The sequence below is a fragment of the Anomaloglossus baeobatrachus genome, chromosome 3 (genome assembly GCF_048569485.1).
Source record: "Anomaloglossus baeobatrachus isolate aAnoBae1 chromosome 3, aAnoBae1.hap1, whole genome shotgun sequence".
NCBI lineage: Eukaryota > Metazoa > Chordata > Amphibia > Anura > Aromobatidae > Anomaloglossus > Anomaloglossus baeobatrachus.
In genome coordinates, this window is record NC_134355.1 from 549,626,455 (window position 1) to 549,914,812 (window position 288,358).

Below are 288,358 nucleotides of genomic sequence, written 5' to 3' on the forward strand. Positions count from 1 at the left end.
GGTCCGCATCCATGGGAAGATGGATAGCACGGCCTACCTGGAGATTTTGGCCAAGAACCTCTGCTCCTCCATCAAGGATTTTAAGATGGGTCGTCATTTCATCTTCCAACAAGACAACGACCCAAAGCACACAGCCAAGAAAACCAAGGCCTGGTTCAAGAGGGAAAAAATCAAGGAGTTGCAGTGGCCTAGTCAGTCTCCTGACCTTAACCCAATTGAAAACTTGTGGAAGGAGCTCAAGATTAAAGTCCACATGAGACACCCAAAGAACCTAGATAACTTGGAGAAGATCTGCATGGAGGAGTGGGCCAAGATAACTCCAGAGACCTGTGCCGGCCTGATCAGGTCTTATAAAAGACGATTATTAGCTGTAATTGCAAACAAGGGTTATTCCACAAAATATTAAACCTAGGGGTTGAATAATAATTGACCCACACTTTTTTGTTGAAAATGTATTAAAATTTAACTGAGCAACATAACTTGTTGGCTTGTAAGATTTATGCATCTGTTAATAAATCCTGCTCTTGTTTGAAGTTTGCAGGCTCTAACTTATTTGCATCTTATCAAACCTGCTAAATCTGCAGGGGGTTGAATACTACTTGTAGGCACTGTATATATATATATATATATATATATATATATATATATATATATATATATATATATATATATGTTGTTGTGTGTACTTACCAAGTGTTTGTGTAGGGCGCTGTACATGTTCTGGGTGTTGTCTGGGTGTGACGGGGGTGAGAGCGGTGTTGTATGTGTGTTGCGTTGTTTGTGGAGCGCTGTGTGTCTGTAGCGTTGTGTGTGTGTGTGTTGCGTGGTTTGTGTGTGTGTGGTGTGTTTTGGGGAGAGGTATGTTTTGTGCAATGTGTGTGTTGTGCGGTATGTGCGTATATTTGTGTGTGCCGCGGTGTTTGTGTGTTGGGTGTTGTGTGTGTGCAGCGTTGTCTGTGTGTGTGGGTGTCTGTGTAGGGCAGTTGTTTGTGGTTCCCAGTGTGTGTGTGTGGTGTGTTGTGCAGTGCGCGCGCGTGTGTGTGTGTGTGTTGGGGGGAGGTGTGCACTTCCCATCGTGCTCCATCCCCCATGCAGCGCACTCCCCATCGTGCTCCATTCCCCATGCAGCGCACTCCCCATCGTGCTCCATCCCCCATGCAGCGCACTCCCCATCGTGCTCCATCCCCCATGCAGCGCACTCCCCATCGTGCTCCATCCCCTATGCTGCGCACTCCCAAACGTGCTCCATCCGCCATGCTGCGCACTCCCAAACGTGCTCCATCCGCCATGCTGCGCACTCCCAAACGTGCTCCATCCGCCATGCTGCGCACTCCCAAACGTGCTCCATCCGCCATACTCCGCACTCCCCATCGTGCTCCATCCCCCATGCAGCGCACTCCCCATCGTGCTCCATCCCCTATGCTGCGCACCCCCCATCGTGCTCCATCTCCCATGCTGCGCACTCCCAAACGTGCTCCATCCGCCATACTCCGCACTCCCCATTGTGCTGCATCCCCCATGCTGCTCACTCCCCAACGTGCTCCATCCGCCATGCTGCGCACTCCCAAACGTGCTCTATCCGCCATGCTGCGCACTCCCAAACGTGCTCCATCCGCCATGCTGCGCACTCCCAAACGTGCTCCATCCGCCATGCTGCGCACTCCCAAACGTGCTCCATCCGCCATGCTGCGCACTCCCAAACGTGCTCCATCCGCCATGCTGCGCACTCCCAAACGTGCTCCATCTGCCATGCTGCGCACTCCCAAACGTGCTCCATCCGCCATACTCCGCACTCCCCATCGTGCTCCATCCCCCATGCAGCGCACTCCCCATCGTGCTCCATCCCCTATGCTGCGCACCCCCCATCGTGCTCCATCTCCCATGCTGCGCACTCCCAAACGTGCTCCATCTGCCATACTCCGCACTCCCCATTGTGCTGCATCCCCCATGCTGCTCACTCCCCAACGTGCTCTATCCGCCATGCTGCGCACTCCCAAACGTGCTCCATCCGCCATGCTGCGCACTCCCAAACGTGCTCCATCCGCCATGCTGCGCACTCCCAAACGTGCTCCATCCGCCATGCTGCGCACTCCCAAACGTGCTCCATCCGCCATGCTGCGCACTCCCAAACGTGGTACATCCGCCATGCTGTGCACTCCCAAACGTGCTCCATCCGCCATGCTGCGCACTCCCAAACGTGCTCCATCCGCACTGCTGCGCACTCCCAAACGTGCTCCATCCGCACTGCTGCGCACTCCCAAACGTGCTCCATCCCCCATGCTGCGCACCCCCCATCGTGCTCCATCCCCCATGCTGCACCAGCATCAGCCTCTCTACCTGCAGCATCAGCCTCTCTGCCCGCAGCATCAGCCTCTCTCCTCCCAGCATCAGCCTCTCTACCCGCAGCATCAGCCTCTCTGTCCCCAGCATCAGCCTCTCTGTCCCCAGCATCAGCCTCTCTCCTCCCAGCATCAGCCTCTCTCCTCCCAGCATCAGCCTCTCTCCTCCCAGCATCAGCCTTTTCTGTCCCCAGCATCAGCCTCTCTCCTCCCAGCCTACCCCAGCCTCAGCCTCCCCCAGCATCAGCCTCCCCCAGCATCAGCCTCTCTCCTCCCAGCATCAGCCTCTCTCTTCCCAGCATCAGCTTCTCTCCTCCCAGCCTACCCCAGCCTCAGCCTCCCCCAGCATCAGCCTCTCTCCTCCCAGCATCAGCCTCTCTCCTCCCAGCCTACCCCAGCCTCAGCCTCCCCCAGCATCAGCCTGTCTCCTCCCAGCATCAGCCTTTTCGGTCCCCAGCATCAGCCTCTCTCCTCCCAGCCTACCCCAGCCTCAGCCTCCCCCAGCATCAGCCTCTCTTCTCTCAGCCTCCCCATCCCAGCCTTCCCCAGGATCAGCCTCTCTCCTCCCAGCCTCCTCCAGCACGCCGTGCTCCTCTGCCGACACTCACAGATCCGATCGCATACACTCACACACACACACACACACCCGATCGCATACACACACACACACACACACACGATCGCATACACTCACACACACCCGATCGCATACACTCACACACACACACCCGATCGCATACACTCACACACACACACATTGACGATATTGCACATACGCGCTCACACTCACAACATCCGGAGATACCACATGCTTCTGGCCATGTAATCCTCCGGCAGGTCCTGGAAGTTCACAGCACAGTATCGCCGCCGAGAAGCAAGCGATATCCCAGGATGTTGTGAGTGTGTGGATGCGATGTGAGGTGTGTGTGAGGTGTGTGTGAGAGTGAGTGTGATCTGATGTGTGTGTGTGTGTATGTGTGTGTGTGTGTGCTGTTATGTGTGTGCGTGTGTGTATGTTCCGCCGCTGCAGGACCTTGATGTGTGGATGCGATGTGATGTGTGTGTGAGGTGTGTGTGAGAGTGAGTGTGATCTGATGTGTGTGTGTGTGTATGTGTGTGTGTGTGTGTGCTGTTATGTGTGTGCGTGTGTGTATGTTCCGCCGCTGCAGGACCTTGATGCGCTGGTATTTATGCTACCATGGTTACCAGCGTATCTCGTCCCCCGCTCGCACGGGAGCCCACACCAGCATACAGCGGCAGCCCCAGCAATGCGAGGGTATGTGTCGGCTGGTTTGGCGGCGTACGCTGATGTGGGCTCCCAGGGGTACAGTACTCACCTGGGAGTCGTGGCTCCGTGACCATGGCGGTTCGGGGAATGCGTGGGGGGGCGGGGCCAGAGCTAGCGTGTATTGCGTGAGGGGGGCGGGGCGTGGCCGAGTTGCCAATGCCTGCAGGGTGCCGGGGCGAGAGGCCAATCTGTGGGGGGGGCGGAGCCTGGGCAAGCGGCCGGCCAATCCGTGTGGGGGCGCAGCCTGGGCGAGCGGCCAATCCGTGTGGGGGGGCGGGGCCATGGCGAGCCCAGCGGCCAATCAGCTTTGTGTCACCGTAAGGACACAATTTTGGAGCAAGACAGACAGACAGACAGACAGACAGACAGAATAAGGCAATTATATATATAGATATATATAAATATATATATATATACAGGGTGGTCCAAAAGTAGGTGGACAGTATGTGTAATAGGGTTATCAATCATGGTGTATAGTGAAACTGATGCAGTTGCCCTTAGCAACCGATCAGATTCCACTTTTAATTCTTTACAGGCTCTTTGGAAAATGAGAGGTGGGATCTGATTGGTTGCTAAGGGCAAGTGAGTCAGTTTCACTTTACACCATGTTAGATAACCCTATTACACATAATGTCCACCTACTTTTGAACCACCCTGTATGTATAATATATATATATATATATATATATATATATTTATTTATATAAATATTAATATATACCGTATATCTATCTATATATATAATTGCCTTATTCTGTCTGTCTGTCTGTCTGTCATGCTCCAAAATTGTGTCCTTACGGTGACACTAAGTGTCCTTACGGTGACACAAAGCTGATTGGCCGCTGGGTTCGCCATGGCCTCGCCCCCCCGCACGGATTGGCCGCTCGCCTTGCCTCGGCTCCTCCCCCGCATGGATTGGCCGCTCGCCTCGCCTCGGATCTGACCCCCCCGCATGGATTGGCCGCCACTCACACTCAGACTCACACTCAGACGCAGACTCAGACTCAGACGCACACTCAGACGCACACTCAGATGCAGACTCAGACGCACACTCAGACGCAGACACAGACTCAGACGCACACTCAGACACAGACTCAGACGCACACTCAGACTCACACACTCAGACTCAGACTCACACTCAGACGCAGACTCAGACGCACACTCAGATGCACACTCAGACGCACACTCAGACGCAGACTCAGACGCACACTCAGACGCACACTCAGACGCAGACTCAGACTCAGACGTACACTCAGACGCACACTCAGACGCAGACTCAGACACAGACTCAGACGCACACTCAGACACAGACTCAGACTCACACGCACACAGACTCACACTCAGACACAGACTCAGACACAGACTCAGACTCACACTCACACTCAGACGCACACTCAGATGCAGACTCAGACGCACACTCAGACGCACACTCAGACGCAGACACAGACTCAGACGCACACTCAGACACAGACTCAGACGCACACTCAGACTCACACACTCACACTCAGACTCACACTCAGACGCAGACTCAGACGCACACTCAGATGCACACTCAGACGCAGACTCAGACGCAGACTCAGACGCACACTCAGACGCACACTCAGACGCAGACTCAGACTCAGACGCACACTCAGATGCACACTCAGACGCACACTCAGACGCAGACTCAGACACAGACTCAGACGCACACTCAGACACAGACTCAGACTCACACGCACACAGACTCACACTCAGACACAGACTCAGACACAGACTCAGACTCACACTCACACTCACTCAGACTCACACTCAGACTCACACTCAGACTCAGACTCACACTCAGACTCACACTCACACTCACACTCAGACTCAGACTCACACTCACACTAACACTCAGACTCACACTCACACTCAGACTCACTCACACTCAGACTCACACTCACACTCACACTCAGACTCACACTCAGACTCACACTCAGACTCAGACTCACACTCACACTCAGACTCACACTCAGACTCACACTCACACTGACACTAACACTCAGACTCACACTCACACTCAGACTCACACTCAGACTCAGACTCACTCACACTCAGACTCAGACTCACACTCACACTCAGACTCACACTCACACTCACACTCAGACTCAGACTCACACTCACACTCACACTCACACTCACACTCAGACTCACACTCAGACTCACACTCAGACTCAGACTCACACTCACACTCACACTCAGACTCACACTCAGACTCACACTCACACTCACACTCACACTAACACTCAGACTCACACTCACACTCAGACTCACTCACACTCAGACTCAGACTCACACTCACACTCAGACTCACACTCAGACTCACACTCAGACTCAGACTCACACTCACACTCACACTCAGACTCACACTCAGACTCACACTCAGACTCACACTCAGACTCAGACTCACACTCACACTCACACTCACACTCACACTCACACTCAGACTCAGACTCAGACTCAGACTCAGACTCAGACTCACACTCACACTCAGACTCAGACTCAGACTCAGACTCAGACTCAGACTCAGACTCAGACTCACACTCACTCAGACTCACACTCACACTCAGACTCACACTCAGACTCACACTCACACTCACTCAGACTCACACTCAGACTCAGACTCACACTCAGACTCACACTCAGACTCACACTCAGACTCACACTCACACTCAGACTCAGACTCAGACTCACACTCAGACTCAGACTCACACTCAGACTCACACTCAGACTCACACTCAGACTCACACTCAGACTCACACTCAGACTCACACTCAGACTCACACTCACTCACACTCAGACTCACACTCAGACTCACACTCACACTCACACTCACACTCACACTCACACTCAGACTCACACTCAGACTCACACTCAGACTCACACTCAGACTCACACTCACACTCAGACTCACACTCAGACTCACACTCAGACTCAGACTCACTCACACTCAGACTCACACTCAGACTCACACTCACACTCAGACTCAGACTCAGACTCAGACTCAGACTCAGACTCACACTCAGACTCAGACTCACACTCACACTCACACTCAGACTCAGACTCAGACTCAGACTCAGACTCACACTCACACTCACACTCACACTCAGACTCACACTGAGACTCACACTCAGACTCAGACTCACACTCAGACTCACACTCAGACTCACACTCACACTCACACACACTCAGACTCAGACTCACACTCAGACTCACACTCACACTCAGACTCACACTCACTCAGACTCACACTCACACTCAGACTCACACTCACACTCAGACTCACACTCACACTCACTCAGACTCACACTCAGACTCAGACTCTCACTCAGACTCAGACTCTCACTCAGACTCACACTCAGACTCACACTCAGACTCACACTCACACTCAGACTCAGACTTAGACTCAGACTCACACTCAGACTCAGACTCAGACTCACACTCAGACTCAGACTCAGCCTCAGACTCAGCCTCAGACTCAGCCTCAGACTCAGACTCACACTCAGACTCACACTCAGACTCACACTCACACTCAGACTCACACTCAGACTCACACTCACACTCAGACTCACACTCACACTCACTCAGACTCACACTCAGACTCACACTCACACTCAGACTCACACTCAGACTCACACTCAGACTCAGACTCACACTCAGACGCAGACTCAGACTCAGATGCACACTCAGACGCACACTCAGACGCACACTCAGACGCAGACTCAGACACAGACTCAGACGCACACTCAGACACAGACTCAGACTCACACGCACACAGACTCACACTCAGACACAGACTCACTCACACTCAGACTCAGACTCACACTCAGACTCACACTCAGATTCACACTCAGACTCACACTCAGATGCAGACTCACACTCACACTCACACTCAGACTCACACTCACACTCACACTCAGACTCAGACTCAGACTCAGACTCAGACTCAGACTCAGACTCACACTCACACTCACTCAGACTCACACTCACACTCACTCACACTCAGACTCACACTCACACGCACACTCACACGCACACTCACTCACACTCAGACTCACACTCAGACGCAGACTCAGACGCAGACGCAGACGCAGACTCAGACGCAGACTCACACTCACACTCACACTCACACTCAGACTCAGACTCACTCAGACTCACACTCAGACTCACACTCACACTCACACTCACACTCACACTCACACTCACACTCAGACGCACACTCAGACGCAGACTCAGACTCAGACGCACACTCAGACGCACACTCAGACGCACACTCAGACGCAGACTCAGACGCACACTCAGACGCACACTCAGACGCAGACTCAGACGCACACTCAGACACAGACTCAGACTCACACGCACACAGACTCACACTCAGACACAGACTCACTCATACTCAGACTCAGACTCAGACTCACACTCAGACTCACACTCAGACTCACACTCAGACGCAGACTCAGACGCAGACTCAGACGCAGACTCACACTCACACTCACACTCAGACTCACACTCAGACTCACACTCACACTCAGACTCAGACTCAGACTCAGACTCAGACTCAGACTCAGACTCAGACTCACACTCAGACTCACACTCAGACTCACACTCAGACTCACAAGCACACTCAGACTCAGACTCACACTTACACTCACACTCACACGCACACTCACACGCACACTCACACGCACACTCACACTCGCACGCACACTCAGACTCACACGCACACGCACACTCAGACTCACACGCACACTCACACTCACACGCACACTCACACTCAGACTCACACGCACACTCACACTCAGACGCACACTCACACTCAGACTCAGACTTACACTCAGACTCACACAAACACTCACACTCAGACTCAAACGCACACTCACACTCAGACTCAAACGCACACTCACACTCAGACTTACACGCACACTCACACTCACTCACACTCAGACTCACACGCACACTCACACTCAGACTCACATGCACACTCACACTCAGACGCACACTCACACTCAGACTCAGACTTACACTCAGACTCACACAAACACTCACACTCAGACTCAAACGCACACTCACACTCAGACTCAAACGCACACTCACACTCAGACTCACACGCACACTCACACTCAGACTCACACGCACACTCACACGCACACTCAGACTCACTCGCACACTCAGACTCACACGCACACTCAACGCAGCAGACACACAACACCCAACACACAAACACCGCGGCACACACAAATATACGCACATACCGCACAACACACACATTGCACAAAACATACCTCCCCCAAAACACACACACACACCCACACAAACCGCGCAACACACATACACAACGATACAGACACACAGCGCTCCACAAATAACGACACACAACGCAACACACAAACAACACCGCTCTCACCCCCCGCTACACCCAGACAACACCCAGAACATGTACAGCCCCTACACAAACACTTGGTAACTACACACAACAACATCTATATATATATATATATATATATAACAAAAATCATACATTAACTACACAATACGTAAATTCTAGAATACCCGATGCGTAGAATCGGGCCACCTTCTAGTATATATATAAGAGTCTAGAAAACTTCTTTAGCCTAAACATCCCTTTCTGCATTATCTTGGCCTACCTAATGGCAGTTAGTGAATGTATATTCTGGCTTTCTGTATAATTCTATAGTATGATGCATCACTGTATATACTTTTTTGCCTCTTATTGCTGTCAGTGTTCACTGCTGTTCTGTATCTGTAGGCTCTGTTTACAGTGTCACGACGTAAACCCTGGTGCACAACTTTCCACTCACCACAAGGGGTCTACATAAGTCCCTTCGCATGAAAGTGTAGAGTCACATATCACCATTATATGCAATGTTATATTCTGTACAGAATGAGTACAAATGCAGGGCACAAACACTTCGGCCTCTTTCACACAACAGGTTTTTGGATCAGTCACAATCTGTTTTGTGATTGATGTGATGGATCCGTTGCAGATTGTGGTAAAACTGATGGGACGGATCCTGTAAAAAATCAAATCCGTCGTGGCATTATTTTTTCATGGCAAAGGTTATTTTCGATTGAAAACCTATATGAACCCATTCAGGAAGAGAGAGAGAAAGAGAAAGAGAGAGACACTCACAAAAAACGTTCCTATGGACGTTGTCTCCGTCAAAGTTGTCGACGGATCCGTCATACGATGGATGCAACGTGAGGCCATCCATCGCAATCCATCACTAATACAAAACAATGAGAAAAAGTCAATGAGGAAAAAACAGATCCAGTGCTGGATCCGTTTTTTTCATATTTCGACGTGTTGTGCCTGATGGGAAAAAAAGGATGTATGAAAGGGGCCTTATGGCTAAAGAAGAGCAGATTATTTTAATATTTAAGTTTGCTAGCTTTGTGAGAGAGAGAACCCGGCTGACCATAAGAGCCAGTGATTCTGGAGAAGGAAAATGTAGAAAACTCTGCTCCACTGGGAACTGCTGATCTGTGATATCCCAGGTATTGACCACCGCTGTACAGGGTAGGATAATCCGTAAGATGGCGTAGCTGCAGGGCATTATGGGGAGGCCTGTGTGGCAACGCCAAGTTACGTCAGTGCTTTCTTATGCTTCAGTCGTGTGGGAAATGGTACCAGGAAGTTTTCATTTTTGGGAAACAAAAATAAAATTAGAAAGTGTTCTAATTTGTGTGAAACTGAAAATTTAAGGAAATTGAACTGAAACTCAGTACTCCAAGGACTAATTCGGCCATCTTCACTTTTAGCTGCTGTGAATTTTCCTGTGGATCTTGCTCCTTCTAAGGAAGTGGTGTCAGACAAGCCTAGGGCCAGGGGCATACATAGAAATCATAGGGCAACATAGCAGAAGTTGTAATTGGTACCCCCCCCCCCAAAAAAAAATATAAAAAAAATACAGTATACATATTTTCCTCTTATTGAAGACCCCAGATTCATCTTTCATTGAATACATAAATTATGATGCCAATAAAACTGCCCCATAAACACTGTATGATCCCCCACAGTGAATTCCTCCACAGTACCCTCCACACACACACAGTATAATGACCCTACTGTATGCCCCCTCAACTGCCCCAGCAAAGTATGGTGACCCCAACACAGTGTGAGCCCCAATTGTGACCCCCACACAGCCCTCCATGCAATATAATGGACCTACATATAATTTAATGGCCCCACACCTCTTCACACTGTGTAATGGACCAGACCACAGCCCTCAAATAGCCCTCTATAAAGTATAAAGGCTCCCTCATAGCCCTCCAAATATTATAATGACCCCCACATACCCTTCTATATAATATAATAAGCCCTGGAAAGCTCTCCATATAATATTATGCACCACCCATAGTCCTCCATATAGAAAAATAGGCCCCGCATTGCTTTCTATAATAATACACCTCCATTGTCCTCCATATAGTTTAATAGGCCCTTCATAATCCTACATATGGTATAATGCACCCCAAAGTCCTCCATATATTATAATGCACCATCGATAGCCCTCCATATATTATAATGCATCCCCATAGTCCTCCATATATTGTAATGAACCCTGTAGTCCTCCATATAGTATAATGCACCTCTATAGTCCTCCATGTATTTTAATGAACCATCCATAGCTCTCCATATATTATTATAATGCACCCCACCCCCAGTCCGCTATATGTTGTAATAAACCCCATAGTCGGCCATATATTGTACTGCATCCACCATAGCCCTCCATATATTATAATGCACCTAAGTAGTCCTCCATAGAGCATAATGCACCCTATAGTTCTACATATATTATATTCCACCTTTATTATACTAAAAATAGTATAGTGCACCCTCATAGTCCTCCATACATTATAATGCACCCCCATAGTCTTCCAAATAGTATAATGCAACTCCATAGTACTCCAAACAGGGCTGCCACTAGGAATTTCAGGGCCCCATACTGGCAAAATTATGGGGCCCCCTTGAGACTCCACCCAGGCTCCACCCCAGCTCTGCCTCCACACCGCAAACCTTCTACAGTCCGCCACCACTCTTGGAAAAACATTTATATATATATATATATATATATATATATATATATATATATATATATATGTATATATATGTATATACATGTATATATATATATATATATATATATATATTATAGATATAGCGAGAGAGAGTGTGTGTGTGTGTGTGTGTGTGTGTGTGTGTGTCATGGCCAAAAGTCTTAGCACCCTTGAAGTTGTTCCAGAAAATGAAGTATTTCCCTCAGAGTGGTAATAATAGACCCTCTACATAGCCTGCCCCTCTCCATAATGCACCTTCTACATCGCCCCTCTCAATAATATACCATAACTCACCACCTACCTACACTGCCTCTTTCCATAATACATGCTCTACACCTCCCTGCTCCATAATACATGCTCTACACCTCCCTGCTCCATAATACACGCTCTACACTGCCTCTCTCCGTAATACACCCTCTACACTGCCCCTCTCCATAATGCACCTTCCACACTCTCCCTCTACATAACACCATAACACACCACCTACACTGCCTCTTTCCATAATACACGCTCTACACCTCCCTGCTTCATAATACATGCTCTACACTGCCTCTTTACGTAATACAACCTCTACTCTGCCCCCCTCCGTCACACTCTGCCCCCCTCCGTCACACTCTGTCCCCCTCTGTCACACTCTGCTCCTCACAGTCTGCCCCTCTCTGTCCCACTCTGCCCCTCACACTCAGCACCTCTCTTGTCACACTCAGCCCCTCACACTCTGCCCATCTCTGTCACACTCAGCCCATCACACTCAGCACCTCTTTTGTCACACTCAGCCCATCACACTCAGCACCTCTCGTCACACTCTTCTCCTCACAGTCTGACCCTCTCTGTCACACTCTGCCCCTCACACTCAGCACCTCTCTTGTCACACTCAGCCCCTCACACTCTGCCCATCTCTGTCACACTCAGCCCATCACACTCAGCACCTCTCTTGTCACACTCAGCCCATCACACTCAGCACCTCTCTTGTCACACTCTGCTCCTCACAGTCTGACCCTCTCTGTCACACTCTGCCCCTCACACTCAGCACCTCTCGTGTCACACACAGCCCCTCACACTCAGCACCTCTCGTATCACACACAGCACCTCACACTCAGCACCTCTCTTGCCATACACAGCCCCCTCACACTCTGCCCATCTCTGTCACACTCAGCCCCTCACATTCAGTACCTCTCTTGTGACACTCAGCCCATCACACTCAGCACCTCTCTTGTCACACTCAGCACCTGCCATGTCCTCCTCTTCACTCATTTATGTAATACACCCTCTACTCTGCCCTCCTCCGTCACACTCTGCCCCCCTCCGTCACACTCAGCACCTCTCTTGTCACACTCAGCCCCTCACACTCTGCCCATCTCTGTCACACTCAGCCCATCACACTCAGCACCTTTCTTGTCACACTCAGCACCTCTCTTGTCACACTGAGCCCATCACACTCTGCCCCTCTCTTGTCACACTCAGCACCTGCCATGTCCTCCTCTTCACTCATTTATGTAATACACCCTCTACTCTGCCCTCCTCCGTCACACTCTGCCCCCCTCCGTCACACTCAGCACCTCTCTTGTTACACTGAGCCCATCACACTCTGCCCCTCTCTTGTCACACTCAGCACCCCCATGTCCTCCTCTTCACTCATTACCTGTCATGTGACTTCATCTGCTACAGCTACTAAAGTATCTTCTTGCTCCTCCCACATGGGGGGGTCACATGGCCATGACGTCATCACAGGTCCTGCACGGGAGCAGATTAGAGCTTCCTTGCCTCTGCAGCACTCAGGTATTAAATCCCCTTTCCCCTCCCCCTTAAAAATAAACGCCGGATTTGCTAGATGGCAAAAGGAAATGGGAATTCAAAATAAAACAAAAAAACCTGTTTTATGGCCCTGGCTGACAGTAGCTCGGAGCGACCGCCCTCCTGCCCCCTCCGGTAGCTAAGCTACTGCTACACCCAGTATTAGTCACCAGTAACCCCTCCCCACCTCATTGTCCCCTACTCAGTTTATGGGTAAGTTCACACAGTGCGTTTTTCGCGGCGTTTTTGCGCAGTTTTCGGGTGCGTTTTTGCTCAGAAAACTGCATGACTTTGCTTCCCCAGCAAAGTCTATGAGTTTTTATTTTTGATGTCTGCACACAGCGTTTTTTTTCAGCTGCGTTTTTGTGGTGCCACAAAAACGCAGCATGTCAATTATTCCCGCGTTTTTCACTGCGCTTTTCATCCATTGAGTGCAATGGGATGTTGTAAGACGCAATGAGAAACGCAAATAGCTGCGTTTTGGTGCGTTTTGGTGCGTTTCTAAGACCAAAAACGCAGCTATAAACGCAGGATGTGGGTAGTAAAGTGACGTGTACAGGAAGAGGATTCCTTCTATCAGTAAACACAGAAGCGTGAATCCTCCCGGTACCGTCACCGCCGCTTCCACCTCCCGTCCTGTGCATGTCTGCTGCCGTGCGGCACCATGTCTGGGCGGGAGGTGGAAGCGGCTGCGAAAACAAAAGTGAACAGTAAAAAAAAAAGTTATACTCACCTGTCTGCAGACTCCCGGTGCCATGCCCGCTCCCAGATCCTCCTACCGGTACCGCCGCTCCGGGTGTGTGCAGTCTCCCCGGGTACAAATGCCTGCAGGATGCAGGACCTGGCGATGGATCACCTGATGCAGTCACCTGACGCGTCAGCTGATCGTAATTCTCGCGGTGACGCCGGCGCCCAGCCGGTTATCAGCGGATGCGTCAGGAGACTTCATCCCTGATTACCGACAGCTGCTGCAGCGATCGGACAGGATCAGACTCCCGCCCCATCGCTCCAGGAGCTGCCGGTAATCAGCACATAAGTGAGTATTTTTTTTTTGCACCGATGCATCAGCTGATTGTATAATCGGCTTTTATACAATCAGCTGATGTGTGATGTGATTCAGCCCCTAGAACCTGACACATCATCTGATCGCTTTGCCTTCCAGCAAACCGATCAGATGATATTGGATCCAGATTGGACGGCGCGGGACCCTTGACCCAGGATTACTGCGGAGGGGGGTTCTTTATTTCAATAAAGATGGAGTCACTAATTGTGTTGTGTTTTATTTCTAATAAAAATATTTTTCTGTGTGTTGTGTTTTTTTTTTATCTTTACTAGAAATTTATGGTGGCCATGTCTAATATTGGCGTGACACCATGAATTTCGGGCTTAGGGCCAGCTATACAGCTATCCCTAACCCCATTATTACCCAGCGAGCCACCCGGCATCAGGGCAGCTGGAAGAGTTGGATACAGCGCCAGAAGATGGCGGTTCTATGAAACCGCCATTTTCTGGGGTGGCTGCGGGACTGCAATTCACAGCGGGGGTGCCCAGAAAGCATGGGCACCCTGCACTGCGGATTCCAATCCCCAGCTGCCTAGTTGTACCCGGCTGGACTCAAACATTGGGCGAAGCTCACGTCATTTTTTTTTTTTAAATTATTTCATGAAATTCATGAAATAATTAAAAAAAAAAGGGCTTCCCTATATTTTTGGTTCCCAGCCAGGTACAAATAGGCAGCTGGGGGTTGGGGGCAGCCCGTACCTGCCTGCTGTACCCGGCTAGCATACAAAAATATGGCGAAGCCCACGTCATTTTTTTTGTTTGGGGGGGCAAAGAAATCCTGCATACAGTCCTGGAAGGAGGATGCTGAGCCTTGTAGTTAGACAGCTGCTGTCTGCTCTCCTGCATACACTATTGGATGGAGGATGCTGAGCCTTGTAGGTCTGCTCCCCCTGACTCTCCCTCAAGCATACAGTCCTGGATGGAGCATGCTGAGCCTTGTAGTTCTGTAGCTGCTGTCTGCTCTCCTGCATACACTATTGGATGGAGTATGCTGAGCCTTGTAGTTCTGCAGCTGTCTGCTCTTCTGCATACACTAGTGGAGAATGAAGAACACATTGAAGAAGGAAATGACTTTAGACCTTTTTTTTTTGTTCACTGATAAAAAACGCATAAAGACGCAGTGAGCAAAAACGCAGCAAAACACAGCAAAAAAACGCACCAAATCGCGGCAAAACGCGTGCGTTTTTTGCCGCGTTTTTTTGCCGCGGGTGCGTTTTTGTGCGGTTTTTGCCGCAAAAAATGCACAAAAACGCAGCGTCAAAAAAACGCAGTGTGTGAACCTAGCCTATTAGTCACCACTCACTTCTCCCTCCTCAGGCACCTCCTTATGGGCCCCCTGCCGAGCTGCTTGTCCTCTTGTATGGGCCCTGGCTGCGACGGTGCTGTTCTTCTAGGGCCCCCTGCTGTGCTGCTTCTTCTCCTGCCAGCCGGATGGGAACTTTTGAAATGACACACGCGCAGTACTGACGTCATCAGGGCGCGCCGCGTGTGTCACAAAGAAAGTGCCGGCAAGGAACAGAGGAGAGATTCCTGCGTTCCGCTGCCTGCACTGACTGTGCGGAGCTGCAGGATCGCTCCCTGCCTGGCACGCAGCGTGTAATGAGGGCGATCTGACCAGGGACCCCCGAAGCCTGGAGCTTCGAACAACAGGTCAGATTGCTCTCATTACTGACCGGCGAGCAAGAGCCCCAGCATGACAGCCGCACTCAGGGAATAACCGACTCCCACTACAGGCCTAGACTTTAACACTGCTGCATCAGGCAGCCCGACAGCGCCCCCCTCACAGTTGCGCCATGGGCAGATGTATCGCCAGCCCCCCCTAGATACCGGGTATACAGTTGCATACCCGATATATCCAGCACGCGTGGCTAATTTGCATGTGATGCAAATTAGCCACATGTATAGTGTCAAAAACAACACTGCCGGGGTCCTTTGCTGTGGCTGTGACTAGGGGGGGCCCGGTGAAGAGGGGGGAGGGCCCGGCTGGCCCAGGGCTTAATAAAGTAAAATAATTGTCCCTGGCTCTGCCGGGCCCCCCTCTTCACCGGGCCCCCTACACCAGTCTCAGTAGTAATGCCCTGATGGCGGCCCTGACTCCAAATATTATAATGCACCCAATATTCCTCCATATAGTATAATGTACCCCTCATAGTTTTCCATATATTATAATGCACTCCCATATTCTTCCAAATAGTATAACGCACCCCCGTGGTCCTCTGTATATTATAATGCACCCCACATATTCTTCCAAAGAGTATAATGCACACCCCATTGTCCTTCATTTATTATAATGCACCCATATAGTCTTCCATATATTATATTGCACCCCCAAAGACCTCCATATCTTATAACATATCTCCATGGTCCTCCAAATAGTGTAATGAACATCCTATAGTCCTTTATATAGAACTAGAAGGTGGCCCGATTCTAAGGCATCGGGTATTCTATAATTTATTGTGTAGTTATTACATTTATTAATGTATGATTTTTGTTATATATATATATATATATATATAGTTGTTGTGTGTAGTTGCCAAGTGTTTGTGTAGGGCGCTGTAAATGTTCTGGGTGTTGTCTGGCTGTGGGGGGGGTGAGAGCGGTGTTCTTTGTGTGTTGCGTTGTGTGTGTTGCGTTGTTTGTGGAACGCTGTGTGTGTGTTGCGCGGTTTGTGTGTGTGGTGCTGTGTCTGTTTGTTGCGCGGTTTGTGTGTGTGTGTGTGTTTTGGGGGGGTATGTTTTGTGCAGTGTGTGTGTGTTGGAGGAGTAGTCCTGGAGAGAGAGGAGTATAATATGAGGAGTAGTCCTGGGGGGAGAGGAGTATAATAGGAGGCGTAGTCCTGGAGGTGAGGAATATAATAGGAGTAGTCCTGGGGGGAGAGGAGTATAATAGGAGGAGTAGTCCTGGGGGGAGAGAAGTATAATAGGAAGAGTAGTCCTGGGGGAGAGGAGTATAATAGGAGGAGTAGTCCTGGGGGGAGAGGAGTATAATAGGAGGAGTAGTCTTGGGGGAGAGGAGTATAATAGGAGGAGTAGTCCTGGGAGGAGAGGAGTATAATAGGAGGAGGAGTCCTGGGGGGAGAGGAGGATAATAGGAGGAGTAGTCCTGGGGGGAGAGGAGGATAATAGGAGGAGTAGTCCTGGGAAGAAAGGAGCATAATAGGAGGAGTAGTCCTGGGGGGAGGGGAGTATAATAGGAGGAAGAGTCCTGGGGAGAGAGGAGGATAATAGGAGGAGTAGTCCTGGGGAGAGAGTAGGATAATAGGAGGAGTAGTCCTGGGGAGAGAGGATTATAATAGGAGTAGTCCTGGGGGGAGGGTAGTATAATTGGAGGAGTAGTCCTGGAGGTAAGGAATATAATAGGAGTAGTCCTGGGGAGAGGGGAGGAAAATAGGAGGAGTAGTCCTGGGGGGGAAAAGGAGTATAATAGGAGGAGTAGTCCTGGGGGGAGAGGAGAATAATAGGAGGAGTAGTCTTGGGGAGAGGAGGATAATAGGAGGAGTAGTCCTGGGGGGAGAGGAGGATAATAGGAGGAGTAGTCCTGGGGGGAGAGGAGGATAATAGGAGGAGTAGTCCTGGGAGGAGAGGAGTTTAATAGGAGGAGGAGTCCTGGGGGGAGAGGAGTATAATAGGAGGAGGAGTCCTGGGGGGAGAGGAGTATAATAGGAGGAGTAGTCCTGGGGGAGAGGAGTATAATAGGAGGAGTAGTCCTGGGGGGAGAGGAGGATAATAGGAGGAGTAGTCCTGGGGGAGAGGAGCATAATAGGAGGAGTAGTCCTGGGGGGAGGGGAGTATAATAGGAGGAAGAGTCCTGGGGAGAGAGGAGGATAATAGGAGGAGTAGTCCTGGGGAGAGAGTAGGATAATAGGAGGAGTAGTCCTGGGGAGAGAGGATTATAATAGGAGTAGTCCTGGGGGGAGAGGAGTCTAATAGGAGGAGTAGTCCTGGGGGGAGGAGTCTAATAAGAGTAGTCCTGGAGGGGGAGGACTCTAATAGTAGGAGTAGTCCCGGGGGAGGAGGAGTCTAATAGGAGGAGTAGTCCTGGGGGGAGGAGTCTAATATGAGAAGTAGTCCTGGGGGAGGTGTCTAATAGGTGGAGTAGTCCTGGGGGGAGGTGTCTAATAGGTGGAGTAGTCCTGGGGGGAGGTGTCTAATAGGTGGAGTAGTCCTGGGGGGAGGTGTCTAATAGGTGAAGTAGTCCTGGGGGGAGGTGTCTAATAGGTGGAGTAGTCCTGGGGGGTAGGTGTATGGGTGCCCAATGTGTGAAGGAGGCGTGGCCGAGTAGCCAAAGTGTGTGGGTGGTGTGGCCAAGCGGGCATAGTGTGCGGGGGGCGTGGCCGAGTGGGCATAGTGTGCGTGGGGCGTGGCTGAGCAAGCATAGTGTGCGGGGGGCGTGGCCGAATGGGCACGGGGGACGGGGCGAAGCTGGCACAGTGTGCGGGGGGCGTGGCCGAGCGGGTACAGTGTGCGGGGGGCGTGTCCGAGCGAGCAAAGTGTGCGGGGTCAGGGCCTGGGTAACTATGCAGAGCGGTTTCCATAGTTACCCAATGTGTACCATGGTTACCAGCGTATGCCGCCACACATGTGCTGGGAGAAGGGGTAAGCTAGTAAGCATGGTACACATCAGGTAACTATTCAAAGTGACAGTGCTGGTTCATTTTTTGTTTGTTGGTCTCCTGCTGTGCAGCACGCATTGGCATGTTTGACAGCGGGAGACCAACGATCTGAATGGGTAGGGAGCCGGCATACGCTGGTAACCAAGGTACACAATCGGGTAATTAAGCAAAGTGGTTTCCATGGTTACCCGATGTGTACCATGGTTACCAGCGTACGCCGGATCCAGCACGATCCCAGCAACGCAAAGGTATGTCTCAGCTGGGTTACCGGTGTGGGCTCCTGGGGATGCAGCAGTCACCTGGGAGTCGGGGCTCCATGTGCGTTCGGGGAATGCGTGCGGGGGGCGGAGCCAGGCCTAGCGTCAAATGCGTGAGGGGGCGGGGCCTGGCCATGCGGCCAATGCGTGCAGGGGGCCGGGCCGAGCGGCCAATCTGTGCGGGGGCGGGGCCTGGCGAGCGGCCAATGCGTGCGAGGGGCTGGGGCGAGCGGCCAATCCGTGCAGGCGGCGGGGTCAGGCCGAGCCGAGCGGCCAATGCGATGGTTGTCACTGTAATGACGTCATTTTGGAGCAAGACAGACAGACAGACAGAATAAGGAAATTATATATATAGATAATGCACCACATAGTCCTCTATATATTAAAATGCACCCCCATAGTCCTCCAAATAGTATAATGCACCCCCCATAGTTCTACACCAGTGTACTCACTGATTTGAAAAAAAAAAAAATACTCCTTTTTCTGTTCTAGTCTCTGCAGTGGCATGTGTTCTGCAGGGCGCCTGCTGTGCTGAGATGTCAGAGAGCACACAAAGCAGGAGAATGATGGAGGAGGGAGCAGAGTGCTCCCTCTTTCGTCTTTGATTTCAACTGTATCAGCATTTCATACCCTATAGCAGCCACATGGTCTGCCATCATAGTCAGTATACCACTGCCTTGGGTGCCTCTGTTGGTGCCGACTGTTCCACTAGCAGATACTAAAAATTGACATACAATTTGGCATCATGCACTTAAATTGGCAGTATTTATTTTGTACATTACACTATACTTTGTTGCAGATTTTTGGTGTAGAATCTCAGGCCATATTGAGACGAAGGATAAACGCTGCAGTTTTTCCGCTGTGTTTTGTTTGTGTAGAAATTCTGCTGCTTTTAACAATTTTAAAAAAGTGGATGTAATTTCAGTAAAATTCATGCTCACTGTGCATTTAAAGATGCTGTTGACCTTTGTGTGTTTTGCTATGTTTTTTCCTATAGGCTTATATTGGAAGCCTGAACAGTCACAGGTAAAAAATGCAATTGCATTTTTAAATACAGAATCCCAGCATTTCTGCACTAAAAAACATATGAAAAATCTTGTGTCAAATATGTTTAAAAAAATTCATAAAAAAGGATAATTCATAAACCCCCATAATCAGAAATAATAATATTCACTGATAGGCTATGCGCTCACAGCTTGTGTTAGATGCCGGTGTACCCACATGGTTTTGAAGCAGAAGACATGTCAGCAAAATTCAAAATGAAGCAAATTCTTTGTCATCTTTTTTTGCATCGGTTTTACCACCAACGTCATTATTCTTTTAATGCCAGATACAGAGGGTGAAATAAGTATTGAACACGTCACCAATTTTCTAACTAAAATATATTTCTGATGGGGCTATTGGTATGAATTTTTCAACAGATGTCAGTAACAGCGCATCCAATCCACATAGGCAAAGAAATTAAACCACAGATGTCCATACATTATGTGGAATAATGAGAAATAACACAGGAGAAAAGAATTGAACACATGAAGAGAGAGAAGTGCTAAAAGCCATTGAAAGTTATGACAGCAGTTGAAATCTATCAGTAATTAGAACACAATCTTGCCATTTAGTGAAAAATAATATCCAGTGGTTCAAATGATGGCCTATCAAAAGGTGTCTCATTACCAAGGTGCCACACAAGAAACATCTCATGATGGGTATAACCAGTGAGCTGTCTCAAGACCTTTGCAATCTTATTGTTGCACAACATACTGATGGCATTTGTGACAGAACAATTTCTAAACTACTAAAGGTTCCAGGGAGCACTTCATATAATTGAAGGAAGAATGAATAGACAAATGTTCCAAGACATTCTTGATAAAAAATCTGCTGCCATTCTCCAGAATGATGAAGATGAAACAAAGGTGAACATATCAACAAGACAATGATCACAAACACACAAAGAAACTCTCAACTGGTTTTGGAGACAGAAAAATACAGCTGCTAGAATGGCAAAGCCATACACCTGACCTAAATATAAATAGAATAGAACATTTATGGAAGGAGCTAAAGCTCAGAGTTCATAATAGGAGCTCTTGGGACCTTCAGGATTTGAAGCCTGTTTGTGTGGAAGTTTGGAGAAGAATCACACCTGAGCAATGAATGCGACTGGTTAGTCCATACAGGAGGCGTCTTGAAGCTTCATCACCAACAAAAGCTTTTGTATGAAGTGTTAAATAAATTTCAGTAAGTGTGTTCAATATTTTTTCCCTGTTTAAGTTATCATTATTACACTACACTTAGTTTATGGACATCTATGGTTTTATTTCTTTGCCTGTGTGGATTGGATGGGTTGTTACTGTCATTTTGTGAGAAATTCCTGTCAATAACACCTTTAGAAATATACTTATAATATTGGTGATGTGTTCAATACTTATTTCACTGTATAAGTGGTAACTACTTACAAGAGGATTTCTCCTTTTTCTTAAAGTTCATGGCAGTAATGCAGATTCCATTTTTCATACCTCATTCTTGCATATAGCTATTGGATTTTTCATGCCAGTATTCACACAGCAGTTTCTGCTTTACATTTATTCCCCTTGCACTGTCGCTGGTGTGCATACCTTCTCTTTATATAGTGAAGGTTTTTTTAGGGTTTTTGCACCCAGTTCAGACTTAGATTGGTGTTCCAGACGTTATTTCTTAATTGATTTGTAGTCTTTCGTTTGTGAACCCGACCCCACTCACACCTATTGCCAGTCCACATTATACGCATATATAGCCTGGGTCTCGGCTTCCCATACACGGTAAGTTTTTTAACTGCATGAGAGGACACACACAAGCTAGGGACCCCAACGTAGAGAATACCGTGACGAGGTGTTGGGGCTCTGTTGCATTGATCAATTCAATAGCCAAACTTCTCCTTATTCTTAAAGTTCATGGCAGTAATGCAGATTCCATTTTCATACTTTCATTTTTACATATAGCTATTGAATTGTTCATGTCAGTATTCACACAGCAGTTTCTGCTTTACATTTATTCCCCTTGCACTGTCACTGGTGTGCATACCTTCTCTTTATATACTTACAAGAGGAAGCCAGCTGAAGAATGGTATAGTAAGTTCTTTTAGCTGCTTCATGGCTTTAAAAATATAAAGCAATTAAAAGTAGTTAAAAAAGATGGAACATGTGCACCAGAAATTGTTTGCCATTGATGTGGCAAGGTTAGTTATTTTGTAATGTTTATTCACTCCTTTTTCAATTTCCAAGCAGAATGCAGCTGAAAATAACCCTCAGTGTATATATCCTATTATTTTGAGATATGCATTGAAATGGTTTCATTTAGGCTGGATACACACGATGGTATGGCATCCGATGAGAGTGCAACGGATGCAATATGTTAATGACCCTTGGCTCCCCCTGTGCTGCCAGAGTGAGCCGAGTGCGATCAGATCACAGCTGTGGAGGAGGGGGAAGGAGCTGTGGAGGAGAGGGAGGGATGAAACTCCCCATCTCCTCCATTGTCAGCTGATGCAATTATTGCACTGAACTTGGATGTCATCCGATTGCAGTCCGATGTTTCTCTCGCACCCATAGACTTGTATGGGTCTCTCGCTGACAATCGCAGCATGCCTGCGACTTTTCGCTCATCCAGAATTTGGATGAGAAAAAAGCTGACCATCTGCTCTCCCTCATTGAATAAATTTTTCCTAGTGCAATGTGAGATTTTCTCGCATTGCACTCGTCCGAGTCATACGCTTTTGTGAGCGTACCCCAAGGCACATATTTTCCTGTCTGTTAAAATAACATGCACAGTCAGGCTTGTACATTCACTGGATAAGGACCTTGATTTCCTGGCCGGACACTGGTCTCCTGGTCTACAGCATCGTATGAGCCTATAAGGCTACTGAGTTCAGGTCTGTACATATACTCCGTGCCTAAGGGCTTATGGCCAAATAATTTTTCAAACAAAAAGAATGGCAAAAAATATGAATAGTACCAAACTGCTTTGTAAAGAAATGTACATTTCACCTATAGATAGTGCACCAGGTGCAGATTTGACATATACGGTACATTTTTGTGACTGTCCTATTTATAATAATGGGGCAGAAGCTACCTGATAAAAGGGATATGTCCTGGGAGGATTCTCTTGTGGATCAGTACAGAACCGACCGCTCGATTTGAATGGGAGCTGAGCTGCAGTTTTTTGTATCAGACACTACACTGCTGTTGACTCTTCACATCTGGTTGTAAATGGAACTGAAAACAGCTGATCAATGGGAGCACTGGGTATTGGACCGACCCCCGCTCCTCTGATGTCATAAAGCTACACCAATTCTTTCACAATCCCCAGACACGCTGTTGTCACATATCAGATGATAGATAGCAGCGTTAGTGGTTTTAGCTCAGGCGGTGATTGATGCCAACTTCTGACACGTCTCATTGATGTCATTGAAGCAGAGCCGCCTTCATGTCAGTCATCACTGGTAAATCTGCTCCGGCGTGTGTTGTGTGTAGGTGTTGTAATATTATTATTATTATTATTTATTATTATAGCGCCATCAATTCCATGGCGCTTTACATGTGAAAGGGGTATACATAATAGGGACAAGTACAATAATCATAAACAATACAAGGCACAGACAGGTACAGGAGGATAGAGGACTCTGCCCGTGAAGGCTCAGTCTACAAGGGATAGGTGAGGATACAGAAATGCTCTGTCCGGACTGACGTGCAGCCCCATGCAAGTCCCCAGCATCACTCACTTATCATTTGAAAGAAATGTTTCAACTCGCCGATGTTATGTAACCACATTTGTAGCTTTCCATAATTATTTATTTATTTACAATGTATCTGATCTAAGGAGAGAAATGGTTACTAAAGTGTTACATATTCTCTTTTTATTAAAAGGTCTTGTAGTACAAACAGCAATAGGGGCTGTGTCAGAGGAGGAAAGGCAGGGAGGAGGATTCTATCTAGGGGTGGGGGAGGAGGAAGAGGCAGAAAGTGGATGGCTGGAGGAGAATCACAATTCAGTAGAGTGCACAGCTTCAGCCTAGGCACAGGAGACGAGCACAGCACAAGGAGGTGAGGCAGCGTCTTATCACACGTATCTGCTGCAGGGGAATGAGCCTCTGGGCTGTGGAATGGATATAAGGCGCCTTCTCTTTGAACGATCAAGTGTTAAGTTTTTTCTTTTGTCTAAAAGCTATGCCAATGATAGATATTTTAAGAACTGTCTGTGTGATGTGTTATTTGTGCTTTTACATGGGACTGCAGGGAGGATTGCTAAGTTTTTGTAATTTTACCAATTCTAGGTGTATGAATGAAAAAAATCCTACATCGGCGTGATGTACCAAATAATCCGAGGTTCTTTGTTTGGAAATGTAAAATAATCATTGTCCATTATTTGGCTGCTATTAGTTTGGGCTAATTAAGTTCTAGAATGGCCGGAGACCTGTATCTGGGGTTTAGGTTTCAATCACTGTTTCCAGGGTTCTGACCTTTTCAGATTTTCATAGGTCAGTAAAGTTGACTACACAGTGTAATGTTTCACAGTGGATAAATTGATATGGCACATCACTAAAAACGATGGCTACAAGACAAGCAGAGAAAGTGTGGTCTAAATTACCCGGCACAGAAGAGCTGACATCTGCCAGGAGTTGGTATGTTCTCCCTGTGTTTGTGTGGGATTCCTCCCACCCTCCAGACATGCTGATAGGGGATTGTGATTGTGAGACCATTGGGGACAGTGATGATGTCTGTAAAGCGCTCTGGAATATGATGGCGCTATATAAGCAATGCAAAATAAATATACCAGCCATTGTAGAAGACTGCAGCCATAAGGAAGGCAAAAAAGACCCTCGTCTGCTTATTTCACTGGTGCAAATTCACCTTTCTAGTTAACCAAAAAGTCTTTTGGGTGAAACCAGAGTATGATTGCCATATAATCATGAGAAACGCTTGCAGACCGTACCTTGCCCTTGGATTGACTGATCACTGAGCATTAGCACTAATTTATTCTGTGTTGCCTACTATGTATAGGAGATGTTTAATATTTTTTTTTCCCTATCAGTGTTATTGTTCATGCCAGTTAGCTCTATATACTTATCAAGTTAACACAAACGTGTGGCTAGAACAACCAGATCAAATAACCCAAGAATTAAAAAAAAATTATTGGGACATCTTTAAAAATACATATTACAAACAATAAATTAAGGTCAGAAGGAGTAAGTAAATATATACCCCAGATTGGGAACAAAGTGCAAGTCAGGAGAGTTCCATGAGACTAAGCAAGTATCTCTTAATCAATTTTACTAATAATGAGCAATCAATGTACTATCCTAGGCACTAAACAGTGTTGGTACATCAACTAAAATGACTATATAATGCCCAACTCACCCGTAAGGAGGTTCCCCACAGGACCCGACGCGCGTTTCACTTAATGCTTTATCAAGGGAGGATTGACTGATCACTGGGCATTAGCACTAATTATTCTGTGTTGCCTACTATGTACAGGAGATGTTTAATAATTTTCCCCTTATCAAATATCCAGTAAGCATTGGTTGCTGCTGTATACCTACTGGTGTTATTGATCATGCCAGCTAGCTCTATATAGTTATCAAGTAATGAGTGTAATGCTGCCTGCAATTACTTGTGCTACTTTGACTCCTCATACTCTAACTTGTTGGGACCCACACCTCTCTTGAGCCCCCATAGGAATGGAGTACAGTATGTGATAGCAGCTCCATGCAGTTACTCTAGGGCTGATGTTGATAACCAGGGGCTGCACTTCACTACAACTTTATTCAAAAAGGGGCTCAACACTTCTATGCCTTTTCCCCATGCCCAGTGGTCAAACCCCTACTAGTTATCACCTGTCACAAGGATATGTGATAAGTTGCAATCTTGGTACAGCCCTTTTACAAATAATTTCTTATTTTTTTATATATATAATATATATGTATGTATGTATGTACAGGGGCGGACTGGGATGTCTGGGGCCCACCAGGGGAATTGACTCCAGGGGCCCACCCTACAGATAAATATAAACACCCATTAGTGTTATCCCCATTATTGTGCTGCTTTGACTGTATACACAGGCGGCTCCTGCACATCTATATTGTGCACCATAACTGGGATGTACAATTAATAGTAGTTTGCAGTAATGGGGTCTTTGGTGAAAACAAGTTATCGCCGATCCACAGGTTAGGTTGGTGATAACTTATTGATCGGTGGAACCAGACCAGTGGAAACCGCACTGATCGGAAGATTGGGGAACTTTTTGCGGCGGCAGGTGGGATGTGTGACCGCAGCTCCATTCATCCTCTGTGGGGTGGGATGTGTGACCGCAGCTCTATTCATCATCTGTGGAGCTGCCAAATAATAACAAGTGCAGCGCTCGCAGCCACTGAGGGAATGAATGGATCAGGGGTTGAGTCGGACACGAGCTCCAGTGTAATGGGGATAAAAGTTGCACGATCGGTGCAGGTCCAAGCAATCAGACCCCACTGATGAATAAATGATCACTTATCCTTAGGCCACGTTCACACGTTCAGTATTTGGTCAGTGTCTTACATCAGTATTTGTAGCCAGATCCAGGAGTGGGTGATAAATACAGAAGTGGTGCCCATGTTTCTATTACACTTTTTCTCTGATTTTAGCGCTCCTGGTTTAGGCTTCTAATACTGAGGTAAAAAAACGCACTGAATACTCAGTGTTTGCACGTGGCCTTAGTAAAGGTGATTACTTGTTTTCACTGGAGAACCTCTGTAAGAGCATATTTACTGCAGTGTAATAGTCACAGGGCAGGGAGGGGTTAAATGTTTAAGTATTTAATTTCTACTGGAAATGATCTCCCCCTTATAGAGAGAAAAAGTGACCTCCATACACAACACAATCCACTATACCAAAATCAATAATACCATATACAAGGGGGAAATACCGCCACACGTGACCAGACAACATATGACCACCACATAGTGACCAAATACAACCCATACAAGGGATAAATACCGCCACACAGTGATCAGACAACATATTACCACCAGTGACCAAATACAGCCACATACTAGTGAGAAATACCGCCACACTGTGACCAGACCACATATTACCACCAAACAGTGACCATATACAGCCACATACAAGGGAGAAATACCGCGACACTATGACCAGATAACATACTACCAACACATAGTGATCAAAAGCAACCACATACTAGAGAGTAATACCACCACATCATAATTAGACCACACAGTAACCGAATATTACCACATACAAGGGAGAAATACCGTAACACTATAACCACACCACATAATGACCGACTATAACTACATACAAGAAAGTAATACCGCCACACCATAATCAGACCACATAGTGACCGAATACAACCACATACAAGGGAGAAATACCGTGACACTATTACCACACCACATAATGACCAAATAATACCACACACGAGACACATATCAGTACAACATGACCAGACGACATATTACTACCACACAAGGACATCTAATACTATAATAATTATCGTGAATAAAAACTACAACACTAATAACACTAATATTACCATCAGTGCCATTATACACAGGAGCTCTGTATATAGTGTATAGGTAATACAGTGCTCACCAGTGACATTATACACAGGAGCTCTGTATACAGTGTACAGTAGAGTGTGTGTGTTCATGTAACACACTGACTTACCAGTGACGTCTCTAGCTGACTTTATTCATCTTCGCTTTTTCTCTTCATCCGGTGCTGACCGCCATCACTTCTTCCTGCATGACGCGACTCTGCAGAAAATAAGTCACCTATAGTCAATCACTCCCAGAGCACATTCCTCACTATTTCCCCAATTTCTACACCACTTCAGACTCTTGTTCCTCCATTGGAGTCAGTATCCTCAAAATTAACCTATATTTCATCAGTAATAATGTCCCCTAATTTGCCCCTACAGTAATTATGCCCCAAGTGCCACCATAAACTAATAATGTATGTCCCTTTATTCTGGCCCCATATAGTAATTATGTCCCTCATCCTGGCCCCTTTTATTTAATGTCTGGGGAAACAAGTAGAATCAGAAGGGGTTCTTAATTGCTTCCTGCACTAAATATCCCCCCACACTGCTCCTCTCCAAAATAGCCCCACAAAGTGCACCTTTCCATAATGTCCCCCAAAAATTTGCAATCTTTGATGCCTCATAATTTCCCCCATTGCCCTATAATGTCCCAATTTCTTTCATAACGTCCCCCACTGACCTATAATGCCCCAATTTCCTTCATAATGTCCCCCACTGCCCTATATAGTGTCCCCCCACTGCCCTATATAGTGTCCCCCCCCACTGCCCTATATAGTGTCCCCCCCACTGCCCTATATAGTGTCCCCCCCACTGCCCTATATAGTGTCCCCCCCCACTGCCCTATATAGTGTCCCCCCCCACTGCCCTATATAGTGTCCCCCCCACTGCCCTATATAGTGTCCCCCCCCACTGCCCTATATAGTGTCCCCCCCCCACTGCCCTATATAGTGTCCCCCCCCACTGCCCTATATAGTGTCCCCCCCCACTGCCCTATATAGTGTCGTCCCCCCCCACTGCCCTATATAGTGTCGTCCCCCCCCACTGCCCTATATAGTGTCCCCCCCCCCCACTGCCCTATATAGTGTCCCCCCCCCACTGCCCTATATAGTGTCCCCCCCCCACTGCCCTATATAGTGTCCCCCCCCCACTGCCCTATATAGTGTCCCCCCCCCACTGCCCTATATAGTGTCCCCCCCCCACTGCCCTATATAGTGTCCCCCCCCCCCCACTGCCCTATATAGTGTTTCCCACACTGACCCATAATATGCTCCATAAAGTCCCCCACCGCTTCTTAATGCCACTTGTAAAATAACACTGCTCCTCCCCCACCTGCAGCCGCTCATATAAAAGTACATCTTCGGCTCCTCTGGAGCGCTTACCTGTGCCTGCGCGTCCTCCTCTTCATCCCTGCAGCTGCGGCCCGGTGATGATGAAGTCGGTGCAGGACTGAGGCGCGCTCCTCTGCAGCTCCGATGATGACGGTACTACGCGGTGTGGGGCTGAGCAGCGCTGCTCTGCCTCCTGTCACCGGCTGCACTGTACAAATGTATGCGCGCCTGAAAGACACGCATACATCTGAATACCGGCGCGGTTGGTGCAGGCAGGGCCGGCTCCAGGTTTTTGTGGGCCCTGGGCGAAATAGTCTCAGTGGGCCCCATCCACACATAGACATGCACAGATACATACACATACAGGCATACGTACACATACTTATTTAAAGAGAAATTCACAAAAACACATAAATAGACATAAATCTAGACACAGTCATATACACTGACATGCATAGATACACATCATACATGCACACACACATTATTTTTATATTATTTTTATATATTTATCCTGTATATTTCTAATATTGGGAAGCCGGCATCAACCTCATTCACCTCCCGGCTTGTCTAACAGACATGGCCGCACATAGAGCACACTAACACTGCTGTATATACATCACAAGAAAGGCTGGGGACATACACATTACTGGGGGCATACATATTACTGATGAAGGGAGTATACAGCAATGGGGAGCATACAGCTCTAGAGGAGGGTAGTGACTCTGAGGTGGGGGGGACATACAGCTCTAAGGGGGTATACAGCACCTGGGTGGAGGGAACATACAGCTCTGGGGGGTAAACAGCACCTGGGTGGAGGGGACATACAGCTCTGGGGGGTAAACAGCACCTGGGTGGAGGGGACATACAGCTCTGGGGGTATAGTAGTATGCAGCCCCCATATTGTGTTATGAAGCCCCCATTGTCCTCCATGTAGTATTATGTAGCCCCCATATGCACTACGCAGCCCCCATATAACATTAAGCAGCCCCCATATAGCACAATGCATACCCATATATCATTAGGCACCTTCATATAGTATACAGCCCACATATAGCACAATACAGACCCAGATAGCATTAGGCACCCTCATGTAGTATACAGCCCCCATATACCACAGTGCAGAGCCAGATAGCATTAGGCACCTTCATGTAGTATATAGCCCCTATATACCGCAGTGCAGAGCCAGATAGCATTAAGCACCCTCATGTAGTGCAGAGCCCCTGTGGCGCCCCTGACCTGGTCAGGCACCACTGAGTACTGCACCCATGCTGGGGACAGTACAATACAGGTAATCCAGAAGGCTGACAGGGGTGTGGAACACAGGCGCATAGTGATCAGGTCTCACACATTTACCCATGAGAGGACCCCTGGGGATTCCAGGAGGGGGAAAAGCCTTGACCTTCACTGGAATAGTGGAGGGGGCCAAAAGCCTCCATCTCCTCTCAAGGGGTGTGGTGGAGAGTCTGGTTGCTAGGTGGCGTAGGCAAGAACAGGAGAGGAGGAGCAGTGAGTCAGTTAGAGCAGAGAACTCCGTAGGGCTCAGTGAGGAGCAGACCTGTGGGGCTGTTGCTGTCTAACAGCGCCCGCGCAGTGGCTACTGACGGGGGAGAACGGTCAACTAGGAGTGCTACCTGAAAGCCAGCTTCAGCTAGAGAGAAAGCACGGAGTGGGAAGTAAGGAGACTGCTAGAGAGCACCAGGCCCAACCGGGCGGCAGATCCCGAAGCGAAGATAGATCCAGCTTTCTTCTGCTAAACCTGCCGGTGTGGGGCTCTCAAAGCCCACACCACAACACCACAAAAGCCGCAGCCACGTAACCGCAGTGAGGGCCCATAGGTCACAGGAGGCAAGCAGCTGGAGTGGCCTGGTCCGGGGAACAAGCAAACGGCAACCAAAAGGGGGAGAGAGGCTGCAGCATCTTCCCTGGGTGACCCCCATAGGGACTCAAAGTCGGGGTCACCCCAAACCACCAAGGGCTAAGGAAGGCGAGTCAGTAGTCACCCTCATAAAGTCAGCCTGAAGGATACCTGGTTCCCATCTGGTTCATCCCAGCTACGCCCGGACTACTCACCCTGCCATCAAATGTGAGTAAAGCCCTTGAAAGACAGTTCTGCCTGTGTGAGTCATTCTGCGACTTGTAGTACTACGCATCTACATCGGGCCCTGGGGCTTGCCTCACTCTCAGGAGGCTATTCCAACTAACTGCACATACCATCAGCCCCAGGCGACCCTCAACCTGCAGTGGCGGTCCCTACTGGCCGCAATACTGAGAGTGGCGTCACGACAAGAAGATCTCCTACCTGTGACAAGAACCAGCTACGTGGAGTCCCTGAAGGTATGCACCGATACAACACCCGTGGGGCTTCACATCTGGCGTCACGAACAGGATAAGGACTAGACCTGTTCAGACAGGTGACCATGTGCCTGGGCGGTCCGCTTGAAAAATTGGAAGCGCCGCCATATTGCCACCATGAAAAGCGCGCTGAAAAACAACAGCAGCCCGCGCTGGAAGAAGTTACCGCCCACGAAGAGGTGTGGCTACCCAGAGATCCCCTGCAGAGTTCTGACCTTGCCAGCTATGAGAGTGGAAGCGTCCGGAGACGGCGGGAAGGAAAGAGAGCCACAAGCCTGCTGCTGGGAGAGGAGCTGCTGAAAGAGGCAGAGCAGAAATTGAGCAGCTTGCTATCAGAGGCAACGGCGAGTCCACAGCTGGAGAGTCGTGCAGAAGAGGGCGCAGAAGAAATGGCGTCTGACCGCAGAAATCCAGAACCGGGCTCCGCTGCCTGGTGGTATCGGGAGCTGGCCCAGTTCTGCGACCGACTGGAGAACCGGGTTGTGGAGCAGATCCGGGAAGAACGAATGGAAATGCTGGAGATGACCGCGGCGGTTCGGGCCTATGAAAGGAGAGCCGCGCGCCGAGTGCCAGACAGGACGGCGATGACGCAGACCCCGATGCTGCAACCGGTGGGTGAGTCGAGTGATGCCCCGGCCAGCGCAAGTGCCCCGACCCCTGCTGCCACGCCCGCGGTCCCCGAAGAGGCGTCCGGTGCGGCGACGCTGAAGCAGGCCGCAGCCACGCCAGGTGCGGCCTTCCAAGCCCCAGCGGCCGCAGCGATGCCCTGCTCGGCCCACCAAGACCCGGTCCCTGCAGCAACGCCCAGTCCGGCCCGCAAAGAACCGGCTGCCACCGCGACCCTCATCCGCGCTGCAGGCGTAACGCTGACCCAGGCCGCCGCCCTGCTAGGCCCGGCCCGCCAAGACCCCACCGCCGCAGCAACGCTCGTCCGCGCCGCAAGTGAGGTGCTGAACCAGGCCGCAGCCACGCCAGGCGCGGCCCGCCAAGCCCAGACTGCTGCAGCGACGTCCAGCCCAGCCTGCACAGAGCCCCCTGCAACAGCGACACAGATCCAGGCCGCCGCCATCCAGGGCGCAGCCCGCCAAGACCAGGCCGCCGCCATCCAGGGCGCGGCCCGCCAAGACCAGGCCGCCGCCATGCCAGGCGCGGCCCGCCAAGACCAGGCCGCCGCCATCCAGGGCGCAGCCCGCCAAGACCAGGCCGCCGCCATCCAGGGCGCGGCCCGCCAAGACCAGGCCGCCGCCATGCCAGGCGCGGCCCGCCAAGAAGAGATTACCTCATCGTTTACCCCGGCCTGCAAGGCCAGAGCAGACACCGCTCCCCAGTCCAGAGAGGTCCCTGCTAGGAAGACCCTGATAGGAGAGGACCCCGAATACTGGAAGCTGAAGGCTGACCTAGAGGCCCAGTTCCCACAAGAGATGGTGGATCGGTATCTGCTCCCTCCGCATACCCCCAAGGAGATTCAGGCAACCCCTGCAGCCGCGCCAGAGAGTCCACCGCCCAGACCAGCTGAGGACCACTCATCTCCAGCGCTACCACAACCAGAGTGCTCAGAAGCACTAAGGGGGAGAGGAGGCCAGGAAGCTGAGGAGCTGACTCCGGAGCCACCGGCAGTGGAGCAATACTCCGAGCCGGAGATGTTACCCTATTCCCGTTGGGATGAGGAGGACTTGACACCGTCTGCAGATGAAGATCAGCCCAGAAACCTCACCTGGGGCCCTGCAGGCATTGAGGTAACAGCCCAGCAGAACCCAGCCCGCAAGACAAGGCGTCGCAATAGAACAACGTTGTCCCCTGCACCACAATCTCCAGAGCAGAGGGAAGTTGCAGCCAGAGACCTACAGGAGAAAAGGTTACTGAGAAGGTCCAGAGCCCAGGTCAGAGGACCCCTTTGCAGAGGAGTAGTAGAGGACTTTAACTTGAAAAGCGGATATGGCTTTATTGTAGCCCCTGGTATCAAAGAAGGGATATTTGTCAATCGGAGAGACGTCAGCGCTCATCTGCCTAGAGGACACCCTGGCAGAAACCTAAAGATGGGGGATTCAGTACAATTCACTATGCATGAAGGCGAAAGAGGACTGTACGCGCTTGACGTAGCACTATGCTCCAGCAAACCTTACAGCCACCCCATGCTACAAGAAAGAAAAGACAGAGATAAAGACACAGATGAAGATCAAGAAAGAAAAGACAAGGAACCTACAGATGAAACGACCTCAGACGACGATAAAGAGCAGGAAAGCAGCAGGTGCCACCGCCATACAGGCTCAAGCCCTGGTAAAGAGGAGTAGAGTAAAGTAAAGTAAAGTAAAGAAAGAAGTACAGAAGTTAAAGTTTTGAAAAGTTTCGTTTTGCAACGTTTAAGCATGTGCCCACAAAAACTATTGTGAGAAAACCATAAACCTTAAGGCTATGAACTGGCTATAGCCACAAACTCTCGCAGTGTAAATAGTTACACCAGAGGGCACCACCACCACCAGAGTCAGCCTGTTTAGGGGCTTGGCTCGTCTGCAACCAGGAGGAGCCCGTCCGTATATAGGGCCTTGGCTCACCTGCAACCAGAGAGCACGCCTGTTTATGGGGCCTTGGCTCACCACCACAAAGAGGGTACCTGGTCAGCACCAACTGTGGAGGCCGCCTCTGCATCCTGCCAGAAGAGGCTGAAGGCGCGGATCCACCAGGCCAGGTATACCCTGAAACCACCAGCCCATGTAAGCCGCCTCTACATCCTGCCAGAAGTGGCTGAAGCCGCGGCCAACGTGAAAGGGTTTTGGGTGGGTTAACGGACTTGTGGGTGGAGGGTGGTGATGTATGGTACCTGGTGCTTTTAAAAATGTTTTACATGTTTTAATGTTTTATGCATTTTAAAATGTTGTCTTGCAGCCCGAGGACGTGCTGGTGATAACTAAGGGGGAATGTGGCGCCCCTGACCTGGTCAGGCACCACTAAGTACTGCACCCATGCTGGGGACAGTACAATACAGGTAATCCAGAAGGCTGACAGGGGTGTGGAACACAGGCGCATAGTGATCAGGTCTCACACATTTACCCATGAGAGGACCCCTGGGGATTCCAGGAGGGGGAAAAGCCTTGACCTTCACTGGAATAGTGGAGGGGGCCAAAAGCCTCCATCTCCTCTCAAGGGGTGTGGTGGAGAGTCTGGTTGCTAGGTGGCGTAGGCAAGAACAGGAGAGGAGGAGCAGTGAGTCAGTTAGAGCAGAGAACTCCGTAGGGCTCAGTGAGGAGCAGACCTGTGGGGCTGTTGCTGTCTAACAGCGCCCGCGCAGTGGCTACTGACGGGGGAGAACGGTCAACTAGGAGTGCTACCTGAAAGCCAGCTTCAGCTAGAGAGAAAGCACGGAGTGGGAAGTAAGGAGACTGCTAGAGAGCACCAGGCCCAACCGGGCGGCAGATCCCGAAGCGAAGATAGATCCAGCTTTCTTCTGCTAAACCTGCCGGTGTGGGGCTCTCAAAGCCCACACCACAACACCACAAAAGCCGCAGCCACGTAACCGCAGTGAGGGCCCATAGGTCACAGGAGGCAAGCAGCTGGAGTGGCCTGGTCCGGGGAACAAGCAAACGGCAACCAAAAGGGGGAGAGAGGCTGCAGCATCTTCCCTGGGTGACCCCCATAGGGACTCAAAGTCGGGGTCACCCCAAACCACCAAGGGCTAAGGAAGGCGAGTCAGTAGTCACCCTCATAAAGTCAGCCTGAAGGATACCTGGTTCCCATCTGGTTCATCCCAGCTACGCCCGGACTACTCACCCTGCCATCAAATGTGAGTAAAGCCCTTGAAAGACAGTTCTGCCTGTGTGAGTCATTCTGCGACTTGTAGTACTACGCATCTACATCGGGCCCTGGGGCTTGCCTCACTCTCAGGAGGCTATTCCAACTAACTGCACATACCATCAGCCCCAGGCGACCCTCAACCTGCAGTGGCGGTCCCTACTGGCCGCAATACTGAGAGTGGCGTCACGACAAGAAGATCTCCTACCTGTGACAAGAACCAGCTACGTGGAGTCCCTGAAGGTATGCACCGATACAACACCCGTGGGGCTTCACACCCCTATATAGCACTGTGCAGAGCCAATAGCATTAGGTATCCTCATGTAGTATACAGCTTGTATGTAGCACAGCCTGTATATAGCACAGTGCAGAGCCAGATAACAATAGGCACCCTCATGTAGCATACAGCTTGTATATAGCACAGCCTGTATATAGCACAGTGCAGAGCCAGTAGCATTAGGCACCCTCATGTAGCATACAGCTTGTATATAGCACAGCCTGTATATAGCACAGTGCAGAGCCAGTAGCATTAGGCACCCTCATGTAGCATACAGCTTGTATATAGCACAGCCTGTATATAGCACAGTGCAGAGCCAGATAGCAATAGGCACCCTCATGTAGCATACAGCTTGTATATAGCACAGCCTATATATAGCACAGTGCAGAGCCAGATAGCAATAGGCACCCTCATGTAGCATACAGCTTGTATATAGGCTATATACAAGCTGTATGCTACATGAGGCTGCCTATTGCTATCTGGCTCTGCCCAGTGCTATATACAGGCTGTGCTATATAAAATAGCACAGCCTGTATACAGCACAGCGCAGAGCTGGATAGCAGTAGGCACCCTCATGCAGCATACAGTGATTAATACTCACTTCTCCTCGTTCCCCCGCTGATCCGATCTCCTCGGCGCGTCCATTGCTGTCACTCACTCTGACCTTTCAGCAGGCGCGCAGTGATGACGTCACCGCGCTCTGCTGCAGAGCTGTCAGAGCACTGACAGTTACAGCGGGGAGAATGATAAGAGAGGGAGCGCGCCGCTCACTCTCTCATCATTGCTCTCAATTGTATCGGCACCTGGGATGCCGATATAATTGAAATCACGATCCTCGGCGGGGGGGGGGGGCAGTGACAGCGCGGCCACCGGGCCCCCCTGAGTAGCGGTGCGCCACTCCTGCCACCGCGAGTGGGCCCCCCCCCCGGCAGTTCAGGGCCCCGGCGTTTGACCGGGTTTGCTGTGTGCTGGCACTGACAGCGACAGCAGGGAGATCGCTCTCCCTGCTTGCCGCTGCAGAGGGAATGGGATTGTGACTAATCATATCGGCAATGTGCCGATATGATTAGTGAAATTACCGACCGGGAGGGCCTCTCACACATATCCATAGTTTCCCAGGGGGGCGGGGCCTAGGGGGCGTGGTCATCAATAGCAGGGGCCCACCGGGGGTTCTCCCGACCTCCTGGTGGGCCAGTCTCCCCTGTGTATGTATGTATGTATGTATGTATGTATGTATGTATGTCAGTGTGTTCTGTGAGTATTTTTCCCCATGAAGCTGGGGTCATACAGCCGTACCTTTTTTTTCATTCGAGAAAAATGGTCCAATTATGACTCTAATCCAGGTTTGATCAGAGTGGGATTCTTTTTGTCACATGTGGATAAGAATGAAAAAATAAAATTTCTCAATTCAGTCTGTAATTTGATGTCAGCAATGTGCGGTCTGATTTTTTTTTTTTTTTTTTTTTAAATTTATGTGTATTATATATAGTTATTATAGACTTGAATGTCCAAGTGCAATACAGTTTACTGAGACATATATTGCACATTTCATTATTTTTTTTTTTTTTTTTTGTTTTTGTTTTTTGGAACCACTTGGTTTGAGGAAAAAATCAGACATCTGTACTACCTTAGCGCGAGCCAATGTTTTTGTGGACCGAAAATTTCATTGCGTGAACCTGGCCTAAGGGTGATCCTTCTCTAATTCCCAGCTTGTTGCTTGGGGACTCCATATAGCCAGATGAGAGCTTGCTGGTACAAAGAATTGCTCCTCCTCTGGCGGACTCTGTGATTATTGTTTACAAATCTTTTTGGTAATAAACTGATCAAAATCAGTAAATTTTTCTCATAGGTTCCTCAAGGTTTTGAAGGTGTCTTGATAAGAAATATATTCTTTGCCAGATTTGAGGTTGGTACAGCTAAACAGTTGGTACAGGTATTAGGTATCACCTAATAGTGAGGTCATCTAACACATGGGTAGTTTATTTTGGCCTCACAAACTAGATTAATACTAGTAATAAGTGAGCGTGCTCGCCGCTGCTAGATACTCGATTGCGTATCGCGGGTATTCGAGCACCATGCTGGAGTCCACACCCAGCATGTTTTGTGGCTATTATACAGCCAATCAACATGGGGGATTGCGTGCAATACAAGTTAATGACATAGCCATGTTGGCTACTGATCTTAATGTGATTGGCTGGTTGCAATGAGTCAGCGAGTCTTATGAGACCCAGGGACGCAAAGCTCGGGAAAATTAGAGCAGGCATATAGGCAGTGTTAAACTGCTATTGCAAGTACATTGCATATTGTACAACTGCACGGTTAGTGCCTTTCATGTGGCATTCGTTCTGAGAAGCGGGTGCAATGAAAGTCAATGGGAAATACTCGCTAAGTAGCGAGTAACCTGAAAGCCATACTTTTCGTGCGAGTAACAATTAGTACAGCTTTCGGGTTACTCGTTACTTAGTAAATATTACCCATTGACTTCCATTGTGCCCACTACTCGTAACGAATATGCGAGCAGCGGACAGTACTGGCTAACAGCATTGAGAGTACGAATAGTTAACTACTCGCTCAACACTAGTTTGAGTGTTTTGGAAGACAAGCTAACATTTTTTAAAAATAGTAACTCTGTAAACGAGCAAGATTTTACAATATGAGCATCACGTGAGCCCTCCCCACCCCTCTACAGTACAGTACCTGCCTTCCTGCACAGATACAGTACGGTACTAGTAATACTTTCCGCTTCCAGCGCATGCTCATAAGCCCTCAATCGTAGTCTTTTCCTCACTCTGGGGTTCCAGCCTTTACATGTTTGCCATGCTCCGTACATGGTATGCCGCTACTAAACCAACTTAACTGATGAACTTCCTGTACATCTGCGATACGTGTGGGGCAGGCACAGGCTGTGTGTACAGATCACTCTGGCTGTACTGTATACTGTATGGAATTCTATATTACTAATACTGGAAATATTTTTGGGCTGTGGAGTGATTAGTCTGTTTCAATTATATCTTATGGGAAAATTTGCTTTGTTATATGAATAATTTGGATTAGGCTCAGTCCCACTTGTGACTCGCATCGCCATCATCTGGCATGGCTTGATGCTCTCCGGCGGCCTCTCTTAGCAGCCGACCCTCTCCTGTGCGTGTGTGTCTGTGCCGGGTGATGCGATGCAAAACTCGTGCGAGTTACGCTCGAGGCACTCGCAAGTGTGACTATGTCCTTACAAGCACACTTCCGGACAAAAATTATGCTCGCAATCCAAGATTCCATGCATTAAGGCATCTTCCCAATGCTGCTCCCATGCTATTGGAATGCGGTTTCCATCCGTTTCAGTGTTTTTTTTTTGGGGTTTTTTTTGTCTCTCCCCCTACTGTTCTTCAGCTGCAACCCCCATCCCTGTCTTTCCCATTAAGCTAAATTTGGATTATAAGACGCACCCCCATTTCCCCCCATTGTCATTGAAAATTCTGATCATGTTAGTGTTTTATTAGTTTTTCTCTAGTAAGAGAGTTTACCTTCCCAGAATTTGTTTTTTTTTATAATCTTGGTCCCAACAGTCCGCTGTCACCACTATCCAAAGTGTCTGAGTATTTACAACTTTAAATGTGAAATGGATATTAGAGAATATTTGTGCTTGTGATCTTCAAGGATTCCAAGTGATTAAAAAGTACTGTAAGCTGACCATGATTCTGGTGTTTTTTTGCTGCAAAGATGCTCTGTGCTATACAATACACATTGTGTATGTCTCATGTTGTCTGTACATGTCCCTTCTGAATTGTAAAGCGCTATGGAATATGTTGGCCTTATATAAATAAAAATTATTATAATTATCATATTAATACATTCAGCAAGTCAGCAGACTGGTCACACAATGCCTGTTAAGGTAAAGTTTCACTTGTGCATAGTTTCCGATGTGAGAGCATCGGAAGCCGTATGCCAATGACCCTCTGTTGTGAGCGTCAGCTGAGAGTCATGCGACTGTGATATGATCTTGCGATCGGATCACAGCTGGGAAAAGAGGGAGGGAGCACTTACTCCACGGCCTGTCTCTGCATACATCGCATTGCACTCGGATGACATGTGAGTGCAGTGCGATGTTTCACGTGCTCCCATAGACTTGTATGGGTGCATGTGAGGCGAGACTCTCTGCCAAATGCAACGTGCTGCGATCGATTTCTCATGCCAACATGGCATGAGAAATCAATCACAGATGGACACTGCCCCATAGTTTTACACTAGAGTGAGAGCAATCCAATGTTTTATCGGATTGCACTCATCCGCGCAAAACGCAAGTGGAACCGTGCACTTAATCTCAGTCCAGCCCACCAAGTTTGGAGGGCTTTCCTATGGTTTTTGTGACATCATATATTTTTTTGTCATCTTTGGGTTTTATTTTTCACTCCATTTTAAAAAACTTTTTTTTTTTTTTTTTTTAAAGAAACCACTAGTGTATTGTATTTTATTTTAATTTTTTTAAACAAAAACAATCCACAAAATGTTTTGGATATTTGGGATTTCCCATTGACTTGTATTATGAAGCACAGAGTGTTTTCTGACTGAAGAATGATTCACTTTTTTTTTTTTGGACCGCTTTGGATTTTTTAAAAAATTTTAAAAATCTGAAATGGTTAAAGCCTGAACATACTTAATTCTATGCTGAAAAACTAAAACTAAAAAAAACCTTCAAAAACTAAGACTACATGCTGTGCGTATGTTCATTCTTCTGAGTGTTTTTCAGGTAAGTTCTCCGGCAATGCACACAGTGAGTATTTGCAAGACAAAAAAAATCACTGATCTCGGGGAGACCAGCCAGAGAAAACACTGCCGGCAGCCAACGAAGGCGCTCAACACTGTTAAATCCTAGGTGCATTGTCCCTTGGGAAGAATGTAAATCAAAAAGATCCGTGGAGCCTCTGTTAGGAGACTCGAGATGGAAAAATAGCCAGATATCCCTCCGGGAAGGACCTAGCCAAGGAGTGGCTCTTTTTAGGAGACCACCATATTAAGTGGCCCTTTTAGTCAATATCCAACTCTTGATGAGTTTAAAGATATGACAAGGGAAATTCCAAGGCCAGGTATTCATCCAGACAGCTGTTTCGGGGGTATTGCCCATCAGTGTTGAGTAGGATTCTGGCCAGGTGGGAGCAATACATAGTAGACCAGCAAGACTAGGTCTTTCCCGGAGGGATATCTGGCTATTTTTCCATGTCGAGGCTTCTAACAGAGGCTCCACGGATCTTTCTGATTTACATTGAGTATTTGAGTTTTCACCTCAGTATTTGTAAGCTTAAACCAGGAATGGGAGATAAATACAGAAGTGATGCCATGTTTCTATTAGACTTTTCCTCTGATTGTTCCACTCCTGGTTTTGGCTACAAATCCTAAGGTAAAAAGCTCACCAAACACTGAACATGTGCACATGGAGTAAAAGAAAGTATTGATAACAATTCCCTTAGGCCATGTGCACACATTGAGTATTTAGTGAGTTCTTTGCCTCGGTATTTTTATAAGCCCAAAACCAGGAATGGGGAAAAAAATGCAGAAATGGTGACCAGGGGCGTAACGACGCCCGTCATCACACACGGAAATGATGAAGTACAATAGAAACATGTCACGACTCCTGTATTTTTTCCCACTCCAGAAAGCCATGGACCCCATAGGGGGGAGGGGCGACATGAACAGAGGGAAGGGAGGGAGTGAGGGGGTTAATAAAGTTTTAAATAAGGGCATTATGGGAAAATTTAGGGGATTGGTGGAAAAGGGTCCCTGTAGGGGAGAGGGGGGGGTCTTACCTCCTTTTGACTCCGGACGGCGACAGATTCTGACCGGACCCAGGACAGAGTAGCCAGCAGCGGGGACCATGGCGGACCTCCAAGATCTGGATCGGATGATCCGAGCAGCGACGGCGGTGCACGGGGCCCAGGCAGTGCAGTCTCACTTCAGGGCTGCCGTGGGTGGCGTTCCAGGCCCCCTGTCAGGTACTCTCTGGGCGCGGGGGGAGCGAGGAGGCCCAGTGAGAGCCCCCCTCGGGACCCTCCGCGGCGGGGCGGGCAGCGGCAGCTCCCTGCGTCCGCCGTGAGGAATCTCCGGCGAGGCCGCGGCGGCCGAGAAAGGGGCGTGGCCTTCTTCCAGTCTTGGGCCTCGGGCTGGCGTACGGAGCCCAGCGGCATCTCCCGGCCGGGAGCGAGCCCAGCGACGAACTGAGGCCAGCGGTGGCCTGGATGTGGTGGGCCCGGCCTGGGGCCTACTTCTGGTCCCAGGCCTCGGGCTCGATTTTGCAGGCCAGCGGCAGCCCGGGATCCGGGGCGTGCCCAGCAAGGAAGGGAGGCTCGGAGAGGGGGCGTGTCCAGCTTGGGGCCTGCTCTGGACGCCGGGCCCCCAGCGGTGGGGCACGTCCCGGCGGCTGCTTTTCCGCAGGAGCGTGCCTGGCTGATGACGGAGGCCAGCAGTACCCCCTGAGGACGGTGGGGGGCGGGGCACAGGTAGCCAGCAGGGGGACCGGTGTAGGCAGGCGCCACCCGGATACCTGTGAGGCTGCGGAGAGCAGGAGGGACGGCGGGAGCCCTGAGGTGACTGCCAGGTCCCTCAGGTCAGCAGCACTGCGCCCGGCGGCCGCGGTCTCCCTCGGCCGGGGGAGGACCCAGCGGGAGGTCCCGGTCGGAGGCCCTGGAGGGCAGGAAACGACGGTGGGGAGCCCCCTGAGCTCGGGGAGAGGCTCCTCCAGGAAGAGGACTCAGTCGGCGGCGGCCCAGGGGACAGGACGGTTTTGTGGGCTGTCGCCGCACAGAAAGCAGAGGACACCCGCTGCCAGTGCCCACGCGGCGGCCCAGGAGGGCGGCTGTGGTGGAGGGGATGCATCGGCTGCGTCCTCTGGAGCCAGGACGGTGGAGGATGGCTACAGTGAGGAAGAAGACTGGGCCCTCAGGTCGGGGGACGAATCAGAGGAGCAGATGGCAGACGACGTCGCAGTACCGATTTCCATCTCTGCGTCACGGTCGGGTGAGCTAGCCGTGGATTTGGCATTGCTTGCGGCATGGGGTGGTGGTGTTGGGGAGGCGGCTGCGGGCACGGCAGCGCCAGAGGGGTCAGCTTTGCTTAGTTGCTGGGGCTTTTGCAGGGTTTAGCGCGAGCGCCGGCGGCAGCCTGGACGGGGTCGGCCAGCAGCGAGAAAGCGCCGGTGGGGGCGGGTGCAGTTAGTGGAGCCCGTGGGCGACAAAGCAGGAGAAAAGGAGAAGGAAAAGGAGGATGAGGTGGTGCGGCTGGATGACAGGGCTAAGAGCGAGGTGTATGTGTGCTTTGAGGGACCGCTAGGGGCGCACCTCAAAAAAGAGGTGAGGGAAAAAATTTGGAAAGGGGGAGTATGTGGAGATATTTTGCTTTACTACCCCTGGAAAAATTTAATCTAGACAAGGTGAAGCCGATCGATTCCAAGAAGGAAAAGGAGAAGGAAGAAAAACGCCGTTATAGGCTCATTCCTCGTTCCTTTTCCAATTGGTTGCAGGCGTTCGCAATTTTGGCTAGCGTGATAGGGGAAAAGGAGCCGGAGCACTGCTCGGCTCTGTTCGGCTATATGGATGCGATCGGGGAGGCGTATCGCACGTACAAGGGCTTGGCATGGCTGCAGTATGATGAACAGTTTAGGCAGCGGAAGGCGTTGCGGCCCGGCATGCGGTGGGACCATAAGGACATTTCCTTATGGATGCGTTTTAATGGCGGCCCCAAACCAGCCCCTTCGTGGCGGTGCCGGGGGAACGGGAGCCGGGCCCTCGGGTATCCAGAAAAAGGGATTGTGCTGGCAATTTAACGAAGGCCAGTGCAAATTTGGTGCAGTGTGTAGGTTCAAGCATGAGTGCTCCGGCTGCGGGGGGGGACATAGTTTGTCCAAATGTTTTAAGAAAGGGAGAGGCAAGGCTGAGGACGGGTCTGGTAAAAGGGAGGACGCTGGTGAAAATAGAGGCGATGGCGCCGTTTTTAAATAGGTATCCGGACGGGGCAGCGGCGTCGCTTTTGCGGTTTGGTTATTTGTACGGTTTTCAGATTCCGTCGGCAGTTGAGGCATTGCCTCCGGTTTGTCGTAATTTACGGTCAGCGAGGGACCACCCTCTGGTTGTGGGTGAGAAGTTTTGTAAAGAGGTTGAGCTGAGCAGGATGGGGGGGCCCATTTGAGAGCTCGCCGTGCAGTAATCTGGTGTTGTCCCGGCTGGGGGTGGTGCCAAAGAAGGAGCCAAACAAATTTCGGCTCATTCATCATCTCTCATTTCCGGAGGGTTCGTCTGTGAATGATGGCATTGTGCCGGAATTGTCGGCGGTGTATTACGTCTCGTTTTGACAAAGCGCTGGACTTGGTATGGGCGGCAGGACGTGGCATTGATGACAAAGGCGGATGTAGAATCAGCGTTTCGTTTATTGCCGGTGCATCCGAAGAGTCATCACCTTCTGGGTTGCTGGTGGGGTGGGAAGTTTTATGTCTATCGTTGTTTGCCTATGGGTTGCTCAATTTCTTGTTCGTATTTTGAGGCGTTTAGTTCCTTTTGAGTGGGTGGTGCGGGATGTGTCTGGCTTGTCATCCATTATCCACTATTTGGATGACTTTGTGTGTTGGTCCAGCGGGTTCCATGGTTTGCGCTGGTTTGTTGTTCGCCTTGCAGGGGGTGGCGGATCGTTTTGGGATCCCTTTGGCGCAGGAAAAAACGGAGTGGCTGGCGCAGGTTATGCGGTTCCTGGGGATTGAAATCGACTCTGTCCATGGAATGTAGGTTGCCGGAGGACAAGATTGTGGATTTGCGGAGCGCGGTTGCGGCGATGTTGGTGGTGAAAAAAGTGCGGCTTAAGGTGGTACAGTCTTTGCACGGGAAGCTGAATTTTGCATGCAGGATTATGCCAATGGGGTGTGTTTTCGCCAGGAGGTTGGCGACAGCTACGGCAGGTGTGTGGTCTCCGGGGCATTTTGTGCGGGTCACGCTGGAAATCAAGGAAGATTTGTTGGTTTGGCATGTCTTTTTGCGGCATTTTAACGGCTGAGCTTTGTGGTTGAAGAAGGTGGTGCCCAATGGTGCACTGGAACTGTACAGGGATGCGGCAGGTCGGCAGGTTTCGGCGCCATTTTTCAAGGACATTGGTGTGTTGGGAGGTGGCCTGAGGAATTGCGGCAGGGTGGCCTGGTAAAAAAATCTGGCCCTGTTGGAGTTGTTTCCAATCGTGGTGGCGGTGGAGTTGTGGGGGTCGTAATTTTCGGGGCGTAAAGTGTGCTTTCATTGCGATAATCAGGCGGTCGTGCATGCAATAAACAGCTTGTCAGCGAAGTCGGGACCGGTAGTGGCATATCTGCGGCATTTGGTGCTCAAGTGTTTACTGTGGAATATTCATGTGGTTGCGAAGCATATGCCGGATGTGGATAACGGGGTGGCTGACACTTTATCTCATTTTCAGTTCCACAGGTTTCGGGAGTTAATGCCGGGGGCGGACGAGATTGGAGCGGTGTGTCCAGAAGCCTTGTGGAGCCTGGTGAGGCAGTGATTGCAGGTTTGATTAGGAATTCGGTGACCGAGGTGACTTGGTGCCGTTATGCTAAAGTGTGGGTTGAGTGGCAGGCAGTGCTGGGAGCGATGTTTGGTAACGGGCGAGTGGATTATTTAGTGGCGCTCTTGGCATTGGTGAGTGAGGATTTTAGGGACGGGAAGTCGGCATTGGCAGTGGCACTTAGGGTGGCGGCCGTGGCCTTTTGGTTAAAGGTTAGGGGTGAGCAGGACGTTTCACGGGATTTCCGTGTGCGGCAGGCTTTGAAAGGTTTTTGGGAAGGGGTGAAGGTGCGGGACGCTAGGCGTCCCATTTCATTGGACTTGTTACGGCGATTTGGTGGATGGTTTGCGGGTTACTTGTGTCTCAGCGTATGAGACGGTGCTGTTTGAAACTGATTTTGTGTTAGCCTTTTTCGGGGCTTTTCAGATAGGGGAATTGGTGAGCCCGCCTAGGGTTAGTGGGGGCAGTTTGCTATCTGAGGATGTGTCAGTAGTGGGACAGAGAGTGGAGTGTCGGCTTCGGCGGTCCAAAACTGACCAGATGGGTCGAGGCAGGTTGGTAGTGTTGTATGCTGTGCAAGGGGATGAGTTGTGCCCGGTGCAGGTGGCGAATAAGTTTTGTGGACTGCGGGGTGGTCTTCCGGGCCCGCTGCTACGTCACGAGGATGGGGCTTGGTTGTCTCGTTACCAGTTTGTAGCAGTACTGAGGAGTTGTTTGCGCTGGGCGGGGGAGCGCCCAGAGGATTACGGGTCCCATTCCTTCAGGATCGGGGCAGCTACGGAGGCTGCTTCTCGTTGGGGCCTTGGAGATGACATGGTGAGACTGATTGGTCGGTGGGAGTCCTCTCGTTTTCGTGGTTATGTGCGCCCACAGGTGTTATCTCGTTGAGGGCTCTGGTAGAGTTTTTGTTCTGCTGTTGGGTTGTTGTTCCTTGGTGCAATTTGGAATGGTGGTGTTTTGTTTATTAAAGTTGTTTTTTTTTATTGTAGGAGTGTGTCTGATCTGGATTCTGGGGCACTCTTTCGTTTTCTGGGGGGGCCGACGCTCGCCCGAATGGTCGGCAGTTGGGTGTGGACAGATCGCTGGCGTCGGTCAAGTGGATCGGAGTGCGTGGCATGGAATGGAGCAGGGTTGTGCCGGAGTTCTAATATTATTGCAGGATGGACAGACCTCCGAGCGTGCTAGTTTTACACATGGGGGGGAATGACCTGGGTTCACGGGCGTCGCGCGATCTGATCAGGGACATTAAGATGGACCTCTTGCGTTTATGGACCAGGTATTCGGGTTTGATAGTGGTGTGGTCGGATATTGTTGCCAGATTATGGTGAAGGGGGGCTCGGTCGGTTGAGAAGCTTAATCGTGCCCGGGCACAAGGGAACAGGGTGGTTGCGCGTTTGATGCGGAGAAACAGCGGTGTTGTGGTGAGGCATGTGGACCTGGAGTCGCCGAAGTGGCAGTTTAGGAGGAGTGATGGGGTTCACCTTAATGATATTGGTGCCGATTTATGGGTCCTGGGTTTGCGTGATGGTGTGGAGCAAGCCTTGGGTGTACGGCGGGTCCAGGCCACGTAAGGTGTCACGTGTCCTGTCCTGTGGCGAGGGTAGGTCTGGTCCAGAAGCGGTTGTAAGGGATTGGTAGCTGGACTGAGAGGCACTGTCTTGGTATGGTGTCTCCGGGTTCCGGGAAATTGAAGGCACGGGGTTCTGCAAAGTTTGGGGGGTGTTAATCCGTGGGGTGATTAATACCTCATCTCTGGGTCGGAGTGTTGCGGCCAGGGATATTGGTGTAGGAAGTGGTTTCTGGACCGGGCCTACATAGGGTTTCATGTACCGTATATTATGTGTTACCTATTATTGTGTGTTTGGGGTCGCCCGTTGGACGGCGCCCCCTTGTGTTAGTATGTTAATAATAGGTAATAAAGGCTGCTGTGGACAATTTGTTTAACCAAGTCGCATGCAGTCGGTGTGTTATTTTAGGTTAAGTTTGGGGTATGCTAACCATCACGACCGGAGAATCCTTCCTCAGTGGTCATGGTTTTAGATTACAAATACTGAGCTAAAAAACCCTCTAAATACTCAACTTGTGCACGTGGCCTAAGGGTGATTGTCCCACATGGCCTAAAAGAAAATATTGAGAACAATCAAATGAAAAGTATAATAGAAACATGGGCACCACTTCATTTTTTTCACACTCCTAATCTTGGCTTACAAATACTGAGTTTTTTTCAACATTTAGTCCTAAATGGAACTGCACTTCAGTATAATATGAACAACAACCTTGAGCATGTGTACATGTTCAAAAAAGGAAGTGACAAAATAGAAAAATTTAAAAATAGTTTTTATTGAAATATAAGTTAAAATTAAACAAAAATACACTTAAAAAAACAGCAAGAAAGGTGCTAAATGGTAGATGTAATATTAAGGGTCATGGACAGAACATCAAGTTATATTAATTTACAATAATCCCACATACATATATTCATGGGAATTTTAATTATTATTATTATTGCACATTTGCTTAATTTTGATCAGGAGCCAGTTTAAACCATTGTGTGCGCATATACTTTGTTCTGTCATTGTTTCTAGACTATAAGGCTGCATTCAAACATTGTAGCCAAGATGTTATTTTTGTCGCACCTACTACATTATAATGCACCATTTGCAGTAACTGTTAAAATCGCACTCCGGTCGCAAAGTGTTAGCAGCCTAAAGGGATGTATCATATAATATTTATTATTATTATTAATATTATTATTATTATTTTATTCATATAGCGCTGTTAATTCCACAGCGCTTTACATACATTAACATCACTGTCCCCATTGGGCCTCACAATCTAGGTTCCCGATCAGTATGGTTTTGGAATGTGGGAGGAAACCGGAGTACCCAGAGGAAACCCACGCAAACACGGGGAGAACATACAAACTCCTTGCAGATGGTGTCCTTAGTGGGATTTGAACCCAGGACCCCAGCGCTGCAAGACTATTTAGCCATTTGTAGGTTTCAATGCAAGCCAAAAATATAGTCCTATACCTTGATGGATGTTTCTATTGTAGTAAGCTGTTGTCGTCATGCATATAAGTGAATTAATGGCAAGAATGCTGCAACATCTTGTATAGTTGCATGATTAGTTGCTATGCCCTATCCCCTCCAATGGCTGTGTTCACACGTTGCATACACAATGCATTTCTTTAAACGATTTTTCTACAAATATGAAAAAACACAATATTTTCACCTCATTTTCTGAAAGTTGTGGCCAAAGAACAATCAGGAATGTATTATGTGAATGCCAAAAGATGACATGTTAATTATTGCAACATTCTACGATGTTTATATGGTAACTGTCTTCGAAAGCAAAAGTGGACATAGATTAAAGGGTTTGTCCACTACTCTGACAACTCCTTCTTAGGGCTGCTTCTCACTTGCGAGTTTCTCGCAGTAGAGCAATGCGAGAAAAACTAGCATTGGAATCGGACACATGTTAGTGAATGATTCAGCTCTCATCTGCGATTTGATTTTTTTTTTTTTTCTCAGTCCAAATCGGACTGAGAAAAAAATCGCAGCATGCTGCTTTTTTGCGAGTTTCTCGCACCATTTGTCCCAATGATTTCCTATGGAAGGGGATTAAAAGTAGGATCACACACGCGCACCACCGTTCACATTTGCGAGTGTGGCAGTAACTTCGCTCATTAAATATTCAACAGATGAATGTGACAGCACATTCCCATAGGTTAATTAAATGACACATGTGTAATAGCTTTTATCTAATTAAGATGTTGCATGAAACTAGCATCGCAAACGCGACACACACGCGAGCAAAAAGCATCGCACTTGCGTTGCACTCGCACCTAACGTGAACTAAAATCAGCCGAGTAATTTTCAGCCCAGTCGGACCGATTTTACTCGCATAGATGTGTTTCCAGCCTTAGGCTATGTCCGCACGTGTGCGTTCTGGTTGAAGCATGCAGCGTTTTGACAGCAGTAAACTGTGAAAGAAAGTGCCTTAAAAAAAAAATGCATCCAAAACTCTTCGTTTTGGAAGCGTTCTGGATGCATTTTTGATAGTGCGCTCCCTGGGTGGAAAATGCAACCAAAACAAACAAAAGTGACATGTTGCTTTTTGAAATGCATTGATTTTTTTCAAATATTTGGCATCCAAAACATGTTTCAAAAAGCAACGTGCTCATGGAATTTGCTGACTTCTCATAGACTTTGCTGGGGACATACAACGCTTACATTTTGACAATGAGACGCTGCAGTTTGAAACTCAGCCAAAAATGCACACGTTCGCACACAGCCTTAAAGACAATATTCCCTTCTGTAAAATTAAAAAAAAAAAACCTCCATATACTCATCTTGCATCGGCCCTGTTCCAGTAATGTTTATGCCGGGTATCTCCAGGAAAGTGTAACGCTGTTATGTCACGTGAACGTCTGGACGTCTACGGATCATCCAAATATAAAGGGTTATCCGGTCTATTTTGTCTTTTTTTTTTTTTTTTTTTTTTTTATTTGTTATTTCCCTATTGGGCTATATAGGGGTAGGTAAGTAGATGGCAACTACCTACCTGCCCTGCCGTCAGCCCCTCTACCCCAGCTCAGAGTAGTCATGTGATCATTCCTGTTGTGATTTTGCTGCTTCCTGTGACACCACGTCGACCTTGTTAATGGGTAATACAGCAGATTTCATGTTGTCACCGTACTGAGCACGTACAGTGGGTGGAGTCCCCGCCCCCTTCCCCGCACCCTCCCACACAATTCATAGAGCAGTGGTCTCAAAGACTCTGCCCGTAGGCCGCATGCGGCCCCTGCTGCTTCTTGTGGCGTGCAGGCCCGCAGATCCGTTGCTGATCGCTGCCTGTGCTGGAGCCATGCAGTCAGTGCTTTATATCAGAGGACAGCAGATGTGTGTTCTGTATACAGGTACTGCAATGATCAGCCGACGGCCAATCAGAGGTCAGCAGCTGATCACTGAAGCTGTATAGAGAGCTCATCCCTGTGCAGCGCCCGGGAATCTGTCTTCTGATATAAAGCGCTGTCAGCAGCGGCCCCTGATGCTTCTTGCGGTGCACAGGTTTGTGGCCCCCTTCCTGATTGCTGCCTGTGCTGGGGCTGCGTAGTCAGCGCTTTATATCAGAGGACAGATTTCCAGGTATTGCGCAGGGACTAGCTTTGTATACAGCTGCTGCAATGTTCAGCCTTTGCCCAATCGGAGATCAGCAGCTGATCTCTGGAGAAGCTGTATAGAGAGCTCGACCCGGGAATCTGTCCTCTGATACAAAGCTCTGTCAGCGGCGACCCCTGCACCGGCAGCGTTCAAGAAGCAGTAAACCGGGCACCAAGGGAACAGAGAGGTGAGAAGAATTCGTCTTTGTATTTTTGCATGTGTGAAGAATGGCACAATAGCGGACACTACTACAGAATGGAGCATTAATATAACAGGCCCAGGGAAGGGGGCCACGTTACTAGAAGAGGAGGCCCAGGGAAGGGGGCCACGTTACTAGAAGAGGAGGCCCAGGGAAGGGGGCCACGTTACTAGAAGAGGAGGCCCAGGGAAGGGGGCCACGTTACTAGAAGAGGAGGCCCAGGGAAGGGGCACATTACTACATTATATGTGAATGTGAGGTGAGGTGATTGTGCTGTCACAGATGAGAGGTAGTATCACTGCTCTGTATTTCCAATGCTGGAGCAATCAGTGCTGAGCAGAATACTGACAGCCAATGAGTGTGCAGAGGGCGGGGGTGGACAGTGAGGCTGGGCGGTGCCAGCTGTGAGGATTGGCAACCAACGAAAGAAAAAAAGTCAAGTTTGCTTGAGCTGCAGGTAAATAAAGTGTCTGCAGAGAATAAAGTGATAATTCAAGAGGAACAAAAGTCAGAAGCAAGAAAAATAATGTAGGGGTGTTTTATATGACAATACAGCACAGATTAGATTAAAAAAAAATATGGAGTTTGTCTGACAACTTCTTTAAGTGAGAGCAGCTCAAAAATTTCAGAGCTCATGTGGCGTAAGAATATTACGTGAGTCTCGGGAGACATTGCTGGAACCATAATGTTGTGGGTGAGTGTGTTATTTTCCAAGGAATAATATACAAGTGCATCTCAATAAATTAGAATATCATCAAAAAGTTAATTTATTTCAGTAATTCAATACAAAGAGGGAAACTCATATATTATATAGAGTCATTACACACCGTGATCTATTTCAAGTGTTTATTTCTGGTAATGTTGAGTATTATTGCTTACAGCCAATGAAAACCCAAAAGTCATTCTCAGAAAATTAAAGGCCTGTAAAGACTGAGCCCTAACTGATGTTACCACAGAAACAGTTTCTCTCCCTTAGCAGTAGCTCCTCCCCTATAGGCTAATCCCAACTGTCAGTTACTGGGCAGATGTAACCTTTCACCTGCAGAACCATAACACTTATAATAACTTAAGCATCTTACTATATATACTACATAACATTATACCTTATACCAATGCAGACCTGACAAACCAGCCTGGCTGTCAGTGAGGGGACTTATAGCTGCAATGCCCCTCTAGGAATTATTTAAATTGTCCCTCCAGTGATGGAGACGAACTCTAGCGCCACCTATTGGAAGTAGCAATCGTAAAAGTCAAAAGTGGCTTTTTAAACAAGCCTTTTGATAAGACTTGGGATTCTGATCTGGCAATAAATCCTAATTTGCAGACACGGTGTTTCGGGGTGATTGCCCCTCGTCAGTGCAAAATGTGGGTATCTGATCTGGCTTATGAGAAGCTATGTGGGGACTACGGGAAAGACTATTCTCCTTATGGAGACCTGACAAACCAGTCTGGCTGTCAGTAAGGGGACTTATAGCTGCAATGCCACTCTGGGAATTATTCAAATTGTCCCTCCAGTGAGGGAGGAGACAAACTCTAGCACAGCGCCACCTATTGGAAGTAGGATTTATTGCCAGATTGCTAAGTCTTATGAAAAGGCTTGTTTAAAAAGCCACTTTTGACTTTTACGAAGCCATTCCTTCATTGCCCTGGCGTTGTGCTTGGGATCATAATCATACTGAAAGACCCAGCCATGTTTCATCTTCAATGCCCTTGCTGATGGAAGGAGGTTTGGTCTCAAAATCTCACAATACATAACTTCATTCATTCTTTCATGTACACGGATCAGTCATCCTGGTCCCTTTTGCAGAGAAAAAGCCCCAAAGAATGATGTTGCCACCCCCATGCTTAACAGTAGGTATGGTGTTCTTTGGAGGCAACTCAGCATTCTGTCTCCTCCAAACACGAGTTGTTTCTATCAAACAGTTCTACAGACCAAATGACATTCTTCCAATACTCTTATGGATAATCCAAATGCTCTCTAGAAAACTTCAGACTGGCCTGAACATGTACTGGCTTAAGCAGGGGAACACCATGTCTGGCACTGCAGAGTCTGAGTCCCTGGCGGCGTAGTGTGTTACTGATGGTAGCCTTTGTTATGATGGTCCCAGCTCTTTGCAGGTCATTCACTAGGTCCCTCTGTGTGGTTCTGGGATTTTTGCCCACCGTTCTTGTGATCATTTTGACCCCAAGCGGTGAGATCTTGCATGGAGTCCCAGATCGATAGAGATTATCAGTGGTCTTGTATGTTTCCCATTTTCTTATTGCTCCCACAGTTGATTTCCCCACATCAAGCTGCTTACCTATTGCAGATTTACTCTTCCCAACCTGGTCCCGGGCTACAATTTTGTTTCTGCTGTTCTTCGACAGATTTTTGGTCTTCACCATGGTGGAGGTTGGAGTGTGACTGTTCGAGATTATAGCCAGGTCTCTTTTATACTGATAACAAGTTCAAACAGGTGTCATTACTACAGGTAATGAGTGGAGGACAGAGGAGCCTCTTAAAGAAGAAGTTACAGGTCTGTGAGAGCCAGAAATCTTGCATATTTTTAAGTGACTAAATACTTATTTTCCACCATAATTTGCAAAAAAAATCTTGCCAAATCAGATAAGATGAATTTTTTTTTCCCTTCCTCATTTTGTCAATTTGTGGTCTACCTATGATGTCAATTACAAGCCCCTCTCATCTTTTTAAGTGGCAGAACTTGCACAATTGAAGGCTGACTAAATTATTTTTTTTTCCCCACTGTATGTGCAATAATCATGCTGTCTAATCTGCATCTTCATATGCCTCACCAAGTTAGGTGGATGAATTATCTTGGCAAAGGAGAGCGCTCATTAAGGCCTCCTTCAGACGTCCATGTTTCTGGTACGTGGGACGTCCATTTTTCATGCATGCCAGAGACACTGACCCATGTAGACCCATTAAATTCAATGGGACTGCGCCCACATGTGTGTTTTCACACAGACCGTGTCCGTGTGGAGCATACGTGTGTCCAAGTGTTCCACACTTAGACATGTCCGTTTTTCTCCGGAAGCACGGGTGTCACACGGACCGCACACTGATGTGATCCATGTGACATCAGTGTGACACGTACCAGAGAAAACCACGTTTCTGTGAAATAAAATGATTTTCTATACTCTCCTTCTAAAACACTGCTGTCTCTGAAGCTGCTGTCACTAGCTTCCGACCCTCGCTCATTATGCTCATGGCATATGTGTGACGGGGTGTACATCAGAGCAAAGAGAGACAACAGGCCGAGGATGATCCAACAGGTTTACTAACAGGAATACAGGAACAGCACACGACAAGTCCAAATAAAACAGATTCGGGGGCACCTCCCGATAATCCAAAGTGCCAGATCACAACGTAATAGTCCTTTTCAGAGTCCCAGAAATCCCACACAATCCACTGGACGGCGAGGTCTGTTCGCAGATTCAGATCTCGCTCCCTTCCTCTTCAAAAACTCAACTCCCAACTGCATTTAGAAACAGGAGTGAATTGTTTGAGCTCGTGGGCCCGCCCCTCAAGGGTAGGGGTCTATGCAATGGTTGGGCCCACTAGAAGATTCTAGAAGGTTGGCTCCCAGATGTCTACAGGTTTGTGTAGTTGGCGTTATCCACTGCTTACGAAACAATGAGAAGTTCCCCTGGCTGTGTGGACAAGAGATAATTGCATTATGGGCCCAGAGACACAGGAGATGGGGGGAAGGTATGGTTACTTACATCCCAAGACATTTCAAAGTGTTCAGTAAGTACAACCAAAGGAAAGTGACATCACATCCTGACATAGTATTACAGCAAATACAGTGAGAAGGTAAAATACATCATGACAATATGCACTGCACCGAAGGCCGGAAGCAGCAGCACCGGACACAGCAGCACCATGGACAGGTAAGTATAGAAGTTCATGCTGTAAACGTGCTATGTAGCTGTCACGGTTAGCACACACACACACACACACACACACACACACACACACACACACACACACACACACACACGCGAGCACATATGCACCTACACCACGGACCGTGCAAAAGGTGTGTGTTTTGCACAGACGAGTGAAAGAGGCCTAACACCGATTTAGACAAACTTGTGAACAATATTTAAGAAAATAGCCTTTTATGTACATAGAAAAAGTCTTAAGGGTGCTTTACACGCTGCGACATCGCTAGCGATACCACCCGCCCACGTTGCTGTTTTGTCATGGGGGTGATCGCTGCTGTAGCGAACAATATCGCTACAGCAGCATCACATGCACATACCTGCTTAGCGATGTCGCTGGAGACATCGAACAATCTCTCCTTGAAGGGGGCAGTTTGTGTGGCGTCACTAAGCTGCCGCCCAATAGCACAGGAGGGGCGGAGATGAGCAGCCGGAACATGCCGCCCACCAGATGTTCGTCGTTCATGAGGTGTCACACATATGTGTGATGTCGCAGGAACGACGAACAACCAGCGGCATGCACCACCAACGATATTATGAAAAGGAGCAACGCGTCAACGATCAACGGTTTTTGACGTTTTTGCGATCGTTGATCATCGCTCATTTTAGTCACACAACGTTATTGCTAACGGCGCCGGATGTGCGTCACGAACACCATGACCCTGACGATATATCGTTAGCGATATCGTTGTGTGTAAATTACCCTTTAGATCCTTTGTTTTTGCTCTCATTTTTCATGAGCTGAACTCAATGTTGCGTTTTTATATTTATGTTCAGTGTAGAAAGCCATAAAAACAGAGATCCTTATAAGACAAACTATTCTATAACATGGACACTGCAGCTCTACTCATTATTTGGGGTTGTTATCTATAGAGAGAACTATAGTAATGAGGCACCGTTCTGTAGGGTCAGCATATCCGGCTTTTTCAATAATTTTTTCACCACCCTCGTTCTGTGATTTGATGTACTTGTACCGATTTTATTAATATTTCTTCATCCTAAACTCTGATGTAATATAGCATACACGTTGTACGTTTGTTTCTGACAGTCACAAACTTTTTGGCCGGTCACCCTGTACTTCAGTTTAAGGTGGCTGCTTTAAAATGTCAGGAAACTTAGAAGAGACTCTGTATTGTCCTGGAATGCTCAAAGTTGGGATATTGGCAAATATTTGTTATTTAAGGGATACTCCGAGGATGGAGGCATTGTGTCTTTGTTCGTGCTCAGGGTCAGACTAACATCAATCTGCAAACACCAACAAACACTTTAAATGCTAATTTCACATTTTGATTTTCAGCACGTCTTTTCCACATTCTGTGAAGCCAGCAACACTATTATTTCAGTTTACTTACTTGCTTGTTTACTGCAGAAATATTGAGTCTTTATTTTTTTTTTTTTTGCTCTCTCATTAATTAAAACCGCAGAACAAATGTTTGCAGCATTTATTCAACTTGCAAATCTGCCAATTATGGTAGGATTACTATGCAGTGTTAAGGCCCAGTCACACTAAACAATTTACCAGCGATCCCAACAACGACACAACCTGATAGGGATCGCTGGTAAGTTGCTAGGAGGTCGCTGGTGAGATGTCACACTAAGCGACGCTCCAGTGATCCCACCAGCAACCTGACCTGGCAGGGATCGCTGGAGCGTCGCTACACGTGGAAGCATGCTGCGCTTGGTAACTAAGGTAAATATCGGGTAACCAACCCGATATTTACCTTGGTTACCAGCGCACACCGCTTAGCGCTGGCTCCCTGCACACCTAGCCGCTGTACACATCGGGTTAATTACCCGATGTGTACTCTGCTGCGTGTGCAGGCAGCAGGGAGCCGGCTTCTGCGGACGCTGGTAACCACGGTAAACATCGGGTAACCAAGAAGCCCTTTCCTTGGTTACCCGATATTTACCTTCGTTACCACCATCCGACGCTCTCACACTGCCAGTGCCGGCTCCCTGTTCCCTGCACTCTTAGCCACAGTACACATCGGGTAAATTACCCGATGTGTAGTAACGAAGGTAAATATCGGGTAACCAAGGAAAGGGCTTCTTGGTTACCCGATGTTTACCGTGGTTACCAGCGTCCGCAGAAGCCGGCTCCCTGCTGCCTGCACATTCAGTTGTTGCTCTGTCGCTGTCACACACAGCGATGTGTGCTTCACAGCGGGAGAGCAACAACTAAAAAATGGTCTAGGACATTCAGCAACAACCAGCGACCTCACAGCAGGGGCCAGGTTGTTGCTGGATGCCACACACAGCAACATCGCTAGCAAGTTGTGCCTCAACAGCGATGTTGCTAGCGATGTTGCTTAGTGTGACGGTACCTTTTTTTAGTTTTACCTGAAGCAAAGACTTGTGAATAAGCTGCATTATGTAATTCCATTTGTTTTCTAAAATTATTGGACAAGTAGTAAAATAATCCTTGTTTTTCACTTTTCCAATGGTTGAATTTTCTATTAGAACTGTTTTTTCTGTATATGGTGGCATAATAATAAAACAAACAAAACACAATATTTCAACCTATATTAATTTTTGTGGCAACTTCATAATACAAAAAATGTGCCACCCAATGGTGAGCCAAGTTTTACAAAATACTCTCATCTTAAATCCTAATTAATAATCAATGAAACAAATAATATGCTCTTTTATGAGTCCATGTATCTATGCTATTCTGTGCAGTCCATATTTGCATCCGCACATTACTGAAACAGTATATTAATCTGTTCTTCGTAAATAATTTATCGCTTCTCGTTTAGGCATCAAGTCAATTTGTTGCCTCCAGCCCTTTCAGCAAATCCTTTTTACAACATATAAATGTTCCCTATATGCAGCATAAAATAAGGACTTGCAAGACTTAGAGGTTGTTGTACCCCTGCCGATCAGCTGTTTTCGATGCCAGTGGCAGCAGCAGGCAGCCGGAAATGCTCATTTCCATAGCTGCCAGGTACTGCACATTTGCTTATTATTCAAATCAATAGGAGGTGGATGCTCAGTACCCGGTCACGGCCGCTATCAGAAAACTGGGCAGCTCCGGAACTGAACATCGCTTGCCGCCGCCACCAGAACGCTACGAGGACTCAATCTACAGATGTCGCGGGCGGGGAGGATGCCGCCGCTGCGCCCTCGCTAACGCTCTGGTCTGGCGCTGCAGCGACTGCTGCTGCTCGGTGGCTCGAGCGGTGGGCCGGACCCAGGGACTCGAGCGGCGCTCCTCGCCCGTGAGTGAAAAGGGTGGTTGGTTTGGGGGATTTAGTCCGTGACTCCACCCACGGGTTGTGGTGAAGATGGGCACCACCGCTGCTGGTGACGGGGATCCCGGGAGCGATGGTAGGGAGCAGCTGGGATGTTGTTTTCCCCCTCCGTGGGTAGAGGTCAGTGGTCCTGGGGCCCGGTGGTGTGACGGGGAGGCAGGGTTGGTAAGGTGCAGGGTTGCAGGGACAGCGCAGCGCTTTGCCGGATGGCACGGGTGTACTCACTCAGCAAGAGATGCACAAAGTCCTCGGTAAACCAAACTGCTGGATGGACGGGTCCCGCAGGCGGCTGCAGTGTCTCTCCCACAGGACAGGTGATGGCGGCTGTCTTTCCCTGCACCTTTTGTGTACTTGTTTGACTACGATGGAGCCCCAACGGTAGTCCGCTCCCCGGTGTATGGATGCCGGAGGAGCCCATTTGCCCGCAGGCGCTGGCCCTTGGGTCTCTAGCCTTAGGCGGTAGCTGTATACCCTCACGGTGTGAGCAGTTGCCTTCTATCGGGTCTTTGGCTGTTAGGAAACCCCTGGGGTTCCAGTCACACTCGGATTTGACTATTGTCGGCAGCTCCAAGCCTGGTCGGGGTCCGATGGCCCTGTCTGTGTGTGCTGGCTTCACTTCACTCCCCGGTCGGTACCGACGGGCCACCGCCCGACCCCGGTCATACGGTTCTGCGTTGAACCACCACTCCTGCAGACGGCCACCACTGTCTGCCAACCTTGTTGTCAGTGCCTGGGCCACAAACCCAGACACTCTCCACTTCACTCCTCTCACTTCAACCTCCTGGATTAAACTGTCACTTTTCCCGCCTCCAGGCCTGTGAACTCCTCGGTCGGTGGGGCCAACCACTTGGCTCCGCCCCACCTGGTGTGGACATCAGACCCTGGAGGGAGGCAACAAGGGTTTTGTGTTTGGCTAATGTTACTGTCTAGTGGGGGTGTTTGTGTGTTACCTGTGACGACCTGGCTAGTCCAGGGCGCCACATTCCCCCTTGGTGAAAGCTAGTCTGCGGACTGCCCGTCCATCACCGTGTTGTTTTTTTTTTTTTCTTTTCAAAAACTGTAAAAACATAAATATGTAAACATTTCAAACATAAGCATTTTTGTTAGATCACTTAAATGTTGCACATATAAAAACACTTTTAATAATAATGGACGTCTTCCGCTCTCCCACCCAAGCAACCTAGCCCTGATGCTGCCCCTAAGAAGTGGGCAGCACCCCTTGACCCCAGTCCAGCAGGTTCAGGCTGCCCGAGCAGGAACTGGTACGGTAACTCGCACCCGGCTGTCACTTCAGTGGACCCCACGTCCAGTGGGACCCCTGACCCCCGGAGGATGGCCACTGGTCCTGGTGGTGGCCGGGCCCCAGCCTGCTCTGCTGCGGGCCCTTCCTCCAATCTCCCTCTCCGGAGGCGGCAACGGTTTCCATCCTACAAAACTATTTACAAGCCCACAAGTTCGTGGGTGGCCTGCCAGTTCTCGGCCATGTCCATGAGTAGTTCCTCATGTGGGTGGTGAAAACACAGAGAGTCCCTCCGGGGACAACTTGCCGGCAACGGCCGGAATAATCACTGTAGCTAATCCAGATGATCTTCGGTTGATTTTTGTCATTCATTTAAACTGCTGAGGGTCCCAACGGGGAACAGCTTTATGCAACGGCGGACCGCTGCCTATTCCACCTCTTCCTCCGAGGTGGCCTCGCCCTCCGCTGTTAATATTGCAAACATCCGGTGGGAGAGGGCCGCCCGGTATCCGTTCCCCCCACCACGCGGGACATAAAAAGCTACCGGCACATTGCCGTTGGGAAGACTCTCACCCGCTTCCTCGGACTCCGAGACCTGTTCTGTGTCAGCCCCCGAGCTGCTGTCATCTGACTCCAGGGAACTAATGGTGGGACTTGGCAGGTCGGTAACGGTTTCCAGCTGAGCCCAGACTCGTGGCTCCTCAGTGGCAAGTGACCAGTCATTGGCCAGTGTATGGAGGTCTGCCATCGGTCCTTCTAAGCCACTCGCTCCAGCTATTGGTTGGCTGGCTTCCTCGGTGGGTGGGGCCAACCGCTTGGCTCCTCCCCACCTGGTGTGGACATCAGACCCTGGAGGGAGGCAATAAGGGTTTTGTGTTTGGCTAATGTTACTGTCTAGTGGAGGTGGGGGTGTTTGTGTGTTACCTGTGATGACCTGGCTAGTCCAGGGCGCCACACAGACCGTTCTGGGGATAGATCAACCTGGGTCACTACATTGGCACTGATACTCCTGGGTCTGGAACCAACAAGCCGTGGGTCCATGTGAGTAGAGACTGTTAAAGTTAACCTGGTGTGGTCCCCATCATTATACACCATACGTCTCCCAGGCACAGCCCTACCTGTTGAGGGCCTACCACCATAGCTGCCACTATCACTATCCCTGGGAGCACCCACGTTGAGCAGCGGCGGTTCGTCATTCCTAACCGCAACCCGCAGGTGGCTTCACGATCATTAACTCTCTTATCCCCTGTAAATACCCCCTTTTTATTAAGTGTCTCCAGGGCACGGGGATCGGGCAACGGCCACCTGAAGTGACATTGCCATTTGCAACCGCCCGGGACCGAGTACCTCCTTCTCTGGGTGACACAAATGTAGTGGATAACCCCTTTAAAGGATTATTTTCAAATTGTCACCGGAGCAGTTACAACTTTGCATTTACCTCACTTATGGTTTCTGTCAGGATGGGCTCTCCTCTTTGAGTGATACTTCTTGTGAGTAACAGAGCTGTAGTATTAGAACCATAGAGCTTAGTACAAGTTCTCTTGTAACACATTTTCCCTATCAGTGGTTAATAGAGTACACTGTTATCACTATATTTTGCATATAGAGAGCAAAACCTTTGAACAAACACATGCCTCAGGGAAGTGAGAGCCATGATTAAGAGATCTGCTTTGGAAACTGCCAATGCTGGGTGCCAGGGGATAGTGGATATGTAAGAGCAGGGACAAAATGCACCACACAGAGGAGGAGGAAGCAGTGGTAACTCAACTTGATTTACAATGTATCAACAGGGTTAGGGAAACAGAAGGCAAAGGAAGGTTATCACAAGGGAAAAATTGTTCAATTTCTGGTTACACTAGAAAGTAACAACATCAGCTCATCAAAACTCAGTCTAACAGGGGCAGGGGACAAATCTATCAATTCTTGTGGAGGAAAAAAATGTAAATATGTCAGGGCCTCCGTCCATAGTCCGCAGACCCTATAACCTCCTTCTCTATGGGTTACGGTCACTGAATTGCACAATACACAAAGCTTAAATCACTATCGGCATAGTCTCCTACATCAAGGTGGAGGGCAGGAGGCAACAACCTGGCGGATTCGGCTCACCGATGGTTATCTTGACTGGCGACGTCTGCGGCTTGACCACGTTGTCCAGTCTGGGGGTCTTGACAGGCAAAGTCGGAGTCTTGGGGGGTTTTGACAAGTGTAGCGGGGGTCTTGCTGGACGGTGCGGGACTTTCAGGTCGTCTTCAGGGGCTTGCGGGACTTGTGAGCTACCTGTTCCAGTCTGCTCTAGAGCTATCTCTCTGCCATTCAAATCTCCTTTAGGAGAATCCTCCTTCTTCCCCTCAGCCTGCACATCCTTGCGCTGCTTCTCCTTCATGCCAGAACTCCCTTTCCGGTCAGCTTCTGGTCGCTTCTTCCCTGTTCCTCTCTCACTCCCTCTTCCTTAACTTTTCCCTCTCTAAAATGCTTCTCTCCGAGAACAAGCTGCAAGACTTCTATGCCCTAGGTGACTATTGTTCATTCTTCGGCCAGCAGAGGGCAGTGTCCCATCACTAATTCTGCCAGGTCCCTCCAATTGCACAGACTGCTAGACGCACATCGCTACAGATATACAGGACTAATTAGAGCCCTGTCAGAAGTTAGGAGGACGATAAGCAGCTAATTACTGATATAAATCCATGGGCTAGAGACAGCTGACTGGCATGATATATGCTAATACCTCTCCCGGAATGTAACTACTGCTTGCATACATTGGGTCTGGCTCTGGTGACCAAGCTCCATGGAAAACAGCTCTACACTGTGTATGATAAAAGCTGGCAATTCAGGAGAAGGACAGATAAAAAGGCAAATCAATTTCAAACTTGCTTATTTTAATGTGGTCAAACAAATTTAAAGCAATTTTTGTAACTTGACAAGACCCCTTTTAACATTTCCCAGTATATTCATGATGAACATTACATTTCACAAAAACTGAGTAATAACTTGGATATAACCTAGAGGGAGACATTAGAGCAAGTACAAAAGAGGGAAGGAAGAAAATTGTAGAAATGAATCTAGGCTATTGGCAAAGCGGTTTTTATGTTTTAGTTATAGTTCATGTTATCTCCAAGATTAATAAAGGAATAGTTTGCTAATGAACTAAGATTTCCCAAGACTCTCTGTAAATGGTGTGATCTTATACAGAGCTAAAGTTTGTTCTAGGAGTGTTCAGACCCTTGGGCACCAGAAAATAAGATGTATATCTAAACACTTGGAATATTCAGGAAGAAAAGATGTCATCTTAAGTGTAATAGAATTTAGCTACTTTCAATTTCTAAATTCTGGGATATTTGGGGAAAGAATACAGAGAACTTCAAGGAGAGTATGCTGGTAACACTTAAAGGATATCACAAGTGAGTACACACCTCACATTTTTGTAAATATTTTCTTTTCATGGGAAAACACTGAAGATATGACGCTTGGATATAATGTAAAGCAGTGTACAGCTTGTATAACCATGCAAACACACAGCCATTAATGTCTAAACTGCTGACGACAAAAGTGAGTACACCCCTAAGTAAAAATTGGCCAAATTGTGCCCAATTAGCCATTTTCCCTCACTAGTGTCATGTGACTCATTAGTGTTACAAGGTCTCAGGTGTGAATGGGGAGCTGCTTAGTTACATATGGCGTTATCGCTCACACATGCTCTCATACTGATCACTAGAAGTTCAATATGGCAACTCATGGCAAAGCATTTTGAGAATCTGAAGAAAAAAAATAAAAATTGTTGCTCTACATAATGTCCTACGCTATAATAAGATTGACAGCACTCTTATGCGGGCGTCACACGAGACGATCTATCGTGTTATGCATCGTCGGGGTCTTGGTTTTCAAGACGCACATCCGGCATCGTTCACGACGTTGTCTCGTGTGACACCTACGTGCGATCGCAAATCGGTAATAAATCGTCGATCGTGTACTCGTCGTTTATTTTTAAACATTTATTCTTAATAGCGCAGGTTGTTCATCGTTCCCGTGGCAGCACACGTCGCTCCGTGTCACACCATAGGAACGATTAACACAGCTTACCTGTGTTCCGCGGCATCCGACGGCTATGCGGAAGGAAGGAGGTGGGCGGGATGTTTACGTCCCGCTCATCTCTGCCCCTCCGCTTCTATTGGCCGGCCGCTGTGTGACATCGCTGTGACACCGAACGTCCCTTCCCCTTCAGGAAGAGGATGTTCGCCGCCCACAGCGACGTCGCTAATCAGGTAAGTACGTGTGACTGCGGTTTAACGGCTTTGTGCGACACGGGCAACAAATTGCCTGTGACGCACAAACGACGGGGGCGGGTACGATCGCTCGTGCAATCGCACGATAGATTGTACCGTGTGAAGCCCGTTGAAAACTAAGCTGTATTACAATGATCAAGACCAAACAATGGCTTAACTAGACGGGTTCCACTCAGAAAAGTCCTTGCCATGACTGACCAAAGAAGTCGAGTTCATGTGCCCTGTATCCTACCCAAAGTTTGTCTTTTCAGAATAGACGTATGTGTGCTGCCAGAATTGTTGTAGAGGTTAAAGGGTTGGGGGGGGTCAGCCGTTTAGTGCTCAGACCGAACGCTGTACCCTGCATAAAACTAGTCTGCATGGCTTTCATCCCAGAAGGAAGCCTCTTCCTAAGATGATGCAGAAGAAAACCCACAGACAGTTTGCTGAAGATAAGCAGACTAAGGACATAGGTCTCTTTTTTTTTTTTTCATCCTATGTAACAAGAGGTTCAACCTTCCTCCACCAATTATATATTTTTGTCACTAAATTATCTACCAATAGTACGTGCCAGTCCTTTTTGTATTGACCACATGTACAGTACAGACAAAGTTTGGATGCACCTTTTCGTTCAGAGGTTTCTTTATTTTCATGGAATAAACTAATTCAATATGGCACTAAAGACTCTAACTCTCTCAATTTTATTATATTTTTTTTTTTTTATAAATTTAACACCACGCCCTAGGCATTGGTTGGCAAGTAAGGAGGACAAGGAGTTTTAAGGTGCAAAAGTTAAAAGGTAATTTTTATTGAAGCAAATATATTAAAATATAGAATTTTGCTTTTTCCATATGACGCCATAATAATACAATATTGACAAAGTATTTAGTCAGTACAGAAGGAAGGTCCTGTAAAACACATTCAAACTTACCCATGAATAAGCGACCATAATCCATTGCGAAACGTACGTCGGGTCCTCCACGTGGAGCACTTCTTTCTGCAAGCTTTGTGTACCGGCGTCCCAGGTATTATTGCTGATTATTTGCTAACCGGCTACTTGGCGATCGGCTTAGGTTTAGGCATTGGACGTACATCCGGTGATCACGTTTTTGTGCACCGGCGTCCCAGGCATTATTGCTGATTGTCTTTTAGCCGCTTACTTGGCGATTAGCTTAGGCTTAGATATTAGACATATATCCGGGCATAATCACTTTATGTACCGGTGTCCTAGGCTGTATTACTGTTTATCTATCAGCCTTTTACCCAGCGATCAGCTTAGGCCTAGATATTGGACGTACACCCGGTTATCATCGCTTGCTCCTCCCTTGCTTACCATCTGCAGGCTTGTATACTGGGCGCCCAGAACTTCACTCCTGACCCTTATTTTTTAGCCACATTCTTGGCCTTCATTTTTGGGTCACCTGATTTAGGGCGCTCATTTGGTTCATTTTTGTCTGTGTACCCACTGTACCTTCCTTCTGTACTGACTATATACTTTGTCAATATTGTATTATTATGGTGTCATATGGAAAAAGCAAAATTCTAACTTTTAATATATTTGCTTCAATAAAAATTAGCTTTTAACTTTTGCACCTTAAAACTCCTTGTCCTCCTTGTTTTCATGATTACTGGAGTGGTATGGGTTTAGCATCTTTCACTGTATTGCTGCTGACCCTATTTTCTTATGTAATGTGCCGTAGGTCTTTTTGTTTAATATTGGTTGGCAAGTGATGCTCCTTTTAATAGAAGATGTAGTTTCATGTCTTGACAGCACTATTTTAATAGCAAAATGGGCCTATATAAAAAGGAGCTACTACTATGTTTGGGAAACAGTGGGTGGGAGTGGATTAAATGCTCAAAGGTAGCATCAGATGAGCTGGTCATTGATGTAATTTTTAATAAGTTTGTTCTTTCATAGAGGTGTGGTATGTCAGATATGAGGAAGTATGTTCTGCAATTCATTATAATTCTGTGATTCGGCGTTCTACACTCATGACTAGTGTCATTCCTCTTGTGGAGATGCTAGTGAAAACACAGCGCCCGTGTCCATGATCAGGATTCTGGGTGCAGCGTAATTTTGCTGTGTTTTTCCACTGAGATCGCTCCAGTCTCCGCAAGAAAAAACTGACATGTTGTGGCTCTGAAAGCTGTGCTGAATGTCAGTTCACACTGCATAGAGAAGCACAGTAGGCATAGGATTTCAATAAATCCCATCAACTGTACATGTACTGTACAATGCAGCATCTTGTCAGCAGCATCTGGACTCAGCAAAAACATGCTGCAGCTAAAACTAATCATGTGCACTGACCCCCATTATTATAAAATGCAGATTGGAGTACATTGTATTTTTTAGATGTTGAGCCTCTGGCTTGCTTAATTTCCATTAGTCAGCAAAGATTTTTAAGAAATAATTCCACCCGAATAAAAGGTTTAAGTCCTGCAGTAGTTCAAAATATACAAATCTCCATTGGAGCACTTATTTTCATGTGTAATATTCATTTATGACATACAAATTAGAACTTAAAGCGTAATAGTCGTTTTAAGTGGCCTCCCTGAGCCTGAAACTTTAACATAAATTTTCTAACAAATCCATTGAGCAAGGATTATTTATAAAATATGTGTGCGTGTGTGTATGTATATATGTATATATGTATGTATATATATATATTTTACAGTCAGTCATGGCCAAAAGTTTTGAGAATGCTACAAATATTAACTTTTACAAAGTCTGCTACTTAATTTTTTCTAATGCCAGTTTGCATATACTCCAGAATGTCATAAAGAGTGATCAGCTTAACAGCAATTACTTGCAAAGTCAATATTGGCTAAGAAAATGAACTTTAAGCCCCAAAACACATTTCAACATCATTGCATTCCTGCCTTAAAAGGAGCAGCTAACATTTTGTTTTAGTGATTGATCGCCAGCCCTGTCCTCATCAACACCCATAGCTGTGTTAATGGAACAATCAGTCATGATTAAGTAAGAATGACACCACTGGACACTTTAAAAGGAGGCTGGTGCTTGGTATCATTGTTTCTCTTCAGTTAACCATGGTTATCTCTAAAGAAACACGTGCAGCCATCATTGCTCTGCACAAAAATGGCCTAACAGGGAAGAGTATCGCAGCTACAAAGATTGCACCTCAGTCAACAATCTATCGCATCATCAAGAACTTCAAGGAGAGAGCTTGTATTGTTGCCAAAAAGGCTCCAGGGCGCCCAAGAAGGACCAGCAAACGCCAGGACCGTATCTTAAAACTGTTTCAGCTGCGGGATCGGACTACCAGCAGTGCTGAGCTAGCTCAGCAATGGCAGCAGGCTGGTGTGAGTGCTTCTGCACGCACTGTGAGGCAGAGACTGCTTGAGCAAGGCCTGGTTTCAAGGAGGGCAGCAAAGAAGCCACTTCTCTCCAGAAAAAAACATCAGGGACTAACTGATATTCTGCAAAAGGTACAGGGAGTGGACTGCTGAGGACTGCAGTAAAGTCATTTTCTCAGATGAATCCCCTTTTTGATTGTTTGGGACATCTGGAAAACAGCTTATTAGGAGAAGAAGAGGTGAGCGCTACCACCAGTCTTGTCTCATGCCAACTGTTAAGCATCCTGAAACGATTCATGTGTGGGGTTGCTTCTCAGCCAAGGGAATCGGCTCACTCAGTCTTGTCTAAAAACACAGCCATGAATAAAGAATGGTACCAGAATGTCCTCCAAGAGCAACTTCTCCCAACTGTCCAAGAGCAGTTTGGCGCCCAACAATGCTTTTTCCAGCATGATGGAGCACCTTGCCATAAAGCAAAGGTGATCACTAAATGGCTCATGGAACAAAACATAGAGATTTTGGGTCTATGGCTTGGAAACTCCCCAGATCTTAATCCCATTGAGAACTTGTAGGCAATCATCAAGAGACGGGTGGACAAACAAAAAACAACAAATTCTGGCAAAATGCAAGCATTGCTTATGAAAGAATGGACAGCTATCAGTCAGGATTTGATCCAGAAGTTGATTGAGAGCATGCCAGGGAGAATTGCAGAGGTCCTGAAGAAGGGTCAACACTGCACATATTGACTTTCTGCATTAACTCATTCTAACTGTCAATATAACCTTTTGGTACTCATAATATGATTGCAATTATATTTCTGTATGTGATGTAAACATCAGACAAACACAATTAAAAACCAGAGGGCAACAGATCATGTGAAAATATAATTTTGGTGTCATTCTCAAAACTTTTGGCCTTGACTGTGTGTATGTGTGTGTGTGTGTGTGTGTGTGTGTGTGTGTATATGTATGTATGTTATAATATAACCTTTTTTTCTTTCTAACAATTTGGATTTTTGCAACAGCTATTTCAGCTTCATTTATCTAATAACTGATGGACTGAGTAATATTTCTGGATTGAAATGAGGTTTATTGTACTAACAAAAAATGTGCAATCCGCATATAAACAAAATTTGACTGGTGCAAAAGTATGGGCACCTCAACATAAAAGTGACATTAATATTTTGTAGATCCTCCTTTTGCAAAAATAACAGCCTCTAGTCGCTTCCTGCAGCTTTTAATGAGTTCCTGAATGAAGGTATATTTGACCATTCCTGTTTACAAAACAATTCCAGTTCAGTTAAGTTTGATGGTCGCCGACCATGGACAGCATGCTTCAAATCATCCCACAGATTTTCAATGATATTCAGGTCTGGGGACTGGGATGGCCATTCCAGAACATTGTAATTGTTCCTCTGCATGAATGCCTGAGTAGATTTGGAGCGGTGTTTTGGATCATTGTCTTGCTGAAATATCCATCCCCTGCGTAACTTCAACTTCGTCACTGATTCTTGCACATTATTGTGAATCTGCTGATACTGAGTTGAATGCATGCGATTCTCAACTTTAACAAGATTCCCGGTGCCGGCATTGGTTACACAGCCCCAAAGCATGATGGAACCTTCACCAAATTTTACTGTGAGTAGCAAGTGCTTTTCTTGGAACACCTTGTTTTTTTGCCTCCATGCATAATGCCTTTTTGTATGACCAAACAACTCAATCTTTGTTTCATCAGTCCACAGGACCTTCTTCCAAAATGTAACTGGCTTGTCCAAATGTGCTTTTGCATACCTCAGGCGACTCTGTTTGTGGCGTGCTTGCAGAAACGGCTTCTTTCGCATCACTCTCCCATACAGCTTCTCCTTGTGCAACGTGCGCTGTATTGTTGATCGATGCACATTGACACCATCTGCAGCAAGATGAAGCTGCAGGTCTTTGGAGGTGGTCTGTGGATTGTCCTTGACTGTTCTCGCCATTCTTTTTCTCTGCCTTTCTGATATTTTTCTTGGCCTGCCACTTCTGGGCTTAACAAGAACTGTACTTGTGTTCTTCCATTTCCTTACTATGTTCCTCACAGTGGAAACTGACAGTTTAAATCTCTGAGACAACTTTTTGTATCCTTCCTTCTGAACAACTATGTTGAATAATCTTTGTTTTCATATCATTTGAGAATTGTTTTGAGGAGCCCATGATGCCACTCTTCATAGGAGATTCAAATAGGAGAACAACTTGCAAGTGGCCACCTTAAATACCTTTTCTCATGATTGGATACACCTGCCTATGAAGTTCAAAGCTCAATGAGGTTACAAAACCAATTTAGTGCTTTAGTAAGTCAGTTAAAAGTAGTTAGGAGGGTTCAAATCAAGAAATTGATAAGGGTGCCCATACTTTTACACCGGTCAAATTTTGTTTCAATGCGGATTGCACATTTTCTGTTAGTACAATAAACCTCATTTTAATCCAGAAATATTATTCAGTCCATCAGTTATTGGATATATGAAACTGAAATAGCTGTTGCAAAACCCCAAATTGTTATAAAGAAAAAAGGTTAACATTAATAGGGGTGCCCAAACCTTTTCATATGACTTTAGATTATACAGTTAGGTCCAGAAATATTTGGACAGTGACACAATTTTCGCGAGTTGGGCTCTGCATGCCACCACATTGGATTTGAAATGAAACCTCTACAACAGAATTTAAGTGCAGATTGTAACGTTTAATTTGAAGGTTTGAACAAAAATATCTGATAGAAATTGTAGGAATTGTACACATTTCTTTACAAACACTCCACATTTTAGGAGGTCAAAAGTAATTGGACAAATAAACCAAACCCAAAGAAAATATTTTTATTTTCAATATTTTGTTGCGAATCCTTTGGAGGCAATCACTGCCTTAAGTCTGGAACCCATGGACATCACCAAACGCTGGGTTTCCTCCTTCTTAATGCTTTGCCAGGCCTTTACAGCCGCAACCTTCAGGTCTTGCTTGTTTGTGGGTCTTTCCGTCTTAAGTCTGGATTTGAGCAAGTGAAATGCATGCTCAATTGGGTTAAGATCTGGTGATTGACTTGGCCATTGCAGAATGTTCCACTTTTTTGCACTCATGAACTTCTGGGTAGCTTTGGCTGTATGCTTGGGGTCATTGTCCATCTGTACTATGAAGCGCCGTCAGATCAACTTTGCGGCATTTGGCTGAATCTGGGCTGAAAGTATATCCCGGTACACTTCAGAATTCATCCGGCTACTCTTGTCTGCTGTTATGTCATCAATAAACACAAGTGACCCAGTGCCATTGAAAGCCATGCATGCCCATGCCATCACGTTCCCTCCACCATGTTTTACAGAGGATGTGGTGTGCCTTGGATCATGTGCCGTTCCCTTTCTTCTCCAAACTTTTTTCTTCCCATCATTCTGGTACAGGTTGAGCTTGGTCTCATCTGTCCATAGAATACTTTTCCAGAACTGAGCTGGCTTCATGAGGTGTTTTTCAGCAAATTTAACTCTGGCCTGTCTATTTTTGGAATTGATGAATGGTTTGCATCTAGATGTGAACCCTTTGTATTTACTTTCATGGAGTCTTCTCTTTACTGTTGACTTAGAGACAGATACACCTACTTCACTGAGAGTGTTCTGGACTTCAGTTGATGTTGTGAACGGGTTCTTCTTCACCAAAGAAAGTATGCGGCGATCATCCATCACTGTTGTCATCCGTGGACGCCCAGGCCTTTTTGCATTCCCAAGCTCACCAGTCCATTCCTTTTTTTTTTCTCAGAATGTACCCGACTGTTGATTTTCCTACTCCAAGCCTGTCTATCTCTCTGATGGATTTTTTCTTTTTTTTTTTCAGCCTCAGGATGTTCTGCTTCACCTCAATTGAGAGTTCCTTAGACCGCATGTTGTCTGGTCACAGCAAAAGCTTCCAAATGCAAAACCACACACCTGTAATCAACCCCAGACCTTTTAACTACTTCATTGATTACAGGTTAACGAGGGAGACGCCTTCAGAGTTAATTGCAGCCCTTAGAGTCCCTTGTCCAATTTCTTTTGGTCCCTTGAAAAAGAGGAGGCTATGCATTACAGAGCTATGATTCCTAAACCCTTTCTCCGATTTGGATGTGAAAACTCTCATATTGCAGCTGGGAGTGTGCACTTTCAGCCCATATTATATATATATAATTGTATTTCTGAACATGTTTTTGTAAACAGCTAAAATAACAAAACTTGTGTCACTGTCCAAATATTTCTGGACCTTACTGTGTGTATATGTGTATATGTATATGTATGTGTGTACATATATATATATATATGATATATTATTATTTTTTTTTTCACTATGCCTAACCTACACTTGATGCAGAGCTGTATCCTTCTTTCTATCCAGACTTATTTACCTAGCTGACTAATCACTGCTTTACACTTATCACAGGATTTATTACTTATTGAGATGCATTTAATCTACAATCATAAAACAGTTATCGAAAACAAATTACTTTTACATTAAAGTTGCATAATATTTCACTCGATTTACATGATCCTGGAAATGTCCCAGATAGGACAAGGTGATCTAAGTCATCTGATCTAGCTTGCTTTCGTGCAGTCTTAAAATGACAATATCAAAAAAATGCTGTAAAAGGTTAATTTTTAAATCAAATTGTGAGCGTTCAATATTGTTGTTGAGCTTTGTCGCTACATCTCTTGTGCCAAACTGTCTCTCTAGACAACAAACTAACCTTGTTTGTAGTCTGATCCTGCTCTTATTCTCCCTTTTTCTTTGGTTTCCTACTCCTTTAGCTCCAAAGGTTGGCAAAAAAGTACAGGCACTTGAAAGGGAGTGGGACCGCAGAATACTACAATGCAGGGTTTGTTTGCTTTCTGTTCAATTTTTACTCCAGGCTTTTTGCAAGGCTGCTGCATTTTTCAAGTAATAAAAAATGATAGCGAGATTCTACTTGCAAATCTTGTGTGAAGCGTTGTCACATCAAATGACCAATAGCCACACAGAAATCATTGGGCCCCATAGCAAAAGTCCTAATTGGGCCTCTCCTTTTTTTTTTTTTTTAAATTTAATTTAATATTCAGTATTAAAGAATGGCATATCTCACAACTTTGCAGCCCCTGAAGTTGCTGAAGTTTACTGAAGCCCCTTAGTGTTACTGTGACACCCTGGCAAAACCAGGTAGTCACAATTAGGCCCCCGCATCACATCGTTCCCTCACTAGGAAACATACAGCCAACCAGAAAACCTAGTCATCCCCCTTAGGAAAACATAGACACACCAGTGGGCATGACCAGGCGGTTGGGACACGCCCACCCAGGGGTCCAGACAGCCTGGAGCGGGAAAACAGGCAGTTAAGCTCTAAAGTTCAGTTTGGAGAGGAGTGTGGGCTGGAGCTAAGTGTAGCTCCAGCAGGAGAGTTCAAGTTGCCAGAGTAGGAGCCCTGGTACCACTAGCTAGGAGGCAGACGGTGGTCTCTGTCAGCAGGAGACGGGAAGATGGCTCGGTGGAACAGAGGTGGACCGGGACAGGGTTGTGGCCTGCCGGTACCGACACGGGGAACGGACCCGGAAACCGTAGCACAAAGGGGGGTACTCGGACCCTGAAGCCAGGACCAGAACCAAGTGGAACTGGTTAATCGATTTGTGGCCAGGACTAGAGGCCCTGTCCCACCCAAAGTCCCTCATAGAAGACAACAGACCACCGATTAGGGATAAGAGGTCACCGCCAGGGCCCATAGATCCCACGGGCCAGTGTCTGCGGGCACTGCTCCTTAGGCCACATCCAGCCGGGAGCGGACTCCTGAGTTTCACACTAAGAAAGTCCACCTTACACAAATCAGTGTAGGAAAAGGGTAGAGACCACCAGCCGGGTGGGGGACCCAAACTCAACCGACCGCGGCACAGACCACCATCACCTTGGTTTACCAGAGACTTGTGTTTTTTACGAACAGTGAGTACAGAGTAAAGCAACTGGATGGGGATATACCGTATGGATAATATTAGTAATAGCTAGGTAGCCCAAAAATAATAACACGCCTAAAATATAACTTTTAATATAGTATATATAAAAAGACCAACAACACTTATAGCGCAGGGCGCCTAAAAATTGTCACTATCTGTGATGTCCTATATAGTCAGTAATTAGGAGTATCCTTTCACAGGCAACAATAGTAAAACGATCAGCAGCAAAACAAACCCTCATCAATTCATTTCGAGATAGGGAATGAAAGGAAGCGATCTCACCCGTCTTCTGGTCAATAAGGGTGAGTGTTCCTCAGCCGGAAATCACAAGCAAGGAGCTGCTACAGCTTACTGAGATCCCATGGTTCCACCAGGTAATCCGGGGGTCCACTCAAAACCAGCTCCGAAACATTAATGAAAAACTTTCTCTCTCTCAACGCGTTTCAATAAATCATCAGGAGATTAGGAAAGAAAAACTTCAGTGTCCTTCAATGGGACCGGCATATCCGCTACAGGGTCCAGACACAAATCCAATGAAAAGTTACGTGTCCTTCATAGGACCGGCAATTCAGCCACTGTATAAGTCAAAAAAGACATCACATAAGTCTCCAAGGAATAGATGGCCTTATATCTCAAAGACTAGATACAAGCTGCGTACTTACCAGGGTCCCGACACATGGCATACAATAGTGCTGCGCCACCGTGTCAGACGCCGGCATTATGTTTAAATAGCAGAGCATTGCCGCTCTGACTCAGGCGTGTGACGTCACATCCGCCTCGCGGGTGCCCGCCCACTTCCTGCGGGTCGCCCCGTGTTGAGACGCACGCATAACAGGATGGAGTCCTGGAACGCAGGTCTTCTGCGCAGGCGCCGAGAGAGGCCGCTGCATCTAGCACGCAGTAAGCAAAAAGACCTGCGATCATCAACACAGGGAATGCTGCCACCGCAGACATTCCACATAGTACTGCACTGGGGCATAACTGTCCCAAGAGCAGTCAATCCAGATTAAATATAGCTGTACAGTTCTGGAGACAGGACAATTTCAAGCACAATTTCGTAGATTATAAAGCAGGTGAAGAGCCAAGGAGGGGGAGGGGGGGTGGAGGGGGGAGGAGGAAAGGAACCAGCAGAAGGGAGGACAGTCTGGTCAGAGACAACCGGACCCAAATGGATGGAAAAAACAGAAACCATCACCATATAAACTAGCCCTGTAGTGTAACCTGACCCTGCCTATCATGTGGGGGTCGGCACCCTAAAGGAACGGTGGATGGTGCCCCCACTCGGCCGTCGTGTAGCCCTGCCGTATACTCGCCCTATTGCTGGATTAAACAAAGGGTGCAAAGGATAATATCTCATTTAGGCCCAGAGGTCTCACTGTCTTGAGCCAGAAAATCCATCTAGTTTCCTGTTTTAGGATCAGGTTGTCCCAGTCCCCCTCTCTTATAGGTTGTTGCACCAGGTCAATACCTTGAAAGAAGATGGAATTGGGGTCACCATTGTGTTTTTTTTCATTGATGTGTCGTGCCAACGGGGTATCAATTTTATTTCTGATATCTCTTAGGTGTTCACCCACTCTACGTCTGAGCTCCCTTTTGGTTTTGCCCACATATTCTTTCAAGCATATGCACGTGGCTTTATAGATGACCCCCTTTGATCTGCAATTGATGAAATGTTTTATAGTGTAGTCTTTTCCGGTCACACTGGAATGGAATTTTTTCCCTGTTTTAATAGAGCCACATGCTACACAACCACTACATCGATAGCAGCGTTTTATATTATTTTGGAGCCAGGAGGTATTTTTGGGGGCAAAATGGCTGTGAACCAACCTATCTCCTAATGAGCGAGCCTTTTTGAAGGTGATAGTAGGGAAAGATGTCAATATTGGGGCAATGTCGTCATCCATCTGTAGGACTGGCCAGTGTTTGCTGAGGATCCTACGGAGATCCTCTGCGCCATTATTGTAGGTAGTAATGAAGCGTACTACATCTTCCTTTTGGATTGTTACGTGGGGCGGGATTTAGCAAGGTCGTCCTATTCCTCTCGTTTGCTTGATGGAAGGCCTGATCGATGACCCTCTCTGTTTGAGTCTAGTATTAAGATCAGCCGCCTGTTCCAAAAAAAAGGGGAGTCTCCGAGCAGTTCCTTTTAAGTCTCAGAAACTGGCCCTTGGGAATCCCCTTCTTCTGGCTCTTGGGATGGCCACTCTCCCATCTCAGTAGAGAGTTAGTCGCTGTAGTCTTTCGGTATGTACTAGTTGTAATTAGGCCACCTTCACCTCTTTCTATCAAGACATCAAGGAAAGGAAGTCTTTCCTTATTCCATTCAAAGGTGAACTTCAGGTCAAGTGTATTGGTATTAAGCATTTCAACCATCCCCGCCAGTTCAAACTCATTACCTCTCCACAACATAAACACATCGTCTATATAACGACACCAAAGGATTATCTTATCTGTGGGGATGGGTGAATCCTCTCCAAAGACCATAGTCTCCTCCCACCAGCCCAGGGTCAGATTTGCGTACGACGGGGCACTAGGACTCCCCATCGCGGTGCCCCTGAGCTGGTGGAAGAAGACACCCCCGAAGGTGAAGGTGTTACATTTAAGGCCGAAGTCCAACAGTTCCAAGACAAAACGATTGTGCCCATTGAACTGTCTACCTCTACTTTTGAGATAATGTTCGGTTGCCCTCAGGCCGTCCTGGTGTTTTATGGAGGAGTACAGTGATTCGACGTCGATACTCACAAGTAGAGTGTCATCATCCAACGTCACACCCTCCAATTTTTTTTAACAAGTCAGTGGTGTCTCGCAAATATGATCCTAAGGACAGAACAAAAGGTCTCAACACTTTGTCAACGTAGATGCCCACATTTTGGGTGATACTCCCAATTCCAGAAACAATGGGTCTACCACGTAGGGGTTCAAGCCCCTTGTGAATTTTTGGGAGACAGTAGAAAGTTGGGATGATCGGAAAGGCAGGTAGCAGAAACTCAAATTCAGATTTATCTATAAGATTGTTAACAAAAGCCCTGTCAAGAATCTCTCGTAATTGATTTAGATAATTATGGGTCGGGTTAACATTTAGTTTTTCATAATTGTCTGTTTCCTTTAGGATGTCCAAGCATAAGTTCTTGTATTTGCATATATCCATTAGCACGACATTTCCCCCTTTGTCTGATTCCTTAATGACGATGTCATCATCTTTTTCCAATTCTATCAAGCAATCCATTTCAGGTTTGGTGAGATTAAATTTCTTTCTATGTTTGCTTACAAAGGATTCAAGGTCCCTAGTTACTAGGTTACAAAAAATGTCAATAGAATTAACTTCATTGGTAATGGGGGGCATCTTTTTACTTTTCAATTTAAGGTCAGTAAACGGACCTTTTCCTTCAAAATTCGGGTCGGGGTCTGCCAGATTGAATAAAAATCTCACATCCTCCAGCATGTCCTCAGGTATCCCCATTTCTCTAGATGTTTTTTTGTTCTCGAGTGAGAAATGTTTTTTCCATTTTAGCTTTCTAATAAATAGGTTTAAATCTTTGACTGCCTCAAACAGATTGAAGTCTGTAGTTGGTAAAAACGAAAGTCCTTTGCTAAGGACCGCCATAGTCGGGGCGGATAAAGTTTTATTAGATAAATTGATTATCTGGTTTGTTCTGTTTGGAGAGTCAAATTTGGAGGAGTCTTCTTGCTCCGTAGATAGTGGCCCTGATCTAAAAAGTGTCCAGAACTATAGCCACCTCTATTATGGTATCTACCTCTACCTCTATTTTTGTTTTTACGGTTACGGCCACCACCCTCTGTATCTGAGGCTTCAGTGTCTGTGGAGGTCCCTTCCGTATCGCTCACTTTATTAAACCTATTTATTGGGAAAAAATATGCTTTATCACGAAAATCTTGTTTATCTCTCACATAAAATTTGTGCTTTTTTTTCTTTTAGGTGATATTGGTGTTTCTCAATAGTATTTTGTAACGCTGTCTCTTTGGCCACAAATTCACTCTCACTCACAAATTTCACAAATTTTAGACTATGTGTTTATGTTGTGGAGAGGTAATGAGTTTGAACTGGCGGGGATGGTTGAAATGCTTAATACCAATACACTTGACCTGAAGTTCACCTTTGAATGGAATAAGGAAAGACTTCCTTTCCTTGATGTCTTGATAGAAAGAGGTGAAGGTGGCCTAATTACAACTAGTACATACCGAAAGACTACAGCGACTAACTCTCTACTGAGATGGGAGAGTGGCCATCCCAAGAGCCAGAAGAAGGGGATTCCCAAGGGCCAGTTTCTGAGACTTAAAAGGAACTGCTCGGAGACTCCCCTTTTTTTGGAACAGGCGGCTGATCTTAATACTAGACTCAAACAGAGAGGTTACCCAGAGAGGGTCATCGATCAGGCCTTCCATCAAGCAAACGAGAGGAATAGGACGACCTTGCTAAATCCCGCCCCACGTAACAATCCAAAGGAAGATGTAGTACGCTTCATTACTACCTACAATAATGGCGCAGAGGATCTCCGTAGGATCCTCAGCAAACACTGGCCAGTCCTAAAGATGGATGACGACATTGCCCCAATATTGACATCTTTCCCTACTATCACCTTCAAAAAGGCTCGCTCATTAGGAGATAGGTTGGTTCACAGCCATTTTGCCTCCAAAAATACCTCCTGGCTCCAAAATAATATAAAAGGCTGCTATCGATGTAGTGGTTGTGTAGCATGTGGCTCTATTAAAATAGGGAAAAAATTCCATTCCAGTGTGACCGGAAAAGACTACACTATAAAACATTTCATCAATTGCAGATCAAAGGGGGTCATCTATAAAGCCACGTGCATATGCTTGAAAGAATATGTGGGCAAAACCAAAAGGGAGCTCAGACGTAGAGTGGGTGAACACCTAAGAGATATCAGAAATAAAATTGATACCCCGTTGGCACGACACATCAATGAAAAACACAATGGTGACCCCAATTCCATCTTCTTTCAAGGTATTAACCTGGTGCAACAACCTATAAGAGGGGGGGGAATGGGACAACCTGATCCTAAAACAGGAAACCTAGATGGATTTTCTGGCTCAAGACAGTGAGACCTCTGGGCCTAAATGAGATATTATCCTTTGCACCCTTTGTTTAATCCAGCAATAGGGCGAGTATACGGCAGGGCTACACGACGGCCGAGTGGGGGCACCATCCACCGTTCCTTTAGGGTACCGACCCCCACATGATAGGCAGGGTCAGGTTACACTACAGGGCTAGTTTATATGGTGATGGTTTCTGTTTTTTCCATCCATTTGGGTCCGGTTGTCTCTGTCTGTCTCTGACCAGACTGTCCTCCCTTCTGCTGGTTCCTTTCCTCCTCCCCCTTCCCCCCCCCTCCCTCCACCCCCTCCCCCCTCCTCCCCCTCCTTGGCTCTTCACCTGCTTTATAATCTACGAAATTGTGCTTGAAATTGTCCTGTCTCCAGAACTGTACAGCTATATTTAATCTGGATTGACTGCTCTTGGGACAGTTATGCCCCAGTGCAGTACTATGTGGAATGTCTGCGGTGGCAGCATTCCCTGTGTTGATGATCGCAGGTCTTTTTGCTTACTGCGTGCTAGATGCAGCGGCCTCTCTCGGCGCCTGCGCAGTAGACCTGCGTTCCAGGACTCCATCCTGTTATGCGTGCGTCTCAACACGGGGCGACCCGCAGGAAGTGGGCGGGCACCCGCGAGGCGGATGTGACGTCACATGCCTGAGTCAGAGCGGCAATGCTCTGCTATTTAAACATAATGCCGGCGTCTGACACGGTGGCGCAGCACTATTGTATGCCATGTGTCGGGACCCTGGTAAGTACGCAGCTTGTATCTAGTCTTTGAGATATAAGGCCATCTATTCCTTGGAGACTTATGTGATGTCTTTTTTGACTTATACAGTGGCTGAATTGCCGGTCCTATGAAGGACATGTAACTTTTCATTGGATTTGTGTCTGGACCCTGTGGCGGATATGCCGGTCCCATTGAAGGACACTGAAGTTTTTCTTTCCTAATCTCCTGATGATTTATTGAAACGCGTTGAGAGAGAGAGAGTTTTTCATTAATGTTTCGGAGCTGGTTTTGAGTGGACCCCCGGATTACCTGGTGGAACCATGGGATCTCAGTAAGCTGTAGCAGCTCCTTGCTTTTGATTTCCGGCTGAGGAACACTCTCACCCTTATTGACCAGAAGACGGGTGAGATCGCTTCCTTTCATTCCCTATCTCGAAATGAATTGATGAGGGTTTGTTTTGCTGCTGATCGTTTTACTATTGTTGCCTGTGAAAGGATACTCCTAATTACTGACTATATAGGACATCACAGATAGTGACAATTTTTAGGCGCCCTGCGCTATAAGTGTTGTTGGTCTTTTTATATATACTAAATTAAAAGTTATATTTTAGGCGTGTTATTATTTTTGGGCTACCTAGCTATTACGAACAGTGAGTACACCAGCACCCCCTGTGGCTGCCATCCCCTGCACCGAGCCACCGGGTCCCGGGGCCACCATCCCTACCCACAGAGGGGTTAACAGCTTGCTGCACAACATCTCCCCCGGGTGCCCCATAACAGCAGTGGTGGTGTCCCACCTCACCACACACCGTGGGTGGCATCATGAACTTACTACGGCCTAGCCCGTACATCTACGTCCCCCCATTTATTCGACGAGACCCCCGGGTCCGGAGACCCTCGAGCCACCACCCCTGAAGGCCCGGATCCGAGCAGCGCTGGCTGCTGGTACGGGAGCGGCACATTTCCACACATTATGGAGGTCATGAAAAGGCTATAAAGTATATGATGATGAAACAAAAGTGCCTTCAAACACCATTTGATACCCCACAATGAATTCCTACACAGTACCCTTCACATGCACAATATGCACCTTATATTCTCCCCACCCTGCAATGGGTGTGATGCCCTGACACAGCACTCCATACAGTAAGATGACCTGCACATAGTATATTGGTCCCCACTAGCACTTCAAATGGTATAATAGTCCCCCCAACTCTCAAAGCAGTGTAATCGCCGAAACATAGCCCTTCAAAATGTATACTGGGTTCCATTCACTTAAATAAAAAAAATAAAAAAAAAAAATAAATACTCACCTCCCCTTGTTTTCCACTGCTCTGGTGTCTGCAGTGTGTAGTCTCCAGCTCTGCACTACACTACAGAGTGGGTGTGTGTTGCCCACTTGCAGCGGTCTCCACAGGGGCTTCACTTTGGGAACCTCTGGCCACAGGTTTGTCAGGTTTATTTACATGGGAGTTGTGACGCCACTCACTGTTTGCAGTCAGGCATATGGGTGACCGCCACTGCAGGTTTAACAAGCGTTTGGGGCTGATGGAGTCTGCAGTTTGGTGGTATGGTCTCCCGTGAGTGAGGCTGGCCCCAGGGGCTCGGGTGTGTACAACAGGTCCCAGAATAACTCAGTCTCAGTCCAAGATATCTGTCAACTGTTCTTTACTCACTTTTTGATGTTGTGTGAGGTACCCGGGCGATGCTGAGATAAACTAGGAGGAACCAGGTATTCTTTAGGCCGGTCCGGGGTGCCTGGACCCTAAGGCGAGGAAGGTTGCAAGCCCCTCTCTAATTAACCAGCCGGGGACAAGGTTCCAGACTTTGTCCCATTAACTGCCCAGATAGAGCGAAACGGAAGCCCAACGCGGGGGATAGGGTGTCCGTCAGAACCCACTGAGATCCAAAGAGTCAGCTTTCGAGAGCCTCAGCTCCCAACACATACAGAACCGGAAGTGGACTAATCCATTCCATGCAAAGTTGTCCAAAAGGAAAGACCAACACGCAGTGCAGGAGGAAGGGGATACCTGTTCATTAACCTGGGTGCAGGACCCGAATGAACCCTCAAGTCAGCCAGCCACTGGCAACTTGGTTTACTACTGGACTTTTGTGAAATTACTGAACTGAGTACACCATTGTCCCCCGGTCCAGCCCGGCGCGCCATCTCCAGCAGCCATCACTCCCGTGTACCGACACCTGGCCCCGGGACTGCACCTCCCCTACCGGTGGAGGGGATCTCATCTTGCTGTCCCGCTCCATCTGGCCCGGGCGCCCCATCGCTGGGCAGCGGCGGTACCGCCATCCCTCACCGCGGCCCACGGGTGACGTCACAGACGATCCCCTGTAAATATCCCCTTTCCGACGGTTGTGAGGATGGGTGGCCATGTGAGCCCGGGTCCGGTCACCACTCGAGCCGCAGCAGCGAACCCAGATCCGAGCAGGCCCCCGAGAGATAGGCGTCAGTGGTCCCCGCCCGCAACAAGTACACAGCAGAGCAGGCCCGTGTCAGCTGTAGTGGAAGTATCTGGAAGTGTACGGCGTTGAAAGAAGACCTGAATCTTACAGTCTCCATAAGAACCCGAAGACCGAATACAGTCTCCAAAGGAATCCAATACGGTCTCTAGAGGAGGACCAGACTTTGTGTTTGTGGTGAAGCACTAAAGACTGAAGACTATTGAGGACCAGAAAACAAAAATTCGCCTGGCCCAATCTTTTACAGGGGTTATACAGTACTAGTATAAATGTATATGCTAACCAGTGGCGTACCGTCCATAGAGGCAGGCCACGCGGCTTCTATGGGGCCTGTGACCTGATAGGGCCCGCAGCGGCTGCCCGCTGTGTGTGTGTGTGTGTGTGTGTGTGTGTGTGTGTGTGTGTGTGTAAATTTTCACTTTTCTCATCGCAGCACGGACGGGCTTCCCCGGGACGGTCACAAAGCAGCTGGGAGCCCGCACTGTTTGAATATCTCCAGGCGGCCGCAGCACGGAGATGCAGACACTGCACACAGCGCAGCCTCTGCTGTAGAGGGGGAGTGGCCGGGCAGCGTCTTCTTCCAGTCAGAAAGCTGAGAGCTGCCTGGAGGAGAACAGCCAATCAGGAGAGGGGCGGAACTTGTTCAGTATAGCGCGGGAGATTGAAGATCTGGAAGGATAAACAGTGCAGAAGCATCAGAGCAAGAAGTGAGTTAAGCAAACAAGAAGCAGAGCAGAAGCACCAGGCAGAAAAAGCAGAGGAGAGGAACGGTCCACAGGAAGTGGAGGCAGAAGCCACTAACATCTCTCACTCCACAGGAGCAGGTGAGTAAAATGTGCAGATGTCTGCCTGTAACACAACAGAAACTGCCCTGTGCTATGTCATCCCTCTGTTTCCCTTTTAGTACAGAGATATTACACAATCAGTAAGCCTTAAGTAAATGCAAGGTGCAGCGCTGTGTAACAGAGCATGAAGCAGAGCCAATATACCAGATGTGGCACTGCAGAGGGATATCAGAGTAGGAAGGAAGCCCGATATATATAGCTGCCATAGCTGCGTGCGGCTTTCCTCCTACTCTGATACCCCTCTGCAGTGCCACATCTGGTAGATTGGCTCTGCTTCATGCTCTGTTGCACAGTGCTGGTAGATTGGCTCTGCTTCATGCTCTGTTGCACAGTGCTGGTAGATTGGCTCTGCTTCATGTATCGCGGGCGGTGGGGCACTGCACTCGCGTCCGGCGCTGCGGCTGCTGCTCGATGGCTCGAGTGGTGGGCCGGATCTGGGGACTCGAGCGGCGCTCCTCGCCCGTGAGTGAAAAGGGGGTGATTTGTTTAGGGATTTAGTCCGTGACACCATCCACGGGTTGTGGTGAAGATGGGCACCACCGCTGTTGGTGACGGGGATCCCGGGAGCGATGGTAGGGAGCAGCTGGGATGTGGTTTTTCCCCTCCGTGGGTAGTAGTTGGTGGTCCCGGGGCCCGGTGGTGAGACGGGGAGGAAGGGTTGGTGAGGTGAAGGATTGCAGGGACAGCGCGGCGCGGTGCCAGATGGCACTGGTGTACTCACTCAGCAACAAATGCACAAAGTCTCCGGTAAACCAAACGGCTGGATGGACGGGTCCCGCAGCCAGCTGCAGTGTCTCTACCCGGACAGGTGATGGTGGCTCTTTCCCTCCACCTTTTGTGTACTGTGTTGACTCCGCTGGCTTCCCAACGGTAGTCCGCTCCCCGTTGTATAGGTGCCGGAGGAGCCCGTTTTGCCCGCAGGCACTGGCCCTTGGATCTCTAGCCGGTGGCGGTGGCTGTATATCCTCACGGTGCGGACGGTTGCCTTCAATCGGGACTTGGTTGTTAGGAAACCCCTGGGGTTCCTGTCACACTCGGATTTGACTATTGTCGGCGGCTCCAAGCCTGGTCGGGGTCCGATGGCCCTGCCTGTGTGCTTAGCTTCACTCTGTTCCCCGGTCCGGTACCGGCGGGCCGACGCCCGACCCCGGTCCTTACGGCTCTGCGGAGTTCCACCAACTCCTGCAGACGGCCACCACCATCTGCCAACCTTGCTGTCAGTGCCTGGGCTCCAACCCAGACACTCGCAGTACGTGACCTCTCACTTTCACCTCCTGAACTGATCTGTTGCTTTTCCCGCCTCCAGCCCTTTGAACTCCTCGGTGGGTGGGGCCAACCGCCTGGCTCCGCCCCACCTGGTGTGGACATCAGACCCTGGAGGGAGGCAACAAGGGTTTTTGTCTGACTAATGTAACTGTCTGGGGGGGTGGGGGTGTGTATGTGTTTTGTCTGTGGCTACCTGGCTAGTCCAGGGCGCCACACATGCTCTGTTGCACAGTGCTGGTAGATTGGCTCTGCTTCATGCTCTGTTGCAGAGCGCTGTACAGAGCCTTTACTTTTGGCTTGCTGACGGTTTCCCTTTTTACTCATACTCTTTTGCAGTACCTATATCAGGCTCCTCAGACCTGCTTTATGCTTTGCCGCACAGATCATTTATCACAGTTCTCCACCCCTTTTCTCTTAGCCCGCCACATGTATATTTCTGTTTTTTTCTTGGCATATTTTTACACTCGTTATCCCATATCTATATCTGTACAGGGATTGATAGTTCCTGGGTCAGTGGATCATCACACTGGGTATAGGATTCTATGTATTACTTTTTTCCTTTTTTTTTATTGGATCACATGGATGCCCTGACATGTTAGCAGTGAGCTATAATAGCCTGTAATGAAGCTATACATATGACTCTGTACTGGCTGTGTAGCACTACGCATATTTAATCAATGTATTGTTATTGTGCATTATTGTTTATCGGCATATTATCAGAGAAGGTTATCATGTGTCTTATCTGATTATATTGGGTCCGCTCCACGCGCTGTTGCACAGAGCATTATACAGGGCTATTCAGCCCATTCAGACTTTTGTTATGGGGCCCCATGATTTCTGTGTATGCCCCTGATGCTATCTTTTTGGTGTGCTCGTCGCCATTCTCTGCTGACACAGTGCGATCTTGGTCCCCTCCTGATGGTGATTCAGCAGCTTCCACTGCTGTACTGTTGACAGAGCCATAGCTTCTTTTCCCTGTTTGCCTGTGGCGCCCTGGACAAGCCAGGGGCCACAGAGAACTACACCAACACACCCCACACTCCCGGTCGGTCAGGCACACCGAAGTCAGACAAAAACCCTTGTTGCCTTCCTCCAGGGGCTGATGTTCACACCAGGGGGTGGGCTAGGCGGTTGGTCCCGCCCACCGAGGAGTTCACAGTCCTGGAGGCAGGAAAAGAGCTCAGTTTTAGTTTGGGAAGTGAAAGTGGAAGGAGTGAAGTAGCAGTTGAGCAGCCTGAAGTTGGTCCGGGTGTGTGGCCCGGACGGATCAGCAAGGTTGGCAGACGGTGGTGACCATCTGCAGGAGTGGCCTATCTGAGTTTACCACAAGGACCGTGGACGGGCGGTGGCCCGGCGGTACCGGACTGGTACGCAAAGAGAAGCTAGCACCATCTGGCAGGGGCTTGCGGACCCCGGCAAGGCTAGGAGTCGCCGTGAATTTGCCAAATCCGTTAGCGAAGGGAACCTCCTGGGTTTCCCAGCAGCCAAGTCCCGAAAGAAGGCAACAGTCCATCCGAGAGAGGGAAACAGTCACCGCCAAGGCTACAGTTCCCAGGGCCAGAGCCTGCGGGCAAAAGGGGCTCCTTCAGCACCCATCTTAGCTGGGGAGCGGGTTACCGGTGGGAACCCATCGAAACCGTCATACTACACAGGTGCAGGGAAAGGCAGTCACCACCAACCTGCCGGGAGACACAACACCGCAGCCGCCCGTGGGACCTGTCCATCCAGCCGTTTGTTTCATCAGAGACTCTGTGTGCATCATTGGGCTGAGTGAGTACCACCGTGCCATGCGGCACAGCGCTGCCCCCGCGACCCTGCACCTCGCCAGGCCCCGTAACCCGCCTGCCAACCATCCCTACCCCATTACCGGGCCCCGGGACAACCAAACCCCCTACCCACGGAGGGGAGAAAGCAACATCCTAGCTGCTCCCTGTCATCGCTCCCGGGATCCCCGTCCAGAGCAGCGGTGGTGTTACCAACCTCACCACAACCGTGGGTGGCGTCACGGACAATAAATTCCCAAAACCATCCCCCCTTTCACTCACGGGCGAGGAGCGCCGCTCGAGTCCCCGGGATCCGGCCCACCGCTTGAGCCACCGCCGAGCAGCAGCCGGACCCGAGCAGTGGGAGAGTGCAGCGTCCCCTCCTCCGCCCGCGACAACTTGGCATCACAAACAGGATTCTACCGCTCTGCCATTGGGTAGAGGTGCGCCTTGTTACCGCCGGAGGTGTCCGGCCGGAAAATTTGAGAAGCTGCCATCTTGGGCGCGAAAAGTTCCCGCTCGAGCGTCTCCTCGGGTAGTGGAGGCGCGAAGGCCAAAACCCCGCCCCTGTAGAGGAGGAGCCGGAAAGACACTAAGGGGGACGGAACCAAGATGTCTGCGCCCGACAGAGCCGCTGGAGAAGCGGCGGATGCAGCCGCGGTAGCACCCGTAGATGGGAATGGGCCTGCCCAGGTCCCGGCCGCGCTGGTGGGAGGTGCTGTGGCCCCAGCGCTTGCCCAGGTGATGCCATTCTCCTTGCCCTATGTGCCCGGAGCTACCTGGCTACCGCAGTACGATGGGAAACCTGATGCGTTGCAGGTCTTCCGGAAGAAGATTAGTCCGCTGCTAGAGTTGTACCCCCTAACCGATAAGCAATGTGCAGCGGTAGTGCTGGGGCAGCTAACCGGCGCGGCTGAGCAGGAGGCGGAGACCTGGGCCGAGGGGGACCGGTTCTCTGTAGCCACCATCTTCGAGAAGTTACAAACTGCCTTCAAGACCCGTACTGAAGCTGAACTGCGGATGCAATTTTACAAATGCCGGCAACGGCCTGCAGATAGCATTCGGGACTACGCCTTGCGTCTACAAACCGCCCTTCGCACACTGAAGCGGTTAGACCCAATCAACGATGCGGACAGCAACAAAATGCTGGTGGAACAGTTCGTACAAGGGATGAGGTCCTCGGAGGACCGCAAGCAACTTCGGCTCTGGGCCTTAGAACACCCTGATGTTGGCTTTGCCGTGTTAAAGGACCGGCCCTTAAAGCCCTGCAGCCCCCAGCAGCAGAAGTCCCTGAGCCGGCTCCATTGCCAGCTGAGACTGCCCCCGTCGTGGTGGCCCCTGTCCTCCCAACACCTCCAGTACCAGCAACCCCAAGTGGCATGATGGAAGAACTGGCTGCCCAAGTCCGCCGCATGGATGGGGACCTCGCCAAAATTCTTGCCACGCTCCAGCCTCCGACTAGGTCCCAGCCTCCAGTGAAGATGGAGCTCACTGACAGCCCCGAGGATGTTCCCTGGATGCAGCGGAGAAGGGCCAATGATCCACGGTATGGACCCCCTATTTGTTACAGGTGCAGCAAGCCCGGCCACTTCTCTCGACGGTGTCCGTTAAACGAGCAACCCCTGGGGCCACGGGCCAATCCTCAGGAGTAGAACCCCATGGCCCCCCGGACTGGCGGGACCGGTACATTGGAGCCCGACCCATCATCCCCGTGGCAGTAGACTGTATCCCGCTGATGGCTCTCCTGGACACTGGATCACAGGTAACCACCATACCATACACACTGTACCAACGTTACTGGGGAAAAGACGAACTGGCTTCCCCAGACGCCAGTATGACATTGATTGCTGCTGATGGGCTCCCATTGAACCAAGTGGGATACAAACAAGTGGCCATGACTGTGGGGCGAGCTGAACTGCAACACCAGGGTATGATTGTGATAATTAATGAACCCAGTGATCATAACCCGAAGGTAGTGTTAGGGACTAACGTGATGGAGCACTGTATGAGTGACGTGCTGACCGTACTGCAGCAGCTGGCCGCCACGGCGGCAGGAAGTCAACAGAGAGCTGTGCAGCGTGATATTTGGGCCCTGATGTACCGCCAACATGTGAACTCGACAGGAGGAGAGATTGGTGGGGTGAGAGTGATGGATGTTGCCCCTTTGGTTGTGCCTCCCAGGAGCGAGATGATGATTTGGTGTAGGGCAGCAGTAGGGCCCCAGGGATGTGATTACCCCGCCATGATAGAACCCTTGCCCTCTGAACACTGGCCCACAGTAATGGCCGCCCGAGGGGTGGTAGACATAAAGAAGGTGAGAGTGCCCGTGAGGGTGCTGAACTGCGGGGAGGAAGAAGTAAGGCTTCCCCGGTACGCTACCCTTGCCAAGTTATTCATGTTGGATCCCCACACCATCCATGAGGCCATTCCCCCAATCTCACCACCTACTGCCAGCACTCACCCATCCCAAGGGGAGTTAGACGAGTGGTGCCGAGAGCTACACGTGGGCACTGATGATACCCCTGCACATCATAAAGAGGGGGTATACCGGGTGGTACGGGAGTACGAGCAAGTCTTTAGCAAGCATCCCCTAGATTTTGGGCAGATTAAAGGGGTCCAACATCACATCCCCACCGGTGAGCATCCCCCTATTAAAGAGAGGTACAGGCCTATTCCCCCTTCACACTACCAATGTGCAATGGACATGTTGAGAAACATGAAGGAGGCAGGGGTTATTAGGGACAGTTGTAGTCCCTGGGCCGCCCCGTTGGTACTGGTTAAGAAGAAGGATGGCACCATGCGGATGTGTGTGGATTACCGGAAAATTAACCAGATAACACACAAAGACGCCTACCCTCTGCCCCGTATTGAAGAGTCCCTGGCTGCGCTGAGAACCGCTAACTATTTTTCTACCCTGGACCTCACCAGTGGGTACTGGCAAGTGGCTGTGGCACCAGAAGACCGGCAGAAAACTGCATTTGCCACCCCTATGGAACTCTGCGAGTTCAATAGCATGCCGTTCGGGCTGTGCAATGCCCCCGGAACCTTCCAGCGGCTGATGGAATGCTGCTGGGGCATCTGAATTTCGAGACCGTCTTGCTGTACTTGGATGATGTGATTGTGTATTCCCAGACGTATGAGGCCCACCTGGAGCACCTAGCCGAGGTGTTCACGTCCCTTGCTAAATATGGGATGAAGCTGAAGCCCTCGAAGTGTCACCTGCTGAAGCCCAGAGTGCAGTACTTAGGGCATGTGGTTGGTGCAGGCGGTGTCGCCCCTGACCCCGAGAAGATCACCGCCATCCAGGACTGGCCGAGACCAACCACGGTGAGCGAGGTGAGACAGTTTCTGGGCCTAGTGGGATATTACCGTCGCTTCATTAAAGGGTACACGAAGATGGCTGCCCCCATGCAAGACCTCCTCGTGGGACAGACCAAGGGTGGTAGGCCCCTAGGAGCCCCATTGGTGTGGGAAAAGAAGCATGAGGAGTCCTTCAGTCAGCTGAAGATAGCCCTGACAGGGGAAGAAATCCTAGCATACCCTGATTACAGCCGCCCATTTGTCCTCTACACCGACGCCAGTAATGTGAGCTTGGGGGCTGTCCTATCCGAGGTCCAGGACTGAAAGGAGAAGGTGATAGCTTATGCTAATCGAAAACTCCGACCGACGGAAAGAAACCCTGAAAACTACAGCTCCTTCAAGTTGGAGCTCTTGGCCCTGGTGTGGGCTATCACCGAGCGGTTCCGTCATTACCTGGCAGCAGCCAAGTTCACTGCATACACGGACAATAATCCGCTGACCCATCTAGACACGGCCAAGCTGGGCGCGTTGGAGCAGCGGTGGGTGGCCAGGTTAGCCAACTATGACTTCACCATCAAGTACCGGGCCGGCCGTATCAACGTCAATGCCAATGCACTTTCCCGGATGCCTCACCTGTCGGAAGAGGGGCCAGAGGACGATGACCTCGAGGAGATCGAGTTGCCTGCATTTCACTGGCCGTTAACTAAAAAAGTGTATGTCCATCAACAGCGGCTGAATCTGGACCCACTGCCCAGCCAGGAGTGGCAGGATGCCCAGGACAATGCACCGGCCGTCCGCCTGGTTAAGACCCTGGTAGAACAAGGCGCAGCTGGGATAGACCCTGCCGCCCCTGCCGAAGCCCAACGTCTGTGGCGGGAACGAACCCGGCTGTATCTCCACCAGGGGAAATTGTATCGTGAGCTGATTAATCCAAAAACCCACGAGAAGATCCGCCAGCTGGCGATTCCCCAGGCTAATGTGCCCACCGTCCTACAAGCATACCATGATGGTATGGAGTATGGAGTATCTCAAGAAAAATAACCTTATGACAGAGTATCAACATGGGTTTATGAGGGATCGATCCTGTCAAACTAATTTGATCAGCTTCTATGAAGAGGTAAGTTCAAGCCTGGACCAGGGAAATGCAGTGGATGTTGTGTATATGGACTTTTCAAAAGCTTTTGATACGGTGCCACACAAAAGGTTGGTACATAAAATGAGAATAATGGGGATAGGGGAAAATATGTGTAACTGGGTTAAAAACTGGCTCAGTGATAGGAAACAAAGGGTGGTTATTAATGGTACGTACTCGGACTGGGTCTCAGTTCATAGTGGGGTACCACAGGGGTCAGTATTGGGCCCGCTTCTTTTCAACATATTTATTAATGACCTTGTTGGGGGCATGCGGAGTAGAATTTCAATATTTGCAGATGATACTAAACTCTGCAGGGTAATCAATACAGAGGAGGATAATTTTATATTACAGGGAGATTTATGTAAATTGGAGGATTGGGCTGAGAAGTGGCAATTGAAGTTTAATGTAGATAAATGTAAGGTCATGCACTTGGGTAGAGGAAATAACATTTATGATTATGTACTTAATTGTAGAACACTGGGTAAAACAGACACAGAAAAAGACTTGGGTGTATGGGTGGATGGTAAACTTCACTTTAGTGGACAGTGTCAGGCAGCTGCTGCCAGGGCTAATAAAATAATGGGATGTATTAAAAGAGGTATAAGTGTTCATGAAAAAAATATAGTTCTACCTCTGTACAAGTCACTAGTGCGACCGCACTTAGAATACTGTGTACAATTCTGGTCACCGATATATAAGAAGGACATAGCTGAACTGGAGAGGGTGCAGAGAAGAGCCACCAAGATTATTAGAGGAATGGGTGGGCTGCAATACCAAGACAGGTTATTAAACTTGGGGTTATTTAGTTTGGAAAAACGAAGGCTTAGGGGGATCTAATCACAATGTATAAATATGAGGGGACAGTACAGAGAACTTTCCAAAGATCTTTTTACACCTAGGCCTGCGACTGGAACACGGGGGCATCCGCTACGTCTTGAGGAAAGAAGGTTTAATCATAATCACAGACGAGGATTCTTTACTGTACGAGCAGTGAGACTATGGAACTCTCTGCCGCATGATGTTGTAATGAGTGATTCACTACTAACATTTAAGCAGAGCCTGGACGCCTTTCTTGAAAAATTTAATATTACCAGTTATGTATATTAGATTTTATGACAGGGTATTGATCCAGGGAACTAGTCTGATTGCCGGATGTGGAGTCAGGAAGGAAATTTTTTCCCCATTGGAACTTGTTTGCCACATTGGGTTTTTTTTTTGCCTTCCTCTGGATCAACGTGTTAGGCTACGGGTTGAACTAGATGGACTTGGGGGTGCTTTGCACACAGAGATGGATCTTTGGCAGATCTGTGGTTGCAGTGAAATCATGGACATATTGTTCCATTTGTACACAGCCACAAACCTGGCACTGATTGTCCACAGTTTCACTGCAACCACGGATCTGGCGCGGGTTTGTCTCTGTGTGCAAAGTACCCCTTAGAGTCTCCCTTCAACCTTAAAAACGATGATGATGGTGCGGGGCACTTCGGGTGGAAGAAACTGGAGATGTTGTTGAGAGAGCGGTTTTACTGGAATGGAATGCGGGAATCTGTGGAGGCCTGGTGCCGAGAATGTGGCCCTTGCGTGTTGAGAAGAAAGGAGGCCAGCCAGAAGGCACCCCTACACCCGATTGTTACGCATCAACCGCTGGAGCTGGTTGCCCTTGACCATGTAAAGCTCACCCCCAGCTGGAGTGGATACACCTATGCTCTAACCATTGTAGACCACTATTCAAGGTTCATGGTGGTTGTCCCGGTTAAGGACCTGACCGGCCGTACCGCTGCTAGAGCGTTCCAGGCTTACTTCTGCCGGCCGCATGGGTACCCTGAGAAGGTGCTTACCGACCAAGGCCCGGCCTTCGAAGCAGAGGTTTTTCAAGAGTTCTGCCAGTTGTACGACTGTAAGAAAATCCGGACCACACCTTACCATGCCCAAACCAACGGCATGTGTGAAAAGATTAACCACCTGGTCCTGAACCTCCTTAAGACATTGCCGCTGGAGGAGCGGAACCTGTGGCTGGAGATGCTCCCCGACTTGCTCAACATGTATAACAACATCCCTTCCAGTTCGACGAAATGCACTCCAGCATACCTAATGAGGGCTCGCCCCGGTCGGCTGCCAGTAGACCTAGAAATGGGGTTGGAAGCCCCAGAAGCACTCCCCTCAACGGCTGACTGGGACACTCAACGGAGGGCGCAGTACCGCCAGGTTCAGGAATATGTGGAAAGGAACTTGTGTCTGAGTCGGGGACAGCAGGAGCAGAGCTTCAACCAGAAGGCGTCTGCTGGTCCCTTCCAGCCTGGAGATGTGGTGCTGAAGCGGAAAAGGAGGACCCACAAGCTGGATGATCAATGGGAACGAACCCCATATGTAATACAGCCCACAGAATGGGGAGACGGGAAGGCTTACCAAATCAGCCGTGATCAAGGAGGAACCTTGGCCACAGTTTCCCGAGACCACCTGAAGAGGTGCCCACCAGCATTGAGGGTAGCGGCTGAAGCTCCAGTTCCTAAGCCGGCGGAGAAAGAAAAAGAGGTAATCCATACCATGATGGGTGATTTCCCGGCAGACTGGCCTACGCAGAACGGCGCGGTGATTCTTCCAGTGATACTGTTCCCACAACCCGTGGAGGAGAGAGTAATGGAAGTGATCGACCATGAACCAGTGCCCAGGGATCAACCTGTACCCAGCTCCCCTATGCCTCCGCCTGCCCCACATGATAGCGGGGAGGAGGGACTAGTTGTTCCCCCTGCCCCATTGCCTGTCACCACTGAAGCCAGACCCCGACGGTCCACTCGCTCCAACCTAGGTAGACCCCCACTTAGGTACCGGGAGACTCCTCTGTAGAAGGGGAAAGGGGGGACACTGTGTTTAAAAGAACCGTTTAAAAGTTTAAAAGTTTGAAAATGAATGATAAGTAAGAATGATTACCGAGAAGTTCACCTGATTTCCAAAGTGATTGAAACCGGTCGTTGCCGGCACCGTTGTCCCCTTGGGGACTGTTTTACAAGTTCTGCGTAAGGGACTCCTTACGGACAAGCCCGAGAACTTGCAGGGCAACCACAAACTTGTGGCTTGTAAATAAATGTGTTTTTGATGGCTTCACCATGACCGCCTTCGGAGAGGCAGATTGGAGGAAGGGCCCGCAGTGGAGCAGGCTGGGGCCCAGCCACCACTGGAACCGGTGGCAATCCTCTGGGGGACGTGGGTCCCCTGAAAAGGACAGAACTCGCTCGGGCAACTTGTGCTGGACTGGGGTCAAGGGGTGCTGCCTGTTTGCTTAGGGGCAGCATCAGGGCCAGGTTGCTTGGGTGGGAGAGAGCGGAAGCCGTTAACGTTTGTAACGTTTAAGTAAGAGTACCTCTTGATGTGGGAAGATGTTAGTATATTTGTAACCTGTTAAAAGGTTTTTCATATTTTCCAGTTCGTGAAAATAAAACTGGTGATGGACAGGCAACCCGCGGACGGTCTGCATTTAACTAAGGGGGGAATGTGGCGCCCTGGACAAGCCAGGGGCCACAGAGAACTACACAGACACACCACACACTCCCGGTCAGGCACACCGAAGTCAGACAAAAACCCTTGTTGCCTTCCTCCAGGGGCTGATGTTCACACCAGGGGGTGGGCCAGGCGGTTGGTCCCGCCCACCGAGGAGTTCACAGTCCTGGAGGCGGGAAAAGAGCTCCGTTTTAGTTTGGGAAGTGAAAGTGGAAGGAGTGAAGTAGCAGTTGAGCAGCCTGAAGTTGGTCCGGGTGTGTGGCCCGGACGGATCAGCAAGGTTGGCAGACGGTGGTGACCATCTGCAGGAGTGGCCTATCGGAGTTTACCGCAAGGACCGTGGACAGGCGGTGGCCCGGCGGTACCGGACCGGTACGCAAAGAGAAGCCAGCACCATCTGGCAGGGGCTTGCGGACCCCGGCAAGGCTAGGAGTCGCCGTGAATTTGCCAAATCCGTTAGCGAAGGGAACCTCCTGGGTTTCCCAGCAGCCAAGTCCCGAAAGAAGGCAACAGTCCAACCAAGAGAGGGAAACAGTCACCGCCAAGGCTACAGTTCCCAGGGCCAGAGCCTGCGGGCAAAAGGGGCTCCTTCAGCACCCATCTTAGCTGGGGAGCGGGTTACCGGTGGGAACCCATCGAAACCGTCATACTACACAGGTGCAGGGAAAGGCAGTCACCACCAACCTGCCGGGAGACACAACACCGCAGCCGCCCGTGGGACCTGTCCATCCAGCCGTTTGTTTCATCAGAGACTCTGTGTGCATCATTGGGCTGAGTGAGTACCACCGTGCCGTGCGGCACAGCGCTGCCCCCGCGACCCTGCACCTCGCCAGGCCCCGTAACCCGCCTGCCAACCATCCCTACCCAATCACCGGGCCCTGGGACAACCAAACCCCCTACCCACGGAGGGGAGAAAGCAACATCCTAGCTGCTCCCTGTCATCGCTCCCGGGATCCCCGTCCAGAGCAGCGGTGGTGTCCCAACCTCACCACAAACCGTGGGTGGCGTCGCGAACAGACTTCCCAAACCGTCATGGACAATAAATCCCCAAAACCATCCCCCCTTTCACTCATGGGCGAGGAGCGCCGCTCGAGTCCCCGGGATCTGGCCCAACGCTCGAGCCACCGCCGAGCAGCAGCAGCCGGACCCGAGCAGTGGGAGAGCGCAGCGTCCCCTCCTCCGCCCGCGACAGCCAACTGGGTTTGACTGCCGATGTCATGCTGACTGACAGCTATCTCCCCCTGTCTAACTGGGAACTAGCTGTCGATTGGCATGACATTGGCAGTCACACCCCGTTGACATAGCAGCTCAAAAGAATACTAAAGGCTGCTTTACACGGTACGACCGATTGTGCAATTTCACAATCGATCGTACCCGCCCCCGTCCTTTTTGCGTCACGGGCAAATCGCTGCCCTTGGCGCACAGTCTGTAATCCCCCATCACACGTACTTACCTCTCGTGCGACCACCCTGTGGGCGGCGAACGTCCACTTCCTAGAGTGGGAGGGACGTTCGGTTTCACAGCGACGTCACACGGCCGCCGGCCAATGGAAGCGGAGGGGCGGAGATGAGCGGGACTTAAAACATCCCGCCCACCTCCTTCCTTCACAAAGCCGGCGGCGGCCGCGTGACGCAGGTGAGCTGCTGTTCATCGTTCCCGGAGTGTCACACGGAGCGGCGTGTGCTACCCCGGAAACTATGAACAACTAAATTAAACGATATTATGGAACCTAGCAAGCAGTACACGACTCACGATTTGTGAGCGATACTGCGTCGCTAGGAGGTGTCACACAGGCCGGCATCGCCAGCGATGCCGGATGTGCGTCACAAAAACCATGACCCCGACGATCTATCGCACTAAAGATTGTCTGGTGTAAAGCAGCCTTAACATTCTTCTGAGAACTGCGCGATCATCGCCAAGCTCCCTTCCTGCACAAACCCAGTTGCAGGCAAACTTTCTTTGTGATCGTTACACCACTTGTTCCATGGAAATGAGCTGTACAGTATATGACTGCAGATCGGAAACATATTTTAATTGTAAGTGCTTATTTTTCATACAGGCTAATTAAAGCAATTTGGGAACTTTGAAAATATCCCTTTAAATATCAAACTACCATTCGATATTCACAAACACTAGACTCAGATCAAAACACTTAACTTTACGTTTGTAACCCACAAAATATATTAATCATTTGTCCTAAGACTTTCTACAGCAGAAGTTTAGCTTTTTTGCCAGTGTTTTTGTTTAAATTATGACATAAACTTGCTTCTTTGGAGTCCAGCACTTTTGCTTGGTTTTCTTTTCTACTCCGCTCCTTCTCTGGCACCAAAACTGGGGTGTGTTTCTCACTGTTCTTGGAAAGGAATACTATAATGACATTTATAATTAAATCCAGCTTTTGAATACATGTTGCTTAATCAACTGATAACATTCAGAATAAAGTGCAAGCAAGCAAGCAATAGTTAATTTGGCATTTTCCTTTGTGGTAGATTTCATGGGTTTTTCTCCCTCAATCAGGTCCCTGTTTACATGGTTTTATTGAAATTAATTGGTGCTCTATCATTGCAAATGGGAAATGGTGATTGTTGGAGTGCCAAGGAGTTGGCATAACTTTTTAAATGGAACCTTAACCACGGGCTGCATGAATTGGAGATTACTTCCATTGTTGGTTTAGGGTGGCACTAAAATGTGTGTTTTTGTTTAAATCTGTCTTCTACTGTTCTCCTATGGAAAATCTTAAGTAAAGATAGAAGTATGTGGTGAAGAAATCTTCAAACCTTTTCTGCTGCTATTGCAACCCACCTGCAATACAGAACTGAGGGAGAGTCTTATTGCTGTGAGTCGAGTGCATCCACAAGTAAGGTGAACCTTAAGGAACCCACAAGTGGTGAGGCCACACTACAAGATGTCTATGCTGATACTGGTGTGTGAAGAAGGCTCCGACCACCATGTTGCTCCTTGAAAAATTTTGTAACTGCAAAGCTTATTGTCTTTGTAAATAAACCCGTTGTTGAACTGTCCTGTTTAAATCTCTCTTCCTTGCCTCATCCCTAAGTGCAGAACCTCTTAACAAAGGGTAAAACATCAAATATCTTTGAAAGGGGTGCACCTTTCACAACCAATTTTTACCTTTATCAGGGAATTTCTATCTACTTTTGGTTTGCCCAGATACATGACAGCTGCTGTAATTGAAGTGGTGTCAACATACATGGCCATTGATTTGACTTGCTAGTTTCACACTTGCGTTGGACGGCTTCCGTAGCATTGCGTTGTGTGACAGTTGCAACGGATGCGTTGCATATAGTGGCACAACGCAATGCTACGGATCGTACAAAATAACGGAAAGCGTTTTTTTTTTTTTATTCTTCTTTACAGTACCGGCAGCCGACTATTAAGAGCGATCAGCTGATCGTTCACAATAGCCGGCGGCCGAGCGCTCACATGCCGGCGGCCCAGCGCTCAGCTGAGCGCTATAACATGCCAGCGGCCGGGCGATCAGCTGAGTGCCCTGACATGCCAGCGGCCGAGCGCTCAGCTCAGTGCCCTGACATGCCGGCGGCCGAGCGCTCAGCTGAGTGCCCTGACATGCCAGCGGCCGAGCGCTCAGCTGCACGTTCGGCCACCGAGAAATAAAATAAAGTTTGTGATTTTAAAAAAAAAAAAAGACCATGCGCAGTGAAATATAAAGGTTTCCGCTGCTCAAAAAAAGTTACATGCAGCGTTCCATCCGCCCGGCGCAGCGTCAAAATAACGACGCTGCGTCGTCCAGCGGATGCAACGCTGACACTTGCGTTACAGTGCGTCGTCCATACAAGTCTATGGAGAATAGCGCAGTGCATTAACTGACTGCGCTATTCTCCATAGTGACGGACTGCGCTGAACGCAAGTGTGAAAGTAGCCTTAATCAAATGCCAATATGCAACTCCATTGCTATGTAGAGTGATACGAAGCAGTTGTCATGTGTGAGGGATTGACTCCAGATCCTCTGTACGAAATACCTGGTCCTATTGGGTGTGTGAACTTGAGGCGTGTGGGCTGGGAACTCTAAGGCTACATGTGTCGCGGGCGGGGAGGGGGCTGTCGCTGCTGCGCTCTCGCTGGCGCTCGGGTCCGGCGCTGCCGCAGCCTGCTGCTCGCTGCTCGGTGGCTCGAGCGGTGGGCCGGATCCGGGGACTCGAGCGGCGCGCCTCGCCCGTGAGTGAAAGGGGATAGTTTTTGGGGTTTGGGAAGTCAGTTCGTGACGCCACCCACGGTTTGTGGTGAGGTTGGGACACCACCGCTGCTCTGGACGGGGATCCCGGGAGCGATGACAGGGAGCAGCCGAGATGTTTCTCTCCCCTCCGTGGGTAGGGGGTTTGGGTGGTCCCGGGGCCCGGTGAGGTGACTGGAATTCAGATGGCAGGGTTTGGTGAGGTGCAGGGTCGCGGGGGCAGCGTGGTGCCAGACTGCACTGTGGTACTCACTTAGCCAGTAACGTACACGGAGTCTCTGGTAAAACAAACAGCTGGATGGACGGGTTCCGCAGACTGCTGCGGTGATCACTCCCGGTAGGTTGGCAGTGACTGCCTTTCCCTGCGCCTGTAGTGTGTTTTCGGCCCCGATGGCTTCCCACCGGTAACCCGCTCCCAAGCGTGGATAGATGCCGAGGGATCCCCTTTTGCCCGCAGGCCCTGGGAACTGTAGCCTTGGCGGTGACTGTATTTCCCTTCACGGTTGAGCGGTTGCCTTCAATCGGGTCTTTGCTGCTGGGAAACCCCGGAGGGTCCCGTCGCTAACTGATTTGACCAGTTTTACGGCAACTCCAAGCCTGGTCGGGGTCCGTAGGCCCTGCCGAATGGTGCTGGCTTCTCTTCGCTCCCCGGTTCGGTACCGGCGGGCCACCGCCCGTCCCCGGTCCTACGGTTCCGCGTCGATCGGCCCCTCCTGCAGACGGTCCCCACCGTCTGCCAACCTTGTTGTATGTGCCCGGGCCACGTACCCGGACACGGTCAGTCTGCTCCTCTACTACTCCTTCTTACTCCTTCCCTTTCACTCCCCTTAACTCAACTCCTGTCCTTTCCCGCCTCCAGGACTGTGAAATCCTCGGTGGGTGGGGCCAACCGCCTGGCTCCACCCCACCTGGTGTGGACATCAGACCCTGGAGGGAGGCAACAAGGATTTGTGTGTGACTGATGTGCCTAACCAGGGTGTGGGGTGTGTTGTTGCAGTCCCTGTGACGTCCTGGCTTGTCCAGGGCGCCACACATGCGCACGCTGCTTTTTTTGGTGCGTTTTTGGTGCGTTTTTGGCTGCAGTTTTTGTCAGAACTTTCTGACATCTGACTTCCCAGCAAAGTCTATGAGAAGTCAGATTTTCTATGCGCACATTGCAGTTTATTTGTCAGCGTTTTATTTGTCAAAAGTTTGTGACAAAATGCACCATGTTCATTCTTCGGCTACATGCGCACGCTGCTTTTTTTCCTGCTTTTTTGCTGCTTTTTTGGCTGCAGTTTTGTCAGCAGAACTTTCTGACATCTGACTTCCCAGCAAAGTCTATGAGAAGTCAGATTTGTCATGCGCACATTGCAGTTTGTCAGCGTTTTTTTTGTCAAAAGTTTGTGACAAAAAAAATGCAGCATGTTCATTCTTCCTGCGTTTTTGTCAACATTTGTCACCCATTGAAAACAATGAGGGCATCAAAAACGCAGGAAAAATGCATGCTAATCAAAAGTGGTGCATTTTACCTGCCTTTTACCTGCGTTTTTGGTACCAAAAACGCAGGTGATTTGTCAGGAAGTGAGGTCAGGCAAGTGATCCCGTCCCGTCCTCCACGTGTTCCCCGAAGTACCGCTGTCCCCAGGGGAGATGATGTGGAGGACGGGGACTATCAGCAGTGGCAGCGAGAGGGGGATGGACATTGGCAGCTGAAAACATTGATTTTTCCCTCTCGCTGCCACCGCTGCTGATAGTCCCGTCCTCCACATCATCTCCCCTGTGCGTGCACGCTGGGGACAATCAGCAGCGGTGGCAGCGAGAGGGAAAAATCAATGTTTTCAGCTGCCAACGTCCATCCCCCTCTCGCTGCCGCTGCTGATAGTCCCGTCCTCCACGTGTTCCCCGAAGTACCGCTGTCCCCAGCGTGCACGCACAGGGGAGATGATGGACCCCTCTCACTGCCGCCGCCGCTGAAAGTCCCGTCCTCCACGCTCCAGTCAGCTCCACGCTCCAGTCAGCTCCACGCTCCAGTCAGCTCCACGCTCCAGTCAGCTCCACGCTCCAGTCAGCTCCACGCAGTAGCGCGATCAGCTGAGCTGTCACTGAGGTTGCTCGCGGCCACCGCTGAATTCAGCGGTGGCCGCGGGTAACCTCGGTGACAGCTCAGCTGATCGCGCGGCTGTCTTAATTAGCTGCATGGAGGTGACCGGAGCGGCGGTGTCTGCTGCTTCTCCGGTCACCTGCATGCAGCAGAGCTGGATGCGACGCTGGAGCATGCTGGATTACGCCGGACATGGAGGGCTTTGTCGGGGTTAATAAATTGGTAATGAGGGAATGTGTTTGTGTTTTTTATTTCTAATAAAGGATTTTTCGGGTGTGTGTGTTTATTTACTGTAATTTACAGATTAATCATGGAGGGTGTCTCATAGACGCCTGACATGATTAATCTAGGACTTATTGGCAGCTATGGGCTGCCAATAACTCCTTATTATCCCGATTTGCCAACGCACCAGGGCAAATCGGGAAGAGCCGGGTACAGTCCCAGAACAGCCGCATCTAATGGATGCGGCCATTCTGGGCGGCTGCTGACTGATATTGTTAGGGTGGGGGGCTCCCCATAACGTGGGGCTCCCCATCCTGAGAATACCAGCCTTCAGCCGTATGGCTTTATCTGGCTGGCATTAAAATTGGGGGGGACCGCACGCCAGTTTTTTTAATTATTTATTTATTTCTAATTTATTTTTTTTTCAATTCAACAAGCTTTATGGGCTTGTTTGAACTGAAAAAATACATGAAACAATTGTTGACAAAACTGCAGCCAAAAACGCACCAAAAAAGCAGCAAAAATGCACCAAAAAAGCACCTACATTTTTGTGACATTTCCAGGCTCTCTCTGCAGCCAAAACTGCAGCCAAAACTGCACCTTGTCACTTTGTGAACACGAAAAAGAAGCAGCGTGCGCATGTAGCCTTCCTGCGTTTTTTGTCAACATTTGTCACAAAAACGCAGCAAAAACGCAGGTTGTGAAAAACGCACCAAAAACGCACCGAAAAAGCAGCAAAAACGCACCTATAATTACAAGCATTTTTTTTGTGACATTTCCAGGCTCTTTCTGACAAGGTGCAGTTTTGGCTGCAGTTTTGGCTGCAGTTTGTGAACACAAAAAGATGCAGCGTGCACATGTAGCCTGCATACTGCTGCCCTTTGTCAGAGGGCCAGGACCATATGATGACTCATGCTCACAAAGAGACCAACAGTTTTTGTTAAATTACAACTCTTTATTTGTTCACAGTTTTACATTCCCGATAGCGGGCTCATATCTTCCAGCACATTTAGTTTTTCTCAGCATTAATAGACAATGTTAAAATTTCCTCTAGGTTATATTGGACCTAACTAGGCTGGTGAGTCCCAATGCAACCCAGTCCAGTGCTATTGTACCCACAGTGATGGTTACCTTCCTCCCTGCAGTCTCCTTAAGGGACTCATAATAACTGGAATAACGCTTCTCACTCTTGGATGTCTAGTGTGAAATGGCTTTGTCAGTTAACTACATTCACATGCCAAGAAAAAATAAAAAGCCAGCACTAAATGTGCACTTCAGCACTAAAAATTCCAAACTGTACTTATTAAAAAAATTTTGAGATTTTTGGCAAAAAAAATGCAATTTTTTGAGCTACCCCGACACGTCACGGCAAATCTCATTTGAAGCAGTCCTACACTAAAATATTTTTATAAAATGTGCCAAACAGCCTCACATATGAATAGTAGAACTGCTCTTAGCAGCACTCACCTGGTCTATTTCAGTCCCGTACCCATGACTGAATCATGGCTGTGGGCGGGACAGGTCCAAGCAAATGCTGCATGAAGTAAATAGCCTGTGGACAGGGCCTGATGACTGAATGTGAACAGTCACCAATCGCCAAAATCTAGACAGGTGGAATACATCCCAAATTGGGGTGCATAGCAAGGTGGGGGTCAGCCACCGACCAATTCAATGAAGAAAAAATAAAAAGCCAGCACTAAATGTGCACTTCAGCACTAAAAATTCCAAACTGTACTTATTATAAAAATTTTGAGATTTTTGGCAAAAATTTTTTGGGCAGGGTGGCTCAAGAAATTGCAATTTTTTTCCAAAAATCTCAAATTTATAATAAGTACAGTTGGAATTTTTAGTGCTGTAGTGCACATTTAGTGCTAGCTTTTTTGTTTTTTATTCACATGCCAGTTGAGATTAAGCAGGTACCTTGACGGTTAAGGGACCTGGCAACGAGTCCTGCATCCGTGGAAGTCACCTGGTAACTTGGAGGTTTAAGGGGCCTGGTTGCTAGGGTTCTGTCCTCCTTGTTTTTCTTGTCTGGGGCCACTCAGTTTGAGAATTGGTCTCTAGTTACAATGCTGCTTACACTCTGTGTCTCCGGCCTGTCTTGAGAATCTTGCCTTCTGTCTCTTTTGTTCGATTGCCACAAACCACCTACTGTATGTGACCTTCACGACGGACTAACTGTATGACTGTGATGTTCCCTCACTAGCCCTTCACTGACTTTGTCGTCACTTTTTTTGTAAGTTGACCCTTCCCAGGGTGGGCTAGTCCCATCACGTAACTACTTCTGGCCCTGTAGTTAAACAACTTCATGACTAAACATCAATAAATATTGTACACTACTCACAAAAAAATAGGGCTTTTGGGTGAAAAATGTATCACCTTCATCACGAAAGTACGGCATTAAAGTATGCATTTAAATGCATTGGCGATTTGTCTCATCTCAAACAATGCGTTGAAAAAGAAGAGTGGTGCCCATTAAAAGTGAAGTGCTGGAATCTGTGCAGCCAATGCAGGACTGAGAAAATGTTCAATGCTGGGCACAATATTGAAATTGGTCTTTTAGCTGAATGAAGCCCTGCCAGTTCTGAAATTAGCACTTCTCTCATGCTGTATCACTGCTTCCTGAAAAGGGAGAAGGGTGTGAAGGAATTAATACATAATGCTTATGAGCACCAAATTATACCAAGAGAAAAAAATCTGGGAATAATAGTCACACACAAGGCACAGTCATCTCTATTGATATTTCTTGGGGTAGTTTTCCACAGTAATACAGGGCTGCCTATGATTACTTATAAAATTCCAGCAACACTGTGACTCATGGGCTTCAGTGTTTCTCCCCGGGAAAGGACATTGCATATGACCTTTATAAAAAAAGCATATTAAAAATAAGTAAAAAGCCGCATTCTGCTATGGTCACCGAATTCTTTAGGATACCTTGGACTATGAAGCCGTATGTACTAAAGTCTGTCCATTCACTAAACCAAAGAATTAAACTGTAAAAGGAAGAAAAACCTGTGCTGGGGGGTCCGCTATAAAATAAGTATGCCCAGCCAAGCTATATGTAACACTGTAGATTATATGGATATTGTTCAGTTTAGTGCTTTAGCACTTTTTTTTTTTTTTTCCGTTTTATGCTTTAATGTCACTACAATTTCTAGTGTAAGAGTATCTGACAGAAGGCTATCCCTCTTCATAGATTATTTTGGGGGAATATGCTGCAGAGAATAATCAGGCTCCTATTTCAGAAAGACATGTAATTGGGGACAGCTAGTGTAAATAAGTTTGCCTATTAGAAATTGAGTGTCCCTAATTCATTCTTTCTTGTAGTTAGTGGAGATCTGTATGTCTATTAGCATAGCTAACGGCATTCCCTTTGTTCTATGTGACGCTCTGGCCGGGCCAGGTAGTTACAAATAGAGCCCCGCATTACACCCTTGCTTCACAGGTAACACACAGCCAACCTTTAAAACCCTAGTCACCCCCAAAGGGCTTGATAGACACACCAGGGGGCAGAACCAGGTGGTTGGAAGACTCCCACCTAGGAGTTTTAGACAGCCCGGGGAGGGGAAAAGTTGAGTTCAGTTTCAGAGTTCAGTGAGAGTGGAGGTCAGGCCTGTGTGTCAGATCTGAAGGAAAACTGACAGGTACCAGGGTAGGAGCCCTGGTGACTTTGGCTAGGAGGCAGACGGTGGGCTCGGTGGAACAGAGGTGGACCGGGACAGGGTAGTGGCCTGCCGGTACAGACCCGGGGAACTGACTCGGAAATCTGAGCACAAAGGGGGGTACTCAGACACTGAAGCTAGGTCCAGAAGCGACTGGGACTAGTTAATTAACTGATTGGGTGGGACAGGACCTCTAGTCCTGGCCACAAAGTCCCGAGGGGGATAATAGGCCACCGCCAAGGCTCAGAGATCCCACGGGCCAGCATCTACGGGCAAGGGCTCCTAAGGCCACAACCAGTCGGGAGCGGACTTCTGAAGTTGCAAGCACAGGCAGTCCACCATTCCAAAACAGGTGCAGGAGAAAGACAGAGACCACCAGCCGGGTGGGGTAACCCGAGCACAGCCGGCTGCGGGCACCGACCACCATCACCTTGTTTTACCAGAGACTCGAGTGTTTTTCTAATAGTGAGTACATCAGTACCCTGCGGTCGCCCATCCCCCTGCACCACCAAACCCCAACGGGTCCCGGGGCCACCATCCCTGCCCACGGAGGGGTTAACAACTTGCTGCGCAACATCTCCCCCGGGTGCCCCGAAACTGCAGCGGTGGTGTCCAATATCACCACATACCATGGGTGGTGTCGCAAACTCCGTACGGCCCATCCTGTACACATACGTCCTACATCCATCATCCCATCACCCCCCTTTTCAGTTGAAGTGACTGCGAGACCCCCGGGTCCGGAGACCCTCGAGCCACGCACAGAAGGACTGGATCCGAGCAGCTCGGCTGCCGAGAGCGGGCCGGTACACTATACAACGTGATGAGCACCCCTCTCACTGATGTGTGGTTTTGTGATTTGCGAGTGGCATGTGCAAGATTCATATGCTTCTACTCAATATGATTATTCTCATACTTAATAGTTCAAAATGCCTCATTATACATTATATAATGTGTGTGCCTATCTGACATGAAATCAGACTAAACTTTTCCCGTTTTAGGTCAACTAAGGGAGTATTTGTCAAATGCCAGAATAATGAGAGAGAGAATGTTTTAAGGCATTTTTATTACTTAAGTCAAAAGTTTACATACACTGAGTACTATGGCTCTAAACTTTTTATAGGACAGCCCATATGATGATGATATTTCTTTGAAGCTTCTGATATTGGCAACATCTGTGCTAGAGACACACCTGTGGGATGTATTTAAATGCAGACCTGAGACACATTGCTTCTTTGTGAATCATGGGAAAGTCAAAAGAAATCAGCCAAGATTTCAGGAAGAGAATTGTGGACTTGCACAAGTGTGGTTCATTCTTGAGTGCAATTTTCCAGATACCTGAAGGTGCCATGTTCATCTGTACAAAGAATTATACACAAGTACAAACAAGATGGGAATGTCCAGCCATCATACCGCTTAGGAAGGAGACGAGTTCTGTGTACCAGAGATGAATGCGCTTTGGTCAGACCTATGCATATCAACCCAAGAAGAAAAGCAAAGACCTTGTGAAGATACTGGCGGAAGCTAGTGAAATTGTCATTATCCATAGTGAAATGAGTACTTTATCAACATGGGCTGAAAGGCCACTCTGCCAGGAAGAAGCCATTGCTCCAAAAGAAACAAAAAAGTCAGATTAATGTTTGCAAATGTGCACCGGAGCAAAGACCATAATTTTTGGAGATGTCCTGTGGTCTGACTAAACTAAAATTGAACTCTTTGGCCATGCCAATCGTTACGTTTGGAGGAAAATGGGATTAGCTTTAAAGCCTAAGAACACCATCCCAACTGTGAAACACGTGGGTGGCAGCATATTGTTGTGGGTTTGTTTTGCTGCAGGAGGGATTGGTGCACTTGACTAAATAGTCAGGGCATCATGAGGAAAGAAGATTACATGGCAATAATGAAGTAACATCTCAAGACATCAACCAGGAACTTAAACATTGTCCAAATGGACAATGACCTGAAGCCTACTGCGAGACCGGTACAAAGTGGCTCAAGGAGTACAAAGTCAATGTTTCGGACTGGCCATCAAAAAGCCCTGATTTCAATCCTATTAAAAATTTATGGGCAGAGCTGAAAAGGTAGAAAGGTAGGTGCAAGCAAGGCAACCTACAAACATGGCTCAGTTACACCAGTTCTGTCAGGAGGAATGGGCCCAAACTTCTTACAACTATTGTGAGAAGCTTGTGGAAGGATATCCACAACTTTGACCCAAGTCATACAGTTTAAGAGCAATGGTACCAAATACCAATGAAATGTAATAAAAATGCCTTAAAACTGACATTTGATAAATGCAAAAATAGTTTTGGTAATCCTGACCAAAAACAGGAATAGTTTATTCTGATTTTTTTGTCAGATAGATATGAATGTTTTTCTCACTGTCTTTTTAGATAGTGTATGAAAACTTCTGCTTCCAACTGTACATAGGCCCTTGCAATAATAACCTCCAGCTCATTGCTTGTTGGATCCCTTGATCACGTGATCTTCTCTCTGACAGGTAGGAAGGGGGTGTCCTCAGACGTTTGCAGCGTCCCACTGCGTGCACACATACCACTTTTCCTGATGTGGAAGGAAATTTTAAAGTTACAGCACCTTTGAGACATGCCCATGGTCGCCGAGCCTCAACTGGGCTGTACCCTGCTTTTTAAGTCACCTGTGGTTGCATCACAATAGCACCTTACAGAACAACTGTAGCTGATTTAATACAGTTGCAATGTTGATGAGGCACCTGGTGGCCCTGAATGGTTACATCAGCCACAGAGCATCTGTACCCTCATCTGTCTGCCCCTGCTGACCGTGAATTGTCCTTTCCTTACACTAGTGGAACACAGACTACACAACCCTTTTTCTCCATACTCCAGGTCCTTTAAAGTGTGAATTATGTGCAGCTTTGCAAGAACAAATTTTACTACATAGTGGACCCCAGCCAAAGTTCTTCCTCAACCCCACTCCACCCTCCTTCAGAGCTTAATTGTTAGGTTTGTGATTCCAAGTGGTAAAATGTTGTGACTGCACATAAGGGTTTAGTATATAAGATAAAACAGATAAATATTTTTAATATAGTGTGATTAAAGGTTAGGCTGTGTTCACATGTCCAGTAATCATCCGTTAGAATGGATCCAGCAGCCGTCTGTTGGCAAAAAAGTTGTACAAACAACTTTTTTTTTTTTTTTTCCTTTTTCTTCGTTTTGAAAAAATTTGATCTGTTTATTTTTAACATTAGAGCAGGGGTCTCAACTCAGCTGGGTGTATGGGCCGCACACAGAAAAAAAAAATAATTTGGGGGGGCCGCATTCTTTTCAGTACAAAGTGAAATTGTTAGTGGTACCTTTTTTTTATTTTTTTTTTTTTTTCTTCTCTCCATATACCCTTGGATCACTGTTTTTGAACAGTTTTCATTTGTTTATTATAGCAAATGTGTACTTTTTTTGTACACACACACACACACACACCCCCACCAAAACATTCTCACCTGTCCTCCGTTCCGTCGGCAGCGGCACGTGGACCTGGTAATGATCGCAGCCACTGTCACCACTGAACGTTCTGCCGGCACAGATACATTCTCGCTGCACAACAGCCACTGGCCAATCACAGGCAAGCAGCTGAGGTCATACGCAGCAGCTGCTTGCCTCTGATTGGCAGGCGGCTGTTATTGTGTTCTGCAGCGAGAACTTGACTGTGCGCAGCACCGGCAAAACGGTCAGCTGAAATAAATAGCTGGCGGTTGCGGCCCCTGCACCGGCCGTCATCTTTACCAGGTCCAGGGGCCTGCGGGCCGTATGACGCAACCTGAAGGGCTGCGTGTTTGAGACCTCTGCATTAGAGTCTATGGAAAATGGATCCAAAACTGATTTGCTATTAGTGATGGGTGGACTTGCAGATATCACTTTCAACATGAGGTTATTCAGAAAGTCTCAATGCCTGATGCTTTGACTTTGACACTGCTTTGCAAGTACCTGTTATTTTTCCTGAAATGTGATTGCAAGGATTTTCCCTCTTCTTCTTCTTTTTTTTTTTTTTTTTTAATAAGTGCATTCGGTTGTCTGTCATCTTCTTACACTTTCTCAAAATATTTTGTCTGTAAATGAAATATTCTGGGGTCCCCTATTTGTCACCTCTCCAGCAACCAACAAGTGCATTAAATAGCTGAGAGAAAAATGAAACTCTGTATTGTATTTGCTATTCCTTGGACTGACATATCTATTTTGCTTTCTTTTTCTAACATACAAATTATGATAAATTTAAATCACATTATTCTGAAATCAAAAAGTATTGATTTATCAGAAATAAGGAAAAAAAAATAAGGTTGGTCTTACCATGACCTAGCATTTTATTTGTCTAATTGCAAAGAATAAGTTGAAGTGACAAACCTTGGTATCCTTAGGTATTGGAGACACATGGGCTTACAGTTATGACTGCCTTGAGTGCTATAGATGCTTTCTTACAGTCCGGTAAAATATAAAGATTGCATAGAGCTATAATGACAATGTGCCACACTTAATTTTGCCATTGAAACCTTTCTATAATTCACTTTTGATATACGGCATGGTCTGAAGTTTCTACAGAGATTTCTAACTATATTGCATTTCATGATTGTTTTTCTATTACTTTGAAAATGTTATTGGAATTGATGTTTTGACTATAGAGAAATCACAAATAGCATTTTGTTCAAGCAATCCTGTACAAAGTATCCGCTGCTAAGACAGCCATGGATCCCCTGGGGAGGAGGGGCGACATGACCAAGGGGGAGTTAGGGAGTGATGGGGTTAATAGGGACAGTTTGCTTGGCAGGCCTAATATGGCATTAAGGGGTGGTTTAGCTTGGGAGGAAGAGGAGGAGTAGGGAAAGGGTTAGTCTGGGAGAGGAGGGGGTTACCTCCTCTTCTTCTTCCGGACGCCAAGAGATCAGCAGCACGAGTCACCATGGCTGATCTCCAGGAACTTCAGCGCCTGATTGCAGCAGCCATTGCAGCGCACGGGCCCCTGGCAGTGCAGTCCCACATCAGGGCTGCCGGGGTTACCCCATCGGCGCTTGCCCCTCGCTCCTCCAGCCGTGTTGTGCGCCAGTCGCGGCCCCCCCGCAGGTATTCCCCGGGTGCGGGGGGGGGGCGAGGAGGAGATGCCAGAGCCCCTCCAGGGACCCTCCGCAGCGGGCCGAGCAGCAGCGCAGGCCGGCTGCTGCTCCCAGCAGCAGCGGGAGGAATCTGCGTTCCAGCCGCGGTGGTCGGGAGGTGGGAGTGGCCAGCGTGGGGCCTACTTCCGGTCCCGGCCTCCGGGCTGGAGTTCCAGTGACGGCAGCGGCTCCAGGTCGGGAGCGCGCTCGGCGAGGGAGGGAGGCCAGCAGTTCCCCCTGCAGTCGGCGGGGGGACCGAGGGGCTGCAGGCGGCGGTAGGTCCAGCGCCAGGGGGAGGTCTGTGGTGCCTGACCCTGGCGCGGCAGTGAGCAGGGGTGACTGCGTGAGCCATGCGGCGACCGCCCGGTCACTCAGGACCGCTGTGCAGCCCCCGGATGTGGCGGTGTCCCGTGGGAGCGGGAGGACCCAGCGGCAGGAGGCCTGCAGCGGCCCAGGAGGGCCAGAGGCGGCGACGGCTGGGATCCAGAGCCGGGCGTCCATCTGGACGCGTCCAGAGTCCCCTGGCAGTCGGCGAGGGGGTGGGCGCGGGCGCAAGAGGTCGAGGCCTGGGGTGCCGGCGCGGGGGACAGGACGGTCTCCTGGGCTGTCGCCCCAGGGCAAGAGACGGAGCGGGGACGGCACTGCCCACGCGGCGGCCCGGTTTGGCGGCCGTGGTGGGGGGGGTGCCGCGGCGGCGCCCCCCGGATGTCGGATGGAAGAAGATGTCAGCGGCGAGGATGAGGAGGTCGTGCTGTCGGAAGAGTCGGATGGTCGGCAGACTGAGGACAGCGAGGCTGCGGTATCGGGGGACGCTGAGCCGCGGTTGGGTGAGACGGCAGCGGGGGCGGCAGGGGCTGCGCTGGCGGGGAGTGTCGGGGGCGGGAGGGCGGCTGTGGACACGGCAGCGCCCGGCGGTGTAGCAGTGTGGAGCCAGTTGTTGGAGCTGTTGCAGGGGTTGGCGGCGGTTGCCGGGGCTGGGGGGGGGGCGGCGCAGGCGCCGGCGGCGGCGTGGGTGGGGACGACAGGTCGGGGGGGCGGCGGCGGTGGGAGGGGCGGACGGAGCGGGCGCGGCGGAAGGTGGGGGCGCAGGGGGAGTGCGGCGGAGGGGGCAAAGGAAAAAGAAAAGGAGAAGGAGGATGAGGTGGTGCGCCTAGATAGGGCTAAAAGCGAAGTTTGTTTGTTTTGAGGGCCCGCTGGGGGCTCATTTAAAGAAGGAGGTGCGGGAAAAAATTTGGAAAGGGGAATATGTGGAGATTTTTTCTCTGCTTCCCCTGGAGAAATTTAATTTGGATAGGGTTAAGCCGAGCGACTCCAAAAAGGAGAAGGACGAGGAGGAAAAGCGCCGTTATAGGCTTATTCCTCGGACTTTTGCAAACTGGTTGCAAGCGTTTGCGATTTTGGCGAGCGTGGTCGGGGAAAAGGAGTCGGAGCATTGTTCGGCCTTGTTTGGTTACATGGATGCGATAGGGGAGGCTTATCGGGTTTATGGCGGGCTGGCGTGGCTGCGTTACGACGAGCAATTCCGGCAGCGGAAGGCGTTGCGGCCGGATATGCGTTGGGACCATAAGGATATTTCCTTATGGATGCGACTGATGTCGGCACCGACTCAGCCCTTTCGGGGGGGTGCCGGGGGACCGGGGGCCGGGTCCCCGGCAAGTCAGAAAAAAGGTTTCTGTTGGCAATATAATGAGGGGCAGTGCAGGTTTGGAGCGGCATGCCGGTTTAAGCATGAATGCTCAGGTTGTGGGGGAGGACATAGCTTGTCCAAGTGCTTTAAAAAGGGGAAAGGAAAAGCGGGTGACGGGGTTGGAAAAAGGGATGACGCCGGTGAAGGTAGAAGCGATGGCCCCCTTTTTAAATAGGTATCCGGACGGCGAGGCAGCGGCGTTGTTATGGTTTGGTTTTTCTGACGGTTTCCGTATCCCGTCGGCTGTTAGTCCATCGCCCCCGCCGTACCGTAATTTACGTTCTGCTCGGGATCATGCGGATGTGGTGGATGAGAAGCTGAGAAAGGAGGTGGTTTTGGGCAGAATGGGCGGTCCTTATGACGCCCCGCCGTGTTCGAAGTTGGTGGTTTCGCCGTTGGGGGTTGTGCCGAAGAAAGAGCTGAACAAATTTCGGCTTATCCATCATTTGTCTTACCCAGAGGGGTTATCGGTGAATGATGGCATTGCACCGGAGTTAGCGGCGGTATATTATGTGTCGTTCGACAAGGCGTTGGACCTGGTCAGGGCTGCGGGTCGGGGTGCGTTGATGGCAAAGGCTGACGTGGAAGCGGCGTTTCGGTTGTTACCGGTTCATCCAGATAGTCAGCATTTGTTAGGTTGCTGGTGGGATGGCAGTTATTATGTTGATCGGTGTTTGCCAATGGGTTGTTCAATTTCGTGTTCGTATTTTGAGGCGTTTAGTTCGTTTGTGGAGTGGGTGGTTCGGGATGTGTCTGGGCTTACGTCCATTATTCACTATTTGGACGATTTTCTTTGTGTGGGGCCGGCGGGTTCAATGGTTTGTGCGGGGTTGTTATTTGCGTTGCAGAAAGTCGCAGACAGCTTCGGAATTCCCTTGGCCCCCGATAAGACGGAAGGTCCGGCGCCTGTGATGCGTTTTTTGGGGATTGAGATTGATTCTATTGCCATGGAATGTAGGTTGCCGGAGGAGAAGGTTCGTGATTTGAGGGCCGCGGTGGCAGGGGTGAAGGCGGCAAAGAAGGTGCGGCTTAAGGTGGTGCAGTCCTTGCTTGGGAAATTGAATTTCGCTTGCAGGATTATGCCGATGGGGAGAGTTTTTGCGAGACGTTTGGCAACGGCGACGGCAGGTGTGCGGTCGCCGACACATTTCGTGCGAATCACGAAGGCGATCAAGGACGATCTTTTGGTATGGGATCAATTTTTGCAGTGTTTCAATGGCCGGGCCCTGGTGATGGAGAAGGTGGCGTCTAACGGGGCGTTACAGCTGTTCACCGATGCGGCTGGGTCGGCAGGGTTTGGGGCCGTGTTTCGAGGTCACTGGTGTGTGGGTCGGTGGCCACAGGCGTGGCGGGAGAGCGGTTTGGTCAGGAATTTGGCTCTGTTGGAGCTTTTTCCTATCGTGGTAGCAGTGGAGCTGTGGGGGTCGCGTTTTGCCGTGAGGAAGGTTTGCTTCCATTGTGATAACCAGGCGGTGGTGTTTGCTATTGACAACTTGTCGGCTAAGTCGGAGCCAGTGGTGGTGTTTTTGCGGCATTTAGTGTTGAGATGTCTGCAGCTGAATGTACAGGTGGTGGCAAAGCACGTTCCGGGAGTTGACAATGGGGTGGCTGACGCTTTGTCTCGTTTTCAGTTCAGCAGGTTTCGGGCGCTACTGCCTTGGGCGGACGAAGTCGGAGTGGAGTGTCCCGTGGATTTATGGAATCTGGTGAGGCGGTGATCTCAGAATTGATTCGGAATTCGGTGACTGAGGTGACTTGGTGCCGATATGCTAAGGTGTGGGCTGAATGGGAGGAGTTGCTGGGTCGGATGTTTGATGGGGTAAGCGTGGATTACTTGGTGGCATTACTGGCATTGGTGAGTGTGGATTTCTCGGCCGGGCGATCGGCGTCGGCCGTGGCGCATCGGGTGGCGGCGGTGGCGTTTTGGTTAAAAATGAGAGGGGAACAAGATGTTTCGCAGGATTTTCGGGTTCGACGGGCCTTGCGGGGGTTCCGCCGCGGTGTGCGGGAGAGGGACAAGAGGCGTCCCGTATCGTTTGGTTTGTTGAGGCGGTTGGTGGGGGGCCTGAGCGGCATTTGTGAGTCGGTTTACGAGACTGTTTTGTTTACAACAGCTTTCGGTCTTGCTTTTTATGGGGCTTTCCGGATCGGTGAGTTGGTAAGCCCGTCCAGGGTGACAGGCGGCGGGTTGCTGCTTGAGGATGTGCGAGTGGGCGGTGATCAGGTGGAGTGCCGGATTAGTCGGTCGAAAACTGATCAGCTGGGTCGGGGTAGGTTGGTGGTGTTATACGCGGTCCCGGGGGAGGAGTTGTGCCCAGTACGTTTGGTGGAGCAATTCATGGCCGTGAGGGGAGGTTTACCGGGCCCATTTTTGCGGCACGTGGATGGGTCCTTTTTATCAAGGTTCCAGTTTGTAGCGGTTCTGCGGCGAAGTTTGCGGAATGTGGGGGAGCGCCCGGAGGATTTCGGGTCGCATTCCTTTCGGATAGGGGCAGCTACGGAGGCCGCTCGTTGGGGGCTTGGAGATGAGGTGGTAAAGCGTATTGGTAGATGGGAATCTTCTTGTTTTCGGCGGTACGTGAGGCCGCAGCTGTTGTAGCATTATGGTAACTTTGGTCTAGGTACAGGTGGTTTGGAAGTGGTTTTTATATGTAAAAAAAAAAAAAAAGAGGGGGTAATGTTCAAGTGTTAGAGGACGGAGGTAGAATGGGTTTTTCTGAGAGGCGTTGATGGTGGTGATGTTATTGGTTTTAATTTCTGTTTTCGTTGTCTTTCTTTTTTGTAGGGATGTGCCTAATCTGGATTCTGGGGCATTCCTTCGTGTTCTGGGGTGCTCGGCGGGCGGCGGTTCGCCCGAATGGTCGGCAGCTAGGGCTGGATCGAGGGCAGGCGACTGTTCGGTGGATCGGTGTTCGGGGCATGGAGTGGGGCAGGGTGGTCCCAGAATTTGGTCATTATTGTAAGGTTGACCGGCCTCCGGATGTGCTGGTATTACACGTAGGAGGTAATGATCTGGGAGTCCGGGCGTCACGGGATCTGATCCGGGATATAAAGATTGACTTACTGCGGTTGTGGAAGCAGTACCCGGGTTTGATTGTCGTGTGGTCAGACATAGTGACCAGGTTGTCATGGAGGGGGGCTCGGTCGGTGGAAAAGGTCAATAAGGCCAGGGCCCAGGTGAATCGTGTGGTTGCCAGGTTTGTGATCAGGAACGGTGGGATTGTGGTGAGGCACAGGGAGTTGGAGCCGGCAGATTGGCGGTTTCGGAGGGGTGACGGAGTGCACCTCAACGACATTGGAGTGGATTTATGGGCATTGGGCCTGCAGGATGGTGTTGAGCGAGCTTTTGGTGTGTGGCGGGTCCAGGCCACGTAAGGTGTCACGTGGTCTGTCCTGTGGCGGGGGGGGTAGGTCTGGTCCAGAGGTTGGAAGTGACTGGTAACTGGACCGGGAGTCATTGTCTCGGTATGGTGGCTCTCGGTTCCGGGATGTGGCAGGCACGGGGTTCTGCCAAAGTGTGGGGGTGTCAATCCGTGGGTGATTGGCACCTCGTCTCTGGGTCGGTGTGTTGCGGCCAGGGGCAGGGGGAGTAGTAGTTATGGACTGGGCCTGCCCCCGGGAGGGTCATGTAATTGGCATTGTCTATTGTTATATGTGTGTTGTTTTGGGTCGCCCGTTGGACGGCGTCCCTAAGGTGCTTAGTTTGTGAACAATAGGCAATAAAAGGCTGCTGTGGCCATTTGAACCAAGTCGCATGCAGTCCGTGTGTTTATTTATAGTATAAGGGGTTTGGTAACACAGACATCACGACCGGAGAATACTCCCTCAGCTGGTCAAGCCCACCTGCAATTCAGGAGAAGACCTGGTAGTAATGGTGCCCTAACATGAGAAATCTGTCAGCTTTATTCATGTTTAACTAATGGCCAGGGCTGGTTTTTGACCAAGTGGATTCCAGGGTAAAAGTTTAACATTGGGTCCTAAATCCTCAAATATTGCACCATCACACAAAATACTTTAAGGGCAAAACATCTGAGTGGGCCCCTAACCAGGTAACCGTGATAATTACGGTGGCGCAGACTATTCATGGGTATAGGGGAACCTCAACAGATGACAGATAATACTGCTATTTGGTGACTATATAGTGGTAGATATCAGTCCTGCAGGACATACAATAGATTGCAGTGCAGTAATATTGACTTACAGCTGACAATATTTCGGAAGGAATTGTTCACGTTTCCTGTCTTTTCGATCTGGCCCATACCAATGTGACAACTTCCAGCAGCAACTTGTGTACATAGACTACACCATTTGACTTCTCACAATTATGGCACCAGCCCCATCTATTCCTAAACTGCACAAACTCCTCATCCTTCTGATACCCCGATACTGAGCCACTGCTGCCGTATGTGTCTGTGGCGCCCTGGGCCAGCCAGGCCGTCACAGGTACTACAACACGCACCCCCACCCTGAGACAGGCACATCAGCCAGACATAAAATCCTTGTTGTCTCCCTCCAGGGGCTGATGTCCACACCAGGTGGGGTGGAGCCAGGTGGTTGGCCCCACCCACTGAGGAGTTCACAGTCCTGGAGGCGGGAAAAGGAAGCAGATAGTATTGAGCAGTGAAAGTGAGAGGAGCTACTGCTGGTGTCTGGGAGGGAGCCCAGGCACTAAGAGCAAGGTTGGCAGACGGTGGTGGCCGTCTGCAGGAGAGGCAGATCAACGCGGAACCGTAGGACCGGGAATGGGCGGTGGCCCGCCGGTACCGAACCGGGGAGCGAAGTGAAGCCAGCACACACAGGCAGGGCCTACGGACCCCGACCAGGCTTGGAGCCGCCATTAGAGGTCAAATCCGTCAGTGACCGGAACCCCAGGGGTTTCCTAACAGCCAAGACCCAATTGAAGGCAACCGTCCGACCGGTAGAAGGAAATACAGCTACCGCCACAGCTAGAGTTCCAAGGGCCAGAGCCTGCGGGCAAAAGGGCTCCTCCGGCACATATACACGCTGGGGCGCGGATTACCGGTGGGAATCCATCGGGACCAAACATACACAAAGGTGCAGGGAAAGGCAGCCACCACCAACCGTCCGGGAGAAGCTACAGCAGCAGGCTGCGGGACCCGTCCATCCAGCCGTTTGGTTTACCAGAGACTTTGCGTACATTTGTGGCTGAGTGAGTACAAACGTGCCATCCGGCACCGCGCTGCGCAGTCCAGGCGACCCTGCACCTTGCCAACCCTGCCTCCCCGTCACCTCACCGGGACCACCAACCCCTACCCATGGAGGGGGAAAACAACATCCCAGCTGCTCCCTACCATCGCTCCCGGGATCCCCGTCACCAGCAGCGGTGGTGCCCCAACCTCACCACAACCCGTGGGTGGCGTCACGGACTAAATCCCCAAACCCAAACTACCACTTTCACTCACGGGCGAGGAGCGCCGCTCGAGTCCTCGGATCCGGCCCCCCCTCCCCGCTCGAGCCACCGAGCAGCAGCAACAGCAGCAGTGCCAGACCCGAGCGTTAGCGAGTGCAGCGCCCCGCCGCCCGCGACAACTTGGCGTCACGAACAGGATTCTTACCGTTCTACCGGCTGGTGGAAATGCGCCTTGTGTTCCCCGCCGGCAGTGTCCGGCCGAAAAATTTCAGAATGCGCCATCTTGGGCGCGAAGATTTTCCCGCTCGAGCGTCTTCTCGAGCAGTGGACGCGCGAAAGCCGAAGCCCCGCCCCTGAAAAGGAGATGCCGAGAAAAGACCAAGTGGGGGAAGGATAGCGTCCGGCCGCATGTAAACCGAGGCCATAAAAGCAGGGACGCCAGGACTCTGCCGCCATATTTGGTTCCTGGAAGATACCGCTGCTAGTATGCACCGTCCGTCCGGTAACACCGCAGTCCCCGCGCCTGCGCCCGGCACCGCAGCGTGGGTGGAGGTCCGGACCATTCAGCTGAGCAGCCGCCTGCAGGTCCGAATGCAGCTCCTCCTGGAGGAGTGGGAGGCTGACATGGCGGACGTGGTGGCGGCCATACGGAGACGCGAGGTGGAGGAAGATTTGGAGGAGCGGGTAAGCGACCCACGCCCCTGTGTCCCTGAGGGATCAGTCGTTGCGGCTGAGGGGCCCGGTCTGCGCCCGCTCACCCTGCTGCCTCCCCCGCTACCAGTGTTGGTCGCTACCGCCCTGCCACTAGGCCCGCTACCCGCACAACCGGTAGCGGAACCCTGCCCATCCGGCCAAGCAGACCACCCTGCAGCTGAAGCCCGCAGACGCCCCGAGCCGCTTCCCTGGAAGCTCCCGAAAGCATCGTCAGTCTGCGAAGACTTACCGGTGGCACCGGAAGTGACCGTGCCCTGTCCCGTCCCGGCTCCGGTGATCCGTCCCGTGCAGGAGGAGGCGGAGGTCAAGCGGGAGAGGACCCCTGTACCCATCACCCACGCCTCGGCTGAGGCTGCGCCGGGTCGTTGCTGCGAGGCAGCGTCCCAGGCCATGTCACTGCGGGATTTCCAACGAGGGCGCCAGTAGTGGGCAGTGTAGTGGAAGTCCCGCGGGGCCCGACCCGCGTGCAGGGGCAAGCAGCTGCCCCTTACTGAGACAGGGAACCGACCCCGCTGGGCTGAGAAATTGCGGAGAGGGAGAGGCGGAAGGCTGAGCTGATAGCCCGCACCATACAAGAGAAGGAGAACCTCCACAGAGCCACCTTCCAGGTACGGGGCCCGATCCACGAGGGGCAAGTAAGAAGATTTGACCCACGCCGGGGGTATGGATTTATATTCGAGCCGGGCCTGGAGGCCGAGGTGTTTGTGACCCGCCGGGATGTTAATGCCCATCTACCAGAGGGCCACCCGGGCCGTAACCTGCTCCACGGCGATCTGGTAACATACACGCGGCACTGTGAGGAGAGGGGCTGGTTTGCCCTGGATGCCAAGCTGAGAGGAGGCCCAAGAACCGGCCCAGTCCCCTCCTCCGGCCTGCGATGTGGATCTGAAATAAGTAGATGAATGATAAGAGAAATCAACCGAAGTCTTACCTGATTGACACCGTGATTGATCCGGCCGTTTCCGGCAAGTTGTCCCCGTAGGGACCCTTTGCTACCGTTGCATGAGGAACTCTTCATGGACATGCCTGAGAACTTGCAGGGCACCCACGAACTTGTGGGGTTGTAAATAGGTTGGAGCATGTTTTCCGTTGCCGCCTCCGGAAAGGCAGATTTGGAGGATGGGCCTGGAGGGAAGTGATGGCCCAGGCCCGCCACTACCGCAACCGGTGGCAATCATCCAGGGGTCAGGGGGTCCCCCATGGACGTGGGGTCCCCTGAGATGACAGTCGGGTGCGAGACACCGTACCTGTTCCCGCTCGGGCAGCCTGGACCTGGACTGGGGTCAAGAGGTGCTGCCCATTTTCTTAGGGGCAGCATCAGGGCCAGGTTGCTTGGGTGGGAGAGCGGAAGCCGTCCGTTTAATGTTAATAAAAATGTAATATAATTGCTTTGCAACGTTCAAGTGTCCTTACAAGTATGCATATGTTGAAAAGTTTAAATGTTATTTATCTTTTACAGTTAAAAAGAAAAATAAAACCGGTGATGGACCCCGCGGACGGTCTGCATTTAACCAAGGGGGGAATGTGGCGCCCTGGGCCAGCCAGGTCGTCACAGGTACTACAACACGCACCCCCACCCTGAGACAGGCACATCAGCCAGACATAAAACCCTTGTTGCCTCCCTCCAGGGGCTGATGTCCACACCAGGTGGGGTGGAGCCAGGCGGTTGGCCCCACCCACTGAGGAGTTCACAGTCCTGGAGGCGGGAAAAGGAAGCAGATAGTGTTGAGCAGTGAAAGTGAGAGGAGCTACTGCTGGTGTCTGGGAGGGAGCCCAGGCACTAAGAGAAAGGTTGGCAGACGGTGGTGGCCGTCTGCAGGAGAGGCAGATCAACGCGGAACCGTAGGACTGGGGACGGGCGGTGGCCCGCCGTTACCAAACCGGGGAGCGAAGTGAAGCCAGCACACACAGGCAGGGCCTACGGACCCCGACCAGGCTTGGAGCCGCCATTAGAGGTCAAATCTGTCAGTGACAGGAAACCCCTGGGGTTCCGAACAGCCAAGACCCGATTGAAGGCAACCGTCCGACCAGTAGAAGGAAATACAGCTACCGCCACAGCTAGAGTTCCAAGGGCCAGAGCCTGCGGGCAAAAGGGCTCCTCCGGCACATATACACGCTGGGGCGCGGATTACCGGTGGGAATCCATCGGGACCGAACATACACAAAGGTGCAGGGAAAGGCAGCCACCACCAACCGTCCGGGAGAAGCTACAGCAGCCGGCTGCGGGACCCGTCCATCCAGCCGTTTGGTTTACCAGAGACTTTGCGTACATTTGTGGCTGAGTGAGTACAAACGTGCCATCCGGTACCGCTCTGCGCAGTCCAGGTGACCCTGCACCTTGCCAACCCTGCCTCCCCGTCACCTCACCGGGCCCCGGGACCACCAACCACTACCCATGGGGGGGAAAACATCCCAGCTGCTCCCTACCATCGCTTCTGGGATCCCCGTCACCAGCAGCGGTGGTGCCCCAACCTCACCACAACCCGTGGGTGGCGTCACGGACTAAATCCCCAAACCCAAACTACCCCTTTCACTCACGGGCGAGGAGCGCCGCTCAAGTCCCCAGATCCGCCCACCCGCTCGAGCCACCAAGCAGCAGAAGCAGCAGTGCCGGACCCGAGCGTTAGCGAGCGCAGCGCCCCACCGCCCGCGACATGTCCATATTACTACACCTGCTGTGTGGCACGAAGACCGTGCTCCTCTTACTGCTCCATAGTAATGCCCCCACTTTGCCCCTTACATTCTAATCATGCCTCCTTTATGCCCTGTAGATGGTAAAATTGCTCCCTAGAAAATATTAATGCCCTGTGCAAGTGCCCTAGAAAAGTGTCCATATTTTGATCCTATAAAGTAATAATGCCTCCAGTGTGCCTGTGATGGTCACATTACCCTGAGTGCCCCTATACCAATAATGGTTAAATGTCCACTTAACAATTTAATAATGCCCCCTCATGTACAGCTTGTCTTTACACAGTATGAAACCCCCTACACCTCCCCTATACATTGATTTGGGGAGCAGTGTTAGTATGATGGGAAATCATTCACACACTGTATAATGGCCACCACAATAGCCGACAAACTGATTAATTGCCCCCACATTGTATAATGGCTTCAATAATGGTTCCCCACACTTTTAGGGCCTCCAAAGTGGCCCTTACAGTATATAACAGACCCCCATGTTGTCTCTCACATTTGTATGTGCCCCCCTCACCAGTGGCATAACTAGAGTCTGATGCAAGATTTGAGTCTGACCCTCCCCCATTCCCACCCCCCTGCATGTTGATATCAGATGTACAGGCCCCTGTAGCTTTCTAAATTCTATAAAGACAAATATGGTGTTTCCCCTCCCCCTTCATTACGTAATAATGTCCCACATCCTGGTATACATAGTATGTACTCATCCTGGGCCCATCCTAGTATATATGACTCCCAGCCTGGTGTATATATGTGCCCCAGCCTGGTATACATGTGCCCCATTCAGCATTTAAAAAAAACAACAAAAAAACCCATATACTCACCTAATTCAGCAGGTCTTGATGGGTCCAGCATAGGCAGGTCATTGCACGCACAAGACATCAGAGTCCCGGTGCTTTGGATGATGTCACCACCCTGGGACTCTGATATCCTGTATGTGCGCTGTAATCAGCGGCAATGCAGGGAGATGAAGTCTACCGGCACTACCACAGAGATTATTTTATATTGGCGCTCGAAGATATAGTTAGTGGTGTCCCTTCAAGTGTGCCCCTGATGAGCATGGGGCCTGGGGCGACTGCACCCTCTGCCCCCCAGTAGATATGCTACTGGGTTGAGTGCTAATGTGACGCCCTGGCAAAACCAGGTAGTCACAGATGACTGTACCCCCCACCAAGGGTACAGGAATCGCTTCCCCCTTGGGATTACAAACCCACCACCCCCACATGGTGCATATGAGCAGCCGCCCCTCCCCCCTATACTCCCCCCCCCCCCCCCCCCCCCCCCCCAGGGAGGAGCTGAAAAGAGCAGCAGGAAGAGTTCAGTCAGTTGGAGGAGAGCAGCAGAGCAGACAGGAGTGTGTCTCCTGAGCTGCAGAGAAAGTTGCAAAGCGGTCAGGGGTTGGTGCCCCTGGACTGCAGGAACAGGTCAGGCACTAGGAGGGGACCCCAAAGTGGCCCGCCGGCATCGGGAACCCGGAATAGTGCGGGGAAGTGGACTTCCAGCCCGTTCCAACCAGAAGGACTAAGCAGACTGCAAGGTTCAGTGCGAAAAGAGGGCTCCTGCTCATTTCACTGTGTGGGACCAGCACACTCCTCCAAAAGGCTCACTGGCAAGTTGGTTTACAGAGGACTATTTCCTGACCATACACATGAAAGCAGCCTCATCCAACACCAAGACAACCAAACTGTGAGTTTCCTGCTGCCTGCAATCCCTGCCACCACCACAACTCCCAACTGGGCCCCGGGACTACACCTCCCCTACCCGTGGGGGGGATTCCACCTTGCTGCCCCACACCACCAGTCCCGGGCATGATCCCCAGAGGCAGCGGCAGTGCCACCATCTCATCACCGCAACCCACGGGTAGCGTCACGGACAATCTCCTTTACCTAATCCCTTTTTGTTGTGGATCCTGGGATCACAGACCGGGTCACGCCACTGTGATACCTACAGAAGTGACCCCTTGGCCCGGATCTGAGTACCCCCTATCCCTGGGCGACACACTATGACTTTAAGACGTGGTGCTCCCTTGCTTTTATTTGTGTTATTGACTAGCCAGTTTAGTTAGTACTCCCCCTCTGAATTGCAGACTTGGACTAACCCGGCCTAAGAAAAAGTGCGGGAAAGATACATGTACTGCCCCGGGGCTCGGCCGGCTGCCGAGCCGCTCGGATCTGGGCTCGTCGGTGGGTGGCTCGAGCTTCTCCCGGACCCGGGGGTCCCGTTGCTGTGAAGGGATGCTGGCGCTACGTGAGTGGTGGTGTCCGGTGGGGAGTTTCACGGCCGGGGCCGCAGTTGTTTGGGTGTTAAGTTTGTGACACCACTCACGGGTTATGGTGAATGTGGACACCACCGCTGCCGTTAACTAGGCTCCCGGGGACGGTGTTGTGCAGCCTGGTGTTGACCCCTCCGTGGGCAGGGGTGATGGTCCCGGGGCCCGGTAGTTGTGAGGTGCGGGCGGAATGATGCGATGCGCTGCCCGAGGGCACTGTTGTACTCACTATTATAAATACACTGGAGTCTCTGGTAAACCAAAAGGATGGTGGTCGGTGCCCGCAGCCGGCTGCGCTTTGCCCCTTACTCAGGTTGGTGGTTCCCGCCTTTCTCCTGCACCTCTGTAGTAGAATGCTGACTTCCTTCGCTTCAGCGACGGGAGTCCTCTCCCCGGCTAGTGGATGTCGGGGAGCCCGTTTGCCTGCAGACGCTGGCCCGTGGGATCACTATGCCTGGGCGGTGGCTTTCTATCCCCCTCGTTGGGCTGTTGCCTTCAGTCGGGACTTGGGTGGGAAATAACCTAAGGTCCAGACCCCAATCGGTGAATTCGACTCGGTCCAGTGACTTCTGGGCCTCGTACTGGGTCTGAGTACACCTCCTGGTGCTCCGGTTTCCGTTCGGTTCCCCAGTTCGTTACCGGCGGGCCACTACCCTGTCCCGGTCCCTGACTGTTCCACCGGCTATCTTCCTGACTCCTGTAGGCGGCCACCACAGTCTGCCTCCTGGCCACAGGGTATCCGGGCTCCTACCCAGATCCCTGACAGACGTTACTACTTTCCAACTACTCTCCTTCACCTCCAAAACTGATCTGCTGTGTTTCCCGCCTCAGGCTATCCGAACTAGTCGGTGGGCATGGCCAACCACCTGGCTCCACCCCCGGGTGTGAACATCAAGACCTGAGAGGGGTGACTCAGGGTTTTTAGGTTGGCTGCTGATACCTTTTTAGGGGAAGGGTGTTTGTGCAAGGGCCTATCTGTGACTACCTGGCTAGTCCAGGGCATCACATACACAACAAAAGTTGAGTTTGGGTGGGAACAAGAGAAGTCTGATCGCCGGAGAGTGTGAGAGAGAGAGAGACCACTGCTTGTGGTCTGCCTGAGAATGGTGGTTTGGGAAGAGGTACGTTGCAGGCTCCGAGAGATTCAGCTAGTTGGGCCATGAGAGGGCCCTGGGCACAGTTGTCCAAGGACCGAACCAAGATGCACCTAGGTTGGCACATCCAAACAGAAGAAAGACATAACCTGGAGGAGTCGGTAAACCCCGGGCACATGAGACAAGAAGTGCTTCCCCTCTGTTCTGCAAGGAGACATGTGCACTGATGAGCATCACAGCACTGAGCTCCCGGGAGTGGACTTGTTTCCACTTGACTATATACCGTGAGTCTTAACAGGTATGCGCACTTAATAAGGCGTAACATAGGTCTCAGTAGACAGAGCACAGTAAATGCACTGCCCGAATAGCAGAGGCCAGCTAAGTAATTAGTGCAGTACAGTTTTGAACATTTTGTGCTTGCCTGTTTGTACTATTGATTTTAATATTTTTAATAGCTGGGGCGACGTAGAGTTGGGGAGCTCCAGCTAAAATCTGCAGTGTTAAATTTGATTACTACCAGAATACTTGCCCTCGTTCACTTGCATGAACGCTTATTTCCTACTTGTAAATAAACCTTGTGTCTGCCACCTCGTCTTGCGTACTGTAATTGAACTCTGCACAGCGGTGGCCCCCTTGGCTACCAAAACACCCATACAGTATCCTGTTAAACTGCATTTCTGCAGTTTACACTGGGCGATGTGCTGCTGAGAAGAATGATTTTTTTTTTTTTAATTTTTTTTTTACTTTGGTATAAACCATCCATTCACCCGATGAATTGGACAATTGCGTTTTGCTTAATGGGCAATTGCTGACATGTTTACACTTATCCCCTCTGCGCTGCCAGGATTTATAAATGATGATGCTACATATATACACACACAGTATAATACACTGGTAAATGTGTATATACACATTGTATGCACTAGTGATCGTCGATCGTGCTTGATACTCAATATAGTATCCCGAGTGTTCGAGCGCCATGCTAGAGTTCCCTCCCATCATGTTTTGTGGCGGTTTTTCAGCCAATAAACCAGCTAGGATGCGTGACAATCACTGTTATGCTTAGCCATGTCGGCTACTGTTATCACTGGGATTGGCTGGTTGGAAGGAATCATCATCATATAGAATTTCAATATTTGCAGATGATACTAAACTCTGCAGGGTAATCAATACAGAGGAGGATAATTTTATATTACAGGGAGATTTATGTAAATTGGAGGATTGGGCTGAGAAGTGGCAATTGAAGTTTAATGTAGATAAATGTAAGGTCATGCACTTGGGTAGAGGAAATAACATTTATGATTATGTACTTAATTGTAGAACACTGGGTAAAACAGACACAGAAAAAGACTTGGGTGTATGGGTGGATGGTAAACTTCACTTTAGTGGACAGTGTCAGGCAGCTGCTGCCAGGGCTAATAAAATAATGGGATGTATTAAAAGAGGTATAAGTGTTCATGAAAAAAATATAGTTCTACCTCTGTACAAGTCACTAGTGCGACCGCACCTAGAATACTGTGTACAATTCTGGTCACCGATATATAAGAAGGACATAGCTGAACTGGAGAGGGTGCAGAGAAGAGCCACCAAGATTATTAGAGGAATGGGTGGGCTGCAATACCAAGACAGGTTATTAAACTTGGGGTTATTTAGTTTGGAAAAACGAAGGCTTAGGGGGGATCTAATCACAATGTATAAATATATGAGGGGACAGTACAGAGACCTTTCCAAAGATCTTTTTACACCTAGGCCTGCGACTGGAACACGGGGGCATCCGCTACGTCTTGAGGAAAGAAGGTTTAATCATAATCACAGACGAGGATTCTTTACTGTACGAGCAGTGAGACTATGGAACTCTCTGCCGCATGATGTTGTAATGAGTAATTCACTATTAACATTTAAGCAGAGCCTGGATGCCTTTCTTGAAAAATTTAATATTACCAGTTATGTATATTAGATTTTATGACAGGGTATTGATCCAGGGAACTAGTCTGATTGCCGGATGTGGAGTCAGGAAGGAAATTTTTTCCCCATTGGAACTTGTTTGCCACATTGGGGTTTTTTTTTTGCCTTCCTCTGGATCAACATGTTAGGCTACGGGTTGAACTAGATCGACTTAGAGTCTCCCTTCAACCTTAAAAACTATGATACTATGATCGGGTCTATAGAAGACCCAAAGACATGTTGCGTGGCACAATCTTCCCGGAAATAATGTAGCGGTAGCAGCTGGTGGAGTGTTAGGTTTGGATTATAGGAATTAAGGCATGGATTATAAAATTGTATTCCGAGGCTGCCCTCTACGTGTTTTCCAGGGTGTCTTTGAGTCACTGCCTCATATTTTTGGCAGCCCTTGCACATTGTACATAGGCTTCCCAAGTCTAGGAGTCCCACTACCTAACAATTTTTTACCAGAATGTCTGAGGCCCTCCTTTATGTCTAAAACTAGGTGTATCAGAATGCCTCTTCTTTCTAATTTTTGGCAGTTCTTGCATTGTTCACATAGGATTTGTGAGTTTGAGTCCCTCCTTCATAAACCGGATGTGTCTGACCATGCCACACACCCAGATAAGGTAGTAAGAATAGGGGGGGGGGGAGTTATACCTGCTGGTAGTCACCGGTAAACGGAATTCTATGTAATCTACTGTAGTAATGAGCGACAGGGAAATATGGTGAAAGGTGGCCCAGCTGTTAAGGACATCTTCTTCACAAGGTTGCAGTGTTGCTGTGTTTTTCATGAGTTTTATTCAAATTTTAAAGCTGATTTATACAATATCAGCAAAAGCTAGGAGATTTCATAAAGCTAATGTACATGGTACATGATGTTGACTTTTTTTTCATGACCAAAATGGAAAACTGCTTTTTTTTTTTTTAAAGAAGCCGCATGTTAATTCTTTAAACATTCTTGCAGCTTTTTTTTTTTTCTCTCAGCATTGAAAGCATCGGAGTTTTTGTTTTTAACTCTGCTTTTTATATATGTCATCATACAAGAAAGGGTGTGTGTATTTTTGTATTGTTTTTCTTGTAAAATTCATTTGATCTTCGGTGTGTATGTTTTGTCAGTCCGTGAAAGCGGCGGGATACCCTTACAACACTGTTACCAGCAGCAACCTCGGAGTCAGATGTGTATAGATGTCTTCCCTATTCTTTTCCCATTCCATTTGAGCATGGTATCCATCAATTTCAGCGATTTTATTTATTTATTTATTTATTTTTTTTCCTCCTGCTCCCCCATGGAAAGGTCTCCCGGAAAAATGCTGGTGTTCCCATTGATTCCGCTTATACTCATTAATTGAATCGAGCTAGTCTGAGTGTCCGACCCGCTCGACTCAAGCATTGAGCACTCAAGCATTTTGGTGCTCGCTCGTCATCACTAATGTATACATATAAATGTGTGCTCGCTGAGACCAGTATACCCAGATCACATACAGTTGAAACCAGACGTTTACATACAGTATCTAAAAAACACACATACATGTTTTTCTCACTATCTGATATGAAATCAGAATAAATCTTTCCCGTTTTAGGTCAGTTAGGAACCAAAATTATTTATTTGCCAAATGCCAGAATAATAAGAGAGAAAGTCTTAAGGTATTTTTATTTCTTTCTGCAAAGTCAAAAGTTTATATACATTTTATTAGTATTAGGTACCGTTGCCTTTAAACTGTATGACTTGGGTCATACATTTTGGATATCCTCCACAAGCTTCTCACATTAGTTGTTAGGCATTTGGGCCTATTCCTCCTGACAGAACTGGTGTAACTGAACCATGTTTGTAGGTCTTCTTACTCGCACCTGCCTTTGCAGTTTTGCCCATAAATTTTCAATAGGATTGAGATCAGGGCTTTGTGATGGCCACTCCAAAACATTGACTTTGTTATTCTGAAGTCACTTTTTAACCATTTTAACAGTATGCTTGGGGTCATTGTCCATTTAGCAGACCCATTTCCACTCAAGCTTTAAGTTCCTGGCTGATGTCTTGAGATGTTGCTTCAGTATTGCCACATAATTCTTTCCTCATGATGCTATCTATTTTGTGAAGTGCACCAGTTTCTCCTGAAGTAAAATAACCACACAACATGATGCTGCCACCCTGTGTTTTAGGCTATGTGCGCACGTTGCGTACTGGCTCTGCAGAAATTTCTGCAGCGATTTAAAGAGCACACATACACTTCAAATCGCTGCAGAAACAAAAGCCAATTTCATGCGCTCTGCATGTAGCCCATCCCAGCCCCTCCCATAGACAGAGCAGGGACTTAATTCAGAGCGCACGAAAGAAGTGACACGTCACTTCTTAGAACGCGCGCTTCTGGCAGCAGCCGAAGCGCTGCGCTCTAATACGCCACGTGCGCACGGCTCCTGCACAATCTCCATAGATTGTGCAGGGGACGCAGGACGCCTGCAGTTACGCTGCGGTGCAGATCGCAGCGTAACTGCATGCAATTACGCAACGTGCGCACATAGCCTTATAGTTGGGAATACTTGGCCTTCAAAGCTTTTCCCTTTTTTTCCTTCAACTGTAACGATGGTCATTATTAGAGATGAGCAAACCGGTCGTGATTCGGCTCTAGTTCAGTTCTCCGAACGGAGGTCTCGTTCGAGTTCGGCGAACCGGTTCGGCGAACCACATAGAAAACAATGGGAGGCAATCACAAACGCATAAAAACACCTAGAAAACACCCTCAAAGGTGTCCAAAAGGTGACAAACCACTCACAACACAACACAAACACATGGGAAAGTGACAAGAACAAATTCTCATGCGAAAACAAAACAGCATTACGAGGAAAAAGAGGACGAGACACAGATATAGGCATGGCATGCCCTTCTAAAATCATGTATAACACCGCAAGGGGACTCCAAGCAGAGTCTCCCTTTTTTCCAAAAATTGGGCCACACAGACACTCACCCCTTTAGTGGCAGCACTTGTGCCCCAGTTGTACACTTCACAGGTAGATTTGCATCAAGCACATTCAAAATACACAAGCATTTACTCTCCCCAGGATGACACAGGGGTAGTAAATTCCTTGTGGATCCATGACTTGTTAATTTTGATGAACGTCAGTCTGTCCACATTGTCACTGGACAGACGCGTGCGCTTATCTGTCAGCACACACCCAGCAGCACTGAATACACGTTCAGAGACAACGCTGGCAGCTGGACATGACAAGATCTCCAAGGCGTAAGTGGAGAGCTCTGGCCATTTTTCAAGATTTGAAGCCCAAAATGAGCAAGGCTCCAGTTGCAAAGTCATGGCATCGATGTTAATTTGGAGATACTCCTGTATCATCCTCTCCAGCCGTTGACTATGTGTCAGACTTGTTGTCTCTCTAGCAAAGGAGGGTCTAAAAAAATTATGAAAAGATTCAATAAAATTGCTGTTACCAGCACCAGATACGGTGCTGCTGGTACGGTTAGACTGTTAAAGATGACGAGACCGTCCCATGTTTTTCAAGTTACAACTGGGAGATTCACTCCGTGCACCACGGGTGTTTTGTGGAAAAACAGAGTTAAGATCGAGGAACAGCTTTTGCTGATACTCCTGCATACATGCGTCCCTTTCTATGGCTGGAATTATGTCACAAAATGTGGACTTGTACCAGGGATCTAATAGTGTGGCAAGCCACTAGTCATCATCACTTCTAATTTTGACAATACGAATGTCATGTTGGAGGTAGTGAAACAAGAAGGCGCTCATGTGTCTGGCGCAGCCATGCGGACCAAGTCCACGCTGTGTTTGTGGCATAGAGGTGCTAACCATTCTTTCTTCCTCTGACATCTCCCCCCAACCTCTTTCAACTGAAATTTGACCAAGGTCTCCCTCATCTGCTGAGTCTTCCATGTCCATGGACAGTTCGTCCTCCATTTCTTCATGTTCTCCTGCACCTTCCTCAACATTTCGCCTACTACCATGCGCCCTTGTTGATCCCTGTCTCCCATGGTCCCATGCCTGCCGCCTTGGTGATGAACGTCTGGACCTTGGTGATGTTGTTGTCTCTTGCGCATATGATTCCTCCTGTAGTTCCTCCCCTTCCTGTTGTCCCACCCCCTGAGTCCAAATAGTGTTTCGCGTGTACTCCAGAATGTTAATGACTTGAATTGTCATGCTGACAATGACAATGGCATTGTCAGCGCTAAACATATTCATCGCCATGTCGAAACTGTGCAGAAGGGTGCATAGGTCCTTGATCTGAGACCACTCCATCAGGGTGATCTGCCCCACCTCTGCATCTCGTTGGCCCAGGCTATACGTCATGACGTATTGCACCAGGGCTCGGCGGTGCTGCCACAGTTGCTGTAACATGTGTAGAGTCGAATTCCAGCGTGTTGGCATATCGCATTTCAGGCGATGAACCGGCAGGCTGAAAGACTTCTGGAGCGATGCAAGTCGCTCAGCTGCGGCGGTTGAATGGCGGAAGTGAGCAGACAGTTTTCGTGCCCTGTTCAGAAGGCCATCTAGGCCGGGATAGTGTGTTAAAAATTGCTGGACAACAGGGTTCAACACGTGAGCCATACAAGGCACGTGTGTCACCTTGCCCAGGCGAAGGGCCGCACCCAGGTTTGCAGCATTGTCGCACACGGCCTTACTAGGCTGCCGGTTGAGTGGAGACAACCATTTATTAAACTCAGTCTCCAGAGCTGCCCACAACTCATCTGCTGTGTTACTCTTATTGCCAAGACATGTCAAGCTAAAGACCGCCTGATGCCGTTGCGCTCTGCTGCCAGCATAGTAATGAGGGGTGCGTGATTCCTTCTGCGCAGTGAGAACGCTGGTGGCCTGACCAGGCAGGCTTTGGGTGGAGGTGGAGGACCCAGACGAGGTTGAGGAGGCAGAAGCAGTGGAGGAACTTGGACAGACAGAGGATTGACACACAAGTCGTGGGGACGCCAAGACTTGTGCAGCAGACCCTTCAACATCGATCACCATAGTTACCCAGTGCCCAGTCAGCGACATGTAACGTCCCTGTCCATGCTTACTGGTCCAAGTATCTGTGGTGAAATGCACGTTCACACACAGAGTTTCTCAAGGAAGCGGTGATGTTGTGTGCGATATGCTGGTGTAGCACAGGCACACCTTTCTTAGAGAAGTAGTGGCGACTGGGCATCTGGTACTGGGGCACAGCGACACATAAGGTCTCTAAAATCCTGTGTGTCCACCAGGCGGAAAGGCAGCATTTCGGTAGCCAAGAGCTTACAGAGGGATAAAGTCAACCTCTTAGCTTTGTCATGGGTCGCAGGAAATGGTCTTTTATTTGTCCACATCTGAGGGACAGAGATCTGGCTGCTGTGTGTAGACGGTGGTGAGTAGGGTGTCCCTGGAATAATGCAGGTTTGTGAGGAAAGTGCAGGCGTAGACATGTTGCCTTCATCCAACGTTGGTGCTATCGATGTCTGAGAGAGCTGTACACACTCACTTGTTTCCCCTTCCAAACCAACTGACAACCTACCAAGCAAACTGCCTGTTGCGGTTACAGTGGTGGAAGTTGTGCATGGAAAACCAGGTGTGACAGCTGTCCCAACAGTCCTAGAAGATGAAGAGCGTGCGGATGCACTGTAAGGGGCAGGCGGTGGATGGTCCGCTCCGCTAGGCCGCATTGCAGCACGGTGAGCTTCCCACTGGGATATATGATATTTATTCATGTGACGATTCATGGAAGAAGTTGTCAAACTGCTGAGGTTTTGCCCTCTATTAACAGAATCACGACAAATTTTACATATCCCATGATTTGGGCGATCTTTTGCTATGTCAAAAAAGGACCAGGCTAGGCAAGGCTTAGAGGGCATGCAACCTGCTGAGCCACCCCGACTAGTGCTCAGAGGCAGAGTGGTGGCTGAGGATGCAGTTGTAGACATGCTACCAGTACTCCTCCTCTGTCCAGGAAGGCGCAAGGTAACTTCGTCGTCAGTAACATCCTCCTCCACCGCCTCTGTTGACCTCCTCGAGTGCCTGACTGTGGGTTGACAGTAGGTGGGATCTAGAAGTTCCTCATCAAGCGTTGTGTTTGCACTCCCCTCCCCCTCAGACCGAGTCTCTTCCTACCCTGAACGAATATTTAAGTTGTCATCCCAATCTGGTATCTGCGTCTCATCAGCATCAGTATGTTCCTCATTGTCTATTACAACAGGTGTTTCAGTTTGTGAATAAGGGTCAACATTATGCTCATGAACTTGGTCATCACGGCCTGAATCTGAGTCACAAAGGTTCTGGGCATCACTGTGTCGTGGAAACCCCTTTCTTGGGAGAGCTAATTTAGGGTGAGATGCAAGGGATCTCCAGATCTGCCAATGTTGGCCCAATTAATAGCGATGCATCGGAGACAAACACAAGATCACACAGTCAATGTCCGTGTACCAGGCTTTGTCTGAAACTCAGATGCCCAAACATTAGTTTATTACAACCACAAAAGAAAAGGGGACGGCTTAGTACATGACCAAAAATGGAATGAAAGTTGAAAATAACAAAATCGTAAATTATGGATCCTGCTGAATTCCTTAAAACCAGATCTGTCCAGTTTTCTGGACCTTCAGTAACAAAGAAACTTCAGACAAAGGCCTCTTTAAAGCGACTACACCCAGTGCTATTGCTTTTATGAATAACACTTATAAAGCTAATACAAAAATACAAAATTATTAAACATATATAAATTGCTTAAATGATAATCAAAACTTAATATAAAATATTAACCATAACAATTCCTCCCTTTTTATTATTTACAGACAATTTATCCATCAGCTATATCCCCATGCTATGACAGCATGGAGGGGCCAACCCCGTTCACCGATAGATATCTTGTTTGTAAATTTCATCATATAGATTTACTAAGGGAGCACTGAGATATTTTTCACATGTGGTAACTGACTGCCTGTGATACTTGATCTTACATGTCTCTGTTCATAGTGTTGTCATAACAAATATACCAATTCTAGCAGCTACATACACTAATAGTACCAACACTCCCATCTGTAGAATGCCCATCAGCCACCCAGTGATACCTGAGAACCAAATTGTCGGAGACATTTGTCTGCAGCTCGGTTATATAGGGAATGTTTGGATAAAGCACTTATATCTAGAACACCATGAGGAAATATGAAGGTAACGGTATAAGGCGTGCAGAGGTGTCGATCCCCTCTGCGCCCCGGGGAAGTAATTTATAGGCCTGTTGACCACATACTAGATATAAATCCTTAGGAATTATGCAGTGTATTATGTCAGTGGTTCTCCCAACACAACACATATCAGTGAAACGTCCTTTGCTTCGAAGGTTTGGCACACCAATTTCAGCAGTTTTTGAGACAGACCTCTTTTAGTGCCTCATTGATAGGACAAGAGGTACAGTTGCCATCAGCATAATCCAAAAGGCAGAGTGGTTATCTTTGTATCTTTGCCTTGGATCTTGACAGAAGTGGCAGTGGTTAGCATCACTTAGAATGGCTCCCTGGATCTAGGCTCCAATGGTCTCCTTATGTGTCTCTTGACCACGACCCAGTCACCTGGTGCCGGTGTGTGTGTGCCGCTTATAAACATGGGGTCTGGGATGGAGGAAAGAACATAGTTATGAGTAACAGTCAGATGTTTGTGCAACTCAGGGACATATTCAGTGAGAAAAGCATACGAGGCCTGCAATTACTGTGGGAAATATAATTCTGTCTAAGGAGCACTACCAAACATTAATTCATATGGGGACAGCTTCTTTATACCTCTTCGAACAGTTCTCACTGAAAGCAATGCCATGGACAAGCAATCTACCCAGGACAAGTGTGTTTCCTCCATGCACTTTAATTTAAGAGTACCGTTAAAGCGTTCCACCTTCCCACTAATGTGTGGGTCAAAGGGAACATGGAAAGCATGTTCTATTCCCAAAGTAGCCATGATCTGTTTCATTTAATTCTCCATTGAAGTAAGCACCTCTGTTACTTTCTATAGTTTTGGGAAACCCATATCTGCAAACCACCTTACTTATTACTTTCTTGATGGTAATTGTGGTCTTTGTGTTATCTTTCATCACGGTCTAAGCTTCAGACATACCAGGACATATTCATAAGTACCCACCTTAGGTAGCAGTATGTAGTCCACCTGCAGTCTCTGAAATGAGTAATCTGGTTTTGGTGCTGAATTTCTGCGGAACTCAAATAGGCCTACCGGGGCTGTGTTTTGCACAAACAAGACATACTTTGCAGCCATATTCGGGAACCCTGGGGCACATCAGTTTTGCAGCACTACCGCACACGTCACACCTTTGCACCGGGGAATGTGCCAGGGCAGCCATCATGGGGAACAGGCAGCGAGGGAGGCAAATCCGGGTGTTTACCTGCCATACCACTGACTCTGACCGTACAGCGCATTGCATTCTGTTCGTTTGAGGGGGCCTGGGTCTGGAAGACCTGAAACAGTTCACGATCAACGGCCACTGGGGCCGGTACGGTGCCAGCCTCCTTTGCTGAAAGGTGGCGCCCCGCACTCTCTGTCACTAAGCTCCCTTAGAGGGCTATGTCTGTTATGGCCAGTATTCCTGTCAGAGGTAGTCTTGCTGCTTCTTTAGCCGGCTTATCGGCCAGTGCATTCCCTACTGCAAGGGGAGCTTGTTCCCGTGCGTGTGCCGATACTTTGACTATGGCTGCCCTTTGGGGAATGGTGAGTGCTGCGAGTAGCTGCTCTACCGCCTGCGCATACTTTATGGGTTTGCCAACAGAGGTCAGGAAATTACGGCTCCGCCAAATGACGCCAAAGTCGTGTGCTACCCCAAAAGCGTATTGTGAGTCAGAAAATACATTACTCTTCTTACCGTTTCCCAGACTGCACATTACAGCGAATGCCTTCAGCTCAACCTCTTGCGCAGAGTAGCTCGAAGGGAATGGTTCTTACTGCCTTACCATTGTGGACTACTGCATACCCGGTGATGAACAGTCCTTGATCATTGTCCAAAGCTCTGTAACCATCTATAAAATACTCAGCAGAGGGTTAGTGAGTGGTACATCAGTGATATTTGTCAAGTCCTCTGTTTCTGCCTCCACCAATGCCTGACAGTCATGTGTCATATCAAACTGAACTTCTTCATCTGCTAGTTTGAAAAACAGGGGCAAGTCTTGTCTCACGGTCTCTCCCACAGGGACATGTCTTGTCTCATGGTCCCTCCCTCAGGGACATGTCTTGTCTCATGGTCCCTCCCACAGGGGCCGGTCTTGTCTCACGGTCCCTCCCACTTCCCCATCCAAATATTCTCCTCCCTTTTCTACAATCCACTGTTAATCATGCAGCTGGATTTAGACCATTACAGTTTGAGAGCATTATGGGGGAATGTAAAGAGGGAAAAGCTTAATATTTGTCCGGCCTTTATACTGAAAGATGGTGGGTCTGAGCCTGTTGGAGTCTTTCAGATACAGCATGAGGAGCTTGGAGTGAGGGGGCAGCTTAACACTATGTCCTCTGTCTTTCTAATAGAGTCCTGAAACAGCTGCCCAGCTCTTACACAAGCAGGGGTCACTGTAATAACTGAATGTAGTATCCCAGAGTAATACTCTGGAGGGTGCTGTCTGCCACCGTGTTCTTGGGTGAGGACGCCGGCTATATGTCCAACCTGATTGTGGCGGTAAAGGGTTAAAGGTTTTTCCCACATCTATTTTGCTTATGTGACCACAACTGTCTGGGTTTATTCTCAGTCAAACAACTAGCTTTGGGAATTGTCAGTCAAGATTCGGAGACTACACAGGGCACCTTCTTTTAGGGGGGGTGGTCACCTTGGGCCCAATTAGGGTAAATTCTATGCAGGTCCCAATTTTCTGCAACACGTCTGTCCTTAAATTAATAAGTGAATATGAGAAAACTAAAACCTGGGTCACAAAATATGAACAGTGAATGTAGTCCCCGGGGGATGACAATGGGGTTGTGGGAGACATCTGAATTGTCAGTTTCCTATGGTGGTGGGGGTCACGATAGTAGTTGTTGCATTTTTGGGACATTTGTCCCCTCAAAAAAACAAAAAAAAAACCTTTTTGCCCACAAGCCCAACCTTTTACTTTGCTGTAGTCTAAGCCTTCAAAGCCTCTAGGGCTGCGACAACCCCACACCCTGATGAAGGTGACACTAATCACAAAACCACACATTGGTTCTGGACATCACACACTAACAAGATGTCCGTAGCGAGGCACCATCCTCTCACACATTGTGCTATCTTCCTATGCAGCATGGCTGACATACCTTCAGTCTTTTTAGCTGACACATTTACCATTGCTACTGCTTGCACATTTTCTTTTTTTTTTTTTTTTTAGCACCTTACATTTACATCATTTACTTTTGTATGCTTCTTCATACATTGCTGCTGTAATATACTTCACCATCATTCCATCCTGTTCTATAAACTCATTGCCTTACATACACACGCAGCATGTTACTTTTTATAACTCATGCTGCTTTTTGTATCATTATAGGTCAATACGGGTCTATTCACATTGCTGCTTGTGGTCATCATTATAAACATTCCTTTTATAATACAACATTATAAATATTCCTTTTACATATTTTGATTGTTGTGATGCTGCCCTTTCTTGGTTGTACCCACTGCACCATTTTACTTGTTATCAATAAACATTATTGTGTTATTTCTCCTCTATAATGGTTACATATAGGCTATTTTTTTTTCTCCTCACACTTTTGTGCATTCCTGTAGTTTAGTCTCTTATCTCCTTCTTGTGGTGGATTCCCCCTCTACCCCTCCCTTTTCTTCTACTTGGCTGCAGGGGGGCCAAATTAACGCTTTCCTTTCTAGTTCAGCTCCCCAGGAGATATTTCCCTCAAATACATCCATTTCATATTGCTCCACTTTGGGAGACTGGTACAGCGCCCTGGACTGCAGGTCTATGGGCATTTAGAACACACCACAGCAATAGTCCATGAATCTTATCATTATGTTCATACCCAAAACTGAGTATGGTCCTATGCTACAATCTGCAACAGATCTTGTCGCTTATTCTGCCTAAAACCAGTGTCTAATCCTCTGTTAAACTCCATTCTCTGGAAAGTTACCAAGATTAGGTTTTCCTATGTGGCCAGATATACCTCCTGAAAACCCTGGAGATATGTTCTAAATGTAAGGGTAATTTTACAGGAGATTCAGGATCTAGGTAGCAAGGGCAATATACCTGGGCATGGGGAAACACAGGACACGCAATATTAGGCTATGTGCACACGCTGCGTTTTTTTGACGCTGCGTTTTTGTGCGTTTTTGGCCGCTAAAAACGCACAAAAACGCACCTGCGTTGAAAAAACGCGGCAAAAAACGCACGCGTTTTGCCGCGATTTGGTGCGTTTTTTTGCTGCGTTTTGCTGCGTTTTTGCTCACTGCGTCCTTATGCGTTTTTTATCAGTGAACAAAAAAAAAAAAGGTCTGATGTCATTTCCTTCTTCAATGTGTTCTTCATTCTCCACTAGTGTATGCAGAAGAGCAGACAGCTGCTGAACTACAAGGCTCAGCATCTTCGATCCAATAGTGTATGCAGGACAGCAGACAGCAGCTGTCGAACTACAAGGCTCAGCATCCTCCATCCAATAGTGTATGCAGAAGAGCAGACAGCAGCTGTCGAACTACAAGGCTCAGCATCCTCCTTCCAGGACTGTATGCAGGATTTCTTTGCCCCCCCAAAAAAAAAAAATGACGTGGGCTTCGCCATATTTTTGTATGCTAGCCGGGTACAGCAGGCAGGTACGGGCTGCCCCCAACCCCCAGCTGCCTATTTGTACCCGGCTGGGAACCAAAAATATAGGGAAGCCCTTTTTTTTTAAATTATTTCATGAATTTCATGAAATAATTTAAAAAAAAAATGACGTGAGCTTCGCCCCATTTTTGAGTCCAGCCGGGTACAACTAGGCAGCTGGGGATTGGAATCCACAGTGCAGGGTGCCCATGCTTTCTGGGCACCCCCGCTGTGAATTGCAGTCCCGCAGCCACCCCAGAAAATGGCGCTTTCATAGAAGCGCCATCTTCTGGCGCTGTATCCAACTCTTCCGGCTGCCCTGATGCCGGGTGGCTAGCCAGGTAATAATGGAGTTAGGGCTAGCTGTATATTATCAGCTAGCCCTAAGCCCGAAATTCATGGTGTCACGCCAATATTAGACATGGCCACCATGAATTTCTAGTAAAGATAAAAAAAAAACACAACACACAGAAAAATATTTTTATTAGAAATAAAACACAACACAATTAGTGACTCCATCTTTATTGAAATAAACCCCCCTCCGCAGTAATCCTGGGTCAGGGTCCCGCGCCGTCCAATCCGGATCCAATATCATCTGATCGGTTTGCTGGAAGGCATACCGATCAGATGATGTGTCAGGTTAAAGGATGTGAATCCCATCACACATCAGCTGATTGTATAAAAGCCGGTTATACAATCAGCTGATGCATCAGTAGAAAAAAAAAAAAAAATAATACTCACTTATGTGCTGAATTACCGGCAGCTCCCGGAGCGATGGGGCGGGAGTCTGATCCTGTCCGATCGCTGTAGCAGCTGCCGGTAATCAGGGATGAAGTCTCCTGACGAATCCGCTGATACCGGCTGGGCGCCCGCGTCAGCCCGAGACTCGATCAGCTGATGCGTCAGGTGACTGCATCAGGTGATCCATCGCCAGGTCCTGCAAGCAAGGTCCTGCCCCGGGGAGACTGCGCACAGCCGGAGCGGGAGCGGCGATACCGTGAGAGGATCTGGGAGCGGGCATGGCACCGGGAGTCTGCAGACAGGTGAGTATAACTTTTTTTTTTTTTATTCTACTGTTAACTTTTGTTTTCGCAGCCGCTTCCACCTCCTGCCTGTACATGGCGCCGCACGGCAGCATACATGCACAGGACGGGAGGTGGACGCGGCGGTGACGGTACCGGGAGGATTCATGCTTCTGTCTATACTGACAGAAGGAATCCTCTTCCTGTACACGTCACTTTACTACCCACCTCCTGCGCTTATAGCTGCGTTTTTGGTCTTAGAAACGCACCAAAACGCAGCTATTTGCGTTTCTCATTGCGTCTTTCAACATCCCATTGAACTCAATGGATGAAAAGCGCAGTGAAAAACGCGGGAATAATTGACATGCTGCGTTTTTGTGGTCACCACAAAAACGCAGCTGAAAAAAAACGCTGTGTGGGGACAGCAAAAATGAAAACTCATAGACTTTGCTGGGGAAGCAAAGTCATGCAGTTTTGAGGCCAAAAACGCACCCGAAAAACGCGCAAAAACGCCGAGAAAAACGCACCGTGTGCACATAGCCTTAGCTCCAGAGGGACTGTGTTGGCCACAATGTCTGCAGGTCTATCCCAATGATCCTGCATATGGCAGGGGTGCTGAAGGGGGAGGCAGTGCAGGTTTTACATCAGTTATAGAGACTGCAGCGTTCCCTGGGCCTTTATACTATCACAGATTACATATACACCACCATGAATGGTTTAATCTGATTTATGGTCACTCAGTGAGAGACGCTTGGATAATTTACCACATTCTAACCTGTTTGTTTTTATCTTTCAAACAGTCTTCACATTTGCAGAAAAAACATCTCCCAAAACAAAAAAAAATTCCAATAACATTTTGCATCAATCCATTGCTTCATTCCCTTTTCTTCTTTCTTCTATATCCTTTGTAGGGACATGGGTGGTACCTCTGAGGCTCATTACATCCTATAGCTGCCAGTCCTCTGACTGCAACTTCAATGCCCGCAGTTAACCATAGAACTGAAATGGGCCATAGAGTCTTAACCGCAGAAGACTCTACTCTTCTCCCAGCACCAATTTGCTCGCAAGAGAAGGATTTCTACTCCCAGAACCACTGTTCTCGCAAGAGAAGAATTTCTAGGAAGCATCAGGTTACCAGCCCTCTGTACCCGTACAATTCTGAGACAGAACCAAACAAATAACAATTCATAAACTCTACTACCAACAGTTATTGGGATTACTTCTACTTCTCAATATAATATACCATGGGAGACTAAGCTAATTTCCTACAAAATCTCCATCTATCTCTGACTCAAACAGATTACATCAAACACAAAAGAGACAGTGTATCTAGACCAGAACACCTCAGATTTCAACTACTCAAACAAGTTCCCTTTCTTGTCCTGTAGAGGGCGCAGCTCCAAAAATAAAATCTACAATAAGTTTTCCCTCTGGCTATATGTTTCTTTGTCTGGATAAACTGGACGATTAAAAACTACAACTCCTATTAAGCCAATTCCCATCTTAAATGCAAATTGAAGAGAACATAAACACCAGCACAATGGTTTATCAGATTTTTACAATACATCCGTCACTCAAAGATCAATCAGTCCCACATTAAAGGATCCTCATAACTTAAAATATAATTCCAGACATAACAGTCATATAGAAAACACAGGACAACATATAATCTTTCAACTGCTAAGATGATATACTCTTCATTCAATTTCCTTCAACAATCATTCACACATTTAAAAACACATTGAAACATATAACAGATCACAGATGGCATATCTCTATTATTTCAATCATACACACAAAATCCAAACACTGGCAGAGGTTTGATAAGAATGGTCTTGTTGGACCACTACGTACCCGTCTCGGACCTCCAGAAAGCACTGAAACATTTGTAACACAATGGGTTACTCACCGCGGATTTTGTTCAGTGGTTCCTGGGAAGGTCTTTGTAGTCGGGTCACAGAGAGGTCCAGTTAACCATCCCGGGTTTCTGCACCATGTTCTGTCGTGGAAACCCCTTTCTTGGGAGAGCTAATTTAGGGTGAGATGCAAGGGATCTCCAGATCTGCCAATGTTGGTCCAATTAATAGCGATGCATCGGAGACAAACACAAGATCACACAGTCAATGTCCGTGTACCAGGCTTTGTCTGAAACTCAGATGCCCAAACATTAGTTTATTACAACCACAAAAGAAAAGGGGACGGCTTAGTACATGACCAAAAATGGAATGAAAGTTGAAAATAACAAAATCGTAAATTATGGATCCTGCTGAATTCCTTAAAACCAGATCTGTCCAGTTTTCTGGACCTTCAGTAACAAAGAAACTTTAGACAAAGGCCTCTTTAAAGCGACTACACCCAGTGCTATTGCTTTTATGAATAACACTTATAAAGCTAATACAAAAATACAAAATTATTAAACATATATAAATTGCTTAAATGATAATCAAAACTTAATATAAAATATTAACCATAACAACTGCAGACCATTTCCTGGTCTGTACTCACTGTAGCTTAAGAGCAGACCTCTGATTCCCAGGCTATAGTGTGACTGAACAGCTCTGCAGACTCAGCCATCTCTGTTCCACCATACTGTGCAGGGCGGATGGAGACTTCAGAGCTGGGAGAAAGCAAGTGTGATTGGGATGACAACTCAGAGGACTGGTGTTTTTTTGGATGCGGTAGTTGAGGTGGAGGAGAGGGCACTTGTTGGACCACTTGAGATCCATTCAAGCATTTTCTTTTTTTGGCCATCATCTACCTTTGTTCCAGTTGTTCATGTTCGTAAAAAAGGGAGCACATCCGATTGTCCACGGAAAGTAGTAGACATCTTACTTTTGCTGGAAGATGGTCTATCTTCAGCAGATGTTAATGGAGCTTTGCCACCTTCCCCACGGACAAACTTTTTTCCCTTTTCCAACACGCCTGTTCCCCTTTCCACCACCATCTGTCATTTTGCCACTCATTTTGCTAGCGACAAGAATGTCCACTTAAAATGTGGTAGTAAAAATTGAGGTGGTGTAGATTGCAGCGGTGGTCTACCTTTATTGACAGCAGAATAAACAACAATATCTATCCCGGACAATGAAACTATGGCCCTTAAAATGGCAGCACAGTTTGCTATTATAATGGCTTAGTAAAAATGAGTTTGAGTGTGCAATGCAGAGGTGCTGCAAATAGATTTGCACCAGTGGGACACTAATGGACGTCCAACAGCCACTTTTAGGATGCCACGAAGTTTCCTCAGTGTTTGGTAGTATAATGGCTTAGTAACAATGAGCTTGAGTGTGCAAAGGGCAGGAGGGTACAGTGGCCGGGTTGTGGGTCAGTGTAGAGGAAAGGAAGCCTCACTTTCTATCTCTAATGGGGAAATGCAGCAAGGAACTCCCTGACCTTAGCTACACAGACGCTCTTATCTGTAGCTGTTAAAACGTCTTTCCACGGACCTGTCACCTATGGCTCTGAGCCTGCTGTAATTAGCCCTTACAAGGGCTAAAAGAAACTTTTATCCCTATTCTGTATAGTGCTGTGTGTAGAGCGTACACAGCAGTATCTGAGACAGGAGTTGCACCTGCGGTGACTGACACCCAGATGCAGAAGGCAGATAATGGCGTCCAGATGGGCAATGCCCGTATTTATAATGCAGGGACATGTAACATGGACATCCTATCACACATGCCGTTGCTTCTCTGGCTAAAAGTCCACTTAGCTGTATGTGTGTCTGGGATTGGCTGACATGCTGGCCCGCCCCACTACACGCGCGCTTAGGGAGGGAAGGAAGAACAGAAAAAAAATGGCGATCGCCATTATCCCAGCAGCAGTGATCTGAACGCGCTGTTCCCGCAGACTATATGCTGAAATTTCATAATAGTGTGAGTCACAGAGTGACTTGCAGTATTACAGCGGAAAGCCAGCTAGTAATTGGCTTGGCTTTTTGCTGCTAGAACCGTTCTCGAATGGAACTAGAACTATCGAGCTTTAGCAAGAAGCTCTAGTTCTAGTTCGATCTAGAACAGCCCACAAAATCACTCGAACCGCGAACTGGAGAACCGCGAAACGCGAACCGCGCTCATCTCTAGTCATTATAGCCAAACCCGCTTTAGTTGACTGTGTTTAGAGGCCGTAAGTGTTTCTTATAGAAACATTATTGGGGGAGTTAAAACGTTATTCCAGCTTTAACAAATTAGAACTTCTCTACTGGCAAGTTGACAAATGCTAGATTGGCCTTTGGTTTCAAGGATGACCAGAATGGGGTTTATGTCTGTAAACCAATGGGCACTTTAATGAGTAGGTGGTAAATGAGCTCTGCTGCTCCATTAATGCTTTTAACCCTGATGTTGTAAGTGCAGCGCGGCGATCTTTTGGGGTTTCTTTACTGAGTTGGGACCATGTAGTACAGGGGACAGATTGTGGCTGCTATCTCTGCACCCTTTACAGTGTTTGCAAAGTTTCTGAACTTTGGTGTATAATTTGTCAGTTATCTAGTAAATCAAGAAAATTGCATTCAAAGCAAGAAAAATATTTTTGCTGCTACACATAATGTAATAGATTCTTTGACTTGAAGTTTTATTTAGTTTTGATGTATGATTCCCTCATGGCAAAATATGTTTCTGGTGCTTATAAAGCAAAATAAAATGTCACTTTTTTTTTTATTCTGGGAGGAAATCAGGTGTGTGGGGGGATTTCAGTATTTGGGGAGGTGTTATTTTATTCTTCAGACCCATAAACATCCTGTTCTATTGATAATAAAACATATTTATTGGTCCAAACTCCACGACTGATCTCATATTGGCTGTGCAGTGATTAACAGCTGTGAGGTTTTCTATGGCCACAGAAGAAATAAATGACATAAGATGCGTAAGCAGATAGTAAATTAGATTCATATTCTGTCTGCACTCGTATAATGTGCATCAAGACCTCATCTGTAGTAGTACTGATCAGATATGTAAACTTCAATGTATCACACACTAAAAAAAAAAATCAAATGTCTCACCAAATTGAGTATATAGCATCCACTTAGGTCCAGAAATATTTGGACAGTGACCAAAGGTTCTTGATTTGGGCTCCATGCACCACTATACCACCATTTTTTAATTTTAGATGAAAGTGATGCAAATAAGGATTTTTGCTCACACTTGCAGATAAAATGGACAAGCGCAATGCGAGAAATCAAATTGCACTCGGACCATTGTTGTTCAATGAGTCAGTGCAGATCTGATTTTTTTTTTATTTATTTATTTAAGTCTCCCTCTGCTGTAATGGGCATGGAGAAAAAATTGCAGCATGGTGCGTATGGCCGTGTATACCGGACAAAACCCGTCAATGCAAATCTATGGGGGCAAGAAATCATCCATATGCCATCTGGTAATGTATCCGTAAAAATAAAAATCATTCTGTAGCATAGAACACTGTAAATAATTGTAGAATAATGGCTACTGAGAAAGCAAAAAACCTCATTGCACATGGATGGCATACACATGATGCGGGGAAAAAAAATTGCGCATTCCCATTACATACGGCGTGACATAGTATGATACTTGGCCCACTTTTCTGGATGAGCTTTTTACAGATTTATTTACCTTTCTTAATATGCAGATGTGAACGAACCCTAAAGATTTTAGTTGAAGTGGTTAAATAAAAATATCCTGTGAAACCTCTGGGAACTGCTACCATTTTTAAACAAAGCCTCCCATCCTCCTTCCTTCCACCATGGTGAGTCATAGACTAGTGATCCCTCACTTGGACACTCCCAGGAGCTCTTTACCTTTCCATTTAGGATTTCTTGTGCCCTGTCGCCATGTAGGTTTTTCAGAGGGACATAAAGATCATGTGTGGTATTCAACTCTGCTGCTCACAAAACCTTATCAACAGTATTCTGGTCATCTTCTGCACATAAGAACCTAAGAGTGGCCATGGATGTCTGACATCTGTGTGGTTCTCCAAAACTTTGTGGAATCAACCAAGATGGTGAGCAACAATGACTTTAATGGAACAATCTTGCTTCTGTGTCTACTGAAGCGATCACTGCTCACAATTAAACTGGAAGCTTTGCGTGTGGACTAGGTGGGGATGGAAAAAAGTACACAGAATGATACTGCCCAGCCAAGCCTCATATCATCTCAGTGCGGATTGGTTGATGATGAGGAGGAACAGGAGGTTTCCTGCGCCACGAAGGATACTACCAAGACCAGCTTTTCGTTAGTTTAATGTGGATTGGCTAAAAATGTGGTTGAAGAGAATTATCTTACTAATGGCGACGGTGAAATCTTGCCCATTTGGAGTCTGACACACATGATAGTTTGTCCCGCTGCCTTTCCCATGACTCTCGTGTTATGCTCATTTTGGCCAATACCGACCCATGCTACAAGGAGAAGTTTCCATGTCACCTTCCTGCGGTGGAGAGGGCTACTAAAATGATGGAATACTTGAAGGCCATAGTAGGAGACTTGTTTTTAAAAAAAAAAAATCCTATTTGATAACGCTGGCAGCAGAGGTCATAGTTCTTTGGAAAAAAAACAAGGAGTAGAGAGGAGGGAGACACATGCTAGGTTCAACAGCGGCAGGGGAAGATTATCAAAAGTCAGGGAAAGTTTCATTAGACCCTCGCAGGGCTCAGGCCCTGATGGGCGGCCTACTCTGACAATGAGGGCAAAGTTTTGTAAGATGGTGAAGGAGTACTGTGATGGGGTCCTCCCATATCACACAATAGAGTGAGAGATGAGTGAGCAATCCAATAAGCATTTATTCCAAGCAAATCAAACGGTCCATAACATAATCCACAAAACCGAGTGTAAAATTAGTAAAGAAACATGAATATAGTCCAGAAAACAAATAAATGTCCAGGTCTCTCTGAGAAGCCGTAGCTTCCCTCAGAGTTTCAATCTTCGTCCTTTTCTCTTCAAGTTCTCAAACAGACTGACTCCTCCCCTCAGGTGAGCAAAGAAGTTAGGTGGATCCCAGGCCCACCTCCCCCCACACTTAGGGACAAACACTACAGCGGGTGATTACCTACAGACAATACAATGTACACACAAGCAGTACAAATAATGGACAGGGAATCAAGCTTAAAATACAAATCTGCACAACATGATATACCTCCCCCATATCTCACCATCACAAGTACCAGCATCCTTTGTGATTCCTCTGTGCCGCTCAATTATATGGAGTCTAAGGGGAAAACTTTTTTTCCTTGCGGAGACCTGACAAAATAATCTGTCAGTGAGGAGTCTGATAGCTGCAATGCTCCTCTGGGAAATATTGAAATTGTCTCTTCAGGGAGGAAGAAGACAAACTCTAGTGTCACCTATTGGAAGTAGCAATCCTAAAAGTCAGAACGTGGCCCTTTTAACGAGCCTTTTCATATGACTTTGGTTCTTCCATCAGAACCTCAATTTGCACTGACGAGGGGAAAAGAAAAATCAGCCCTCGAAACTCAGTGTCTGCAAAGTATGAGGTCTGATCTGGACTGTATGAGAAGCTATAGTGGGGTCTAGGGAATTCGGGGGAAATAGCAGTATAGTCTTTGCGGAGACCTGACAATGGCAGACTGATTGTTTTGTCAGGTCTCCGCAAAGAAAAATGTTTTCCCCATTTAGACCCCCACTATAGCTTTTCATACAGTCAGATCAGACCTCATACTTTGCAGACACTGAGTTTCAGGGTGATTTTTTTTTTCCCCTCGTCAGTGCAAATTGAGGTTCTGATCTGGAATGAAACCAAAGTCATATGAAAAGGCTCGTTAAAGGGCCAGTTTTGACTTTTAGGATTGCTATTTCCAATAGGTGGCACTAGAGTTTGTCTTCTTCCTCCCTGAAGAGACAATTTGTACAATTATTGGGTATCCAATCTGGACATGTGGTATGAACTGTCCTTCTACACGGAGGTGCTGGCCTGCCTTGATGCTAGCGTATTGTAATATTGTTTTTTTCATGCCACCAGAGGCATAATTGATAGGCGCATCTGCCCGTCAATGGAAAATGTTGGCAGGTTGACTCTTATCAAACTGAATAACAGCAGTGGAGCCAATTAAAATGTGTTTTGTTTTTTTTTTTTTGTTTTTTTTTATAAATTTTATTTTTCTGGTGGATTCCCATTCACCTCTTCCTGCCCAAGCAAGGATATACTGTTCTGTCTTCTTTTTTAGGCTCCTCCTTCTACTAAACCAATTCAACAGGAACATGATGCGATCCTTGCTGCTACTTATATTTTCAACAGTGTGTGTAATGCCCTGCTACATAATTTTTAGAGGCCTGCGTCTAAATTTCTCATACAGATAGCTATATAATTTATTTATACCTCCCTAGTAGTAAATGTTTTTCAGCCCTTGCACTTGGTGCATGCACTTTACCAATCTAGGAATCCCACTGCTTTTTTACAATTTTTTTTTTCTTCCTGAGGCACTTTTCTATATCTCTTCCAGGTTTTATTGGATTGCTTTCTTCTAATTTTTACAGCCCTTGCACTTAGTGCATATGCTTTACCAGTATAGGAATCCCACTCCTTAATAATGGTAAAAAACAAAATTGAGAACCTCCTTTACTTGTCTTCAGGAGAAAATTAAGAAATTCGCACTAGTTTAGGACCCCGGAACATAGTTTAAGTTCCTAAATGCAATTCCCTCTGGGCCAACAGTCCTCAACATGACATTCCAGACTTGTTCTTCAACCTGGCATTGGGGTTTTGGGGCAAAGAACAGGGCAGGATGAATTTGGGCAAAGTTCATGGGCAAAAAAAAAATAAACAAATGTCCAGGCCTTTGAGGGTTCCACATTGGGGTCTATATAACTGACTCTCCATAGGCAGTAATTTCAGAGACCCACATGGGTATGAAGAAGCACAAGCTACACGTTGGTTGCGTTGCAAAGTCAACAATGCAACATTTATTAGAACAAGAGCCATTCATGAGACTCTGTGGTAGTTGATCAGTTGCTTCAGCTAATTTTTCATCCAGTGCACTTTCTGCACCTTTCCATTCTTGATGTCATTCCTCCCAAATTAAGGCTCTTCCACCTTCAACTATAGTCTCCTTGGGAACTGACTGTCCCTAACTTCTTCTTAGGAGTTGGGGCACTTCAAAACTGGCTTCATGGCCTTTGACCAACAGGAAAAAAGTTAAGGGGTTACCCATTTCTTTTAGGCCTCTTCCAATTAGGCTTTTTGCTTCTGAGTTTGAGACTAGAGAGACACTGGCTTAAGTGATTCTTGCACCAGCACCTCTTTGTACATGAATTTCTGAGAAAATGTTCACTGATGGTGGCTCACCAACCACTTCCTATGCATGTAGGTTAGTCTCTTCTGTGGCCGTTCCGATGATGCGCTGCCAGTCACTCTTCAACTGAACAGCTCTGACCCTCTGTCCTTCACTAGTTACAATAAATGCGACCTTTTCCATCCCATCGTTGTTTTGAGGTGTTTCTTCAATTTCTATATTTTTTTTTTTTTTTTTATACAGCAATGGTTGTAAGATCTTTGCTTTCTTTCGTTTAATTCAAGTCAAGCTCTTGCTTTTTACCGTCTTGTTCTGTTTCTTTGTTTCATGTCAGTATCCTCTGATGGAAAGGAATGTTCCTTCTGATCAGAAATCTCTTCCACAGTCCACAACATGATGGCATCTTTCCATGAATTCTTTCCATGAATTCTTTGACAAATTCAGGCTGTTTATGGTAATTTGTAGATAGAAATTCACAAAAGAACGGCAAATGTAACATGGCCCAAGTTGGTAGTCATGGGAGAGGGCCTGCCAATCTTTTTTTTTTTCCAATCCAATTCACATTCTTTTTTTAAAATTATGTCAAAAGTGTATTCTGATTCCATCCTCCTACATGTCTTCCAGGGTGTATTGCAATCCTTCCTTTTTTAAATTTTTGTTAGGCCTTGCACTTGGTGTGTAGTCTTTACTAGTGTAGGAGTTGTAATCTTTTTAAAATTTTCAAATTACTGACATCACCACGCATCAGAGGCACGGAGTCTTGCAGGGTGCAGCGCGAGCCGTGTTTTGTTGCTGCTCAAAGCTTATTAAGCCTAAGAACAAGGCTCCATAGCTTTTTGATCGTGAAGAGCCTTAGTCTGTGGGAAGCACTGGACTACGTTTGACCTGTGTGGTGGGAACTCTACTATTTAATAGGTGAACGCGGGACAGTCTCTTTTTTTTTCTCTTTTTGTGTTTTGTCAGGTTTCCATTTGTGGACTACGTCAGATTCCCTCAACTATGTCAGACCTGCATGGGTTTTAATTTAATTGTATTTAATTTTTTCTTTTAAATACGTTGGTGAACCAGGGAAAAAAAAATGGGTAATGGAGGTGGTTGATAGTTTCCTCTCCATTACGAACACCAGAGCTTGATGTCAGCTGTGTTTTTGGACCATTCAAAGCAGACATCAACTCCAACTACTATTATCTCGATTGCCAATGCACCAGGGCAATCGGGAAGAGCCAAATCATAGTGCCAGAATTGGTGCATCTAAGGTGATGCACCATTTCCCATGTGGCTGCGTTTGTTAGTTGTGGTTTTTTTTCTTTCTTTTTAATTATTAGGTTAAACAAGCATAAAAAGCTGTAACATAAACTAAACCCAAAAGTCACTAAAGGGGGAAGTTTATAATATTTAGGGGTGTTGGGAAATGCTCTGTCTCTCTGGCACTCTGGCTCTGGATTTTTTTTTTGTCAGTTAGCTTTAAGTTTACATACGGTATGTATATAAAAGATGTTAACACATTGTGTGACGCTCTGGACGATCAGGTCGTCACAGGGTATTGTGCAATCTTCCCTTCTGCACAGTATCCAAATCCTCCTTAGTTACGGGTCCCTGTCCTTCGGTGTTGCTAAGAGCAGTGCCAGTCAAAACCATAGGAATGCTCCGCACCACACCCACCCGACACACCATTGGGGGGCCTGAAGGGAATAGGGCCACCCACTTGGGGGGTTGGTAGGGGAGAGTGAGAGGTGTTAGAAGGAAATGGGAGTGTGAAGTGTGTGGATCAGGAGAGAGGAAGTCAGGAGCAGGGCTCCCTTAAAATACTTGGTGGCAGACGTTGGTCTGGGCCTGGTAGGAGCTGGAACCCTGGTCGCAGGGGATCGTGTCAAGGGGCACGGATCTGCCGAGGAGGTCAGCCAGTGGCCTTGAGCCATCTCCGGGCAGGGGCCAGGGCATGACTGGGTATGTGGACCCTAGGCCGGGAAGTAGCTTCACGCATCCTGGTAATTTACCCGACGAGGGTGAAGTCTTAGAGATTCATCCTCCACCTGCTCCAAATTTGGGGTACTAGAGCAACAAGGGAATAGAACTTTCCCAAACATAGTCCAGAAAATCCCACGCGAGAACGCTGAGAGCAAGCTCACTCCGTTAGCCATACGGGTTGTATGTAAGTTGTCGGTGTCAGTATTCTTGGACTGAGTGAGGACGCAGAAAACCATTTCCTCCCCAACGGCACCCCTTCACTACCATCACCGGGCCCCGGGGCAAAACCCCCTACCCACGGAGGGGTTAAACAGCTTGCTGGCATACCACCACCACCAGGCGCTCCTAACAGCAGCGGTGGTACTCCATCTTACCACGCACCGTGGGTGGTGTCACGAACTTCTAACTCCCCTGTACATATCCCCCCTTTTAAATTCAAGTGTTCGCACAACCTCTCCCCGGGTCCGGAGACCCATCGAGCCACCGCGGTTCCGGATCCGAGAGGCTCGACCGCTGACACGGGGGCGGTACAATTGCATATGGATCCTAGGCGAGAAAAAAAAATTCTATACTCTCATAGCTCGTAACATAACATACGCATGACACTCACTAACAATTCTGGCTAAAAATTAGTAATTTTTATATACAAATTTTCTCTCCAGGACAGGAGACAAACTCTAGCGCAGCGCCACCTATTGGAAGTAGCGATCCTCTAAAAGTTAAATGTGGATTTTTAACAATCCTTTCAATATAACTTAGGATATATATGCCAGATCAGAATCCCAATTTGCAGACACGGTGTTTCGGGGTGCTTGCCCCTCGTCAGTGCAAAGTATGGGGTGTCTGATCTGGCTATGAGAAGCTTTGTGGGACCACAGGGGAACACTTTTCTCCTTATGGAGACTTTGCAAGCCAGTCTGACTGGATGCTAGTAAGGGGACTTATAGCTGCCATGCCCCTCTTCAAAATATTCAAATTTATATTTTTATATACGCAGATGAGTGAACCTCAAGTGTCAACAGACTAGGCACAGCAGTACCCAGGCCTCCTTTTTTTTTTTCTGCTTTTATTATTTTGGGTTTTGTTTGTCAACATTGAGAAACAAAGATAGCTGTCAATCACAGATAGGATGGCTTACTGGACTGAATCCCCTAGATTGATTACAACACAGGTTATTCTGAAGCTTAACTCCTAAAATATGTAGCAATCTACTCTGCATCCTCTTCTCTAAAACATAATGTCCTGCTCTGCCCCTATGTATATTGTGGTCGTCTGGCACCAGGTGAGGTTTTAATACTAAAGGCTAGAACTGTCTCGATTGGGGTACACCTTTTTACGGCGGGATGGCTTTAACGCTATCTTTTGTTAAAAAAAAACCCCAAAAACAGTGCTAAGTATCGTGTGTGTGTGTGTGTATAGTATATAATAAATAAATTATATATATATATATATATATATATATATATATATATATATATATATATATATATATATATATATATATATATATATATATATATATATATATATATATATATATATATATATATATATATATATATATAATATTTTATACCAAAAACCTGCAGACACCCAATTGTTGGCTCACACATCAGATCAGGACCGGGGCAGGTCCCATTAATGCTTAGCGACCAGTAGTCTGTATATGGCACTTAAGCCCTGTGCACTCTCTAGAACCAGCCAGGGGGTGGAGCTTGGTGGGTGAGGTGTCTGAGGTAAAATGGGCGGAGCAAAGTTTAAAAAGTTGACAGTTGACCACTGTTGGTCCTCCTCGACCCTGGTGACGTTGAAGATAGAATCCCAGAGAATTAGGGGAGGGGTGCCAGACTCCCCTATAGTCTTTTTCCGCAAGCAACCTCTCCCGGTGGAGGGATTTAGTTGCAAACTGGCTAGAAAGAGACTTCAGGACTTTCTAGTGTTACCAGAGGCCAGGGTGGCTGTATGCACCTTTGGGCTACAAGCAGCATACTAATCCGCTGGAAGGGGGTCACAGAGATCATGGAGCCAAATAGGCAGAAGTCCCTTTTAGAGGTCCGTGATCCCTGGCTCAGGGCACTGTGTGTGGAGGCGCAGGACCAGCGGGAGAGTCAGCGCAGATGAGATGACCAGGAAAGGCAAACAAAGGAGAACCGGTACTGGCCTCAGACTTACTCGGGATCGGCAGATGCCCATCACTGGGGATCCAAACATACCGTGGTGGACTAAGCTGGCTGTCAACTTGGAACCGGTACAGTGAGTAAAAGACTGTTCTTGCAAAGCCACGGTCTCGTCTCCATCATTCCTCCTGTGTCACAACCTGTCCTCATAGACTTTTCACATTTCCAATGGTCACCCCGGGGTCTCGCTCCACCTGTGGGGAGCAAGATTACCTCAGCTGCACAATCATCACTTGCCCCGGGGAACAATCAGCGCAGCGGAGGCCCACATAGTGGCAAATCCACAGGTGGCGTCATGAACTTTATTTCATTATAAATACAACTCCCATCATTATCACCTTTCATTATTTAAAATACACCACCAGGGTCACGGAGCCGGACCCTACTTTCGCTGACCTCCCTGGACTAGTCCGGCCCGGTTCTGAGTACCCCCAAACCCTGGAGTTGGGCGTGTTATATATAATATATGTGTGTGTGTGTGTGTGTGTATGTGTGTATGTATGTATGTATGTATAATATGTATATGCATAATGTGTGTATAATGTGTGTATGTGTGCATGTATAATGTGTGTATGTGTGTGTATAATTGTGTGTGTGTGTGTGTGTGTGTGTGTGTGTGTATGTATCTGTGTGTGTATGTATCTGTATAATGTGTATCTGTATAATGTGTGTGTGTGTGTGTGTGTGTGTGTGTGTGTGTGTGTGTATATAATATGTGCTTGTGTATAATATAAATAGTATGTGTTTGTCCTTATATGTGTGTGTGTGTATATATAGTACGTGTGTGTGTGTGTGTGTGTGTGTGTGGATAACTATGTATCTCTATATACAGTCATATGAAAAAGTTTGGGCACCCCTATTAATGTTAACCTTTTTTTCTTTTATAACAATTTGTGTTTTTGCAACAGCTATTTCAGTTTCATAGATCTAATAAATGATGGACTCTGTAATATTTCTGAATTGAAATGAGGTTTATTGTACTAACAGAAAATGTGCAATCTGCATTGAAATTAAATTTGACAGGTGCATAAGTATGGGCACCTCAACATAAGTGACATTAATATTTTGTAGATCCTCCTTTTGCAAAAATCACAGCCTCTAGTCGTTTCCTGTAGCTTTTAATAAGATCCTGGATGAAGGTATTTTTGACAATTCCTGTTTACAAAACAATTCCAGTTCAGTTAAGTTTGATGGTCGCCGAGCATGGACAGCCGCTTCAAATCATCCCACAGATGTTCAATGATATTCAGGTCTGGGGATTGGGATGGCCATTCCAGAACATTGTAATTGTTCCTCTGCAGGAATGCCTGAGTAGATTTGGAGCGGTGTTTTGGATCATTTTCTTGCTGAAATATCCATCCCCTGCGTAACTTCAACTTCGTCACTGATTCTTGCACATTATTGTGAATCTGCTGATACTGTTGAATCAATGCGACCCTCAATTTTAACAAGATTCCCGGTGCCGGCATTGGCCACACAGCCCCAAAGCATGATGGAACCTCCACCAAATTTTACTGTGGGTAGCAAGTGCTTTTCTTGGAATGCCGTGTTTTTTTGCCTCCATGCATAACTCCTTTTTGTATGACTAAACAACTCAATCTTTGTTTCATCAGTCCACAGGACCTTCGTCCAAAATGTAACTGGCTTGTCCAAATGTGCTTTTGCATACCTCAGGCGACTCTGTTTGTGGCGTGCTTGCAGAAACTGCTTCTTTCGCATCACTCTCCCATACAGCTTCTCCTTGTGCAACGTGCGCTGTATTGTTGACCGATGCACATTGACACCATCTGCAGCAAGATGATGATGCAGGTCTTTGGAGGTGGTCTGGGGATTGTCCTTGACTGTTCTCACCATTCTTCTTCTCTGCCTTTCTGATATTTTTCTTGGCCTGCCACTTCTGGGCTTAACAAGAACTGTACCTGTGTTCTTCCATTTCCTTACTATGTTCCTCACTGGAAACTGACAGTTTAAATCTCTGAGACAACTTTTTGTATCCTTCCCCTGAACAACTATGTTGAATATTTTTTATTTTCAGATCATTTGAGAGTTATTTTGAGGAGCCCATGCTGCCACTCTTCATAGGAGACTCAAATAGGAGAACTACTTGCAAGTGGCCACCTTTTTAAATACCTTTTCTCATGATTTGGATACATGGATTGGATAAAGTTCAAAGCTCAATGAGGTTACAAAGCCAATTTAGTGCTTCAGTAAGTCAGTAAAACGTAGTTAGAAGTGTTCAAAAACAAGAAGTGTTCAAAAACAAGAAATTGATAAGGGTGCCCATACTTATGCACCTGTCAAATTTCGTTTAAATGCAGATTGCACATTTTCTGTTATTACAATAAACCTCATTTCATTCCAGAAATATTACTCAGTCCATCAGTTATTAGATATATGAAACTGAAATAGCTGTTGCAAAAATCCAAATTGTTATAAAGAAAAAAGGTTAACATTAATAGGGGTGCCCAAACTTTTACATATGACTGTATATCATTTTTTTATGTTGTAATTTTTTTTAATGCCATTAGTCTTGTGCTAGGGAAAACTGGGAAAACCAGTAAATTTTGGGTCCCTTATCCTCCTCAGGGTTTATCTCTACAGATGACCATTAACAGCCGTGATGTCATGACTAAAACACGTGACTGCTGAAGCCAATCACTGAGCTCAGCCGTCACACCAAGGTAGATGACGTCAGTTGCGGAGCCCTGTGATTAGCTAAATTGGTCACGTGTGACATCATCACAACAGCCTGTAAACCTGGACAAAGCAGCAGAGAGACATCACTGGACCAGGTGAAAATGAGTAACTGATTTTATTTATTTTTTCTCCGTGCAGGATGATGAGCACAATAAAGCGTAAAATGGAAGACCCTCAACACCAGGAGGCAGGGGGAGGTGTGGGAAGGGTTCGGGGGGCATGGTCAATTCTTGCACAGGGGCCCTTTGCTTTGTGTCCGCCTCTGGAGGACTAGTTTATTTTTTTTAATCAGTGAGTGCACGGTGGCCAGAGACATATCTGAGTGCATTAAACGGTATGGGGGCTGCATAATACAATATGAAAGGCACCTTATACATACTTTAGGGGTGCATTTATAATTAATGGAGGCCTATTGGGTGCATTAAATGGTATGGGGGCTGCATAATATAATATGAAGGACTATGGGGCTGCATTATAAAACATTCCGGATTATGGGGCTGCACTATAATACATAGAGGCCTATGGAGTGCATTAAATGGTATATGTGCTGTATAATACAATATGGAGGACTATGGGGTGCATTATAATGTATGGATAACTGTGCGGTGAATTATAATGCATTGAGGACTATGGGTGCAGTATAAGATATGGAGGACTATCGGGTGCATTATAATACATGGCGGACTCTAGGGGCTGCATTATAATATATGGAGGACTATGGGGTAAATTATAACACATGGAGGACTATGAGGTGCAGTACAATATATAGAAGACTATGGGGTGCATTATAATACATGGAGGACTATGGGGTGCATTCAAATATATATAATATATATATATATGTTTTTTTATATGGGACCCATTTTACTATATGGAATGCTATGTGGGGGTCATTATAGTATTTGGAGAGTTATACATGTGGGGGGGCAAAGATACAAGTATGGTATGGGAAAGTTTTGTGTTGAGGGAATGAGGCTCTTTCCGTCAGCACCTAACTTTCCCATGCTCTGCTATACATCTTTTCCTCAGCACTCGGCTTTCCTATGCTCTGATATCATGGAAAAGCTGGCTGCTGAGGGAAATATGTATAGCAGGCATGGGGAATGTGGGTGCTGAGGGCAAGATGAATATTAGAACATTGGAAAGCTGAGTGCTGATAGGGGGGTTTCAGATGATGGTAAACATTTATTGCTGAGTGAAAGAGCCAAGTGTCAGCCACATTATCCCGTCCCAGAGTGTCAGCGTCGCTATCCCGTACCCTGTCTGTGTACAGTAGAGGGGAGCAAAGATCAAAACTTTGCATTGCGGCCCATAAAACTGTAGGTTATACAGTGGCATGCAAAAGTTTGAGTACCCCTGGTCAAGTTTACTGATATTCTGAACAATTAAGCAAGTTGAAGATGAAATTATCTGTAAAAGCCATAAAGTTAAGGATACCACATATCCTCTGCATTTTAGACAAAAAAAATATATATATTTTTTTACATTTTTAAATTCACAACAAAAAATAAAGTTGGCCAATGCAAAATATTGGGTACCCTGCATGATTAGTACCCTGCAGCACCCCCTTTGGCAAGTATCAAAGCTTGTAAATGTTTTTTGTAGCCAGCCAAGAGTCTTTCAATTCTTGTTTGAGGGATTTTCATGCTTTCTTCCTTGGAAAAGTCGTCTTGTTCTGTAAGATTCCTGGGTCCTCTTGCATGCACTGCTCTTTTGCGGTCTAGCCACAGATTTTCAATGATGATCAGATCAGGGGACTGTGAGGGCCATTGTAAAACCTTCAGCTTGTACCTTTTGACATAGGCTAATGTGGATTTTGAATTGTGTTTAGGATCCTTATCCATTTGTAGAAGTCATCCTCTTTTCAACTTCAGCTTTTTTTACAGATGGTGTTATGTTTGCTTGAAGAATTTGTTAAACTTTAATTGAATCCATTCTTCCCTCTACCCGTAAAATGTTCCCAGTGCCATTGGATAGAACACAACCCAAAGCATGATTAATCCACCCTCATGCTTAATGGTTGGCGAGATGTCCTTGTCATGACATTATGTCTCCTTTTTTTCCCCAAACATTTGGTTTGATCATTGTGGCCAAGGAGTTCTATTTTAACCTCATCAGTTAACACAACTTGTTATCAAAATAAATCAGTCTTGTTTAATGTTATTTTGCATACTTCTGATTCTAAATTTTATGGTTAGGACGCAAGAGAGGTTTTCTTCAGATGACTCTTCCATGAAGGCCATTTTTCTGTAGGTGTCTCTGAACAGTAGAACAATGTACCACAACTCCAGAGCCGGCTAAATCTTCCTGAAGGACTTTTGCAGTGAAATGAAGGTTCTGATTTGCCACTCTAGCAATCCTATGAGCAGCTCTCACAGAAATTTTGCTTGGTTTTCCAGACCTTATCCTGACCTCCACTGTTTCTGTAAGTGCCATTTCTGAATTACTTTTTGAACTGAGGAAAGGGCAACTTGAAAATGGTTTGCTATTTTCTTCTAGCTTTCTTCTGCTTTGTGGGCCTTCACCATTTTGATTTTCAGAGTGCTAGGCAGCTGCTTTGAAAAACCCATGACTGTTTTATTTGCACAGAGGAAGCTGGGTTTTTATAAAGCTGTGAAATTTGAATCACCTGCCCTTTCCTAACTATGATGATGAACAAGCCACAAAACTAACAGGCCAATTAAGGTCTGAAATGATAGTTATCTGAGCACACAAATCTCCAAGGGTGTTCAAACTTTTGCATTGGCCCATTTTCATTTGTGTAGTTTTTAAAATGTTAAAGATGAAAATATTTTTTTTTTCTTACCTAAAATATAAAGGAAATGTGTCATCTTTAACTTTATGCCTTTTAAAGATCATTTCATTTTCAACTTGATTAACTGTTCACAATAACAGTAATTTTGACCAGTGGTGCTCACACTTCTGCATAGCACTGTATATACTGTATACTTGCGCTCATTTGTGTTGGTTTTATAATGTAGCAGGTAATTCTTTTTTTTCTTGTTTTCTACTTGGTTATAATATGCGTAACTTTATTATTGCATTATTTTGAGACCAACCTAAACAAAGTTATGAAGAAATGACTGGGTGGGTTTTGAGGTCTGAGATTCCTAATTTAGTCTCTTACTCATGCCCCATCGAGGTTTCATAACAGCCTTTGGTGAAATAGGTTTTCTCGCACTTCTGTATGGGATCTTTCAGGTGCTGGGAATTTTTGTTCCATTTTTAAATTTTATTAGTGTAATTTCCAGTAGAGAAACACTGCTTTTATTGTTCTATTTGACCCTATTTACTTCTCTTTTATAATTGCTCATTGTGAATGTTCTGTTAATCCTGTTCTGAAAAAAAGGTAATTTCTGTAACACAGACAATAATAATCTTTATTTCTATATTGCCAACATATTCCCCAGTGCTTTACAATTCAGAGGTTCATATACAAAGTTATATGTAACAGTTATGGAAAATACAATAATTAAAACAAAAATGACAACCCTGCTCATAAGAGCTTACAAAGTACAAGTGCTTATTTACAATGGTCTAGCCATCTTGACGATATGGGGGATAGATAAAGGCTGCATGATCCGGTCACCAGACATTTTTTTTTTTCTGGTTTTGGGTGCGGTGGCGTTAGAGGGAGAATTATGTTTTGAGAAATAGTAGAGGGACTATGTGAATTGACTTTGATTAGTGAGTGTGAAATGGCCACCTTTTTAAAAAGATGTGTTTTTAATGAGTGTCTGCAACTGTAAAAGTTGTGGAGTGTCTCAGTTTCTTTGGGTAGAGCATTCCAGAGGATTGGTGCAACTCGGGAAAAATTTTGGAGCTGGGAGTAGGAGGTTTGGATTAATGTGGATGTTAAGACCCCATCACACACAACGAGATCGCTAACTAGATCGTTGCTGAGTCACAGTTTCTGTGATGTAGCAACAATCTCACCAGCGATCTCGTAATGTGTGACACCTACCAGCGATCAGGCCACTGCTGTGAGATTGATAGTCGTTGCCGAGTGGTCCGAACCATTTTCTTCAAAGACTATGTCCTGCTGGGCAGGACACATCGTTGTTTGACTCCTACCGCTGTCTTTTCACGCCTGTGTTTGATCATTATACAGGTCGCTCATCGTTACTGCGTCGTTGATAAGGTCTGACACTGTGACATCTCACAGCGATCTCCCAGTGATTTACCAGCGATCCTTATCAGGTCGTATCATTGTCTGGATCGCTGGTAAGTCGTTGTGTGTACCTGGGCCTTTAGTCAAAAGTCATTTGCGGAGCGTAGAGCATAGGTAGAGTGATAGACAGAGATAAGAGTAGAGAGGTAGGCGGGTGCTGCACTGTGAAGAGCTTTTGTAGGTGAAAACAAGCAATTTAAATTGGTTCCTATAATGTATGGGCAGCAAAAGTCTGCAGTGCCCAGACCCTGTATGTGGACACTGACGGCTGCATTCTCCCTTGGAGAACACTTGCGTCTCCGAGGGAAGGATGACACTTTGTCTAGAACACAGTGTATACGGATTGTGTGCACTCGCCCTTTATGTGCATTGTGTCTTCAACCTCCTCCAATCTTCTATTATCAGTCAGATACAGTCATATGAAAAAGTTTGGGCACCCCTATTAATGTTAACCTTTTTACTTTATAACAATTTGGGTTTTTGCAACAGCTATTTCAGTTTGATATATCTAATAACTGATGGACTGAGTAATATTTCTGGATTAAAATGAGGTTTATTGTACTAACAGAAAATGTGCAATCCGCATTTAAACAAAATTTTTGACCGGTGCAAAAGTATGGGCACCTCAACATAAAAGTGACATTAATATTTTGTAGATCCTCCTTTTGCAAAAATAACAGCCTCTATTCGCTTCCTGTAGCTTTTAATGAGTTCCTGGATCCTGGATGAAGGTATATTTGACCATTCCTGTTTACAAAACAATTCCAGTTCAGTTAAGTTTGATGGTCGCCGAGCATGGACAGCACGCTTCAAATCATCCCACAGATTTTCAATGATATTCAGGTCTGGGGACTGGGATGGCCATTCCAGAACATTGTAATTGTTCCTCTGCATGAATCCCTGAGTAGATTTGGAGCAGTGTTTTGGATCATTGTCTTGCTGAAATTTCCATCCCCTGCGTAACTTCAACTTCGTCACTGATTCTTGCACATTGTTGTCAAGAATCTGCTGATACTGAGTTGAATCCATGCAACCCTCAACTTTAACAAGATTCCCGGTGCCGGCATTGGCCACACAGCCCCAAAGCATGATGGAACCTCCACCAAATTTTACTGTGGGTAGCAAGTGCTTTTCTTGGAATGCCGTGTTTTTTTTTGCCTCCATGCTTAATGCCTTTTTGTTTGACCAACAACTCAATCTTTGTTTCATCAGTCCACAGGACCTTCTTCCAAAATGTAACTGGCTTGTCCAAATGTGCTTTCAGGCGACTGTTTGTGGCGTGCTTGCAGAAACGGCTTCTTTCGCATCACTCTCCCATACAGCTTCTCCTTGTGCAAAGTGCGCTGTATTGTTGACCGATGCACATTATTGACACCATCGGCAGCAAGATGATGCTGCAGTTCTTTGGAGGTGGTCTGTGGATTGTCCTTGACTGTTCTCACCATTCTTCTCTGCCTTTCTGATATTTTTCTTGGCCTGCCACTTCTGGGCGTAACAAGAACTGTACCTGTGTTCTTCCATTTCCTTACTATGTTCCTCACAGTGGAAACTGACAGTTTAAATCTCTGAGTCAACTTTTTGTATCCTTTCCCTGAACAACTATGTTGAATAATCTTTGTTTTCAGATCATTTGAGAGTTGTTTTGAGGAGTCCATGATGCCACTCTTCATAGGAGATTCAAATAGGAGAACAACTTGCAAGTGGCCACCTTAAATACCTTTTCTCATGATTGGATACACCTGCCTATGAAGTTCAAAGCTCAATGAGGTTACAAAACCAATTTAGTGCTTTAGTAAGTCAGTAACAAGTAGTTAGGAGGGTTCAAATCAAGAAATTGATAAGGGTGCCCATACTTTTGCACCGGTCAAATTTTGTTTAAATGCGGATTGCACATTTTCTGTTAGTACAATAAACCTCATTTCAATCCAGAAATATTACTCAGTCCATCAGTTATTAGATATATGAAACTGAAATAGCTGCTGCAAAAACCCAAATTGTTATAAAGAAAAAAGGTGAACATTTAATAGGGGTCCCCAAACCTTTTCATATGACTGTAAGTGATCATCAAAATAAAAGTAGTGGAGCAACCCTTTAATAAGCACCACAATGTGAACATTGTCTTACTGAAATTTGCTCCTTGCTATATTTTGTTCTGTTTAACATTCAATGAACCTCAGTGAAGCTGATCTACTCCTAAAACTGTAGCTTAGACTGTAAGACTGAAGTTGGACTACAGTGCTGTTCACTTCATTCTTTTTTTTGCCTTGGCTTTATACTGTGCTAATCAAAGCATTTAACATGGTTCCCAGGCTTTGACTCTCCGCACATTTTTAGCTGATTAGAAGTCCTCCTTGTTGAATATTTTTTTCTAGGCTTCTCTCCCCTCGGTTTCCTGGGCTGGCATAGTACCAGCTTCAGAGTTACTGGCATTTTTTGCGTTGAGCTTAAGAAATGCGAGCAGTATTTAGAAATGTTAATATTAATGTTTTTTTCCTTTTGAACTGCTGTCATCAGTTTTGCGTAACATTCCTGTAACTATTGCAGTTCCAGGATCCATTGCAATCGAACAAACCTTAAAGTCATGGCTAGATTATGTGTATAAGTACACAACATGTACATTGTCCTGTAAAGGTGAATATATCAAATATCACAGTATCTATTGCTTCATAAACATGAGATATGTGCTCATATTGTGTCTAATCTTTATTCTCAGGTGGACCTGAAAGTGTTTAAAGATCATGAAGAAGCTCTTCTTGGCTTTACTTACGGTGGTGTACTTGACCTCTGTGCAGTCTCAAATCAACCTGTTATCTCTTGAGGAGCTGGGATCAGACATTGGCATTCAGGTGTTCAACCAAGTGGTCAAGAACAAACCTCATGAGAATGTGGTCATATCTCCCCATGGAGTTGCATCAGTGCTTGGCATGCTTCAGCTGGGTGCAGATGGCAAGACAAAAAAGCAGCTGACAACGGCAATGCGGTATAAAGTGAATGGTCTGTTTTTTACTTTGTTTTATTTAGTATTTTTTTCACTTGCTGGTGTAACCTTATGTACATTGCAAACTGAGAATGGAGATCTGTGATATACTGTATATTCATTTATATACACAGAGGTGAATGCACCCCTCACATTTTTCAAAAATATTTTATGTTTCAATGGGACAACGCTGAAGATATGACACTTTGATCCAATGTAAAGTAGTCAGTTTATAGCTTGAATAACCGGGCACATTTGGTGTGCCCTCTAAATAACTCACACATCAATTACTGTCATAACCGTAGGCAACAAAAGTGAGATCATCCCAAAGTGAAAATGACCAAATTGTGCCCAACGTGTCAATATTTTGTGTGGCCATTATTTATTTTCATGGACTTCCTTAATATTCTTGGGCATGGAGTTCACTAGCGCTTCACAGGAGCTACTGGAGCCCTCTCCCATCCTCCACGATGAAATCACGGAGCTGGTGAATGTTAGAAACTTTGCGCTCCTCCACCTTTCTTTTGAGAATGCCCAAGAGATGCTCAATAGGGTTTAGGTCCAGCACCTTTACCCTCAGTTTCTATAGCATGGTAGTGGTCGTCTTAGAGATATGTTTAGAGTTGTCATTATGTTGGAATACTGCCCAGTTTCCAAAGGGAGGGGGATCATGTTCTGCTTCAGCATGTCACAGAATATGTTGGTCTTTATGGTTCCATCAATGAACTGAAACTCCCCACAGCCGGCAGCACTCATTCAGCCCCAAACCATGTCACTCACATCCCCATGCTTGATTATAAGCAAGATACACTTATTTTTGTACTCTTCAACTAGTTTCCACCACCATGTTTCTTGGTGTCACCAGACCCAAGGACATGATTCAGTAATCCATATCCTTAGTCTGCTTGTCTTCAACAAACTATTTGTGAACTTTCTGGTGTATGATCCTTAGAAGAGGCTTCCTTCTGAGATGACAGCTATACGGACAAATTTAATTAATCGTCAGAGGGGGGCACATCATTCCCTGCTCCCAACGGTGCACCATGATATGATTGTGGGGCGTCAATGGGTTGTCGTAACAGCTGTGGTCAGCTGATGACCTCCTTGTCTGTCATGAGGAATTCCCTGTGAATGTCAGCTGCGAGCTGCTGTTCTTAAGAGATTGTGATCTCTGCTGATCCATTGTTTTGTATAGTAACTTCACGCCCCCTAAGGGGACAATGAAATACAGTAAAAAGTTGAAAAAGTTTCTTTAAAAATTAAAACTAAATGGAAACAGATTTGAATCGCACCCCCCCACCCGTTTTTGCACTATTAAATCTAAACTAAATAAAAAAAAATCCCAATTTTGGTATCCTTGCATGTGTACGAACTATCAAAATTTAAAATCAATCAGATCGGTAAACAGCGTAACGAAAAAAATAATCAAAACGGCAACATTACGTTTCTTGGCCTTCCCAACATAGCAATGAAATGAAATAAGAGACAAACAAAGCATCATATCTACACAAAAATGGTAACAGTAAAAATATCACCCCAGGACTCAAAAAATAAGCCCTCACACAGCCCCATATTCCAAAAACTGAAAATGTTACGGGTCACAAAAATTGGTGACAAAAGCAAAAAAAAAAGTTTTCACCACTTAAAAAAAACCTATATATCTTCATACTCGTACTGACCTGTAGAATCATGTTGTCCAGTCATATTTATCATATAATGAAGATGCCTGAAAACAATTGTGGAAGTTCCCCTTTTTTTGCAATTTCAACGCACTTGGAATTTTTTTTTTCCCGCTTTCCAGTGCATCCCATGATAAAATGAATGTTCTTCAAAAGTACAACTCATCCCCCCCAAAAACAAGTCCTCATACAGCTAAAGGGGCAGAAAAATAAGATTCTATGGGCCTTGCAAGAAGGGAAGGAAAAAATAGGTGCAAAATGAAAGAATCACAGGATCGTGAAGGGGATAGACTTACAAATATTCTGCATCTGCCCTGATTGTGATATATATTGGATATTTTTTGTTGCTGAAAAATAAAAAATAAAACCTATTTTACAGTTGTTGGAAAAATACTAAAAAGGATCAACAAAGCAATAGGAGCAAAGAAGAATAAAGATATTGTGAACACAGCCAATGCAGTATTTGCCAACAGCGGATTCAAGATGGAGGAACCTTTTGTCAGTAAAAATAAAGAGGTCTTTCACAGCCAAGTGAGAAGTGCAGACTTTCAGGACAGGAACACAGCCGCCTCTATGATCAACCAGTGGGTAAAGAATGAGACAAAGGGTAAGCAGCTCACAGATGTGCTACACTTACTAATGTGAGCCCTATACACACAGTATTTACAAGGAATCTATTAATGTATCAGATGGATATACAGTATAAGTTGCGTTTGGGCACACTCCAGAAAAATCAATTGGTATAGCCTGCAATAGTATAACATGTATCAAATGTTTATATCCTCGTGTAGCCGCAGAAGTCTGGCATCTAAAAAGTGCAAATCTCACCATGGGAGATGTTGTTGTTTTTTTTTTGTTTTTTTTTTATTATTAAACTGTTGCTCATGAAATGGCTATATATATCTGTGTATTTTCTGTATCTTTTATGCATAATAAAAAAAAATATATTTTTATTGTAATTCTGGTATAATGAATGAGATTTGTATTAATATTTTACCTTTTATGGGAACCTAGTCCCTAAGTCAGTACAATATCAGGAGCTGGGGTACATAAACCATAGTCGGACAAATAAATCCATGGAGTATTTAAGGTGCACTGATCTTCATCTACATCTATGTTTTATAGGCATGATCGACAACCTAATATCTCCAGAATTGATAGACAGCTCAATGACCAGATTGGTAGTAATCAATGCCCTATATTTCAAGGGGCTATGGAAATCTCGTTTCCAACCAGAAAACACTAAAAAACGTACTTTTCATGGTCCTGATGGGAAGGCTTATCAAGTCCCAATGTTGGCCCAACTTTCTTTGTTCCGTAGTGGTAAGTATTAACTTATCATCTTCCAATATTTTGAGCAGTAATTAATGATTGTAGGAACATGTAGGAAACCCATATATTTCCTGCTCATCTCTTCCATTTTTATATGGTGAAAGATTAACAACTCTCAAACTGATTTGTTGGCTGTCAAATGATTGCTCAGCTGTTAGCACTATCTGCCATTTCTCCCATACACAGGGGTGCTCAAGTGTTCTTTGAGAGCTGCTGCCAATACATGTCTGGTTGCAGCTTAACTCTGGGAAAATGAAAGGATTGACAGTCCTAAGTTGTACAATGTGGCTCCTTAACTCCCCTGACAATTATACAGGGCTCCCATACACCTTATACTATTGGCTGAAGCCTGTAGTTTGGCCAAAAATTACTTTGAGTCCTCTATTTTTTTTTATTTGGCCAAAGAAAAGCAGACAGCTGGGGGTTGATATTATCAGGCTTGAAAGGTTCATGGTTATTTGGGCCTCCCCAGCCTAAGAATACCAGTCTGCAGCCATGCAAGATTAAACTCATCACATTATATGTGGAAATCGGGGTAATACTTTTGGGGGTTGATATCAGCTGTGTAATTTCAGCTGGTGTCAAGCCCAGGGGTTAGTAATGACGATATCTATCAGACACCCAGAATCCAACCCCCTCTCCCCCACACACGGGAAAAAATAGTTTATTTGATTAAGGACTCCCCCCACACTATCCCTCATTTACCAATTTATCAAAAATGTTCATACGAAACTCCTCTTTCATAGTCCAGCAAAGTACAGCTATTTATAGGTGCCGAGTAGTGACAAGAACTCTCATCAGATCCGCTGGCTCACCGCCAAAAAATGTGGAATAAGAAAAAGTTACTAAAATTGTTAAATCCAGTACATTTTGACATGAACATCTGATTTTAAGCCGTAAATAATTTTCTGATGATGCATTCCTTTTAACCCCTTCACAACATTTGATGTAGATAAGTCATGGCTGGATAGAGGGTCATGACGAGCGCGGGGGCACAGGAGTGGTGCTCGCACGATTAGCGCTTTGAGCTCAGCAGATGTTATAACTGAGCTCTGGTTGTTACAGCCAGGGATAGCTCCCTCCAAAAATGAATTCCCACAAAATCTGGGCTCTGATATCCACAGAATTTTAAAATGTTGCGCAGTAAAAATAGAAAAAAAAAAAAAAAATCACACAAAAATGTAACTTTAGCTCCGAATTTTGCATTTTCACAATGTACAATTTAGCGTGTTACCCTTGTGAAATGCAAATTTGAGGCTATAATAAGATATATTTTTTTGTGGGGGGGAGCAAAGTTTACATTTTCCTTGCACATTTCTCTCTCTCTCTGTCTATCGCTGTTGTTTTTTTTTTGTTTTTTTTTAATAAATCCGTTTCTGGTCCGGAATCCAGTCCTCATATAAGTCTATGGGGACTAGAATCTGGAGATTAAAAATGTTGGTAGAAGGGATAGGGGGTAGGAGCGCACACTGTACTTGCGTAGCAACAGATATGGCGCTGTACACTCCTTCCAGGTCACGCATTCACTTCCGGAGCCAATAATTAACCCTCATTGAATATTCACTACTTTCCCCGCCCATCAGCACCTGTGATTGGTTGCAGTCAGACACGCCCCCACCCTGAATGTTAGAGTGTCAGTTTGCTACTTCCAATCACAAACCCGGTCTGCGGGTCTATATCGTACAGTAAAAATAAAAACACGTTTTTTTGCAAGGAGGTGTAGATTGCGTGCAAATATATGGTGTAAAAATGTCATCACCAAATTTGTATCTCTTGTCCCAAAAATGCAAAAAAGTTTTTTTTTTTTTTTTTTTTCCTGCCAGGAGGTGCAAACTTGGTGCTGAAATCTGGTGCAGACATTTCAGCAGCACCTCTGGAAATTTGCACAGGTGGGAACGTCCAGCTGTGACCACAAATCATCTGAGTGACACCACTGCTGATCACAGGGCTCAGTCTCTGTCTGCACTCACAGCAGGCAGTCATGCTTTATGGCCGCTTGCTGTGACGTACATGTAGCAGAGCTGAATCATTGTGGGACCTCGTGTGGCGTACGTCAGACCTGCAGGGGTGTTTTAGGTTAATAAAGTGGTAAAAGAGGGTGTTTTTTGTATTTTATTCTAAATTAAAGGATTTTTTGGTGTTTATTTTCACTTACAGATTAATGATTGTGTGTCTCATAGATGCTTGCAATTACTAATCTAGGACTTAGTGGCTGCTGTGGGCATCCATTAACTTCCTAATTACCCCGATTGCCCCCATACAAGGGTCGGGTAAATTGCCGGGCAGCTGCAGGTTGCTATTTTTAGGCTGGGAGGAGGTCCAGCTGTCGGACTTTATCTTGGTTGGGTATCAAAATTGTGAGCGACCTCACATTTGTCTTTAAAATTTGTTTATTTAAATAATTAAAATTAAAAAAACAAACCCACATACGGTTCCTCTTTTTTTATACACAGCTAAGATAAGCGCAGGGCTGGAGGGGAGGCTGCAGACTGTAGTCATGGGCTTTATCTGTGCTGGGCATCAGAATACGGGGGGACCCTATGCCAATTGCTTTATTTTTATACCAAGATACTGACCCGCAGACAGCACCTGTGAGTGGTTGCAGGCAGACGCTGTCACACGGCCGCATATGAATGCAACCAATCACAGACACCAGGACAACCAGTGGGCAGGGAAAGCAGTGCATATGCAATGAGCCTAATGCGCGGCACCGGAAGTGAATGCGCGACCTGGAAACAGTGTGCCTCCATAACGGAGCCTCGGTAAGTATGAAGCGCTCGCTTCATTCTTATTTTTGTTCTTGTTTTTTTTTCTTGTTTTTTTTTTTTTTTAATTATTTTTTGAGTGCCAGATTCGTATAAAACACCCAGAATCGCAGGCCCGGCACCCAGGTACCTTTTGAAACCTCGTGGATCCGAACATTTACAGTCCGGATCCGATCATCACTATTTAGTACCTGTGAAGCACCTGAAGGGTTAAAAAACCTTTTGAGGGGGTGCTGTTTTTTGAATGGGGTCACTTTTGTTTTGTTTTTTTTCTGTCACCTAGGCCTCTCAGTCACTTCAAACGTAATGTGGCCCCTAAAAAAAACCCCAAAAACTAAAATTTGTTCGAAAAATGAGACCTTGCTGATAATCTTTTAACCCTTCTAACTTCCTAATAGAACAATTAAGTTTCAAAGATGGTGCTGATGTAAACTGATGTAAAAAATAAACGTGATAATGATAATTCAGTAATTATTTTGTATGACATAACTCTCTGGTTTATGGGCATAAAGATTCAAAGTTTTGAAAGTTTGCAAAATATTTTTTGTTATTTGTGAAAATGTTGTTCTAAATTTTCCACTATCGTGAAGTACCATAGGTCATGAAAAAAGTCTTAGAATCCCTGGGATCTGTTGAAGTGTTCCAGAGTTATAACCTCATAAAGTGACGCTGGTCAGAACTAAAAAATTTTGACCCGGTCAGGAAGGTGAAAACAGGCCTGGGGGGGGGTGAAGGGGTTAACTGACAAGTTCCAGCTGAAGTTCCAAATAGTAGACAACTTAATGTTTTATGTACTGCAGCTGCAACTTAAGACTTAAGCGGGCTTTGCACGTTGCGACATCGCAAGCCGATGCTGCGATGTTGCACGCGATAGTCCCCGTCCCCGGCGCAGGTACGATATCGTGTGATAGCTGGCGTAGCGAAAATTATCGCTACGCCAACTTCACATACACTCACCTGCCCTGCGACCGTCGCTCTGGCCGCGACCCGCCTCCTTCCTAAGGGGGCAGGTCGTGCGGCGTCAGAGCGATGTCATACGGCAGGCGGCCAATAGCGGCGGAGGGGCTGAGATGAGCAGGATGTAAACATCCCGCCCACCTCCTTCCTTCCGCATAGGCGGCGGCAGGTAAGGTGATGTTCCTCGCTCCTGCGGCTTCACACATAGCGATGTGTGCTGCCGCAGGAACGAGGAACTGCATCGTACCTGTCGCGGCACCGGCATTATGGAAATGTCGGTGAATGCAACGATGATACGATAACTAAGTTTTTGCGCTCGTTCATCGTATCATTTAGCATTTACACAGTACGATTTCGAAAGTGACGCCGGATGTGCGTCACTGTCGATTTGACCCCACCGACATCGCACGTGCGATGTCGCAACGTGCAAAGCCGCCCCTACTATTACGACAAACTCTTGTATTTTTTTTTTTTATTAATGTATTTTTTTTTACACTCGTTTCTAATTTTATGTTTATTGAGGTACTTATAGATATTTTTCCACTAAAATACAGGATCGGCAAGTACCCCTAGTGGCCTGTGGTACAATGTAATAGAGCTGCCCTACCATGGAGGGAGTGTGAGCATGTTGGTGTCACTTCCTACAGATGAGAGCACTCCACTGTCTGCCATCATACCACACATTAGTACTAAAACCCTGCAAAGCTGGATGACTATGACCCCGAAGAGAGTACAACTGATTTTGCCTAAGTAAGCTATAATATCTTTATTTTTAAATGATCATTGGTCCCTTGTGCAAATTTGGAAATTGGCCTTGTTCTAGGACATTTCCTGCCTTCTGAGTTGATGTAAAATACCCTATTTTTGGTTAATTGACTAGTAGTTTTTGCTAAGTTGCATTGATCTTCTTTTCTTTGGTCAATGGCGTCTCAGAATTAAGTTTTGAAAAACTGCCACTGAACAATTGATATTGTGGTCTTCCATTTGGCTATTGTAGATGTGTTCAATATTACGCTCAGCATTAAAATTCTGCATATGATACAATGTTCCTTTTTAAATCCATGTTCTTTCTAGATTCACAGTGGAAGCTGATGCTGATCTAAAGGAACCTCTTAGAAACCTTGGCATCACTGACATGTTCGACTCCTATAAGGCAAATTTTACCCGGATTACTAGTAAGTTGGAAGAACTTTAAACTATAACTACAGTATTGAGGGTCCCAATATTTTGACTCCATGCCTTGGTTTTAAAATTTTACAGTAAATTTTGTTCGAATAGACATACTGTAAAGTGTTAGAACTCTTGTTAACAGTAGAGAACATTTTCTGAAATAGTGTTTTATTTCAGTTATTTGCATTAATACACTTTAATGTATAGTTATAAAAGTGTATTAAAACTGTTCATCACAGAACACTAACAAAATTATACAACTTGAAGTAAAGATATAAAATGTCTTATTGAGAGAAAACTGCTTAGGGTTTGAGATTAAAACAACTAAACATTTCAGATCTATACTGTCATGGCTGAAAGTGTTAGCACCCTTGAAATTGTTCCAGAAAATGAATAATATCTCCCAGAAAATTATTGCATTTACACAAGTTTTGTTATACACATTTTTTTTATTTCATTTGTGTGCATTATAACAACACAGAAAAAAGGCAAATTGGATATGATTTCACACACAACTCGAAAACTGGAGCAGACATAATTATGTGAAGGATGCTTTCTCCCAACATCACTTGTAAGATCTCTCCACAGGTGTTCAATGGGATTTAGAGCTGGACCCATTACTGACCACTTCAGAACTCTCCATCGCTTTGATTCCATCCATTTTTGGGTGCTTCTTGAAGTATGTTTGGGATGATTATCCTGCTGGAAAATCCATGACCTAGGACACAAATCCAGCTTTCTGACCCCTTGCACTACATTCTTTTCATTCTTCAGATTTCATGATGCCTTGCACACAGTCAAGGCACTCAGTGCCAGAGAAAGCAAAACAGGCCAAAAACATCTTTGAACCTCCACCATATTTAACTGTAGGTACTGTGTTCTTTTCTTTGTAGGAGTCATTGTGGTGCCCCTGAATACATCAGGGTGTCACAGGGTACTGCATCCTTACCCAGGGTGTAGGGCTCACCCCCCATGGTTCCAGGTACCCAAAAAACCGATGTCACTCCCATCTACACCACAAAACCCAATCACATCACATCAGTGACTGCAGACACACCAGGTGGGTTGGACTAACTGGAAATGGGCCAGCCACTTAGGGGGAACTGAGCAGACTGTGAAAATGAGACAGGAGAGAAGGAAGTGGGTTCCAAAGAGAGAGGAGCTGGGAAAGTGAGCTCCTGGGAAGTTGGGGACACTGGGTCGCAAGCGGTGAATAGGGTCCAGAGGAGTCGGGGACCGGTAGCAGGGACATTGGACAAGGGTGTGACTGACAGTCTTGGAGGACTGTCGGCACCAGAAGGACCCAACAGAACTGACCAGTACCGAGCATGACAGGATACAGGACCCTAGGTCAGGAGCCGATTCAACGTCCTGGCAATTCACCTGGAAGGGAGAGTATCTTCAATTACTTCCCTACGAGCTCAGAGGTTGAGGGCATCAGCACAACGAGGGGGACAGGGATGTTTCCAGACACAGTAACCCACTAAAGTCCCATGTGCCAGCCCTCAAGGGCACAGCTACACTACAAATAGTGAGCAGGGCCCCCAACAGCTTCAAGCCACGGGGACCACTAACGGACCACAAATTATGCACGGAGGCAGGCTCCGGATCACTAAGTGACATTGGTGGGACTGGGTACTTGGATGGACTCCCGGCAGCTGTACACAGAGACATTTTGGTTTACCTGCAGTGTGTGTGTCTCCTTTCTAAACCTCATCCAGCACCATGACTACCCACAGTGAGTACCCTGGTCCCCCTACACCCTATCCACCAACACCCTGAGTCCAGGGCCTTCCCTACCTGTGGAGGGACTGACACCTTGCTGCTTCCCACCATCTTCCCCAGTACTCCTTCCAGCAGCGGCGGTACTCCCATTACCGCAACCCGCAGGTGGCGTCACAAACTAATCCCCTGTATACCCCCCTTTTATGGATCAAAGTGTCCGCCAAGCTGGGTCCAGACCCCTCGAGCCATGACTATCCCGGATCCGAGCAGCCCGACTAACACCGGGGCGGTACATCATTCCTTTTTTGGTAAACCGACTGATGTGATGTACCAAAAAGCTCGAGCTTTGTTTCATCTGTCCACAAGACACTTTTCCAGTTGGTTTTCTTCTTATTCAAGTACATTTTGGAAAATTGTAGTATAGGTTTTTTTGTCTATCAGTAGTGGGATCCTCCTGGGTCTCCTGCCATAGTGTTTCATCTCATTCAAATGTCAACAGATAGTTCATCCTGACACTGATGTACCCTGAGCCTGCAGGACAGCTTGAAATTTTTTTGGAACTTGATTAGTGCGGCTTAACCACCATCTGGGCTATCCTTTTGTTACAACTTTTCAGCAAATTTTCTCTGCCATCCACATACAGGAAAATTACAACCCATGGCACTGCAGCTAGACTTTTTTTGTTTCTCACCGTGCACAAAGGACCATCAAGATCTCTGCAGATGGACTTGTAACCTTAAAATTGTTGATATTTTTCAAGAGCTTTTGGTGTCAACTCCCCACAATTCTCCTCGCCTCTTTCTGTTCGCCATGCTTCATGTGACACACACACACACACACACACACACACACACACACACACACACACACACACACACACACACACACACACACACACACTCTGCAAAGATTGATTCAAATTCTGCCCTTTATCTGGTTTCAGGTGTGATTTTCCTATTGCCCACACCTGTTTTTTGCCACAGGTGAAATGTTTACCTACAATTTTGGAAAGGTTCAAACAACCTTGTCTGGACCATTTTTTGGGGTTTGTGTGAAATCACATCCAATACACAAATAAGAAATAAACGTGTACTTATGTCGCGGGCGGGGAGGACGCCGCCGCTGCTGCGCGCTCGCTAACGCTCGGGTCCGGCTCTGCTGCTCTGTGGCTCGAGCGGTGGGCCGGATCCGGGGACTCGAGTGGTGCTCCTCGCCCGTGAGTGAAAGGGGTGGTTGGTTTGGGGGATTTACGGGTCGTGGTGAAGATGGGCACCACCACTGCTGGTGACGGGGATTCCGGGAGTGATGGTAGGGAGCAGCTGGGATGTTGTTTTCCCCCTCCGTGGGTAGGGGTCGGTGGTCCCTGGACCCGGTGATGTGACGGGGAGGCTGGGTTGGTGAGGTGCAGGGTTGCAGGGACAGCGCGGTGCGGTGCGGTGCCGGATGGCACGGGTGTACTCACTCAGTAAGAGATGCACAAAGTCCTCGGTAAACCAAATGGCTGGATGGACGGGTCCCGCAGCCGGCTGCAGTGTCTCTCTCCCCGGACAGGTGATGGCGGCTGTCTTTCCCTACACCTTGATGTTTTTGTTTGACTACTATGGATCCCCAACGGTAGTCCGCTCCCCGGTGTATGGATACCGGTGGAGCCCGTTTGCCCGCAGGCACTGGCCCTTGGGTCTCTAGCCTTAGGCGGTAGCTGTATACCATCACGGTGTGGGCTTTTGCCTTCTATCGGGTCTTTGGTTGTTAGGAAACCCCTGGGGTTCTGGTCACATTCGGATTTGACTATTGTCGGCGGTCCGATGGCCCTGCGTGTGTGTGCTGGCTTCACTTCGCTCCCCGGTCGGTACCGGCGGGCCAACGCCCGACCCCGGTCCTACAGTTCTGCGTTGCTTCACCACTCCTGCAGACTGCCACCACCGTCTGCCAACCTTGCTGTCAGTGCCTGGGCCAAAAACCCAGACACCCAAGTGCTCACTCCTCTCACTTCAACCTCCTCCACTCCTCTCCAACTTGTAACTGACACTTTTCCCGCCTCCAGGCCTGTGAACTCCTCGGTGGGTGGGGCCAACCGCTTGGCTCCGCACCACCTGGTGTGGACATCAGACTCTGGAGGGAGGTAACAAGGATTTTTGTTTTGGTCACGACTAATCTGGTAGACCTTCTCATCTTCCCATTCAGTGGGTTGTATGACATACGGGGTCTTTTCCCACTGGTCATCAAGCTTATGGGTTCTTCTTTTTCATTTCAGCACTACATCTCCAGGTTTAAAGGGGCCAGCTGGAGCCCGCCTGTTGAAGTACTGTTCCTGCTGTTCCCGGCTCTGACACAGGTTCCTTTCTACGTACTCCTGGACCTGTCAATACTGCGCTCTCCGCCAAGTGTCCCATCCAGCAGTCGAAGGGAGGGCTTCTGGAGCTTCCAAGCCCATTTCTAGGTCCACCGGCAACCGGCCTGGCCGAGCTCTCATCAAATATGCTGGTGTACATTTGGTAGAGCTAGAAGGGATGTTATTGTACATATCGACCAGGTCAGGCAGCTTTTCTGGCCACAGGTTCCGCTCTTCCAGCGGTAACGTCTTGAGGAGACCCAGGACCAGATGGTTCATCTTTTCACACATGCCATTAGTCTGGGCATGGTAAGGCGTGGTCCGAATCTTCTTGCAGCCGTACAACTGGCAGAATTCTTGAAACATCTCCGCTTCAAAAGCCGGGCCCCGGTCGGTAAGCACCCTCTCTAGGTATCTGTGTGGTTGGCAGAAATAGGCCTGGAATGCTCCAGCAGCGGTACGGCCGGTCAGGTCCTTGACTGGGACAACCACCATGAATCTCGAATAGTGGTCTACAATGCTCAGGGCGTAGGTGTACCCACTTCGGCTAGGGGTGAGTTTAACGTGGTCGAGGGCGACCAACTCCAGCGGCTGATGAGTGATGATTGGGCGTAGAGGGGCATTCTGGCTGGCCTCATCCCTTCTTCTCAATGCACAGGGACCACACTCTCGGCACCAGGCCTCCACAGACTCCCGCATCCCACTCCAGTAGAACCGCTCTCTCAACAGCATCTCCAGCTTTTTCCACCCAAAAAGCCCGGCACCGTCATGGTAAGCCCGTAGGACTGTGGGCACACTAGCCTGTGGAACCACCAGCTGACGAACCTTCTCATGGGTCTTCGGGTTGATCAGTTCCCGATACAGTTTCCCCTGGACCAGATGCAGCCGGGCTCGTTCTTTCCACAGCGGTTGGGCCTCAGGCGGAGCAGCAGGGTCCAGTCTAGTGGAACCTTGTTCAATCATGCTCTTGACCACTTGGACGGCAGGCGCTTGGTCTTGGGCTTCTTGCCATCCCTGACTGGGCAGCGGGTCCAGGTTCGCCTGCTGCTGCTTGACATGCAACTGCTTGACTGGTGGCCGGTGAAATGCAGGCAGCTCGATTTCTTTGAGATCATCGCCCTCCGGCCCCTCATCCGGTAGGTGGGGCATCCGGGATAGTGCATCCGCGTTGGTGTTCTTGCGGCCGGCTCGGTACTTGATCGTGAAGTCATAATTAGACAGCCTGGCCACCCACCGCTGCTCGAACGCGCCCAGCTTGGCCATGTCCAGATGGGTTAACGGATTATTGTCCATATAGGCGGTGAACTTAGCGGCTGCGAGGTAATGGCGGAATCGCTCAGTAATGGCCCACACCAGTGCTAGAAACTCAAGCTTGAAGGAGCTGTAATTTTCAGGGTTCCTCTCCGTGGGCTGGAGTTTTCTGCTGGCGTAGGCGATCACTTTTTCCCTTCCGTTCTGGACCTGGGACAGGACGGCTCCCAAGCCTACATTACTGGCATCGGTGTAGAGGATGAATGGGAGATTATAGTCGGGATACGCCAGGATTTCTTCTCCTGTTAAGGCCGTCTTCAGCTGGTGGAAGGATTCTTCGTGCTTTGCTTTCCATGCCAACGGGGTTCCAGAGAGCCTGCCACCCTTGGTCTGTCCCACGAGGAGGTCTTGCATGGGGGCGGCCATCTTCGTATACCCCTTAATGAAGCAACGATAGTAGCCCACCAGGCCCAGGAACTGTCTCGCCTCTCTCACTGTGGTTGGCCTCGGCCAGTCCTGAATGGCAGTGATCTTCTCGGGATCTGTGGCGACGCCTTCCGCGCCCACCACGTGTCCGAGGTACTGCACCCTGGGTTTCAGTAGGGGGCACTTAGAGGGCTTCAATTTCATCCCATAATTGGCTAGGGACGCGAACACTTCAGCCAGATGTTCCAGATGGGCCTCGTATGTCTGGGAGTACACGATCACATCGTCCAGGTACAGTAGGACCGTTTCCATTAGCCGTTGGAAGGTTCCAGGGGCATTGCACAGCCCAAACTCCATGCTGTTAAACTCGCAGAGTCCCATGGGAGAGGCGAATGCTGTCTTCTCACTGTCCTCTGGCGCGACCGCCACCTGCCAGTATCCGCTAGTGAGGTCGTGAGCTAGTGACTCTTCGATGCGGGGGAGAGGATAGGCATCTTTATACGTGATCTGGTTGATCTTCCGGTAATCCACACACATTCTCATGGTACCGTCCTTCTTCTTTACCAGCACCAGTGGGGCTGCCCAGGGGCTAAAACTATCCCGAATGACCCCCGCCTCCTTCATGTTCCTCAACATGTCTTTAGCGCATTCATTAGTATGCTGGTGGAATGGGCCTATACCTCTCTTTGATGGGAGGGTGTAGGCCTGTAGGGATATGGTGTTGAATCCCCTTAATCCTCCCGAAATCTAATGGGTGCTTGCTGAAAACCTGCTCATACTCTTGCACTACCCGGTATACCCCCTCTTTGTGGTGCGTGGGTGTGGTTTCAGTACCTATGTGTAGCTCCTGGCATCGCCCCTCTAACTGTGCGGAAGGTGTATGGTTACTGGCAGGGGATGCCGAGGTTGGAGGGACAGCTTCGTGAATGGTGTGAGGGTCCAAGGTGAGCAACTTGGCGAGGGTAGCATAACGGGGGGAGCCTGACTTCCTCCTCTCCACAATTCAGCACGCTTACAGGCACTCTCCCCCTTTTAACGTCAACCACCCCTCTGGCCGACATCACCGTGGGCCAGTGTTCCAAAGGCGTGGGTTCCACCATTGCCGGGTAGTCGCGCCCCTGGGGGCCCACTGCTGCCCTGCACCAGATCATAATTTCACTTCGGGGTAGCACTACCAAGGGGGCCGTATCCATCACCCTCACTCCACCAATCTCTCCGCCAGTCGAGCTCACTTGCTGCCGATACAGAAGGGCCCGGATCTCCCGCTGCACAGCCCTCTGCCGGCCTCCTCCTGCTGTGGCGGCCAACTGCTGCAACAGATTCAGCACCTCACTCATACAATGCTCTATCACGTTGGTCCCCAAGATTACATTCGGGGTGTGATCACTGGGTTCATTCATTACCACAATCATCCCTTGATTCTTTAACTCTGCACATCCCACAGTTGGGGTCACTTGCTTGTTGCCCACCTGGGTTAGCGGGAGTCCATTGGCTGCGATCAGGGTCAAGCTATCATCAGAGGGGGCAAGTTCGTCAGTGCCCCAATACTGCTGGTACAGTGTATATGGTATAGTGGTTACCTGTGATCATGTGTCCAAGAGGGCCATGAGCGGGACGCCGTCCACTGCCAGGGGGATGATGGGGCGAGCTCCGACTTACCGGTCTCTCCAATCAGGGTGGCCGTTGGTGTCTACTCCTGAGGATTGGCCCTTGGCCCCAGTGGTTGCTCGTTTAACGGGCACCACCTAGAGTAGTGGCCAGGCTTGTTGCACCTGTAATAGATAGGAAGCCCATACCGTGAGTAATTGGTCCTTCTCCGCTGCATCCAGGGGACGTCCTCCGGGCTGTCGGCGAGCTGGATCCCTCCTGGGGGCTTGGCTCTCAACGGAAGCTGGAGTGCGGCGAGGATCTTGGCTAGGTCTCCATCCATGCGGCAGACCTGGGCTGCTAGTTCCTCCATCATCCCGATAGGTGCTGCAGGAGCCGGTAGAGCCGGGGGTGGGGGCGCCACCATGATAGGAGCGCTCTCAGTCGGCCACTGGGCCACCTCAGGAGCGTCTGGCGCTGGGGCCTGCAGGGCCTTGATGGCCCGCTCTTTCAGTACTGCAAAGTCCAGATTGGGGTGTTCCAAGGCCCACAGCCGCAGCTGCTTGCGGTCTTCCACAGACCCCAGCCCCTGCAGGAATTGCTCCACTAGCATCTTATTACTGTCCACATCATTGATAGTGTCCACCCGCTTCAGCGTACGGAGGGCTATTTGCAGGCGCAGAGCATAGTCTCTTACATTGTCCGCAGGCCGTTGCCGGCACTGATAAAACTGCATCTGCAGCTCCGCTTCGGTGCGGGTCTCAAAAGCGATTTGTGGTTTTTCGAAAATGGTAGTCACCGAGGCCCGGTCCGCGTCGGTCCAGGTCTCCGCCTCCTGCTCAGTCGCACCGGTTAGCTGCCCTAGCACTACCGCTGCCCGCTGTCTATCAGCCAAGGGAAATAAATCGAGGACCGGGCTAATCTTTTTCCGGAACACCTGGAGAGCACCAGGCTTCCCATCGTACTGCGGCAGCCAGGTAGCACCGGGCACATAGGGCAGGGAGAACTGCATCACCTGGGCGACCGCTGGGCCCGCGGCCCCCCCCCGCTCCTTCGACCGGAGCAGGGGCTATCCCGTTTCCAATACGGGTGCGGCGGGAGCTGCAACCGCCACTACTCTGACAGCTCCGTCGGGCGCAGACATCTTTTTCCCGTCCCCCCTTGGTTCTCTCCAGCACTTCTGTTTGTTGGGGGCGGGGCTTTGCTTTCGCGCCTTCCCTGCTCTGAGAAGATGCTCGAGCGGGAGATTTTCACGCCAAGATGGCGCGTCATAATTTTCGGCCGGACACCGCCGGTGGAGATCACAAGGCGCACTTCTACTGGTAAGTAGATGGGTTCAATCCTGTTCGTGACGCCAACTTGTCGCGGGCGGTGAGGACGCCGCCGCTGCTGCGCGCTCGCTAACGCTCGGGTTTGGCGCTGCTGCTGCTCGGTGGCTCGAGCGGTGGGCCGGATCCGGGGACTCGAGCGGCGCTCCTCGCCCGTGATTGAAAGGGGTGGTTGGTTTGGGGGATTTAGTCAGTGACTCCACCCACGGGTCGTGGTGAAGATGGGCACCACCGCTGGTGACTGGGATCTTGGGAGAGATGGTAGGGAACAGCTGGGATGTTGTTTTCCCCCTCCGTGGGTAGTGGTCGGTGGTCCCGAGGCCCGGTAATGTGACGGGCAGGCTGGGTTGGTGAGGTGCAGGGTTGCAGGGACAGCGCTGCACGGTGCTGGATGGCACGGGTGTACTCACTCAGTAAGAGATGCACAAAGTCCTCGGTAAACCAAATGGCTGGATGGACGGGTCCCACAGCCGGCTGCAGTGTCTCTCTCCCCGGACAGGTGCTGGCGGCTGTCTTTCCCTGCACCTTGATGTTCTTGTTTGACTACTATGGATCCCCAACGGTAGTCTGCTCCCCGGTGTATGGATACCAGAGGAGCCCGTTTGCCCGCAGGCACTGGCCCTTGGGTCTCTAGCCTTAGGCGGTAGCTGTATACCCTCACGGTGTGGGCGGTTGCCTTCTATCGGGTCTTTGGTTGTTAGGAAACCCCTGGGGTTCTGGTCACATTCGGATTTGACTATTGTCAGCGGCTCCAAGCCTGGTCGGGGTCCGATGGCCCTGCGTGTGTGTGCTGGCTTCACTTCGCTCCCCGGTCGGTACCGGCGTGCCAACGCCCGACCCCGGTCCTACAGTTCCGCGTTGCTTCACCACTCCTGCAGACGGCCACCACCGTCTGCCAACCTTGCTGTCAGTGCCTGGGCCATAAACCCCGACACCCAAGTGCTCACTCCTCTCACTTCAACCTCCTCCACTGCTCTCCAACTTCTAACTGACACTTTTCCCGCCTCCAGGCCTGTGAACTCCTCGGTGGGTGTGGCCAACTGCTTGGCTCCGCCCCACCTGGTGTGGACATCAGACTCTGGAGGGAGGCAACAAGGGTTTTTGTTTGGCTGGTGTCACTGTCTAATGGGGGTGGGGGTGTTTGTGTGTTATCTGTGACGACCTGGCTAGTCCAGGGCGCCACACATACAATAATTTTCTGCAATGAAATATTTCAAGCTGCTAACACTTTCTACCATGACTGTAAATGCAGTTCTTTAAAAGTTAATGGCTGTCATTGAAAACCCCTTACAAAGTACAGAAACTTATTTTGAAGGCAATGCTCCATGTGATAAGCATTTCTCAAAGGTGATTGTGGTTGGTAATGCAAGATGGGATTAAGACTGGTCTCGAGTATCTTGTTCAGCCATCCAGTACTCTGTAGCAGGTACTGTTTTGGGATTTCTTGATTCTTGCCAGTACAGAGCGAATGAACTCCAGTTTGGCAGGTATGAGCTACTTTGCGTAAATACGGTATTGTGAATTATATTTCTTGTACACTGATGCCATCTGATGTTCAAGACTGGAATTACTCAGCAGGAAGAACAAGCACGTGTGGTAGAAATACAGGTGATAGATCTCTCACATGAATATGCTGTACACTTCAGATTTACCAGGACTCTGCTTCCTAAATTTGGTGACAGCCATGGTTTGATGTTGCAGTGGGTCATCACGTGAGCTGTAATTCTGATAGTTATGTGTTTGTTTCAGTGGCAGATCTTTTGTTGCCATCTTCTGGACATAAAAATTGGTTTAGCCACTGATCTTATGCAAACAATTTCAAACCTGCAAAATGACAGTTTATTTTTTGCATTTCGATGTTGCATAAACTTAGATTTTAGCTTAACAAAGGAATCAGGGAAAAAAATTATATTTGAGACCATTTATAATGTCTTATAAGTGATCTCGTATGTAGGATTGGTTTTTTTTTTTTACAATGGCTGTTTCTTTAATTCACTGTCTTTTTACATTAATAGGATCAGAGCAAGTTCATGTTTCCCATATGCTGCAGAAAGCGAAAATTGAAGTGAAGGAGGATGGTACCAAGGCCTCAGCAGCCACTGGTAAGAACTAAAATGATGAAAAGCCAAAACTACCCTATTTCTTTTTCTTCCAGCCTCATGAGCTTAAGTATTTGATTAGTCTTGCCTTGGCTCTGGATGCTGGCCCAACTCTCTAAACCTTTCACAACATCCACCATATTTGTAAGCGAGTGTACTGAGTGGGAACACTGCGTGAGTCCGCCCGATACATGGCAGATAACGACTTTTTTTAATAATCAAACTCTGATAGTAGTATTTAACATGTGCCAGCTTTTTTAAGAGCGCAGCCACATGCCAGTGAGGTTATCGTGAGTCGCCGATGGGTTGGTATGACAGCAGGGGGTCTGCTGAAGACCTCCATGCTTGTCATAGCAGCACTCCTTTGAAACCTGCCTGTGGCCGGTCTTCAAAGGAGACTGATTTTCACTATATGCGATCAAGTAATCACAGCTTCATGTGTCCTAAGGGGACTAATAAGAATAGTGGGAAAAAAAAACAACAAAAAACTCAAACGTGTAGAATTGTCTTGTTTGGAAGAGTTCAGTCTATAAAAATATAAAAATAATTAACCCAAAACAATGTACACAAAAAAAAATTCAAGAACGTCAAAATTACTTGTTTGGGGGGGTCACTACAATACCACAAAGAATGCTGTAACAAGCGATCAACATGTCATATCTATCCCATATCATGTCATATCTATGCCATCAAGAAGAACATAGTCTCACCCCACAAAAAATAAGCCATTACACCTCTCCATCAACAGAAAAAAGAAAACATTCCAGCTCTTGGAAAATAACGAGAAACCCCTCCATTTTTTTTGTTGTTTTTCCACTAAAATAAAAAGACTTGACATGTTGAGTATTGCCGTTATCATACTGATGAGAATATTATTGCAAGATAACTTCTACCACAACATTTACACCCAACAAACAATTCCCCAACAACCATGTCAGAATTTTTTATTTATTTTATTTTTTTTTCTTTACAATTTCTCCCCATTTGGAGTCCCCACCCAGTTTTCCAAGGCACTGTGGTAAAATAAAAGGTTACATTCAGAAGTCTAATTTGTTCCGCAAACAAGCCCTCATTTCTATGGACAGAAAAGTCAGAAAAAAAAAAGTTATGGCTCTGAGAAGAAGGGGAGAAAAAACGAAAAAATTTGCCCCGTCTTGGAGAAAAAATAACAAACCACAGAATAACTGTTCAAACCAAGCACAGCACCTAATCGGCTAAATAGCCCTAATAAAAATCATAACTTTAGCTTTCAAATTCTCTGCTGCATTTGCAGGAAATTCTTTATTCAAATATGTGCGTGAGAAGCAAATGTAAGTATGCTAATGAGCAGTAGTGTAACTAGAGTCCAAAGGGCCCGATGCAAAATTTGGACCTGGGACCCCACCTATTGGTCATATGTACAGGCCCTTGAAGTGTTCTAGATCCTATAAAAGCATATATTTGCTCCCCATGTACTAATGTCCTTCATGCTGGCACCCTTAATATAAGAAATATCCCCCACCCTTGGCCGCATCCTGTAAGAAATATGCATCATTCTGCCGCTCTTTCCAAAACACAAAAAAAAACCCCAAACGATTCTTCTTACCTTCCCACAACATTAGTTGTCCTCCATAGTCTGCACAGAGGCAGGTAGCTGACTTTGGCATCCCAGCCACTGGCAGAGCATGATGTTACTGCCATGTGCAGCCTATGACGGGTCAATTGCTGGCTTCTAAATAGTCGACGGCAAGTGTTGGAGTGCAGGGACCCCGTGGGTTTCTGTGCCGCAATTCATTTCAGCTGGAATAGTCACTGATGTCAATGGGCCTCCTTTCTGTATGAGCCCAGTTGCACCCTCTGCGACTGATCGTTACACCCTTGCTTATGAAGTTAACCCTGCACTGCACTGAGCTCCACAATAGCTTATTTGAAGAAAAAAAAATCTTTTAAAAGCAGCAATGGATTCGGACACTAAAGTTAAGATTTTTATTGCATCTAGGTCTCATAGTAGGTGCTGTGCTTGGTTTGAACAGTCATTTGTGCTTTTCGATTTCCCTTTGATAAGAATATGGCCAGATTGCAGAAGAATAGATAAATGATAGTTGTTTTTTCATTTTCAGCTGCAATTCTAATAGCAAGATCCTCTCCTCCCTGGTTTATAGTGGACAGGCCATTCTTGTTTTTTATCAGGCATAACCCAACAGGTGAGTGCTGCCTTATTTTTGCATATTTGTCATTGTGTAATGTTTTATTTACATATTGTTACCCGATGTTTTTTAAGGAGGAGAATTGAGATATCTTCTGTTGGTGGTACTAAACTTATCTCCAGGAAGAACAAAAGGTGTTTGAGCCTAAACGACCCACTCTTTTTTTTATCTTGCTCAACACCATATGTCAGGAGACCTCCATACATATTAAATAGGCAGCTGGGCACAGCGAAATTGGTGGGTCCAGTCAACTTCAATCCAATATGTAAGATATCCTCTGTCTTGTGGTGTAGGAAGGTGTCCTACATTGTAACCTGGATTTAATTTGAATTTTACAAATCCTCCTTTGGCATACCTTATATGTATAGTGGGGTCCTGACTTTCCCTTGACTCTATATGTTGGGGAGAAGTAAAGAGTCATGAATTAGTGGCTGGTCAGACTTCTGGAAACGGCCTAAAACTCATTTTCTTCACTGCCTGGAGTATGTTTTTTATTATTTATATACATTTTGAAATATGGTTTGAGAGATGAGGGCCTTCTATTTAATGCAAATGTTTATGATCTTTGCCAAAGGGGCGTGGCTCACAGCATTAATTGGAGGCTCGCCTCTAGGATGCTCTGCATTATTTATAAAAAAATATGTAGAAAATATACCTCGTAATGTAAACCCTCTGTAGGTTAAAGAACTAAACTAGAAAAACGTTTTTATTTTTCTCCTTTTTTTTAGTTCATGAAGAAACTATACAATAAAACTTAACCTTTAATGGGTGCTCTTTAAGAAGTGATAAAGGATCACTTATTAAAAACGTGAAAAAATAATACATATGATCCTTGGTCACTAAGCTCATACGGACCAAAGCCACATGTGAGGTGCACAAAAATTCCCATGTACATACAAATACCACCATAAATTCTGGCTGGATAAGATCCAAAACCTCACAACCGGAGGAACCACCCCCTGGAGGAGAGTTCGGAATAAATCAAATAGAAAGGTGTAAGAACCAAAACCAATTTTAACAGCCTAAGAAGCCATTCTTGTACATAAATGGATCTCGCCAAGAAAAACGAATGGTCTCACCAAAATTTTAGATGGGCTCACAGATAATCCAAGCTGAGGCTCCACTGATGGTTCTAAGAAAAGCTTCAGAAGAACCATACATAGCCCCTCCTTGGTTAGTTAGTTGCAGATTAATGCATACTCCTGACACGTTTTCACTAAGGTCATTCTTCAGGGGAGTCATCAAAGGGTTAAATGCTTCTGCATTCAGTCAGTGCAAAAAACGCTACTGACTGCATTTTTTGCACTGACTGAATGCAGAAGCCTTTAACTCTTTGACTCTCCTGAAGTGACTTTAATGAAATGCGTCGGGAATATGCATTAATCTGCAGCTAACTAACCAAGGAGGGGCTATGTATGGTACTTCTGAATCTTGTCCTAGAACCATCAGTGGAGCCTCAGCTTGGATTATCTGTGAGCCCGTCTAAAATTTTTCCCTCACCCTATGACGGCACCCTTATATTCGTGGTGCCGTCATGGGTTCGGCAAAAACACATTACCTGTAAGTAATTATGTATTTTGGTGAGACCATTCCTTTTTCTTGGCGAGTTCCATTTATGTACAAGAATGGCTTCTTAGGCTGTTAAAATTGGTTTTCGTTCTTACACCTTTCTATTTGATGTATTCCAAACCCTCCTTCTGGGGGCGGTTCCCCCAGTTGTGAGGTTTTCGATCTTATCCAGCCAGAATTTATGGTGGTATTTGTATGTAAATGGGAATTTTTGTGCACCTCACATGTGGCTTTGGTCCTTATGAGCTTAGTGACCAAGGATCATATGTGTTATTTTTTATTTTTTCACGTTTTTAATCAGTGATCCATTATCACTTCTTAAACACCACCCATTAAAGGTTAAGTTTTATTGTAAAGTTTCTTCATGAACTAAAAAAATAAGAGGAAGAAAAACGTTTTTTGCTAGTTTTGTGCTCTGCATTATTACACTGAGCAAGACCATAAAATTAGCACTAAAGTTACAGCTCTATCCGACCATATACCGTAATTGAATTTAACAAAAAAAATTGTACTCCAAAAGTAGTGGCAAGAATAAAATAAGGGCAATAACTGACCCCGTTTGATTTGGTGACAAGTACTGTTTCAAGTATCGAGCTGCAGCCAAAACAAATACAATGTGTTACATGCAATCTTGTGGACTGCAGCTAAAACTTAGTTTTTGGGAGGTGTATGAAACAAGGATTCTTGATAAGAGTATGAATTGTTTGGAATCCTCCTTTTAAATGGGTTTGGAATTGTTTTTACTGTTAAAGTTTTGGTGGTGGTGGTGGGAAACTGGGTGGGAGGTTTTGAGAAAATGAAAATCCACCAGTGTCTTAAATGAGTCTTAATGCTCATTCCAAGTGGGAGGTAAAGGAAGTGTATCCGTATGTACAGACGACTGTATAATAAATGTTCTGTTTCTATTCTAGGTGCCGTTCTCTTTACAGGACAAATAAACAAACCTTGAGCGAACAATTCCTGCTACAAATCTGAATCCAGTGTTGTTTTGTATATTACTCTAGGTTTATTTTGTGAATGATCATTTTACATGGAAAGTCTTCACTGTGCTTTTACCAATATTTTTATTGACCTTTGTATTTTTGATACAGTAACGCATTGTGTTTTTTTTCTCCCCCAACTACTGAATTTTTATTATTTCAGATGTGTTTTTTTTTTTTGTATATTTACTTTTATGCTTTTAGTTTCTTAGCGGTCATTTGTGTTGTGGAACTGGTGTATATTTATGGTACAGTATTTGTGGCTAGGATGCTGTTTATGGACTATTCCAGCCTTCATTAACGGTACTTTGGCATGTATTTTACTTATGAAGATTCATTTTTATTTGTTTTAAGACATATATGTATTATGTGATAACTGGAGATTAGATTTCTTTTATATGCATTTTCTTGTACTAGATGACGCATGTGTTCTTTCAAATAAAATGTTCCAGACTGCATCTCATGTTTTGAGCTGCTTAAAAGTATATTGAAATTGTCTTTTCATTTATAGACTAGCTGTAGTACCCGGCGTTGCCCGGGATAGTAACTGTGTCTCTGTTTCTCTCACAGTCTCTGTCTCTCTCTATCTTTGTCTGTCTCTTTCCCTGTCTGTCTCTCTTTCTCTTTCCCTCTCTGTTGGGCTGTCTCTCTTTGTCTGTCTGTTTCTTTCTCTGGCTGTGTTGTGACATTACAATATTCCATTTAAGGGTGTAGCTGTGCATTCTTCTGAAGTTCTGGCTGCACTGTGGCTCCCAGCTCCATTGACTTTAATGGAGGCAGGTTTTTTGACGAATAACTAAGGCGCGGAGTTACAATTTCACCTCAAAACATAGTCTATGACAATCCCTGAGTCAAATAAAGTGTCTGTGCAAAATTTCGTGACTGTATATACGACTGTGCAAATTCCTTTAGTGGACATATATACACTACATACATACTGTACATACATACATACACTCAGCTTTATCCACACTGTTGTAATTATACCCTCTAAATGGTGGGGATCAATTAATTCATCGAGACAGAAGGCCAGGAAACTCATACATCACCTTGTATTTATCGATGCAAAGGTATTGGTACATTTTTTTTTTTAATTGCTTGCTTTCTATAACTTGCCTGTGGCGTAACAAAAATACCAATTTACCAATATATTCCAAACCTGGTGCTATTCTGTTGAGTCCTTTATTACAATTCTTTTCAATGGCTTTACAAATTCAGCTTTGAGGACTTTTATTTTATCCTGAAAATGATTTGGTAAAAAGTGTCCTGTACTAGATGAGTTTTCAGAGACAATGGGTGATGAGGAAAAGTTGCTCATTATCTGGGGAAAAAGACAACAAAAAAAGTTAATGGGAATATGTGAGCAGGATTTTACACCCCCTAACGATTTGTGTGTATGTAGCTCTCTAAGATAAGTCCAGCAATAGAGATACGGTACATGTCCAATCCATTCCTCGGTTACTGAGAAATCAGTGTTTGAATTGATATACAAATGAGATTGTAGACCTAAAGCAGGGGTCTCAAACTCCACTGGGCATGTGGGCCGCACATAGAAAAAAAAAATTTGCAGGGGCTGCATTCTTTGAAGGACAAAGTGACATTTTTAGTGATACCATATTTTTTTCTATACGTCTATGGATTACTTTCTTGAACATTTTTTGCATGTTGATTACAACAAATGTGCACCTTTTGTTTATCTATTAAAAAACATTTTTAATGGTAAAAAAATTCATACTTTTATATATTTTTTATTTTTTTTTTTACATTTTATCCCCTTATTGAAGGTAATATTGGTTTACAGTTAACAGCATCATATAGTAATCCTGGCCAACATTTTGTAGTAATGTTCCCCATCCTTGTGCCTTGTAATAATGTTCCCCATCCTTGTGCCTTGTAGTGTGACACCCTGGCAAAACCAGGTAGTCACAGTTAGGCCCCACCATTACACCTTTCCCTCACTAGGAAACACACAGCCAACCATTAAACCCTAGTCACCCCCCCCTTAGAGACAGACACAGCAGTGGGCGTGGCCAGGTGGTTGGTGCACACCCACCGAGGGGTTTAGACAGCCTGGGGGCGGGAAAGTAGCAGTTCAGCTCAGTTCAGTTTGAGAGTTCAGTAGTGGAGGTCAGGCCTTTGTATCAGGCCTGAATCAGATTGACAGGTACCAGGGTAGGAGCCCTGTTGCCACTGGCTAGGAGGCAGACTTTGGTCTCCGTCGACAGGATACGGGAAGACGGCTCGGTGGAACTGAGGTGGACCAGGCCAGGGTTGTAGCCCGCCGGTACCGACACGAGGAACTGACACGTAAACGTAGCACAAAGGGGGGTATTCGGACACTGAAGCCAGGAACCAGAACCTACTGTAACTGGTTAATTAACCGATTGAGGCCAGGACTAGAGGTCTTGTCCCACCCAAAGTCCCTCATAAAAGACAACAGCCCACCGATTAGGGATAAGAGGTCACCGCCAAGGCCCATATATCCCACGGGCCAGTGTTTGCGGGAAAGGCTTCTTAGGCCACATCCAGCCAGGAGCAGACTCCTACGTTTCATACAAGGAAGTCTTTTTTTACTAAAAAGGTGCAGGGCAAGGATAGAGACTACCAGCCGGGTGGGGGATCCCAAACGCAACCGGCCGCGGCATCGGTCACCACCATCTTGGTTTACCAGAGACTTGTGTGTTTCCTTCAGAGTGAGTGCACCAACACCCCCTGCGGTCATCATTCCCCCTGCACCAGAGCCATCGGTTCCTGGGGCCACCATCCCTGCCCACGGAGGGGTTAACATCTTGCTGCACAACATCTCCCCTGGGTGCCCCGTAACAGCAGCGGTGGTGTCCCACCTCACCACACATCGTGGGTGGCGTCACGAAACTATTACGTCCTAACCTGTACATCTACGTCCCCCATTTTATTCGGCATGTCCGCGAGACCCCCCCGGGTCTGGAGACCCTCGAGCCACTAGCCCTGAAGGTCCGGATCAGAGCAGCGGCGGCTGCTGGCACGGGGGCGGCACAGTAGTAATGCCCCTCATCCTTCTGCCTTGTAGTAATGTCCCCCATCCTTGTGCCTTGTAGTAATGTGGTCATCCTCATTTCCATCCTTTAGGAATGTCCTCACCTTGTTCCCTTTATTATGCCTCTCTTCACATCCACAAAAAAACCCTTTTCAACTGTCCTCTGTTCTCTTTGTGCCCTCGTTGTGACCACGAGCAGTGTTAGCAGCGGTTTGGAAGCAGTATGCTTCAGCTGCATCCAAAACGCTGCGATATACAGTACAAGCACAGTGGATGGGATTTCTAGAAATCCCGTGCCCATTGTGCTTGTTTTTCCACAGCAAACACTGACTTGCTGTGCGGCTTTCCGAGCCACAGCATGTCACTTGTTTGCTGCAGAGTCGCAAGTGTCCTCTACAGGGAGAACACAAGCGAGAGACCGCAACTGCCCATGCCTGGATCGTGGGTACGAGCAGCTGCGGTCTCCTGCAAATAAGACTTGCGGCCCTGCAGGTCAGAACCCTCCCTGCATCCAGGACGCAGCAGGTCTGCCTCTTGCGGCAAGCTGACCCCATGATGATCGCGGCCAGATGCAGGGAGTTGGTTGTGGCAGGGCTTTACTTCCTTTGAATTATTTGCGTCGCCGCAGAGCTCTAAGCGCTATACCAATGGCATGCAGCTGGCCAATCAGAGGGAAGCAGGTGACGTCATACACTGGCGGCTGCCATTGGTATAGTGCTTAGAGCTCCGTGGCATCGCAAATTATTCAAAAGAAGTAAAGCCCTGCTAGTGTGGCGCCCTGGAATAGCCAGGGGCCACAGGTAACACCACACACACACACACCCACCCCCAGCAGGTCACAGCAGTCATCTCCAGTGAGACCTGATTTCCTCCCTCGGGTTCAGACAGACACACCAGGTGGGCGGAGTCGGGCAGATGGACACGCCCACTGAGGAGTCTAGCTGGTCTGAGGCAGGAAACAACGCAGACAAGTCCAGGCAGAGGAAGGGAGAGGTGGTGTGCAGAGTGGCAGAAGCAGACAGGGGCCTAGGTTGGAGCCTGGGACCCTCTTGTAGTCAGTCAGGCAGACGGTAGTGGCCGTCTGCAGGGGCCGGGAAGACAGACCTGGTGGAACCGTAGGTAGCCGGGACAGGGTGGTGGCCCGTCCGGTACCGAACCAGGGAGCCAGCTGGAAACCGGAGCACAGGAGTAGCATATAAAGAAAGGGCAGGAAAGGACGCACACTATTAGCCTGGAGTCCGGGGAGAAACTACAGCAGCCGCCTGCGGGACCCGTCCATCCAGCCGTTTGTTTGACCAGAGACTCCGTCTACGTTATTGGCTGAGTGAGTATCACCGTGCCGCCTGGCATCGCGCTGCCCCCGCGACCCTGCACCTCACCAAACCCCGCCAGCCACCTTTCAGTCACCATCATCAGGCCCCGGGACCACCAAATCGCCCTACCCACGGAGGGGAGAGAAAACATCTCTGCTGCTCCCTGTCATCGCTCCCGGGATCCCCGTCCAGAGCAGCGGTGGTGTCCCAACCTCACCACAACCGTGGGTGGCGTCACGAACAACATCCCCAAACCCAAACCATCCCCTTTTCACTCACGGGCGAGGAGCGCCGCTCGAGTCCCCGGATCCGGCCCACCGCTTGAGCCACCGAGCAGCAGCGCCGGACCCGAGCGTTTAGTGCGAGCGCAGCGCCCCGCCGCCCGCGACACTAGTGCCGGCCCGCTGCATTGGGTTGCTATCATCACATGGTCTGCGGGCCGCAAGAGGCAGCCCAGGGTATTTGAGACCTCTAACCTAAAGCCTCTGTCACTCCAGCTCTGTTACCCACTCAGAGCTGCTTCATTCTGTTTTCCTGACTGCTCCTTTTGTCTTAAGTGTCACAGCATATGTGCAGCTGTCAATCAAGCAGGCGGAGGCAGTGGTGATCGGGGAATAAAATTGGAAAACAGATGTGGCGGATCCACAGCCTCATTTGCACGGTTTTCTCAACAAGACAATTGAATGGTCGTGTAAATGTCTTGACAGACTTGTCTTTCAATGAGTTACATGTGCATATTGTAGGTACTGTCGGCATACACTAACTGGTGTCTCATGACGTGGTCAAACATGTAGGTACACCTTCCCACCTGCTAATGTGGCGCCCTGACAAAATCAGGTTGTCACAGAAGACTGCATCAATCTTCCAGATGGAGGATTCCCTCCTCCTTGGCCTTCCAACACAACCCACACACAGGTACAAACACCAGCCACAAAAGCCTAGTCACCCCCCAGGACAATAGGGACACACTAGTGGGCAGGGCCAGGCAGATGGTGACGCCCACCTAGGGGTTCTGAGGTGTCAAGGGGAGGGAACACGTGAGTTTTAGTTTGGACACTGGAAGTGAAAGGAGTGAAGCGGTAGTCGGGGGTTGTAGCTCCAGGACTACAGGACTACCTGAGCTGACTAGGTGGCAGACGGCAGAGCAGGGCCACAGGTGATGGAGATCCGGTCGTGGGAAACCTTAAGTGGACCGGGGCAGGGTTGTAGCCCACTGGTGCTGACAGCGGGAATCCGATCCGGAGGCCGTGCACAGTCTGGGTACCTGGACCCTAGGGCGAGGACAGCTGCAAGCACCTTTCCAATTAACCAGCAGGGGACAAGATTCCAAGTCTTGTCCCACTAGCAGCCCAGATAGAGCGAGACGGAAGCCCAACGCGGGGGATAGGGTGTCTGCAAGTGCCTGTTAAAATCCCAAGGGTCAGATCTCGCGAGCCACAGCTCCCACAGAAAAGTCACCGGGAGTGGACTTTCCTCATTTCATGCGGACTAGTCAACACACGACAACAACACAGAAGTGCAGGAGGAAGGGCCCCTGTCCAGTCTACCGGTGTGCGGGACCCGAGCACACCCCTCTGGAGGCTACCGGTATCCGGCACATGGTTTACTATCTGTGTGACTTTATTGAATTAGTGAGTACACCGGTATCATCCGGTCCAGCCCTGCGGGCTGCGTCCAAGCATTCCACCTACACCTGGGCCCTGGGACTACACTTCCCCTACCCGTGGATGGGATACCATCCTGCTGCCCCGCTCCATCAGCCCCGGGCACCCCATACTGAGGCAGTGGCGGTGTCACCAACAATCACCGCAACCCACGGATGGTGTCACTGACAAACTTTCCCCTGTAAATAACCCCCTTACTCAGTTGTGGGCGACGGACGGCTGCACGGGCCCGGGTCTGACTGCCACTCAAGCCACAGCAACCGCCCGGATCCGAGCTTCTCGAGCAGCCCCCTGCCATGGTCTGTTCCCCGCCCACAACACTAGTTTTCAATCTAGCTCTGTCATTCTGACATTTTTGACCCCATAGAGCCAACGAGTGCCTGTACATTGTCAGAACAGATAACTGTTCAAACCATGTCGCTTTAATAGTTTGATGTGTAAAATCCTGCTGATAGATTTCCTTTAAGGAAGTTCACACTTCCATTGTTTTGCATCAGTCACAATCCGTCGCCTAGAGGAATTACGGTATCCTGCAAAATATTTTGCAGGAATCCTGTTTTTCCCCATAGACTTCTATTAGTGACGAATTGCGACTGATGATGCTGCGTTGCATCCGCTGCGTCGCGGTCAGTCATTTTTTAACGGACCACCAGGCGGGAGCAACGCAGCGTAACGTTTTTTGAGCAGCGCGATCCGTAGGATTTTGCTGGGCATGCTCTCTCTGGCTCCCTGCCCCCGTAACCAGGATAAACATCGGGTAACCAAGCAATGCACTTTGGTTAGTTACCCGATATTTACAGTGGTTACGGGTGCAGGGAGCCCGCGCTAAGCGGTGTATGCTGGTAACCAAGATACATATCGAGTAACCAAGCAAAAAGTGCTTTGCATTTAGTTACCCGATATTTACCCCTGGATACCATGTGCAAGGAGGCCGACACTTCACCACTCGGCTCCGCCCCCTCCCGCACTCCGCATGTGTGTACACACACACACACACACACACACACACACACACACACACACACACACACACACTTGTCCCCAGCCCTGCAGTCCCCGCGGCACTGACGTCCTCAGCTCCACGGTCCCGCTCGGCTCTGCCCCCTGATGCTCCGCCCCCTCCCGCACTCCGCATGTGTACACACACACACACACACACACACACACACACACACTCACTCGCCTGTCCCCAGCCATGCAGACCGCGGCACTGACGTCCTCAACTTTGCTCCCCGCACACAAAGGAGTCCGACAATAAAATTCTTTTCTTTGTCATCCGTTGTGCAACGCATCAGTCACATGCGTCAAGCAACGCATCAGTCACATGCGTCAAGCAACGCATGTGACTGATGCAAAACAACGGAAATGTGAACTTAGCCTAAGACACCCATGAATGGATGGTGAAGGTGAAAATGAATCATACAGCGCCACTAATTTTGGCTATCCCGGCTGACCATTATCTGATTTGTGGGTGTGGAGAAAGATGAGAATCAGGCCGTTGAAATTTAAATATTGAATAGTTTTATTTTCAGGGAAGATTAGCCAGTGCCACTCAGCAGACGGAGCATAGAGATGTTGGGAAACGTGCCCATCAGCCCAAAAAGTGTTGGAAACCATCATGTATCTGAACAGCCTAAGTCAACATCTGATAATTTTACCAAAATTAAGAGTTGTCTAGGATCAAGAAAAATGTGCCTGTTTTCTTTGAGAAATGGTGTCACTCCTTATTGTCTGGTTTTGCAAGTGAATAGAACTGAGCTTCAAGTACATGAACAACCCATAGTCATGACACTATTTCTGAAATTAATCATCCATGTTTTTCTAATCAGGACAACCCCTCTGCAACCAGATTGTGAGCCTCAAATTTTTAAAAAAGTTTGAATTTCCACAAATATACCACCACAATGCAACATGTTAACTACATCAACATGAATGCGCACAGACTCACCCATAAAGATCTAAAGGCTTTGTATCTGTTTCATTTCAGTGAAAAACGAAATCTGACGCCAAAAAATGTACAATATTAAGAAATTTTACATTAGTAATCTGAGTAACTCCTTGAACCATCTGAAAATGTGGCTCATGAATAGCCCCTAATTAGATGACTGGATAGCCATCTTGGACTTCTTTTTTTTTTTTAATCTCTTTTTATTAATTTTCTAGGATATGTAAGCAAATACAAAAAACAACAAAGATGGACTGGACTCTTTTTACAATGTAAGGAAAAGCATTTTGATATACAGGTGTGTGAGCATATCTTAGATGGTACAGAACTTTTTGAATTTTGCATTTTTCTTTAAATATTCATTCCGGGGAAAAGAAAGTAACCTGGGTTACATCACCATTCAGTTAGGATGTCTTTATCTACCTGTAATTTGCCTAATATGCCTATTAACTTCTCACTATGATACTTTGAGGATGAAACTACCTACCTGAGATATCTCCTATGGATTGCAATATTCGAGAAAATATGGTTTCCATTTTTTAAAGATATTTACTTAACCATTCCCTTTTTTTCTGCATCAAGCCTTTCCTCATATAAATGTTTCACTTTGTCTTGGAGTTCCTATAACTGGGACAGATGGTTTCCGCTAATACTTAACCCTGTTTACAAAAAAATTGCTGCTTATCATATGAAGCAAATTAGAGGGAGATTAGCGGTTTGTAACTTCAGGTTTTTTGTTTGTTTTTTTTATAAGACCAATAATGAAATAATATCTTAAGGGAGGGGCGGAATCGAATCCCTCAAATGTCAAATGACAAACAAAACAATACTAGACAAGGAGATATAAGGAGGGGGGGGATGAAGTGGTGAGGGTGGATATATCAGGCTTCCGTCAAAACCATACCTTACTATTATTCTTTATTGGCCCAATAGGTGTCCCAAAGTGACGAAACGCTCTCAACATGATCTACCGTGTTATTTGAAAGGGCAGATAGATACTCCATCCTTCTCACATCTTGGATCCGAGAATGGAGATCTGTAAGTGAGGGTGGATGGGCTAACCTCCAGTTACGGGCAATTAGACCTCTAGCTGCTGTAGTTATATGTAACAATAACCGCTTCACTCTTTTCCCCAGTTGAACAAGTGGTATATTTAATATATAGAATTTAGGATCCAGGGGAACCCGAAGGCCAGCTACTTTATATATAAGGGATTGCACCAACCTCCAGAAGCACTGGATAATGGGGAATACCCAGAATGTGTGGTATGTCTCCTCCTGTAGCTCCACACCTCCAACAATTGTCAGGTATAGCTGGGTTTAGTTTATGTAGTAGTGATGGGGTGTGATACCAATACATGAGTAATTTATACTGATTTTCCTTATAGACCTAGCATGAGGATGTCTTAGAGGCAGTATCCCAGATCCGTTTCCACATACACAGGGGAATGGTCTCACCAAGGAAATCTTCCCATTTCCTCATATATGTATGATCTGGCTTATCTTCTGGGCAGGGGGTAATTAAAATATGGTATATATCTGAGATTAGGCCTTTAGTAGAGACCCCAGCTCTGCATAATCTCTCAAAGTGTAGGGATAGAGACTTCTAAGGAGGTAAAAAGGGAGTGCATCAGGTGTCTAATTTGTAAATACCGATATTGGGAATTGCCATGGAGATTACATTTATCATCTATGGTGGCGTAGGGGAGAAGGACTCTGGAACGTGCATCTACTATGTCAGCAAAGCAAAAGAGTTTCCTGTCAAACCATGTCTTAGTCGCTGTACCCTGCATACCGTCTGGCATTCTGGGATTGAAAAGAAAAGAAGTCAATGGAGAGTGTTCAGATTTAAGTGGAAACTTTTTGACACAACAGTCCCATATCCTCTTCGTGAAGGCTATAGGGCCCAGAGTATGTGGGTCAGGGTTGTTTGATCAGGTGCCCCAGAGGTAGGAATTGGGGTGTATTGGGGCGAGCCATAACTTTTCTATTTTTTATCCATCTAGAGAAGGCACTGCGATTAGACCATGCAGGGATGTGACGTAAGTGTACTGCCCAATAGTACATCGTAATATCATGGACCCCTAGGCCTCCTCTCAGTTTACTGTCAAACAAAGTCGTTTTCTTGATTCTATGTCTCTTGTCGGCCCAAACAAATTGAAGTATACTAGACTGAATGTTGCGCAACTCTTTGTATGGTACACACACCGGAAGGGTCTCAAATAGGTAAAGTAGCTTCGGCAGGACAGACATTTTGACTGTAGAGATTCTTCCAAACAGAGACAATGGGAGCTTGGTCCAATTGAGCAGGAGCCTTTTTATCTCAGTAAATAAACTAGGATAGTTCTGCTGGTACAAGAGCTTATACTTAGATGTTAGTTGTATCCCCAGGTATGTCAAGGATATATTTTTCCATTTATAATTGTAGTTTTCCTGTAAGGAGGAAACTCACCCCTGTGGAATATTAATAGGCAGGGCTTCCGTTTTGCTCTGGTTGACCCTACACCCTGACAGCCTTCCAAATTGTAGCAACAGGGAATGCAAATTCGGGAGGGTGGAATGTGGTTGGGACAAAATCAATAGGACATCATACGCATATAAGGATAGCTTAAACTGCTTGTCTCTCACCATTACTCCATGTATATTAGGGTCAATGCGAATAGCAGCAGCCAATGGCTCAATGCACATAACAAAGAGCAGGGGGGACAAAGGGCATCCCTGACGAGTGCCATTGTGTATCTGAAAGGGTTGAGATGCGGCATAAGGAAGTTTGACCGATGCTGAGGGGCATGAATATAAACTTTTCAGGGCTGTAATAAATGCACCCGAGATTCCAAAATGACGCAATGTTTCAAACATGAATCGCCACCCCAGACGGTCAAACGCCTTCTCTGCATCCAAACTAAGAAGGAGTGATTCACTCTCTGTCTTATTAACAACTTCTACTAAGTCAGTAATCTTCCTGGTGTTGTCCCCCCCTTGCCTGCATGGGACAAAACCCACCTGGTCTTTGGGTATTAGGTGAGGGAGTAGAACCGAAAGACGTAGAGCCAGTAGTTTAGTAAAGATTTTCAAATCCGCATTAAAGAGTGCTATGGGCCTATAATTGGCACATTCCATAGCATCCTTCCCCGGTTTGGGTATGAGCGTAATATAAGAATGTAACATACTTGTAGGTATAGGGGAGCCCGTAAGGAAGCTATTAAATAATTTAACTAAATAGGGGGTGAGTCGATCCGCAAATGCCTTGTAGTAAAGATGTCAGACCATCTGGACCCGGTGATTTTCCATTAGGAAGTAATTTAAGCACCTTCTCTTCTTCTACTTCTTCACACGTGATTTCTTTATTCAGTGTATTTGCAGCACTCTGAGTAAGAGTAGGCAACTTACACTGCTCAAGAAAGGAGTGGATTAGCTCCCTCTGCTTTCCTGGGTCTGTAGGAAGAGTGCTGGGCAAAGAATACAATCTTGACAAATAATCCTGAAAAATCTTTGCAACTTTAGTGGGGTCAAAGAAAATATTCCCCCCCGAATCTCTCAAGGCATAAACGGATGAGTTCCCCCTATCCTCTCTAAGTTGGTGAGCCAAAAGGGAGTGAGATTTATTTCCTTTGTCATAGTATTTATGCCTGCTATAAAGTAGTAATTTTTCTATTATATTGACCTCTAGGTCCTTCAGTTGGGCACGAGTCTTTACTATACCTCTAAGGGTACATATTGATGGGTTAAGGGTCATCCTATTTTCTTTGTCTCTGAGACTTCTGAGGAGCTGATCTCTCTGATAAAGTCTATCTTTTTTGATACGGGAGCTTAATGCTAGCATTGCCCTTTAAGGACGGCCTTATTGGCTTCCCAAACCGTAGAAAAATTAGGCACTGACCCCTCGTTGTTCTTGAAGTATTCTATCAGTCCTGCTTCCAGTTTGTCTCTGTAGAGAGTTCTCTTGAGGAGGGACTCATTGAGCCTCCAGTGGCAGACTCTTGTGCGTGGCGTTGTCTGATCTAGAGTGAGAGTCATTGGCGCGTGGTCTGACCACGTTATTGCACCAATATCCACATTGCTCGTCAATCTAAGGGCTTGAATGTTGCCAAAGAAGAAGTCGATCCTGGTGTGTGTACCATGAGCGGGAGAGTAGAAGGTAAAGGTTTTTTTCTGAGGGATGTTTAACTCGCCACAAATCAAATAAGGCAAACCTGCGGATCAGTCTTCGAAAGGCAGCTGTCAATTTATGCTGAGACTGGCTCGACAATTGATTTGTTAATGGTCAACCTGTCTAAAGAGTCAGAGAAAATAGTGTTAAAATCTCCACCCACAATCCACGCTGAGGAGGGAAGGCGTGTGAGTTTGCGGAATACCCGGTTCAAAAAGAGGATCTGGGAGGTATTAGGGGCGTAAATATTACACAAAATGATCGGAAGATGCTTATATTTCCCTTGTAGGATAAGGTACCTACCCTGTGGGTCTGCCAAGGAGGTCGTAACTTGAATGGGACAGGTCCTTGATATCAAAATCGCCACACCGGCTTTTTTCCTTTCCTGGGAAGCTAAAAAAATCGTGGGGTACAGATGTTTAGCGAAATTGCAGTTCCCATTGAGGTTCAAGTGCGTTTCTTGCAAGAAAACCACATCAGCTCGCTGGGTCCGCATCTCACCAAGCGCCATATGCCTCTTAATGTTTGAGTTTAAACCCTTAACATTTAACATTACAATTTTAACCATATTTTAAGTTGTAGTATTATAATGCAAAATTAGCATTACATACGAAGGATAACCGGTTATTGCCCATCTCACAACTGCCTAAAGGCCCATGCTGGATGGCTCTCAATGGGGTACAGAGGATTCCCTCACAACAATTAGGGTAGACACATAAGGAATGGGAAAAGACAATGACAAAACACATAACATATAGAGCATAACATTTACATGTCACAAATGTTACCGGAGAGGAGTGAAGCCATGGGCAAAAGCCTTTACCTCCGCCACTGTCCTCTCCGGCCAGGGTCAAAGAAGAAAAAATTGGCATAGCGTAAAAAACTTTACTAATATCTAAACCCTAACCTCCTTTACCAACTCTTCCGTAGGAGGAACCAGGGTAACTCTAACCCTTGAACTGGGTTTGTAGCTATGGACACTCTGCTATCGCAGTCAGTATCGGAAGCTAGATTCAAAACATCTACAAGAGGGGAGTATTCAATTCTCACTGCCCTAGTAGCAAACCAATGCAAATTTTATGAGGAGTCATAACCAGATAAATTAATATAAAAAAAAAGAGAAGAAAGAAAAAAGTGAACAGCTACTTATGAAAGAAAGGACCAACGAAAGTCCCTGTAATAAACAAGGGAGGGCATGAAGCCACCCCCCCCCCATTACCACCAAAGGGGGCTGCAGCTTGAAACCAGAGATTCAAACAAGGGGCTCCAGTTCCCAGAAAAGAAAAAATAAATAAATAAAAATTGTCATCTCAGGTTGGAGCTGGTCGTGCCTTAGGCTGTGAGGAGGGAGATCCCCCCACCCCCCCTAGAGTCCACTTGCTGCCAGACTGGACGGGGTGGATTGGGTGGCATCTCTAATTCCCAGTCTACTAGGGTGGGTGGAGGGATTCCCAGGTCAGTGCAGAAGGCTGGGAGGTCCCGAGTTGAGCGTAGCACAGCCGTATGACCATCTTTTGAGGCTATGAGGGCAAATGGGAACCCCCAGCGATATCAGATGCCCTTATCTTTAAGGATGCAAGTAGTGGCTGCAGGTGTCTCCTTTTCTGTAGGGTGATCCAAGATAGATCAGGAAATTATTGGATCCGAGTCCCTTGATATTCAATTCTCTCTGAGGTACGGGCTTTAGCCATAATGGACTCTTTTAGTTGGAAGTCGTGGACGCAGCAGATAATGTCACGAGATTGATTTTGAGGCTCCCTGGGGCGTAATGCTCTATGTGCTCTGTCCAATTTTATCCTTTGAGTTATAGGGCGCTCCAGCACAGTGTTAAATATGGTTTCAAGTATGGTATGGACATCCTCATTACCCGTGGCTCGGGTGACTCGGATATTATTACGGCGTCCTCTGTTATCCAGGTCTTCCAGATGATTGTTAGTTTCACTCAGAGCCTGAGCATAGGAAGTCATGTTTTTCTGTAATTTGATAATGTACGGTCTAGTGGCATCGTGTTCCCTTTCCACTGAGTCCACTCTATCTGCCAGTAGCCCAACATCTTGATGGATTGAGTTAATTTCTGACTTACAGGTTTCTTTCACCTCTGAGATCAGGGATTTGAAGTCTTCCTTGGTAGGAAGGAGATCCAGATACTTTTTAAATCTTCTATGGTCTAAATGGTGTTCCATATCTCCCAACTTAGTCTCTGATGGGGAGTCACGTGACCCTCCCCCGTCCTCCTGCTGAGACACCAGAGCAGACAGTGAAGGCGTAGTGTCTAGGTCCATATCCAATGGATCCGACCACGTACTTTTATTTTTCGCCTGACTGCCTTTAAGGGTTGATTGTCTTTGTGCCGTAGGTGGCATAGGATCTCTCACAGCACAGTTTTTCTTAGTAAGAAACTTGTCCAATGGAGTCATAAACGGCTGTCACCTTCTTAATCTGATTGACCACCCTGGTCCTCTTCTCCTCCTCAGCCCAGCCAGATCATTACTCAGTCAGTGCAGTGTATTATGTCTCTTTTCAGTATTCCTTATATATATGAGACTATTAAAGTTGTAGCTGTCCACTTATATCCTCTATTCGGGCGGTAGAATGAGCCTTCCCTCTACTCAGACATTATACAGGGTTACATTACTCCTTCACAGCTCCCTCATACGGTGTTTTCTTTGCAGCAAGTCAGTGTCACAGTGACCACCAGGTGGCGATAGGGTAATGTGCAGGGAGCCAAGGAATGTCCACTAGGTGTCAGTGCAGACCTTTTTTCAGCCGAGCACTTAGAGAAAAGCTTTATCCAGCAGGTGGCAGTGCAGAGTTCTGTAAAAGCTTTCCTGTTTTTTTAAGGCAACTGCAGCACAGTTTCCCGCCTTCTTCTTCTTCAGCTCTCAAAGCCTGCAAAATGGCGTCGCCCACATGGAGCCCTGGTGTCCCAAGGGGGGCGCAATCATAGCTGCTGCACCTCTGGGGTACAACCACTCCGTCACTTGAAAATGCCTCCTTCTCTCCTGTGTCTGAACTGGGACAGCACTGAAGGTGAGACTCAGGGCTGCACTCTATGTGGAGGTGCTATGGCATTTCAGGGAGGGGGGCCAAGGGTCTCCTTCTCTGGGGGAAAAGGCCTTACCTCCACTGTGTCTCGGTGCGTGCTAGGAGCTGTCCCACGGGTATTGTTCCGATCTCAGTGTTCTGCTTTGAGCCCTCCTGAAGTTGTGCTCCCAGCCTAGGTCTGTGTCCAGAGCTTGTGGTGATAGCTGGAGATCATGGCTTGCACCTTGCTGGCTACTTAGGGGTGCTGACTCCTACAGGTATCTTCCAGGGTAGCAGGGGACCCAAGTTAGGGTGTTTTGCAGCAGATTGTAAAGTTTAAAGAGGAAGTTTTGTGTTCTAAAAGCAGGAGCCCAAGTGAAGTGCTTCTTCCCTGTTAGATGCCTTGGCCACGCCCCCGAATCCCTCAAATGTCTTTAACAAACCCAATAAGTGATTGAGTATTTCGTAACTAGGCATGTCCAGATCCCATGTACAAAATTTGCTGATTGAGTATTATACTTTGGATATTGTGTGATCCTCCAAGGTTTGAGGTTTACTCAGGTGGTCAAACACACAAATGACCTTGTGCATCATTTTAAACTGGGTTTTTCTCCATGGCTCATTCAAAACGGCTTTGCGTACTCTGTCAATCATCCCTTATTTTAGACTCTATGTCCTGATCATTAAGTTATTTCTCCCACTTTTTAAAAAGGTGTTGGCGTATATTACCACAAAAACCCACAGAAGCAATTAGCAAACAGTCAAAATTATTGAGTGACATTCTCCAGCGGGTTCATAAAAAAAATATTTAATCTACTTGAATTGGATTTTTTGGTTGAGATTAGTGGTGGGCAGACCCACAAATACCTGGGATTGGCAGGTCCAACCAGGTTTAAAAAAAACCCTGTTTCGGGCCCAGAATTAATCCTGGATATTTGCCTGGATGCCAGTCCCCATATAAGCATATGGGGACCCGATTCATGCGCTTTAAAATAATGGTAATTCCACAGCACTTTACATAAATTGGCAACACGGTCCCTGTTGGGGCTCACATTCTACGTTCCCTATCAGTATGTCTCTGGAGTGTGGGAGCAAACCAGAGAACCTGGAGGAAACCCAAGCAAACACTGGGAGAACATACAAACTCCTTGCTGGGATTTGAACACAGGGACCCAGTGCTGCAAGACTAGAGTGCTAACCATTGAGCCACCATGCTATACTGTATAACTATCCTGCTCTTGCTACCATTTAACTTCCATTTGCAGCTCCCTAGCGCTAACTACGGCCATTATACAGCTGGATGTCTCATCCCCTTTGACTTGAATGGGGTTTACTTGGGGTCACGTTTACTTGCCCTCAAAGATAATGTGGCAGTAAGTCAATAGAGAGTAGGTTTTCAACCTTTGTTTATAGGTCGGCACATGACAGCACCACAGGAGTTGGCCTTTGACCTTTACAGGGACAGGAAAATCACTGAGGTTAAAAACCCCTCCCACCCCAACCTCCTCAGTGTTATTCCTGTCCCTGTCCAGATGGAGGAGGCGCCAGACTGAGAACAGTGACACACATCGGACTGACCGCCCCCTAGGTGAGTATTATAAAGGTGGTTTTTTACATTATACAGAGCGGCCTGGGCTCTTATATACAGCATTCTAGAATACTATATAGGAACTCACTGGTAGTGACCGTAGCTCATAAGGGAAAAACCTGGTGACAGGTTCCCTTTTAAGCAGTCCACTAAGTGATACATCACTGGAATCAGGGTCTCTGGATCTACATTCTGATGCTATCAGATTAGGTGGAATAAAGCTGGTGACAGATTCACTTTATAGTTGGCAATCCACAAATACAAATAAGAATGTGTCTACTTCATTATGAGTTATTATTGACTAATTCTCTTTATTGATGTGCTGTGAGACATTCAGTAGTTTTCATAGATCTTTCCCCTTTGCTAATCCTGTTCATGGGTTTAATGTCCTGTTAATCTGTGATGCCTTTCATGTAATACATTTTTTAATTTTAGTATCTTGGCTCCCATCTCGCTTTGCTCTATCCTGAAGTAATGATTTCCTGTGTATGATCTGCTTTATGAAAAGCTTCCTCTTCTCTTTAAGTTCTCAGAGTTTTAAGAAAGTTCATCTTCAGAATAAAGGAAGCGGTACCCCCCCCCAGCATATTAAGATGTTATCTCACATGAGAACAAGAGCAGATGCAATCTGGTAAAAGTATGGCAGTGAGAGCTTTCTACAAGGCAATGGACTGAGTCTAAAGCGGGCTTTACATGCTACAATATATCTTACGCTGTGTCGGCGGGGTCACGTCGTAAGTGACGCACATCCGGGATTGTAAGTTATATTGTAACATGTGACAGCTACGTGCGATTGCGATTGAACGTTAATCGCATACACGTCGTTCAATTCCTAAAAATTGAACGTGAGGTTGTTCAATGTTCCCGTGGTAGCACACATCGCACTGTGTGACACCCCGGGAACGATGAACAGCAGCTTACCTGCGTCCCGCGGCACCCGCCGGCAATGCGTAAGGAAGGAGGTGGGCGAGATGTTTACATCCCGCTCATCTCCGCCCCTGCACTTCTATTGGCCGGCTGCCGTGTGACGTCGCTGTGACGCCGAACGTCCCTCCCACTCCAGGAAGTGGATGTTCACCGCCCACATCGAGGTCGTATGGAAGGGTAAGTACGTGTGACAGCAAATAATCGTTTGTGCAACACGGTCAACAAATTGAACGTGTCGCACATACAATGGGGGCGGGTCAAATCTCATACGATGGGGGCGGGTCAAATCTCATACGATATCGTATGCGAAATTGACACGTGTAAAGCAGGCTGTACAATAGCTAAGGTGCTATAGAGGCAGCCAGTGGAGTTGATATCTGGCGATTGGACAGAGGAGTCCCATGCTCAGCCTCTTTATCTTTGCCGCCAAAAATATGTTCTTGTACATACTGACATACAAAGACAGAAGAGGGCCTCTGTGCAGGAACAATATATGGGCCCTTTGAAGCCCAAGAGCTCATGAAAATGCACAATTCCATCTGCTTTGAAGGCAGAAATTGCCTCCTTACTGTTACGGTTGCTGCGAGCACTGGAGACTATGTCCAGATTTCTTGCTACTGCACATGTGCGAGCGCCGGAGACTAAGTCCTATCTTGGAGCCATTGCACATGTGCGGGTGACCTCATCGCTGACACGAGGTCACATGTCTCTGACACCTTCTATGCCGATTGGTCGCTGGTCATGTGCTTGTGACGCCTTGCTCGGTGATAGGCCAGCATGACGTCACTCCTGTCATTCTGGCAGCGGATTGGCTCTGGTGTCCTCCATCTTGGATGAGGCACAGAGTCTATATAAGACCCTGACACACGCCGCATGGCGCTCAGTCCTCTTGGTTCATGCATGAGAGTAGACGCTCTGTGCACTTTCCTCTAGGCATCTCTCTGTCTATGCTAGGTGAGCGCTACCGGCAGGGTAGCGTTCTTATACCTTATAGCTTCGGCTGCTGTCTGTATCCTTACCTCTTAGGGGAGCGGACATAGGCAGGTGCCTGAGGCACATGGTCTGGCTGGGCCTTGTGATTCGACTCGTAGGTGGACGTTGCCGCTAGGGTAACGTTCCTTATACTGCGTCTGGCAGTTGTTCGTATCCTCGCACACTAGGGGAGCGAACAGAGGTAGGAGCTTTGTGCGGCTTACGCTGCTGTTCGTCTCTTTTGCACCACTAGAAGAGCGGACCTAGGCAGGTGCCATATCTAGTGGTTCGTGTCCTCGCACACTAGTGGAGCGAACGCAGGTAGGAGCTTTGTGCGGCTTACGCTGCTGTTCGTCTTTTGCACCACTAGAAGAGCGGACCTAGGTAGGTGCCATTTCGCACACATTGCCTTTGTCTCTGTGATTATTAACAGAGATCATTCCACACACCCTCCAAGTAAGGGAGGAATTGCTTTACTTACTTATTATATCCTTCTGTGAGTTAACAGAGGTATTGCACTCTGCCATAGTCTGCAGCAGAGTCTCTGCACGGTGGACCCTGACTGTCTGATATCTCTTTGGTTTTTATAATCAGACAGCCCCCGTAACACTTACCTCTTGGGCCCCTCTGCGGCTGCAGAGTTTGCACCTATGATTTGTCTTGCCCCCGCCTTTACATCATTGAGAGGTGACCATGTATGGAGGGGGCTCAGGGGGCTAAGCTCTCTCCAAATACATCTGATGATGGCTATATTACATGGTTGAGCTCGGGTCGCTCCTGTTATCCATGTGAATGCCAAAGTCAGTCTCTGGTAGCAGTGTTACCATGGCAGCAGGTTATAATTTTTTATATAAAGAAGATAAATAATCTTATTTTTGTTAACCCAACTGTCTTTTAAAAGAAAAAAACAAACAAACCTGGATCTTGGATTCACAAGATAAAAACAAGTGGAATAAAAAAAGCACACCAATTATTTTGTCAATGTAAAACATTGTTCATGTTTATTACTATAATTGGATGTTAAAAACTGAAAAACATTCCAATTCCAGAGCATTTACCTTCCATACCCATGTAGAGATGCTTTACTTACCAATACAAAGGACACAAAGGATCAAATGGCGGTAAAACGTTCAAATGATAAATTATTTATGTCGCGCCCAGGGATATGGGGTACTTGGTCCCGGGTAGTGTATATATTGGGAATGTCACTTTGGTGGCCATTGCCCGGTTCCGTGCCCTGGGCCCTTTTTGTAAAGGGGATGTATTTACAGGGGATTAGATTAGTGTTCATACGTGACCCCACTTGCGGTGTTGCGGCTATGTAGATGGAGCCGCCGCTGCACAAAGTCCACTACTGGGGCTGGTGTTAATGGCAGCCTGGATGTTAGACCCTCCGCAAGCAGGTCCGGGCCCCAGAGGGTAGGTGTAATGACGGGTGTCGGAAGAAGGTAGTCCACACAAAAGGTTGAGTGCAACTGGTTCTTTACTCACTTTTTGGTGGTAACTGGTTACCCAAGGCCGGCTAGTTTCACCTTCAGGTCCCCTTTTTCCCAGTGCCAGTGTAGTAATCTTGTACCTTCTTCCCCTGCACCTGTCTGTGGTTAGTAGGACCCCATGGTGTAGAGCAAGTGGGGGTCCCCGTCCGGTGGTGTTTCTTTCGACTTCTGTCCGTATGACAGTAGCGTGAACCCTGTGGGGATTGAGTCCTTGGTCCTGTCCCTGGCTCTCTCTTTGCTACAGAGTCTTGGATTTTAAGGGTCAATGAGGTCCTTGATGGTCCCCTCGCTGTGCAGGTGTTAACAGGTTGGCTTGGAGCTTCTGTCTGTCCTAAGGTCCTGTACCCCGTTGGTGCGTAGTTCCGGGAGTACTCCATTGGCAACTACCCTCCTGGGTACCAGGTTACTGTCAACCCCATGTCAGTGCACCTCCTCACGTCCACCTTCACTCCTCCTCTCTCAGACTCTTCCTGACTACTGAAAAAGCCACAGCCACACCATTATTTACCAAACACATATATGAGCAATGAAGATCATACTATGAATAGAAAGCTGGATGGGGACTGAGGATAAGTCGTAAATTTATTGAAGAACAGGAGAAAACACACGACCATAATCCAGGGTGCAAAAAGGTGAAATCTTTATTGACATAGGGGTAGGTGCGGGGCGGCACAGAGCAAGTGAGGACACGGAACATCTATCAATGACCGAGATGCACTAACAATTGTCAAAATGATAGATATACTGGTCCATCCATAATATACTGCAATAAATCATTTATTACACGTAAAGACATGTCAAGATGAGATATATAGTAATAAATATATGGACACAAATGTTAACAACCACAAGTGCAATCTCTCACATTGCAAGCAGGGAAAAATTTCCCATCAATATCATCTATATAGGTCCCCAATGAAACTAAGGGATACCAAAGCTAGAATAATTAAATTAGGGTAATGTAATAAAGGATGATGGATACGCTTGCAAAATCACACATTTGTGAGCTGACATTCCCTGTCCACATATAACATGAAAGAGTCATACACCAACAATCATTATTTGCAGTTATTGGATATAGGACAAAAAATACAAGTATCAACCAGGCTGGGCTAAACCACTGTATAGTGGGAGAGGAAATAATTCCCATGTCCCATCCACATGAGTCCCTAGATCAAATTCAATGGCCCATATCATAGCCAAAGTATTACCATGGTGGTCCGTAAGAAAAGAGATGGAAAATAGGGACCTCCAAACTACATGGTTAGATGATTTGATAGTACACCATACCTGGCATACCTGGAAGATTGGTGGTCAGAGGGCAATATCCGTGTCCTTCCCGACGGCCGTTTCGGCGGAGAAGCCTTCGTCAGGGGGCGTGGACAGGTGGGGAGAGGTGTGGGTTTAAAAAGAGGGCATCGACCAATCACAGCCGGCTAGTATGGCCGTAACGCAAGCCGTGACCGAGGCAACGCTGGACGCTCCACAACAGCCGGGCCGCCTACCGCCCGACAGTTCCGGTCACATGACCGCCACGTGTGCGCATCACGCGGCCGTCATGTGAGCAGACGTCAGACAGAATAGAGGCGGCGCGGTGGCGTGATGACGTCCGCTGCCTCCGGGACGCATGCGAACCACCACATAGCCCGGCGTTGAAAATCATGTGATTGCCACCACATTATGAGGAAAGGGGTATCATATGGGAGACGGATACTATAGTATTTAGATGGCAAATATAAATCACGATCCCATTATATATAAATGCATCATATCAGGTCAAAACCCAATAGATCAGTCATATGCATAGAAAATAGAGAGCACTGTACTATAACTAGCCACATATATGATAATAGTGTAGAAGGGGTAAAATTACACCACAGCATATCGGCTGACCTATGTCAGCAATAAGAAAAAGGAGTAAGAATAACAGCTGCTAGAAAGTACAGAGAAATTTACTATCATAAGCAATCAGATCTCAATGTTATCCAGAACTTGATACAGTCAGATAGTTCTTCCTATGGGTAAAACGACTTTACAATGATGCAGAGTTTACAACTTCCGCCCTCAGTGACACATCATGAAGATTATAGGGAAGATGCCTACAATGAATAAAAACTTAATTAAAATAAGTACCAATTAGATTAGCAAAATAAAAACAATACAACAAGAGCAACCCCCCCAAGTATATAACAAGAGGGACCACGGCCTGTCACAAAAAAGGGGCATATGAGATGTTCTCGTTCAGTCCCAGAGGGTGAAGAGTTTTCAATTCCCAGATCCATCTAGTCTCCATCCTGGCCAGTCGTTGACTGATCTTTCCCCCACGAATATTTAAGTCAAGCCGGTCAATGCCCCTGACCCGTAACAATGTCGGATCTGATTGATGGTACTGTCTAAAGTGGCGTGGGATAGTTTTTATTGATGGAACATCGGAGCAGTTTGCCGCTGCAATTATCCCATTAACATGCTCCCGAATGCGCACCTTAAATTGCCTAGTTGTCAGACCGACATATATTTTGGGGCAGGGGCAGACGGCATAATAAATGACCGCCGACGTCGTACATGTGATGAATTTTTTGATGGAAAAGGTATGTACCCCCATAGAGTCCGTAAATGTGTCTATCCTGTCCACATTCGGACAGGCAACACAACGACCGCATGGTGTACATCCAATGCGAGGGGCCAAAACGCCAAAAGGAGATGGCTGGATGCCCTCATCATAATGGCTTGTAACAAGATGGTCACGGAGATTTTTGGATCTCCGAATACTCAACATTGGTATATCAGGGATCAACTGAGCCATAATAGGATCAGCCTGCAAAACTGGCCAAAATTTCTGCAGGCAAGATCTCATGGCCGAAAATTGACCATGATAGTCGGTAACAAATCTCAGTGTCTCCCGCGATTGAGGGCTCTTGGGGGCATACAACAGGGAGTGACGGGTGGAATGTCTCGCCCTGTTGTAAGCTCTCTTCACACAACGTTTACTGTAACCCCTTGCATAAAATCTATGTTTGAGGTCCAGAGCTCTTTCTTCAAAATCAAGATCGGTGGAGCAGATCCTGCGGAGGCGCAGGAACTGGCCCACTGGGATGGATCGGATCATATGACCAGGATGAGATGAGGATGCATGCAAAAGCATGTTCCCCGCAGTCTTTTTGCGGAAAAGGTCAGTCTGGATGGTATTTTGGAGATCTCTTTTGACGATTACGTCAAGAAAATCGACGGACTGAGCATGGTGAGTCTAAGTAATAAAGATATTCAAATCATTGGAATTAAGGACCTTCATAAAATCATGGAGCTCAGTCTCCGTACCCTGCCAGATCATAAAGATATCATCGATGTATCGTGTCCAAAAGGGGACACGGTCCATCGATGGCAGCTGATCTGACAGGAAGAGGTCCCTCTCCCACAGCCCCAGGAACAGGTTGGCATAGGAGGGGGCAAAGGAAGCCCCCATCGCTGTTCCCTGGAGCTGCAGGTAGAAGGACCCCTTGAAGACAAAGAAATTGTGAGTTAAGGTAAACTCCAATAACTCCATGATAAGGGCCACCATGTCGGATGATAAATTTGACATCTCTAGAAAGAAACGGGTGGATCTTGGGCAGGAGGTCAGCTGACCTTTAATCCGCTTTCTGCCTTTACCTCCTTGCTCTATGGGATCCTTAAAGTCGCACTAGCCAGCAACGTTATCACCGAAGACCTAGCTTCAGCCCTTCAGGTATCTGAGCCGGTAATTCCCACACTGTACCTCCTGCCCAAGATTCACAAGGGTATAAGCCCCCCTCCAGGGAGACCGATAGTTTCAGGGAGGGGTAATTTCCTGGAGCATGTTAACCACTGGATTGATTCTAAACTCCAGCCGCTTGTGGAGGGACTACCATCTTTTATTAAAGATACTGGCGATTTCCTCAGGAAGGTTGACGGACTGAACATTGGTGATGATTCTGTGCTGGTGACGGGGGATGTAGAATCCCTCTACACCAGCATAAAACATTGTGATGGACTTCGGGCCACCCGTTTCTTTCTAGAGATGTCAAATTTATCATCCGACATGGTGGCCCTTATCATGGAGTTATTGGAGTTTACCTTAACACACAATTTCTTTGTCTTCAAGGGGTCCTTCTACCTGCAGCTCCAGGGAACAGCGATGGGGGCTTCCTTTGCCCCCTCCTATGCCAACCTGTTCCTGGGGCTGTGGGAGAGGGACCTCTTCCTGTCAGATCAGCTGCCATCGATGGACCGTGTCCCCTTTTGGACACGGTACATCGATGATATCTTTATGATCTGGCAGGGTACGGAGACTGAGCTCCATGATTTTATGAAGGTCCTTAATTCCAATGATTTGAATATCTTTATTACTTAGACTCACCATGCTCAGTCCGTCGATTTTCTTGATGTAATCGTCAAAAGAGATCTCCAAAATACCATCCAGACTGACCTTTTCCGCAAAAAGACTGCGGGGAACATGCTTTTGCATGCATCCTCATCTCATCCTGGTCATATGATCCGATCCATCCCAGTGGGCCAGTTCCTGCGCCTCCGTAGGATCTGCTCCACCGATCTTGATTTTGAAGAAAAAGCTCTGGACCTCAAACATAGATTTTATGCAAGGGGTTACAGTAAGCGTTGTGTGAAGAGAGCTTACAACAGGGCGAGACATTCCACCCGTCACTCCCTGTTGTATGCCCCCAAGAGCCCTCAATCGTGGGAGACACTGAGATTTGTTACCGACTATCATGGTCAATTTTCGGCCATGAGATCTTGCCTGCAGAAATTTTGGCCAGTTTTGCAGGCTGATCCTATTATGGCTCAGTTGATGCCTGATAGACCAATGTTGAGTATTCGGAGATCCAAAAATCTCCGTGACCTTCTTGTTACAAGCCATTATGATGAGGGCATCCAGCCATCTCCTTTTGGCGTTGTGGCCCCTCGCATTGGATGTACACCATGCGGTCGTTGTGTTGCCTGTCCGAATGTGGACAGGATAGACACATTTACGGACTCTATGGGGGTACATACCTTTTCCATCAAAAAATTCATCACATGTACGACGTCGGCGGTCATTTATTATGCCGTCTGCCCCTGCCCCAAAATATATGTCGGTCTGACAACTAGGCAATTTAAGGTGCGCATTCGGGAGCATGTTAATGGGATAATTGCAGCGGCAAACTGCTCCGATGTTCCATCATTAAAAACTATCCCACGCCACTTTAGACAGTACCATCAATCAGATCCGACATTGTTACGGGTCAGGGGCATTGACCGCCTTGACTTAAATATTCGTGGGGGAAAGATCAGTCAACGACTGGCCAAGATGGAGACTAGATGGATCTGGGAATTGAAAACTCTTCACCCTCTGGGACTGAACGAGAACATCTCATATGCCCCTTTTTTGTAACAGGCCGTGGTCCCTCTTGTTATATACTTGGGGGGGGTTGCTGTTGTTGTATTGTTTTTATTTTGCTAATCTAATTGGTACTTATTTTAATTAAGTTTTTATTCATTGTAGGCATCTTCCCTATAATCTTCATGATGTGTCACTGAGGACGGAAGTTGTAAACTCTGCATCATTGTAAAGTCGTTTTACCCATAGGAAGAACTATCTGACTGTATCAAGTTCTGGATAACATTGAGATCTGATTGCTTATGATAGTAAATTTCTCTGTACTTTCTAGCAGCTGTTATCCTTACTCCTTTTTCTTATTGCTGACATACAGTTAGGTCCAGAAATATTTGGACAGTGACACAATTTTCGCGAGTTGGGCTCTGCATGCCACCACATTGGATTTGAAATGAAACCTCTACAACAGAATTCAAGTGCAGATTGTAACGTTTAATTTGAAGGTTTGAACAAAAATATCTGATAGAAATTGTAGGAATTGTACACATTTCTTTACAAACACTCCACATTTTAGGAGGTCAAAAGTAATTGGACAAATAAACCAAACCCAAAAAAAATTTTTTATTTTCAATATTTTGTTACGAATCCTTTGGAGGCAATCACTGCCTTAAGTCTGGAACCCATGGACATCACCAAACGCTGGGTTTCCTCCTTCTTAATGCTTTGCCAGGCCTTTACAGCCGCAGCCTTCAGGTCTTGCTTGTTTGTGGGTCTTTCCGTCTTAAGTCTGGATTTGAGCAAGTGAAATGCATGCTCAATTGGTTAAGATCTGGTGATTGACTTGGCCATTGCAGAATGTTCCACTTTTTTGCACTCATGAACTCCTGGGTAGCTTTGGCTGTATGCTTGGGATCATTGTCCATCTGTACTATGAAGCGCCGTCCAATCAACTTTGCGGCATGTGGCTGAATCTGGGCTGAAAGTATATCCCGGTACACTTCAGAATTCATCCGGCTACTCTTGTCTGCTGTTATGTCATCAAGAAACACAAGTGACCCAGTGCCATTGAAAGCCATGCATGCCCATGCCATCACGTTGCCTCCACCATGTTTTACAGAGGATGTGGTGTGCCTTGGATCATGTGCCGTTCCCTTTCTTCTCCAAACTTTTTTCTTCCCATCATTCTGGTACAAGTTGATCTTGGGCTCATCTGTCCATAGAATACTTTTCCAGAACTGAGCTGGCTTCATGAGGTGTTTTTCAGCAAATTTAACTCTGGCCTGTCTATTTTTGGAATTGATGAATGGTTTGCATCTAGATGTGAACCCTTTGTATTTACTTTCATGGAGTCTTCTCTTTACTGTTGACTTAGAGACAGATACACCTACTTCACTGAGAGTGTTTTGGACTTCAGTTGATGTTGTGAACGGGTTCTTCTTCACCAAAGAAAGTATGCGGCGATCATCCACCACTGTTGTCATCCGTGGACGCCCAGGCCTTTTTGAGTTCCCAAGCTCACCAGTCAATTCCTTTTTTCTCAGAATGTAGCCGACTGTTGATTTTGCTACTCCAAGCATGTCTGCTATCTCTCTGATGGATTTTTTCTTTTTTTTCAGCCTCAGGATGTTCTGCTTCACCTCAATTGAGAGTTCCTTAGACTGCATGTTGTCTGGTCACAGCAACAGCTTCCAAATGCAAAACCACACACCTGTAATCAACCCCAGACCTTTTAACTACTTCATTGATTACAGATTAATGAGGGAGACGCCTTCAGAGTTAATTGCAGCCCTTAGAGTCCCTTGTCCAATTACTTTTGGTCCCTTGAAAAAGAGGAGGCTATGCATTACAGAGCTATGATTCCTAAACCCTTTCTCCGATTTGGATGTGAAAACTCTCATATTGCAGCTGGGAGTGTGCACTTTCAGCCCATATTATATATATAATTGTATTTCTGAACATGTTTTTGTAAACAGCTAAAATAGCAAAACTTGTGTCACTGTCCAAATATTTCTGGACCTAACTGTAGGTCAGCCGATATGCTGTGGTGTAATTTTACCCCTTCTACACTATTATCATATATGTGGCTAGTTATAGTACAGTGCTCTCTATTTTCTATGCGTATGACTGATCTATTGGGTTTTGACCTGATATGATGCATTTATATATAATGGGATCGTGATTTATATTTGCCATCTAAATACTATAGTATCCGTCTCCCATATGATACCCCTTTCCTCATAATGTGGTGGCAATCACATGATTTTCAACGCCGGGCTATGTGGTGGTTCGCATGCGTCCCGGAGGCAGCGGACGTCATCACGCCACCGCGCCGCCTCTATTCTGTCTGACGTCTGCTCACATGACGGCCGCGTGATGCGCACATGTGGCGGTCATGTGACCGGAACTGTCGGGCGGTAGGCGGCCCGGCTGTTGTGGAGTGTCCAGCGTTGCCTCGGTCACGGCTTGCGTTACGGCCATACTAGCCGGCTGTGATTGGTCGATGCCCTCTTTTTAAACCCACACCTCTCCCCACCTGTCCACGCCCCCTGACGAAGGCTTCTCCGCCGAAACAGCCATCGGGAAGGACACGGATATTGCCCTCTGACCACCAATCTCCCAGGTATGGTGTACTATCAAACCATCTAACCATGTAGTTTGGAGGTCCCTATTTTCCATCTCTTTTCTTACGGACCACCATGGTAATACTTTGGCTATGATATGGGCCATTGAATTTGATCTAGGGACTCATGTGGATGGGACATGGGAATTATTTCCTCTCCCACTATACAGTGGTTTAGCCCAGCCTGGTTGATACTTGTATTTTTTGTCCTATATCCAATAACTGCAAATAATGATTGTTGGTGTATGACTCTTTCATGTTATATGTGGACAGGGAATGTCAGCTCACAAATGTGTGATTTTGCAAGCGTATCCATCATCCTTTATTACATTACCCTAATTTAATTATTCTAGCTTTGGTATCCCTTAGTTTCATTGGGGACCTATATAGATGATATTGATGGGAAATTTTTCCCTGCTTGCAATGTGAGAGATTGCACTTGTGGTTGTTGACATTTGTGTCCATATATTTATTACTATATATCTCATCTTGACATGTCTTTACGTGTAATAAATGATTTATTGCAGTATATTATGGATGGACCAGTATATCTATCATTTTGACAATTGTTAGTGCATCTCGGTCATTGATAGATGTTCCGTGTCCTCACTTGCTCTGTGCCGCCCCGCACCTACCCCTATGTCAATAAAGATTTCACCTTTTTGCACCCTGGATTATGGTCGTGTGTTTTCTCCTGTTCTTCCTGACTACTGTCCACTGTCTGCTCCTCCCGCCTGATCAACTAGTGTACTGGACTGGCTCCACCTCTAGGTGGCCATCCATTGGTCCGACCCTAGCTTTGCACCATTGTATGGGGGATTGTTGGGGAAAAATTGGGATTACCTGGAGTTTTTGTGTGTTACCGGCACTGGTCTTCTGGGGCCCTAGAGGGTAGGCCCTGCATCCTGGTGAGGATGCAGAATCTTGTAGCACCCTGATGGCTTCAGGGGTGCTATATTTGTATAGGAGCTTTAATTTCACAGCGCATTATAGACATCATTAGGCATGAGCAAACCTAAATTGTGCAAATCAGTATGCAAGTCGTGGCTTGATGCTGAATAAAGCTTGTTAAAAGCCTGCAGCACAACCAATCAACAAGCTTTTCGACTGTGGGCACTTCTTCAGCCATCACAGTCATTCTGAGCATTGGCATGGCCGTCATTAGCCCATGCACCACGTAACCCGGCCTGTGTAAATGCTGGATCACAGTTGGTGCTGCCATTTTGCTCTGACTAGTGTAGGGAGAAAGGGACAGTGTTAGAGCATTTTTTAAGAGTACCCTCACTGTCACCTGTGTGTCCACTCTACACTGGGTCTGTGGGGTTACTCATAAAAAGGGTCTGTGGGGGTTCATTTATAAGAGCTCTGTGGGGTTCTTTTAAAAAAAGGATCTGTGTCGCTACTCTGCACCAGGTTCTGTGGGGGTTCTATTGAAAAAGGGTCTGTGAGGGGAATTTTAATAAAGGCTCTGTAAGGCATACTCATAAAAAAAAGGTCTGTGAGAGTACTGTTAAAAAAAGGGGCTTTGTGACCACCAAGTTTAGTGCCCCTGAGTCCTCAGTCGCCACAGAGTTCTGCACCTGGTTTAAGGTGTAGTGCACCACTTACACACTCATATACACCACCAGGTTGTCCTCACAAATAGGGACCGGGCTAGGGTAGTATCTTAAGGTTGCCTTCAAACATGGGGGGCACCACCCACTAGTGACAGGGACCCAGGGGAGGAGCAGCCACAAGATGGGGGGGGGGGGGGGTAGAAGCCAACATAACAGTTTAGGAGTTTTCCAGCAGGAGAGGAAACGAGCAGGCATGTCTTACCAGTGCTCCGGTGGGACAGAGGAGTTGTTTTTATGGTCGCTGTGGTGTGAGCTTAATCGCTCCCTCGGAACCGGCGCTACGCAGGGTGCAGGACCCTAGGGAAGATCACACTTCAAGTTGGTTTTCCAGAATCTGCCAGGACGGGGAGGTTTTAAGCCTACCTGGCCACAAAGAGCCAGAAAGCACAGTGCCAGATAGGATCCGGGGTCTTGGACAGCACCAGGCCCCATTGTAGAGCCGCGGTACATGCAAATAGGGACAAGAGTATTACGCAAGACGGACTGGGGTCCCCAAGTAGCGTTAAGCCACGGGGATCCAACATACAAGGCACTAGGAGGAAGGGGCCTACCGAGCACCACACCGGACTGACCTCTGAAGGAATCTGGGTTAGATGAGGCCCATCACAGTGAGTGACCGGCACTACCCTGGCGAGCGGCATAAAGAGTGATGAAAGATACATGGAACCACAGCATCTGACTCAAACTCTTATTACCGGTGCCAAAGGCCATTGTTATCACTACTCCCCTCATCTTCTTCCCCGGGCCCGCTTCACCTGTGGGGAGCAATACTATCTTCGGCTGCTATTGTGCCGCCCCCGTGCCAGCAGCCAGCGCTGCTCGGGTCCGGGCCCTCAGGGGTGGTGGCTCGAGGGTCTCCAGACCCGGGGGTCTCACGGACACGCCAAATAAATGGGGGCCATAAATGTACGGGCTGGGCCGTAGTAAGTTTGTGACGCCACCCAAGGTGTGTGGTGAGGTGGGACACCACTGCTGCTGTTATGGGGCACCCGGGGGAGATGTTGTGCAGCCAGTTGTTCAGTTTGAGGAACAAGACAGGGAAGGGCTAGCGCATAAAGTCAATGGACCACGGCAGCAAATCTCTCATGATGATGAAACACTGGTGCCAACTGTTGCAACTTTCTGCAGTGTGCAGACCGACATGAAGGGCAGGGTTGAGGAGTGGTTGGAAGATGATGCAGGGGATGATGAGGTCATAGACTCCACATAGAATCAATGTCATTCGAGTCACGTGCCCAGTTTGGAGTTAGATGTGGTGGTCACGCTGCACTAGCTGCACAGCAAAAGAGGGAGCAGTGTGCAAAAACACAGCGGCTGCCCACTAGCCAGTACGTCGGCTGCTGCAACTGACCACTCCGATGTACTCAGCACACCAAAGGCAACTCAAATGCAAAGCATGAACTGCTGTGGAGTACACACCTGACAAACCAGGAAAGATCTGAGGCTCCTCCTGCCCCATCTTCTGATACGTTCTCGGCCTCTTCTTCCCCCTCCCGAGAAACAGGGTCACCAGGCTTCTTGCAAAGAGAGGATGTGCCCTGTATTCGAGCATCTCCACACTGTCCCATGGAAGCACTCAGCTGTCCATCCCCTAAACACTGGAAAGAGGAAGTGCCCCCTTTCCCACCATTGAGCCCTAGTCGTAAATGGCTGTATTTCCTATTTCTTGGCCTCTGAAATGCTGCTATTCTGGCTGGTGGAGACAGACATTGTTCCCAGCCACCACTACTTTTCCAGTCAGGCCATCACTGCCCTGCACGAACAAGTTGCGTAGAAGGTGTGCACTGTGAAACGCCATCAGTGGCGTGGTCAACATATCCATTGTTACATGGACCAGTAAGCATGGGCAGGGATGTTATAGCTCCTTAACTGCCCACTAGATAATTGTACTGAGGCGGAAAGAGTTTTGGCCCATGTCTTACTACCATCATGGATTGATGGATGTTTTTCTGAACATGTTGTCTCTTCCTCTTCCTCCACATCCGGTCAGCATAACACCTGCACGATCAACTTCACCACAACCAGGGGGAAATAACATTCGGCTGTTCTGAAACTCATGACTTCGGAACATTAGAGATGAGTGAACCACTCAAAGTTCGGTTTACCGAGCCCACCCAAACAAATGGTACATTCAACAAATCAAATCCGAACCGTTATCGAACCTTACTGAACCCCATTGGATTGAATGGGAGGGCAAACGTAGAGCAGAGAAAACACCTTTAGGAGGGATAAAAAAACAAAACAGCAAAAATATGTGCAGTACCACTGTTTTGACATAGCCATTAGCTTCCTAGAGTATTGACATAAGAAATATAGAGGTGGATGGTAGAAACTTGTAGGGCTGGTGCTCCCATATCCCTGCCAGTACAGACAAGACACAACTTGGAGACCCATCTCGGAGTCTTGACAATTGTAAACCTTTCAGACAGACAGCAGGACAGTAGCATCAATTGCCCCTCTCCCCATAGTGTCTTTGCACAGCAGGAAGTGATGGTCCATGCCACATACAGGCTATGGCACGGCATTTCAATTTTAAAAAATTGAGCACATAGCAACTGTGCCTTCTACAGCAGCGCATCCAGGACATAATAGTGCCCTAGAAACTTCTGTACAACCAGGTTGATCCAAGCAAGGCATATGTGATGTTGCCCACGCGTAGTGCCACCACAAGGTTTGCACCATAATCGCACATGACCTTCCCTGGCGCCCCGTTCAGTGGAGACAGCGATTTATCAAACTCCACTTCGATAGTGTTCCACAACTCTGCAACTGTGTGACTGCATTTTCTATGCATAGTAATTTAAGCACTGCCTAATTGAGTTGACTTATGCACAAGATGTGGCCTGGCATTTAAATGTTATAATTCAACTGATTCATGAGTGACAGCTGTAGGCCTCTTGCTCCCAAAAGACTGGCACTATAGACCAAAGCCAACTTGGAGGCTCTACTTGGAGTCTTCACATTTCCAAAAATTAAGGTAAGCCAACAGGAAACGTGGCAACAATTGCCGCACACTACAAATAGGCCAACAAAGCGACATGGCCATGTGGGACCGGCCCTAGAACAAGGCCTGATCCAGCATTTCTACCTTCGCCAGAGACCAAGATGACAGACAGGCATAATGCTCTTGCTGCCAGACCGCTGAAACTGCAGTCAAAAAAGAATGTTGGAGTGTTGAGATTTAAAAGCATTTCAAAGAAGAGGTAATATCACGGTTCAAGGGAGCGCCAAGGAGGCCAGGTTAATGTGGAGTTTTAAAAAATATATTTTCCTTTATTTAATAACCTGCCACTTTAATAAAGGAAAATATATTTTTTAAAACTCACCATTAACCTGGCCTCCTTAGCGCTCCCTCGGACCGTGATATTACCTCTTCTTTGATCCATTTTTCCCTGTGTGGGACCCACGGCAGGAGCTGTTTTGGTTTTGGAGGCATTTACCGCATACAGGTCAGCAGCGTGCAGGTTCCCCAGTGATCGGTCACATGACCGCTCCATGAAGCTCCAGTCTTCACAGACGGATCTATCCAAACCAGCTTCCTGGTACCTGTAATAGCTTATCATCCACGCTTTAACCGCAGTTGTGCAGGGGTGCACAACCATGCCAGGTGAGTGGCTCCATTCTCCCCAACTATACTGTCCCCGAAAATTCTTCACATGCGCTCCTCTTTCTAATTAATTTAAAAACATTTCAGGCAGACAGCAGGACAGTGACATCAATTGCCTCAACCCCATATCACCATTGTGTTTTTGCACAGCAGGGAGGTATGTTCCATGCAACACACAGGAAGTGGATTGGCATTTTAACCCCTTAACGACCACGGGCAGTAATATTATGTCCTAAACTATATATAATATAAAAGAGCAAGAAAGAATATCATTACTTACAGCAAGATGGAAATGCAGCTGTATATTGCTCAGGCCAAAAAGACTACTGCTACTCCAGCAGGATACAGCTAAACCCCCACTAACTGGAGGCATCACAGGTGCAGGAGGAGCAAATCACACTCACTTCCAAATATGGAGGAGCTGATGGCTGGATGGTAAAACTGCACACTAGTGGCTTGCACTGTTCACACTAGCAGACGCACAGTCACAAACCCGCAGCCTATTATGGTCCATGCAACACACAGGAGGTGGATTGGCATTTTAACCCCTTAACGACCACGGGCAGTAATATTATGTCCTAAACTACCATAGTGTAATCCCAACCGGCTGCTGCCGGCAGGGATCTGCACACATGTCAGCTGATTTGTACTGCTGAGATGTGTGCCTTGGCAGGCACGAGTGGATCCGTGTTCTGCCTGTGCCTGTTAACCCCTTCAATGGCACTGTGAAAATGTCACAATGCCATTTAAATGCCGATCGCTGTAAAACTTTACTTGCCCGGCTCTATCGGTGTTGCAGTGACATGATCGCTTTGAGCCGATAGTTGTCATGGTAGCACAGGGTCATGTGATGATTCTTGTAACTAGCATGAGTCACTTCCTGTTTCACTCGCCTGGCTGCTGTCAGTGACAAGAGGTCAGTTTTTCTGCTCTTCTCAGCAGTGTTGCTGTTATCAGCAGAAATAAAGGAGCATCAGACTGCTGATCCTTATAGTCCGCTAGGGGGACTAAAATAAAAAAGTTAAAGAAAAGTTTTAAAAAATAAAAAACCTAAAAGTTCAAATCACTTCCCTCCATTGAAAATTAAAGGGTTAAAAACTAAAAAAAATATACATATTTCTTATTACCGCGTTCAGAAATGCCCGGTATATCAAAATATAAAATCAAATAATCTGATCGGTAAATGGTGTAGCGGCAAAAAAAAATCCAAACGCCACACATTTTGCCCAAAATGCAATAACTGGCGTTTAAGACATAGCATCTACGCAAAAATGATACCATTAAAAACGTCAGCTCGAGACACAAAAAGTAAGCCATCGCTAAGCCATAGATCCTGAAAAATTAGAACTCTATAGGTAGAGGAAATTAGTGCAAAAAGTGCGCCACTTTTTTTGGACAAAATTCAGATTTTTTTAACCTTTTAGATAAAAGTAAACCTATACATGTTTGATGTCTACGAACTCGTACTGACCTGAGGTATCACATTGAGACATCAGTTTTACCATATAGTGAACACGGTGAATAAAATATCTCAAAAATCATTATGCAATCGCACTTTTTTTGCAATTTTTATGCACCAATTTTTTTGTCGTTTTCCAGTACACTATATAGTAACACTTATGGTTTCATTTAAAAGTACAACTCGTCCCGCAAAAAACAAGCCTTCATATGGCAAGATTGATGGAAAAATATAAAAGTTATGGGGGTGAAGGGGTTAATGTTAAAAATTAAGAGATGCATGACAGACAGTCGTAGTCCTCTTGCTCATAGAAGCCTGGCACTACACCATTGCCTAGTCTGCACAGTCTGGGACTGTTGTGACAAAGCCACTGGATGTCAACGACTTGTTAATCTTTATGAACGTTAGGTGGGCTACGATTAGAAGTGACAGCCAGGTGCGCTTATCCATCAATACACCAGCAGCGCTGAAGACCCATTCTGAGGGAACGCTGGCTGCTGGGCAGACCAAAACTTCCAAGGTGTGACTAGTGAGCTCAGGCCACTCTTCCATTTTTAAAGACGAAAATGCAAAAGGATCCAATCCCTCCCTTATGGCATCAATATTGAGCTCTAGATACTCCTGCACAATCCTCTTCAGTCGTTCACTATGTATCAGACTTCTACTCTGTTTTGCTAGTGCATGCAATGGTGTAAAAATATGTGTCCCAAAAATCACAGAAATTGCTTCTGGCACTTGAACTGCTGCTGCTAATATTTCTTCGTTACCAACGTGACATTCCCGTGGTTTGAATTCTACAACTGTGATGCATGCTGTGTGCTTACTGTTGTCTTGGGGAAAACTACTGTTAAGATGGTCCATGAGCTTGTTTCAATACTTCAGCAGTCGTGCATCCCTTTCCATGGCTGTAAGTATCTTGCTAAATTGACTCTTGTACTGTGGATCTAACAGAGTGTCAACCCAGTAGTCATCACTACTGTTAATCATCCTAACGATATGGACATCATGTGGCAGATGCTTCCATGTGGTCCAAGTCCATGTTATGTTCGTGGTGGGATAACGCTCAAGCTTGTCTCCTCCATCCACTCCCACCAACCATGGACAAAAGAGACGGAATCAATATCTTCTTTGTCTCTGGAGTTTTCTGCGCCCATTACCTCTTTTTCCTCCATTTGTTCCTCGGCTTCTGCACCTCACTATCAGTTTGTTTGTTACCATGATAAACCCTCCCATAACAAACCACTGTTTGGATCTTACAGGAAATGGTGTCCCTTCCTCATACTCTTCTGCTTTTTCCTCTTCCTCTGGGACCCTATGTCCACCCACAGACTATTCAAAGTGTGCTCAAACATGTAGATGAGCGGAATAGTGATGCCGATGATGACATCGTCAATGTTAACCACCTTTGTAGCCATTTTAAAACTGGGAGGGGGCAGAAATGCTTCATCAGTGCCCACTCTGTACTCATGATTTGCCCCGCATCCATACTGCGTTCTTCAAGGTTATGCACCATGGCGTGATGCACCAGGGCTTGCTGCTGGTGCCACAGTCGCTGCAATATGGGCATAGTGGAATTTCACCATGTCAGCACATCGCATACCAACCAGTTAACCGGTAGTCCAAAAGTCCTTTGTAGTGTTGCAAGTTGACTAGCAGCGGGGTGCAAACGGCGGAAGTGAGCACCCACCAAATGTACCTTCTGAAGCAGCGCATCCAGCCTGGGATGGTGAGCTAGAAATTTCTGTACAACCAGGTTCAGGACATGATCCATGCAAGGCACAGGTATGATGTTGCCCAGGCGTAGGGCTACTAAAAGGTTTGTACCATTGTTGCACACAGCCTTCCCTGGCTCCAAGTTCAGTGGAGACAGCCATTGATCAAACTCGCCCCAGATAGCGGTCGACAACTCTGCAGCTGTGTGACTGCGTTCTCCAACGCATATTAATTTCAGTACTGCTTGATTGTGTTGAGCCCTTATCCTGCAAGCCTTGGGGATTTCAAGACTTGGGAAGTAGCCCCTTCCCCGCAGCCACAAAACAAGTGGTGTGGGAACTAGAGATGAGCGAACCGGTCGCGGTTCGGCTCGAGGTTGGTTCGCCGAACGGACCTCCCGTTCGAGTTCGGTTCGTCGAACGTTCGACGAACCGAACTCGAACTGCATAGGAAACAATGGCAGGCAATCACAAACACAGAAAAACACCTAGAAAACACCCTCAAAGGTGTCCAAAAGGTCACAAACAACTCACAACACATGGGAAAGTGACAAGGACATATACTCATGCGAAAACAAAAGAGCTGGACAAGGAAAAAGAGGAGGACACACAGATATATGAGTATATGCAAGGAAACATGCCATTATTGTGCAACTTGAGCCCTGCTCATTCTTGGCTTCCAATCTTGATAAATTGCCTGAGCTCGCCACGTACGTCTTGGGGATCTTGTCGTGTCCTGCAGCCAGCGTTCTCTCGGAACCTGTCTTCAGTGCTGCTGTGGGTCTGCTGGCAGATAAGCACACGTGTCTGTCCACTGACAATGTGGACATGGCTCTCAGAGGACTTTTCTTCCCCGGGGTCAGCCAGGGGACGGGAAAGGCACGCGTATTTTTGAGAGTGCTTCATGCAAAGCATCTTTTTCTTTTTCAAAAGGGGGCTCAACCGATGCCAGTCAAGTGGGGTGTGTGTGGCCCAGTGAGTGGCAACGAGGGAGACTGTGGTTGGAGTCCCCTCGCTGTGTTTCTAAAAGAACCAAGATGAACAAGTCATGGCTCTCAGAGGACTTTTCTTCCCCGGGGTCAGCCAGGGGACGGGAAAGGCACGCGTATTTTTGAGAGTGCTTCATGCAAAGCATCTTTTTCTTTTTCAAAAGGGGGCTCAACCGATGCCAGTCAAGTGGGGTGTGTGTGGCCCAGTGAGTGGCAACGAGGGAGACTGTGGTTGGAGTCCCCTCGCTGTGTTTCTAAAAGAACCAAGATGAACAAGTCATGGCTCTCAGAGGACTTTCTTCCCCGGGGTCAGCCAGGGGACGGGAAAGGCACGCGTATTTTTGAGAGTGCTTCATGCAAAGCATCTTTTTCTTTTTCAAAAGGGGGCTCAACCGATGCCAGTCAAGTGGGGTGTGTGTGGCCCAGTGAGTGGCAACGAGGGAGACTGTGGTTGGAGTCCCCTCGCTGTGTTTCTAAAAGAACCAAGATGAACAAGTCATGGCTCTCAGAGGACTTTTCTTCCCCGGGGTCAGCCAGGGGACGGGAAAGGCACGCGTATTTTTGAGAGTGCTTCATGCAAAGCATCTTTTTCTTTTTCAAAAGGGGGCTCAACCGATGCCAGTCAAGTGGGGTGTGTGTGGCCCAGTGAGTGGCAACGAGGGAGACTGTGGTTGGAGTCCCCTCGCTGTGTTTCTAAAAGAACCAAGATGAACAAGTCATGGCTCTCAGAGGACTTTTCTTCCCCGGGGTCAGCCAGGGGACGGGAAAGGCACGCGTATTTTTGAGAGTGCTTCATGCAAAGCATCTTTTTCTTTTTCAAAAGGGGGCTCAACCGATGCCAGTCAAGTGGGGTGTGTGTGGCCCAGTGAGTGGCAACGAGGGAGACTGTGGTTGGAGTCCCCTCGCTGTGTTATACATGCTTTTAGAAGGGCATGACATGGCTTGGAGGTTGACTTTCATAAAATGCAAACTGTTGGCTACCAAAATGCTGCCTTTCCAACAACTGTGGTTATAGGCAATGAGGAACATACTGATGAAGATGAGACGCAGATACCCGATTGGGATGACAACTTAAATATTCGGTCAGGGCAAGAAGAAACTCGGTCTGAGGGGGAGGGGAGTGCAAACACAACAATTGATGATGAAGTTCTAGATCCCACCTACTGTCAACCCACAGTCAGACACTCGAGGAGGTCAATAGAGGCGGTGGAGGAGGATGCAACCGACGTCGAAGTAACCTGGCGCCTTCCTGGACACAGTCGGAGCACTGGTAGCACGTCTACAACTGCATCCTCAGCCACCACTCTGCCTCTGAGCATTATTCGGGGTGGATCAACAGGTCGCATGGCCTCTAAGCCTTGCCTAGCCTGGTCCTTTTTTGACATAAAAAAAGATCGGCCAAATTATGTGATCTGTAACATTTGCCATGGTTATCTTAGTAGAGGTCAAAACCTCAGCAGTTTGACAACTTCTTCCATGAATCGTCACATGAATAAATATCATATGGCCTGGTGGGAAGCTCACCGTGCTGCAATGCGGCATAGTGGAGCCAACCATACACCGCCTGCCCCTTCCAGGGCATCCGCGCGCTCGTCATCTTCTAGGACTGTGGGGACAGCTGTCACACCTGTTTTTCCACCCACAACTTCCACCACTGTAACCGCAACAGGCAGTTTGCTTGGTAGGTCGTCAGTTGGTTTGGAAGGGGAAACAAGTGAGTGTGTACAGCTCTCTCAGACATCGATAGCACCAACTTTGGATGAAGGCAACATCATGTCTCCGCCTGCACTTTCCTCCCAAAGCTGCATTTTTCCAGGGACACCCTACTCAACACCGTCTACACACAGCAGCCAGATCTCTGTCCCTCAGATGTGGTCAAATAAAAGGCCACTTCCTTCGACCCATGACAAAGCGAAGAGGTTGACTCTATCCCTCTGTAAGCTGTTGGCTACAGAAATGCTGCCTTTCCGCCTAGTGGACACACAGGATTTTAGAGACCTTATATCTGTCGCTGTGCCCCAGTACCAGATGCCTAGTCGCCACTACTTCTCTAAGAAAGGTGTGCCCGCGCTACACCAGCATGTCGCACACAATATCACCGCTTCCTTGAGAAACTCTGTGTGTGAACGGGTGAATTTCAGCACCGATACTTGGACCAGTAAGCATGGACAGGGACGTTACATGTCGCTGACTGGGCACTGGGTAACTATGGTGATAGATGGTGAAGGGTCTGCTGCACAAGTCTTGCCGTCCCCACGACTTGTGTGTCAATCCTCTGTCTGTCCAAGTTCCGCCACTGCTTCTGCATCCTCCACCTCATCTGGGTCCTCCACCTCCGCCCCAAGCCTGCCTGGTCAGGCCACCAGCGTTCTCACTGCGCAGAAGGAATCACGCACCCCTCATTACTATGCTGGCAGCAGAGCGCAACGGCATCAGGCGGTCTTTAGCTTGACATGTCTTGGGAATAAGAGTCACACAGCTGAGGAGTTGTGGTCAGCTCTGCGGTCCGAGTTTAATAAATGGTTGTCTCCACTCAACCTGCAGCCTGGTAAGGCCGTGTGCGACAATGCTGCAAACCTGGGTGCGGCCCTTCGCCTGGGCAAGGTGACACACGTGCCTTGTATGGCTCACGTGTTGAACCTTGTTGTCCAGCAATTTTTAACACACTATCCCGGCCTAGATGGCCTTCTGACCAGGGCACGGAAACTGTCTGCAGTGCTCACTTCCGCCGTTCAAGCGCCGCAGCTGAGCGACTTGCATCGCTCCAGAAGTCTTTCGGCCTGCCGGTTCATCGCCTGAAATGCGATGTGGCGACACGCTGGAATTCAACTCTCCACATGTTACAGCGACTGTGGCAGCACCGCAGAGCCCTGGTGCAATACGTCATGACGTATAGCCTGGGCCAACGAGATGCAGAGGTGGGGCAGATCACCCTGATGGAGTGATCTCAGATCACGGACCTATGCACCCTTCTGCACAGTTTCGACATGGCGACGAATATGTTTAGCGCTGACAATGCCATTATCAGCATGACGATTACAGTCATTTACATGCTGGAGCACACGCTAAACACTATTCGGAGTCAGGGGGTGGGACAACAGGAAGGGGAGGAACTACAGGAGGATTCATATGCGCAAGACACAACAACATCACCAAGGTCCAGACGTTCATCATCACCAACGCGGCAGGCATGGGACCATGGGGGACAGGGATCAACAAGGGCGCATGGTAGCAGGCGAGATGTTGAGGAAGGTGCAGGAGGACATGAAGATATGGAGGACGAACTGTCCATGGACATGGAAGACTCAGCTGATGAGGGGGACCTTGGTCAAATTTAAGTTGAAAGAGGTTGGGGGGAGATGACAGAGGAATAAAGAACGGTTAGCACCTCTATGCCACAAACACAGCGTGGACTTGGTCCGCATGGCTGCGCAAGACACATGAGTGCCTTCTTGTTGCACTACCTCCAACATGACCCTCGTATTGTCAAAATTAGAAGTGATGATGACTACTGGCTTGCCACACTATTAGATCCCCGGGACAAGTCCAAATTTTGTGACATAATTCCACCCATAGAAAGGGACGCACGTATGCAGGAGTATCAGCAGAAGCTGTTACTCGATCTTAGCTCGGCTTTTCCACCAAACAACCGTGCAGGTGAAGGGAGTGATTCTCCCAGTTGTAACTTGACAAACATGGGACGGCCTCGTCATCTTCAACAGTCTACCCGTACCAGTAGGACCGTATCTGGTGCTGGTAACAGCAATTTTATGGAATCTTTTCATAATTTTTTTAGACCCTCCTTTGCAAGGCCACCAGAGACATCAAGTGTGTCACATAGTCAACGGATGGAGAGGATGATACAGGAGTATCTCCAAATGAACATCGATGCAATGACTTTGCAAATGGAGCCTTGCTCCTTTTGTGCTTCAAATCTAGAAAAATGTCAAGAGCTCTCCAGTTACGCCTTGAAGATTTTGTCGTGTCCAGCTGCCAGCGTTGTCTCTGAACGTGTCTTCAGTGCTGCTGGGTGTGTGCTGACAGATAAGCGCACGCGTCTGTCCAGTGACAATGTGGACAGACTGACGTTCATCAAAATGAACAAGTCATGGATCCAGAAGGAATTTACTACCCCTGTGTCATCCTGGGGAGAGTAAATGCTTGTGGATTTGGAATGTGCTTGATGCAAATCAAAACATCCTGTTTGCAACTAGGGCACAAGTCCTGCCACTGATGGGGTGTCTGTGTGCCCAATTTGGGGAAAAAAGGTAGACTCCGCTTGGAGTAACCCTTGCTTGCTGTGTTTTTTAAAAATGATACAAGATGAACAGATCTGAAGGCAAGATGAAGGCAACATCATGTCTCCGCCTGCACTTTTCTCACAAACCTGCATTTTTCCAGGGACACCCTACTCAACACCGTCTACAGACAGCAGCCAGATCTCTGTCCCTCAGATGTGGTCAAATAAAAGGCCACTTACTGCGACCCATGACAAAGCTAAGTGGTTGACTCTATCCCTCTGTAAGCTGTTGGCTACCGAAATGCTGCCTTTACGCGTAGTGGACACACAGGATTTTACAGACCTTATGTCTGTCGCTGTGCCCCAGTACCAGATGCCCAATCACCACTGCTTCTCCAAGAAAAGCATGCCCGCGCTACACCAGCATGTCGCACACAACATCACCACTTCCTTGAGAAAATCTGTGTGCGACAGGGTGCATTTCAACACAGATACTTGGACCAGTAAGCATAGACAGGGTCATTACATGTCACTGACTGGGCACTGGCAAACTATGGTGAGAGATGGAGAAGGGTCTGCTGTACAAGTCTTGCCGTCCCCACGAGTTGTTTCAATCCTTGTTCTGTATGTAGAAGTTAATACACTGCTTCTGCCTCTTCAACCTCGTGTGGGTCCTCTACCTTGGCGCAAACCCTGTGTGGTCAGGCCACCCTTCCTTGCAACTGCGCACAAGGACTACCACACTCCTCCTTACTATGCTGGCAGCAGAGCTCAATGCCATCAGGCGGTCAAAGTTTTACTTTGAAATGTATGGGAAATGTGAGTCACACCGCTATTACAGAGAATAGTAGTCAGGCAGGGTCAAAACATTAATTGAGGAACAGGAACAGAATGGGACGGCCAGGAAAGAATCAGAAAACAAGCAGAGGTGAAATGCGTATCGGCCAACAAGGTACATAAACAGCAAGCAGGAAAAGTAGTCAGGTAACAAGCACACAAAATCATAAAACTGAACTGGGGGTAAAATTAACCAGAGGTTCATAGCTATGTCTGGCAGTGGTCTGCAGACAGGATGGGCATAAAAAAGGGTGTGGTGTCTTCCCATTGGTTGTAGCTGAATGATGGTATTTCATCTGTGAGATACCCACCAGCTACATTCAGCCAGAGATTCTGCATCTGTCAAGGTAATGCAGCCCAGTGGGTGAGCATAACCTGCGTCCACCTGCGCCGCTGGCATCGACTACTCTCCCATCATCAGCACTATTCATGAAAGGAACACGTTGTCACCTGGCGACCGGAGTACAAATTGACGGAGCGGACTCCGTTGGTGACTTAACAGCCGTGTGCGGCAATGATGCAAACCTGGCTGCGGGCCATCCTCAGGGCAATGTGACACATGTGCCTTTTAGGGCTCACGTGTTGAACCGAATTCGCCAGCAATTTTTAAAACACCATCACGGCCTACATGGCCTTGTGCAGTGGGCACGCTCGCTATGTGCTCACTTCCATCGTGCGCACACAGCAGCTCAACAACTTTCATCACTCCGGAAGTCTTAGGGTCTGGCAGTTAAACGCCGTAAATGCGATGTTTCGACACGCAGGAATTGGAATCTGCACATGTTGCAGCGTGTGTGGCAGCACCGCAGAGCCCTGCTGAAATACGGTAAGACATATAGCCTGGGATAACTTGATCCAGAGGTGGTGCAGATCACGCTGCTGGAGTGGTGTCAGATCAAGGACCTATGCACCCTGCTACACAGTTTTGAAATGTCGACGAAGATGTTTAGCACTGGCAATGTCATTCTCAGCGTGACAATTCTGGTCATCTACATGATGGAGCACACTGTAATTATTATTCGGAGTCAGGTGTTGGGACAAGAGGAAGGGGAGGAAGTACAGGAGGAGTCATATGCGGAAGGGATAACAAGATCTACGAGGTCCAGATGGTCAGCGGCACCTATGCGGCAGTCATGGTGAGGGAGAGGGATTAACAAGGGCGCATAGTATCAGCAAAAAGTGTTGATGAAAGTGCAGGAGCCCATGAAGAAATGGAGGACGAACTGGCGATGGGCATGGAAGACTCAGCAGATGAGTGAGAGCTTGCTCACATTTCGGTTGTGCGAGGTTGGGGGGAGAGGGCAGAGGAAGGATGCACGATTCTCACCTCTCTGCCACCAACACACCAAGGACTTGGTCCTCCTGGATGCACAAGACACATGAGCGCCTTCTTGCTGCACTACCTACATGACCCTCGGATTGTATGAATTTGAACTAATCCTGAATACTGGGTTGCCACACTGTTAGATCCCCGGTACAAGACAAAATTTGGCGAACTAATTCCTGCCATAGAAATAGACGCACGTATACAGGAGTATCTGCAGAATGTGGTACGCAATCTTAGATCTACTTGTCCACTAAACACCAGTGCTGCACAGAGTGAATCTCAACGCTTTGTCATGGATAGGAGGAAATGGTCTTTTACTTGTCCACATCGGAGGGACCGAGGGATGGCTGCTGTGCTGAGATGGCGTTGAGTACGGTGTCCCTGCACAGTTGCACTTTTGGTCATATCCCAAAATGAGTTGAAAAAGGACAGATGCTGTTGGAAAGGGGAACAGGTGTGTTGGAAAGGGGAAAAAAGTTTTGGTCCGTGGATTTGGTGGTTAAGCAACTGTAACATTTGCTGAAGAAACAACATCTGTTACAGTGGGACTGGCAGATTTGGATAAAGTGGTATATAATCTGTGACCGCTATATAACGAAAATTAATAAGAAAAGAAAGAGAAAGGTATATATCCCCATCAGCAGTCAGTGTCCACCGTGCTCCCAGTTGGAAAAGGAGAGGTTGGCAACTTGAAGGTTTGGTGGAGGATACAGAGCTGTGTGGCTATGAAACTAATAGTAGCCTGAACCGAGTTAGACGCCATTCGGATCTGGAGACTGTGAGCCCTGTTAGCGTCACAGGGTCCACATGCCCACCCAGCCCAGGAACTCCCTGTTAACAACACAGGGGCCATTGAGTACGCTGACCGTGTGCGTAGGGGCCACACCTGTGGACAGCAGGCGCATCAGCAGCAGCAGGCCTGTTAATGCCACTGGGCTGCACAAGCAGGACTGTTAGGACAGGAGCTGGTCTTAACCGTTCTGCGTTACCAACTGTGGTGGTGGCCTGCATCCACCACCCGATCCCTGCCTACCTCTGGCCTAAAGCCGCAATGGGTTCAACACATGGAGGTGTGCTCTTTCGGAGCATAATAGAAGACTGCGCACCTCATTGTTGGCTCCAGCCCCTTTTATAACCTGGGTCCGCCCCAAACCAGGGTGAACCACAATGCACCTCCTGGAGACAAAAGTAGAGTGACACGTCATGAGTGGCATAACTAGCGTCCTATTTGGAAACGCAACTTCAATGATGACCTCATGGCTGCCATGACCCAAACACCTCACCAGTCATCGTCTGAGCATCAATAATGCGGTGACAAGTCATAGGTGTGGGCCTCTGCAAGCCATTTGGGAGGACACCTGATGCCCTGTGGTCTATATGGGACCCCCACATCAGGGCCAGGGCCAAAGAGTTCATTACCGGACCTAGTCTCTGATGCAGGAAGTGCCTGAGCATGCTCAGTAGCATGAAATACAGTCTCTGAAAAAAGACTATCAGCTTTAGCATGGTGTCTATGCCCAAAACAGGACTTATACCCGGCACGGAATGCAAGCACCTGTGCAAAGAGGCTTTTCACACTTAGTGTGGGAGCATGCGCTGTATCCCGAAATGAAAACTTAGCGTCAGGAATGGCACAGTCAGGCTGAGCATACTCACTAGGCGAAACACTGTAATTATGCTGCAGCTGGGGTACATCGGCACACGCATGCGCACTAGCTGCCTCTCCACACTTAGACGTGGAGGGGAAATTTGTCTTGGAGATGCTGTCTATGAACAGAAGGAAAAGCTAAAGGAAGCCTGACTTTCTATCCCTCCGAATTATGAAATGCAGCAATGAATTCCATGAGTTTGCTATAACATTAGCGTAGCAAAATGTGCATGAGGGTGTGATGTAGAGGTGCTAGAAATAGCTTGTCACCAGTGGGGCACTAATGGAATACAACAGCCAGTTCTATGATGCCACAAAATGGCAGTATTTTGTGCTATCATTATAGCTTATTAAAAACAGAGCACGAGGTTGTCATGCAGAGGTGCTGCACATAGATTTGCAGTAGTGTGAATTGACAAAAGTACAATAGCCACGTTTAGGATACAACTAGGTACAGTGAGTGTTTGCTAGTATAATGGCTGAGTTTAAAAAAGTTTGAGTGTGCAATGCAGGCAGATGTCCTGCAAATAACGTTCCAATACTGTGAATTGACAAAAGTACAATAGCCACGTTTAGGATACAACTAGGTACAGTGAGTGTTTGCTAGTATAATGGCTGAGTTTAAAAAAGTTTGAGTGTGCAATGCAGGCAGACGTGCTGCAAATAACGTTCCAATACTGTGAATTGACAAAAATACAATAGCCACGTTTAGGATACAACTAGGTACAGTGAGTGTTTGCTAGTATAATGGCTGAGTTTAAAAAAGTTTGAGTGTGCAATGCAGGCAGACGTCCTGCAAATAACGTTCCAATACTGTGAATTGACAAAAGTACAATAGCCACGTTTAGGATACAACTAGGTACAGTGAGTGTTTGCTAGTATAATGGCTGAGTTTAAAAAAGTTTGAGTGTGCAATGCAGGCAGATGTCCTGCAAATAACGTTCCAATACTGTGAATTGACAAAAGTACAATAGCCACGTTTAGGATACAACTAGGTACAGTGAGTGTTTGCTAGTATAATGGCTGAGTTTAAAAAAGTTTGAGTGTGCAATGCAGGCAGATGTCCTGCAAATAACGTTCCAATACTGTGAATTGACAAAAGTACAATAGCCACGTTTAGGATACAACTAGGTACAGTGAGTGTTTGCTAGTATAATGGCTGAGTTTAAAAAAGTTTGAGTGTGCAATGCAGGCAGACGTGCTGCAAATAACGTTCCAATACTGTGAATTGACAAAAGTACAATAGCCACGTTTAGGATACAACTAGGTACAGTGAGTGTTTGCTAGTATAATGGCTGAGTTTAAAAAAGTTTGAGTGTGCAATGCAGGCAGACGTGCTGCTAATAACGTTCCAATACTGTGAATTGACAAAAGTACAATAGCCACGTTTAGGATACAACTAGGTACAGTGAGTGTTTGCTAGTATAATGGCTGAGTTTAAAAAAGTTTGAGTGTGCAATGCAGGCAGACGTGCTGCAAATAACGTTCCAATACTGTGAATTGACAAAAGTACAATAGCCACGTTTAGGATACAACTAGGTACAGTGAGTGTTTGCTAGTATAATGGCTGAGTTTAAAAAAGTTTGAGTGTGCAAGGCAGGCAGATGTCCTGCAAATAACGTTCCAATACTGTGAATTGACAAAAGTACAATAGCCACGTTTAGGATACAACTAGGTACAGTGAGTGTTTGCTAGTATAATGGCTGAGTTTAAAAAAGTTAGAGTGTGCAATGCAGGCAGATGTCATGCAAATAACGTTCCAATACTGTGAATTGACAAAAGTCCAATAGCCACGTATAGGATGCCACTAGGTACACTGAGTGTTTGCTAGTATAATGGCTTCGTTATAATTAGTTGGAGTGTGCAACGCAGGCAGATGCGCTCTGCAAATGTCTTGGCACTAGTGGGACTATAGCAAAGTCCAATAGCCACGTATAGGATGCCACTAGGTACACTGAGTGTTTGCTAGTAAAATTGCTTAGTTTAAAAAAGTTGTAGTGTGCAATGCAGGCAGACGTGCTCTGCAAATGTCTTTGCACTAGTGGGACTATAGCAAAGTCCAATAGCCACGTATAGGATGCCACTAGGTACACTGAGTGTTTGCTAGTAAAATTGCTTAGTTTAAAAAAGTTGTAGTGTGCAATGCAGGCAGACGTGCTCTGCAAATGTCTTTGCACTAGTGGGACTAAAGCAAAGTCCAATAGCCACGTATAGGATGCCACTAGGTACACTGAGTGTTTGCTAGTAAAATTGCTTAGTTTAAAAAACTTGGAGTGTGCAATGCAGGCAGATGTGCTCTGCTAATGTCTTTGCACTAGTGGGACTATAGCAAAGTCCAATAGCCACGTTTAGGATGCCACTAGGTACACTGAGTGTTTGCTAGTAAAATTGATTAGTTTAAAAAAGTTGTAGTGTGCAATGCAGGCAGACGTGCTCTGCAAATGTCTTTGCACTAGTGGGACTATAGCAAAGTCCAATAGCCACGTATAGGATGCCACTAGGTACACTGAGTGTTTGCTAGTAAAATTGCTTAGTTTAAAAAAGTTGTAGTGTGCAATGCAGGCAGACGTGCTCTGCAAATGTCTTTGCACTAGTGGGACTATAGCAAAGTCCAATAGCCACGTATAGGATGCCACTAGGTACACTGAGTGTTTGCTAGTAAAATTGCTTAGTTTAAAAAACTTGGAGTGTGCAATGCAGGCAGATGTGCTCTGCTAATGTCTTTGCACTAGTGGGACTATAGCAAAGTCCAATAGCCACGTATAGGATGCCACTAGGTACACTGAGTGTTTGCTAGTATAATGGCTTCGTTATAATTAGTTGGAGTGTGCAACGCAGGCAGATGCGCTCTGCAAATGTCTTGGCACTAGTGGGACTATAGCAAAGTCCAATAGCCACGTATAGGATGCCACTAGGTACACTGAGTGTTTGCTAGTAAAATTGCTTAGTTTAAAAAAGTTGTAGTGTGCAATGCAGGCAGACGTGCTCTGCAAATGTCTTTGCACTAGTGGGACTATAGCAAAGTCCAATAGCCACGTATAGGATGCCACTAGGTACACTGAGTGTTTGCTAGTAAAATTGCTTAGTTTAAAAAAGTTGTAGTGTGCAATGCAGGCAGACGTGCTCTGCAAATGTCTTTGCACTACTGGGACTATAGCAAAGTCCAATAGCCACGTATAGGATGCCACTAGGTACACTGAGTGTTTGCTAGTAAAATTGCTTAGTTTAAAAAACTTGGAGTGTGCAATGCAGGCAGATGTGCTCTGCTAATGTCTTTGCACTAGTGGGACTATAGCAAAGTCCAATAGCCACGTTTAGGATGCCACTAGGTACACTGAGTGTTTGCTAGTAAAATTGATTAGTTTAAAAAAGTTGTAGTGTGCAATGCAGGCAGACGTGCTCTGCAAATGTCTTTGCACTAGTGGGACTATAGCAAAGTCCAATAGCCACGTATAGGATGCCACTAGGTACACTGAGTGTTTGCTAGTAAAATTGCTTAGTTTAAAAAAGTTGTAGTGTGCAATGCAGGCAGACGTGCTCTGCAAATGTCTTTGCACTAGTGGGACTATAGCAAAGTCCAATAGCCACGTATAGGATGCCACTAGGTACACTGAGTGTTTGCTAGTAAAATTGCTTAGTTTAAAAAACTTGGAGTGTGCAATGCAGGCAGATGTGCTCTGCTAATGTCTTTGCACTAGTGGGACTATAGCAAAGTCCAATAGCCACGTATAGGATGCCACTAGGTACACTGAGTGTTTGCTAGTATAATGGCTTCGTTATAATTAGTTGGAGTGTGCAACGCAGGCAGATGCGCTCTGCAAATGTCTTGGCACTAGTGGGACTATAGCAAAGTCCAATAGCCACGTATAGGATGCCACTAGGTACACTGAGTGTTTGCTAGTAAAATTGCTTAGTTTAAAAAAGTTGTAGTGTGCAATGCAGGCAGACGTGCTCTGCAAATGTCTTTGCACTAGTGGGACTATAGCAAAGTCCAATAGCCACGTATAGGATGCCACTAGGTACACTGAGTGTTTGCTAGTAAAATTGCTTAGTTTAAAAAAGTTGTAGTGTGCAATGCAGGCAGACGTGCTCTGCAAATGTCTTTGCACTAGTGGGACTATAGCAAAGTCCAATAGCCACGTATAGGATGCCACTAGGTACACTGAGTGTTTGCTAGTAAAATTGCTTAGTTTAAAAAACTTGGAGTGTGCAATGCAGGCAGATGTGCTCTGCTAATGTCTTTGCACTAGTGGGACTATAGCAAAGTCCAATAGCCACGTTTAGGATGCCACTAGGTACACTGAGTGTTTGCTAGTAAAATTGATTAGTTTAAAAAAGTTGTAGTGTGCAATGCAGGCAGACGAGCTCTGCAAATGTCTTTGCACTAGTGGGACTATAGCAAAGTCCAATAGCCACGTATAGGATGCCACTAGGTACACTGAGTGTTTGCTAGTATAATGGCTTAGTTATAATGAGTTGTAGTGTGCAATGCAGGCAGACGTGCTCTGCAAATGTCTTTGCACTAGTGGGACTATAGCAAAGTCCAATAGCCACGTATAGGATGCCACTAGGTACACTGAGTGTTTGCTAGTAAAATTGCTTAGTTTAAAAAACTTGGAGTGTGCAATGCAGGCAGATGTGCTCTGCTAATGTCTTTGCACTAGTGGGACTATAGCAAAGTCCAATAGCCACGTATAGGATGCCACTAGGTACACTGAGTGTTTGCTAGTATAATGGCTTCGTTATAATTAGTTGGAGTGTGCAACGCAGGCAGATGCGCTCTGCAAATGTCTTGGCACTAGTGGGACTATAGCAAAGTCCAATAGCCACGTATAGGATGCCACTAGGTACACTGAGTGTTTGCTAGTAAAATTGCTTAGTTTAAAAAAGTTGTAGTGTGCAATGCAGGCAGACGTGCTCTGCAAATGTCTTTGCACTAGTGGGACTATAGCAAAGTCCAATAGCCACGTATAGGATGCCACTAGGTACACTGAGTGTTTGCTAGTAAAATTGCTTAGTTTAAAAAAGTTGTAGTGTGCAATGCAGGCAGACGTGCTCTGCAAATGTCTTTGCACTAGTGGGACTATAGCAAAGTCCAATAGCCACGTATAGGATGCCACTAGGTACACTGAGTGTTTGCTAGTAAAATTGCTTAGTTTAAAAAACTTGGAGTGTGCAATGCAGGCAGATGTGCTCTGCTAATGTCTTTGCACTAGTGGGACTATAGCAAAGTCCAATAGCCACGTTTAGGATGCCACTAGGTACACTGAGTGTTTGCTAGTAAAATTGATTAGTTTAAAAAAGTTGTAGTGTGCAATGCAGGCAGACGTGCTCTGCAAATGTCTTTGCACTAGTGGGACTATAGCAAAGTCCAATAGCCACGTATAGGATGCCACTAGGTACACTGAGTGTTTGCTAGTAAAATTGCTTAGTTTAAAAAAGTTGTAGTGTGCAATGCAGGCAGACGTGCTCTGCAAATGTCTTTGCACTAGTGGGACTATAGCAAAGTCCAATAGCCACGTATAGGATGCCACTAGGTACACTGAGTGTTTGCTAGTAAAATTGCTTAGTTTAAAAAACTTGGAGTGTGCAATGCAGGCAGATGTGCTCTGCTAATGTCTTTGCACTAGTGGGACTATAGCAAAGTCCAATAGCCACGTATAGGATGCCACTAGGTACACTGAGTGTTTGCTAGTATAATGGCTTCGTTATAATTAGTTGGAGTGTGCAACGCAGGCAGATGCGCTCTGCAAATGTCTTGGCACTAGTGGGACTATAGCAAAGTCCAATAGCCACGTATAGGATGCCACTAGGTACACTGAGTGTTTGCTAGTAAAATTGCTTAGTTTAAAAAAGTTGTAGTGTGCAATGCAGGCAGACGTGCTCTGCTAATGTCTTTGCACTAGTGGGACTATAGCAAAGTCCAATAGCCACGTTTAGGATGCCACTAGGTACACTGAGTGTTTGCTAGTAAAATTGATTAGTTTAAAAAAGTTGTAGTGTGCAATGCAGGCAGACGTGCTCTGCAAATGTCTTTGCACTAGTGGGACTATAGCAAAGTCCAATAGCCACGTATAGGATGCCACTAGGTACACTGAGTGTTTGCTAGTAAAATTGCTTAGTTTAAAAAAGTTGTAGTGTGCAATGCAGGCAGACGTGCTCTGCAAATGTCTTTGCACTAGTGGGACTATAGCAAAGTCCAATAGCCACGTATAGGATGCCACTAGGTACACTGAGTGTTTGCTAGTAAAATTGCTTAGTTTAAAAAACTTGGAGTGTGCAATGCAGGCAGATGTGCTCTGCTAATGTCTTTGCACTAGTGGGACTATAGCAAAGTCCAATAGCCACGTATAGGATGCCACTAGGTACACTGAGTGTTTGCTAGTATAATGGCTTCGTTATAATTAGTTGGAGTGTGCAACGCAGGCAGATGCGCTCTGCAAATGTCTTGGCACTAGTGGGACTATAGCAAAGTCCAATAGCCACGTATAGGATGCCACTAGGTACACTGAGTGTTTGCTAGTAAAATTGCTTAGTTTAAAAAACTTGGAGTGTGCAATGCAGGCAGATGTGCTCTGCTAATGTCTTTGCACTAGTGGGACTATAGCAAAGTCCAATAGCCACGTTTAGGATGCCACTAGGTACACTGAGTGTTTGCTAGTAAAATTGATTAGTTTAAAAAAGTTGTAGTGTGCAATGCAGGCAGACGTGCTCTGCAAATGTCTTTGCACTAGTGGGACTATAGCAAAGTCCAATAGCCACGTATAGGATGCCACTAGGTACACTGAGTGTTTGCTAGTAAAATTGCTTAGTTTAAAAAAGTTGTAGTGTGCAATGCAGGCAGACGTGCTCTGCAAATGTCTTTGCACTAGTGGGACTATAGCAAAGTCCAATAGCCACGTATAGGATGCCACTAGGTACACTGAGTGTTTGCTAGTAAAATTGCTTAGTTTAAAAAACTTGGAGTGTGCAATGCAGGCAGATGTGCTCTGCTAATGTCTTTGCACTAGTGGGACTATAGCAAAGTCCAATAGCCACGTATAGGATGCCACTAGGTACACTGAGTGTTTGCTAGTATAATGGCTTCGTTATAATTAGTTGGAGTGTGCAACGCAGGCAGATGCGCTCTGCAAATGTCTTGGCACTAGTGGGACTATAGCAAAGTCCAATAGCCACGTATAGGATGCCACTAGGTACACTGAGTGTTTGCTAGTAAAATTGCTTAGTTTAAAAAAGTTGTAGTGTGCAATGCAGGCAGACGTGCTCTGCTAATGTCTTTGCACTAGTGGGACTATAGCAAAGTCCAATAGCCACGTTTAGGATGCCACTAGGTACACTGAGTGTTTGCTAGTAAAATTGATTAGTTTAAAAAAGTTGTAGTGTGCAATGCAGGCAGACGTGCTCTGCAAATGTCTTTGCACTAGTGGGACTATAGCAAAGTCCAATAGCCACGTATAGGATGCCACTAGGTACACTGAGTGTTTGCTAGTAAAATTGCTTAGTTTAAAAAAGTTGTAGTGTGCAATGCAGGCAGACGTGCTCTGCAAATGTCTTTGCACTAGTGGGACTATAGCAAAGTCCAATAGCCACGTATAGGATGCCACTAGGTACACTGAGTGTTTGCTAGTAAAATTGCTTAGTTTAAAAAACTTGGAGTGTGCAATGCAGGCAGATGTGCTCTGCTAATGTCTTTGCACTAGTGGGACTATAGCAAAGTCCAATAGCCACGTATAGGATGCCACTAGGTACACTGAGTGTTTGCTAGTATAATGGCTTCGTTATAATTAGTTGGAGTGTGCAACGCAGGCAGATGCGCTCTGCAAATGTCTTGGCACTAGTGGGACTATAGCAAAGTCCAATAGCCACGTATAGGATGCCACTAGGTACACTGAGTGTTTGCTAGTAAAATTGCTTAGTTTAAAAAAGTTGTAGTGTGCAATGCAGGCAGACGTGCTCTGCTAATGTCTTTGCACTAGTGGGACTATAGCAAAGTCCAATAGCCACGTTTAGGATGCCACTAGGTACACTGAGTGTTTGCTAGTATAATGGCTTACTTAGAATGAGTTGGAGTGTGCAGAGGACAAGAGGGTACAGTGGCAGGATTGTGGTGCTCTGGGTAGAGGAATGGAAGCCTGCCTTTCTATTCCCTCCTAATGGTGAAATGCAGGGAGGAAATCCCTGACCTGGGCTACACAGACGCTGTTGCTGTTTGCAGGACCTGTCACTTATGGCTCTCTGACCCTGCCGCTTTGAGCCCTTAAAAGGACTGCTAGAATGTGCTCTCCCTAAGCTGTCTAACGCTGTGTATGCAGCGCATACAGCTGTATCGGCTATAGGACTCAGGAGGACGGAGCTGCGACACTGATGTCTGACACCAAAGACGCAGAAGGCAGATAATGGCGTTCGTGAAGAAAATGTCCGGTTTTATAATGCAGGGACATGTGACATGCAGATCCTATCACACATGCCGTTGCTTCTCTGGCTCAAAGTCCACTTAGGTGTGTGTGTGTCTGTGATTGGCTGACATGCTGGCCCGCCCCACAAGACGCGCGCGCTTAGGGAAGGAAGACAAGAAAAAAAAAAAAAAAATGGCGATCGCCATTATAGAAACAGCAGTGATCTGAAGGCGCTGTTCACGCACACTATACACTGAAATGTGATAATAGTTTGATTCACAGAGTGACTTACACTATTACAGCAGAAACCAAGCTAGGATTTAGCTGTTTTTTGGCTGCTAGAACCGTTCTCGAACGTTTCTAGAACTATCGAGCTTTTGCAAAAAGCTCGAGTTCTAGTTCGATCTAGAACATGCCCCAAAATCACTCGAGCCGCGAACTGGAGAACCACGAACCACGAACCGCGCTCAACTCTAGTGGGAACTCGAGCATAGCACTCAGTCGAGTATAGAGCGTACCCGAGCATCTTGATTATCAATAGTAATGATGCCTGTGACAGGTGGTGTGGTCAGGTATCATTGCAAGTCATTTATCACACAGACCACGCTGATTTAAATGGTTCCCAATGGTCTGAGGTGGGACTTGAGACACCTCCCTTAAAGGGAAGGTATCGCAATTGTAATTTTGTATTAATAATTTCTGACTATGGAATCGATTACATTGGTCAACACAAAAAAATCATCAGCAAAGGTAATATGTTTGTTTTATAGAGTTCTGTGTGCTGAATCCAAAAATATGCTTAGTTTTGCTCTATCACATTAAGTTTCTGAGATAGAAGTATTTTTGTTATTACCTTATTTCTGCATTTTCAATGTATGCTGGGCCCCTCATGTGATATGCTCAAGTTGTTCAAATGGTCTTCGTGACTGGTTGAATATGAGAAAAGTGGCTATGCCATTTGTTGTCCCCATTATTTGGAGAGAACCCAAAAATCATAGTGATGACTGCTACTTTTGTTTAGTCAAACCGAAGGGCTTTTATACAAAGAACAAACATAAGATTAATTACTCTGAACTTAAATCTGTGATTAGGCCAGTTCCACATGATGGTACCTTGCCAGTATCACCGTTGTCTGGATTAGATGAACATGAAGTAGAATATGAAGACTATGGACCTGAAGCTACTGAAAAAGACATGGAGACCTCAAGTCAAGATGAGTATGTACCTGATGGAGCCGCCGACTAGCCAGCATGCTTTACTCAACATGAATTAAATGATGTCATCAGAGAACTTTCATTGTTAAAAGATAAAGCTGAACTTCTTGCATCTAGGTTGAAACAGAAGAATCGTCTTCATGATGATGTCAAAGTGTGTTATTACTGAAACAGAAGTAACACTTTAACACAATTTTTCACAGTTGATGGACCAATGTTGTATTGTAACAATGTGAAAGGCCTCTTTGAAGAACTGAATCAAGAGTATTTTGCTTCAGATTAGCTATTGATAATTGATTTATCCTAGAGAAGTTTGAAAGCAGTGTTGCATAACAATGGTAATATGAAACCATCAATCCCTATTGCTCACTCATGTCATCTAAAGGAAAGTTATGAAAATCTGTCAGTTGTTTTGGATGCTATACAATATAAACAATATCAATGGAATATCTGTGGCAATTTGAAAGTAATTGGTCTGCTAATGGGAAAGCAAGTAGGTTTCACTAAATATTGTTACTTCTTGTGTTTATGGGGCGGTATAAATATAGTAGAGCATTATGTTCGTCGTGATTGGGGACAGAGAAACATCTATGCTCCAGGCAGAGACAATGTTCAGCATAATCCTTTAGTTGCTCCAACAAAAATCTTTCTTCCTCCACTACATAGAAAGTTGGGATTGATTAAACATTTTGTGAAAGCCATGGCAAAAACAAGTTCACAAAGGTTCCAGTACATTTCACAGAAATTCTCCAGCATTTCACCAGCAAAACTGAAGGAAGGGGTATTTGTTGGTCCTCAGATCAGAGAGCTTATGAGAGATGATGTGTTTGAAGGAACTCTAAATGATAAGGAATTGAGATCTTGGAAAAGTTTCAAATGGATCTGTGAAAACGTCTTAGGAAAAAATACATTTCCAGAATATGTTGAAGGTGTTGAATAACTGATAAATGCATACCAATGTCTTGGATGTCGAATGTCTCTGAAAATGCACTTTTTGCATTCACAGTTAGATTTCAAAATCTTGGGGATGTAAGCGATGAACAAGGCTAGTGGTTTCACTAGGACATTAAAGTAATGGAACACCGCTACCAGTGTTTTTGGAATAACTCAATGATGGCAGATTACGGTTGGATGTTATATAGGGACAATCCTGAAAAATCGTATCAATGACAGTCTAATGTCAAGCACTTTTAATTTTTACTCATATTTTGGTTTCTATTTTGCATGTGAAAATATTTGGTTCAATAAAAACTGTTTTGTAAGATAAAGCATTTGTTTCTGATATGTAGATTACGGTTTTCTTAATGTCACCAGTATATTTCCTATACCTTATAATAATGATGCTGCTCCATGGAAACTATACTTGATACAGAAAAACTATATACATCTTTGAAATCAGGACAAAAAGATGATTCAGAAAAGTAGAAAGTCACCTGCGATGATTACAAAAAATATTTTTTCATAGACCTGTGTTATTTTTAATACAAAATTAAATGCATTGTTTAGTTTTTATTTAATTCTATTTTTACTTAAACACAGGGGGGCTGCTGTCTTGGATTTGCAGTGTGTAATGATAGTTACACACCACAAATACAGCAGCTCCTGTGCATAGAGATATACAGCTGTAAACAGCTGATTCAGTCACTTCCTGTGTCTCTCTGCAGTTATTACATTGTTGAAAATGTCCCCAAGGGAACATCCCCTTTATCACATTACCTGTACATCTGCTAAGGCAGCCAATATAATTCACAATCAGGGTTAAAAAAACAAAACAAAACAAAAACTTTTCTATACAATAATATTTATTCACATATATAAAGTCCCTATTAGTTTGTCTTTGGAGTGTGGGAGAAAACTGGAGTACCCGGAGGAAACGCACGCAAACACGGGGAGAACATACAAACTCCTTGCAGATGTTGTCCTGGGTGTGATTTGAGTCCAGTACCAGCAGCACTGCAAGACTGCAGTGCTAAACACTGAGCCACCATGCCACCCTTCTATGGCTGAAAGTCCAGCACAACAAAATAAAAAAATAAATTACAAGTAAATAAAAAATAAAAAAAAAACATTGTCACAAAACTTGATGCAAACTTTCCATTGCCACATGGAAAAGTTTACAAATTTCCAAGCTCTTGCGTGACAAACTGTTTTAACCTCTCAAGGTATTGTGCATAGAGATGTGTGATGCCCTGGACTAGTCAGGTCGTCCCAGTTAGTCCCATGCACACACATCCCCTCCCTAAAAAGGTGACAGCAGCCAAACTTCAAAACCTTGTCACCACCCTCCAGGTTTGATGTCCACACCAGGTGGGCAGAGCCAGGCGGTTGGCTATATCCACCGAGGAGTTCACAGGCCTGGAGGCGGGAAAAAGACACATGTTCAGTGTGTAGTGGTCTAGTCTTGACAGTGAAGGAGAGAGGTCGAGTTCAAGGGCAGACCTGTGACCAGGCCTGCCAATAGTCTACTCAGGTGTCTGGGTCGGAGCCCAGTCACCTCTGGCAAGGAGGCAGACGGTGGTGGCCGCCTGCAAGAGCTGGGATTACAGCTGGTGGAACCGTAGGGACCGGGGTCGGGCAGTGGCCCGCCGGTACCGAACTGGGGAACCGATTGCAAACCGGAGCACCAGGAAGGGTACTCAGACCCAGTACGAAGCCCCAAACCGACAGGGCCGAGTCAAATCAACTGATTGAGGACTGGACTTAAGGACCTTTCCCACACAAGACCCGTTAGAAGACAACCGCCCAACCATACAGGGTAAAGCCACCGCCAAGGCATAGAGACCCAAGGAGCCAGCATCTGCCGGCAAACAGGGCTCTTCCGACACCCAGCAAGCCGGGGAGCGGACTACCGTTGCTTAGGCATAGGAGTCAAAAATTCACACAAAGAGGTGAAGTAGAAAGGCGGAAACCACCAACCTGTTAAGGGAGAAGCTGCAGCCGGCTGCGGGCCCCGTTCACCATCCCGTTTGGTTTACCAGAGACTCCAGTGTATTGTGTCATAGTGAGTACACCAGTGCCTTCGGACCGCGCCGCACCAGCATCCAGCACGCGCCTTCTCCATGCCTCAGCACCTCCCTCGGGCCCCCGGGACCATCACTCCCCTACCCACGGAGGGGTCAACACCAAGCTGCGCAACATTGTCCCCGGGAGGCCTAGTTAACAGCAGCGGTGGTGTCCATCCATTCATCACAACCCGTGGGTGGCGTCACAAACTTACATCCCTTCCAAACCACTACGGCCCCCGGCTGTGGAGCTCCCCACCGAAGTCCCTGCATGTAGCGCCAACCCCCTTGCAGAGCGATGTGACCCCCGGGTCCGTGAGGAGTTCGAGCCACCCACCGTACAAGCACGGATGCGAGCAGCTCGGTGGTCGCAGCCGAGCCCGCGGGGCAGTACAGATGCATATCGTTGTGTCCAGCTCCTTCCACCCATAGCAGTTCCACTGGCCTCTGGCAGCGCTCAAACAGAGCCAGGCCATGTGAAAAGGGAGTGATTTCATCTTCCGTGCCATGGATTATCAGGACTGGGGAAGTGATTTTGGAAATTTTGTCAATGCTGCAAGAAAGAAAACAGGTAGTTCTTTAGGAATGGAAACTAGAGTAAGATCTCCAGCACTTCAAAGAAGGTTAAAAATATTTATTGAGGTTCTATTAAAAAAGATCCATCGATCATGAAAACAGTGAGGGGGGACACATTAAGAGAAATCCAACATGTTTCAGCTAGTAGAGCCTTATTCAAGGATGGCAATCCTTTTTTTTTGGATCTTTTTTAATAGAACCTCAATAAATATTTTTAACCTTCTTTGAAGTGCTGCAGATCTTACTCTAGTTTCCTTGTCTGTGTTCTGCCTGAGGCCAGGGCAGCTCCGTGCACCAACACCGATCCTGACCTGGACTTTAGGAAGGGTGAGCTGAACTACTTTTTCTATTTTCTGTCATTGTTCTTTAGGAATGCAAATGACAGATGCAATACAACCACATGCTTGTACAAGAAAGAGGTAAAAAAGCAGTAAAATGATGACATCTAAACAATTTATAAGGCAACATTGAGAACCCTTCATCAAAAACCCAACAAGATCATCATAAGCTTGTTACAAATAGATCAACAATAGCTAATGGCAAAAAAAATCATAAGACAGTAAAGGCCCTGTCACACACACAGATAAATCTTTGGCAGATCTGTGGTTACAGTGAAATCATGGATATATTGTTCCATTTGTACACAGCCACAAACCTGGCACTGATTGTCCACAATTTCACTGCAACCACAGATCTGCCGCAGATTTATCTGTGTGTGTGACAGGGCCTTAAGAAATGCAGCATCTGGGACTTGTCTATCTGTATATATAGTTTGAACTCTACATAACAATGTAATGGGGACAGACTGACTATCTGGACAGATTTACTATGGTTATCACACCTGTCTTCTGTAGTTAGTTGGATTAGAATTTAGCTTCACTTTTTGTAGCCAAATTAGGCTGTGGAAACCAGACTGACAACGCTTGGGGCCCGATAACATAGAACAGCCAGCGGCACAATACAACCACTGATCAGTAAACTAACCAATTGGTGGTGGTTTACATGCCGGTATAAACAGGAAGACCTAAATAAATGATCTATACTAAAATAGACTGCCACTGTTCTCAACAGTGTCCTATTTACACAGAACCACGCACCATCGTGAACAATCATTTTGGTGCTGCACAATGTATCATCTCAACCGATGAATAAGGCGGTTTGCTCGTTCTTTGGGTGATCAGTAGCCCATTTAGGCCTCATTTACTCATCAGTATTTTGGATGTCAAAACCATGAGCGTCTCCGAAAACAGGTGAATGGGTCAGTTATAGTTTATCTGCAAGTTCTCCTCCTGGCTTTGGCATACAAACATTGATGGAAAATCCTGACATGTGAGTGAGGCCTCATACAGCAAGATAATTTTGAAATGGACTGTAACATCATTCCTTCACCATTATCTTGCCCGGAAAATGTAGCTTTAGTTGGAATTTACAAAGGGTGCACAATAGTGATGAGCAAGCATGCACGCCACTGGATCGAGCATTGGAGATTTTCAGGCGTGAATCGAGTGCAATGGAAGTCGATGGGAAACTCGAGCATTGTTAAACTCCGATGCTTGATGGAGTAATGAGTATACTCGCTCATCATTACTACACAACAATTGTATTATAGACCCTGTTCCAAAAATTGGTGGCAAAAACAATTTGCACTCTAATCAACAAAGGTCAGCTCTTATAAATGGTTTGGTATTGAAAATACAATAGTGGAACAGCTTGTTACATTTACCAAATATATAGGCCCCCATCTGCCACAATCAAGTCACAGAGATAGGCAAGTCCAATAATATGGAAAGGGTAAAGCAATAGAACATCTGCCCATTGCTTTGCATAATAAGCCCATCGGTCCTATTTAGCCTTATCCTGCTACACTTATTGTCCCACCTGGCACTACAAAAACATTCAAGCTTTGAGCCAGGATATGTCCATATATTTAGACTTTAGGGTGGATTCAAGCACTGCAGATATTTCCATAAAAAAACCCATAGAAAAGCATGTGCTCGCTGCCAAAACCACCCAAGTCTGATAAATTGAACGGCTTTTCAGTTGCAGGATCCACCCTTGTGGGACATCTGCAGCAGAAATCTCCTCAGTGAATGGTGCGCGTTCCTTTGTGGAAATGCTGAATATTTTCTGCAGTTTTCACCCTCTGTATAAGGTAGGATCAGGGTAGTTCTACATTTCTTCTAGATCCCGTGAAAAGACTAGCAACCTTAGAGCCAATGTAAATGCTAAATTAATTCATGTAGAAATAATATTATTATATGTGTTAGAGACATATATCTAGCACTTCATATCACACATATCAATTAATAACAATAATAGTTACGCCTGTGATCTTGGCACATACTCCTTATATGAAGTGCTTGATATATGTCTCTAACACATATAATAATATTTCTACATGCACTAATTTAGCATTTACATTGACTATGTTCTGTTTTTCTTTTCTTCTGATACATATATACACCTGGCAGACTGATTATATTTACCTATGTAGTACACTGTCTGTGTGTATTTATAAATTTTTGCCGGCTGTAATGTTCCCCCTCCCCCCTAGACGCCACAGCTTGAGAGGCGTTTCCTACTCTTGTTACCAGTCCTACCTTGTGGCATATAACATGCTTTGTCTCCCTGCATAAACACCTATAACTAAGGACTGCTTTCAGTTCACCGTCCGAAACGCGTAAGGTTTTCATGGACTTTGCCCCATCTCTCTGCTTTTTTATATGAATTTTCATTTGTTTTTCCAATAAACTTGAACTTTTTATACAACAGATTTTTGTGCTGGATCCAACCTTCCTCCTGATTACTAGAGACACACAGAGACAGACACAGAGACAGACAGAGACACACACAAAGACACAGAGACAGACATAGAGACAGACACACAGAGACAGACGCACAGAGACACACACAGAGACAGACAGACACAGAGACAGACAGACACAGACACACAGAGACAGACACACTGGCAGACACACAGACACAGAGACACAGACAGAAACAGACACACAGAGACAGAAATAGAAACAGAGACACAGAGACAGACGCACAGAGACACACAACGAAAGACACAGAGAGACGCACACACACACACACACACACACACACACACACCAAGAGACACAGAGAGAGAGACACAGATAGAGACACACAAACACAGACACACAGAAACACACAGACTCACACAGAGACCAAGGCACACAGAGTCACAGACAAACACAGAGACAGACACAGATAAACAAAGAGACAGACACAGAGACAGAGACACAGAGATAGACATACAGAGACAGAGGCACAGACACAAACAGAGACGGACACAGACAAACAGACATACAGACAGATACAGAAACACACAGACAGACACACAGAGACACAGACATACAGAGAAAGAGAGACACACAGACAGAGACACACAGAGACAGAGACACACAGAGACAGAGACACACAGAGACAGGTACAAAGACAGACACAGAGACAGAGACACACAGAGACACACACGTATACACACAAAGAGACACACAAAGACAGATACAGAGACACAGACACACACAGACACAAACACAGTTGCATAGACACACAAAGACCGATACACATAGAGACAGACAGACAGTGATACACAGAGACATAAACACACAGACAGAGACACAAACACAGAGAGGGAGAGGGAGACAGAGAGGGAGACAGAGAGGGAGACAGACAGACAGAGAGGTAAACAGACAGATGATAGAGAGGGAGACAGACAAGAAGAGAGAGAGTGAGAGAGTGGGAGAGAGGGAGAGTGAGAGAGACAGCAGGACACTTAGTTACTATTCTGGGCAACGCCGAGTACGACAGGTAGTATATATAATATATAAATAGAGAAGCAAAGGAAAAAACCCACCAAACGTCCAATTGATGTGAAAACAGCCGTCGGGTAGGCGGGAATTCCGGCGGTTTGTGATCCCTGACATACACGTGTAAGTGTGAGCATTATGGCTAAGATAGTTAATATATGCCCAATATATGAGCAGCTAGTAGTGTTTTGAATTATGGTAATAAATTTCTTGAACCATTTAATTATGTGTTTCTGATCACATTTTTATATATCATTTTTTGCTGATTGCCATAATGATAATATATATGCTGCCTGTATGAGTCTGGGGTTTTATATGGGTAATTATCACACCGCTGGTCTTTCCTGGTTGTTGTGCTTCTTTTAAATAATTTTATCTGTATGTCCACCTTTGCACTGATCTATAATAATAAAAATCTGTTTTCACATCAATTGGACGTTTGGTCGGTTTCTTCCTTTGCTTCTCACACTACTCCTTACGACTTGTCCATCATCAATATGTAGTCATGGTTGCTGTCAACTATAAATTTAGATGTCTGTTATAATTGAACATTTAGCTGACATGCAACCTCCGTTCCTGTGTATTTCCTTTGTTTGTATTATATATAAATAGTATTGCTCCTAAAATTCATTACATTTGGTTAAGTATTTTTTACTAAGATCCAATACATTTCTCTCAATATAATTATTACCCTATTTATATTATAGAGATGTTCTGAGATGCATTTTATAATTTCCTTGTTGTACAACCTATATAACATAAATGACAGCTGGTGCTTTTTATACAGTAAATGACTCGATTTGGGTCCCAATTGATAAATGTATTGATGTTACATTTTTTTTTCTGATATAGTGATTGTTTTTTTTTTCTTTTCAATATAATGTCATATACTCTATTGCATTTGTATTTTTCCACATTTATAAAAGCCTTTTTGAGGCAACCATGTCTTATTATCTGTTTTGTGTCCCTGTACAGCAGGGGTAGGGAACCTTTGTTCTACCAGGGGCCATTTGGAAATTTCTACCATCTTTCGGGGGCCACACAAAATTATCAACTTCAAAATTACCTGCTATGTTTGGTGAAACAACTACTGTGGTGGCTGGAGCTTCTTCCCCTGGCTGTGATATTAGGCAATATTGATCTTGTTGCTTCTCACAACTTTTTTTCCCAGGTTTGTGTTGGCTGGAACTCTTGTATATACATCACATAGGAGATGTTGATGGCATATACATACACTGGGTGCATATACATCACATGAGGAGCTAGGTGCATATACATCACAGGAGGGGCCGGGGGCATATACAGTGCCTACAAGTAGTATTCAACCCCCTGCAGATTTAGCAGGTTTGATAAGATGCAAATAAGTTAGAGCCTGCAAACTTCAAACAAGAGCAGGATTTATTAACAGATGCATAAATCTTACAAACCAACAAGTTATGTTGCTCAGTTAAATTTTAATAAATTTTCAACAGAAAAGTGTGGGTCAATTATTATTCAACCCCTAGGTTTAATATTTTGTGGAATAACCCTTGTTTGCAATTACAGCTAATAATCATCTTTTATAAGACCTGATCAGGCCGGCACAGGTCTCTGGAGTTATCTTGGCCCACTCCTCCATGCAGATCTTCTCCAAATTATCTAGGTTCTTTGGGTGTCTCATGTGGACTTTAATCTTGAGCTCCTTCCACAAGTTTTCAATTGGGTTAAGGTCAGGAGACTGACTAGGCCACTGCAACACCTTGATTTTTTCCCTCTTGAACCAGGCCTTGGTTTTCTTGGCTGTGTGCTTTGGGTCGTTGTCTTGTTGGAAGATGAAATGACGACCCATCTTAAGATCCTTGATGGAGGAGCGGAGGTTCTTGGCCAAAATCTCCAGGTAGGCCGTGCTATCCATCTTCCCATGGATGCGGACCAGATGGCCAGGCCCCTTGGCTGAGAAACAGCCCCACAGCATGATGCTGCCACCACCATGCTTGACTGTAGGAATGGTATTCTTGGGGTCATATGCAGTGCCATCCAGTCTCCAAACGTCACGTGTGTGGTTGGCACCAAAGATCTCGATCTTGGTCTCATCAGACCAGAGAACCTTGAACCAGTCTGTCTCAGAGTCCTCCAAGTGATCATGAGCAAACTGTAGACGAGCCTTGACATGACGCTTTGAAAGTAAAGGTACCTTACGGGCTCGTCTGGAACCGGAGACCATTGCGGTGGAGTACGTTACTTATGGTATTGACTGAAACCAATGTCCCCACTGGCATGAGATCTTCCTGGAGCTCCTTCCTTGTTGTCCTTGGGTTAGCCTTGACTCTTCGGACAAGCCTGGCCTCGGCACGGGTGGAAACTTTCAAAGGCTGTCCAGGCCGTGGAAGGCTAACAGTAGTTCCATAAGCCTTTTACTTCCGGATGATGCTCCCAACAGTGGAGACAGGTAGGCCCAACTCCTTGGAAAGGGTTTTGTACCCCTTGCCAGCCTTGTGACCCTCCACGATCTTGTCTCTGATAGCCTTGGAATGCTCCTTTGTCTTTCCCATGTTGACCAAGTATGAGTGCTGTTCACAAGTTTGGGGAGGGTCTTAATTAGTCAGAAAAGGCTGGAAAAAGAGATAATTAATCCAAACATGTGAAGCTCATTGTTCTTTGTGCCTGAAATACTTCTTAATACTTTAGGGGAACCAAACAGAATTCTGGTGGTTTGAGGGGTTGAATAATAAATGACCCTCTGAATAAACTTTTCATCATTTAAAAAAAAAAAAAAAAAAAAGAAATAACATTCTTTTTTGCTGCAGTGCATTTCACACTTCCAGGCTGATCTACAGTCTAAATGTCACAATGCCAAGTTAATTCCGAATGTGTAAACCTGCTAAATCTGCAGGGGGTTGAATACTACTTGTAGGCACTGTACATCACAGGAGGGGCTGGGGAATACACATCAGGGGATGCTGGGGGTATATGCATCGCGGGAGGGCTGGGAGGAATATACTTCACAGTAGAGGCTGTGGGCATATATACCCAGGGGAGGGCTGGGAGAAATATGCTTCAAAGGGGAGGGCTGGGAGGAATATACATCACAGGGGAGGGCTGTGAGGAATATACATCATAGGGAAAGGCTGGGAGGAATATACATCACAGAGTGCTGGGAGGAATATTCATCACTGGACAGGGCTGGGAGGAATATATATCACTGGGGAGTCTGGGGGTGTAGACATCACAGAAGATGCTTGGGGCATATATGTGATGCCCTGGACAAGCCAGGTAGTCACAGGTAGGCCCTTGCATAACACCCGTCCCCTAAAAAGGTGTCATCAGCCACCCTTAAGACCCTAATCACTTCCCTCACAGCTTAATGGACACACCAGTGGGGCGGAGCCAGGCGGTTGGCACGCCCACCGAGGAGTTCAGAGGGCCTGAGGCAGGAAACACCAAAATAGTTCAGTGAGTAGTCAGTAGTGAGTGGAGTTGAGCAGTGAAAGAGAGTGCAGCAGGCCTGTGGTGACAGGTGTGCAGCGGGAACTGACAGGTGCCAGGGTCGTAGCCCTGGTACCTCGGCTCGGAGGCAGACGTGGCCTTAGCCTGCAGGAGCCGGGAAGACAGCCAGGTGGAACCGTGGTGGACCGGGAAAGGGTTGTGGCCCGCCGGTACCGACCCGGGGAACCGACTGGAAACCGGAGCACAAGAGGGGGTACTCAGACCCTGAAGCGAGGTCCAGAAGCCACCGGACTCAGTTAATTCACTGATTGAGGTCTGGACTATAGGTCCTTTGCCACCCAAGTCCCGACTGAAGACAACAGCCCACGAGGGGAATAGAAAGCCACCGCACAGGCAGAGAGATCCCACGGGGCAGCGTCAGTGGGCAAACGGGCTTTCCCAACACACATACCGCCGGGGAGTGGACTCTCGTCGCTGAAGCGAGGGCAGTCTGCATACACACTACACGATGCAGGAGAAAAGCAAAGACCACCAACCCGAGTAGGGGGAACCAGACGCAGCCAGCTGCGGGCACCGACCACCATCATCTTGGTTTACCAGAGACTTTTATGCATCAATCATAGTGAGCACAACTGTGCCCTCCGGCCGCGCACCGCCCTGCACCGCCCAGCTACTTTTCCCAATGGGTCCGGGGGCCATCATCCCTGCCCACGGACGGGTTAACATCTTGCTGCATAACCATCTCCCCCGGGTGCCCCGTAACTGCAGCGGTGGTGTCTATACCTTCACCACATCCCGTGGGTGGCGTCATGAACACAAACACGGCTCCGGCCATACACCTACCTACCACCCCCCTACGTAGTGCCAGCATCCTTTCAGAGTGAAGTGACCCTGGGTCCGGAGGCGCTCGAGCCACCCACCAATGAGCCTGGATCCGAGCGGCTCGGCTGTAGCCGAGCGCAGGGCGGTACACATCGACTCTTCTGGCATCATGAACAGGATACTTACCTAATCACCTACCTGGTGAAGTGCGCCTTTAAGTGGAAGTCAGCGGTGACCCATTGAAAAATTTCAGAATCCAGCATCTTGCCACCATCTTTTGGCGCGAAGATTCCCGTCAAAGCCTTCTTCCCCACGAAAAGAGAGCGAGAGTTGAAGCCCCGCCCCCTGGGAACATGGCTGTGCCGAAAAGTGAGCAGTCGAAAAGCGAAACTGCCCAGCAGAAAAAGGGAGTGCCGCGACAAAACCTAGGGGAAGCAGATGGAGGATGTCTGCTCCCAAGCCTGATGCAGGCCCCTTGACGACCGCTGGAGCGGCGGTGCCCGCAGAGAATGCTGCCGGCGAGGAGGAGGTTACAGCTTCCGCTCCGGTCGCAGGAGCGGCGGGTCCAGAGGCTCCGTTGGTGACTCTCCGTGCAGCAGCTGGCGATGAACCGCCTGCTGCAAGAAAGATGTCTGCCTCGGTAGTCCGCCCGGCTGCGACGGGAACGGCGCCCGGCTCAGAAGACCTCCCGACAGTCAGCTTGGAGCCAGAGGGGGCGACTGACAAGGAGGCTGCGGCTCCTGCCCTGGACGCTGGAGCTAAGACGGCATTGGATCGGTTGCTGCCGGGCACGGCGACGTGGTTGGAGAGGAAGCTGGCGCAGTTCTGTATCCACGTACGGGTCGAGTCGATGCAGCAGGTCTTGGGCTGGAAGGAGGAGATGCAAAAGATGGTGGCTGTGGTGTGGGCAAATGAGAGACCTGCCTCCTGGAAAGCACCCCGGCAGGATAAGGCCGTGCAAACTCTTCCAGGCCCGCCGACCCGTCAGGAGACCAGGCCCGCTCATGGTGAAACCGGCGAACCCCAGATGTCCCAGCGCCCAGAAGAGATGGCGTCGTCTGTGGGGCTGTCCCAGATCTCCGTGCAAGCCTTGGGGGTAAGAAGGGAGTACATGGGTGCTCAGCTGCACGTCCGCCCCTCACCACCACCCTCTGACCATGAAGAAGAGGAGTGTTAAGGTAGCGGTTCCTGGCTATCATACTGCCCGTCCCCGTTGGGACTTTGTTTGATCCCGTTGTTTTACACCCCGTTTTAACAACATGAACAAGGCTGAGAACTTGCAGGCCACCCAATAACTTTTGGGCTTTGTAAATAGCCCCTTGGACCACCCTTTCATGCCTGCAGTCTCCAGAGAGGCTGGTTAGAGGAAGGGCCTGCGGCAGAGTAGGCCGGGGTCCCGTCATCAACCGGTGACTACCCTCCGGGGCCAGGAGTCCCCTGGACGTGGGGCCTCTGAGAGACTGCCGGGTATGGAACTTTGTACCCGGCCCGTTGTGGGCAATACCCGGACCTGAACCCGTTTCCTGGACTGGCAAAAGGGGTGCTGACCTGTTCTTAGAGGCACCATCAAGGCTAGGTTTGCTTGGGTGGGCAAATGAAAGGACTCGTTCCCGTTGAATAAAAATGTTTTTTACCCGTTTGCAACGTTAAGGTAAAACGCCTCCCGTAAGGGATGATCCATAAAATCTGCTTAAAATGTAAAAAGTTAATATATTTGTAGATGTTTTCCCGTTTTATCTTTTGCAGTTTTTCAAAATAAACTGGTGGTGGTCGGACAACCCGCAGACGGTCTGTATTAAATCAAGGGGGAATGTGATGCCCTGGACTAGCCAGGTAGTCACAGGTAGGCCCTTGCATAACACCCGTCCCCTAAAAAGGTGTCATCAGCCACCCTTAAGACCCTAATCACTTCCCTCACAGCTTAATGGACACACCAGTGGGGCGGAGCCAGGCGGTTGGCACGCCCACCGAGGAGTTCAGAGGGCCTGAGGCAGGAAACACCAAAACAGTTCAGTGAGTAGTCGGTAGTGAGTGGAGTTGAGGAGTGAATGAGAGTGCAGCAGTCCTGTGGTGACAGGTCTGTAGCGGGAACTGACAGGTGCCAGGGTCGTAGCCCTGGTACCTCGGCTAGGAGGCAGATGGTGGCCTTAGCCTGCAGAAGCCGGGAAGATGGCCAGGTGGAACCGTGGTGGACCGGGAAAGGGTAGTGGCCCGCCGGTATCGACCCGGGGAGCCGGCTGGAAACCAAAGCACACAAGGGGGTACTCAGACCCTGAAACGAGGTCCGGAAGCCACTGGACTGAGTTAATTCTGAGTTAATTCCTTTCCCTCCCAAGTCCCGACTGAAGACAACAGCCCACCGAGGCAGATAGAAAGCCACCGCGCAGGCAGAGAGATCCCACGGGGCAGCGTCAGCGGGCAAACGGGCTTTCCCGACACACATACCGTCGGGGAGCGGACTCCGGTCGCTGAAGCGAAGGCAGTCTAAATACACACTACACGATGCAGGAGAAAGGCAAAGACCACCAACCCGAGAAGTGGGAACCAGACGCAGCCAGCTGCGGGCACCGACAACCATCATCTTTGTTTACCAGAGACTTTTATGCATCAATCATAGTGAGTACAACTGTGCCCTCGGGCCGCGCACCGCCCTGCACCGCCCAGCTACTCTCCCCAATGGGTCCCGGGCCCATCATCCCTGCCCACGAAGGGGTTAACATCTTGCTGCATAACCATCTCCCCCGGGTGCCCCGTAACTGCAGCGGTGGTCTCTACACCTTCACCACATCCCGTGGGTGGCGTCTAGTGATGAGCGAGCATGCTTGTTACTACTCGGTATTCGCATGAGTATCACTGTACTCGGGCTACTCGGCGGGGACCGAGTAATCTCGCGATACTCGTGCTGTACTCGTGGTCTTCATCCCTGCATGTTGGCGCTCTTTTGAGAGCCAGACCTCATGCAGGGATTGGCTGGCAGACCACTGCAATGCCACAGCCCTGTTAGTTGTGGAATTGCAGTGATTGGCCGGTCCGCACAGCGTGACCGAGCCTTTATACCGGCGGGCGCGCTGTGCTCTGCTCACAGCCATCCAGACAGTCAGTGCAGGGAGAGTGTCGCTGCTTCAGGGAAAGGTTTGCGGCCCTTTATAGCTATTTCCGTAGCAGGGCTGCAAACAGTGTGACCAAAAGTCCTTCTCAGGACTATTCTAGTTGTATACAGGCAGGCAGGGTATAGCCAGGTCGGAGTACAGTAGCAGAGTCCTTCTCAGGACTATTGTTGCTGTATACAGGCAGGGTATAGCCAGGTCGGAATACAGGCTAGTGACCAGAAAAGTCCTTGTCAGGACTATTGTAGCAGTATACAGGCAGGCAGGCAGGCAGGCAGGGTATATAGCCATTCTTAGTGGTGACCATATACCAGCCTTCATCATATCTGGGGCTGGTGTACACAGTCTAAAACAGTCCAGATAGTGTCAGACTTCTCAGTAATTGTCGCTCCTAAAAACCTGTTAGGTTCTTATTGCGTCCGTGCTTGCATTTAAGAACCGCACGTGTGTGCCTGTCGGTGGCAGCGTACAGGTGCACGTTTTTCACAAACTATTATATAACGCACAAGTCTAGTGTATAATACACGTCAGTCAGCAGTGGCTGATAGTGTCAGACTTCTCAGTAATTGTCGCTCCTAAAAACCTGTTAGGTTCTTATTGCGTCCGTGCTTGCATTTAAAAACCGCACGTGTGTGCCTGTCGGTGGCAGCGTACAGGTGCACTTGTGTGCATTTTTCACAAACTATTATATAACGCACAAGTCTAGTGAATAATACACGTCAGTCAGCAGTGGCTGATAGTGTCAGACTTCTCAGTAATTGTCGCTCCTAAAAACCTGTTAGGCTCTTATTGCGTCCGTGCTTGCATTTAAAAAACGCACGTGTGTGCCTGTCGGTGGCAGCGTACGGCTCCATATTGTCCCTGGATAGAGATGTGCATGAGGGCCTCAAAACATTGTTCCCATTGCAAAGGAGCGGGTCTCCTGTCGTTGTAATGCCCATTCTGAAAGAATGGGCGAAAAAATTTACCACTGGGGGTATACCTGAAACAACGGCCTAACTATTGTAACGGTCATCATGATGGCGCATGAGGAGAAGGAGGAGCAGTCCAGCGATTAGCCAAAGTCCAGAAGTGTGTTAACATGGGTGAGTGGAGGTACATGGCAAAATCCCGTTACAAACTTTAAATTCCGCTGTCATTTGCTGGTGGTGTGGTGAAGTCTGGCCCAATACAACCCTTGTTCATCTTGATCAGAGTCAGCCTGTCAGCATTTACAGTTGACAGGCAGGTGCGTTTATCTGTAATGATTCCACCTGCGGCACTAAAAACACGCTCTGACAAAACGCTAGCGGCAGGGCAGGCCAGGACTTCCAAGGCGTAGAGAGCCAATTCATGCCACGTGTCCAGCTTGGATACCCATTACTTGTAAGGCACAGAGGAATGTCGGAGTACAGTTGTTTGATCTGCAAGGTACTCCTTGAGCATCTGGGCAAACTTAGGATTTCTTGTGGCACTACCCCGCACCTCAGGGGCTGTGGTATGTGAGGGGCTGAGAAAACTGTCCCACATCTTAAAGACTGTTCCCCTACCTCTGGCGGATTGGACTTGTGCCCCTCTCGGCTGTACGCCTTGGTTGTCCACTGATTCCTGACCTATGCCGCTAGCGTTTTGTGAGGGGAATGCTTTGCCTACTTCCGTGACTATGGCCTTCTGGAACTGCTCCATTTTTCCTGACCTCTCCGCCTCGGGAATAAGAGACATAAAGTTCTCCTTTTAGCGTGGGTCTAACAGTGTTACCAACCAGTAATGATTGTCAGCCAAGATGTTCTTAACGCGAGGGTCACGAGACAGGCAGCTTACCATAAAGTCAGCCATGTGTGCCAGACTCTTAACAGCCATCACTTCAGTATCCTGACCAACACGATGACTGAACATGCTGTCCTCCTCCTCCTCCTCCTCCTCCTCCTCCTCATCATCATCTACCCTATCCTCTGGCCAGCCACGCTGAACCGAGGATATGACTGCATGTCATATCCTCAATTTGGCCAGAGTTGCTCCATGTCTTCATCCTCCTCCTCGTCATAGTCCTCCACTGCACGTTGTGATGAGACGAGGCTGGGCTGTGTGTTATCACCCACACCCACTACTGTTTCTTGCTCAAACTCATCGCGCTCCGCCTGCAATGCATCATGGTTGTTTTTTGAGCAGAGACCATTTTAGAAGGCAGAGAAGCGGTATGGTGACGCTAATAATGTCGTCATCGCCGCTCACCATCTTGGTGGAGTCCTCAAAGTTTTGGCGGATGGTACATAGGTCGGACATCCATCTCCACTCCTCAGGTGTTATGTGTGGAGTTTGACACATTTCCCGACGGCTTAGGTGATGCAGGTACTCAACAACTGCCCTCTTCTGCTCACATATCCTGACCAACATGTGCAGAGTTGAATTCCAACGCGTGGGGACATCACACACCAGTCTGTGAGCCGGAAGATGCAAATGGCGCTGAAAGCCGGCAAGGCCGGCTGAAGCAGTAGGTGACTTTCGAAAATGTGCAGACAGGCGGCGAACGTTTACCAGCAGATCAGACAGCTCTGGGTATGACTTTAGAAACCGCTGAACCACGAGGTTGAGCACATGGGCCACGCATGGAACATGTGTCAGCTGGCCTCGCCTCAAAGCCGCCACCAGGTTCCGGCCATTGTCACACACAACCTTTCCTGGCTTTAGGTTCAGAGGTGTGAGCCAGTGATCTGCCTGCTGTTTCAGAGCTGTCCACACCTCTTCTGAATTGTGGGGTTTGTCACCTATGCAGATTAGCTTCAGCACAGCCTGTTGCCGCTTCGCCGAGGCAGTGCTGCAGTGCTTCTGTGTCGCCCTGGACAAGCCAGGGTCCACAGAGCACAACACTTACACACCCCACACTCCCTGCAGGCATATCATAGTCAAAACACAAAATCCTTGTTGCCTTCCCCAGGGGCTGTTGTCCACACCAGGGGGTGGAGCCAGGCGGTTGGTCTCCACCCACCAAGGAGGAGGGAAAACACAGGCAGTGAGAGTTAAGCTAAGGAAGTGGAAGGAGGAAAGTAGTAGAGAGGAGAAAAGTGACAGCAAAGAGCCTGAAGTTGGTCCTGGTGTGTGGCCCGGACAGGACAGCAAGGTTGGCAGGATGTGGTGACCGTCTGCAGTGGAGGCCGATTGGAGTCTGCCGTAAGGACCGTGGACGGGTGGTGACCCGGCCGTACCGGACCGGTATACAAAGAGAAGCCAGCACCATTGGCAGGGGCCTTTCGGATCCCGGCAAGGCTTGGTGTCGCCGTGAATTTGCCAAATCCGTTAGTGAAGGGGACCTCAGGGTTTCCAAACAGCCAAGTCCCGATAGAAGGCAACCGTCCAACCGTGAAGGGGAGACACCGCCACCACCAAGGGCAACTGTCTCCCAGGGCCAGCGCCTGTGGGCAAAAGGGGCTCCTCCGGCCCATATCCAGGTCGGGGAGCGGGTTACCGGTGGGAAACCATCACTACCAACACTGAACTTAGGTGCAGGGAGAGACAGTCATCACTAACCTGCAGGGAGGAACAACCGCAGCCGTCCGAGGGACCCGTCCATCCAACCACTTGTTTTACCGTGAACTGTGTCATCATCATTGGGCTGAGTGAGTACCTCCGTGCCGTGCGGCACAGCGCTGCCCCTGCGACCCTGCACCTCATCAGGCCCCGCAACCCGCCTGTCATCCATCTCTACCCCATCACCGGGCCCCGGGACAACCAACCCCCCTACCCACGGAGGGGAGAAATAACAACAAAGCTGCTCCCTGTCACAGGCTCCCGGGATCCCCGTCCAGAGCAGCGGTGGTGTCCACACAATCACCACAACCGTGGGTGGCGTCACGGACAATATCCCCAAAACCCAAACGACCTCTTTTCACTCACGGGCGATGAGCGCCGTTCGAGTCCCCGGGATCCGGCCATCGCTCGAGCCAACGAGCAGCAGCAGCCGTAGAGCAGCGGCAGCCGGACCCGAGCAGTGGGAGAGCGCAGCGTCCCCTCCTCCGCCCGCGACACTTCCAGCTTGGGACTGGTGTGGAGGGTAAAGTGGATGAGGATGCACAGGAGGAGGAGGAGGCTGAGGAGCATGACAATCCGGAGCTGTAGAGTGTGGGTGAAACCCTGACTGAGGTAGGGCCTGCAAAACTTGGTGTGTGAAGGACGTGTTCCGTCCCTCGCTCAGACTGGGTCCCAGCTTCCACAATATTAACCCAGTGTGACGTCAACGAGATGTAGCGGCCTTGCCCACATGCACTTGTCCACGTGTCTGTGGTTAGGTGGACTTTGGCTGAAACAGCGTTGTTCAGGGCACGTGTGATGTTTTGTGACACGTGGTTATGCAATGCGGGGACGGCACACCGGGAGAAATAGTGGCGGCTGGGGACCGAGTAACGTGGGACAGCTGCCACCATCAGGTTGCGGAATGCTTCTGTCTCAACCAGCCTAAAAGGCAACATTTCCAGCGCAAGCAGTCGCGAAATGTTAGCATTTAGAAGTGTGGCATGTGGGGCGTTGGCAGTGTATTTGCGCCTGCGTTCAAAGGTTTGCTGAATGGATAACTGAACGCTGCGCTGGGCCAAGGACGTGCTTGATGATGGTGTTATTTCTGCGTGGGCAACTGCAGGTGCAGGGCCGGAGGAGGCTTGTTCGCGGGCAGCATGGACAGGGGATTGGCTCGCATGCACACCAAGCGAAGACGTAGCAGTGACATCAGCAAGCACTGCTCCTCGACTCTGCGGTCCCCATGAATTTGGGACAGGACGTGCGAGCGACTAGATGTGGCCCTTTGTTGTGGCGAAATTAGAGCTTGCACACGACCTCGGTCTCTGCCTGCACCACCATCACGTCCACTTCCTTGTTCGCCCTTGCGCATTTTGCAATGCTGTGCTGATGTGTATTCACTAGACTTGTGCGTTATATCCAAGTTTTTGCAAAACGCACACAAGTGCAGCGGAAAGCTGCCACCAACAGGCACACACGTGCGGTTTTTAAATGCAAGCACGGAGGCACCAAGAACGTAACAGGTCTCTATCCAGGGACAACGTGGAGCCTCCCAATTTTTGGCTGCCCTGCCTAAGGGCTATACTACAATAGACCCACTTCCTTACAATGGGCACTTCAGGTTTACAGGCCGTCATGCACGTCTGTATGCAGTGACAACGTGGAGCCTCCCAATTTTTGGCTGCCCTGCCTAAGGGCTATACTACAATAGACCCACTTCCTTACAATGGGCACTTCAGGTTTACAGGCCCTCATGCACGTCTGTATGCAGGGGCATTGGTGAACCTCCCAATTTTGGACTGCCCTGGCAAAGGAAAATACTACAAAGACTCACTTCCTCAAAATGGGCACATTAGACTCAGAGGCCTTTATGTACGTCTCTTCTCAGGGACATCGGAGTGCCACACAATGTTTTACGTAAAATCTTTCATGTATTAATCGCAAAAAGTAACATACATTAGCTCTATCTCACTATTGGGTATGTGCCCTTAACATTTCCGCCATGAAAATTCATTTTGGTGTCATTTTGGAAGGTTTTCTGGTGAGTCTGTATAAATGGCGTAAAACGTGGACAAAATTGTTCACAGCTGTGACTTTTGAGTGATAAATGCTTCCCCATGCTGTTGCCATGTCATTTGAGCACTCTTCTGAGACTTTTGTGCCATTTTTAGGGTTTCTACATGCTGCCAGGGGTCATTTCACAAAAATACTCGGGTCTCCCATAGGATAACATTGGGCTCGGTGCTCGGGCCGAGTACACGAGTATCTTGGGATGCTCGGCTCGAGCCTCGAGCACCCGAGCTTTTTAGTACTCGCTCATCACTAGTGGCGTCACGAACTCAAACACGGCTCCGGCCATACACCTACCTACCACCCCCCCCTACGTAGCGCCAGCATCCTTTCAGAGCGAGTGACCCAGGGTCCGGAGGCGCTCGAGCCACCCACCAACGAGCCCGGATCCAAGCGGCTTGGCTGCAGCCAAGCACGGGGCGCTACATATACATCACTGGGGAGGGCTGGAAGGACTATACACCATAAGAGAGGGCTGGGACAAATATACATCACTGGGGAGGGCTGAGAGAAATATACATCACTGGGATGGTACATACATCACTGGGTGCACAGATATCACTGGGGGTGTATACATCACTGGGGGTATATATGAACCGCCCTGGGGGCTCGGCTGCCTGCCGAGCCGCTCGGATCCGGGCTCGGGTTGTCGGTGGCTCGAGCGCCTCCGGATCGGGGGTCACATCGCTCCGAAAAGGGGGGTGATCTTGCTGGCGCTACTCGGGGTGGTGTGGTGGACGGTTCACAGCCGAAGCCACGGTATTGGTGGATGCCACCCACGGGTCGTGGTGATTGTAGACACCACCGCTGCGGTAAAGGTATTGGGAGTCCCGGGAGCGGTGTAATGGCGCAGCTAAGTGTTGACCCCTCTGTGGGTAGGGGATGTTGGTCCCGGGGCCCAGTTGGTGAGGGCCGGGGTGCAGGGCGGAGTGTTGCAGTGCGGTGTGGTGCCTGATGGCACTGTTGTACTCATGATTATAATCACACAAATAGTCACTGGTAAACCAAGTTCGGTGATGATCGGTGCCCGCAGCCGGCTGCGTGTTCTCCTAGTAAGGTTGGTAATGCCCGCCTTTCTCCTGCACCTCTGTGTAGTGATTTTTGACTCCTATGCCTACGCAACGGTAGTCCACTCCCCGACTTGTGTACGCCGGAGGAGCTTGTTTGCCCGCAGACACTGGCCCTTCAGGACCTGGGAGGGGCGACTCAGGGTTTCAATGTGCGGCTGGTATTACTTTATTAGGGTGGGGTGTGGTGCGTGGGACTACCTGTGACCCCTGGCTAGTCCAGAGCGTCACAATCCCCCTTGGTTTAATGCAAACCGTCCGCGGGCTGCCCGACCAACACCGGTTTATTTTTCTTTGTAACTGGAAAAAGAAAACGGAAAACATGTACAAGCATACTAAACTTTTTACATTGGTTTGAATCTTCCCTTACGGCAGGCACTTGCTTAATCGTTCCAGTGGGAAGCTTGCCCGGGCCGCAGTCCTCAAAGGCTACTCCACCTCTGCTCCTTCTGGGTCCCGCCGCTCCAGCAGCGGGCACCCCTCCGCTCCCGTCCGGGAACGCCGACATCTCTCCATCTGTTCCCCCTTGGTCTTTTCGGGGCACTCCGCTTGCTTTCTGCAGCGCTGCTCTGTTCCCAGGGGGCGGGGCCTCACCTTCGCGCCCTTTCTCTCGGGGAAGATGGTGGAGGCAGGAATTTTTCGCACCCAAGATGGCGGATCTCAAGATTTTTCAGCGGGACACCGCTGACTGGGACTTCAAGGCACACTTCCACTGGTAAGTGGACTGGTTCAACCCTGCTCGCAGCGCCAGAAAAGTCAATGTGTACCGCCCTGGGGGCTCGGCTGCCTGCCGAGCCGCTCGGATCCAGGCTCGGGTTCTCGGTGGCTCGAGCGCCTCCGGACCGGGGGTCATGTGGCTCCAAAAAGGGGGGTGATCTTGCTGGTGCTACGTGTAGGGGTGGTGGGGCGGATGGTTCACGGCCAAAGCCGCGGTATTGCTAAAGTTCGTGACGCCACCCACGGGTTGTGGTGATTGTAGACACCACCGCTGCGGTGAAGATATGGGGGCTCCCGGGAGCTGTGTAATGGTGCAGCTAGGTGTTGACCCCTTCGTGGTTAGGGGATGTTGGTTCCGGGGCCTGGTTGGCGAGGGCCGGGGTGCAGGGCGGAGTGTTGCAGTGCGGTGCGGTGCAGTGCCTGATGGCACTGTTGTACTCATGATTATAATCACACAAAGAGACACTGGTAAACCAAGTTTGGTGATGATCGGTGCCAGCAGCCGGCTGCGTGTTCTCCTAGTAAAGTTGGTAATGCCCGCCTTTCTCCTGCACCTCTGTGTAGTGATTTTTGACTCCTATGCCTACGCAATGGTAGTCCAGTCCCCGACTTGTGTACGCCGGAGGAGCCCGTTTGCCCGCAGACGCTGGCCCTTTGGATCTCTGGCCCTTGGCAGTGGCACTTATTCGTACTGGTTGGGCTGTTGCCTTCAATCGAGACTTAGGTGGGAAAGGACCCTGAGGTCCAGACCGCAATCAGTTAATTTGACGAAGATCCAGTGGCTTCTGGACTAGTTTGGGGTCTGAGTACCCTGCCCAGTGCTCCGGTATCCAGTTGGCTCCCCGGTTCGGTTCCGGTGGGCCACTACCCTTTCCCGGTCCCTTACGGTTCCACCGGTCATCTTCCCGGTCTCCTGCAGGCGGCACTACCATCTGCCTCCTGGCCGACAAGGGTACCTAGGCTCCTACCCAGGCCCCTGACAGTTCCTAGTTCTCTCCTCTACTCCTCCTCTGTCAACTGTCAACACTGTTCTCTCTTGTGTTCCCGCCCCAGGCTATCCAAACTCCTCGGTGGGCGTGGCCAACCGCCTGACTCCGCCCCACCGGGTGTGAACGTCAGGACCTGGGAGGGGTGACTCAGGGTTTCAATGTGCGGCTGCTATTACCTTATTAGGGTGGGGTGTGGTGCGTGGGACTACCTGTGACCTCTGGCTAGTCCAGGGCATCACATATACATCACTGAGGGACACAGACATTGCCAGGGATATATACATCACTGAGGGCACAGACAGCCAAGGGGCACAGATGACCAGGGGGGCACAGACAGCTAGAGGGTGCTGGGAGTATAAACAGACAGTCCTGGGGACGCCGAGGGCATAAGCAGACAGCCTTGGGGATGCCGGGGGCATAAACAGACAGCCCTGGTTGAACAGAGAGCACTGGGGGCACAGAGAGCACAGATGGATGAAGAGGGCACTGCATTGGGGGATGCTGGAGGCACAGAGAGCTTTGGGGACACAAACAGACCTGGTGGCAAAAACAGACAGACCTGGGAATGATGGGGACATAAACAGAATGTGCTTGCGGCACAGACAACGCTGGGGGCACAGACAGGCCTGGTGGAGGTGGGGGCACAGAGAGCCTTGGTGGAAGCTGGGGGCACAGAGAGCCCTAGTGAAGGCTGAGGCCACAGAGAGCCTTGGGAGAGGCTGGGGGAACAGAAAGACCTAGGAGGCACGGAGAGCCTTGGGAGAGGCTGGGGGAACAGACAGACCTAGGAGGCACGGAGAGCCCTGGGGGACTCTATGGCAGCCGCTCTTCTTTTGCTGGACGTGAGCACATTGCCCACAAAGTGCATCTTCATGCTGGCACAGGCCAGCATGAGGATGCAATCCTCCAGTGTAATCATCGCACTGTTCATAATTGAACGTTGCATGTGTGACGCCCTGGACTAGCCAGGTAGTCACATACATAACAACATACACACCCCCCACCCTAGACAGTAACAACAGTCAATCAAAAACCCTTGTTGCCTCCCTCCAAGGTCTGATGTCCACACCAGGTGGGGTGGAGCCAGGCAGTTGTCCCCACCCACCAAAGAGTTCACAGGCTTGGAGGCGGGAAAAGTGCGAGTTCAGTTTTGGAGGTGGAAGTGAGAAGAGTAAACACATCAGGTGTCTGGGTAGGAGCCCAGGCACTGACAGCAAGGTTGGCAGACGGTGGTGGCCATCTGCAGGAGTTGGTGGAACTCTGCGAAGCTGTAAGGACCGGGGTCAGGCGTTGGCCCGCCGGTACCGAACCGGGGAGCGGAGTGAAGCTAAGCACACAGGCAGGGCCATCAGACCCCGACCAGGCTTGCATCCGCCGTCAATAGTCAAATCCGAGTGTGACAGGAACCCCAGGGGTTTCCCAACAACCAAGTCCCGACAGAAGGCAACCGCTCACACCGTAAGGATATACAGCCACCGCCACAGGCTAGAGATCCAAGGGTCAGGGCCTGCGGGCAAAACGGACTCCTACGGCACCTATACGCCGGGGAGCAGACTACCAGTGGGCAACCACAGGAGTCAGAACATTCTAAAAGGTGCAGGGAAAGACAGCCACCATCAGCCGTCCGGGGAGAGCACAACAACAACACTGCAGCCGGCTGTGGGACCCGTCCATCTGGCCGTTTTGGTTTACCAGAGACTCTATCAGTGATTGTCTGAGTGAGTACACCAGTGCCGTCTGGCACCGCGCCGCGCAGTCCCTGCACTCTAGCCATCCGGCCTCCCCGTTACATAACCGGGCCCCAGGAGCACCAACCCCCCTACCTACAGAGGGGACAACTACCCAGCTGCACCCTACCATCTCTCCTGGGAACCCCGTTACCAGCAGCGGTGGTGCCATCATCACCACATCCCGTGGGTGGCGTCACGAACAATCTCCCTAAACATACCACCCCTTTTCACTCACGGGCGAGGAGCGCCGCTCGAGTCCCCTGGTCCGGCCCACCGCTCGGGCCACCGAGCAGCAGCAGCAGAAGCCCCGGACCCGAGCGTGGCGAGCACGTTCCCCTCCGCCCGCGACACATGCAGTGTTTAAAGGGTGGCAGCCAGCAAGACATGGCTGCCGCCCAAGCACTGCAGTCCCTGGGAATCTGCCTGGGGGGCCACAGGAAAGGTCATCTCCGGCCGCAAATGGCCCTCGGGCTGGAGGTTCCCCTCCCTTGTCTTACCTTCTGGCATCACCAGTGTGACATTTGATTATCCAGTGCTGGCATGACGTCATCTCTTCTTCCTGTTCATCTCTAGTCGGGATCTATGGAATTATATTTCTTCATTCATTCATTCATTCATTGTCGTAGCAGCCAGAACTTTTTCATTTTTATATATACTTCACTATATTACATTACATGTTGCTTTTTTGTGTCTGTAAGGCTACTTTCACACATCAGTTTTCTGCATTCAGGCACAATCCTTTTTTTTCCTGATGCAAAGGATCCGGCAAAAACGGATGCAAACCGTATCCACCGGATCCGGTTTTTAACGGATCCGTTATGCCGGATGCGTACAAAACCGGATCCGGTGGATACGGTTTGCATCCGTTTTTGCATCCGGTTTGTCCTTTTTTTTGAAGGATCAGCTTTTTTAATTAATTTGGTGCATGCGCAGTTTACAAAAACGGATCCGGTAGCCGCATCCATTTTTTACCGCATTGCGCCGGATCCGGCGTCCATAGGCTTTCATTGTAAAACACGCCGTATCGCGCCGGATCCGGCGCGATGCGGTTTTTTTGCCGGACAAAAAAACGTTGCAAGATACGTTGCCTCCGGCCGCCGCTTTGATAAATTTTGCCGCATCCGGAAAAAACCGGATGCAACGCAAAGCCATCAGGTACAATCCGGTTACAATGCAAGTCTATGGGGATAAAAAGGATGCGGTACCGGATCCGATTTACCCGTTTTTTTCCGGATTGTACCTGATGGCAAAAACCTGATGTGTGAAAGTAGCCTAAGACTGTGTTCACACGTTGCATAAATAATGTGATTTTGTTTTCTGCATGTATCTGCAACAAACTACAATAACAATCTTCTCTAGTTATTGCATTTCTGCTGCACTGTTTATGCCTTTCCCACCTTATTTGATGTATTTTTGGTGCAGATACATTTTGTGTTTTTTCTTTATGAAATAAAAGCTTTGATTCTGTACTTAAAAAGTAACTGCAGTCTTTTGCATGTGTTTATTATAGACTCCACATAGAAATCTCTGAAGAACAAACAGCACGAAAACCGCATAGTTTAGCTGCATCTTTAGACATACAGTGGATACAGTTTTCATGAAATCACATCCACTTTGTATAATTACGCACAGCAGAATTTCTGTATTCTGTCGGTGTGTGGAAAGATAATGCTGAAATCTGATTTTTGGTGCTATTTCCCCTCTGTAAGCTTCTATGTGGGGCCTGAAAAAAAAATACACATAAAAAAATGAGAGAGTCCATCTTCATGGATGCAGTCTTCTTTATTTGGTAGAAAATTAAAATCACATTAAAACTATTGTTAAAATAATAGAGGCATCTTTGAAGGATACCTCTATTATTTCAGCAATGGTTTTAATGTGATTTGAATTTTCTGCCAATTAAAGAAACCTGCACCCATGAAGATGGACTCTATTTGCTCTCTCATAAAACATGTCCTGGCAGAAATGTTCCCTTCTTTGGACTGCAGTTTTAGAAATCTTGCTGTGAGCAGGACTTTCTATTATATTGCAATTAAAAAATGTAGAATAATAGCTTTTTTCAGTATTAAAAAAAACGTTAAATACCCGGATTTATATCTGAGCCAAAAACACATCAACCAGAGGGAAAACATCATAAAACACAGCAAACATGCAATAATAAGAGAAGATTGTTATTGTCTCGTGTAAAGTGGACAACTGCAGAAAAAAGCTGTAGAAAAAATACAGCACTTACACTACACATGAACACAACCTTAGCATTACATTTTTTTATGGATTCAATAAAGAAAAAGAATCAATCACACCATTTTTTTTACACCATTTACTGATCACCATAAATAATCTGATTTCTGTGTTGTGTGGGAAGTTACAATTACAGGTACATAGAAAAATTACAGGTACATAGAAATATAGAAATACACTGCTATATACAAGGTATCTGTATGTACCTGTATAATCTGCCTGTGGAGTCAGAGGCTGCACTGCAGCTTCACATTTAATGAATTCTCCCAGTGACATCACCAGGGCCTGTGGTTCAAAGGCTAAGCTCCTTCCTTCAACTGTAGTACATTTTTGCAATTAGAAAAAAAATGATTTTTTAAAATGATTTTTAGTAATTTTATGGGAACAAAACAATCTGATTAGTTCTTCATCTCTAGAATACAGGTACATAGAAATACCCTGCTGTGTACAGATGTATATCTATGTAATTGTTTAATCTGAGTACCCTGCCTGCACTACATGTCAAATATACCAAGTCCTCCTAGCTCCTTCCGTCTGGGCTGTGGCTCATGGTTGGTGCTGACGCCTAAGGCCAAAGCGTGCATGAATTTGAGTCTCTGGCATAGAGGTATGTTTATTTAAATTATGTGCAAAGTGATGGTGGCCCTGCCCCCTGAAGAGGAGGAGTTACATATCTCCCAAGGAGAGGTGAAAGGAAGTCAGGACAACAGTTGGACTAGCAGGACTGAACCCTTTTTCTTTTCTGTTCTTACAAAGTTGGGAAGTATACCGGTGCCTAGGGGAAATGTAGCCCGAACATCTAGATAAAGACTATCTTACTGACTTGTAGTTAATTGCATCAAAACTAAAAACTGTGTAGTTAACTTTAATCCAAGGAGAAGAAAGATATATATATCCAGAAATATTTGGACAGTGACACAATTTTCGCGAGTTGGGCTCTGCATGCCACCACATTGGATTTGAAATGAAACCTCTACAACAGAATTCAAGTGCAGATTGTAACGTTTAATTTGAAGGTTTGAACAAAAATATCTGATAGAAATTGTAGGAATTGTACACATTTCTTTACAAACACTCCACATTTTAGGAGGTCAAAAGTAATTGGACAAATAAACCAAACCCAAACAAAATATTTTTATTTTCAATATTTTGTTGCGAATCCTTTGGAGGCAATCACTGCCTTAAGTCTGGAACCCATGGACATCACCAAACGCTGGGTTTCCTCCTTCTTAATGCTTTGCCAGGCCTTTACAGCCGCAGCCTTCAGGTCTTGCTTGCTTGTGGGTCTTTCCGTCTTAAGTCTGGATTTGAGCAAGTGAAATGCATGCTCAATTGGGTTAAGATCTGGTGATTGACTTGGCCATTGCAGAATGTTCCACTTTTTTGCACTCATGAACTCCTGGGTAGCTTTGGCTGTATGCTTGGGGTCATTGTCCATCTGTACTAGGAAGCGCCGTCCGATCAACTTTGCGGCATTTGGCTGAATCTGGGCTGAAAGTATATCCCGGTACACTTCAGAATTCATCCGGCTACTCTTGTCTGCTGTTATGTCATCAATAAACACAAGTGACCCAGTGCCATTGAAAGCCATGCATGCCCATGCCATCACGTTGCCTCCACCATGTTTTACAGAGGATGTGGTGTGCTTTGGATCATGTGCCGTTCCCTTTCTTCTCCAAACTTTTTTCTTCCCATCATTCTGGTACAGGTTGATCTTTGTCTCATCTGTCCATAGAATACTTTTCCAGAACTGAGCTGGCTTCATGAGGTGTTTTTCAGCAAATTTAACTCTGGCCTGTCTATTTTTGGAATTGATGAATGGTTTGCATCTAGATGTGAACCCTTTGTATTTACTTTCATGGAGTCTTCTCTTTACTGTTGACTTAGAGACAGATACACCTACTTCACTGAGAGTGTTCTGCACTTCAGTTGATGTTGTGAATGGGTTCTTCTTCACCAAAGAAAGTATGCGGCGATCATCCACCACTGTTGTCATCCGTGGACGCCCAGGCCTTTTTGAGTTCCCAAGCTCACCAGTCAATTCCTTTTTTCTCAGAATGTACCCGACTGTTGATTTTGCAACTCCAAGCATGTCTGCTATCTCTCTGATGGATTTTTTCTTTTTTTTCAGCCTCAGGATGTTCTGCTTCACCTCAATTGAGAGTTCCTTAGACCGCATGTTGTCTGGTCACAGCAACAGCTTCCAAATGCAAAACCACACACCTGTAATCAACCCCAGACCTTTTAACTACTTCATTGATTACAGGTTAACGAGGGAGACGCCTTCAGAGTTAATTGCAGCCCTTAGAGTCCCTTGTCCAATTACTTTTGGTCCCTTGAAAAAGAGGAGGCTATGCATTACAGAGCTATGATTCCTAAACCCTTTCTCCGATTTGGATGTGAAAACTCTCATATTGCAGCTGGGAGTGTGCACTTTCAGCCCATATTATATATATATAATTGTATTTCTGAACATGTTTTTGTAAACAGCTAAAATAACAAAACTTGTGTCACTGTCCAAATATTTCTGGCCCTGACTGTATATACACAAGATAAACTGCCTACACTTGATACTCCTATTCATTTGGAACATTGGGCTAGTTAGCGAGCTCCCCCTAGTTTTTCTTGATCTCTTGTTTTGGGGGTGGACTGATGTATCCATATAAGATCCAAAGGAGGGGTAAGGGTCTGGTTACATGGACAGACCGGTGCCACAAAATGATTGTTGATCGCCAACTTTTGTTGATCGGCGGTCATCAGAATGCCTACCCATTTACACAGTCAGACCAAATCAAAGAATACAATGATCAATGTAATTGATAGCTCAGTGTTCTCAGGCTGGCAGAGTTCTTGGTCTTGCGAGACCTACCCACACAGGATGATGCACCTCAGAGAACAATGATCTTTTATGCTGCACAATTTTACATGATGAACAAGCGTTTTGCTCATTCATCGAGTGATCATCACTAGAGATGAACGGTTGTGTCGAGGCTTGGTTCACTGACAGAAAACGAGTCTAGCTCCACAAATTAGACTTCCGGGGGATGGTAGGTGGGCTTTTTCAAACTTTTTTGTTGTTGCACACTACATGTGATCACGCTGTTGTTACTCCCAGTGTGCACCGTTCAAACACTGCCAGCGGCTTGCACTGGGCTGAGCACCAAGCCTACCTGAGTACAGCTTTGCTTGCGTGAGTTTTGTTCGCACGTAAAGCATCCAAACCTGAAACTTGATTTTTAAATTTGGTGTTCGGTTCAAAAACCAAACCTCAGGTTCCCTCATCTCTAATCATCAGTGTTTGCACAGCAAGATAATCACGAAATAAGTGTCTTTAACAATGCTTGTTGACAACTATCTTAAAGTGCAAATGTCCCTAATGTTATGTACGCACGTTGCGTAATTACATGCAGTTACGCTGCGCTTTGTAGCGCAGTATAACTGCATGCGTCCTGCGTCCCTTGCATAATCTATGAAGATTATACAGGAGCCGTGCGCACGTGGTGTCTTAGAGCGCAGCACTTCGGCTGCTGCCCGAAGCGCGCGTTCTAAGAAGTGACATGTCACTTCTTCCGTGCGCTTTGCCTGCAGCCCCTGCTCTGTCTATGGTAGGAGCTGCAGGCAGAGCGCATGGAATCGGCTTTTTTTTTTCACTACGGACATTTTCTGCAGCGATTTGAAGCGCACGTGTGCACTTCAGATCACGCAGAAATTTCTGCAGGGCTAGTACGCAACGTGCGCACATAGCCTAACTCTTCAATCTCTCTTTTTTAAGCTCCTGTTTATAATTACAGACCTGTAAAAACCAAAGGATGCAAACATGTTAATGAAACCCAACTGCAAAATTAGTTGCAGCCCCAAAATATATATGTTAAAGTAAAATAGAAATTCCCCAAAGGTGGAAAACCCCTGAGTATAGAATATCTACATCTATAGGGCACAAAGAGTGAGAAACGTTTCATTTTGGCATCTCAAAGCTTGGACAATCATTAATTACAATTCTTTGACATTCATTTTTACCCTTTCATCCATTTTTCATGTAACCTACATGCTTAGTAACCTCCTGGCATTCTGCATGACTTGCATTGCTGTTAATTGATTGCCATTGCCAGATTTGTACATATCCTATGCACTAGATATTATGCTTATGCTGCATATATACTTGATTAGTCTTACTATTTTTAACCACTGCAAAATTGAGATTACCGTATCCTTTTTTGCTTGAAATGATTTGCTAGTATAGTAAAATGCCCACTAGATGGCGGAGTAAGATCACCAAATATATTCCAGACAGTGTCTACCAACCACCGCATTATCCGGTGCTCGTCTACCAGACATCATAATACTCAATTTAAATAAAACCTTTATGACCACATTTACATGTCACAATGGCAGTGTGTCTGTAGTATTCAGCCCAGCAGCAGATGCTTCTGAATCATATGGTCCCTATAATATGATCACATAGCATACTATTAAATAAATAGAGCCGGTAAACTCTGGTTATTTAGGATATGCTGATCACTAGACTAATATGTAAAAACAAAGATAAAAGCAAGAACTATAACAAAGGACAAATAGGATGCTCTAATCTAAGTTCTTAGTCATCTATTTCATTCTTTGTAGAATCATAGGTGCTGAGTGTTTTTTTCCCCTGCTATACTGTCATATAAGATAGGGGGACTCTTAATTTCTCGCCTAGCATCCGGATGGCATCCTTATGTAATGTGTTTCTTTGTCTGGCAGCTATTACGCTACTGTCATTTACAGGACCGTTTATAGTCTTCTATGCTACAGGATGGTAATGTAGCCATAAAAAGCAGAAGCCACTAGGATGGTCCGTGTGCTGTCCGTTTTTTTCTCTCGCACCCATAGACTTGCATTGGACAGTCTCATCTGATTTATCTGTCCAATTGCAACATGTTGAGATTTTTTCCGCATGCCAAATGCAGTGGAGGAAAATATCGCGCATCAGCATTGACTCATTGATTAACATTGGTCCAATGGCAATCCCTTTTTTCATATGATTACACTCGGCACATTTATACATTAGTGTGAGCAAAGTCTAAATCTGTAGATATGGATATTCCTTGTGGTTTACACAAATAATTCTTACATCCCCATCAGTTTGCACTGCTATTTTTAATTAGAGCAAGGTAATGTGGATACAAAAATGATTTGTTGCTCTGCTCTTTATGTGATGTGAGTGCCGTAGGCAATGTCAGACATTGAGAGCAGCACCAGAGACTTGCAGGTCAACTGGATGGTTCTCGGAGTCATTGACCTGTCCCAGTTCCAGCACCTATTACTGCATTGCTCATTTCTCTTGCTGGTCTTTTTTCTTCTTTTGTACTTTGGCCTCGTCCAATGATGTCTTGACCCTCAGTCATTTGGATTCAGCCCATAGTGTTCAGATAGTTTGCGTCAATGCATCTAAGTGAATGCCAATACTTCCTTACTTCAACTCTTCTGTATAGTGGCATAACAAGAGTCCGATGGGCTCCAGTTCAAGATTTGGATCTTGCCCCCCCTCCCCATGTTCTATAGATGTATGGGCCCTTGTAGCGTTCTAAATCGTATACAGACATACTTGTTGCCATAATGTAAAAATGTCTCCCATTCTGCACCTCTTTCAAGTATAAATGGCCTCATCCTGGGCTCCTTACAGGTATATATAAGTGCATCTCAATAAATTAGGATATCAAAGCTTTAATTTATTTCATTTATTCAATATAACAGAAAGTAAACGGGAAACGGGTTGTAAATCCACGCCAAGGACTCAGAAGATTCAAAGGAGATTTATGCTTCTTTTATTGGCATGCACATGTCTACGCGTTTCAGGAGTCACAGCTCCCTTCGTCAGGACAGCAGGCAAGGAACATCAAATTTGGATTTGATGTTCTTTGCCTGCTGTCCTAATGAAGGGAGCTGTGACTCCTAAAATGCATAGACATGTGCATGCCAATAAAAGAAGCATAAATCTCCTTTGAATCTTCTGAGTCCTTGGCGTGGATTTACAACCCGTTTCCCGTTTGACATGGCTCCCCAAACGATCACTGATTGTGGAGACTTCACACTAGACCTCAAACAGCTTGGTTTGTGGCCTCTCCACTCTTTCTCCAGTCTCTGGGACTTTGATTTCCAAATGAAATGCAAAATTTACATTCATCTGAAAACAACACCAAAGCAACAGTCCAGTTCTTTTTCTCCGTGGCCCAGGTAAGACACTTCTGGCGTTGTCTATTGGTCATGAGTGGCTTGACACAAGGGGTGCAACAGTAGTGCCCCATGTCCTGGATACAGCTGTGTGTAGGGGCTCTTGAAGCATTGATTCCAGCAGCAGTCTATTCCTTGTGAATCTGCCCCAAATTTTTGAATGGTCTATTCTTAACAATCCTATCAAGGCTGCGATTATCTCGGTTGCTTGTGCACCTTTTTCTACCACACTTTTTCCTTCCACTCAACTTTCCATTAATATGCTTGGATACAGCATTCTGTGAACAGTCAGCTTCATTAGCAATGATCTTTGTGGCTTACCCTGCTTGTGGAGTGTGTCAATGGCTGCCTTCTGGACATCTGTCAAGTCAGCAGTCTCCCCCATGATTGTGTAGCCTGCTGAACAAGACTAAGGGACCATTTTAAATGCTTAGAAAGTCTTTGCAGGTGTTTTGTGGTAATTATTCTAATTTTCTGAGGTAATGACTTTTGGGTTTTCATTGGCTGAAAGCTATAATCATCAACATTCACAGATATCACTTGAAATAAATCACTATGTGTAATGACTATATATGTGTTTCCCTTTTTGTATTGAATTACTGAAATAAATTAATTTTTTGATGATATTCTAATTTATTGAGATGCACTTGTATGTTCCCCATTCAGGTATACAGTATATGTCTCTCATCCTCTGTCCATTCCTGGTACATACAGTTAGGTCCAGAAATATTTGGACAGTGACACAAGTTTTGTTATTTTAGCTGTTTACAAAAACATGTTCAGAAATACAATTATATATATATAATATGGGCTGAAAGTGCACACTCCCAGCTGCAATATGAGAGTTTTCACATCCAAATCGGAGAAAGGGTTTAGGAATCATAGCTCTGTAATGCATAGCCTCCTCTTTTTCAAGGGACCAAAAGTAATTGGACAAGGGACTCTAAGGGCTGCAATTAACTCTGAAGGCGTCTCCCTTGTTAACCTGTAATCAATGAAGTAGTTAAAAGGTCTGGGGTTGATTACAGGTGTGTGGTTTTGCATTTGGAAGCTGTTGCTGTGACCAGACAACATGGTGGAGGCAACGTGATGGCATGGGCATGCATGGCTTTCAATGGCACTGGGTCACTTGTGTTTATTGATGACATAACAGCAGACAAGAGTAGCCGGATGAATTCTGAAGTGTACCAGGATATACTTTCATCCCAGATTCAGCCAAATGCCGCAAAGTTGATCGGACGGCGCTTCATAGTACAGATGGACAATGACCCCAAGCATACAGCCAAAGCTACCCAGGAGTTCATGAGTGCAAAAAAGTGGAACATTCTGCAATGGCCAAGTCAATCACCAGATCTTAACCCAATTGAGCATGCATTTCACTTGCTCAAATCCAGACTTAAGAAGGAAAGACCCCCAAACAAGCAAGACCTGAAGGCTGCGGCTGTAAAGGCCTGGCAAAGCATTAAGAAGGAGGAAACCCAGCGTTTGGTGATGTCCATGGGTTCCAGACTTAAGGCAGTGATTGCCTCCAAAGGATTCGCAACAAAATATTGAAAATAAAAATATTTTGTTTGGGTTTGGTTTATTTGTCCAATTACTTTTGACCTCCTAAAATGTGGAGTGTTTGTAAAGAAATGTGTACAATTCCTACAATTTCTATCAGATATTTTTGTTCAAACCTTCAAATTAAACGTTACAATCTGCACTTGAATTCTGTTGTAGAGGTTTCATTTCAAATCCAATGTGGTGGCATGCAGAGCCCAACTCGCGAAAATTGTGTCACTGTCCAAATATTTCTGGACCTAACTGTATGTCTCGCATCCTGGGCCGCTTCCTGGAATATATTTCTCCCATCCTGGGACTTTTCTGATATATATATTTGTTCCCGTTCTGACAATGTACTCTAACACATAAAAATAAAAACATTTTTCTCACTTTACCTCACTCAAAAACATACGGCTTCCTCTTCTGTTGCCAACGCAGAGGCCAATAGCTAATTTGGTGTGCTTTCTATGGTTAACACATGACATCACTGCTATGCATCTATGACTGGCATGCCGTCAGCTGCTAGCGTCTAATTGGCCATCGCCATGTATTGCAAAAAATGGAAAAATGTTTCCAATCTAAGTCAAAGTGAATGGCAAGCTTTAAATGTATTTAAATCCAGAAAATATGTTATAAAAAAAGTCCATAGAGGGGGAAATATAGTTTTAATGACTCAGGCTTATTACATACAGTACAGACCAAACGTTTGGACACACCTTCTCATTCAAAGAGTTTCCTTTATTTTCATGACTCTGAAAATTGTAGATTCACATTGAAGGCATCAACACTATGAATTAACACATGTGGAATGAAATACTTAACAAAAAATTGTGAAACAACTGAAAATATGTCTTATATTCTAGTTTCTTCAAAGTAGCCACCTTTTGCTTTGATTACTGCTTTGCACACTCTTGGCATTCCCTTGATGAGCTTCAAGAGGTAGTCACCGGAAATGGTTTTCACTTCACAGGTGTGCCCTGTCAGGTTTAATAAGTGGGATTTCTTGCCTTATAAATGGGGTTGGACTATCAGTTGTGTTGTGCAGAAGTCTGGTGGATACACAGCTGATAGTCCTACTAAATAGACTGTTAAAATTTGTATTATGGCAAGAAAAAAGCAGCTAAGTAAAGAAAAACGAGTGGCCATCATTACTTTAAGAAATGAAGGTCAATCAGTCTGAAAAATTGGGAAAACTTTGAAAGTGTCCCCAAGTGCAATGGCAAAAAACATCAAACGCTACAAAGAAACTGGCTCACATGAGGACCGCCCCAGGAAAGGAAAACCAAGAGTCACCTCTGCTGCGGAGGATAGGTTTACCGAGTCACCAGCCTCAGAAATCGCAGGTTAACAGTAGCTCAGATTAGAGACCAGGTCAATGCCACACATAGCTGTAGCAGCAGACACGTCTCTAGAACTGTTAAGAGGAGACTTTGTGCAGCAGGCCTTCATGGTAAAATAGCTGCTAAGAAACCACTGCTAAGGACAGGCAACAAGCAGAAGAGACTTGTTTGGGCTAAAGAAAACAAGGAATGGACATTAGACCAGTGGAAATCTGTGTTTGGTCTGATGAGTACAAATTTGAGGTCTTTGGATCCAACCACCACACGTGTCTCTGTGCAATGCAGAAAAGGTGAACGGATAGACTCTACATGCCTGGTTCCCAGCGTGAAGCATGGAGGAGGAGGTATGATGGTGTGGGGGTGCTTTGCTGGTGACACTGTTGGGGATTTATTCAAAATTGAAGGCATACTGAACCAGCATGGCTACCACGGCATCTTGCAGTGCCATGCTATTCCATCCGATTTGCATTTAGTTGGACCATCATTTCTTTTTCAACAGGACAATGACACCAACACACCTCCAGGCTGTGTAAGGGCTATTTGACTAAGAAGGAGAGTAATGGGGTGCTATGCCAGATGACCTGGCCTCCACAGTCACCAGGCCTGAACCCAATCAAGATGGTTTGGGGTGAGCTAGACCGTAGAGTGAAGGCAAAAGGGTCAACAAGTGCTAAGCATCTCTGGGAATTTCTTTAATACTGTTGGAAGACCATTTCCGGTGACTACCTCTTGAATCTCATCAAGAGAATGCCAAGAGTGTGCAAAGCAGTAATCAAAGCAAAAGGTGGCTACTTTGAAGAACTTAGAATATAACACATATTTTCAGTTGTTTCACACTTTTTTGTTAAGTATTTCATTCCACATGTGTTAGGCCAGAGTCACACTTGTGAGAGACTCGTGCAAGTCTTGCATCACATCACCCGACATGGCCTGCAGCTCTCCGGACAGGAGCGTCTCAGCTGCAAAGAAATACATGCAGCCGACCTGCTCCTGTCAGGAGAGTGTGTGGCCACGCCGGGTGATGTGATGTGACACTCGCGCGAGTCTCTCGCAAGTGTGACTCCAGCCTTGATTCAAAGCTTGATGCCTTCAATGTGAATCTACAATTTTCAGAGTCATGAAAATAAAGAAAACTCTTTGCATGACAAGGTGTGTCCAAACATTTAGTCTGTACTGTGTATGAAGCCAAAAGGCAACTAAAATATACGGCTCTGTATAATGCAAATTAACCTTTAATCCAACCATCAAACATCAAAAGTAACTTCTCACCTTACTAAGCAGAAATTGAGACAACTGAAGTCTAGTGGACAGAAACATTTGATGACTCATACCAAATCAGCCACGTTTATGCACAATGTGGCTGCTTGATACATTTTAGGTAAATAATTGTATGGGTGACTCTGTGTCAGACAGTTAAGTTTCATCAGAGCTAGTGTAGATGACAGGAAGCTGTCAGATAGCAGTTTTCTATTTCAGACAGTTTGGTCAGGAGTTGGAATGAGTGGACCTGTTAATGTTCAGGTTTGCTGGGTTCAGCCAAATGTAGTTAAAAGTTCTGTTCGGTACCAGAACTTGACACCAGACCTTGAACCCCATAGATGTCAATGAGGGCTGAACCTTTGGGCTGTAAAATGGTCGTAGTATGTGTTAGCTGCAAAATGGGGGTAAGAGCAGAACAATTTTATTGCAAGCTAGGGAAATAACTTAAAGGGTTTTTGTCAAGATAGCAAATTTTAAGGAGTGCCCCCAGAGGAACCTTTGTCAAAGTTCTCCCACAGAGCCAAAATATTAAAGGTGCCACCAGAGAGGCTGTTTTCAGAGTTACCCCACAGAGCCAACATTTTTAGAGTGCCCCCACAGAGACTGTTGTCAGAGCTCCCCCACAGAGGCAAAATTAAGATTGCAGCTACAGAGCCTGTTTTCAGAGTTCCCCTTCAGAGACAAAGTTTCAAGAGTGCCTCCACAGAGACTGTTGTCAAAGTTCACCCATGGGACCAACATTTTACAAGTGCAGCGACATAGCCTTTTTTCAGAGTTCCCTACAGAGCCAACATTTTAACAGTACAGTAACATAACCTGTTTTCAGAGTTCCCCACAGAGATATTTTATGGGTGCAGCCACAGAGCCAGTAGTCAGAGTTCACAACAGAGGAAACATTTTAAGAATCCAGCCACAGAGTCTGGTTGCAGAGTTTCCAAACACAGAGTACTTTGAACCCTTTTAAAATAAAATAGAATAAAAAGAAAATACAAATTTTTGAAACAGGAGGCAGAGATCCAAGTGAAGGAGGAGGTTGAGGAGGCAGAGGTAGACATGGAGGTGTAGGTGGAAGAGGCAGAAGAGCAGATAGTCAACATTTTTTTTTTTTGTTTCAGAGTTCCCCACAGAGCCAACAGTTTAAATGTTCAGCCACAGAGCCTAGTTACAGAGTTCCCCCACAGAGCATAACAAACCGTTTAATTTAACACAGAATAAAAAAAAAAATCTTGAACCAAAAGGCAAAGGATGAAATGGAGAAGATTGAGGAGAAGGTGGAAGTGGTCACGGAGTTGTAGGAGGAAGAGGAGGAGAGAGTAGCCAATATTCTTTTTTTATTTTTTTCAATTACTTTGGGGAGGCCCAAAAGCATTGGGAATGGGTAATCGAACAAACAAACTGCAGTCGAGTATAGCAATGCCTGGTTGCTGCTGGTATACTTCTCTGGTCAGCCAAAAGTACAGACAAGTCCTGTGGGATCCACACATGGATCATTTTAATGAATGTGAGCTTGCCCATGTTGGTTTGTGGACAGGCGGCTATGCTGTCTGTGATCACACCCTCTGCTGTGGTAAACACACGTTCCAAGAGTACACTTGCCTCTAGGCAGGATAGCAGCTCCATATCTTAAAGGGCGAGCTCAGTTCATGTGTCCAATTTGGAGACTCAGAAGTTAAATCGTCAGATCCATCATTCGGAGATGTGTGAACACTTATGTTTCCACCAAGTTGTTGAAACGCTGCCTCCTGCTAATATGGACCATATCAGATTGTGGTGCTAGATGTTGTGGCATGCTGAGGATGTTTTTCATACTTCAGCCAAGCTAACTTTCCCATTCAAGGTGGCGCTGGTGCCCCAGCTGCATTGGCGACTTCCTCTTCCTCTGCCTTGTGCTTCCAATGAGCACCTGCTGTCAGGTGTGAATGCCATCAGTTCTGTGTTTATCATCATACCCTTGAATTCTACTAAATGCTTCCATGGGATGCTGTGTTGATGCTCAGTGTCACTGCTGGGGATGCTGTCACATCCTCTCTTTGCTGGGAGCCAGGTGGCCCTGTTACTCACAATGTGGAGGAAGAGGCAGAGACCACAGCAGAATAGGGAACAGCAGGAGACACAGATCTTTCCTGGTTTTCATGTGTGTGCTCCACTGCAACTCATGCTCTGCATTCAGATGTCTTGTCATGCAGGTGCTGCTCAGGTTAAGTACATTTATGACTCGCTTCAGGCTCTGATGGCACAGCGTGCAAAACACCCATCTTTTGCCGTCAGTACATTGCTTGAAAAAAATGCCATGCCAAGGAGTTCCTTTGAGCTGCCTTTGGTATGCTCAGTAAGTCACTGCAATGGGCAATAGCAACTGATGAACTGGCTAGGGGCTGAGCTCTGGGTTTTTGTGCTCTTCCTCTTTTGCTGTGCAGCTGGGGCAGCATTATCACCTCTTCCTCCAAAATGAACAATCACTCGAAATGACCAAAATATACCCTTTTTTAAGATGACCCCCACAGAACCTAGGGCAGAGTGGACACACAGAGAAATTTTTAGAATTCCCCTACTGTCACCTAAAACTGTCCCTTTCTCAAGAAGCGTCCTGTTCTTATGCTAGTCATTTCAAAATGGCGTTACCACCCATGATTTAGTGTTTATTAGAGTTGAGCGCGGTTCTAGGTTCGAGGTTCTCCAGTTCTAGGCTCGAGTGATTTTGGGGCCTGTTCTAGATCGAACTAGAACTCGAGCTTTTTGCAAAAGCTCGATAGTTCTAGATACGTTCGAGAACGGTTCTAGCAGCACAAAAACAGCTAATTCCTAGCTGGCTTTCCGCTGTAATAGTGTAAGTCACTCTGTGACTCACACTATTATGAAATTTCAGTGTATAGTGTGCGGGAACAGCGCCTTCAGATCACTGCTGTTTGTATAATGGCGATCGACATTTTTTTTTTTTTCCTTGTCTTCCTTCCCTAAGCGAGCGCGTGTAGTGGGGAGGGCCAGCATGTCAGCCAATCCCAGACACACACACAGCTAAGTGGACTTTTAGCCAGAGAAGCAACGGCATGTGTGATAGGATGTCCATGTCACATGTCCCTGCATTATAAAACCGGACATTTTCCTCCAGCACGCCATTATCTGCCTTCTGCGTCCTTGGTGTCAGACATCACTGGCGCAGCTCCGTCCTGAGTCCTATCGCCGATACAGCTGTATGCGCTCCATACACAGCGCTGGACAGCTTAGGGAGAGCACTTTCTATCAGTCCTTTTAAGGCTCGTACCGGCAGGGTCAGAGCCATAGGTGACAGGTCCTGAAAACAGAGACAGCGTCTGTGTAGCTAAGGTCAGGGATTTCCTCGCTGCATTTCCCCATTAGGAGAAAATAGAAAGGCAGGCTTCCATTCCTCTACCCAGAGCCCCACAACCCTGGCACTGTACCCTCCTGTCCTCTGCACACTCCAACTCATTATAACTAAGCCATTATACTAGCGTATAATAGAGTGTACCTAGTGTCATCCTAAACGTGGCTATTGGACTTCTGTATAGTCCCAGTAGTGCACAGATATTTGCAGCCCGTCTGCCTGCATTGCACACTCAAACTCATTATAACTAAGCCATTATACTAGCAAACACTGAGTGTACCTAGTGGCATCCTAAACGTGGCTATTGGACTTCTGTATAGTCCCAGTAGTGCACAGATATTTGCAGCACGTCTGCCTGCATTGCACACTCAAACTGATAGTTACTAAGCCATTATACTAGCAAACACTCAGTGAACCTAGTGGCATCCTAAACGTGGCTGTTGGACTTCTTTATCGTCCCACAAGTGCAAAGATATTTGCAGCACGTCTGCCTGCATTGCACACTCAAACTCATTGTTACTAAGCCATTATACTAGCAAACACTCAGTGAACCTAGTGGCATCCTAAACGTGGCTGTTGGACTTCTGTATCGTCCCACTAGTGCAAAGATATTTGCAGCACGTCTGCCTGCATTGCACACTCAAACTCATTGTTACTAAGCCATTATACTAGCAAACACTCAGTGAACCTAGTGGCATCCTAAACGTGGCTGTTGGACTTCTGTATCGTACCACTAGTGCAAAGATATTTGCAGCACGTCTGCCTGCATTGCACACTCAAACTCATTGTTACTAAGCCATTATACTAGCAAACACTCAGTGAACCTAGTGTCATCCTAAACGTGGCTATTGGACTTCTGTGTCGTCTCACTAGTTCAAAGATATTAGCAGCACGTCTGCCTGCATTGCACACTCAAACTTATTGTTACTAAGCCATTATACTAGCAAACACTCAGTGAACCTAGTGGCATCCTAAACGTGGCTGTTGGACTTTTGTATCGTCCCACTAGTGCAAAGATATTTGCAGCACCTCTGCCTGCATTGCACACTCAAACTCATTATAACTAAGCCATTATACTAGCAAACACTGAGTGTACCTAGTGGCATCCTAAAAGTGGCTATTGGACTTCTGTATAGTCGCAGTAGTGCACAGATATTTGCAGCACGTCTGCCTGCATTGTATACTCAAACTGATAGTTACTAAGCCATTATACTAGCAAACACTCAGTGAACTTAGTGGCATCCTAAACGTGGCTATTGGACTTCTGTATCGTCCCACTAGTGCAAAGATATTTGCAGCACGTCTGCCTGCATTGCACACTCAAACTCATTGTTACTAAGCCATTATACTAGCAAACACTCAGTGAACCTAGTGGCATCCTAAACGTGGCTGTTGGACTTCTGTATCGTCCCACTAGTGCAAAGATATTAGCAGCACGTCTGCCTGCATTGCACACTCAAACTCATTGTTACTAAGCCATTATACTAGCAAACACTCAGTGAACCTAGTGGCATCCTAAACGTGGCTGTTGGACTTCTGTATCGTCCCACTAGTGCAAAGATATTTGCAGCACGTCTGCCTGCATTGCACACTCAAACTCATTGTTACTAAGCCATTATACTAGCAAACACTCAGTGAACCTAGTGGCATCCTAAACGTGGCTGTTGGACTTCTGTATAGTCCCACTAGTGCAAAGATATTAGCAGCACGTCTGCCTGCATTGCACACTCAAACTCATTATAACTAAGCCATTATACTAGCAAACACTCAGTGAACCTAGTGGCATCCTAAACGTGGCTGTTGGACTTCTGTATAGTCCCACTAGTGCAAAGATATTAGCAGCACATCTGCCTGCATTGCACACTCAAACTCATTATAACTAAGCCATTATACTAGCAAACACTCAGTGTACCTAGTGGCATCCTAAACGTGGCTGTTGGACTTCTGTATCGTCCCACTAGTGCAAAGATATTTGCAGCACGTCTGCCTGCATTGCACACTCAAACTCATTGTTACTAAGCCATTATACTAGCAAACACTCAGTGAACCTAGTGGCATCCTAAAAGTGGCTATTGGACTTCTGTATCGTCCCACTAGTGCAAAGATATTAGCAGCACGTCTGCCTGCATTGCACACTCAAACTTATTGTTACTAAGCCATTATACTAGCAAACACTCAGTGAACCTAGTGGCATCCTAAACGTGGCTGTTGGACTTCTGTATCGTCCCACTAGTGCAAAGATATTTGCAGCACGTCTGCCTACATTGCACACTCAAACTCATTGTTACTAAGCCATTATACTAGCAAACACTCAGTGAACCTAGTGGCATCCTAAACGTGGCTGTTGGATTTTTGTATAGTCCCAGTAGTGCACAGATATTTGCAGCACCTCTGCCTGCATTGCACACTCAAACTCATTATAACTAAGCCATTATACTGGCAAACACTCAGTGTACCTAGTGGCATCCTAAACGTGGCTGTTGGACTTCTGTATCGTCCCACTAGTGCAAAGATATTTGCAGCACGTCTGCCTGCATTGCACACTCAAACTCATTGTTACTAAGCCATTACACTAGCAAACACTCAGTGAACCTAGTGGCATCCTAAACGTGGCTATTGGACTTCTGTATCGTCCCACTAGTGCAAAGATATTAGCAGCACGTCTGCCTGCATTGCACACTCAAACTTATTGTTACTAAGCCATTATACTAGCAAACACTCAGTGAACCTAGTGGCATCCTAAACGTGGCTGTTGGACTTCTGTATCGTCCCACTAGTGCAAAGATATTTGCAGCACGTCTGCCTACATTGCACACTCAAACTCATTGTTACTAAGCCATTATACTAGCAAACACTCAGTGAACCTAGTGGCATCCTAAACGTGGCTGTTGGACTTTTGTATAGTCCCAGTAGTGCACAGATATTTGCAGCACCTCTGCCTGCATTGCACACTCAAACTCATTATAACTAAGCCATTATACTAGCAAACACTGAGTGTACCTAGTGGCATCCTAAACGTGGCTGTTGGACTTCTGTATAGTCCCACTAGTGCAAAGATATTAGCAGCACGTCTGCCTGCATTGCACACTCAAACTCATTGTTACTAATACATTATAATACCAAAAATTGAGTAAACTTAGTGGCATACAAGAAGTGGCTGTTGTACTCCATTAGTGCCCCACTGGTGCCAAGCTATGTGCAGCACCTCTGCATGACACCCTCCTGCTCTGTTTTTAATAAGCTATAATAATAGCAAAAAAATGCTGCCATTTAGTGGCATACAAGAACTGGCTGTTGTATTTCATTATTGTCCCACTGGTGCCAAGCTATTTCTAGCACCTCTGCATGACACCCTCCTGCTCTGTTTTTAATAAGCTATAATGATAGCAAAAAATACTGCAACTTAGTGGCATACAAAAAATGGCTGTAGGACTCCTTTATTGTGCCACTTGTGCCAAGCAATCTCAAGCACCTCTGCATTCTACCCTCATGCACATTTTGCTATGCTAATTTTATAGCAAACTCAGGGAATTCCTTGCTGCATTTGATCATTAGGAGGGATAGAAAGTGAGGCTTCTTTTACTGTCCTGGTACCCACAGAACACGGCCACTGTACCCATCTGTCCACTTTTGCCACGCTATTTAATTTGCCCAAAGAGCTGACTCTTTTTCTGCCATCCTAAAATTGTCTGGAATACTAAGTTAGTGTTCCTTTGCTGCCAAGCAAGGTACAACACATGTGCATTCTACACTCCTTTCCATTTCTGGAATGCAATTATTAACTGCAGGTAGTCCAGCCAATCTGTGACGAAGGTGCAGGCGTGGATATAATGTAGCCTGCATCCAATGATGGTTCTCTCGATGTCTGACAGCTCAACAATACCTTCTGTTTCCACTTCCAAAACAAGTGATGACCTGCCAATCACACTCCCTGTTGCGGGTAAAGGAGTGGAAGTTCAGTGTGAAAAACCATGTGTGACTGCTGTCCCCACAGTCACAGAGGATGAAGAGCACGCAGATGCACTTGATGGGGCAGGCGGTGGTTGCACAGGCACGCTAGGCCGCATTGTAGCACAGTGAAATTCACATTGCGACTTATGCTTCATTTTAAGTCGTGTACAGGGTGGGCTCCCCAGTATGCAGCAAAACCAGGCAACAGGAAATGGACTCTAGGCAGTTGGGTTGATAAATGATTGTTTAACTTTACCAAAACAAACATTAAGAACCATGCATACAATTTAAATAATTGAACAATCTATTCTGTTGCCTACTACCTGCTAATCCCTCTGTGTAGCAGTAATTGTGTGTTTGTGCGTGTGTGTGTGTGTGTGTGCGAACACGACTTACCAGTGGCGCATCACAAGAGCTTCCAAGTTATCTACCTAAACATAGACAAAACACATTACCCCCCCTGAATACCCTTGTTAGCTGAAGCCTCACAGATAATGCAGATGATAACAGTGTGAATGCAAACCACACAGCTCTGCAACACAGTCATGGAAATCTTGAAAAGCAACAGTCAATGCAAACATGTGTTGCTGTCCCTCTATGATTTAAACTGTACGTGACAATTTGACAGTGCAGAGGCAGCAAGTCTTATTGTCTATATAGTCGGCCTACCCAGAACAGATATGTGTTTTGCTAATAAAACAAAGTGTTGCGTGCCCGCATTATTGTCTGGGCACAGCCTACCGTACCCGGGTACTGTGATGTCCAGTTGCCAGAAATACAGACTTTACGCTCCTCTCACGGTAAACAGTATAGACAGCACCATAAGAATGTTGGTCTGTGGCACAGGATGCTGCTCACTGACGTTACAGTGCTCATCATCAAAGTACAACACAACTCCCCTCACAATTGAACGAACTGTTTCCGCGGTGTCTCCTTGCTGTAACACACACCTTTAGCTTTTCCTTCTGTTCATAGACAACATCTCCAAGTCCACACCCGAAGAGCAATTTTATATTGCTATAGTGACCAAAGGCAGATCCAAAAAAACAGCAGCCCCTTGTGTGTAGTCTGCAACAATGCATGCAATGAACGGCAAATAAGCATATTGCGTTGACAGTTGCTAAAGCTGAGCAATACACCTTCACGCTGTCAATTCATATCCATGTGATACTTCATGGAGGAAGTACTCAAAAGTGTGAGTTTTTGCCTTCTACTTACAGATTGTTGACAAATCTTACAGATTCCATGACTTGGGTGATCCTTTGCGATGTCCAAAAATTCACAGGCTAGGAAAGGCTTACAGCCCATGCGACCTGCATAGCCAACACGACTTCTGCTCAGAGTCAAAGTTGTGGTCCAGGATTCAGTTGTTGACGTGCTTCCAGTATTTTGTCTCTGGCCAGGAAGACGCAACGTAACCTCGTCGTCAGTAGCATCCTCCTCCACCTCCTCTGCTGACCTCATCGACTGGCTGACTTTCGTTTGACAGTAAGTGTGGTCTCCAACCTCATCAATAACCCTGTGTGTTTTCATTCCCCTCGTCCTGAGTCCTCCGAGACAACTTCTTCCTGCCCTGACCGAATAGTAAAGTTGTCATTCCAATCAGGTATCTGTGCTGCTCATCATGTTCCCCATTGTCTCCACCAGGAGGATTTACTTTTTGGAAATGAGGGTGTAGATTAGGCTCAGCACCTTCTTCATCGGGGCCTGGATCCCACTCACAAAGCTTCTGGCCATCTGCGCAGATCATTTCCCCTGTCTCATGGAACTCGCTACCTCAACACGTCAGATTATCTGCTACACCCGCAAGCTTCAAACTGAATCTGAAAACTCATCTGTTCAGAAATGACTATAACCTTCAATGACACCACCACCATACATACTTGACGCTCAACCTAAACCACTCCTACTGTCTCCTTCCAAAAATCCTTTAGAATGTAATCCCGCAAGGGCAGGGCCCTCTTCCCTCTGTACCAGTCTGTCTATAGTTACTTGTATATGTATTCTATATGTAACCCCCTTCTCATGTACAGCACCATGGAATCAATGGTGCTCTATAAATCAATAATAATAAAAATAATAATAACTTCCTTGTCTGTACTCATTGCAGCTTTGGAGCAGACCTCTGATTCCCAGGCTATAGTGCGACTGAACAGCTATGCAAACTCAACCATCTCTGTTACCCCATACTCAGCAGGGCTGGTGGAAACTTGAGAGCTGTTAGGAAGCAAGTGCGATTGGATTGACACCACAGAGGAATGGAATATTTGGGATCTTGAAATTGGGGTGGAGGAGAGGCCACTTTATGGAGCACTTCAGATCCATTGAAGCAGCTGCTGTTTTGGCCTCATCTACATTTGTTAGCGATGGTCGTGTCCATGAAAAAAGGGATCATATCAGATTATCCATGGGAAGAAGTACACCTGTTCTTTTGGATGTTATTTGTTCTTACAAAACGGTGACGCCTTAAACGCAAGCAGCCTGCTTCGGTTTCAGTTGCGCCCAGGCATCAGCTGCCATTTAGGCCTGTGCCCCGAGTTGTCCAGCTGGCTGCTTTCTCCTCCACGTCTAAGTGTGGAGAGGCAGCTAGTGCGCATGCGTGTGCCGATTTACCCCAGCCGCAGCCTAACTCCAGTGTTTCGCCCAGTGAGTATGCTCAGCCTGACTGTGCCATTCCTGAGGCTAAGTCTTCATTTCGGGCTACAGCGCATGCTCCCACACTTAGTGCGAAAAGCCTCTTTGCACAGGTACTTGCACTCCGTGCCAGGTCTAAGTCCTGTGTTGTGCATAGACACCATGCTAAAGCTGATAGTCTTTTTTCAGAGACTGTATTTCATGCAACTGACCATGGTCAGGCACTTACTGCATCAGAAACTAGGTCCGGTAATGAACTCTTTGGCCCTGCCCCTGATGTGGGGGACCCATTTAGACCACAGGGCATCAGGTGTCCTGACGATGTGGCCAGGCCACTCCCAAATGGCTTGCAGAGGCCCGCCCCTATGACTTGTCACCTCATTATTGATGGTCAGACGATGACTGGTGAGGTGTTTGGGTCATGACAGCCATGAGGTCATCATTGAAGTTGCGGTTCCAAATAGAACGCTAGTTATGCCACTCATGACGTATCACTCTGCTTTTGTCTCCAGGAGGTGCATTGTGGTCCACCCTGGTTTTGGGCGGACCGAGGTTATAAAAGGGGCTGGAGACAACAAGGAGGTGCGCAGTCTTCTATTATGCTCCGAAAGAGCACACCTCCATGTGTTGAACCCATTGCGGCTTTAGGCCAGAGGTAGGCAGGGATAGGGTGTCGATGCAGGCCGCCACCACAGCTGGTAACGCAGAACGGTTAAGACCAGCTCCTGTCCTACAAGTCCTGCTTGTGCAGCCCAGTGGCATTAACAGGCCTGCTGCTGCTGATGCGCCTGCTGTCCACAGGTGTGGCCCCAATGCACACGGTCAGCGTACTGAATGGCCCCTGTGATGTTAACAGGGAGTTCCTGGGCTGGGTGGGCGTGTGGACCCTGTGACGCTAACAGGGCTCCCAGTCTCAAGATCCGAGTGGCGTCTAACTTGGTTCAGGCTACTATTAGTTTCATAGCCACACAGCTCTGTATCCTCCACCTAACCTTCCAGTTGCCAACCTCTCCTTTTCCATCTGGGAGCACGGTGGACACTGACTGCTGATGGGGATATATACCTTTCTCTTTCTTTTCTTATTAATTTTCGTTATATAGCGGTAACATAGTATATACCACCTTATCCAAATCTGCCAGTCCCACCGTAACAGATGGTGTTTCTTCATCAAATGTTACTTTTGCTTAACCACCAAACCCACGGACCAAAACTTTTTTCCCCTTTGCAACACACCTGTTCCCCTTTCCACCAGCATCTGTCCTTTTTCAACTCATTTTGTATATGACCAAAAGTGCAACTCTGCAGGGACACCGTACTCAATGCCATCTCAGCACAGCAGCCAGCCCTCGGTCCCTCAGATGTGGACAAGTAAAAGACCATTTCCTCCTATCCATGACCAAGCGTTGAGATTCACTCTGTGCAGCACTGGTGTTTAGTGGAAAAGCAGATCTAAGATTGCGTACCACCTTCTGAAGATACTCCTGTATATGTGCGTCCCTTTCTATGGCAGGAATTATTTCACCAAATTTTGTCTTGTACCGGGGATCTAACAGTGTGGCAACCCAGTAGTTAGCATTACTTCGAATTCGTACAATCCGAGGGTCATGTTGTAGGTAGTGCAGCAAGAAGACGCTCATGTGTCTTGTGCATCCAGGAGGACCAAGTCCTTGGTGTGTTGGTGGCAGAGAGGTGAGAATCGTGCCTCCTTCCTCTGCCCTCTCCCCCCAACCTCGCACAACCGAAATGTGAGCAAGCTCTCACTCATCTGCTGAGTCTTCCATGCCCATCGCAAGTTCATCCTCCATTTCTTCATGGCTCCTGCACCTTCCTCAACAATTTTTGCTGATACTATGCGCCCTTGTTAATCCCTATCCCCCACCATAACTGCTGCCTAGGTGCCGCTTACCGTATGGACCTTGTAGATCTTATTATCCCTTCTGCATATGACTCCTCCTGTACTTCCTCACCTTCCTCTTGGACCAATACCTGACTCCGAATAATGCTTACAGTGTGCTCCATCATGTAGATGACCAGAATTGTCACGCTGAGAATGGCATTGCCAGTGCTAAACATCTTCGTCGACATTTGTAAACTGTGTAGAAGGGTGCATAGGTCCTTGATCTGACACCACTCCAGCAGCGTGATCTGCACCACCTCTGGATCAAGTTAGCCCAGGGTATACGTCATACCGTATTTCAGCAGGGCTCTGCGGTGCTGCCACACACGCTGCAACATGTGCAGATTCCAATTCTTGCGTGTCGGAACATCGCATTTCCGGCGTTTAACTGCCAGACCCTAAGACTTCCGGAGCGATGAAAGTTGTTGAGCTGCTGGGTGCGAAGGATGAAAGTGAGCACATAGCAGCGTGCCCGCTGCACAAGGCCATGTAGGCTGGGATGGTATTTTAAAAATTGCTGGAGAATCAGATTCAACACGTGAGCCATACAAGGCCCGTGTGTCACATTGCCCTAAAGAAGGGTCGCAGACTGGTTTGCATCATTGTCGCACCCGACCTTCTCTGACTGTTGGTTGAGTGGAGACAACCATTGATGAAACTCGGTCTCACTCTCCAGAGCTAACCGTCCACAATTCCTCAGCGGTGTCTCACATTTCCCCTACATTTCAAAGTAAACATTTGACCGCCTGATGGCCTTGAGCTCTGCTGCCAGCATAGTAAGGAGGTGTGTGGGATTCCTTGGGCGCAGTTACAAGGAAGGGTGGCCTGACCACACAGGGTTTCGGCCGTGGTGGAGGACCCACACGAGGTTGAGGAGGCAGAAGCAGTGGAGGAACTTGTACATACAGAGGAA

At 47.2% G+C, this 288,358-nt stretch overlaps 1 protein-coding gene across 1 annotated transcript; it reads left to right on the forward strand.

Moving 5' to 3' along the window:
- Positions 1-24,422: 24,422 nt before the first annotated feature.
- SERPINE2 (serpin family E member 2) lies at positions 24,423-183,577 on the forward strand. Its single transcript, XM_075338629.1, has 9 exons — positions 24,423-24,518; positions 159,447-159,727; positions 161,769-161,996; positions 162,515-162,712; positions 166,998-167,193; positions 167,518-167,618; positions 178,278-178,364; positions 180,461-180,544; positions 183,028-183,577. The coding sequence occupies exons 2-9, from the start codon at positions 159,472-159,474 to the stop codon at positions 183,063-183,065; spliced, it is 1,188 nt and encodes a 395-aa protein (XP_075194744.1). The 5' UTR covers positions 24,423-24,518; positions 159,447-159,471; the 3' UTR covers positions 183,066-183,577.
- Positions 183,578-288,358: the final 104,781 nt, after the last annotated feature.

What these genes read in the sequence shown, in the direction of transcription:
- SERPINE2 (XM_075338629.1), top strand. Translation starts at nt 159,472, where the DNA reads ATGAAGAAGCTCTTCTTGGCTTTACTTACGGTGGTGTACTTGACCTCT. An exon ending in AATGCGGTATAAAGTGAATG is followed by an intron (nt 159,728 to 161,768) that starts GTCTGTTTTTTA and finishes CCTATTTTACAG; the next exon opens with TTGTTGGAAAAATACTAAAA. An exon ending in GTACAACTGATTTTGCCTAA is followed by an intron (nt 167,194 to 167,517) that starts GTAAGCTATAAT and finishes TGTTCTTTCTAG; the next exon opens with ATTCACAGTGGAAGCTGATG.